Source organism: Mus caroli, unplaced genomic scaffold (assembly GCF_978045245.1).
Source record: "Mus caroli unplaced genomic scaffold, Mus_caroli_1 scaffold_10, whole genome shotgun sequence".
Lineage (NCBI taxonomy): Eukaryota > Metazoa > Chordata > Mammalia > Rodentia > Muridae > Mus > Mus caroli.
Window position 1 is genome coordinate 98,829,187 of NW_028227265.1, and position 288,358 is coordinate 99,117,544.

The following is a 288,358-nucleotide window of genomic DNA, read 5'->3' on the forward strand; positions in this document are numbered from 1 at the left end:
CTCTTCTGAGATTCATGCAATCTCTTAACTATAATCCCCTATAAAAGTCGAAATCAAAAAGCAGATCACATACTTCAAACACATCATGCCACAGGATATACATTACTATTCCAAAACATAGGGAAGAAAGCATAGCAAGGAAACACTGGATCAGAACAAGACCAAAAACTAACTGGGCAAACTCCAAACTTTCCACCTCCATGTCTGATGCCAAAACACTCTTCAGATCTCCAACTTCTTTCAGCTTTGTTGACTGCAGCACACTTCTTTCTCTTGGGCTTGTTCCATTTCCTATTAGCAGCTTTCCTCAGCAGGTATCCCATGTCTCTGACATCTCTAACTAGAGATCTAGAGTCTCCAAAACAATCCAGGTTTCACCTTCACAGCTCTACACAATGGCCTTTGTAGACCTCCCTGCAGGGACACCTCTGCTGCACACCTGGCCTCAGTGACTTTCCTTGATGTAGCTGGGTCTTCAGGTAGATCTATTTCCAAATTTTTGAGGAACCTTCAGATGGCTTTCCAGAGTACCAGTTTTCAATCCCACCAGCAATGGAAGAGTATTCCCTTTTCTCCATCAGATGCCTTCTTCTGGCCTCCAAGATAATCAAGCATGCATATGGTACACATAAATACCTGGAAGCAAAATACTCATACACATAAAATAATCTACCATTTTTACTCCTAAGGAATATGTCCACTCAGTATAAACTCAGAGAAACAAGATTCATAATCCTTACATCACCCCTTCTGAATTAACACTACTTTATTTCTTTCTCCTGTGTCATTCTGCTCCAGCCTTGTTAGCCTTGTTCCCCTCACCAATACCAGTCACAGGGAGGTTACTGTCTTGTTCTAGCAATACTGCTAATTTCTTTATTCTACCCGGATTTCTTTTCCATACACTATATCACCTTCTAAGAACCTTTATAATGCATTTGTTACATTCTATACTGCCTGTATCCCCCAGCTAGACTTTAAACTCCATGAGAGAATCAGACTTTGCTCTTGTTTTCATTAACTGGTTTCTATGTGTCAAAAACAATGTCTAGTACATAGTAGACATTCACTAAAAACAATAATAATGAATAGTTTACTGACTAAATGGACTTAGTAACATAATAAATCTTGCTATTATTTTATAATGAAGGTCATGGGAATTTGTAATGTTGTCCATAGCAGCCAAATAGTGATGATGTCCCAAATGTAGCTAGACATAAGGCCGATGACTTATAAGGGAGGTTGGCAGAAACATCTCCCTACTAGAACAAGTTTTCTTGGAATGCATCAGACTCAACCAATCCAGCTGCCTATGGATCAACACCAGAATATAAATCATAGACAACAAGATGCACAGGAGCCAAATCAGACATATGTTGAGAGATGGTAAGTAGTCAAAGTCATAAGCAACCAAAAGCCATGAAACTGTCAGTCTATAGTGGCTTAAGAAAGAGGCAAAAGGTGTTAAGTAGCCAAGAGTGGTTGCCTGAGAGTCATAGCTTACACTGCAGTAGGTCACTCAATGACAAAGTTTCTGAGAAAAGCACTGCTAGGCAATGTTATAATTTGTGCAAATGCCACAGAAAATACTTTACACAGACTGAGAGTGAATAGCATAGCACAAACCTCAGCCTCTGAGTGGAGCAGATTGATCTCGTTGGCTCTGCTAGACCATGCTCACCAGATCTGTTCTGGCAAGTAGTTCCCTCCACAATCGGCTTATATGGAGTTTACAGAGCTTCTTCGGCTACCTCCACTGCCGCACTCAGGGACTCAGAATATACTTCCCATGTTGTGACATAGTGATTCTCAAGTGGCTTCAAGTTCCCAGAACTAGCAGTAACTTCCGCAGCACATCCTGTTTAACCTTTCTATGCACCTTTGCAGGCAAGCTCTTCCCACTGTCGGCAATGGGGACGGTGCTGAGAGAATGGAGATTTCCACGTGTGATCTTCAATCCAAGCATTAGAAGTTTCTCCATGTCTGACATACATTGCTTCAATAACAGTTTCTGTAGCTCTCTCCTTATTACTCAAGACTGTGGCTGTGACAGACTGGAACACACCTGACTGGTGAGCAACAACACCACTGATTCTCCACCTCTGAAGTCCTTCATAAACGTATACAATTATACTTCCTGTCAATCACTCACTGGCTAGAGAGGGTGTGTGTGAGTGTGTGTGTGTGTGTGTGTGTGTGTGTGTGTGTGTGTGTGTGTGTGTGTGTGTGTGTTTAGCGGTATGGTTAAAACAACACGAGAGTAAATCAACTAGAAAGGAAATGTTGTAATCAAAAATATGCACTAAACAAACACTAACTCTCTAAACTACTGCAGACAGCAGAAGTCATAGTGCTTCACAACCAAGAAAAAAAGGAATATTCTAGAAATAGCCTCATTCTGTAGCCTAGTCTGGTCTTCATTCCCTTTATTCTCTTTCTTTGGCTTCCCAAGTGCTGGGCTAATAGGCATGTATCGCCATGCCTACCTAGTAAACAATTTCTTATAAATACAAGTACACTTTAAATTTCTAATAAGATGTAGCATAATAAATATGTACTTTATATTTTGTGTATGTGTGCAGGTGTTCAGGCATATGTGTGCATGTTCATATGTGTGCAGGTACATGTGTGTCTGCAGCTGTGTGACAGGCATGTGTGAGACCAGAAGACAACCTCAGGTTCATTCATCCTTGGGTGCTAACCACCTTGTTTATTGAGACACGCTCCCTCAGTGGGATCAGGGGCTCACAGATAAGGCTCAGTGAGCTGGCCAGGGAAACCTGGGGATCTGGCTCACTGACTCTCCAGCACTGGGGATGGATGATATTCACATAAAACCATACCTGAACTTTTACAGACCTCAGATCCTCATGCTCTGCCATGAGTTCTTTACTGGGATTCTCCAGCCCCCAATTATGTGGCACTGATCATTATCAAGCATTATGTATGTAACTGTATATGTTGTAGTTCATATCACTGAAGTACAGTAAGTCTGATTACACTAGCAGCCCCACAAACATGGGTAATGTATTATATACTATGACACTACAGGAGCTGGAAGCATCACTGGGAAATAAGAATTGTTCTTTCTATCTTAGCCTGTGAACCTCCATTGTTTATGCAGTCTCTTGATCATCATTGGATAGAACATCAAAGCAACATTAGGAAACCCCTGTAGAATCCTAAGGTTCTAGTCTCCACAAAATCTAACATTTTATTGATAGAATTCAATTTTCTATCCTAAATCTTATCATTCTGAGTAACGTGAGCTTATCTTTGCTTCTTATGACCTGAAATTGCTAATTAATAGAGCCACCAAATGCTTTTTGGCCTCCAAATGGTACCAAGAGGTAAGAAAAGAAAGTAGTCAAAAGCCTGCATAGGTTCATGCTAAGTCCTCTGCATATATGTGATTGTTGTTAGCTTGTTGCTCTTGTGGGACTCCTATCAGTAGAAGGGGGGAGATATCTCTGACTCTTTTTCCTTCTCTAAGGACCCTTTTCCTCCTACTGGGTTGCTCCTTCAGCCCTGGCGTGAAGGTTTGTGCTTAGTCATATGTTATATGCTTAGTCATATGTTTGTGCTTAGTCACTTGTTATGCCACGTTTGGTTGATATTCCTGGGAGGACTACTCTGTTCTGAAATAAAACTGAGGAGGAGTAAATTTAATGGAGAGGTGAAATGGGGCTGTACTCGGAGGAGTGAAGGGAGGGAACACTAAGGTCAGAGTGTATTGTAGTATAAGAAAAGAGTAAATAGTCAAATAAATAAATAAACACAGAAATGAAGGAAGTGGGGAGAATGTGAGTTCTAGACTCAAGCTTATATTCTTGATTTTATAATGTCTTTAAAACTCCAGTGTATGTTACACCTGTAGTTTAGCTTAATTCAAACTAGACAGATTACAAAGTACCCAGAGGCACTGAAAGTTAGTGGCTACAAGAAAGAAATCCTATGGGGAATTGCCTGCCCTCTTTTTCTTTTTTCTGGAACCAAAATACATTCCATGTTCATTAGAACTAATGTAGAGCAGAACATTCAAGCCACCACCAGTGTCAAAATCTAAAAATTAATGGGGGAAATTGAGTTCATAAAGTCCTACACCTGATTTCTTCAAGTGAATCATGCTAGTCCATCCTTGCCTTGAGCCATCATCTCTTTCTCCATCAGAAGACACACTAGTGCTGGCCTTCTGCTATCTTCTGTTCTTCAAAAGAATTTTGCATCTCCTCTGGTTCATGTTCTAACTCATATGTTAATTTGCACTCTCAATCTCTTCTCTAGCTTTTCTCACCAACATCATTATTTTAGGAGATGAGACATGGAAACAGATGGCATCTAAGCAGAAGGGAATCAGGCAGAAGAGCTAAAGAAATGGTTTGGTAAGAATCAGAAGTAAATGAAATATTAGTAGTAGATGCATTAGGAGTTGATTGTGGGGTGGTCAAGTGGGAGACAAGGGTGTTAAATCCATCAGTGTCTCTCCATCTTCACTACCATTCCACAAAAGGTCACCACGCTCTACATCGGATCCTAGCAGCATCTCCTCTGACCAGAACACTAGGGGCCATTTATTATCTGCTGCTGTGATAAACACATTCATCTCAAGCAACTTGGGGAAGAAAGGGTTTATTTTACCTTACAGCACAATGAAAGGAAGTCAGGACAGGAACCCAAAGCAGAAACAAGAACAGAGTCCTCAAAGGAATTCTGCTTACTGACTTGCTTCATGATTTATTCAGTGTCCTGTATTATATAACCCAGGACCTCTTGCCTAGGGATGATACCATTCACAGTGACCTAGGCACTCCCACATCAACCATTAATCAAAAAAATGCCCACATACACTTGCCTACAGGCCAATCGGATAGAGGCATTTTCTCAGTCAAGATTCCTTCTTCAGATGAGTCTCTGTGTCAATCTGTCCAAAAATTCTCCAGCTCAAACACCAAGGCTGAATTTTTTTTCTCTGTTGTTCAACTCAGTATCTCTAGAGCTACAAAATCCAGTAGATGTATGTGCTTGTGAGACAATTGGAGAAGGAAATAAAGGGGAAGACAAAACAGAAAAAAAATGAAGGAAAAAACAGAGTTTTGTTCTCTCTGATATCCCTTCAAACCACTTTCCACTCTCTCCATGTTCATTGTTAAACTCAGTACTATTGATTTTTACTCCCCCAAAATAGCTGTACCCATTTTGTTCTATGACTGCCAGCTATATCATATTGTTGCTGTAATATGCCTGCCAGTCACTGATGCAAAAAATAATAATAATAATAATAACTTAAATTAGAGTAGGGTCATGCTGACCACATACCCTGTTATGTTCTGTATACTATGAAGTTTGTTAATCTTAAGAAATTCCATCACTATAAACTTCATGTAACACCCATCATATTAAAGGTCAATATGAACTGTTATGTTTAAAATGGCTTGAGTCAGGGACCACTGGGCAGCACTTTCATCCCTTACATAAGGGCTAATTGTGGGTTTTGTGGTTTTAACCATTATAAGCTGATATTGAAAAATGTTTGGGTCATAGCCTCAGCCCTAAACTCTGAGCAACAGTCCTGATCAATCAGCCTTAAGGTGTGCATTCAATAAACCACCCCTGTCTAGCCGAGATTGATGTTCATGATTGTGGGGCAGCTCCTGGACCCCAACAAATACCACGGGTACAAAGCTTACACTTGCCCATGAGAAGGGTCTCAAGTTGGGTCAGTTATTAGTTAGCCATTTCTTCAGTCTGTGCTCCATCTTTGTCCCTCCATTTCTTGTACATATGACAAATATTTGGGTCAAAAGTTTTGTAGGTGGGTTGGTGTCCTTATCCCTCCACTGGGAGTTCTGCCTGACTATGGGAGGTAGCCACTTCAGGTTCCATATCCACACTGCTAAGAGTCTCAGCTAAAGGCAACCCCCTAGACTCCTGGGAGCCTCCCATTATGCTTACAGACAGGGACATAGCATAACTGTCCTCTGAGATGATCCACCCAGCAACTGACTGAAACAGATGCAGAGACCTACAGCCAAACATTGGACAGAACTTGGAGAGTCTTATGGAAGAGTTGGAGGGAAGGATTGAGGGATCCAGAGGGAATAGGAACTCCACAAGAAGACCAACAGAGTCAACTAACCTAGATCCTTCGGGCCCCCAGAGACTGAATCACCAACCAAAGAGCATACACAGACTGGACCTAGGGCCCCCACATATATATATAGCATATGTGCAGCTTGGTCTTCATGTGGGTCCTAAACAACTGGAGCAGGGACTGTCGCTAAAGCTCTTGCCTATCTGTGAAATAAGCTCCCCTAACTGAGCTGCATTGTCTGGCCTCAGTGGGAGAGAATGTGCATAGCCCTGCCTGGACTTAATGTGCCAAGATGGGAGAGGTATACTCGGGGAGGGCCTCTACCCTCACAGAGGAGAAGAGACGGGGGTTTGAGAGAGTGAGGGAAGAACTGTGTGGGAAGTCAGGATGTAAAGTGTATGAATGAATAGATAGATAGATAGATAGATAGATAGATAGATAGATAGATAGATACATACATACATACATACATACATACATACATACATACATACATAGATCTTATGCTTCTTGATACCCCCCTCATTCATCCCCTACTTATTTTGACTTACTTCTTCCCTTTTTACAGCATCCTAACCTAACTTCTCCTTTTCAGTTCCTGGGACTAGCTGGGACTATCCCTGTCTTACCCCTTTGTTTTGTCATTCTTTGTTAAGAATTTTCTTCACCCTACCCCCTGCCCTTGTCCTTGAAGTTGCACCTTCAATTTTACCAACTAAGGCATGCAGTCTTTGATCTTTTCCCTTCATTCCTTATAATAGCCAGCTCTTTCCTTGATAGGATATTACCATCCTGTAATTGGGTATTGATGGATTTGCTTACCTACTTATTAGCCATTCTGACCCTATTTAACAATGAGTTCTGCAAAGGGCCAGCCCCCCGTCTATTTCACCCACCTCTGCACACTGGCATCCAGTATAGTGTCTGATATATAGTAGATATTAAACCTATAAGACATGGATCTATTAAAGTGTTCCTTGACATTAAAACGTTTCTCTGTGATAAATTACTTTAGCCTTTCCTATAACTTTTAGCCTGGCTCATCCTGAAACTGTAGAGCATATGAAGAGGTCTGGATATCTTATTTGGCTGCAGTCAGTACCTGCTGCAACTCTATAAAGAGTGATGGTTCAGCATGCCATGGACTAAGTCTGGTGTGCTGTTTCGCTAACTGCAGAGAAAATTTCAGTGATGCAATTCAATCCTCTGAACGGGACACCTTGAAGCCCAGACAGAGTTCTAGGAGAGTCACCTCTTGAAAGAGAACAAAGAACCTGGTGATTGAGAAAGCACTGACTCAGAATATTCTAGAAGAAAAAGTAATGAAGATACAGGAAATTAGATAAGGCACATTGCCACCTTCTTGCTCCTTCGCCAAGTGGTTTCTCTCTTAATAATATAACGATTTTAAAAGTGACAATAAAACCCCAGTCATTCTGACAACCCTTTTACATTCATGGTCTCCTTTAACCCTCTAAACTTCACAACAACCCTGCAAAGTCAAGATTGTACTTTGTATCCAATGTACAAATATTAAAAAAAAATCATTCACAGACTGCCTTTATATTTTATCCACAAATACTCAGCTGTTAAATTGCAGAGCCAGTATTTGAATACACATCTGACTGTTCCAAGGTTGATGGCTCTGTGCCTTTGATCTCATATCCTGGGGTTAGCAGCAGTAGACAGAAAAAGAGATTAATTGGTCCTATAGTTTGGATGCAGTTTTGCAGTCTTTGTTCTTGATGTGGCAGTATGACAAGAGATGATGCCTTTAAAAGTGGGGCCTGCTGGGAAGTCCTTGAGTCACTAGAGCAGTCCCCTGAAAATGAGTATGAGATCTCAGAAACTCCATGGCTTCCTGTTAAGATCAGATCCCTCACCAGCCAGTGGTGGCACGTGCCTTTAATGCCAGCACTAAGGAGGCAGAGGTAGGGAGATCTCTTAGTTCAAGGGCATCCTGGTCTCCAGGACAGCCAGTGTTTCACCAAGGAACCCTGTTTCAAAAAACAACAACAAACAGACAAAACAAAACAAAACAACAGATAAGATCTCTCACTGATGTGCACACTCTTGTCGTGAATCCCATTAAAGCCTCACCAGAAACCAAATCAAGGGGACCACTGAGGGACGAACTTGAAACTCCCAGAACTATTACCCAACGAAACCCCATTTCTTTAAAAAGTTAGTCTCCATCATGTATTTTAACATAATAATATACCCAGGGAAGTCTACCCAACAATTACCCACCAGATTCCATCAATTCCATTCCTAAGGAGAAGGCTTCCCAGACACTGTATGCTGGGGATGTAGTCAGTAGTGGGGTGCTCACTTAAGGCTCTAGGTTCTACACCCAGCATCACTAAGAAATGCATGGGTTCACCAGAAGCATGTGGTGATAATCAGGGCAGCTTTTCCAACAACCCTAACAGCCCCAGAAACAGTGAGAACTTTCAGTGCTCAGACAACGGCAGAATGCACGCAGGAAAACAAAGAAGGGACTACAGTTCTGTGGGCACCATCTAACATCAATATTAAAGGGAGAAGCGAGCTAACAGAAGGGTGCATGATTCTAAGCATGCAAGACTTAAAACAAGCACAACTACATAGCAAATTCGGAACTAAAACATAAATGATAAACCCACAAAGAAAAGAAAAAGAATGATGAACATGGGGCTAGGGGCCCTGTAATTAGATGAGGGGCTGGCCTCACAGCCTCTGAGAAAGAAACTGGTAATGTTCTGTCTCTCGTGACTGGGAACAGACACCTGAGTTTGAAATAGTTCTTTAACTGCATGTGTACAGTGCATCACTGCATTTTAAGAAAGCAACTATACTCACACAAAAAAGTACATAAAAGCCAAACTCTAAATAAATGGTTTTGTTTAATGTTAAAAAATATATACTTTTTTTTCAAGGCCAGGACATATGCTGGTCTTGAAAGCCACAAGCTAAGTCCTTGGATGTTGCACAGTGGGTGTTGAGAAGGAGGAGTGGCTTCCTGCTGGGAGCGGAAGGAACAGGAGAGCAAGGGAAGCACCCTTGAGTGCTTGGTAGGTCCATGGGGCCAGCTTCCAGTTCTGACTCCAGTGCTCCTTCCTACCCAGACTCTATGCCTTTTTCCAGATGCTCTTTCCATTTTTCTCTTTCTACTCTCCTACCTACTGATAGCTCAAGGGGAGTATTTCCACTAAAAGAAAGCACAGAAATAAGTTTCACAACAGCAAATCATCAGAGGAGCCTCAAACTTCACCCTGCTGTGGAACCAAAACACATTGGTTGCTGGTCTGAATTATTCTTCACGGTTTTCTCTATCCTTTTTGTGAAGATGATGATGATGACATTAATATTTTCTCATTGTACATAATTAACTAAAACAGAAGAATGAAACTCAAAGTGGCCTCCCATAAGTACACACAAGCCTACTCCTCAGAATGTCTGGGGGGGGGGTGATCATATTCCTGTCTGGGGGGCCTGGGTCGTTGAGAAAGAATGCAGACCTGAAACATTGTGGGTATGTCCGAGAAGGAGGATGAAACACATCTCAAGAAAAAAGAATCAACATGCTAGAGAGATGGTTCAGCCATGAAATACCAGGCCTACAACCAAACAATCAAAAATGCACAATTATTTTCTATTTATCAATAAATAGGCAACATGGTGAAAGGGCTGCAAAATCAATAGTGTGTGAGAAACAGTGACCATTGAGTTGCCTCCCTTCAACTCAAGCTCCAGCACTTTGTCTCACCAGAGACAGCCCGCTCTTTGTTTCTCTGTGTTCCCCAGGATTTATGACATCACAAACATGGTGTGAGGATGCTTTTATGCTTCCTGGCTCCAAGGATATTTTGCATGAAAGCACTGTTCACAGCTGTCTCAGGTGCTCGCCACCTTTTTTATCATGAAGATCATTGCACTCTGAGCTGCGTCACGGGAACTGAGCGACAGTAACCTTGGTGGAGTTTATGATAAAGGGATGAATCTGCTCCCAACCTGGTGTTGACATTCAAATCTCTATCATTTGTGTGTTGGACTTCAGTGAGAAAAGCAAAAGTTTGTGTAGGTTCTAATTCTGTTACTTTTCCCTACTACACCAAAACTTCCCAATAATAGAGGAACTCACCAATAGTTTGAGAGAAAAATCTATTTCCCAAAGAGTTGTTTAAAATGTACAAATCTTCATTGTGTCTGGAGCCTATTGGTTAGAGCTGACCTGATCAACTGAGGCTTTCCTTAAGACCTCAATATATGAAGAAGAAACATAGCTCTTTATTTAAAACCAGGAATATGCTTGAAAGAGTCAATAATATCCTGGGGGCAGGGCCTTGGGAGAGCTATAGCTTCAGATACAGATAACCCAACTCTTCCCACCGTGCACCATACAGGGTTATGGTTAACTGTCCCAAGGCCATTGCACATTTCATCTGTATCATTCTTGAGATACGCTGTGTTCCCCTTGGAGAACATTGCTTTATTAGCTTTTTGCTAACTTAGTCCCATTGTATGACAGTTTGATGACTTTGTCCCATTCCACCAGCCCTTCCCCCAAAGAGTATAGAAGAGGTTGTGCTTCTTAATAAGCTTGCTTGAAACAAGACATGATTTGTGCAAGACCATTAAACAATATGAGTATGTAAGTTAAATAAAAGTGAGAGCCGAGGTCCATGTTGTTTGTCTTGCTGTGGTATAATCTGACCTAACTTTTTTTGTCCAGTTTTTAAAGAGACAGATCCTTTGTCCTAGTGTTACCTAAAAACCCAATGTTTGAAGAACTTTTTTTGAACAGCATCTTCAATATCTGCAAAAACAATATACAGGCTATGCCTCTGAGGAAGTGAATGTGCAGATTTTTAAAACTTCTTTTATTTTTCAAAATCATAAATAGTATAGACTTCATCCTTCATCAAAGGAACTTCTCTTTGCAACAGAGAACATTAAAAAGAATCACAACCAATCAAAATGCAGAGTGTGAAGTCCATTCCCAACGGACACAGCTACAAAATAATCCCTTATTTAAGGATTAAGGGTCACTGTGGAAGAGGGGACGGAAAGATTGTAAGAGCCAGAATACCAGGGAGTTGGCTACAAGGTTCTGCCTCCTACTAACATCAGAAGCTACACCCATAAAGTCTTACCAACATGACTGTCTAAAGAGCTGAACAGCAAGAAGATGCCACCAAAAAACAGGCTAAAGTGGATAGAGGAGACGTAAATAATTTTAAAAATCATAATCCAGGACTCCCATACTTGTAGAACTCCCAGAACATGAAAGTGGACGCAAAGAAACTAGAAACATCAATTGATTAATGCCATTCTGTTTGCAACCATATTTTGAATGGCTAGTAAAAATCAGATCCATTCCAGTCCATCTGTCTTTCTATCAAAAATATCAGTAATTCAAGAATACATACTTACATTTTTTTTTCTAGAGGGTAAATATGGAAAGACCATTGGTAAGGAACTTCATGTGAACCTGGTGCAGGAATAGGGCTTCTTTAAATACAAATACTCTCATTTAATCCTCAAAAGGATATGGAGTCTGAAGATGAGACAGGTTTATTATAGTGAAAATGCAGTTAAACTGAGTATGTTATAACATACTCAGCTCACTTTCTTTACTGCCACTTGGGGCCAAGTTTTTTCAGCGAGGAGACTTGTCTTGTTAACTGCTGGCTGTTTTAGAAAGATCCTCTGTCTTTTTTACAAGTGACAGAAGCAAACTCACATCTAAGAAGACAAGCACCAGAGGGCTGAACACATCAGTATACTGATCACATTGGTATACTGAGAGCAGACAGCACACAGCCTGTGATTTGTGCTTGTCACTACATCTAACCTCAGAGTCTCTTCAAGCCTGTGACAAAGGGATCTCTGAGGGAACATTAAATTCTTTTCATGAAAGAAGACAATGACTTAGAAATAAAAAATGGTGCCAATGGCTTCTTCTCAACAAGATGAGTGTACCTGGACAACTGATTTTACTATAATTATGTTAATACCATAATATCTTGTGTTTTAAAAATCCAGAAAGACTTTAGAATAGACCAGACCAGACAAGAAAAATCTGTTTTTGCACAGTGCCCAACTAATAAGCAGGGATTTAAACTGGGGCATCTAAGAATCAGACATGTAGAAATCCACGTGAAGTGACATTAGTAACACTGAAGAAGGCTGCCTATACATGAAAGTGCTCATTCTTGAGAGAGCATCAATAATTATCTGCTGTTGAGGAAAGGTTAACACCAGAAGAGGGACACAGAAAATGTCTGTATTGCAGAACCAAAATGAATCCCAGTATATTAACCTGTAACACAAGGTCAGGGTAACCCAGAAGCCATTTGAAAGTTCATCCACAATGGGTGTATGCAATCCATAGGTTCTGCCTACTTTCTCCTAGAGATTAGTAAAGCTATTCAGAGTTTTATGGCTGCAGTTATGGGAATGGAAAGCTGAAGAAGGTGGAAGCCAAGGCATGCCAAATACCGCAGAGTCCCATAATCGCATAATTAAGCATCTTAAGTATTATGAAAATTTCATTGGATAAAATTTACTAATAGAAACTGTGTATTGTGGATACATCAATAATATAGCAAGGTTAATTTGGGTGTTTGTGGCACAGAAAACTAAATAGAAGTAACATCCTTATTCAGGATGTTAAAGATAATAGCTTCCCATGCTGTGTTGAAAATATTATTTAATGAAGCCAAGAAATTATATACCCTAAATCAGCCTTACATATTCTATACAAATATAAGAACAGTAAAATAATAAAAATAAAGACATAAACCTTTATTTAATATACTCCCCTCTTAAAAAAAGTCTACCTTTTAAGTAACCATAAATGGATAATTGTAAGGTATACTTAATAACAGAAGGTAGAATAATTTTTATTATTTTGATAGTATTTAGTTTTATTATTTATTCTTCTCTCATATATTCTACCTGGACCACAGTATCCCCTCCACTCTTCCAAGACCCTCCTTCTCTTCTTCTCCAGATTCACTCATCCCTGCTTTTCCCTTCAGAACAAAGCCAGCCTCCCAGGAATATCAACCAAACCCAGCATAACAAGTTACTACGAGTCTATGCACGAACCTTGACATTAAGGCTGGATGAAGCAACCCAATTGGAGGCAAAGGGTCTCAAGAGCAGGCAAAAGAGTCAGTTGATGATTGGGCAATATCCCTTCTTTTCACAAGTTTTACTTTCCTTGTTAATCATGGCATTGCCCTATTTTTATACTGCCCCCCTGCCAACAAGTGGACAACTTAGGGCCTGGGGAAATGGCACAGTGGATAAAACATGTGCTGGGCAACCAGGAGGTCTGGAGAGAGCCCCAGAACCCACAAAAATGTCAGTGAGCATAGTAGCCTACCTGCAATTTCAGCAGAAATGTCCTTTATAAATAAAGGAAAGTTATTGGAAATGGAAATGGGATGAAGATCTTCCTAGATGTGCAAGTATTTTTAAATAAGTAAATGTATCACCATGCTCACTGCTTGGCACCATGAGGGGCTTATATGTCTGCACACTTGAACCAGGACTGGCACAAGATCTAATTGGTTGGCTTCCACTACCTAGAATGGTAGAAAAGCAACAATCCTATAGAGGGATGAGAACTACCATGTGAGTTGGGAAACACTGTTATAAACTCTCAACTCTTGAGAACCCCAGACTGTCACACTTATAATTACACTCCTAACCCTTATTAGAATATTGGACAACCATCAAAATAAGAGTTTAGTTTGTTGTTTTGTTGTTTTGTTTTAAGAAAGAAAGAACACTGGGTATAAATATGAACCTCTGCAAAAGAACAAGCATCACAAGAGGTGGCCATTCATGGATAAACACCTTGGCAGGCTTTAGTCTCTTTCAAACAGAAATGCTCTACAGATCAGAGAAGCTTCTACGGTGGTGGTTAGCACAGAAAGTAACAATTAATAAAAATGCAGAAATATTCTAAGTTTCTGGGCTAATATCCAAGATACAATTTGCAAAACACAAGAAAATCAAGAAGAAGGAAGACCAACGTGTGGATACTTCATTCCTCTTTAGAATAGGAAACAAAATACCTATGGGAGGAGTCACAGAGACAAAGTTTGGAGTTAAGATGAAAGGATGGACCATCCAGAGAATACCCCACCCGGGGATCCATCCCATAATCAGCCACCAAACCCAGACACTATTGCATATGCAAGCAAGATTTTGCTGAAGGGACCCTGATGTAGTTGTCTCGTGTGAGGCTATGCCAGTGCCTGGCAAACACAGAAGTGGATGCTCACAGTCATTTATTGGATAGAACACAGGGCCCCCCCAGTGGAGGAGCTAGAGAAAGTACCCAAGGAGCTGAAGGGGTTTGCAACCCTATAGGTGGAACAACAATATGAACTAACCAGTACCCTCCCCCCCAGAGCTTGTGTCTCTAGCTGCATATGTAGCAGAAGATGGCCTAGTTGGCCATCATTGAGAAGAGTGGCCCCTAGGTCTTGCAAACTTTATATGCCTCAGTACAGGGGAATGCCAGGGCCAAGAAGTGGGAGTGTGTGGGGAGGCGAGAAGAGCAGGGGGAGGGTATAGGGGACTTTTGGGATAGCATTTGAAATGTAAATAAAGAAAATAATAAAATTTAAAAAGTGCAGAAATAGGTGTCAGTGGAATGTTCAACCATAAATGGAGTATCTATCAGCTCCACATCTGCACCACAAGGGTCAGAAACCATTGCAGGACAGGGGTTGATGGAAGGATCAGAGCCAGTAGTTGAGGACCAGACCAAAACATAGCACGATGGGATTGTGGCATTCATGAAATTACAGTGGCTGTGGTTACCTGCATAAGATTAAACCAGTCATTAGTTCAGTATGGACGGGGAGGTGCTCAGGAGCAGAGGTCCTATAAACAACTAATGACTTCTGGAAAGGGGAGAAACCTTGGCTTTATGGGTATGGCCCCTGGTAGGTGGACCATGCTCCAATGGATTGGCCCCATACCCATCAGTATAAGGACAGCACAAGTTGGAACCAATTAGGAGTTTTAAAAAGAGAAGAGAGGATATAAAGTTGGGAGGGGCTGATACTGTGACTGTGGGGAGGTGGGGTAGATCTGTGAGGAGTTATGGGAAGAAGTGGGTAGTAAATATGATCAAATACATGGGCAAGAGATAACTCGACTGCTAAACGCTAGGCTCATCATCAAAAAGACAAAATACATTGTATGCATATGGGAAGATTCTCAAAAAAGTTAATGAGAATAATATGTAAAATGGCTCATAACTCTAACCATGGCTTTAAAAGTATATTAATTCTTGTTTTGAGTTCTTTTTTCTTATTGGATATTTTCTTTATTTACATTTCAAATGAAGTATGTTAGTTCTTAAGTGATTGGGGATGCAATCTCAGTCAGGCCCTTGGTGAATAAAATGATTAGCAACCAAAGGCCAGGCTTCCTTCTTTACATCACCATGGGTAATCACAGGACAAGGGACACCCTCTATCCCAAGCACTCCTGTTTACTTGCCATCCCCAAACTGCACATGAATTTTCTCTATTATTAATCACTTCTCTATGACCAAGGAGACTGAAAATACATAGGCTAGAAAAGATTTTGCCCCAAGAACATACTTCTTTGACCATTTGAGAACATATATATCCCATGAATACTGCTAAGACAGAATTTCAAATTCCCTTTACCTCCTTTTGCTACCCAAGAGTCCACCATACCCTCAAGTATTTTGATATAACAATTAGATAGGGTTGTTATAAAGGAAGAGAAAGGCTTCCAAACTCTGCATGGTGCCCCCTTGAAGAAACCATGACGTTCCCACCCTTGCTTTCTTGTCAAAGATAAGCTGTTATCACACAAAAATGTCTGTTTAAAATACACTGACTAAAAACAATCTCTATAGCAATCCATAAACACAGACCACTCCACAGATAATGGCTGTGTTGGCTAGTTTTACATCAACTTTGCACAAGCTAGAGACATTGTGGAAGAGGGACTCTCTGTTGAGAAAATGCCTCTGTAAGATTGGCCTGTAGCTAAGTCTATTGAGCATTTCCTTAATGATTGATGTGGGAGGGTCAAGTCTACCATGGGTGATGCCAACCCTAGGAAGGTTCTCAAACTGTATAAGAAAGCAGACTGAGCAAATCGTGGGCAGCAAGCTAGTAAACAACATTCTTCGGTGCCCTGTGTCAGTTCCTGCCTTCAGGTTACTGTTTGAGTTCCTTCCCTGGCTTCCTTTAATGGTGGAACTATGATATGGAAATACAAGCAAATAATCCCTTTATTTCTCAAGGTTTTTGTCATGGTGTTTTATCACAGCAATAGAAACTCCAACAAAGACAGTGATATATGTCTATATTTATGGTATATGAGAGACTAAAACAGGAGAGTTAGGAATTTAAGAATAGGTTTTGTTTGTTTGGGTTTTTTTAAGACAAAACACCTTGATGCCCTATTTCATATTTGTCTGTAGATTTGAAATTATACAGAACTGGAGTCCAGAAGTCTCCCCTTAGGTAGGAGTAGGAAACACAAATGTTTGAAAAACTGTTGCATGGATGCCTGCAATCCAGGGCAGTACTTAACTCTAAGATGTTACAGTTACTCCCAGACAGATACACACATACACACCTACACTGAAGTTCACTTATGAATTAGGAACAGTGAGAGAAATCAACATAAAGTGTAACAATGATGGCAAAATATTATAATCAAAGTTGGTTAAACTGTATGAATTATTCCTGCAATTTTTGTGTAACATCTTGAAGTTAATAGTAGGTAACAGAGGTCATTGATTAAAAAAAAAAAAAAGAATTTATTACTTAAGACTTGTTTAGATCATCAGCACTGTCAGAGAGTCAAGCTGACTTCTCTTGGCCTCACTAAACACAGCTAGTGTTTATCTGGGGGCTAGGTGCCCTTACCATCCACAGCAGGAACATATGTCCTTGTTTATATCTGCTGAATTTCCTCTGCAGAAACCTCAACTAGATCTGTTTACCTCTTTGTTCAATGTGTTACTCTATACTTAAGAGTCTTCAAAGTTACTTTAAACACCTATATGGACTGGATAGAAATCATTTGAATATTTATATTTTCTGAAAAGTATTTCCTCTCATTTGCATCTTCACATTTTCTAGACATAATTCATTTTACCCAATCCTCTCTCTCTCTCTCTCTCTCTCTCTCTCTCTCTCTCTCTCTCTCTCTCTCTCTCTCTCTCTCTCTCTCTCTCTCTCTCTCTCCTTCCCTCCCTCCCCCCCTCTCTCTCATTTGAGACAGTCTCATTATATATGCATTGGCTGGCTTGGAACTTACAACCATCTTACATCTGCTTCCCAAGTGAGTGTTTATAGGTGGGTGCCACTACATCCATAGTTTTATATCTTTTAATATTAATAAGCTTTTAAAGTTAGAAACAGAGGTTAGATTTCAAATGCCTGGCAGAAAATAGAAAGTACATAGCCATCTGCTAGGAGAGTTGAGGAACCAAATGAGGTTTGTTGCCCTAATCATCTTATCAGTGGCAAGAGGAAGACAACTGCCATCACCAATCCCATTCCAATCCCAAGGCAATGACTGCATGGATGACAGCCCCACCACAGAGAACTCTGGCCAAGAGCCTTTCTCTATGGTACAAAACTCAGAACAAAAGCTCCACAACCAGGTTGTTTTCCTTTTGCATATATTGTTCTTCTATATAACATTTGGGAACATTTGGGAGAAAGAGTTTTCCTACAACTCTGAACAGGAACAATAGCCTGCTCCAGCTACACAGACAATCCCCAAAGGCTAGAGTAGGGGCTAACAGACTTTCCAGAGAATGTTTGCTTTCAAACCTCAGAAGCCTTTTTTTGTGGGTGGTGTTATGTGTGTCATGGGTGGAAGTATGTCCTCTCTAAGAATAATTGATATATTTGAAAGTCAACTATGAATATACAGTAATATATGCACACATAAAACAAAGTAAAAACTTCTAAATGCCCACGAATGTGACCTTGTCTAGAAATAGGGACCTCATATGCAATATCAGGTTAAGATGACATATTCTGAGTTGAAGTTTACTTAATCCGTTGACTGGAATCCTCATTTTTAAAAAGTAAAATTTAGACAAAGAATCTCAAGGCAATATTGGCATAGTGTTCTTGCTGGACAACACCAGCAGTTCTAGAAGTCAAACCTTCAGAGAGAATGGGCTTTACTGCCTTTCACACTAACATCTTCCACTGTCACCCTTCAATCCTGATGGGTTACCTCTAATAACAGCCTCCCTGGGGTTTCTATACTCCAATAATAATATCCAAAATATCTAATGGCATCAAAGTTCACCAAAATCAAATTTAAAATAATCTAGAATGATTTCTATTCCAGAAATAGAAATCTTCCCATTTCATTCTAGGGTTCTGTCTGCCCAGTTCACAGCAATCGCTCATACCCACAATATCTATCAACAATCCTTCCCTCTTCATCTTCTTCATAAATCTACTGGTATAAAAATGATCCTGCAACACAGCCTCCACCTGACAGCCATTCAGTCTCCTGGATCAGATTTCTGAAACATAAATACCACCCACTCTCCTCAACCTCTCTACATCTGCTGCTGATGTTGCACCAATCCGTTCATTCAGCTAGTGATATCTATAGTTCCTATGAAGAAGCGTTTTGTATAATAAACTACTTTAAGCATGGGAAAAATAGCGAATTGAAAGCCCTTGTGAAGGACTACTCATCAGTGAAGATTATAAATGAGACAATTCAAGTATTGATAAAGACTCTAAAAATCAAGCAGAGAGATTTAAGAGAGCTTAGGACCCAGCGTCATTTTGAAGTGGTATATATTGTAAGCCAATTCCCAGTTAACAGAACGAAACTACAAACGGCACTTGATCCCACAAGTTCTACTTATTGCTTTAAATGGCTGTGTTTCCTCTTGATTGTCTAGGCCGTACCCCTCAGCTCCACAAGCATCACCTTTTCTCTCATCTCTTGGGGAAGGCTTCTCTTCCTTCACTGCTCCCTCATTGTAACACTCCCCTCCCTCTGGGGCTGATGGCTGGAAGCTTGTTGTTGGCTCTGCTCCAGATGTGCTCTCTCTGACACGGTGCGCAGAACTGATATCCCTTAATCGGCATTAGCTCTAACACACAGTAAATGGGATCCGTCGCTTCTCTGTTCTGTGTTCGGCATTCTTTATGCATGCCTCCGTGGGATTTCCACTGTCACCATGCCTATCCTCCTTTGTCTTCTTTGTTATAACCATATCCCACTAATGACTCATACGGAGTCAACTAGATTGCTAAGGAATTTATTTTGCTTCAACCCTGGGCTCTTTCTACTCTGTGGAGTTGCCTCCCTCTTGGTTTTATTAGCTTTAGGGAAAATTAAATGAGTTAGCACAGTGGCTGTGGCAGTTGGGACACTCTGTGGCTCCCTATAATTCTGTCTAGTTCATTTAGAGATTTGATTAATGCCACCCTAAATCTGTAAAACCCTGGATTTTCATCTGCCTATTCCCTTCTACCCTTTAGGAAGAAATCAATTGATAGCCTCTCATGTTTCTGTCCTTTGTTTCCCTTGCCAGAGGTGAACCCTGCTGTCCCTGAGTGAGAGCAGGCTGTGTCTCCCTGAAGCCTCTCCAGTTACAAGTGAAGTCACAGAGAAATCTAAATTCTCCTCCCTGCTTGACCCTCCCCCTCCTCCAACTGTGACAACTAAACCACATGGCTCAGAGGCTAAACCTCTCATGCTCAACACCATGGTATTCCTCTGTATTCTTTCTAAAGCCTGAAGACATAAAACAAAAGGGCATCAAGAGAGCCTACTGTATCCATCTTGGTGGTTTAAGCCGACTAAGGAGTAGCTGTGGGTTTGTTTACAGGGCATGCTGCTCAGCTTCTCAATAACTGTTCACTCCCAGTAAAGTGAAATTAATAACAGTAGTTCCTTTTGAGCTGAAGGGATTTGCAGCCCCATACAAGGAACAACAATATGAACTAACCAGTACCCCCAGAGCTTCCAGGGACTAAACCACTAACCAAAGAGTACACATGGAGGAATGCATGGCTCCAGCTGCCTATGTAACAGATAATGGCCTAGTGGGACATCAACGAGAGAAAAGGCCCTTGGTTCTGAGAAGACTCGATGCCCCAGTGTAGGGAAATGCCAAGACAGGGAAACGGGAGTGGGTGGATTGGTGAGCAGGGGGAGGAGGGGTGGGATAGGGAGCTTTGGGAGGGGAAAACCAGGAAAGGGGATAACATTTGAAATGTAAATAAAGAAAATATCTAGGGAACAAAATACCCATGGAAGGAGTTACAGAGACAAAGTGTGGAGCAGAGACTGAAGGAAAGACCTTCCAGAGACTGTCTCACCTGGGGATCCATCCCATATACAGTCACCAAGCATATACTCTATTGTGGATGCCAACAAGTGCTTGCTGACAGGAGCCTGATATAGCTGTCTCCTAAAAGGCTCTGCCAGTGCCTGAAAAATACAGAAGTGGATGCTCACAACCATTCATTGGATAGAGTACAGGGTCCCCAATGAAGGAGCTAGAGAAAAGACCCAAGGAACTGAAGGGGTTTGTAACCCCATAGAAGGAACAATAATATGAATTAACCAGTACCCCCGGAGCTCCCAGGGACTAAACTACCAACCAAAGAGTACACATGGTGGGACTCATGACTCCAGTTGCATATGTAGCAGAGGATTGCCTAGTTGTTCATCAATGGGAGGAGAGGCCCTTGGTCCTATGAAGGCTCTGTGCCCCAGAGTAAGGGAATGCCAGGGCCAGGAAGTGGGAGTAGGTGGGTTGGAAAGCAGGGGAAGCGGGGAGACGATAGGGGGAGGGGGTTTTCGGTAGGGGAAGCCAGGAAAGGGGATAACATTTGAGATGTAAATAAAGAAAATATCTAATAGAAATGGGAAAAAAGATTTAAAAGAAAATATCTACTTAAAAAAAACAAAACAGTAGCTTCTTTCAAACCACACAGTAGACATTCTAAGAATCCACATATGTGAAGCACTTGAGACAGAAACCCACACATACATAACACCATTAGGGAGATATCTTTCATTTGGTCTTAAAATTAAATGCAAAAACTCATAGTTTGCTTCCAAATATTTAAAGGCAGATTATTTGCATTGTGATTTCCTCTGAGAAAATCAAGTCATGTGATAAATACTCAAGCCAGACAGACAAGCCATAGTGTATGATTTTAGCTACATGACATGGAAAAACTATATTTATCCCAGGTAATCCTCAGCTCCATCCTGGACAGTTGTAACATGTCCTGGGGCTGACATGAAAGTGAGTCCATTGAGCATACACAATGAGTGTACAGCATCAGGTATACAAAAAGCAAAGCTCATTCTTGAGCCCAGAATTCTGGCTTGTCTTTTTATAGACTCTATAGTACAGCTTGACCTCCAACTTGCTATGTGGCTGAGGATTGCCTTGAACTTATGATCCTCCTGCCTCAGCTTTCTGAGTAGTGGAATGATAGGTATGTGTCACCGTGTCAAGTTTACACGGTGCTGGGGAATTGAACAAGAGTTTCCTATATGCTAAGAGAGTACTCTACCAAAATAGTCTACATCCCCAGACCACACTCTCTAACAAGGGCTCATATTTCTGTTCTCCTGATTCGAGCCATACTGCATGTCAACAAGTTAAAAAAATAATAAAACTGTCCTCAATCCCAGTCCTTGTATGCTTTGCTTTCTGGCCCCACAATTCCACAAGGCTATCCTCACCCAAACTGGTTCCCTTTGTTAATGCTTCATTTGTTATTCAAAACTATCTTCTAAATATGGCTCCAATTATTGAAACCATAAAGACTTTCCCAATGATTATAGACTTTATAGGTTCCCCTTTGTGCTTTGTTAGTATTAAAGGCTTTCCTTGAACAAGACCAGTAGAAAAACCATCAATAAATAAGATGGGCACATGGGAAACTGATGCAGTGTTGACAAGAATAGAGAGACAACTCATCAAAGCAAAGTGGCCCTGTAGCCTCTGTGTGCAGAATATTTTGTCAGAGAAAAGTCAGATAATGCCAATAGAGAATCCTTTCCAACTTTATCAAGCTTTTGTCTTGGAGAAACAGTGAGAGCAGCTACAGTTCTACTAGGAAAATAGTAGAGCTCAAAATACCTTCAGGATCATTTCTTCCACATATCACACTTCACGTACAAATGTGTAAGTGACTTACCCATGACTACAAAGGGAAGGAATGATAGCTAGCCTAGAGCCTGATCCCAACTTCAGTTTTGTTTGAGACAGCAATTTTCCTATGGAGCCCAACCTGGCCTTAACCTCACAGCCTTCCTACTTTTGTTTTTTGAGTGTTGTTTGGATAACACCATTCTATCATTTTTTCCATTGCATTATGCCTTATTCTTTCTGCACCTCAGATTCTCCCGAAAACTGAGTGTCCTAAGTAGCTCAAGCTTTTCTCATTCCAATACTGAACCCAGACTGTTCACTTCAAGAGAAAGAGATTCCCAACTGTGTTTCACACCAAGGCCAAAAATGCTCCAAACATTGAACCTTAAAGCAACATCATCCCCAAAGTGTGGCTCTCCCTCACCCCCATCCTTGATCAACCACTTCTTGTCCATCTAAAGCCCCGAGTAAATGACATCAGCCTCCTTGAATTAGATCATCTCCTGCTGATAAACAGCCTTTAACAAAGACATAGGCAGGCAGTGTTTCCACCTGGTCAGTAACTGCTGGAAGTGCCCTAGCTCCATGTTCCTAATTGCTCAAACAAATGGTTTTCATGGGTGATTAGGCACCAGAGTGAGCCTAGTGCCTGCTGATAACTAAAATGCATCCACACAGTTCCAGCAACCTGGGGTGAGAAGCTAAGAGGTTGCTGATGGTCCTAAAGTGGGGTGTGAAGGTCATATCATTCTGGAAGCAGGGGGACTAAAGAGTGCGGGCAAGTGTGACAGGCAGGTCTGGCAAGAATACTTCACTGATAATGGGATTTTAAGTCTTGGCTATAACTATTTATATGTCAAGAAGCTTTTGACAAAGGGAGCCCTAAATGAGAGTTGAGGAGCATCGAGTTGTTGAGAAATGGTCACATAGTCTCATGTTATAACTGCTTCAGCATCTTTCTGATGCACATGCATTTACACCCAAGCCCTTGAACACTGTTTCCTGCCTTGGGGCCAGGAGACACAGTGAGAGGCTATCTTAAAGATAAAATGAGAACAACACTGATTGTACATCAGAGATGGCTGTGGTGGGCTTCATTCCTTGTGCTCACTGTTTGGGAACACATCTGCAACCCTGACCTGAAACTTCATGAAGGCTCTCCAGCCTTTGAGTAGGATCTCCTTCACTTTCAGCTAGAGAGGAGCTGGCCCTTGAAGAATTCCAGTGATGATGCCTTCCTCTTTGACTTGCCCTTGTGGTGGATCATTTAAATCCAATGACCTCTCCTGTTCGTGCTTTGAAATATGTGTAAATGTAGGGTTTTTTCAATTTATATTACAATTAGAATGAGATGTGCAGCTTAAGGTATGTACAATCTTTGCATTTTTTCAATTCTGTCTAGTTATGAGTGCAGGCATTACCATTGCTGCCAAAGATCTAAACCGCATGTATCACCTGGGAACATGGCCAGTGTTAATTGAGAAGTGATGCCCAAGGGCAGGTTTTTCCTCCTATATCTCCTACTATATCTGCAGAAAGTTGACCATTATAGATATCATAGGGCATGAATGGATGATCCTTGGATGTGAGATGAAATTTTCCTTTCCTATTACTATTATACTGGGTAAGATCATGAGGTAGGAGAGACTCCTAAGATTCATTAAACAAGAATAAGTTCTATCTCTTCTGCTGAGCCTAGCTGACACATAGAAACTAGAGAAATGTCTCTCTGAAGTCCTCTATGTGGTTACTGAGTGGAAATAAAATTAAGACTGTGGGTTATGAAAACTGGTCTCAAAGGCAGAAATAAGCCATATCTGTGACTGTGACAAAGGGTGATACAGAGCCAAGCCATAATTCCCTTTTCTCCCATTCTCTTCTCACTGTGTCCCTGTTGTGAGGCATTCAATGCCATTAATGGCTGAGTCTCCATTTGAAGGCAGCTTCTGAACAAGTTTGCAAAGCAATGATTCATCTTCCACTCTGCCCTCAGCACCCAGACACCAAACATGAGTTCCTTGCCTTTCTTTTCCTCTAAAAGAACCCAAGCGTTTTCAGCCCTACTTCTCATTTTTTATTCTCCCCTGTATCCCTTAGGGTTACAGCTGCTATGATGAGACACCATGGCCAAAAGCAAGTTAGAGAGGAAAGGCTTTATTTGGCTTATACGTCCACACCCATAATCTATCACTGAAGAAAGCGAGGACAGGAACTCAAACAGGCCAGGAAACTGGAGGTAAGACAGAGGCGATGATGAAATGCTGCTTACTAGCTTGCTCTCCATGGCTTGCTCAGCCTGCATCCTTACAGAGGCCAGGAACACCAACCCAGGAATGGCATCGCCCACAGTGGGCTGGGCCCTCCAACATAAATCACTAATTAAGAAAATGGCCGGGACCTCATGAAACTACAAAGCTTCTGCAAGGCTAAAGACACCATCAATAAGACAAAAAAACCACCAACAGATTGGGAAAGGATCTTCACCTATCCTAAATCAGATAAGGGACTAATATCCAATATATATAAAGAACTCAAGAAGGTGGACTCCAGAAAGTCAAATAACCCCATTAAAAATGGGGCTCAGAACTGAACAAAGAATTCTCACCTGAGGAATACCGAATGGCAGAGAAACACCTGAAAAAATGTTCAACATCCTTAATCATCAGGGAAATGCAAATCAAAACAACCCTGAGATTCCACCTCACACCAGTCAGAATGGCTAAGATCAAAAATTCAGGTGACAGCAGATGCTGGCGAGGATGTGGAGAAAGAGGAACACTCCTCCATTGTTGGTGGGATTGCAAGCTTGTACAACCACTCTGGAAATCAGTCTGGCGGTTCCTCAGAAAATTGGACATAGTACTACCAGAGGATCCAGCAATACCTCTCCTGGGCATATATCCAGAAGATGTCCCAACCGGTAAAAAGGACACATGCTCCACTATGTTCATAGCAGCCCTATTTATAATAGCCAGAAGCTGGAAAGAACCCAGATGTCCCTCAACAGAGGAATGGATACAGAAATTATGGTACATTTACACAATAGAGTACTACTCAGCTATTAAAAAGAATGAATTTATGAAATTCCTAGCCAAATGGATGGACCTGGAGGGCATCATCTTGAGTGAAGTAACACAATCACAAAAGAACTCACACAATATGTATTCACTGATAAGTGGATATTAGCCCAAAACTTAGGATACCCAAGATATAAGATACAATTTGATAAACGCATGAAACTCAAGAAGAATGAAGACCAAAGTGTGGACACTGTGCACCTTCTTAGAATTGGGAACAAAACACCCAGGGAAGGAGTTACAGAGACAAAGTTCGTAGCTGTGATGAAAGGATGGACCATTTAGAGACTGCCGTATCCAGGGATCCATCCCATAATCAGCTTCTAAACGCTGACACCATTGCATACACTAGCAAGATTTTGCTGAAAGGACCCAAATATAGCTGTCTCTTGTGAGACGATGCCGGGGCCTAGCAAACACAGGAGTGGATGTTCACAGTCAGCTATTGGATGTATCACAGGGCTCCCAATGGAGAAGCTAGAGAAAGTACCCAAGGAGCTAAAGGGATCTGCAACCCTATTGTTGGAACAACATGATGTACTAACCAGAACCCTGGAGCTCTTGTCTCTAGCTGCATATGTATCGAAAGATGGCCTAGTCGGCCATCACTGGAAAGAGAGGCCCATTGGACTTGCAAACTTTATATGCCCCAATATAGGGGAATGCCAGGGCCAAAAGAATGGGAATGGGTGGGTAGGGAAGTGGGGGGCGCTATGGGGGACTTTTGGGATAGCATTGGAAATGTAATTGAGGAAAATATGAAATAAAAATATTAAAAATCAAAAAAAAAAAAAAGAAAAGAAAATGGCCTCTGGCACCATTTTTGGAGGCATTTTCTCAATTTGGGTTCCCTCCTCTCAGATGATTCTACTTTGTGAAAGATGACATAAAACTAGCCATCAGCTTGACACATACATAGCCCTTCCTGTTTTCTTTTCTTTTCTTTTTTTTTTGGTTCGTCCCCAAAACCTCAGATTAATAAATATCACAAATATAAAACATATTATAAACTTAAACATGCTACAATCTCTACCGGTTCAAATACTTTCCAAGTCCAGTCTCTGTTTTTAAAAAGGTGGGGAGAGGGTAGAGGGAACTTTGGGGATAGCATTTGAAATGTAAATGAAGAAAATATCTAATAAAAAAATCTTTTTTAAAATCCTGTACTAACCAGAACCCCGGAGCTCTTGTCTCTAGCTGTATATGTATCGAAAGATGGCCTAGTCGGCCATCAATGGAAAGAGAGGCCCATTGGACTTGCAAACTTTATATGCCCCAATATAGGGGAATGCCAGGGCCAAAAGAATGGGAATGGGTGGGTAGGGAAGTGGGGGGGCGCTATGGGGGACTTTTGGGATAGCATTGGAAATGTAATTGAGGAAAATATGTAATAAAAATATTAAAAATAAAAAAAATAAAAAATAAAAAAAATCCTGTAAAAATTCAAACTCAAAGTCACTTAACTGTGGGCTCCTAAAATCAACCATAAGTTAAATACTTTCTTACTTCAAGAAGAAAGAGCCAGGGCATAGCCACAATCTGAACAAAGCAAAGCCATACTCCAACAGTATAAATAATTCAGTGTTCAATATCTGGGATTTACTCACAATCTTCTGGGCTCCTCTAAAGGCCTTGGGTCACTTGTCCAGCTCTGCCGTCTGTAACACACACAGCTAAGTTTATGTCATCTCCACTCCATTGTTGCTACTTTCTTGGTAGTAGTCCCAAGTTGTTGGCATCTCCAAAAAGCTGTGGTCTTCTACTGCAGTTGGGCTGTACTTTCACCAATAGCCTCTCCTGGCTCTCTTCATGGTTCAAAGCCTCAGCAGCTGTCTGTGACTGCTTCAATCCTGGGCAGTTATTGTCACTTCAGCTGTACCTTCACCAATGACCTGTCCTGACCTCTCACAGTGCCAATCCTCAGCTGCTCTCCATGACCCTTTCATGCCTTCAAAACCAGGACCACTTAAGAGACTCTTACACAATTGGCTGCCAACACAAGGTGCAATCTTGGCTGCCTTTGAATACAGCTGGCATGGGTTGACCCTGAGGGAATACTTCTCAGAAGATTTCAACTCAGTGATGCTAGCCTCTTTTAATTATGACTGATTCTTCAGCCTCAGGTGACCATCATCCACTGTCCCAGCACAACAAAGGTTTGACTTGGAAGGCCAAGGAAGTAGGATCATTGGTTTCAAGCCATTCTCAATATGCCCTTGTCTCAAATCAAAATTCAACAATTACTTGTTACCTCTTTATCGTTTCCCCAATAGCTGGACGAAAATGGGTGCTTTTTACTATGCAGGTCTCACACTCTGCATGGAATCTATGAGTTCCTCTGAGCTGAACAAATAAGATAGTCACTCTGTAGCTGAGGGCTGATACTGATTAAAGACTGGGAATAGGCAGGGATTTTAACAAGAGTGCTCACTGATGGAAGCCACAGGGCGTGGGATTCTTGTAACTGGCTATGCCTCTTGGCATCTGGGACTCAAGAAGTAGAGACATAAAAGCAAGCATACCAAGAAGCTGGGAGTCCAAACTATAAGACTTCTTCCAACATCAGACATTATCATCTATGATACATTTTGTTTGCCAGTAGTGAACCATGCAGATTCAAGTGGAGAAAACAACAGTAGGTAATCATTGGAGGCTTGGTTCATTGGAAAGGCATCCTTAGAGACTAGCAACCACAGTCTGGCCACTAGTGAGTCACATGCCTCCCATGTGCACGCATGTTTCCCTCTCCTAAGGCCTCCAAGTCTCGTCTCACTGTGGGATAAAGTTTCAGTTTTAAAGTCTAGTGTCCTGTCATTAAATCAGGTCTAGGTAGTGAGGGTACCTGGTAGAGTTCCCAGATGAATCTTCCCATTGGTATCAATGCTCAACTACTCAGCTGTTACTGCATAGCAAGCTACTCTGAGTCCGGAGACTTATAACACGCATGGAGTTTCCAGACGATACAGCTGGGTGGCATGAGGTATGGCACCAACTGAAGCAACCGTGGCTGGTATAGTAATTTCAAGATGCCATCTTCACTTACAGAGTTCATATCTTAATGCTACCTGTTCTCCCTACCCCCTCTCCCAACCCATCCCTCTATGACACCTCAAGTACTTTACATATCTTCATATGACATCTTCTGATAGCATGGTACCTTTAGGATATGTGATCTTACCTGATCACTGACTTTTCCAAAAGATGGTTCTAGAGTGTCTCGGAATAACACTTTTGTCATTACTAAACCAAGAAATGCCAAGACTCCAGGGAAGAAAATAGAAAATGACTCTTCTACATGAAGACAAGAAGTACATGAAGGAAATCCATTGAAGGTAGCCATCCCAGAGACAAGCCACTAAGACTATTGTCTACCCAAAGCCTGGAACTCTCCTGCAAATATTTTTGTCTGTCAAGGCTCATTCTAATGCTACTTGCCTTGATCCTCCGAAAACACTTAGGTGCTCCTCCTGATTGTGCCTAATATAAGTATACCCATCATATCCATTTACTAATGCACCTTAATGATGTGCTTTCTTGATTAGTTGTTGTTGTGAGTATCTTCTCTGCTCACCTTTGCATCCACAACACCTAGGACCTTGGTGGGTCACCCATGGTAGACCTTCAGTGAATACCTTATGAATGGGAAGTTGAAGCTGACTATGTCCACAATCAACTTGAAGCTATCCTTTGGCTGTTGAGGCAGGCCTGAATCCTTGGTCTTTGTGTCACCTTTCTCTTTCTCCCAAGTATAGAGAAGCAACTATTTTCACATTCAGAATGCTATTAGGAATTTGTTCTGCCTTAGCTCCCATGGACCACAGGAGTGATGATCATGCACAGGACCAAAGGGGAGGAGACTCAGTTGCTTCTGGAAATTAATCAACCGTGATGCACCAGGAAGGAGCTGACTTAATAAAGGACATGATCTTCGATTTGCTGAGCGTAGCTCTGCAAGAAGCCCAAAGTGGGGCTTGTGACAGGCAACTCCCCAGAGGGTTCCAGCTGCGACTGCTGCCAAGAGAAAAACTGAAGCCAGAAAAGGGGACTTGAACACAGTTATCTCAGAAAACTGAGGGCCAGTATTGTCAGGCTAATTGGCAAGGCAGGCATGTATGTGTACATGCCATACATAACGACGCAAATAGATTATACACATAGCATCATGCAAGTAGAATCTTTAAGGAGAAAGCAAAAGCCCAAAGGACAAAGGCAACAGGCAATCTAATCCATTTAATGGGGCAAAAAGCTCAGAGCGGAGCCACAAATGCATCATTTGATAATGGTAATGAAAAAGACAGCAATCTATACGTACAAATAGCATTACGGTAGATTTGGTTTAGGGGCCAAACTAAGTTGATGTGAATTTACGAGACTGGCTGTCTCAAGGATATTCTTGGTGAAGGGGTGGGGTGCAATCAATTCCTTTTATTTTCCTTTGGAGAACACTGGAAATTAGATTTTGTTCTAAGGTGGGCTTTCCTAAGATGTGGGACTTAGGGGTTGTTTTCTTTCATGGCAACTAAACATTTGTTTCCCAAGCTCGTGTTAGTGATGAGGATGGCAATTTGCCAAGTGACGTCTATCTAAGGGTGTTTGAGAGTTTCCTTAAATGCTGTCCTGTCCAGTGTTTGTGACTTTTGCAGGTAAATACACACAGACACACACGCATATGCACACACATACAAAAACATACTCACACCACAGACACATACAGAGAGAGAGAGAGAGAGAGAGAGAGAGAGAGAGTTCAACTGTAGTTTGTACTAGAACATATCTCTGAATCCTTTCTTAGCAGCTCTTCCAAGAACATATTCAAAACGTTTCTTGGTGGTTTTGAGTATGTGCTTCACAACTGCAAATCCTGTTATAATATTCCCTTGGAAAATGCTATTGGCAAGGGTCTTCCCTTTCAAGCAAGGTTCTTAGACATTCTCCATAGTCATGATGACAGTGCATTGCATTGCACATATGCAGGGTGCATTAAGTTTTTTCTGCCTATGGTACCTCAGTTAATATCAAGTGCTATTCACAAAAGGTAATGAAGTCTGCTTTCAACAGAACTGTGTGCTGATTGACCTGTGCTTCTCCCTGCACCTGGGCTGAGAGGAGACCCCGATATATTGAGCAGTGCAAGCATGTGCAAGTCAGATGCCTGGGAGGAAGCTGGGAGCTGGTCCCAGCTGTGTGAAATGGATGAGTTTACTCCATTTCTGCTGTTAATTCAAGAAGAGGGGAAGCAGGTGGGATGACAAGGGAGGGAGATGGGGCGAACATATGTAGAGTACAAAATGCATGTATAAAAATGCCACCCTGAGGAGGAGAGGCTTTTGGGCCTGAGGGTGTTCAATGCCACAGTGTAGGGGAATGCCAGGGCAGGAGGACTGGAGAGGGGGGGAGCACCCTCGTAGAGGCAGGGGAAAAGAAGGTGGGATAGAGGGTTTCCAAAGGGGAGACCTGGAAAGGCGAAAACATTTGAAATGTAATAAAAGAAAATATCCAATTCAAAAAAGAAAAAAGAAAAAGAAAACTCCATCCTGAAACATACTATTTTGTATGGCAACAAAAAATTTAATTATATACATACATATATACATACATACACGCACACACATAGATAGATAGATAGATAGATAGATAGATAGATAGATAGATAGATAGATAGATAGATAGACAGACACACACATGCACACATACCAAGTTAGAACTTTGGAGAGATGTTAAAGGAAGTCAATCTTTTCTAATGTCTTCCAAAGATCTGCATTGCTTTGTGAGAAATCTTGCAATTCGAAGTCAGATCATGGCTTACTTCACAAAACTAACCATTCCTCCTTCTTCCCATGTTCTCTCCTTCTCACCATTTTCAAACAGCCCCTCCCCCCCCCCAAAAAAAAACATAAAACTCCTTTAAATACTGATCCTTCTGGACCGTGTCTCTGGTAACTTCCTCTCAATAAAATTGCCTGAGTATGGGGGGCTGCGGAGATGGCTCAGCGGTTAAGAGCTCTGACTGCTCTTCCAAAGGTCCTGAGTTCAAATCCCAGCAACCACATGGTAGGTAGTTCACAACCATCTGTAATAAGATCTGATGCCCTCTTCTAGGATGTCTGTCTGAAAACAGCTACAGTGTACTTACATATAATAAATAAATAAATCTTTTCTTTAAAAATTGCCTGAGTATATTATCTCTATTGAGACATCTCTTACATTTCTATAAATTCCACACTCCTAAAAGCTGAGAATGCAGATCACGTCAGACTGGGAAGCCCCACTCCCTTTTTCTATTCCAATCACAGCTGACTGCTCACATATCCTTCTCTCTAGATCTTCTTGATTCTGGTCCTTGTATCTAAAAATCCATCTCTGTAAGTATCAAAGTAGCAGTCTACCCTAGTCAGAATTCACCCAACCCACCTGTTCTTCCTCTAGTGTTTTAGTCTAGTCTAGATTCCTGAATTGGGGCCCATAGACAAAGTGCATCTCCAGGGCTACTGGCCAGCCAGCATGGCTCCAGATTCTCCAGAAAGAGCTTGACTCAAAAATAAAATAAAATAAAATAAAATAAAATAAAATAAAATAAAATAAAATAATGGAGAGCAATAAGGAAGGCATCTGCCAAGCATCAATGGCCTATCATTTGTCCTGTTGTCGTTGGCTGTAAGGGCCCTGTCTCTGTTTGATTATGACTCTTTGAATGGACCTGAGCAGTTTGTCATCCAGACATGGCATCGAATATGTTTCTTTATTATGTTCCTCAGATCACTGAGGCACAGAACAGTGAAACTTTTCATGTCTACCCTGGAGGCTACCTTCAACAGGGCTGAATTAATTCCCTCTCTCCAACCTAGCAGAGGCTTCCTAAGAACATCGTGGTTGACATGATCGTTTTAGTAGCTATTAGATCCCATAAAGCTTTGTGATGAGGTAAGAGAGGAGAGCCACTCCTCTTTTTTTCTTAACTGAACATTCTTCAAGATTAGGAGAGGGAAAAAAACTGTGCTGGAAGCAGAATTTCTTTGCGTGGCTTTGTGTTGCTAAAACAAAACACCCAAGGCTGGGTACTTTATAGAGAAGACTGTTTCATTCAGAGTCTCGAAGGCTAAGTCTGAGACCAGATGGCCTTATCAATTTGGGCTTAGGTAAAGACCCCTTTGGCTTCTTTACAACATGGCAGATGGAATCATATCACTCGTGGAAAAGAGATCATCTACTGAGACAAGTAGCCAAGGAGAAAGCGACGGGGCCAGTTTGATCTTACTACTGCAATCTGCTTTCTTAGTAACTAAACTGTGTCTTGAAAAAAAAAAACTCCACTGATTCAAACAAAAATATAGATGCTCATGATCTGATCCTTTCTCTCCAGGCCCCACCCAAGTTTCAGTGCCATTCTACTGAGGTCGAGCTTATAGCACACGAACCTTCAAGGAATAAACCAACTATAACCCTAGTAGGCTATTACTGGACTTATTGTAGTTCCCTCCAGTCCCAACAAAGTCTGAAGGCTTCCAGCTGATAGTGTGAATAGTGTATTTTCAGAGAAAATCAACGTCAACCCCAATACCCTCTACAACCAAGATCCTCTCCCAAAGGGGCTCCCACCATCTGTTCACACCACAGTCACACCTCCAAGACCTAGAGTATAGGTTAGTCAGTGTGTTGTTAGGTACCTTGTCTTCTAAGGTGGACCCACAGTGGCTGCATCCCTGGTGGTGTTCATGAACTAGGAGTAATGTGTCCTTCCTTACCCATTCTACATGTGGCTTCTTGGGAACTACGTGACATAGAAGCTGCTGAATCTATTTCTCACTTTGTCCTACAATCTGTTTCAAGTCTGCTAGTGTGCTCAAGCAGTGATCTTTCTCTCTTTAAAAAAGAAAAAAAACCCTCCAGAACTAAATTCCTAGGGTTCAAATATACCTCCAGGACTCAGAGAGCATGTGAGAGCATGGGCCTTGCAGGACCATGTGACACTGCTGGAATATTCCAGTACATTCCTCCAACATCCCTTAGGCATTCACTCCCTGGGATGTCTGTGTGACTCTAGAAGGTTGAGAGCCTACCATTCACTCAGTCAATGCCTTGGACACCATTCTCCAGGTCCTTAAGCAGCCTCCAGGCTTCGGAAGACATTCTCTCAGATCCTCTCAGTCTTGGTTTTGGGGGGTGAGAAGCAATAACTCCTCCCCAAGAGCACTAACTACTCGTTCAGCACTAACTACTTCCTTCCTCAGCCCCTCTTCTGAAAGAGGCTGGAGAGTGGTAATGGCATAGCACCTACACTTCTCTGTCTCCCCTCAGAATTCATGGGGAAGGGCTGCTGGCCTTGCAAACTGAAGAACAATATGTAATATGCAATGTGATGTATTTAGGGCCTTTCTTCTTCAGCTTTGTATCTTGTATACCATCATAGCACAGGAGGAAGACTGGTTTTGCAACTATTTTAAATGTCTTTGACTGTGATGATGTAGATGTCTGTGTAGGATAACACACAGAGAGACACACACGTTTTCTAAGTATGTGACTCCCTGCATATATTGGAAACTCTTTAAAGGAATACATCTTCCTTCTTTTCTCTCTCCATTTCTCAGCACAGTATGGAGCATTTCGTGGGCGTGCAACCAATGTCTGCTATACTCTTTCCTAATCCCCAACAAAACTGAAGGAAAACCCCAGCATCATGAGATGCCAAGCTCCTCATTTTTCAAAAGAAATCCAGGCCCAGAAAGATGAGGTCATTTATCCAAGGGCACACAGCTAGCTGGGATTCCATTTCTCATACAAATTCATACACTTAATGGTGCTGCAGAAGCAGAAGTAAGCCAAGCATATTTGATGACTGGCCTTTGGAGAGTCGAGAGTGGGTAATGGAAAACACTCTACAAATTCCAAAAGTTAATTTTTGCAGATGAAGCACATTTCTCATTCCCCGATCTGGTAGAGTTTGCCAGTGTGTACCGTGACTAATGTTGGCTCAGCCCAGACTTCCTGTTTTCAGGGCAGCATGACAGATTTGTTGGTATAATTTGGCTTTAATTCATTTCAGGCCAATCCTGGAAACTCGAGGCTATGTCATGTCTCATTGCAACATTAACTCCATTTCTCTACCTTCACTCCCTCTATTAACAAGCAGAGGCCACTCAATGGGGCAATCTTAACAGCCTGCTGCAGGTGACAGCCAGAAGTATAAATAACTTCTCACGTAGTCTTTTACTCCTTTCCAGGAAAGCTGATGGGTTTACTCTCCTTTCTCTCCAAATGGACCCAAGGCTGATGAACTCATTCGAGGCGGTTCACATGTTTCTTGGTGAGATGGATTTCTAGGACAGACTGATAAGAGAAAAGGGTTACTCCTGTGGCAATACCTGATGACCTTACAGTGATTCCGGGTTAATAAAATATTTCCCCTGGGCCCTGGAGCATCCTCATTCAACTCCATCTACTGAGAGAGAGCACGGGGTGGATGGAATCTTTTTTCCTGCTTTTCCTAAAGTTCACCTATTCCAAATTGTAGACTGAGGACGGAAGAAGGAGAGGTGGGAAGCAGACGTGTGCAGGTGTACAAGTTCTCTACAGGAAGGTGGCTCCAGACCTATGTGATGGAGAGTGACCTTCAGAAAGAGGCCTAGGGAGGAAACATTAAGTGCGTGGATGTTATATTTCACGGTGTGAATACTATATGTATTGTCAAGCTCAAGTATTGAAAACATGTCTGATCTTAAAAACTATATCTGGCCCAAAGTTGTTCTCAGTAGAGAACTAGAAGCCACAGCTCTTCATCCCCTGACCAGCTTCATATCTACCAATTACCGCAGCATATCTAGAGTTTAGGCTGGCCAGATTCTTATGGCAGATCCCAGTGACTGACACGGCAGAGGCTTGAGAGGAAGGGAAGGGCATCTCCTGAGGAATGAGTGGCCATTGGAAGGACATCTGTTCATCAGAAGAATAAAAAAAAAAGCTCCATGCTCTTCTTAACTTAAATTTTAAGACCCACTCATTGGCATATCGCCTATTCTGGTATTCCATATGACTTCTATGTATTTTATAGAATGCTTAGTGAATCCCTTGGTCATAATGCCAAAATATATTCTCCATAGACCTTTAAACTGTGTGTTCTGTACCTGAGAATTATATAGAGTGCTGTCTTCTGTTTTCCCAAAATCATACCACATGGAGTAGAGGCAGAATTTGGGCTAGGTGGGTTGCAGTGTGAGAATTTGAATGTATATATCCCAACTGATTCATTCCTTCTCCTGTTTTGAGGAGTCATGGGCCTGGGAATTAGAAGTAAGAAAAGGGCTAGGGAGATGGCTCAGCGGTTATGTATGGAAAGATGGCCTAGTCAGCCATCACTGGAAAGAGGGGCCCATTGGACTTGCAAACTTTATATGCCCCAATACAGGGGAATGCCAGGGCCAAAAGAATGGGAATGGGTGGGTAGGGAAGTGGGGGGGGGTACTTTTGGGATAGCATTGGAAATGTAATTGAGGAAAATACGTAATAAAATAAATAAATAAATAAATAAATAAATAAATAGCACTGTCTGTTCTTCCAGAGGTCCTGAGTTTGATACCCAGCAACCACATGGTGGCTCACAACCATCGGTAATGGGAATCTGATGCCCTCTCCTGGTGAGTCTGAAGACAGCAACCGTGTACTCACATACATGAAATAATAAATAAATCTTCTTTAAAAAGTATTAGAAGTAAGGATAAAAATGATGGAGAAGCTTCTGTATTTCCCTTGACTGATTGAAGTTTTCTATTATAAAAGAAAGAAAAAAGCAACACCTGAAATTTCCCAAGATACTTAGAGTCCAAAGGGAACTGGGGATGTCCCACCACATTTTGAGAAAGCAAAGTACCACAAAAAATGTTTCCAAAGTCTGTTACAAGAAACTCTGATATCTTTATTTAGGGCTGAGAAAGTAAATGTCTCCCTTCTTTCACACTTCTTCTCTTGTTACTATAATGCTGGACTCACAACTATTACTTCTGAGACAAATTCTCTAACACGGCAACAGGGAAACCAGACTTATTTTCTCATTCATCACACGATGCGACTCAGAGTCCCCCATGTGGCAAACAATGCCACAGAGAAGAGGGTGGCTCTCTGGACTTGCATTTCACTCTTAAACAAATAAGGACAGCCAAGAATTATGAGAATTCATAATGAAGCATTCTGGCGAGATTTAATATGTTCCTAGCCGGCCATCAATGCAATAATAGGCCGCGGGTATTTTTATAAATGGATCTTTCCTCTTTAGAGTGGTTTTAGTTGCTTTCCATCCAAAGAATCACTTAGGCAAATGCATAGCTGAGGGGGGAACAAAAGAATAATGATTCTTCTACCTTCTCATTCACCCCAACCTGAAGATGCTTTACACTGGGGGAGGAGAGAGGAAGAGAGAACAGTCAAGAGAAGGAAGATGCTTTGGGTAAGGCAAGGTGGAAACAGGGAATGGAAAGTACAATGCCTTACATGTTTGCTGCATTCCAAATGTTCTTCCAAATACCAGGAGGGTGAGGATAAATGTAGGACTAGGGAGATGGCTCCATGCCTAAAGTGCTTTACATGACTGCATCTCAAGCCAGATACGGTAGCACCCGTCTACCATCCCAGCACACCCATGCCTGGAAATGGGAAACAGAGACAAGAGAATCCCGGGAAGGGAAGAAGGAAGCCACACATTTATTACCTAAGCAACAAATTTGTTTTGTGGACGAAGAAAACAGTTGGCATGTCTGGGCTCATTTTAGCTTCTCGCCTGCATCAATAATATTGACGCATGAGCGCCCGAGGAAGAGAGCTGAGCTGTTCCTCGGACTTTGACAGATACGCCAGCAAACGACAAATAGTCATCAAATCCCTCTTCTCTTATCCAAGCATCCTTTACCCCACCCCCAAACCATTATTTCCCATAGTCTGCAGGAAAATCACTCAGTCTGTAACAGGCACACCAGTCCACTAAGCAACTGCCACCTCTTGTGTGGCTCATTCTGTACTGTGAATTCATGCGGAAGTAAACCTGGAAACAACACTTTAGGGACAGGAGTCTTTCTTTTACCAGAATCACATCTTTGTACGGCATTGATACCAGATCAGCTGTCTTCTGCTTAACAGGGCAAAATGAACCAGTTCACTGAAAAATAGGGAAATACTCACACCAAAGCTGATCGCTGATCTTCCCATGAGACCTAGCTCTAGATATATATGACAGGGAGTTGGCCCAGAACGTGAGGAAAGGACCCCAGGGAAGGATCAACTGAGCTCCATGCATGGTGTACTTACATAAAGTGCTGAGAGACAACAAGACAGACAACGTGAATAAAAGGGGCGAGCGAGGACAGGGGTGGTCAGAAGAGGTGAAAGCAAGGAGAGCCAATCAGACAGCAGTTTGGTTTTCTGAATGCAATCAGAAGAGTTTAAAATACATAGAACTGTACCCTTAGGTACTAGAGAGGTATCCGTCGGAGAATCACAAGTTCAAAAGCCATCCTGAACAACTCTGTGAGATGGTATCTCAAAAGAAAAACACCCCCAAAACCTTTGCCCAACATGTATAAGGCCCTATGTGCAAACCCTAGCATTGCCAAACAAAACCAACACGTCATGCCTGTCACTTTGTTGTCCATTGTCACAGAACATGGGTGTGACATGATTTCCACAGAGTGAATTTAGGAGATGGTTAACTTACAACTCTGGTACATTCTTCCAGGAAGCACCAGCCTGTGACTGTGACCCTACACCACAGTGACACCTGCTGGTCAACTGATGAGTTGCACTTAAAATCTATGCTATAGGAAAGCTTTGGAATAAAACTGCATCAAGTGATGGCACTTTTTCACACTTTACCCAGAATGCATCTTCTGGGTAGGGGCTGAGGCAACTATGCATATATTACACATTTTATTGAATAAAGTTTCATAGCACGTGATTCACAAAGCATAAAATAAAATGTACCACACATTGTGTTAGTGCTGTACAAAACTGGACACTCACAACATGGCTTAGCTTTGCTTTTGTCAAGTTTGTGGCTTAGTTAGCTGCTAAGGTATAATTCCAACTCAACCATTGTTTGACAAAGAGATAAAAAGTAAATGACTGATTCTCATGTTCTTTAGTAAAAAAAAACCACCTAAGTCACTGATGCCATGAATGGCGTCCTGATAGGAATGTCGACTGATGTTCCTGTTTTCATTTAAAAGACAACACAGCCAGGCATTGTGGCGCCCACCTTTAATCCCAGCACTCGGGAGGCAGAGGCAGGTGAATTTCTGAGTTCGAGGCCGGCCTGGTCTACAAAGTGAGTTCCAGGACAGCCAGAGCTATAAGAGTTGCCTTGGTCACAGTGTCTGTTCACAACCATAAAATCCTAACTAAGATAAGAATTGAAGTGATGAAAGCATGTTCAAATGAAGGAAACCTTGTGTTTTGACATAAAACCACCTTTTAAAATGGCTTAACAACTTCTCCGAAAAGAAAGTAAATTATTCGAGAAAAAAAAAAACATGTGGCGGTTTGAATATGCATGGCGCATGGGAAGTGCTACTATTAGGAGGTGTGGCCTTGACACTGCCATGTTTCCCACCATGATGATGCTGCACTGAACCTCTGAAACTGTAAACCATCCTCAATTAAAGAGTTACCTTGGTCATGGTGACTCTTCACAATAATAAAACCCTAACTAAGACAGAAGTTGGTACCCAGGACTAGGGTATTGCTGTGATAGTGGACCATGCTTTTGTTTGGAGGGCTGTGGACACTGGGACACTGGAGTATTGTTGTGATAGGCCTGGCCATGTTTTTGTTTGGAGAAATGTGGATTTTAAGACTTTGGATTTGGAAAGGCATGGAATGCTTTAAATGGGACTTAATGGGCCATTCTCGTATGAATATTGAAGACGTGGCCGCTAAGGGCGATTTGAACTGTGGAGATCGTCCTTACATGTTTTGGTGAAGAATGTGACTTTTTTTTTTCTTGCCCTTGTATGAAGAGTCTGCCTGAAGCTAAGGTAAAGAGATTTCAATTAATTGCACTGACAAAGGAAATCTCAATAGACTTTGTCCTCTGGTTTATTCTCTGGAAGAATATTTTGACCAAGCACAGCAATCTTAGAAAGGTAAATACAAAATGTATGCCTCAAATATTAAAGGGCACCAGGAAGTGCAATGGAGCTAAATCCTATGCTCAAGGATATTAAATGGAATTAAGGGAATGGAGACCTCAGGGCAAGATCCCACCCAGCTAAGCTTATTATACATGTGTTTGCAGTTGATCAAGGGATAGTAATGTCTAAGCATGATTATGAACTAGTTATTGTTTTCAGTTGACAAAGGATGGATTGTGATGTGTATTTTTAGTTGTCAATTTTACTAAGACTTATAATGAATCGTTTAGGTCCAGACATAGTGGTACATACCTTTAATCTCAGAATTCAGGAGTCAGAGGCCTGCAGATCTCTGAGTTTGAGGTCAGTTTAAAGAGAAAGTTCCAGGACAGCAGAGCTTAGGCAGTGAGGGATGTAATAGAACAAGGGGGGCATGTTCTAGCCCCAGCTAACAGCGGGATTTGGCAATTTCAACCGTGAGCTCTGGTTTTAGAATCAAAAATTAAAAAAATACAATTGATGCTGGTTAGATGGAGCTAAGAGATTAGCCATGATTAAGAAGAGACCAGCAACACCGAGGTGAAATCTTCTGGGATGTGTTTTCTGAGAGCATAACGAAGCTGTGTTCCAGAAACAACCAAGGTTGTACATGTTGCAGCTGGACTTGATACTGTGTAAGACTCACCCAGGTGGTACTAGTTTTGAAGGCATGAAGGAGTTATGAAGAACAGATAAAACTTGGCACTGTGAGAGGACAGGAAAGTCCACTGGTGAAGGTACAGTCTCAGTTGTAGTTAAGGGCCCAGGACTGAAGGGGTCATGCAAAAGTGTTGAGGCTTGACACCATAACGAGAGCCTATGAGAGGCTATGGGTGAAGTCTAGTTGCAGTTGAAGACACCAGTATATTGGAGATGCCAGTACCATGGGATGACCACCAAGAACAGCAGGAGCAGTGGAGTGGAATCAACCAGAGCCTAGTGCTACAGAGGGCAGAGCTGGAGAAGTGACGCCAGCCCTTTGGAGATGCCCAGAAAGCCATGTGTAAATCCCAGACATTAGAACAAGAAGCTGTAAAGGGTAAGTTAGAGATTCCAGAGCTGTGGGATACCTGCTGAGCAAAGCTACTAACAGGGAGTGGAACTTGCTCAAGAGTAAGAAGCTTGTTAGAGTCAACAAAGATGAAAGGACTAGGAGATCTGAAGAATGCTTTGACATCAGACGTGGAGATGTGGAGATGCTAAGCTTGGAGTTTGCACAGGTGGTTTTTGGTCCTGGTTTGTTCCAGTATTTCCTCATCGCGACATTTTCTAATAGTAACATACATTCTGTGATGTTGGAGGTACGTGATCTACTTTTATATTTTGATTTTATAGAGTATTACAGTTAACTGATTGAATAAATCTCAGAAGAGACTTTAGACTTTGGACTTTTAACATTGTTAAAATTGTTATAGACTGTGGTATTTTTGAGGGTGGACTAAGTGAATTTTGCATTATGCTATGTCTAGGTATGGTTCCCATAGGCTCATGAGTTTAAACAAACCTTTGGGGACCAGAGAGTGGAATGAGGAGGTTTGAATATGCTTGGTCCATGGGAAGTACTACTATTAGGAGGTGTGGCCTTGCTGGAGGAAGTGTATCTTTGTGTTGACAGGCTTTGGGGCTCCTAGGACTCAAGCCCTGCCCAGGGTGGAAGAGTCAGTCTTCTCTTAGCTGCCGTTAAGTCAAGATGTGCAATGCTCTTCTCTTACAGCACCATATCTGCCTGGACTCTGCCATACTTCCCACCATGATGATAATGGACTGAACCTCTGACACCTCAGCCCCAATTAAATGTTTTCTTTTATAAGTCATGGTGTCTCTTCACAACCATAAAACCCTAAGACATAGGCCATATTGGCTCATATATGATTATCAAATTGTACATATATAATTATATTAAAAGATGATAATCTAAATTTAATTTACTCCAAACTACAAGCTATCTATAAGTAAGATATATTTTCAAATACAGTGGTAAGCATATATTAAATGTAAAATAACATCAAAAGAGATACCATACAAACTATAATCAAAGAAAAATTACTATCTCCTACATTAATTTGAAATAAGGTATACTTCAAAGCCAACCACATATGGACAGAGTCACTATATAATAATTAAAGGGATATTTTTTCCAAAAAAGAATTTTAAAAACCATAGTAATACAGAGTAGGTAAGCACCAAAACAAACAATCATAGAGCAACAAAACATGAGAAGCAAATGATGACACGACTGAAATGATAAACAGATGTGATCACAGCTGGAGACTCCGAACTGCTTAAAGATCCATAGTGGCTTAGATAGAAATACAAACAAGTGATGAGAACTTAACCACCAACCAAGAGAATTTTATTTATACCTACAAAACTTTCTTCTATCAGAACACATAGTTTCAAATGCACAGGAAATACATGCCAAGATAGAACAACCCTGAATAAATAAACAAGTAAATAAATAAATAATCTGGGGGCTGGTGAGATGGCTCAGCAGGTAAGAGCACTAACTGCTCTTCCAAAGTTCCTGAGTTCAAATCCCAGCAACCACATGGTGGCCCACAACCACTTGTAATGAGATCTGACAACCTCTTCTGGAGTGTCTGAAGACACCTACTGTGTACTTATATGTAATAATACATAAATCTCTGGGCTGGAGCAAGCAGGGACTGAGCAAGCAGAGTTGACCGGAGTGAGCAGGAGCCAATGAGAGCAAGCAGAGGTCCTAAAAAGTCAACTCTCAACAACCTCATGAAAGCTCACAACCATCTGTATAGCTACAGTGTAGTCATAGACATAAAACAAATGAATAAATAAATAATCTAAAATGTTTTGGAATATTGAAAGTCTAGATTATATTCATTGAAACTGTAATGTGGTCAATGTGTGTATGTGTGTAACTGTCAGGGAATAAATTTTAAATTATTGTTTTCATTTTAAATAAAAATGTAATCACATCACTTCCTCCATTCTCCTTCCTCCCTCTTGACCCTTCCATGCCCCCTCCACCTCACTTCCTTTCAAAATCATGGCCTTTTCTTCATTATTGTTATGAAGATGTATAGATGCATAAGTACTTAAGTTAAAACCTGAAGAGTCTGTTTAGTATGGCTTATATGTATATGATTTGGGGAAATAACCTTTGGGAATTAGATAATCAATTAGGGGGCTCATCCATGAGAATGACTAATTCTCCTCTCAGTAATTCCTTGTCACTTTTTAACCTGTAGTTCTTTTAGAGTTGGGCCCTTGTGAAATTTCTCCCTTCCATGATAGCATGTCTCTTAGGGTCATATTTCAAGTCCTTTTAGGCAGCCATATTGTTGAAGTGTCATCAGTGGAGCTTCTGTGTCACTTCTAGGAGACAGAGTCTCACAACAGACTGCTTGGTCTTCTGTCTAGTTATTTTTTCAATTAACCATAGCCTTGCCATATAACCCATCAATCCTACTGTATCATATATGTCCAAGAGAATTAAAAGCAAGTTCTAAAACAAGAAAGATGAAATAAACCATTTAAATCCATCACACTCAAAGAGATTGAGGAAGTTATAAAAGTCTCCCAACACAGAAAAGCTCAACTCAAATGGAGTCACAGATCAAATTTCCCAGCCATTTAAAAAGGGCTAACACCCACATTCTTCTAACTGCTCTGAAAAACGACAGTGGATCTTATCAATATAGCTTCTTAAACAAGACATCAACAATAACAACACCAGTTGACATACCAACATGGATGGGGGAAAATCACACAGGTCTCCAATCCTAGATGAATACCTATACGTAATTAACAACTGGTGAAAGAGCATTTGTTTTTCCCAGGGATGAGCCCCCTAATGGTTATGGATGGCCATAAAAGACACAGAAAAAAATTTTTTTAAATCATAGAAGAAAATTTCCCCAAACTAAAGGAGATGCTTATCATGGTACAAGAATCATCCAGAACACAAAATAGGTTGGACTAGAAAACAACATTCTCTGGATATTCCATCCTTTCGTCTTAGCTCCAAACTGTGTCTCTGTAACTCCTTCCATGGGTATTTTGTTCCCTATTTTAAGGAGGAATGAAGTATCCACGTGTTGGTCTTCCTTCTTCTTGATTTTCTTGTGTTTTGCAAATTGTATCTTGGGTATTCTAGGTTTCTGGGCTACTATCCTCTTATCAGTGAGTACATATCATGTGACTTCTTTTGTGATTGGGTTACCTCAATCAGGATAATATCCTCCATAATTTCATAAATTCATTGTTTTTAATAGCTGAGTAGCCCCACCCAGGGATCCATTCCATAATCAGCCACCAAACCCAGACACTATTGCACATGCCAGCAAGATTATACTGAAAGGACCCTGATATAGCTGTCTCTTGTGAGGCTATGCCAGTGCCTGGCAAATACAGAAGTGGATGCTCACAGTCATCTATAGGATGGAAAACAGGGCCCCCCAATGGAGGAACTAGAGAAAGTATCCAAGGAGCTGAAGGGGTCTGTAACCCTATAGGTGGAACAAGAATATGAACTAACCAGCACCCCCAGAGCTCGTGTCTCTAGCTGCATAAGTAGCAGAAGATGGCCTAGTCAGCCATCACCGGGAAGAGAGTCCCCTTGGTCTTGCAAATTTTATATGCCCCAGTACAGGGGATCACCAGGGCCAAGAAGTGGGAGTGGGTGGTTAGGGGAGCAGGGCGGGGGGAGGGTATAGGGGACTTTTGGGATAGCATTTGAAATATAAATGAAGAAAATATCTAATAAAAAAATTTTTAAAAAAGAAAACAACATTCTCTTGGTACATAATGATCAAAAAACTAGATGTACAGAGCATAGAATATTAATGGCTATGACAGGGAAATACCTAGGAAAATAAAAAGGCAGACCTATTAAAATATAACCAGACTTCTCAATGGATACTCTAAAAGCCAGAGGGCCTGTATTACATACTCTAAAAGACTACAGATGCCAGCCCAGACTACTATACCCAGCAAAACTGTCAAGCACACTAGATGGAGAAAATAAGACATTCCCTGCTAAAACCAAATTTAAGCACTATCCAGCCCCTATAAAGATAGTAGAAAGGAAACATAAAAAGTTAACCACACCAAGAAAGCACCAGGAATAAATAATCCTAGACTAGTAAATCAAAAGAGGGGACACACACACACACAGAAAATAACAGAAATCAATAGTACTCACTGATATCTCTCAACATCAATGGTCCCAACAAAAAGTCACAGAGTAACTGCAGAATGGATACAAAAGCAAGATTCATCCTTCTGCTGCATCCAAGAAACACATTAACATCAAGGTTATACATAATCCCAGAGTAGTAGCATGAAAAAAGGTATTCCTAATGGACCTAAGAAACAAGCTGGTATAACCATTTTAATATCTAGCAAAATAGACTTCAAATAAAAATTATTCAGAAGAGATAGTGAAAGATAATACATATTCAGCAAAGGAAAAATCCATTTATGCAATTATGTTAGAAATGCAATTCTTAACATGTATACAACAAACACAAGGGCACCTAAATTCATAAAAGAAACACTACTACAGGTTAAATCACACGCTGATAATGGGGAGACTTCAATAACCAATAGAGAGGTCATCAAGACAAAACTAAACAGAAAAATGCTGGAGTTGAGCAAATGAACCTAACAGATATTTACATAATATTTCATTCAACCAGAAAAGGACACACCTTCTTCTCTTCACCTCATGAAACTTTCTCCAAAATTAATTACATGCTTGGACACAAAGCAAAACTAAAGAAAGGAAGGAAAGAAGGAAAGAAAGAAAGAAAGAAAGAAAGAAAGAAAGAAAGAAAGAGAGAGAGAAGAAGGAAGGAAGAAAGGAAGGAAAAGAAAGAAAGAAAGAAAGAAAGAAAGAAAGAAAGAAAGAAAGAAAGAAAGAAAGAAAGAAAGAAAGAAAGAAAGAAAGAAAGAAAGAAAAAGAAATGTCTGGCTGGAATCATGGTGTCACTCAAGGAAGGCACAGCTCCACCCACACCTCCTCCAGTCCGCTGGCGGCGTGGTGAGGAAAGGCGGCTCTGGAGATTCGGCCGTGAAGCAGGTGCAGATCAATGGCCTAGTAGTATTAAAGATAATCAAACATTATCAAGAAGAAGGACAAGGAACTTAGGTTGTTCAGGGAGTGCTCCTGGGTATGGTTGTAGAAGATCGACTAGAGATTACAAACTGTTTCCCATTCCCCCAGCACACAGAGGATGATGCTGACTTCGACGAAGAACAGTCAGTACCAGATGGAGATGCTGCACAGCCTTCGCCATGTAAACATTGATCACCTCCACGCGGTCTGGTATCAGTGCACATATTATGGCTGCTTCGTTACCCGGGCGCTTCTGGATTCTCAGTTCAGTTACCAGCATGCCACGTCCTCATTTACCAGCATGCCACGTCCTCATCCCATAAAAACTACCTAAGGATCTCTCTCACTGAAGGCATAAGACTGACTCCTAAACTGGTAGAAGAGTTTGTAAAGGGAAGGACTTTTCCCCTGAAGCATTGGAAAGGCTAAGCATCACCTTTGAGCACATGTTTGAAGAAGTACCGATTGTAATTAAAAATTCACATCTGATCCGTGTCCTAATGTGGGAGCTTGAGAAGAAGTCAGCTGTGGCAGATAAGCACGAATTTGCTCAGTCTTGCTAGCCGCAATCATTTGGGGAAGAATCTCCAGCTGCTGATGGACCGGGTGGATGAAATGAGCCAGGACATAATCAAATACAACACGTTCATGAAGAACACCGGTAAATAGCAGCAGCAAAAACATCAGTATCAGCAGCGTCGCCAACAGAAGAATATGCACCTCTCCAAACTCTTCAAGCCCCACCGGGCTCCTGCCAGGATGGATTCACTGCTCAATGCAGGCCAGATTAACACTTACTGCCAGAACATCAAGGAGTTCACTGCCCAAAACTTAGGCAAACTCTTCATGGCCCAGGCTTGTCAAGAATACAATAAGTAAGAAAAGGAGGCTTCCAGAGAAGACGTTGGGTAGACAGGCTGGTGAGACTCCACAGAATGACTCGGAAAAACGTATTTCTGTACTGCAAAGGGGAGAGACTTACTGTGCTGTTACAGCTGCAATGGTTTTCTAGTCAATGATAAATCTTTAATTGGTTGTTTGGTGGGGGGGGGGGAGCTATTTTATTGACCCAACATTCTTCACACTCATCTATCTCATCATCTCACTTTGGGTGGTTTCTAGGGAAAATGGGAGGTGACCGATTCTAGAAAATGGGCAACTGCAAAATTTCAGAAGAAACCTTCCTGCCATCATCCTCGGTCAGACTAAAATGTCCTTGGGGTAAGAAGGCTCTGTGTTACCTCATTTGCAAAACGATAAAGAGGCTAAACAGGAATAAGGATGCAAGCACTCCCATCCCACTATCCTGATCATCTTTTCATCTACGATAAATTACATCACACCGCGCTGAGGATTTATAAGCTTTGGGGGCTTCAAGAATTAAGAGATGTTATTTTTCTCTGTTAGTTCCTTTATTCTAAGATGAAAGAGATCGCTCAGAATGAATAAATGGAGTCGTATTAAACTATACAGGTCTTGGTGTGTGTGCTTAAGCTTTTCAAAGAGGGAAGGACGCCAGCCTCTTGAACTCTTTCATGGTTGAGAACAAGCTGTGCCTGGGGATTTGAATCCATCCCTGGCTACTTTAGTCCTGTGTACCTGGAACCCTGGCAGCCTGACACCTTGCTGTAAGATCCCTTAGTAACCGTGTATCTGTGGTTAATGGATACTTGCAGATCTACAGACCAGGCTTCAGCAAAGGCCTGACACTTGATCTCTGGAGTGAAACTCCTGCTAACAGCCCAGTGTGCCCTCCAAAAGCCGCCCTTCCCCTTAATTGCTACCAGTTTCTCCACCTTATCTCAGTCGGCGCTGAAAGCTTCAAATTAGAATGGCTAATTGGATGAAGACGGAAATGCATCCGTCTAATGGAGCAATGGATCACGCCTGGGTTTTCTCCTTCGTTTGCTGAAGCAAAACAAAAACATGCATGAAGGCTGTGGTGCAGAAAAGTAAATTAGTTCTCTCTAGAGCCACAGAGTGCACGCCTCAGCTAAAACCTAAGATGTTTCGGAGACGACTGACCCATCTCCAAAGGACCTAAAGCAATTCGAGACAGCAGCTGGCAAATGATCCAAGAAGCAACCTAGTAATCCCTTGCTTGATACACATTTTAACAGTACAATTTACCTCTACGCACAGACAAGTTATTTGTACCTAAAGATAATTCCATTATGGCATGGTTTTATGACAGCCTTGTAACTGTGGCATCTCATGTGGGTCCCAGGAATAAACAGAGCAGAATAATGAGACATCAAAATAAGGGCTGAATGTGAAGTTGCCTAATGCAATTGAGAGTCACAATGAAGCCAACGGGACATCTTTCTTTCCATGTACATCGTGCTATTCCAGTAATTTCTTATGGACTAATATGGTCTGCATTAAAAGCAAATCTGTACTTGATTCAGGAGAGAAGACAGTGTTACATCAACCGATGTTATGTAAAGATGTAATTAATATATACACAGAACAATCTTACCCTTTCTATTCAATTACGCTGAAGCAAAAGCAGTATTGCCACAGAGTGATTAAGACACTCAGATTCAAAGGAGTTTGAGAGTGAGATAAGTTACTGGAATCACGCCATTTCAAAGCTGGGTCCAAGACTGGGGCCATGGTGGTTTCCTGTAACGATTCATGTCCATGTGTGATATGTTTTAATGAGTTTTTATACTCTGTCCTTGAGGAGTTACCAAGTGCAGTGAGGCAGTATTATCATGATGACAAAGGGGCTGGGAGCAGTGAAGAGGTACTACTACCATCACAGCAAGCAGGAGGAGGGGTAGTGAGGCGGTATTACTGTGATGGGGAGGGCAGTGAAGAAGAGAAGAAAGAAGTTGGTCAACAGGAAAGAACAGAATCTTGTGTCTATTCAACTTTTTAAAAGTTTCTCGATGCTCTTAGTTCAGGAGAAAAGACAATTCTGTGACAAAGGTTCAAAAAGCATAGTTAATTATAATCTAAATTTTCTCTAGTTCTCCATGTGAAGTTTTTAGAATATTGGTGTTATCTTAGTTAGGGTTTTACTGCTGTGAGCAGACACCAGGACCAAGGCAACTCTTATAAGGACAACATTTAATTGGGGCTGGCTTACAGGTTCAGAGGTTCAGCCCATTATCATCAAGGCAGGAACATGGCAGCATCTAGGTAGGCATGGTGCAGGAGGAGCTGAGAGTTCTACATCTTCATCTGAAGGCTGTTAACCTCTAGGCAACTAGGACAAGGAGCTCAAAGCCCACCCCCACAGTGACACACCTACTCCAACAAGGCCACACCTAATCTAACAAGGCCACACCTCCAAATAGTGCCACTCCCTGGAGCAAGCATTTTACAAACCATCACAGGTGGTTGTCTGTGATGTTCATTGTCTGTGCTGTTGGATTTTACCAGGACATTTTCAAACAGGCATGACCCTCTCCACACCCTCTTCTCTTCCCTTTCCCACTCGTCCCCTTCATCGGCAGAGACACCTTTGCTTCTCTTTCCATGGAATCTGTACATACATGATTTTATCTGCCTGTATAGAATCTAGTCTCCACAGTTGAGAAAAATCACGTTGTCTTGCTGAGTCTGACTTAATTTGGCTAATAGAAGACTCCCCACTACATCCACCTTCTTAAATATGAAATAATGTTTTATTATTTTGGCAGCTTTTAGATAGTCTACAGTGTAAGTGATTCTTTGATTAGTCTTTGACAGTTTCATACATGTCTAAGTTAAATCATGGCCATTTTCATCCCCCATTGCCCTGTCATGCCCTCCTTTCTCACCGAGCCCTTCCCTCTTCCATGCTTGCCCCCTCCTATTCTTTTATGGATTGGTTTGGTTTAGTTTGGTTTGGTGACCCACTGAGTTCAATTATGGTTGCTTTGCATGAGTACACATAAGTTATTTTACTGGAACATAGGCATACTATCAATGCCTACAGCACTGAACAATTAAATTCACACACACACATACACACACCACCACCCCCAGCATTTTCACCTTGGAAAGAACCATGATAATCTTGCCATCAAACCTAGAATTATGATGCACTGTGGGTGTTTGCAAAGCATCTAGGTCTCCAGAGGGCTTCTTGAGTAATGTTCTGAGCTCCCAGGTACTTAGCAACACAACCTATTCTTCAAGTCACTGATCAAAATCCAAAGGACTTCTGGGTATTCCTTCTCCTGGGCCTGTCACGGGTACACAAGAACAAGAGAACTCTCTGTGTTCTTCAAGTGTCAGAGGAAAAATACACAGGCCCATTCCAGTGTCTGTAGTCCACATGTTACACAGGCACAGTTCTCTCCTCTCAAAGTACTGATGAGAAAAATACTGTGCATATCTTGTTTGTGAATCTTTTGTGATAGCTAATTTTCTTCCCCATTGAAGTCTACATGATCTATGAACATATATGTTATGTCTATGGGCCAACCTCTAGCATTAAGATTTGAAAAGTGAGCAAATGAATAATCCAGGCTTGGCTTGAATTTCTGCCTTAAGATGTAATATGGTGATACAACAGCACCAGCAATCAGGCTTGCTTCTAACTATTAATAGGAAAAGGAATCAGAATTAAAACATATTTGTAGATAGGCAAGCACATTTTCTCATGGTCGTAAGCAGGTTTTTAATTAAGTCAGAGCACAGTACTTAACGTAAGTCATCAGCTTTAGTAACAAAAATACAAGGAGGATTCAAGTCCCTAATTCATTCACTGATTCAGCCAAGCACTGTGCCTCGGAGAAAAGACATCACCTGATCTCCAAGGACCTCAGTCTGCAGGAGACAAATAGGTAAACAGATGCTAAAAATAATAGGAATCCTTCTATAGGCTGCTGGTGCCAAGAGCATACTAGACCAACAGATGGGGCAATAACAGGAAAGGCACATAATAATTTAGCGAGACTCTATGGGCAATTCATATGGTATTGTAGATGTAGATGCTACATAATCCAAAACACTAGGGACAATGAAAACACTGCCCCGCTCTAATCTACTCCAATCCCTGATTGGAATTTAGATTTCTGCCCAAAAGCCAGTGTGTGTGTGTGTGTGTGTGTGTGTGCTGTTCCAGCTCACAGGTATGTGCATGTGCACACAAGTGAGGATGTGTATATTAACTTGCCCAATTACCTAAGACCATTTGGGGAATGGGCTACACTGGTCTCTCCATTCCATGCTGGAGCATAGCCTGGCGATTGCAGAAGAAACACCCATACACACACTCTGTAATGGAAAGAGGGGAAACTGAGCACCCTTAATTCTAGAACTCAGGGAGAGGTGGAGGCAGGAGGATCAGAAGTTTCCAGTCAGCCTCGGCTATATAGGGAATAGAAGTTCTGCCTCTATATGAGAGGGATGTGGGGTGAGGGAGAAAATGACTACTTCTGAGACTATTGGAACAGACTTCACTGAGAACAGAGTTAGATCTGAGTCTTGCAGGGTTTAGCTAATAATCCCAGCAAAGGAAATAAACAGTGTGTTTAAAAAAAAAAAATGAAGAGGTATGAAGACAATAGGGAGAGTGCAGGCAACATGTAATTTCTTTGCATTGCCAGAACCTGAAGACATACTGAGAAGATGCACAATTGGAAAATCAAGGAAAGGACAGGTATGACAGTTTGGGTCATGATCAAGTAAAGGGTGTTTGATTCGAGGTGGGGAGGGAGGGGGTTGCTGAGGAGAGAAGATGTGAAGTGAGCGGATTATAGTTTACTTCCATTTGGAGGAAACACTAGATAGAAAATCCGTCGGAGTCAGGAAACAGAGCTGTTTGGACATGACCTTGGATGAGTGAGCCTAAGCTGGGTACAACTAGGGAAAATTCGTAGGAATGAATGATTAGTGTCAAAAGTGCATCTACTCTAAAGACCCCTAGTGCCAGAGAAGTACATGGAGTTTAGTGGCCACAGGCAATTCCCAGGGAAATAGTCTTGCCAACTACTCATCCTCTGGCTTTTAAACAAGGGCCCTGAATATCATTTGTGGGACATTGAAAGTGTGAGATTTGTCTGTATCAGTTAAATCCATCCAAAATGACCCGGTGTGACCATATCCGTTTTCAGGATCTTGTGTTCTCACATGTTCCTTGAAACACAGGGTGAGATCCTTGGTGACAAAGGGGACTAAGTATGTGGTGTGGAGGGGGGGGGACATCCCTGCTCTGTGATGATACATCTCCCAACATGGCACAAGAACTTTCTGACAAAGCAAACAAGGGACTGTGTTCATATGTCAGTGAAGATTAAGAAAGAGGAGCCAAGTGTAGTGACCCAGTAATCCCATAATTAGGGGGTGGCGGGCAGGTCAAGGCTAGCTCCTGCTACGCAGTGAGTTCCAGGTTAGCTCAGGCTACATAAAACAAACTCTCAAAGATGAGTGAAGAGAAAGTATGAAGATGTTACATAATATATATCATTTAGTGTGTGTGTGTGTGTGTGTGTGTGTGTGTGAGAGAGAGAGAGAGAGACGCACACACACACATCCATGTGACAAGGCACAGCTATGAGTGTCAGAAGACAGCTTGTAGGAGTAAGTTCTCTTCTACCATTTGGTGGCTGAACTCAGGTCATCGGACTCGGCAGCAAGTTCCTTTACCTGCTGCGCCATCTCTCTGGCCCCCTATTCAAAAATTTACCAAGCCAAGTACATTTAAATTTTAACTTTTTAAAAGTAACTCATAACTCTCCCTCCGTTTACAATGAAAACAGGAGAAAGAAAAATAGATTTTTATCAGTGAATAGCTAACAGATGGGGCCAGAAACATTTAGGGGAGAGGACATAGAGACAACTCTGGTTGCCATGGTTTCTTTGAAATTCAGTAAACATAGGGACCCAAATGGACAGTGAAATCCCCCATTGGGAAGAGCAGCTTGTTGCTGCTTTCTTTCTTGGATAGTTGCCAAAGCAGACTTTGACTGATGGGAGTCTATGCAAGATGACTAAAGTAGCTGACACTCACCCCCAGCTGTTCTCATTTCAGATTAGCCTAAACTATGCTACCCTCCTACATAACAGTCGAAAACAAGCCATGACTATTTTAAATTAATCAGTTATCCCAGTGGGTAGAGCCTGGAGGAAATATATACACTCAAGAGAGCCCAGTCTCTGCTTCCCTACAAAGCAGAATGGGTAAGAGAATATGTCAAATATCTTGTCAACTCTGGTAGACACATTCAGGCCCCTGGTCCTTCGCATCACTTTCCGGTCATCTACAAATCTGTTCAAATCCCAAACTGCCATATAATAGCATATTGTGCTTACATTGTCAAATGCCCCCCACCCCCACCCCCACCCCCACCCCCCAAATTTGTTTGTGCCGATGACAGAAAAGAAGACAATGAGGGTAGGTATAGCTCTTTTGAGATTTCCCAGCGCAATGAAGACTGTCAAACAAACATTGAACACATGGTTTGGCTGAACTTGCATGTTTCGTCTAGAGGTTCTGATCAAGTTGACACAGACTAAAAAGTGTTTTCCAGGGTCACGGCAGAGCTCGCCAGAGATGAGATCACTGTTGAACAGAGTTCTACAGCAAGGCCCTCCTCCCCACAGCCAGAACAGATTCTAGTCCACACCAGATCACCACGGGTCATTCCCTTCTTGTTTTCCACCTCCTACGCACGGCCCTCCAGTTCACGGCAGGATTGTGCAACCTCGGCGGGGACTGCGTGCGGCTGTGGGTGTAATGGTTTTGTGGATCAAGCCGCAGTCAGCAGTAACGGGTGGCAGGGCTGAGGGTACCTAAGCCTCCCACATTGAGAGCCAACTATGGTAGCTTGGCTCAGCGACATGTCTTCAGAAGCCAAAGGCTCACAGAGCACTTTTTAGAGCATTGAAATTTGTCCCTGTTATATGAGTCTGTCCCCAAAGCCCAAAGTTTGCAACATTGTTTTTCCTGTCGGGGGAATTCTTGCAAATGAAGTGTTCGCTTTTTGGGAGTGGGGAGGGTGGGAGGAAGTAGGGGAGGGGAGACACAGGAAGCCTTTCTTTCTGGAACTATCTGTAGATCAGCTCCACTGAGCAGTCTGCCCCAGCATCTTAAAAGTCTTTCTATCACCCGAGAATGGGCTTCTATAACTCTTTCTCTACATTCTCCATACTTGTCTGTCCCATGCTGCTAGTCTTCTAGAGTTTGGGAAAATTTGAGAATCTTTTTATAACAGATGGGCCCAGACATATGATGGCTCAACTTACAGTATTTTCAACTTCATGATGTTATGAAAGTAATACACAGTTATGGGACTGTAGTTCCAATTTTGAATTTAAATCTCTTCCCACACTGGGGTCATGCAATCTGAGACTCTCTAGTGAGGCCTGGTGGCAGCAGCAGGTCAGACTCCAGCGAGACGCAGGATCCTGGGGGGAAACAAGAGCACTTCATACGGTACTCTGCCTGAGATGGAATATAGCACTTTAGATGGACAGAAGGCATGTTGAACTTACAAATGGTATTCTGAAAGCACTTTCTAATTCAAGGAACGTCTGTTTGGTAAAGTTTATTTGGGGATATTTGTCTTTCAATACATGGATGAGAATACGAATTTTGGAAAGAACCTATAGGAGATAAATATAGATGATATTGACGCAGCTATAGAGGAAGACAGGCATATAGATAGACTTGAACAAATGTCGTGAGATTTACTGAGGGCCTTGGCTCACGTGATTATAGTTGCCAAGAATCCCCTCTGCCTACTCTCTGCAGTTGGAGAAAAAGTGGGGCTCTGAGTATAATTCCTGGTCCAAGAATTATTCAAGAACTGAAAAGGGTGGCCGTGGAATTCCAAGCTTGAGTCCAAAGGCCCCCAGACCAAGATCGTCAACGCTTGGGGAGGAGAAGATTCTGGCTCAGGAAAAGTGGGGTTTGGGACCTTACTAGGCCTCTCTTCGTCATGGAAAATAATAAAGCCCCATCTTTTAATATGAGCATCTGTCATTTTTATACCAAAACCCTCTTTCATAACTCTTCCAATGATCTAATAACTTTAAATGACTATTAGCTCTTGGTTACGATTGCTTTACAAAGAGAAAATTGGAAAATACCTTGTTTGCTGGAAATCCCCATTTTAATTTACTTCAATTGTTTGCTATCACAGGTAGCAATCTGTTTCTATGTGAACTTTAGTTTTCTCTTTCTTCTTCTATCTTTTTCCTTTTATTTTTTTAAAGATTTATTTATTTATTATATGTAAGTACACTGTAGCTGTCTTCAGACACTCCAGAAGAGGGCATCAGATCTCATTACAGATGGTTGTGAGCCACCATGTGGTTGCTGGAATTTGAACTCAAGACCTTTCGGGAGAGCATTCCGTGGTCTTAACCGCTGAGCCATCTCACCAGCCCCCCTTTCATATTTTTTAACTCCAGTGTTTATTCCTGTTGCCAAGGAGTTGGATAATTCCTGACAGGACTGAGATTTTTCTTTGGAGATGGGGGTGGATATAACAGTGGCAAGCCCATGGAAGCAAGCCGCTGTCCAGCCTATGCATATGTGTAGATGGTGATTGGACACAGCCGGTAGGATAAAACTTGACCCTTTGGAGCTGCTCTCATTAAGTAAGCACTGACTCGTTCAGACATTTCTATACGAATGATTGCTTCTAGATATACCAACTGCAGAGCTGAACACCACCCCCCCTTTATTGAAAATAGCTTTATATTTCTCACATAATATACCCTGGTTATGATTTCTATCCCTCTCCTCCTCCTGGTTCCTCTCCACTTCCCTTCCCTTCTGGATCCACTTCATCTCTTTCTCTCCTTAGAAAACAAACAAGTTTGAGGGCTGACTGTGTGGCTCAGTAGGGGAGAGCACTAACCTAGCAACCATGAGGACCCAGGTTCGATCCTCAGCACTGCATAAAATCACTACGTGAGAGATGGTGATGAGCTCAAGGCTAGTCTGGGCTACTTGAGACCCTATCATAGAAAAAAAAAAAAGTCAAGCAGGTCTTTATGGTAAAAAATAGAATAGAATAGAAACTAATACTTCAAAATAGAAATAAAAATGAACAGAAGGAAGAGTCCCCCCAAAAAGACACATGAAATTTACATAGACACAAGGACACATTTTTTTGGGTTTTTTCACACACTCAAGAATCCCATACAAATGAAACTGGAAGCCATAATATATATGCAAAAGAACTGTGGGGTAAAAAGAGAATATATATAATAAAATAAGATAAAATTCAAAAAGAAATCAGCCCTGATATGACATCATGAGACAGAGCCTCCGGTAATGCTGTTAAGTTTGTTTTCTGTTGCCATCTACTGTTGGGCATGCAGCCTACCCTGAATAATAGTTTGTTTTCCTAGTGAGACTCCCTTGGAGAACACTGAATTTTCATTACAAATGCTTATCCATTGGGGATCATCTCTGGGTTAGGGATGGGAGCATCTGTCCTTTTTTTTTTTTCCTTTGTTTACATTCCCAACCACCAACCAGTTTCTCCTCCCAGCTCCCAGACCCTCCCCATCACCTTCCCCCCTGCTACCACCCCCTCCATTTCTCTTCAGATAATGGCAGGCCTCCCATGGCTATCCACCAGCCATAGCCTATCAAGCTGCAGTAAGACCACGCACCTTCTCTCCTATTAAGGCTGGAGGAGGCAACCCAGTAGGAGGAAAGGGTCCCAAAGGAGGCAGGCAACAGAGTCAGAGGCAGCCCCTGCTCCCACTATTAGGAGTCCCACAAGTAGACCAAGCTGCACGACTCTAACATATGTGCAGAGGGCTAGGTCAGTCCTGTGCAGAGTCTCTGGCTGGTACAGAACCGAACTCTCAGTGCTTTGAGTGAATCTTGTTATGAATACAGCCCTTTTAATATACTCCATAAATACTGCACACTTATATCACATTTCACACGGAGTGGTGGGGGCCCAGAGGTAAGTTCCATCTCACCAGGCTCTTACAACAGGAAATAAAAGCTTCCTTGAGTGTTTTATGTTCTGCTGAGGCATTTTAATTTGTCATCCCCTAGTAGAATTAGGAACTCCATGGTAATGTGGTTTGCATCCATTAGGCTCACTCTTGCATGCTCAATAAAGTTTTATTAAATATATAAATAAGTTCTGGGATGTTGGATCAAAACAATATTTTCTTACTTGTTTTAATACATTTACCTATTTTCTTTATTCCTTAATTTATATTTTTCTTGTTTCCCAAATTAAAAAAGCAAACAAATCCTTCTTTTTCTTGATGACTATAAATTGTTATTTATCTTACTGTCATTTTCAAATAATCAGTATTTGGCTTTGTTCCTTGACTGTTTTTAGAGACAGGGTCTTCTGTTGTGGCCTCCATTGCTCTCAGACTTGTGATCCTCCTGCCTCAGTCCACTGAGCACTGCAATTTGAGTGGTGAGCCATCAGGGCCTCACTTCTGTCAATATTTCTGAAACCTCACTTAAGGAATGCTTCAAGTAAAATACAAAACTAAACTAAGATAAACCCCCACCACGCTCAGTCTCCATTCTTTAGAATTATAAAAAGCAACACTGAAGAAGACCACCCGGCCCTGCACCACTATCCTCCATCTCCTTCTTCGTCAAACATAACATTTGTCAGTAGTCCCTCCCTTGCCTCCTGAGGAGAGCACTCTCCTGAGGAGGCAGTTATCAGGTTCAATGCAGGTAGTTACAGGATTCCCAAAATTTCCATCTTCACTTGAAGGCTGTTTCGTTGTTAATCACTGACCACTAATTCTACCAGCCTTTCAAAGTGACCGGGCTCCCTTTGTTTTTAGGAAAATAACTGAAATAACTGAAAGCCTCAAGGATGCGTTTGTGTGCTTTTCCAGACGGTCTGCTCTGAGTAGACATGATGTTCTTGGGAAAGCATGTGCGCTGCGCTCCCAATTCTATCACACAGGGCTTGCCCTCCACCGGCTGCTATACTTCATAAAGTAACTGCTCTATGTGAGGTCTATGGATGTGTGGATGTGTATCTGCTCATGTGGGCCTATGCATGCATACATGCAGGTATGCAGTCACATACGCACACATGGATGTGAGGGCCTGAGTTTTCTGTTGGGTGTCTTCTTCAACCATCCTCTTCCTTTTTTTATCTTATTTATCTATCTATCTATTTATTTATTTTGTGAACCGTGCCTCTCAGTGAATTTGGAGCTGATGTGACTACACTGTCTAGCCAGCAAGCCCAGAGATTCTCGTGTCTTGAACCTCCCCGTCCTGAGATTACAGACTCGTGACATAGCACCCAGCATTTTTATGAGAATGGTAGGGGTGCAACCTCAGGTCCTCAGGCTTCTGCAGCAGGCTTATTCCCAGTGAGCCATCTCCCCAGCCAGGCAGCAGTCTCTTGTCCATTCCCAGTTTTGTCACTCTAGTTGTTTTTTTATTATTATTATTATTAGATATTTTCTTTATTTACATTTCAAATGCTATCCTGAAAGTTCCCTATACCCTCCCCCCCGCCCTGCTCCCCTACCCACCCACTCCCACTTCTTGGCCCTGGCATTCCCCTGTACTGGGGCATATAAAGTTTGCAAGACCAAGGGACCTCTCTTTCCAATGATGTTCCAACTGGTAATAAGGACACATGCTCCACTATGTTCATAGCAGCCTTATCTATAATAGCCAGAAGCTGGAAAGAACCCAGATGTTCCTCAATAGAGGAATGGATACAGAAAATATGATACATTTACACAATGGAGTACTACTCAGCTATTAAAAGCTCCAGTTGGTTTTAATGTCAACTTGCCACAAAGAAGAACCACCTGGGTAGGAAGCCTCACCTGAAGAATTGTCCTACTTGCTTTGATTGCTGAGCGAAAATGCTCCTGATTGTGAGCAGAACCCTCTGGAGGCAGTGCAGGAAGAAGAGACTCGCCTTCCGTTCACCTGACCTTCCCTCTGGCCAGAGTTAATTTCAGTTGCTATTGCTGCTATTACCACCAATTCTATCATTGATAGCAAAACAGTGTTGCCAGGCGTCCATCATGGACTAAGGACCAGGTACCTCCCGGGTGGGCTGAGCAACTGCTGGGTGGTCCATCTCTCTTGGGAAAATACAGATGCTGTAGGACCACTGTCATGACTGAGGCCCCTGGCATCAGGGCCAGGCAGCTACACGATCGCTCACCTCTTACGTCATTACATTGCCTGTCACCATGCCTAGTCCACAGCATTCAACCACCAAATTGTGATTTAGTTGTTGTTACTATTTTAAGGTACCCTAACCTAATAAATTCTTTATGTATTAAATATAAATATAAATATATAATATATATAATTATATGTATATATCATCCCGTAATTTCTGTTCTCTAGACTAATACCATCACACAGAATAAAATGGCACACAGTGATTTAATTAATCATTTTTATTGCTTTATCATGGACATTCTTTTATGATATTGTCTTTTCTCCCCTCCTTTGAGTAGATTCATCAAGGGAGTTTACTCTGTGTGTTTGAGAAACAACTTAAGTTCATCTCAAAGGCTCTTGGAATATGGCCAGCCTCAAAATCATTTATACCTCCATCACCTACAGTGATGGTCTTTTAGTCTCATAATCAACCCACTTTTGTTAAAAATTAGGTCCATGGTAGCAAACTTTTGAATAGTCCTAACAGCCTGGGTAGGCTGGTTACAGAATGTCTTCTCAGGCTCCTGACTGGAGGATGTGGGGTTTGTAAGTAACACAGAGGACATATGTACTCAGAAGCATTCATCACTGTCCAGTCCTGACTCCCTTCAGAAGCTTCAGTGGCACTGACTAAAGGAACCTCCCACTTCACTGCCCCAAGGAGTATAAAGGAACAATGGAGGGCAGACGAGAAGCCCGTGAAGACAGATAAAGGTCTCTTTTGCTATGTTAAGACTGCTCTGATGCAGCCTCACCTCTGACTGATGATAATCAGGCTGTTCATCCCAATGCACTGAGAGGATAAAATCCTAGGGAGTCACCTCTGCTGCACCCCACACGGTAGCCCCTTGCCCAGCTCCTCACTCAGCCCTATCTTGAGTCCTACTAAGGTCTGAGTGTGTGAGCCTGGGAAAGTAATGGGCCAAAGTTACAGGTAGAGAAGTCACTGGTGTGTAACACCTCACTTCTGTGTGTTGTACCTGAGTCAATGTGTGTGAGCCTGGGAAAGTGATGGGCCAAAGTTACAGGTAGAGAAGTGTCTTAGTTAGGGTTTTACTGCTGTGAACAGACACCATGACCAAGGCAAGTCTTATAAAAAAACAACATTTAATTGGGGCTGGCTTACAGGTTCAGAGGTTCAGTCCATTATCATCAAGGTGGGAGCATGGCAGTATCCAGGCAGGCATGGCACAGCAGGAGCTGAGAGTTCTATGTCTTCATCCAAAGGCTGCTAGTGGAAGACTGACTTCTAGGCAACGAGGGTGAGGACCTTATACCCACACCCACAGTGACACACCCATTCCAACCAGGCCACACCTATTCCAACAAGGCCACACCTTCAGATGGTGCCACTCCCTGGTCCAAGGATATACAAACCATCACAAGAAGTCAGTGGTGTGTAACACCTCACTTCTGTGTGTTGTACCTGTAACCCATACCACATGGAGCACAGGAGAGGGCAGGTCTGATCGAAGATGATTTATCAGGTTTCTTCTCTTCTTTTCTTTCTCCTCACTCATCTTCTGTGAATGAATGATTGCGATACAGATTTACAGACCTAGTCATGTCTGTCCTCTTTCTCCATCCAGGTCCATTAAATGGCCTGGGTCCAAGATTCAGGACAGAGTAATGGGAAGGCAACCAAAGATCCTCCTTGGGTTTTCGGTCTAAGCTTTATTCATCAATCAAACAGGCAGGTTTATAGGATTTGTCCCTTTCTATCACAGGACCACTCCAGACTCATTTTGCTGTTCAAAGCTGTATGCAAACGTATCAAAAGTCCCACTAGGGTAACTCTGGATACTCTGGGCATTCCTTCATACCTGTTTGGTTTTTTATGATTTATTTTATGAGCCTTAGAGGGAGGGAGAGAGGGAGGGAGGGAAGGAAGGAGAAGGAACGGGAAAGGGAGAGTGTCGAGGGGGAATGAATGAGTGAGGGTATCCTTGGAGTCCAGGATTGGGTATTAGATTCCCTGGAGCTGGAGTTACTAGCTACCAAACATGGGTGCTATGTAAGAGCAGCCAGCACTCTCAATCCCTGAGCCATCTCTGCAGCCTCCTGGTCCCTGGTTTTAATAATATCTCAAAGCCTTCTCTCTTGCTCACATCTTTTGTCATTACATTGCCTGTCACAATGCCTAGTCCACAACATTCAATAAATACATATCAAGTAATAAACAAGAACAAAGGGGCATCCCTCTAATCTGTCATTTGCCAAACTGTCTTACTGGACAATCTCAGTCACAGACTTTGCAAATAAAAGAGTAATGACTATGGTCATCAATTCTTATGTAAAATGGAAAGTATGAACATTTGCTCATTTAATCATCACAACCGTCTCACAAGGAGGTCAGCTAGTACAGTAGGCATATGGTAGAATAGGGAGAAAGACCAAGTAACTTGAGAAAGATAATATAATACATTGTAACTCAGGCAATATTTTTTCTTACTCTAGTGTTACATAATTCTATATCTCCTGACTTTTTACTTTTTCCCAACATTTCCAGTTTTACATACATATATATATATATATATATGATTTATATATTATGTATTAAGCTATATATTATACACATAGTATATGTGTATATAAATATATGCATATATAATATGTTGATAATATGATATGCAGTAAAAATATTCACTAATAATTTTTTTAATTAAAGGACAGTAAGGACGTCTCATAAAATATTCAAGACTGCCAAGTTTTCTGAAACAAGACTAATCATTGTTCTTGTTTGAACTTCCCCACTATCCTCTGAACACTCTGAGACACATTAGTTATGCAAAATTGGACCCATCTTGCTCTAGGGTATTCAACTTACTCTACACTGGTGCTATGAAGTGAATATGCTAAAATTTTAATATCAAATATTTGCCATTTACCAGACATGGTGCTGCATACCTTTAATCTTAGCACTTGAAACACAGAGACAGGCAGATCTGTGAGTCTGAAGACAGCCAGATCTACAAAGAGAGTTCCAGGCCAGCCAGGGATACAGTGAGACCCTGTCAAAACAAAATGGAAAAAAACCCACATATAGAGTGGTAGAGGCTTTGGGAAGTAAGTAGGGTGTCTGAGTGGATCAGTGTTATAAAATAAACCTCAGAAAACTCACTCACCTACCGCTGTGTGATTCACAGCAAGAAGACTACCACCTGTGAAACAAGAAGCCCTTGACTAGACACCAAATCTACCAGCACCTTGAGCTTAGATTTCCCGGCCTCCAAAAATATAAGAAGTAAATTTTTGTTATTTGTAAGTCACCAAGTCTCTGATCCGTACCTGAAGTGAGGAAGTAAGTGTCCTGGAACTAGGGAAAGAAAAGGCTAGAAGACATTCCTAATTATCTTCAGCAGGAATTGTGTTATAAAGGCTTTAAAAAAATACATAATATCATGTAAGGCTTTTCAAGTCCAGTTTTGTTTTCTGCTGGATTCCATGCTCTGCAGACACTGATCTGGCTTTCCTATGTGTAATAATACATAATGTACGAATGGGGCGGGGGGGGGCTCACTTTCACTTTTCTTCCAAGCAACTGACTATGCATCCAGTTACTTAAAATAACAATGGCCCTAACTGACGTTCCAGCTACTAGAAACTAGTCCTTACGCCAGTAAGCATTTAGTCTCTGAAACTTTAGATCTGTTGCTTGTCCAAAAGTCAAAGCTGTCTCCATTTTCAAGTGCAGACATGAAGACTATTAGCAAACATTAGTCGTTATCTCTATTAAAGTTCTGGTAGGTTTTCTGTCCACCTTCTGATACTGCTTAGCAACTTAGTCCTCATGAATAACCCAGGTAAAATACACTGAGGCACCAATGCAAATACTGCACCGGCATTACTTCTGGTGTCCCCTTGAATCAGTTCACAGAGCGTGAGGTAAAGAGAACCGTGCCGTGATAGGACAAGCACCAGGAAAGTGCACCAAGGCATTCAGAGAGCAGGTTCTACTTGGAGACGGGAGGCCTTGGGATTAGGAGGCACTTCTCACCCTGTAACTGTCGGAAGCAGGAAGGTATCTTACGAAGGAACACCTAATAAAAGAAGCTGCAGATGCTAGCTAACAAAAATGTCTCAAAGCAAAGAAGTCTCAAATCTGTGGGTACCTAGAGTTCCACAATGCCTCATTTCTTTTCATTGAAATGCACTCTATTAAAATATTTTTATTAATTCTTTGAGAATACCATACAATTTTTTGATAAAATTCACCCACTCTTTCCCTAGTTCTTCCTAGATATGTCCAACCTCTTATACCCCACAATGTCATGTTGTCTTTTTTTTATATAACCCTGAGTCCAATTAATGCTATCCAGATAGTCCTGGGTATTGAATGATCTACTTGAGCATGGCCTACCTACCAGGAGCCACACCTTTAAAGAAAAATGACTCTCCCTTCCCTAGAAGACAACTACTATCCACGACTCCTTAGTTGCTGGGCAGGGCTCAAGGATCCTTCCCCGCTTCATGCTAGGATGAGTTCCAGACAGAGCAGGACTGACACATATATGAGCACACAGAGACTGTGGCAGCATACACAGCACCTGCACAGGTTTAAGACAGATGAAGTCCAAGCACCGAGGAGGGAAAGTGTACACAGGCTCCCATCCCTAAGCTATGTGCAAATTATAACTACCGGCAAAGGAAAAACTGGATTTCGCTAATACCATCTCACCTGGTATATCAACCACACTTCAGGGTAGACCTCCAAGCCCAAGAGTAGTTGGCCAACACAAAGTAAATTCAATGATAATTTTTGGTAGATTTTTTTTTACTCATTTTTGTTTTGCTTACACTTTTTTGTCTTATTGGTCTCTTGCTTACAAATTTTGCTTTCAATTGTGAGGTTTTGGGGGTGTTTCTTGGTGCTTTTTGTATTTGTTTGTTTTGTGTGTTTTAGAGCAAGGAAGGTCATGAACTACGTGGGTGGGGAGGTGAGGAGGATTTGGAAGGGGTGGGGAGGGGAAATCAGAATGTATTATATGAAAAACCATTTCAATTTTAAAAAGAAAACAGAGGCTAGAGATATGGCTCAGTGGTTAAGAGCACTGCCTGCTCTTCTAGAGATCCTGAGTCCTCAAATCCCAGCACCCACATGGAGGCTCATAACCATCTATAATGGGATTCAATGCCCCTGAGTGTGTCTGAAAACATAGACAGTGAACTCGTAAACATAAAATAAATAAATCTTTTTTACCCTGAGTGTACAGAGACAGTGAACTTGTAAACATAAAATAAATAAATCTTTTTTAAAAAGAAAGAAAACAAAAATAGGAAGAGCCAGAAGACCATGATTCCTGGTGCAAGATGTCTTCTAAACATGACATCCGTGTTGTATCAATGAAATCTCAACAGAATGGTTGCCTAAACAAGACCAGGCAACATGGAAGGGAAAATAGGTGAAACTACACCAGGGATCATCCCTAAAGAACTGCAGGCAGTCGGCAGCTGCTAAGAGAAAAAGAACCAGTTTTCTTTAGGTACAAGATTCCTGACAGGTGGTCCAATATCGAGTGGTCAACCCTAAACACATGAACATAGAAGCAACACTAAATGGACTTCATGGGTTATATATACATATGTGCAACATTAATTATAAACAAGTAAGTCATGAATTTGAAAGTGAGGAAGGGGAAGAAGTTGGGGTAGGGCAGAGAAAGATGGGTGGAAATGATGTCAATACAGTGTATTCATGTATAAAATTCCAGAAAAAGTAATTTATTAAAAAAATGAAATAAATTTTGTTTATACCTAGAGCAGAACCTTAGCCAGAGAAACTTCTTTATAAATGATCAAAAGTACTGAGATAAAAGGCCAGGTGCTCAGTCATAAATGTGAGATCTATCTCAACCATTTTTGTGAGGTGCTGCCTTCTAGATACGGCATTGCTGTCACACAGATGAACTCACCGCAGCCGGGGTTACCGGTACTAGACCTGCACAGGATCAAGTCAGTCACAATCCCTGGAAGGAGAACAGATTATCACCAGGCTCCATGCCTTGCAAAGGAGCTATTCACAACTGAGAATGTCCGGCTGACAGTGTTCCTAGGCACCAGCGCATGGTCCCTCACAAATGTACTGATAAACAGCACAAACTGGATTTAGTATATTCTAATCTATGTTTAATGTCCAGCCTCAATATTAGGGCTGTTGCCGTGTCTTACCACATCTTGTTTTGTCCTGTTGAGCTGCTGTCTCTTGGAGGCCTGCTCTTTTCTGAAGAGGAAATGGAGGGAAAGTAGGATCTTCCGGAGAGGGGAGGTGGGGGGGGGGAGCTAGGAGGAGTGGAGGGGGGAGAAAGTGTGGTTGGGATGTATTGTATGAGAGAAGATTCTATTTTTAACTTAAAATAAAGACAAAGGAGGGGTGGACATTGCCGAGACATTGGGAGGGGTGGGGGAGGATCAGATCCGTCATGGCATATTTGAAGTTCTCAAAAAGAAATAAATGTTGAAGAATTGCCTGACATATTGAGATTTGAGACCCACATGAAAGCACTGAGCATTTGATTCAGACATTTATGGAAAGTGGAGCTACTCTGTTATTTTGTCAAAGTTATAAATCCTTTGGCAGACCATTTCTGAGGATTCAGGAAGCATTCCACTTCATTCAGCACACAGTTTAAGGCCTGACTTCACACCAACAACCCCTTTTCAAACACTTTAACAGTGTCGGTGTTATTAGATAGAATCCCCTTCGTTCCCAATGCTATGAAAAACGCATGCGCTCCTTCCTCCAAAGAACACATTTCTTGAAAAACACACATCTACGCCAGTTCATTCCCACATTAGTCAAAAGCACATAGGAAATTAACCATCTTAAACTTTGATGAGTAATTTGAAAAAGTTACAACGTCAAAGGCCAGCTCAACCACTTCTTCCTAAGATACAAATTCAAGGCCCAGGGAGGTTAAGAGATTTGTCTATGATCATGTTGAGTCCGTGACAGATGTGAGGTTGAGGAGAAACTCTCCACAGACAGGTTCTGCCACCAGGAAGGTGACCCAGCTGCTCCTGAAGAAATGCGCTGCTTTCAACCCTCATTTCTCACAGGCTGGCTGCCACAGCTGTAGAGCAATGGCTTGTCTTCCCACAGAAAGAACACAGAAGCCCACACATTCGTTATCCAAAGGCTTTGGTGTGGGCCAGAAGTCTTCTTACCAGCTACTGCAATGAAAGCCAGTGTTGTTCTTCCCAGTTTGCAGAGAGCTCCCGTAGGTAACCAGATGATATGGCTGAACCTTTTCCAGCAGCCTTAGAAATTAGGAAATACTCCACAGCAGCCTGCCTGCCTGCCTTCCGTGACAGGCTGTATCCATCACTCTCAGAGCAATCGGCTTCAAACCAGAGGAGAGCCCAGGGCATTCTCATCCCACAACTTGATCAAAACAAATGGCTGGTTGCCATGAGACTGACCATTTTTCCTCTTCCACCTCTGTAGCATAAGAAATAATGAGTGACCTCTCACTGATGGAGAAACTAGGAGAAGTTACGTCTTTATAAAAAAATTCCCCTTCAAGGGGAAATGAGAGGAGGGCACAGGTGAAGTAAATATAGGCAGGACTGTCGAGGTGGCTTGCAGGTGTGGAGAGGAAGGAAGACACGCACGGGTCCCGGTTTTTTGTACTTGGGGAGCAGAGGAGCTTGACAGTGCTTTTCTTACTCACTCACGTCCCCAAGAACAACAGATGGAGTCTCTCACTGCCAAGTTCTAATGCGGTTCATTCATTCAACAAACTGGGCTTTGCTGCAGACCAAGGAGCCGCTAACAGGGAGGTGGGCGTCACACAACTCACAGCTAGATAATGTGTAGCAAGGAAGGCTCAAGTCGGTTTCCACAGAAGACAGCCAGTACCTGGGTCCAAATGCATCACCTGAAGACAACCAATGTCCATTTTAAAAAGCCTACTCCTTTTTTAGTATAAAAATACAGAAGCAACCCCCAGAGGTCATTCTCAGCTACTACTTGCCAGGGCTCTGTGTGAGAACTGCTACAATGACTTCATTATCCTATAGGATACTCAGTAGAATAGCCATCATCTTTCATCTTCAAATATTAAGGCCACCAAGAGAATTAAGCTTACTCTGTTAGTCTAGTACCTTTTAAAATTAGTCCTTGAATACTAGAGCCCAGAACTCTTCAGATGAAAAATTTTGATTCCTATCCACCAGCCACCTCAGTGCCTGGGCTTCTTTCTTAGACTGTTGAAAGCTAGGTAGCCACAGCTCTCGCAACGATCTCCCACGTAGGGCCGGAGAAGCTGGAGATGAGAAGGTGAACAAGGTAGGCTCTGGGCAATGCAGGTGGCTAACATCTGCCTTCCATTGTTTGGGTGGTAAGCCCTGCATAGAGAGAAGGAGAAAAAGAATGTAAAACGTACGGTAAGGAAGTGCAATCCCCATGTCCCTGCTGCTCAACCATAAGGCATGACATACTTTCATAAAGCAAATACTGTCCCTTCATAGTCTCAGCAGTTAGACTGTTGAAGTGTCACAGGGGAAAGTATCAACATTTACTGGGGCTATTCTATGTACTGGACACTCCAGTAGGTGTCTGAGACCATCTCACATATGTTTCCTGGCAATCACATGAAATAAATATGACTACTATATTTTACAGAGGTGGGTAGTAGAATTCTAAGTACTGTCCCAGTGCAATATATCAGCACACCTAAGACTCAGCCTAGTTCTCTCCGGAGTCTGCTTCCCCACTCCTGTTTATTGCCTTATTTAATTACTTTTCTCCTCTACGCTAACACCCATATCGTTCTCTGCATACGAAAGCTTTGTACTGTGAGAATAGAGTTCTTGAGATTTTAATGTAATGTTAGTTATTCTTTTATTGCTGTGACAAAACACCATGATGTAGGCTATTTATTCTTTTGAAAAGCATTTAATTAGGTTTACAGTTTCAGAGGACTAGAGTCTTTGATGGGAAGCAGAGGTGTGGCAACAGCAACAGCTGAGAACTCACATCCTCTTCTACAAGTAGGAGGCAGAGAGGCCACAGTGGGAATGGTATGAGTCTTTTGACACCCCAAAGCCTGCCACCAGTGACACACCTCCTCAAATAAGGCCACACCTCCTAATCCTTCCCAAAAAGTTCCATCAGCTGGGGACCAAGTGATCATATGCTTTCCCCTTCACACATTTCCCCCACAACCCCAGGAAACTTCATATTCTTTCAGTGTCTCAAAAAAAAAAAACACACACACACACAAATAAGTAAAAATAAACATATCCTGAAGGACTCAGTTATCTTTAAGGGGCTGGTGACTGGGAGTTTGATTGTTCATACTCCAATGAGTATATGGACAACACAAATTGGAAGTGATGTATATTTTTTCTTTTGGGGGTGAGGACACAGGGCTGGGAGGGTGGACTTGGAGTAAAGGAAAGCAACTATGATCAGGGTGCTTTACATGAAATTCCCAAATAATCAACAAAAAATATTACATCAGAAACGAAACTAAATGGAACCTGATTTGTGTTGGCCAGTTACTTCTGGGCACTCAATCTGCCCTGGAGTACGGCTCACATACCTAGCATCACTTAGTTAAAGAAAACTGACTTTCTCTCTTCCAGCAGCTATCAATTGCAAATGGCTGGAGAAATACGATAAAGTTTCTCGAAAGTGAAACACGCCTGTAATTTAATAAATTCAATTAGTAGCAATGTATCAACAGTAATGTTATATTGACAAGTATACAGTGGCTTTAAGAGAAGCTAGGTAAAAGGTATACAGAGATCAGCTGTAACTCTTCCATCAGTAAACTATTTTCAAGAAAAACATTTTTAAAGGTAATTTTAAATGCTTTCAAATTCCCAGAAAAGCTGATGTTTTCATAGTTTCTACTTGGCTAAGCTATGTCATAAACACTAGAGTAGAATGAAGACACTCCACACACTTGCCAGGAAGCTACCAGAGGCTATGGTCAACCAAAAATAGAGAGCGGACTGAGATAACCACAAAGCAGCGTCAACATGGGAAGGAATGGAGTTCCTAAGAGTCTATGGAAGGCTACCTCAGGCTGACGCTCCACACACAATGCAGAGAGCAACAATGCCCATAAGCATGGTCACAAGGCTCAGACAAAATCTATGTGGACAGACTGGCATTACTGTGAGCAAGTGCTTCAAAGAACAAATGAAGGAAGGATTGACTTAGCTCATGGTTTAGGGGTTTCAGTTCATCATGACAGAGGGCATGGTTCTCAGCAGCTAGGAAGCTGTATGAAGACAGGAGAAACAAAGCAAGAGACACCCTTTCTCTTTTAGATTGCATCCCATTTATTTATAAAGAGAGGGGTGCCATGGCATTCATACAAAAGCCAGAGGACAACTTGTTGATACTTTCCGTCTATCAAGTGGGTTCCAGAGGTTAAACTCGGGTTATCAGGTATAAAAGCATCTTTCTACACCAAGCCATCTCACTGGCTAAAGATACAGCCTCTAAGACCTTCGTAATGCTGTGACCCTCAGAATGTGGTGATAACCCCAACCATAAAATTATTTTTGTTGCTACTGTTATGAACTGTAATATACATATCTGACATGTGAACCCTCCAAAGGTGTCAGGACCCACAAGTTGAGAATTACTGCTTTAGGATGCACCGTCAGTGACCTATGTCCTTCATCTAGGCTCCATTTCCCTGATCCTACCACTTTACAATGGCCTGTTAAGGTTTGACTCCATAAATGGGTTGAGCTATTGATCATATGAAGAGCCTCATGATCTAACCACGTCTGGAAATATCCTCACAAACACACCCAGGTGTGCTTGATGAATCTCCTCTGCATCCCAGAACAGCAAGATTGACACTCAAGATTGATCATTACCCCAGGAGTACATGCACTCTTCCGAGAAGACATAAGCACTCAGCAAAGACTAACAGTGAGAATTCCAGAGAAAAAGTAATCCAACAATAAAAAGTATTAACTAGAAGGAAATAAAAATCTGTAAGGATAATAAACAAGACAGTATACTATACAGCTAATTTCTGAATAAGTTCTATAACATAATCACCTGAACACTATCAAAAAGAGAACATATATTTAGAAATATCCAATAAATGCCAATATAATTACATAATTAGCTAACGACTGTGGTAGCTTCTGAAGAAGCAAAAAGAGGTGGAAGATGTTGGTTTTGTTTTAAATATGTAGGATTATTTGATGCTTTCATCTCGATGCAGAAGAATCTTTTTCTAAAAATATGTTGTTCAACATAGAAATGACATTAATGTACCAGGTTTATAATTAGTATAATCCTTACCTATTTCAAAGTTAAAGAGCAGAGCAGTAAGCCAAATCTGGGAATCTAATAGCAATTTTGATGCTACCATAGTTAGGTCAGTACACATTCTTTTCCTTAAACTGCCCATAGAAAACATATGAGAAGATGTTGGCGTGTAGACAGGGCTGTGTGTGTTGAAGGGGCTGTCAAGGGAAGCGTGAACTAATTTACTTGGGAAGGCACTCCTTCCCCCAACCCTCTTTTGGTTTCCAAGGACTTGGTATTGGCACTGTTACTGGAAAGCCATCTCTGTCTTCAGATGGCTTGGTCTGACTTTATCACTGTCCCCAGAACATCACTTTACACAAAGAAGTAGAGAGCAGGTTGGAAATCGAAGAGGCTCTTAATGAAACCAGAGTACAGGGGAGGAGAGCAGAGTATTGTAATAAGGGGCAAAAGCAGACAAAAGAAAGGTGGGGAGTCACGCTGTGTGTGCCTCTGAGTCTCTACTGAGGCTTTTATTGGAGTAGACATGAAAAACTGCACTTCACTCCCTTGGACCAGTGGAGGAAGACATAAATAACCTCTTTATTTTGGATGATTTTTAGCTTTTGGTCTGCTAAATGCTGTTTCTGGGACCTAAGATTCAAGACGGGTGTTTCAGAAAGGAGACAGCTAGCTGGTTTTGCTAGTTGGGCTTACATCTTAATTTGTGTCAGCTGTGCGACAAAAAGAACACCTACTGCTTTCAGGTTACCTTTCAGCTCTGTGGCAAATTTAAGAGCCCAAGCTTTTCTTTTGATTTCTTTTTAACCAAGCAGTAACAAGCAGGTTAAATGTGGCTTTCTGAAATGTTAGCAAATCAAAGTTGTCAAGTTGCCTTTTTGACAACCAGATCCATCTCCTAATTCTTGGCTTATATTATAATACAACAGGAGTTTTTTTGGTTTTTTGTTTTTTTTTTTTTTTTTTTTTTTTTTTTTTTGGTTTTTCGAGACAGGGTTTCTCTATGTAGCTCTGGCTGTCCTGGAACTCACTTTGTAGACCAGGCTGGCCTCGAACTCAGAAATCTGCCTGCCTCTGCCTCCCAAGTGCTGGGATTAAAGGTGTGCGCCACCACCGCCTGGCTACAACTTGAGTTCTTTACCAAGACATTTCTGAACACTTGAGAACCAAATTCCAGACCATGAAGAAATGCTCAGACTTATCTAGGAGATGCAATAGCAATACAAAGTTCAAAAGACCTAGATTCAAAATTGGTTTCCCAGCTATTATGCTGAAGAACACTTGGGGTTGTTTGGACCAGGCACTGTGTTGGAGTACACTTGGGGTTGCTTGGACCAGGTACCATGTTGGGGTACACTTGGGATTGCTTTGACCAGGCACTGTGTTGGGGTACACTTAAGAGTTGCTTGGACCAGGCACTGTGTTGGGGTACACTTGGCATTGCTTTGACCAGGTACTATGTTGGGGTACACTTGAAGTAGCTCTTGCCAGGCATTATGTTGGGGTATACCTAGGGTCTCTTTGGTCAGGCATGTATTGTGGTACAGCTGGGGCAGAAGGTAGTAGATGCTTTTAAAGGGATGCCAAGGTGATAACCACAGACACTGGTTCTCAGCAGTGGAAGAACCAGCAGCATGTAGCTAAGAATGGACCACAACAGGGAATCACAGGATACATGCAAAACATCACACAACTGTCGAAACTGATGAAGACTAAACTAAGCTGTCTTAAAAACTAATGAAATCACCCACACTGGAAACACGCTAGAGACAACCTGTACAACTAGAATCATCAGCCAGCTAGTAACTGTACTGGCCACATAACTTTGCGGATCCTCCTCAACCATGGCCTTGCACAGATGTTTATATGAGGCTGTCAGTAATGAGAGAATTTTTTCTACCACTCAAGAGAAGGGGCCACCGAATAGTGTATGTAGTGTTAAATTTCATCTGAAGGTGACACTACAGAGAAAAGAAACATATGAAATGCACTGTCTTCAATCTAAGGTTCTACCAGAAAATATTTCACAACCTGATCTGAAGTGTGTTTGATGAAACAGCTATGGAATTTTTAGAAATAACTTAGTTTCTGCATCTCCTTCCAGTTGCAGACTTGAGTAGAGACACCAGCTGTTTCTAAAGTGTGGTTTTAAAAGATTCTGCTTCCAAAGAGAATGGGGTTCCTAGGCCAACAGAAAGGTAAGACTCTGAGAGCCCGAAGACTCTTAACTCTTCCACAGTCTGTTAGGGAACTAAACTGCAAGGAATGAGACTTCCCTCCCAGGAAAGATGGAAGCATGAACTGAAACTCTGAGCATTAGGCAGGAAAGAGGTAGTGGCCACACAAAGAAGTAACAAGGGATCCGTCAAATGTTCCACAGATTCCTACAGGTCAAGAATCATCTACTTTATCAGTGTCGAACAGTTGAGAGGCCCAGGTTCAAATGAAGTTCAAATGTTCTCCTCTACGGGCTTCCATTAAATACCCTAGAAGGAACATAAAGGTAGAACAGAAAATACCAAGGGTACAGTGTAAGGAACAGTATAAGGGTGGTGGGCATTCAAGAACCCAGATTCTTTTCTCATCATGAAAACTATCTTGAGCCACTAAGGAATCAGAAGTAAATCCTTCTGCCCCTGGATCTACTTCCATGCAAGAAAAAAAATCATCTTTGTAATAGTTGGGGGGAAATCTAGAAACAATTTTATGACTAGCAGGCTACTACATTATTAAACGTCACCTGCCATTGGTGAGGGACACTGAATTTTCATGCCCAAACCAGGCAGAAATATAAAGTATAGTCTGACTATGATAGGAAGCAGAATCAGGAAAATCTACACAGCTTTACCTCTAGATGCAGACCATCAGAGCCTGAGTGCAAGGAATCCAAGACAAAGAACCTAGCACGTCCCACCATGAGCCTACCACATCCTAATCCACAACAGAAGCGTACCACACAACAGGAGGAAAACCGTTACAACCTATGGAGAATTCAAAGCAAGCAACAAGGGTCTAGGGAAACAGCTCAATAGCAGAACACCTTTCTGATGGAGACAAAGCCCAGAGGGGAACCTGCCCCACTCTGGGGAGGAGGGAGAAACGCAAAATCAAAATCCAGCTTCACTCCTAACCAGACTGACTAGAGCCAGCAGTGACAGACGCACGGTCACTTTTAAACAGGACGCTTAGACTACCTCTAAGTCTGTCCTTCTGTTACCTGGGGCACAGCAATCAGTCAAGGACCACGGGGGCATAAAGAGTAAACCAAAAGCTAAGCAAGCATTGTCAAGAGAAAGAAATGAATCGAACCAGAATCAGAAATGGCTCACACATCAGTCTCATCAATAGCCATAACATGATAAAAATACGCAGTGGATGATGTAGGGAAGAAAGGTGTGCTTGGCAACTTTATTGAAAAACAAGAGGGTCTAATCAAAATGCTAAGTCTCAGAAGCTGAATGGATGTGAATCTGGTGATGCCTAAGCTAGTATTTTAATGGATTTTTTTGTTAACATTTATTTGTTTATGGGGGTGGGCAGGGCATTCCACAGTACACATGTGGGTGTCAGAAGACAGCTTTTAGAAGTTCCACGCCTTCTTCCTCCACACAGCTGTTAGGGACTCTAACTCAGGTCGCCAGGCTTGACGACAAGCACATGTGCCTGCTGAGCCATCTCACCAGCTCATGCATCTCATCTGTGGTTTCAAATCCACAACTTCAAGAGGTTAAGGGCAGAAAAACCAAACAAGGACATGCATGGTTTCTATGTGGGATGTCATTGGATAACTCTTAACAGCTAGCATCTGTAGTCCGTGCATGCAGTAGGTGTTAGATACAAGTTTGTTCATACAAGAATAAGCGCTAAACACTGGGGAGAGGGTTCAGTGAGCAAAAACACATGTCATTAAGACCTGAAGCCATGGAAAGCTGGGGACATGGTAGCATATATTCTGTGACGACAGTGCAGCTGAGGTGAGACAGGAAGCCAAGGTAGGATGCTCCAGAAGGTCATGAGCAGTTAGTGTGATGTGTACAGTGGTACCACCAAACAAGACGTCCTGTTTCAAATACGGTAGAAGGTGAGGACCAACCTGAGGTTGTCATCTGACCTCCACTGCTCCTCTGTGGCCCACAATTCACACACAAAATGCACACACACACACATACACACACGCAAACACATTCAAAAAAGAAAAGAATAAAGCAATTAACTGTCCCCTAGCAAGTTGTCCAGTTGATAACACAGTCATGATGAATGTATTGATTTAGTGCCAACAGCTTTATCTTGCCAGAGAATTCTGAAATGTGACTCCAACTCCCTTTATTTCTATCTTTTTGTCACTAGACTGTGCTCCCTCTTGGTGGTTAATGGCACCACTGTTCACAGCTGGTATCCTGAGTGCTGTGGTAGTTACACTAAAAAGTTTCTCCAATACTGAGGATGGCCCTTTGGAAGATTCTAGTAGAATCTGTACTGTAAATATTCATGTTTCCCATCAGAGACTTTTTTTCCTTCTCAGAGCCCATCAAAGTTTATTTCCATAATTATTCAATGCTGTCTGTTAAAACTGCAAGCATTATGACAAAGACAATGTCTTTTATTGATGGCAGTTTTCTAAGTCAGTCAGTCCAGGATGGAGGGAACTGCCTTAATAAAACAATTTTACAGCATGTTTTTTTCAGTAAATAAAATGTAGATGTCCAAGTAAATCAGTATTAGCTGGACACACATTTTAATTCCATCCTCTCCTGAATTCCCCCACAAGATGAAAATAATACATCTTGTGTTGTGGTATAGATTCATAAAGAAAAATTAAAATGATGATGAAAACAGTAACCTAGATTTGCAAATTGTGAAGTTAGTAGATGGGTGGCCAACGATTCAGCTGACCAGAGAAAACCCAATTCCAATAAGCATCAAGTACACCAAGATACTTAGGAGCTTGGTGACAGATGGAATCCCTGGGTGTGGCCGTACCGATTGGGATAACGGCCAAGCTAAAACGACTTGTTGTTTGAGTAAGAAGCAGCTTGAGTCCCCGTGCCACGATTCTGCATGCAGAAAAATGGTGCTCACCACTCATGGGGGGAAAATCCACTTTCAAAGAATTTGAGGATTGGGGTTGGAAAGATGGCCTAGCAGCTAAGAGCACTGACTGCTCTTCCAGAGGTCCTGAGTTCAATTCCCAGCAACCACATGGTGGCTCACAACCATCTGTAATGAGATCAGATACCCTCTTCTGGTGTGTCTGAAGACAGCTACAGTGTATTCATATATAGTAAATAAATCTTTTAAAATAAATAAATAAATAAAATTTTTAGAAAAAAAGATTTTGAGGAGTGGGACTTGACTTTCTTACTAATGAGTTACTTCACACTTTATTTACTTGTCAGGCAGGACAGGGAGGGATGTGCATGCAGAAGTTAGAGAACCACCTTGAAAGTCAGGTCTCTCCCTCCATCATGTGTACTCTGGGGATCAAACTCAAGGTGTCAGCCTTGGCATCAGGCACCATTAATTACTGAGTTGCCTCACTGGCCTAACAGAAAGATCTTAGATTCGCAGGGTTAAGGGGGAGTAGGCTTAGATGAGGGTATGAGCACTGTATGCCAGCACATAGCTCACTGTGATTTAAATACAAAGTATGTCCCCAAAAGGCTTATGTATTAAACACTTGGCATGCAGCTGCTGGCACTGTCCTAGAAGGTTCTGGAACTTTAGGATACAGGATGTAACTGGGTGAAGAGGTCACGGAGCTGCTCCTCTCCCTCTCCTCCCTACACCTCTGTCTTTATCTCCCACTTCCATTCTGTCCTGAGGTAAATAACTGGCCACATAGCTGATGCCATCCATGGTGGTCTCCTGTTAATATTAAAGAAAGAAAGAAAGAAAGAAAGAAAGAAAGAAAGAAAGAAAGAAAGAAAGAAAGAAAGAAAGAAGAGAAGAGAAGAGAAGAGAAGAGAAGAGAAGAGAAGAGAAGAGAAGAGAAGAGAAGAGAAGAGAAGAGAAGAGAAGAGAAGAGAAAAGGAAAGACAAGTTCAAGGACTGTGGACTGAAACTTCTGAAACCATGAGGTAAAACAGCCTTTGCCCTACATTGTCTGCACTAGGAGTTTGTCACAGTAATATGACTGACCTACATTACATGTACCCCAAGAGTCCAGCTCTTGCTTGTTGTGATGGAGCAGGGCTGGGACCAAATGCATACCTCATCTCCCTCTGCGTGATATCCCTTCTTACCCGCAAAGGTAACTTCTGAAGTCATGGACTGCCTCATAACCGTATCATCCCAACCCAAGACAGGGCAGGAGGTGGGCTCTGTGGGGCACTCTTCCTTTAACCAGAGGAAGATAGATATTATCTTCTTCCTTTTCTGAAGAAATGGTCCTGAGACAGGGTATGTGTCTCACTGGATAAAATAAGATATCGGCAGTGAATCTCAGAAAAGCCCTGTTACGTCTTCCTATCTTCCCCACTTCCTTCCTCTCTGGGATTGTGTGCCTCTTCCTCTCGTCTCTGGGATTGGGCTTCCTAATAAAGCCATAATCCTTAAGAGTCTGCTTTCCTTTCTGCTTTCTGTGGAGACCAGGCTAAGTGGCACTCTTTACCTAAGAGGAAACGCTCTCTCCACTGCTGCGGAGCCTTGAACATTAATAAGGGTAGCACCTACCCATCACCAGCTCTGAGAAGTGACAGCCTGCTGGGACCACAAGAGTACTCTAGCAGCCCTGACCAGGCTGTGCTGGCAAGAACTGGGGAAGCATACGGAACCCATTGTGAGGTGTGTGGGCTGAGGTGAGGGGGACATAGAACAGCTTTCACAGACCTGGAGGGACACACTCATGAAACCCAATGCTTTAACAAGAATAACCGAAGCTGTTTCTTGTGGCAGGTTGAATGTGTCCTTGAACCCTGGACGTGATGACAACCTCCTGTAAATAGAGATGTCAAAGCGTCCTTGGCGTAATATTGAGCAGGGTGGTCTGAGAGCTTTGGGAACTGGAAGAGCAAGGATGGGTTTTTAACCCCATGATTGTGATCCCTGCAACAGAAGTCAGTCCCCTTATGATATCTACTTAGAAAGCACTGGTGAGAGGCTAGACTGTGTGTTTTTTAACTGTACATAGGATCCATAATGTTGCATTTAAATTATAGTAAATACATAATAGGACGTTTTGCAATTATAATTGCATTCTTCCCTTATCTTTCATCCCTCCAAGCCCTCTGATACACCCCTCCCTGGTCTTCAAGTTCATGGCTTTTTTTTTCCAGTTTTATTGTATGTATTACATACATATATACACTGACATACATACATATATGTTTTATGTGTATATGTGTATGTATATATATGTGTGTGTGTGTATATGTATGTGTGTGTGTATGTATGTATGTATCCTGTTCAGCCAGCTCAGCTGCCATCCAGGCCCAGATCCAGGATTCTGAGTTGGCCCACCCCAAAATCTCTATCGTCTGTGATCTGTCGGGACCTGTGAGATCCCACTGAGCCAGGGCTCTAGGATCTCCATGACACAGGGCAGCAGCAGGATCACCTGAAGGAATCCTGGTGAGGATATAATACTGATGGTGTCACAGAAGCCAGAGATCTCAGATTGACTATTCACTGCAATGAACATGCGCAAGTGAAGATGTGTGGGCAGAGGGATCTACTATGGGATACACTGTAACTTCATTCTGCAGGTAGATATTCAGTTTGCTAGCAAAATTTACTAAAAAAAAAAAAAAAAAGAAAAAAGAAAAAAAAAGCAGTCTTTTTCCAGCACATATTTTTTAAAAATATTTGTCAAAATGTATATAAACTCTTAAGTCTCAATTAATTCGTTTGAGATTTGAATGCAGTGTATTTTGATCATATTCCCCCCCCCCCCCCAGTCCTTTCCTAACTTCTTTCAGATCTGCTCCTCCCTACCATTCCCATACTTCATAACTTCTTTTATTCTTTAAACAGCCCATCTAGTCTAGTATGTGCTACTCATATACTCTTAGGTGCAGGGCCATCCGCTGGAGTATGGCCCTATCTACCAGGGGTCACACCCTAAAAGAAAACTGGCTCTTCCTCTCCCAACAACAACAGATCTTCAGCTTGAGGTGGGACTTCCTGACCGATACCCTCCTCCATGCTGAACCGTGTCTGCCTTGATTTTGCATAAATCTTGTGTGTGCTGCCACAATCTCTGTGATTTCATATGTGCAGCTGCCTTACTGTGCCCAGAGAACAGTATTTCAATCCTAACCCTAACCAGAACCTTAACCCTAACCCCAACCCCAACCCTAACCCCTGCCTCTGATTCTTTACTATCTTTCGGTTCTACAATGATCCCTGAACCTTGGAGAAGTGTGATAGACACCTTCCCTTTGGAACTGAGAACAGGCTCTCATTCTCCATACTCTGAGCAGTTTTGGATCTCTGTGTTCATTGCCATAAACCACGAAAAGAAGCTTCTCTGACAGGGCTGAGAGATGCACTCATCTGTGGGAATAATGATAAATCATCAGAACTTGGTTTACTACCATGCCATTTAGCAACCTCACAGTAAGCTCTCCCCTGGAGCCTGGGGTCTATCTAGCCATATCACAGGCTTTTGGCTCTTATAACTGTATCAGGTATGAGTGTTGTGTTATGTTAAATATCACCAGAAAGTGGTTGGCTACGTCCAGAGCATTCACACCACTGTTGCACCAGTGGGCACACCTTGCCAGCCCAGTCGTTTTTGAAACCCACATAATGCACCACTGGCTGGCTGATGACTACTTTTCTCCTCACATAGCACGTACAGCACATGCCAATACAAGGGAAGGCTCCAGGTCACTACCATTGATTTCTCCATGTTCTATGGCTTCCGTATATGATGCCTTCAGCAAGAGTCTTACCCAGGTTCTGGAGAATAATCAAGAACAATGACAATAACCTAGAACATTGTATGAGGGAATTCATGGGACCCACAACTCCAATATTGGAGGTAACTCATTCCTGGCATTGTCATCTTCTATAGTGGTGGATTTCTAGATGACTTCCTCAAAGGTCTATAGTATCAATTCTCTTGCCCCATAATCCCTCTTCTCTCCTACCTAGCCCACTTAATCCTTCTTGCTTCATTATTTCCCACTTCCCTTCATGTTACCTGATTTCTAAAATCTCTTCCTTTGACCCCACCCCCAAATGCCCTTACCAGTTTCTGGCCTCTATGGATACTCCTTATATAAAGACGCAACACTAACATCCACAAATGTTGAGAAAACATGCCGCGTTGGTCCCTCTGAGTCTGGGTTATCTCACTAGGAACGATCGTTTCTGGCCCAATCGATTTACCTGCAAATTTCATGTCAGTTTAGATGTAGACACTTTTTATATTCGTTTGTAAGTTGCTACAGAAATATTTGATAGGCTTTCTATGGAGATTATGTTAAATCCCTATCAATCTTAGAACTGAAGATATTGACCAAATGCTTGGCATGATTTATCCGACCATTGATTTAGCTCGTCTTCGGTTTCTCCGAACAGTATTTTTCACTTCTGGTGTGTGTTACTTTGTAACTGGTAGTGCAACTCTAACCAGTTCATAGTGTATGGCAGCACTATAACAGCATTTTTGAGCAATTTATTTTTCTAGTCATTTACTGCTAGAATATAGAAAAAATAATTTTATCAACTTTGTAGACTTCAATTTTATTCAGTTCATGCATTAGTTGTACTGTTTTTCTTGTACATGGCCCTTGTTTAATAGCCTGCCTTGTATCTTTGTGTACTCAGGCTGCTGTAGCAAAATACTATAAACTAGGTGTTTCCCATAATCCTAGAGTCTTGTAGTACAAGATCAAGGATCCAGAAATCTCAGTGTTACATGGGCATATCTCTCTCCCCCTCTCTCTCTCTCTCTCTCTCTCTCTCTCTCTCTCTCTCTCTCTCTCTCTCTCTCTCTGTATGTGCGTGTGTGTGTGTGTGTGTGTGTCTGTGTGTCTGTGTGTCTGTGTTGTCCCCATACAAATGGAGTGTACCACACCAGGAGATTGTAGTATGGGTCCATGCACATGGATGTGGAGGGCAGAGGAAGAGATGAACAGTATCCTGTCTATCATACTCTGTTTTATTCCCTTGAGACAGGGTCTCACACTGAATGTGGCCCCAGGCTAGAAGTCAGCAAGCCTCAGCAAATGTCTTAACTTCCCCTTCTACACTAATGGAGGTATAGATATGTACATTGCCATGATGAGCTTTTAATGTGGGTTCATGAGTCCCCAGCCCTAAGATTCTATAGACAACTGATGGCTTCTTGGGGAGGGAGTAAGTCAACTTTCTTTAAAGATGTACTTTTGAGTAGGTTGAACATGCTCAGCTTGATAACCCTATACTCATGATTATATGGGCAGCAAAAATTGGACTCAATGAATTTAAAAAAAAAAAAAGATGATGTGAAGTTGAAGGGATAGTGGGGAAGGGGGTGGATCTAAGAAGTGGTAAGGGAAGGAGTGGGGTGAATATAATCAGAATACTTTGATGAAATACTCAAGAAAGCTGCTATAAACATAGTTGAGCAAGTATCCTGATGGTATAGTAGGTGTCTTTTGAGTATATGCCCAGGAGTGGTGTAGCTGGATCTTGAGGCACTAGTTCCAATTTTCTGACAAGTTGCCAGATTGGTTTCCAAAGTGGTTGTACAAGTTTGCACTCAGATGGGCAATGGAGGAGTGTTCTCCGTGCTCTACATCCTTGTCAGCATGAGCTGTCACTTGAGGTTTTGATATTAGCCATTATGAAAAGTATAAGATGAAATCTCAGAGTCTTTTGATTTGCATTTCCCTGGTGACTAAGGATGTTAAACATTCCGTTACGTGTTTCCTAGCTATTAGAGATCCCTCTATCAAGAATTCTCTGCTGAGCAGTGGTGGTGCACGCCTTTAATCCCAGCACTTGGGAGGCAGAGGTAGGCAGATTTCTGAGTTTGAGGCCAGCCTGGTCTACAGAGTGAGTTCCAGGACAGCCAGGGCTACACAGAGAAACCCTGTCTCAAAAAAAGAAAAAAAAAAGAATTCTCTGTTTAGATTTGTAGCCCATTTTTAAATTGGGTTATTTGGTTTGTTAATGTCTAATTTCTTGAGTTCTTTATATATTTTGGATATCAGCCCACAGTTGTTGCAAGTAGAGTTAGTGAATATCTTTTCCTATTGTCTAGGCTGCTGTTTTGTCCTATTGATGGTGTCTTTTGCCTCAATGAAGCTCTCAAGTTCCATGAGGTCCCATTTATTATTTATTATTTATTGTTCATCTTAGAGCCTAAGCCATTGGTGTTCTGTTTGGCAAGTCTTCTCCAATACCAATGCATTCAAGATTATTCCCCTACTTTCTCTTCTGTCAGACTTAGAGTTTCTGATTTTATGTTGAGGTCTTTGATCCACTTGGACTTGAGTTTTAGGAAGGGTGATAGATATGAATCTATTTGCATTCTTCTTCATGCAGACATCCAGTCAGACCAATACAATTTGCTGAAGATGCTTTCTTCTTTCCATTGTATTTGGCTTCTTTGTCAAAAATCAAGTGTCTGTAGGTGTATGGGATTATTGTTGGGTCTTTGATTCAAGTGCATTGATCAACCCTGTCTGCTTTTATGCCATGAGGTTTTTATTATTATTGCTCTATAGTACAGCTTGCAATCAGGGATGGTGATACCACCAGAAATTCTTTTATTGTACAGGATTGTTTTAGCTAACCTTGACTTTTGTTTTTCCATATGAAATTGAGTATTGTTCTTTTAAGGTATGGAAAGAATTGTGCTGGAATTTTGATGGCAATTGTGTTGAATCTATAGATTAAGTAGAAATTGCCTAGATGCCCCTCAAAGAACAGATAAAGAAAACGTGGTACATTTACACAACAGAACATTGTTTAGCTATTCAAAACAATAACATCATGAAATTTGCTGGCAAATGGGTAGAACTAGAAAATATCATCTTGCATGAGGTAATCCAGACCCAGAAAGACAAACATGGTATGTACTCACTTATAAGAGGATATTAGTCGTAACAGACAGGATGACCATGCTACAATCCATAGATCCAAAGAAGCTAACTAATAAGGAAGGACCAAGGAAGGATGTGTGAATCTCACTGAGAAGAGGAAATAAAATAAACATCGGAGGATGGATAGAGAAAGGGAACAGGGTAGGAGAGGGGGTGGTGAGGAAACAGGAAGGTTCAAGAGTAGGGAGGATAGAAGGAGAAAGAACTAGAATCAGTGAGGTGGGAAAATCCCTGGGATGAGCTAGAAACCTAGGACAATGAAAACTCTCAGGAATCTACAAGGTTGACCGCACTAAGACTACTGGCAATGGGTAATATGGAACCTGAAACAGCCACCTCCTGTAACCAGGAAAGACTTCCAATGGAGGGATGGGGATACCAATCCACCCACAAAACCTTCAACCCAAAATTTGTTCTGCCTACACTATGTGCAAAAATCAAGATGGAGTGGAAATTGAGGGAATGGCCAACCAATGACTGGCCCAACTTGAGACCCATGCCATGAGAGAAAGCCAAACCTGACACTGTTAATGGTAGTCTGCTACACTTGCAGACAGGAGGCTAGCAAAACTACCATCCAATAGGTTTCAGCCCGCAGCTGATCAAAACATATGCCACAGCCAAACAGGCAGAGCTTGGGAATCTTGTGGAAGAAGGGGAGGATTAACGGAGCCAGAGAGGTCAAGGATACCACAAAAAAAACCTACAGAATCAACTAACCTCAGCCCCTGAGAGCTCACAGAGACTGAACCACCAACCAGAGAGCATGCATGGGATGGACCTAGGCCCCCTACACATATGTAACAGATGTGCAGCATGGTCTTCATGTGGGACTCCTAATAGTAGGAGCAGGGGCTTCCCATGACTCTGCTGCCTGCCTTTGTATCACTTTCCCTAAACTGGCTGCCTTGTCTGGGCTCAGTAGAAGAAGATGCACTTAGTGCTACTGCAAACCGATATGCCAAGGAGGGTTGATATTCACTGGAGGCCTCCCCTTCTCTGAAGAGAAAGGGAGAGGGAAGGGAATGATAGGAGGCTAGAGGGAGGGACTGGAAAGAGAGGAGGGAGAGGAAGCTGCAATCGGGATGTAAAGTAAATAAATTAGTTAATTACTAAAAGAGACATTTTTTTCTCAAAAATTAACAAAAATATTTTTAAATAAATGCTTTTTAATAATACTATTATATCTCATATCCAGCTCCCAATGATCTTGCTAATATGGTGCCTGTGGCTCAGAGGAACAGTCAGGATTTTCATAATTCTTTCCATTTTCTGTGACTAACCTAAGCATAAATAATTGTCATAACATGGACAATTAGTGTAGTCTGGGCTCCCATATGTTTCTGAAGTGTGTGTGTGTGTGCATGTGTGTGTATGTGTGCGTGTGCATGTGTGTGTGTGTACATGTGTATGTGTGTGTGTGCGTGCGCACTGTACCTAGCTTTTTTTTCTGTAAAGTGGCCCTATAAATTGCATCATAAAGGAAGTCATTAGAAAGAAATTGGGATGTGGGGTGTTGGGGAAGGAAGGGAGGGAGGAAGCCCACAGCCGGCCAGAGTTCCTCCTGTGCTCTGGACAGAGTTCCTCCTGTGCTCTGGGCAGGCAGATGCAGGAGGACTGCTGGATACTTTCCACTCTGCCCGGGTGGGCATCTGGCTGTGTGAAAGCCACTGACCTCACACGGTGGGGGGTGGACAAGGGGCAGCCCTTGATACCAGGGGCCCCGGGGCGATACCCTCTGTTGAGGGCAGAGGGAGAGAGGTTCCCACCCAGGCGAGAGTCCTTAAGTCTGTGGCAAGAGCACAGGAAGGCCTTCTGATGGGAGATTAGGCTCAGCTTGTTAGGAGAAAGCCTATCCCATTGTTTAAGCACAGCGAGCCTTGATGAACAGAGACAGTCTTTGGTTTTAGAGCTTTATTGTAGAAAGGCAAGGGGAAAGAGAAAAGGTAGAAAAGAGAGAAAGACTGGCTATGGCCAAGAGGAGAGAAGGGGGAAAGAGAGAGAGGAAAGGCTGGAGAGTAAGAGCGAAGAGAGAAAGGCGAAGAGAGTAAGGGGAGTAAGAGAGCAAGCAGAGAGAGAAAGAAAAGTAAAAGCTTAAGAGAGCGAGGAGGGGCCAAACAGCCCCTCATATGGTGGGGCTGTTATCTTGCCATTGCTAGGTAACTGGGAGAAGTTTAGCCTGAAGGTCAGAAGCTTGGGACATTGTCTTCCTGACTAAAAGCTACGCTTCTCCTGTGGGAGCTGTGGGGCAGTAACTTCGACAGGAGCCAGGGGTCCAGGAGACATGAGGGAACACCTTTTGTCCCTTGTAGGTGGGAATCACCACCACTGGGTTTCACTGGGGTTCACAACCTCAGCTCAACTGGAGACCAGACTGTCTGTGTATAGCCCAATGCCCCACAGGAGACAATCTCTGAGAATGATGTAATAGTTGGTGTTCTTGTTGCTGACCAAGATCCTCAGAATAAAGCAAATAATTTTATGACTTGAAACTTAGTTTTAAAAAAAAAGGTAAGATTCTAAATTTTCATAATTGTTAAAATTAAGAAAGTGATACAAAGTGAGTTCCAGGACAGCCAGGGCTATACAGAGAAACCCTGTCTCGGGGAAAAGAAAAGGAAGAAGAAGAAAGTGATTCTTCAAATATTTTAAATTTGCCTAAACATATATCTACCTAGCACATATATGTATAAACATACATATGTATGTATATATATACATGTATGTATGTATGTTTATATATATATATAATACAAAAATCACACACAGAACCCACATAATACATAAAAATAATTCTATACTGCTTATGTGGTAGCTAAAACAAACATTTAAAGAAACTATTTGCCTTTGTGGAATTCAGGTAAGATGTATTTATTTGGGCAGGAAAGATGATGATAGGTGGCAGAAAATACTATGTGCGGAGCCCTCTTAATTTTGTAAGAAACTAAATCTAGCCTTTCCATTTCCTTCAATAGATACCATCCTAATAGATTCAGTCATGCAGAGAGCGGGGCTATTTGCTATGCAAGCATGTATCCAAAGGAATCTAAAATTCTGAAGCCGTCATAAGCCATTTTATAATACTTTAAGGAAAGGAAGGTTCTTCAGGCTTATGTGACCGCTTCTCCGTCTCTGCTGCAGCCATCTACAAGCTGACTCAGAGCTGACTCGCTGTTTAAATCCCTTCCTCTGGGAAAGTCCCTTTAAAATTGAACTGGAGGTCAAGATGCCACAGCTAACTGCGAGGTTTTACTTCTGTTAAACTGCTCGCTTGCTCTCCTGCCACTTGCAACTGACTGCCTGGATATGGTTTCTGCCTTTAAAAGCTCTCTGCAGAAAGTAGTGGGGGATGCTCTGTGAGAACTATTTCTCTCCGGGCAGTCATGGACCGGTGGGCTTAATAAATGCTCTCAAATTCATACTCGGATTTTGTCAAGTGGTCCTGGGGTGTTTGCCCTATGACATGAGCCTCATTGTTATTTGAATTCTTAACGCAGGTTGAGCATCTCTCATTTGAGTCCTGAAAACACTTACAAGCGGAGCATCCCTCACATGAGAACTGAATATCTGAAATCCAAAGTGCCCCAAAGTCTGAGACATTTTGGGCAACAAAGCGACATTCAAAACTTTGTGATTTTATAGCATTTCAGGTTTGGGATTTGGGAATGAGAAGTGGCGAACTGTCTCTGTAAATTTACATTTTGGACACCTTCAAATTTTGAAATACTTCTGCTCCAAGCCTTAAGAATTAGGATAATCACATTATATTAGTAAGCACAAGTAGATATTGGAAAGAACAAGATCAAAAATGGAGACAAAGGTAGCTAACTTTATGTACAATATGAGTTTGATGGCAGGCTGATGGCAGACTGTGGGCTTGAGTGAAGGGGTGTGGCACAAATCATGGGCTCCTTAACAACAGTATCGATGGAGAAGTTACAGGGTTGCCCATGCGGGTGGCAGGGACCTTCTCCCTTTCTCTGCAGCCCCTGTGCCAATGCCCAGCACTGTACCAAAGCATCCTTCAGAAGAGACAAGGAAACTGAAGGGCTTCAGAGGTCTTGAGCTGTTAGCATGCCAGCATCCCCAAAGAGCAGAGTGACCTTCTATCTTCTTGTGTGGCCCACTTCTCTGCTAGGAATAGAGCTCCGTGGCAGGCAACCGCCACAGAAAGAAGACCAGAACCACACAGAGAGACGGCCCATGCTAACCACCAGATTTTCATTCACTCACCTGCTCCTGTAGCCTACTGTTTGCCCACACCCTGCGGCACACCATACACTCGAACGTGTCAATGTAGTTGTCCTGGTTAATGTCCTGCACACCCCACTCCCGTTCCCGGAGAGCTGTCAGAAGCCGCTGGTTAGAGATCTCGCCCTTTAGCTTCCACTCTACATAGGTCTCATACAACCCATCGTCATAATCCAGTCTCCTAATGAAGCTCGCCAGCTCTCTGGGGTGAGAGAATTCCGATACCAGAATGGCGCTTCGGTTACTTGGAAGCCAGTCGGAGATAGTGGGGGATCCGTAATACACAGGCACGACCCCCAGTTTCAGTGGTCTCCAGAACTTCTCTGTGATATAATCATCACAGACCGCATTCTCAAAGGCCAGGATGAACTTATACTGGGCAATGACTCTGTAGAAAGCATCAGCATCCATGGAGGCGGGGTTTTTCAGCTGCTGAGGAAGATCTCTGTTCTGTAAACACTCGCCATAGGAATCAACTTCAATGTACGCCATCAGCTCCCGGACATAGCTGTCCCTGTCTGATGGTGGATCGCAGTCCGACTGAACATATACCAATGGGGCCAGTTTTTGTCTTAGGTTGTTCTTAGACTGTAAAGGAACTAGGTATCTGAGTGACTTCAGGACGTCCACGCCTTCCAGGTACTGCGTAGTCAGTGGCAAGTCGGAATACCTGCTGAACGTGGCCGTATGGTTGAATAAGGTGATGACTGGTTTATGGAAGAGCTTATAATTGTTTTTGGGGGACTCTTCATGGAAAAGGGCCCAGTCATGGTGGACTTTCCGAGGCAAAGGTAAGCTGTCTATGTTAAAGTCAGTACCTGGGAGGAAAAAATAAAATATGAATGTCCATATTTGGTATAGTATCTCAGGGTAAGATCATAATATACAGGAGTCTGATACAATGAATAAGTGCGTGGGTCAGTGCCCCTCCAAAGATCCCAAGAAGGCGATTGTGAAGCCTGTACCACAAAACTGACCAACAAAAGAATTATCAAATATAGCGACTGTCTTTCATTATTATTATTAATCATTTTATTCATTTACATTTCAAATGATAGCCCCCTTCCCAGTTAATCCTCTGCCAATCCCCCATCCCATCCCCCCTCACCCCTTCCTCTTTGCCTCTCTGATGGTGCTCTTCTACTCATTCACCTACTCCTGCCTCATCCCTCTAGCCTACCCCTGCACTGGGGCATCAAGCCTTCCTCCCCTTCCACTGATGTCAGATAAGGCCACCCTCTGCTATATATGTATCTACAGTCCTGGCTCCATCCATGTATACTGTTTGGTTGGTGGTTTAGTCCCTGAGAGCTCTTGGTGGTCCAGTTAGTTGGTATTGTTCTTCTTATGGGGTTACAATCTCCTTCAGCTCCTTCAGTCATTCCCCTAGCTCTTCCATTAGGGTCTCCCGGCTCAGTCTGATGGTTGGCTGTGAGGATCTGCATATGTATTGGTCAGGTGCTGGCAGAGCCTCTCAGCTCTGCAAACTCTGCAGCTCTCAGGGTCCTGTCAGCAAACACTTCTTGGCATCAGCAATCGTGTAGGGGAGTTGGTGTCTGTACATGGGATGGATCCCTAAGTGGGGCTGTCTCTGGATGGCCTTTCCTTCAGTCTCTGTTCCATTTTTTGTCCATGTCTTTCCTTTGGACAGGAATGTTTCTGGGTTAAAAAATTTGAGATGCATGGGAGGCCCCATCCCTCAGTTGGGTGCTGTGCCTATCTACTGGAGGTGGTCTCTACAGATTGTATCTCCCCTTTGTCAGGTATTTCGGCTAAAGTCATCCCCATTGACTCCTGGGAGCCTCCTACTTCCCTGGAATCTGGGACTTTCTAGTGGCTACAATAGTTCCCCATCCCTCTATTCTACAAGTTCCTATTCAATTTCCTGATTCTCTGTACTTCTCTCCTGTCCTTTCCCAATACCTGTTCCTGCTTCCCTTTTTCTCCTCACCCTTCTCTCTCCCTCTCTGGTCCCTCCCTCCCTCTAGCTCCTGTGACTATTCTGTTCTCCATTCTATGTAGGATTGTCTTTTTTTATTCTATAAAAAAAGGTACTGAGGGTAGGGTGCCTGGGCAGATATAAAAAGCAGCATTATTCTATTGCCTTCTGTAAGTGTCTCTTCATTCCAAAAGAGTTGTCTACAAGACAGCAGGAGAGATGGAGACATCAAGATAGACAGACAGTTTCTTAACAAGAAAAGGGCAAAGGAAGCCAAAATGGCAGAATGCAACTGGGCTGGCAGATGGATTGAACAGGTTAAGTTGGGACCATGCAAGAGTTGCCTTAAGAAGTATGCGCGATAGATTTTTTTTTTATCCAAAATGACTGATTTCAACAGAGCACAGTTGATCAATCTTAGTCAAAATGGTCGTCAGAGGCTTTTAAAGACAAAAGCATTGATAATGGTACAATATTGCAGACCACTGCAGGGATAGGCATGAATTGGCAAGTGCATCAAAAAATAAAGAGGCATAGCATGCTTGTAATGAGGAGTGACTCTGGCTTCCTCGCAATTAATTGAAAAACCTTTAAAATATGACAATATGCATGCAGATAGACGTGATGGATGTGGTGAGCAGTTATTTCCTGAAATAATTAGGAAAAACTAATGTCTATGACTAAGGCAGAAAAATTAAGACTTTATCACAATATGGAATTTCTGTGTGCTCCTGAAGATAATACTGGCTTGAGGTTTTTAAACATTAATGTAAGGAAATAGTAAAACCAAAACTACACATATGCGTGCACACGCGCGCACACACACACAAAGAAAAACAAAACAAAACAATACTCCAACTTCTACTACCTTCTGGGGAATTAAAATGTACCAAATAACTATAGCATTATGAAACATAGTCATTAGTAGGCTCATAAAAATTAGTTACTTAAGGTAGGTGCAAATTCTCTCAAATAAATACAAACTCTTTGATGTCAACAGTACATCAATGAGAAGTCAGATGAGACTGAAGCTGCCTACTCACAACCGATGAGCTCACATGGCAGGCAGGATGAGAGTCCTATGGGACACCCTGCACCATCAAGCCAACAGTCCACGGTCCTCACTAACTATGTGGAGTTTAACCCCACCTTCACTGAGAGATAATATCCAAGATGGAGGAGCCAACACTTGTAGAGGAAGCAGATATCCCATTCCTGGCTGACTGAGGGGGATGAGAATGATGAAGCATTTCTGGGAACAGGTACCATATGTTACTGGGATGGATACACAAGAGGGTCCCTGAAATACCCAGAATCTGGTGACCTGCTCCGCATCAAGTGCACCATCCTCTACATGCTGCAGCCTGATGGGGAAACCTGAGTTATAACCAAGTTTGCACTTTGTGATTACTGTACCAATGTTGCTCACTAGTTCTTTCCTGTTCACTAATTCTGCAATGTGTGACCTCCCCCAAAGTCACTCCAATGACACACTCAGCAGGTGCTCTTGATCTCTGTAGTACAAACACCTTTTCTCACTAGTGACTCAAAACCAAGAGTTTTAAAATGTGAGGGCATTCGATTAAGTCGGGGGACACATACTGAACACAGAGATTTTGCCAAAAGAAAGACATCTCTACCTTGTGTTCTCCATCAATAGCAAGAGTGACCTATATGTGTTTATTTAGCATTGGCTATATTTGATATTAAGCATCAAAAGGCATTCTCACCCACACACTTGAAATGTAACATATATGGTCCAGAAAAAACGTCTGAGGGGATTGTTCACGGAGGTTAATGACTATCAACACAGAAAAGAAACAGGGGGGGCAATGAAGGAAGATCTGGGAAGAAAGGCAGTTCACCATGATGAAGCTGATGCTGCTCTGAACAAGCCTAGCCTGGTAGCAGCTGTAACAAGTGGAGACGTGGTTCAAAGCCTTAGGACTGGAGGCCAAAGGGATTTGATCAAAATAAATGAGACCCAAGCCATGCATGGGCCACACTCATTCTCCCAGCATTTGTAGGGGTGAGGGGAGGCTGAGGACTCCAAGTGTTCAGAAAGTCAACGAATTTTATCTAGCACATGAGAGGCTGAAAGAGGAGGACCGAGAGTTTGGGGTCATTCTGGATTACATAATGAGATCCTGTTTAAAAAAAAAAATAGAAAAAGAAAAGAACACGCACAGAAGTCAACAATTAATTGTTGGGTTAGTCACAGAGGTTTTGAGCAAGCAACTCCTACCTACTGGCTGTGCACGGCTAACGGCTTGGGCATAGATGGGAGATTGTTTTGTCTTGTTTTGTTTTTACTCAAGTTTAATTTATTGTTTAGGGTTTTATTTCCCTTTTTTTTTTAAATTAGGTATTTTCCTCCTTTACATTTCCAATGCTATCCCAAAAGTCCCCCATACCCTCCCCCCACTCCCCTACCCACCCACTCCCACTTTTTGGCCCTGGCGTTCCCCTGTACTGGGGCATATAAAGTTTGCAAGTCTCTCTTCAGTGATGGTCGACTAGGCCATCTTTTGATACATATGCAGCTAAAGTCAAGAGCTCCGGGGTACTGGTTAGTTCATAATGTTGTTCCACCTATAGGGTTGCAGATCCCTTTAGCTCCTTGGGTATTTTCTCTAGCTCCTCCATTGGGGGCCCTGTGATCCATCCAATAAGATGGGAGATTCTTAATCCAGGTCAAAATGGGACAACACAACAAAAATTCAAAAAATCAGAGTAATGGAGGGAGTGAACAGAGCCTAGGGTCTCTGAGGTCCTAAGTGGATATACTGTTGGCAGACAAACTGGTAGGCTTTTTCTCTCCCTTTGTGACACAGATAGAGGCCAGATTAGACCAGATAAAAAGTAGATAAAGGCAGGTTTATTAGGAGGCAGCTTTTGGATGGATTCGGCAATCTTACAGGAAGAGACAGTGAAGTCACAAGCCCAGGCTAAAGCAAGGGAATTTTACAGATCTTAGGTGAGGAGTGATGACGTGTCAGCTAGCAGCTGGGATTGTGTCCATACATGGTCAAAAACTGACCCTGGGCAAGCACTCTTGGGGGGTTTCCAGAAACTTGGAGATGAGGAGTTATGCCATGTTAGCCTGGGGTTTTCTCCATGCATGCAGGGTTGGGGGAAGGAGGGTAGATGGGGTTTTCCAGCTATGTAGGGGGTACCAACCAAACACAGCCTCTAGTGGTATCTGTGAGGAGTCTCCAGGCTGTGTTAACTGGGGTGGGATGACTGTGGGGAGCACCATTCCATGGGTGGAGTCCAAAGCAGAATAGGAAGGAAAGATAGAGCTGGGCACCCGTCTTCACCTCTCTGCCCCAACTGTGGATGCACTGTGAGCAGCTGTCTCCAGTTCCTGCCACTGTGATGTCACCACCGTGCTCACTGTAGCCTTAGACTGTGAGCCAAGTAACCTTCCTTCCTTTAGTCACTTCTGGCAGATTTCGTGTTCTAGTGTTGGAGAAGGCACCTAACTCGCCTTTCATTCTCCTGGGCTGCCACAGTTGAAGAGCCATCTTCTTCCTCCCCCTGCCCAGAGAGTTCCAGAAGCAGCTCAGCCTGTTGCCTCTAAGGTTTCTCCCTAGCTTCTTTTCTACATCCCTGCCCATAGCAATGGATTAAGGTCTTTCAAAGCAAACAGCAGATGCAAGAAGGTGCGGTTTACACTTAAAAATGCTTAGATACTCAGAGGTGCAAGAACTTCCCCTGCGTCTGCACCTGTCCCGTATCATGAAAGAGCAGCCTGTGAACACACATGTGGCTAGCCTCATCTACACTCCCAAGTGTCATACCAACAAAGTCTCCCTCCTCAAACTTTCGTCAAACTCCTCAGAGAGCTCTCTACGACTAGAGCTTATTATCCTCAGCCTGCTGAGTCCAGATGTTTCGAAGAATCCTGCCTGATCAGGTGAACAAGAATCTCCTACCTGGATATCCTAATCTACACTTGATGTCTAAGACCACTGCCTGCCTTTAGTAAGAGCCTCCATACTCTTGATAGACTCTACAGTTTCCTTTCCACTATCCCCACCTGTTGACTATAAACCCCAGCTATCTTTCCCCTTTCACAGTTGAGCTGTTTTACAGTAAAGTATCTATCCTTTACTGCAGTAATGCAAAGGAAATGTCTTTCTGTTTTTAACAAGTATTTGGTTCAGAACTTTTGTGTGTGTGTGTGTGTGTGTGTGTGTGTGTGTGTGTGTGTGTGTGTGTGTGTGTGTTTTCAAGACAGGGTTTCTCTGTGTAGCCCTGACTGTCCTGGAACTCACTCTGTAGACCAGGCTGGCCTCGAACTCAGAAATCCACCTGCCTCTGCCTCCCAAGTGCTGGGGTTAAAGGCATGCACTATCACACCTGGCTGGTTCAGAACTTTTAAGGGCCATGATTTGCTAGCACCGTTGGCTAACCACCAGTCTGGCCTGGGCTGAAGATGACAAACCAAGAGAAATGCACATTGTGGAAGTGGACTGACCCTAGGCCTTTCAGGTAGGGAATTCTTGAGTGCTGTTTCTGTAATACGGTGTTGCACCAATGCTTTGTATTATATGAGACTTCATCCTGCAAACCTGTTCTCCTAAACTCCCCAATCTACTGGCCTGCAACTAGGTCTGGCCAATGGGAGCACTGAGGGTTGGGGAGTGAGGAGGAACCTCCCCCCAGTGGAGCCTCGAGAAGGGCATTCATTATGTTGTCACTCTTCAAGATACCAGCCCACAGTGGTTTGCCGTGGCTATTCCTTTTCATAAGCTCCTCCTCCTCTCCTCTCTTCTCCTCTCTTCTCCTCTCTTCTCCTCTCTTCTCCTCTCCTCTTCTCTCCTCTCCTCTCCTCTCCTCTCCTCTCCTCTCCTCTCCTCTCCTCTCCTCTCCTCTCCTCTCCTCTCCTCTCCTCTCTCTCTCTCTCTCTCTCTCTCTCTCTCTCTCTCTCTCTCTCTCTCTCTCTCTCTGGCAACATTGCAAGCCTTGTGCAACAGTCACTCCATGGCTCATCTAACTCCGTGCCTAACTTCTGCTTTCTCACCAGAATATAACTAACACAGGGTGCATTTCTACTTTATGTCTGCCAATAACTTATTCCAAAATGCACAGTAAATTTCCTCTTGTTCTTCTGCTTCCTCCCTCTTCTAAGAATACTGCTTGCTTGCTTGCTTGCTTGCTTGCTTGCTTGCATGTACCCTTCACATGTCTAATGCCTAGTCAGCACCATCTTGGGCTTATATTTTCCCTGCAGAGATTCACTTTCCATCTTATTTCCCTTACACAAAAACTACACAATTTTATCAGAGTAGAGTTAGAAAGGTGGCTCAGTAGGTAAAGGGGTTTGTGGTCAAGCCTGAGGACCTAAGTTTGATCCCCTAGTCCCACCTGGTACAAGACTGGCTCCTGTGAGTTGTCCTCTCTAATTTAAATGTGTGTGCACATACTTGCATGCATGTGCATGCTCATGTGCACACACATCAAATAAAGAAATAAAATATATTAAAAAAATTAAAGTCATGTTAGCATCCTTCTATGAACCACATCCTTATTACTGAATTGTAGTCAATAAGTATGGAGACAGCAAAAGTAAGTAGATAGCAACGATTCCCTAAGAGCTCAGAGTGACTGGGTCCTGCTACTTAAGACATTAAACCAGCCAGGCAGTGGTGGCACATGCCTTTAATCCCAGCACTTGAGAGCCAGAGGCAGGTGGATTTCTGGGTTCAAGGCCAGCCTGGTCTACAGAGCGAGTTCTAGGACAGTCAGGGCTACATAGAGAAACCCTGTCTTGAAAAAAACAAAACCAAAACAAAACAAAATAAAACCAAAACATCAATGCACATAAAATAAAAGTAAATAAATTATTTTTTTAAAAATGACATTAAACCAAAACTCTGGAACAAAATGAGCCTTGGGGCACTTCTGATGATGATGTAAATGTTAAATCATTAGCTGAAATTCAAATTAGAGCATGATACATACACACAGCCACTACAGAAGAAAGAAAGGAGTAATTATTTCTGACTAGTCTAAGAGATTGGTGCTGAACTACTGACGACTACACAGAAAGCCTAGTAATCAAAAAATTAGGCTCAATTACGAGCTCAAGACAAACAAGAAAAGCAATCTCTGGTTGGTCTATGAATATAATCTGCATGATGATGATGATAATGTAGAGTGACTATTGATCTGCCAAACATGGTAATTAGCCATGTTGGAGGGCGGGATACAGGAATCCCAAGCATGAGAGCCAACAGGAAAGCAATGAATGAATGTTTATTTAGAGGGGCTGAGCTGCTTCTGGAACCCTCTGGGCAGGGGGAGAGGAAGAAGATGGCTCTTCAACTGTGGCAGCCCAGGAGAATGAAAGGCGAGTTAGGTGCCTTCTCCAACACTAGAACACGAAATCTGCCAGAAGTGACTAAAGGAAGGAAGGTTACTTGGCTCACAGTCTAAGGCTACAGTGAGCACGGTGGTGACATCACAGTGGCAGGAACTGGAGACAGCTGCTCACAGTGCATCCACAGTTGGGGCAGAGAGGTGAAGACGGGTGCCCAGCTCTATCTTTCCTTCCTATTCTGCTTTGGACTCCACCCATGGAATGGTGCTCCCCACAGTCATCCCACCCCAGTTAACACAGCCTGGAGACTCCTCACAGATACCACTAGAGGCTGTGTTTGATTGGCACCCCTGCTTAGCTGGAAAACCCCATCTACCCTCCTTCCCCCAACCCTGCATGCATGGAGAAAACCCCAGGCTAACATGGCGTAACTCCTCGTCTCCAAGTTTCTGGAAACCCACTCAAGAGTGCTTGCCCAGGGTCAGTTTTTGACCATGTATGGACACAATCCCAGCTGCTAGCTGACATGTCATCACTCCTCACCTAAGATCTGTAAAACCTCCTTGCTTTAGCCTGGGCTTGTGACTTCACTGTCTCCATCAGTGAGACCCAAGAGCTGCCTCCTAATACACCTGCCTTCATTTCCTTTCAATCTGGTCTAATCTGGCCTGTATCAGCATCACGAAGGGAGAGAGAAAAGCCTACCAGTTTGTCTTCCAGGTGATTCTGGACTCGAGTTGACAGTATTAACCAGACCACCCTCTCCCCTGTCTTCTTCGCCTTCCGGATCACACAGCTGTTAAGATTTTGTGGCCTGCAAGTCCACCCCATGAGATCAACAGGTACATGTGACCGTAAAAACAGATACCAAATTAGAGAAACACTGGTGCAACAGATCACTCTTCTTATGAAATTTTTATTGCCTTACGTCTTGGGAAAGTTTTATGTTAATTTTCCACGATACTATTTCATGGCAAATGAGTCTGTTACCGTACTACCTCGTTAAAATAACATAATGCAATAAAATACAAGGAATGCTTTAGGACCCAGCTATTCTTTGCAAAAAATTTATAAAGTCAGTGATTTGAGAAAGAATTAATAAGTTATAGGCAAAGGAAAACAAGGCTAAAAAATGTTATACTCTTAGCTTTGAAATGAAAGATGGTTTGGTTGGTTGTAAATTCTTGGTTATCCCACGCTGACCTGACCCTACTTGCCTACGTGTTTACCCTCAGCGAGCCGTCATGAAAAAAATACCAAATTGCATTCTGAAGCCATGTGAAATCCTGATGTTACAGCTGGCAACTAAATCAACAACCCAAACATATATTAAGTTTGTCTGAGAAACTTTTGTCTGAGTCAAATGCAAAAGTAAACAACCAATACAATTTTTAAACAAGAAAAAAATGTCTGACTTGCTGGTGCTTGAAATTTTTCCTTATCCGTTCTTTTGTTTTGGTTCAAACTACTTAGTTATTTTGAATGAAAAAGTAAGTACTTTTCAGAGACAAATTCAATAGTATGTATCAACATTCTGATGTATATGACTGACCTAACAGTTCAGACTGAGAACTAATAGTATATATGGGCAAAGACCAAATGTGTTCAAAGTAACTCTCACAGGTTGATCTGGGCATCCTACAAAGACTCCTCCTACAAAGGCTTAGTGATCTGCCTGCCATTAGCCTGTAATGGTGAATCCTTCAAGGTATGGGGTCTAGTGGAAGGCAGTTGAGACAGTAACAATACCCCTGGACCAAGGAGGAGACCTACCTGGCCCTCCTCTCCTCTCTGCTTCCTGGCCGTATTGGGGTCAGAAAGTTTGCTCCATGCCAACCTCCTGTGCTGTGTTACCACGGCCAAAACAGAAATGAGGCAACAGCCACACTGAACCTGTGAGGTATTTCCTCATCTTGTTTACCTCAAGTATTTTGACAAGGGGTAGACATCTGACTAACACCCTGAGCACAGGCAGGGAAGATGAGCAGAAGGAGGGCTCAGTAAGGCTACAAGCCCCGTTGCAGTTGCTTGTAAAGATGCAATAGCTTTGAACCAATACAGTGTGAAAATCCCTAAATGTATATACATGCGAATATATGTATGAATAGTGTGTGTGTGTGTGTGTGTGTGCATGTGTATGCGTGCACGCACAAATCTATATGCCAAACAATTTTACATTAAAACTCTGAAAGCCCTGAATATAACTGGAATGTGGCTCATAAAAGGTGAAATTTCACTGTTTCCTGGGAGACTGCTTTTGCTGTTTAAATTTTTCTACAGTGATACATTCAGGCACTGTTTGTCTAATTTTTCATAAAACCAGAAATTTATAGAGAAAGACAAAGAAAGGCATAAGAAAGCCTCAGAAACTTAGTAAAGTGTGGAAGAGCTCAGACACATTCCTAAAACTGCCACCTGGTTCCCACTGCTGCTTAAGAAATACTGCCCCTGGCAGCCTGCCTGCTTCTAAGAGTATCTTGGAGCATAATTTATACGGGGAAATTATGTGGTACAGTAAACTGCCAGGGGTCTCATCTTCCTCAGAGGGGGAAGGGCAGGATAGACTTGAGCATCGGCAGGTGGAACGGTCTGTTAAGTCTCAGCTAAGGAGTACGTCAGATGCAAATGAAGATCAACACAACTTCTCAGGAGTCCTGTTAGAGAAACGTCTTGCAATTCAGCTTTTAAAAACCGCTAGACCCTGGCAGTGGTGGTACATACCTTTAATTCCAGCCCTTGGGAGATAAGAGGCAGGCGAATCTCTGTGAGTTCGAGGCCAGCCTGGCCGATGGATCAAGTTCTAGGACAGCCAGGACCCTGTCTTGAGAAACAAACAAAAATTAAGCTATCAAACCAGGCTCCTTACCTGGAAAGAATAGCACCTCGTAGCTTAGTGTGTCAGGTCGTAATGCTTTTGCTTGGTTACTTCTTTTCAGTATTTTAAAAACTAAATGTTGCCACAAAAAAAAAAAAAAAATTAAGCCGGGTGTGGTGGCGCACGCCTTTAATCCCAGCACTCGGGAGGCAGAGGCAGGCGGATTTCTGAGTTCGAGGCCAGCCTGGTCTACAAAGTGAGTTCCAGGACAGCCAGGACTACACAGAGAAACCCTGTCTCGAAAAAAAACACAAAAAAAAACAAAAAAAAAACAAAAAAAACCTAAATGTTGGTGAGGTTGGTGCTCTCAAAATAGCATGGTTGGATACAGACAAGTAATTAAAACATGTGTACATAATTTAAAATACCAAGTTACAAGAAGTTTAAAAACAAACTTAACGGGCTGAGGTCAGGTGGTGCTTATGCATCCAGCCAAAACTCTAATCCTTACTCCGGCTTCCAAACAGAGCCTCTCGGAGCTGCTACCCCAGGGGCCCTAGTGTTTACTGTAGTACCTCCTGAATCCCAGTTTACCCAGAATGCAGATTTTCCCCACTGAAAATCCTGGCATGTTGGATTAGATCCACGCATGCTGTAAGAAAATATCACTGTAAATCTGTTAGTGTAAACAGGCAATATATGTTTAGAAACATGTAATATAAACAGGCATAATGGCAGGTAATGCTATTAACAATAACCCATTAAAATAAACAGATAATATATGTAAGAAAGTAAGAAAGCAAAAAAAAAAAAAAAAGAACCTTAATGTGGCATTGAGTGCTAGTGAACCCTGCACTTTGGAGGCTGAAACAGGGGGGATCGTGAGTTTGAAGCCAGCCTGGGCCACACAGCAAGACCATGTCTAAAAACAAGTTGTATAAAATAAAATAAAATAAAATAAAATAAAATAAAATAAAATCGAGCTACCATACGATCCAGCAATCTCTCCACTGGATGTATGGCCTAAAGGAAACGAAGGCAAAATTAGTGTGTTGATGGGACACCTACACTTTCATGCCTATTGTAGCCCTAGTCACAACCCCCTGAGAAACAGAAGCAGACTGAGCGTGCAGAGAATGACGTCATCTGTAGTATAAGTGCGACTACAGCTCATTTTTGCCAAATGACATAAGCCAGCCCTAAGCCAGAAAGAGCTCACTCACGTGCAGAAACTTTTAATCTCATAGATGTTCCAAGTAGCCCAGTGGCTACTGATGGCTGGGGAGAATAGAGTGGATGGAGAGAGAAATGGGAAAAACTAAGGGATGGGATACCAGGCCACAGAAGGAGGGCATTTCTTTATTTACATTTCAAATGTTATCCCCTTTCTGGGTTTCCCCTCTGCATTCCCCCTATTCCACCCCCCTTTACCTTGCTTCTATGAGTGGGCTCCCCCACCCACCTACCCACTCCTGCCTCACCTCCCTAGCAATCCTCTACACTGGGGCATCAAGCCTTCACAGAACCAAGGGACTTCCCTCCCATGGATAAGGCCCCTTCAGCTCCTTCAGTCCTTCCCCTAACTCCTCCATAAGGGACCCTGTGCTCAGTCTGATGGTTGGCTGCAAGCTTCCACATCTGTATTGGTCAGGGTCTGGCAGAGCCCCTCAGGAGACAGCTGTATCAGGCTCCTGTCAGTAGGCACTTCTTGGTATCCGCAATAGTGCCTAGGTTTGGTGTCTGCATGTGGCATGAATCCCCAGGTGGGGCAGTCTCTGGATGGCCTTTCCTTCAGTCTCTGCTCCACACTTTGTCCCTGTATTTCCTTTAAACAGGAGCAATTCTAGGTTAAAATTTTGGATATGGGTGGGGGGCCCCATCCCTCAACTGGGGGGCCATGCCTAACCTCTGGATATGGTCTCGACAGGTTCTCCTGGGGGAGGGCATTTTTAACAGTACCAATGTTTTGCACGGTGCTTTAAGGAGCTAGGTAAGATTTTTCTCTTTCAAGGTTAAACGTGAAGAAGTTACAGATGACCTTTAGTGTATAGATGCAACCTTTGAACATCTGGGTTTGAGCATGTTCACTTGCCCGCTCTGAGGCTGTGATTCTAACCCACCCCAGAGGACTGGCACGCCCCACACATAGCTGGCACGTGAGGCTGGAACTGATGAAATCTGTCTTGTTGCTATACAGCCACAGATAGCATGCAGCAACCACCGGAGCAAAGGTGCTGTCTGCCGATGGTAACGGTGGAAAAGGAAAGCAGCCCAAGCCTTAAAATGGCCCGGAAGGACCCTTCTGTGAGCTTGCACTGAAAATGTCTCAAGTAAAACAGCCAGAAGTATCTCACTTGATACATATTTGGCAAGGGCTAAGGCTTGGGAGTGTATGGGTGTATGCACATACATTTCTATGTGCCAAAAGTCTTGCTGGTTCCTCTTAGCCGACAAAGCAGCTCTCTGCACTACACCAATAGAGCCAAACATCTTCCCAGAATTATTTCCCACCTGGGAAATGGAAAGTTGTTGGATGGCCTCTTCCATCAATGGTATGTAACAAAGTCTAGTACACAGTAGAGATCCCTGCCCAGTAAAACATCAGAGCCAATTTGACCCTCAGCAACCTGAGAGTTGAACTGGCTCGCAGGGGCCCAGCAGAGTGCCGTGTGCCCGAGCCAGATCCTTGGGGCCAGCAGCCTGTTCCTGATGACCACCCCTAACAGCCACCATGCTCATATTTCCTACCATACTGCTGGTCCCCTCTGCCCAATAATGTACAGTGGCCAGCCGCTGGGTGTTATGGGCTGGGTCATTTGGATGCCAAATGGTGAAAACGAATCCTCCCTGCAGTACCTCTCGGCTAGCGCTTGGGAAAGTAACGGCACTACAGAGATATCATTGTGTCTGCACAAAAGGAATTAGAGGATTAGAATGGGCAGGTGACGTTATGAGAAAAGTACCACATGCGCTGATCCAAGGTGAGAAAATGAAGATAGAATAACACAAAGTCAGAAGGAGCAGGAGACAGAGAGCACCAAGGCCATTCTCATCTACAGCGCAGCTAGACCTGGGCCAAGATGAACTACGGAACCCTATTTTTACATATTATAAACCTGTTTCCTGGCAGGTAGGATAAAGAGAGAGTGGTGATTTCACTTTATTAAATGGTTCTGCCTGAAAGAGGAAAACCTATAGTTAACAAGATCATAAAAGTCAGATGCGGTTGTGTGCACCTCTAATCTCGAAATGAACTCTCGACTGTCGAATAGTCGTTCGGGACTGAGTTGTATGATGAACCGAGAGGGTATAACCTAGAACATCACCATCATCCAACCACCAATAAACAAAGCATGGTGAGTGTCACCAGGTGACATCAGACTCAAACACTCACGATGGCTGCTCACGGTGCATATGAATCTGCCGGTTCCTGAGGTCTGATTCACAGCCTGGATACCAAGAATCAAGTTTCAGGCACCATGCAGTAAAAGAAGGCATTTGACAGGTTAACACATGAACTAAGAAACAATCTTTTAATGTTAAACCCCATCCTTACTGAACACATACTTCCACTTTCTTCTGTCTCAAGAACTGGGGCTATAAAATCCGCAAGAGTCATGAAACTCAGCCCCTTTGAACCCGGCCATTACCGAGTCAGTTTTTTCTTGAACAATGCCTCAACTTGTCTTCAAAGACATTAGAGACGAGGCCAAAGAAAATGAAAGCGAGACATTGCGAATTCCGAGTGAGTCAGCTGTGAAGCAGCGAGAAGGCCTCAGAAATTGAGAGGGAAGGCGCTGCACACTGGCTGCACCTGCTTCTGTTCCATTCACTCTCACAATACAGAGACGTAATACAGAAGGCAAGAGCTGGGTCCTCTGTCACTCGTAGGCTACAGCCTTACCGTGGAGACACTGCCTAGGGAGCTCGGCTGCTCCCTGAGTGTTGCTCTGGGTCTGAGCAGAACCATGATGCAAAGCCTGCCCTGATACTTGAAAGATGTACTCTGTACCTGAACCTTTCTTACCCATTGCTGTATCTCTGCTTCTCCATCTTAAGACTGTGTTTACTGAGAAAAGAGCTCTGTGGAATAGAGAAGAGGAGTCACTTCCTAGGTGTACGACGGCATAATAATTTTTTTTTTCTGTTTATGTCCTTTCTTTTTCTTTTTTTTCTTTTTTTTATTAGGTATTTTCCTCAATTACATTTCCAATGCTATCCAAAAAGTCCCCAATACACTCCCTCCCCAGTCCCCCACCCACCCACCCCCACCCCTTGGCCCTGGCATTCCCCTGTACTGGGGCATATAAAGTTGGCAAGTCCAATGGGCCTCTCTTTCCAGTGATGGCCGACTAGGCCATCTTTTGATACAAATGCAGCTAGAGTCAAGAGCTCTGGGGTACTGGTTAGTTCATAATAATGTTCCACCTATGGGGTTGCAGTTCCCTTTAGCTCCTTGGGTACTTTCTCTAGCTCCTCCATTGGGGGCCCTGTGATCCATCCAATAGATGACTGTGAGCATCCACTTCTGTGTTTGCTAGGCCCCGGCATTGTCTCACAAGAGACAGCTATATCTGGGTCCTTTCAGCAAAATCTTGCTAGTGTATGCAATGGTGTCAGCGTTTGGAAGCTGATTATGGGATGGATCCCTGGATATGGCAGTCTTTAGATGGTCCATCCTTTCTTCACAGCTCCAAACTTTATCTCTGTAACTCTTTCCATGGGTGTTTTGTTCCCAATTCCAAGAAGGGGCACAGTGTCCACACTTTGGTCTTCGTTCTTCTTGAGTTTCATGCGTTTAACAAATTGTATCTTATATCTTGGGTATCCTAAGTTTTTGGGCTAATATCCACTTATCAGTGATTTTGCAGATGATATGATAGTATACATAAGTGACACTAAAAATTCCACCAGAGAACTCCTAAGCCTGATAAATAGCTTCGGTGAAGTAGCTGGATATAAAATTAACTCAAGCAAGTCAATGGCCTTTCTGTACACAAAGGATAAACAGGCAGAGAAGGAAATTAGGGAAACAACACCCTTCTCAAGTCACAAACAATATAAAATACCTTGGCATGACTCTAACTAAGAAAGTGAAAGATCTGTATGACAAGAACTTCAAGTCCCTGAAGAAAGAAATTAAAGAAGATCTCAGAAGATGGAAAAACCTCCCATGCTCATGGATTGGCAGGATCAACATTGTAAAAATGGCTATCTTACCAAAAGCAATCTACAGATTCAATGCAATCCCCATCAAAATTCCAACTCAATTCTTCAACGAATTAGAAAGGGCAATCTGCAAATTCATCTGGAACAAGAAAAAACCTAGGATAGCAAAAACTCTTCTCAAGGATAAAAGAACCTCTGGTGGAATCACCATGCCTGACCTAAAGCTGTACTACAGAGCAATTGTGATAAAAACTGCATGGTACTGGTATAACGACAGACAAGTAGACCAATGGAACAGAATTGAAGACCCTGAGATCAACCCACATACCTATGGTCACTTGATCTTTGACAAGGGAGCAAAAACCATCCAGTGGAAAAAAGACAGCATTTTCAACAAATGGTGCTGGCACAACTGGCGGTTATCATGTAGAAGAATGCGAATTGATCCATTCCTATCTCCTTGTACCAAGGTCAAATCTAAGTGGATTAAGGAACTCCACACAAAACCAGAGACACTGAAACTTATAGAGGAGAAAGTAGGGAAAAGCCTCGAAGATATGGGTACAGGGGGAAAATTCCTGAATAGAACAGCAAAGGCTTGTGCTGTAAGATCGAGAATCGATAAATGGGACCTCATAAAGTTGCAAAGCTTCTGCAAGGCAAAAGACACCGTCAATAAGACAAAAAGACCACCAACAGATTGGGAAAGGATCTTTACTTATCCTAAATCAGATAGGGGACTAATATCCAATATATATAAAGAACTCAAGAAGGTGGACTCCAGAAAATCAAATAACCCCGTTAAAAAATGGGGCTCAGAACTGAACAAAGAATTCTCACCTGAGGAATACCGAATGGCAGAGAAGCACCTGAAAAAATGTTCAACATCCTTAATCATCAGGGAAATGCAAATCAAAACAACCCTGAGATTCCACCTCACACCAGTCAGAATGGCTAAGATCAAAAATTCAGGTGACAGCAGATGCTGGCGAGGATGTGGAGAAAGAGGAACACTCCTCCATTGTTGGTGGGATTGCAAGCTGGTACAACCACTCTGGAAATCAGTTTGGCGGTTCCTCAGAAAATTGGACATAATACTACCAGAGGATCCAGCAATACCTCTCCTGGGCATATATCCAGAAGATGTCCCAACCGGTAAGAAGGACACAGGCTCCACTATGTTCATAGCAGCCTTATTTATAATAGCCAGAAGCTGGAAAGAACCCAGATGCCCCTCAACAGAGGAATGGATACAGAAAATATGGTACATTTACACAATGGAGTACTACTCGGCTATTAAAAGGAATGAATTTATGAAATTCCTAGGCAAATGGATGGATCTGGAGGGCATCATCCTGAGTGAGGTAACATATTCACAAAGGAACTCACACAATATGTACTCACTGATAAGTGGATATTGGCATAATAATTTTATCTTTCCGTTTGCTTACGCCTGCTTTCAATAGTATTCCTCCCAGAGGAAGAGACACCATGCTCTCATTCTCTACACCCAGTGTGGACACGGCAAGGAAACAGGTATCTACCAGCCAGGAGGAGGACCTTACCCAGTGTGGGCTTCCCAGCTCAGGAACTGTAAGAAGTGTTCCATAAGCACTCAGGCTGTGAGGTGTTGTGATAGTATCCCAAACTAAGACACCTTGCTATCCTGGAGAACAACTTTATCTCTCTTCCTTTCCTGTGGTCAAGTTACTCTATGTAATCTAATTCAGTCAGCAAGAGATTAGGGGAGCAATTCGATGATGATGATGATGGTGGTGATGGTGATGATGGTGATGATGATGGTGATGATGATGATGATGGTGGTGATGATGGTGATGATGTGGTATGTATATGTTAATATGCAGTGCCATAATATCCCATCGAAAGAGCAAGCAGATTTCAACGCATACAATGCAAGTACATTCCAAGATCTAAACTGAGCTGAAACAGCTGAGTCCTTAACATGTGCAAGGTCTTAGGTTCAACTCTCCCTGCTTACCAATAAATAAATAAAACCAAACAAACCCAAACAGAAGAATTCGCTAGAAAGATGAACCTGACGTGTGTTTATAATCTAGCAGTGCGTGCGCTAACTTCAGCACTGTAAGAAATGCCTGAGTGAGTCAACCTGTAATGAGAACATTCATCTTGGCACACTGTTGGGGCTTTTAGCCCATGCTCTTCGGGCCCAACTGTTCTAGGTTCATGGTTGCACGTCCTTGCTGATCACACGGTGGGGCAAACTGCTGACTTCTCAGATGGAACAGGAAGAAACAAAAAGGGAGGGGCTGTGGTCCCCTTAACCCCAGATGTGGCATGTGCCCCAATAATCTAAAACCTCCCACTGGGCAAAGTTTAAAGGCTCTACCACCTCCAAGTAGCCGCACATGGTAGACCAATGCACCTTGGAAGAGCACCTACGATTCTAATAGTGGGAGTATCTTTCTTTCAAAAGCATGAAGCTCTGAAATTATCAACCAAAATCAAACAATTTACACTCCTGTACCTTAGCCATATTCTTCTTTTTTTATTCCTAAATGAATATATTATCTATTTCCACAGGTGTGGGTTTGTGTGTAAATGTGTGTGTGTGTGTGTGTGTGTGTGTGTGTGTGTGTGTGTGTGTATTTTAAATGCTACAAGGTTAAGTGAACACGTGAAGCTTGGTAGGCAGGACAAGGGAACGTACTGGGCTCAGCTCACTGGGTTACACACTCCCAGTCTCCTGGTTAAACACAAGCCAGCTCTTTCCCCATCCCCAAACCACCACTGAAATGGAGAAAATAGAAACCTGTAATACAAAACTGGAGAAAAATCACTAAATCAGGTGAGGGATCTAAACACACAGTTTGAAAGGTACAGATGCTGGATGCAAGGAGAAAGGTGACATGGAGGAAGGGGAGTGGTTCTACTGGATAATGAGAACTGCATGCAGGTCCACACCCTAACAGAGAGCCCAAGAAGGATGGGGTTAGGAGTAAAGAGATTGGGACTGACAAAAAAGTCTAATTACAGATAAAGCAGACATCACTAAGCAGGTGACCCGTGCGCTCCAATCCAGAGTTAACAGGTTTCGAAATGAAAATCTTCAGTCTTGGTTACACGTGGCACGATAAAGGACAGAGTGAGATAGAGAACTATAAACAGGAGGTTCAAGCCAAAACTCAGGGATTGAAGGCCCAGCAACTACCCCTATCACCCTGAAGTCCCAGAATTTGGGCAGTCAGGTTAATTGGGAGAGGGGGGCAATGCTTTCCTTCAGAAACTGAGTGATTGAATAAAAATGAGCCACACACCACAGGTAATTCTTAATAATCCCCTGGGAGGAAATCAAGTTTAGTCAGATTCCCCTAAAACCCACCTGAGGGGATAAGCAGACAGAAAAAAAATGGAACTGAAAAAGAAAAAATTTTAAGTATTAAGAGCTTTCCATTGAGATACTGCATGACTGCAACCACTCAACAAAAATGCTAAAGGAAACAAATGAAATTAGAAGCGTTGTAAGAAAACGATCTAGACGGTGACAAGAGAGTTGAAGATAAAACAGAAATCCCCATGGAAGTTTAAACAGAGGCTTAAAAACACGGTTCAGCCAAAGACCAAAGCTGATAGCCTGGGTCAACCCCAGAACCTATTCGGAGAAAGGAGACTCCCTCAAGTTGTACTCTGACCTGCACACGTGTGTTTAAGACACTAGCAGATGGTTATGTGTGCACACACAAATGAATACATATTGAGAAAGGGAATCGGAACAAAAATGTTGGAGACTGGTTCTAATGCTTGATTCAATAAAAAATCTGCGTGTCCAGATGCTGACGGTCCTTGTCCCCAGTTGGGTTTTGACTGATCAATAAAGATGCCAATGACCAATGGCTGGGCACAGGTCGGGACACTTAGAGCTGCACAGGTAGGATGCAGAGAGGAATGGGAAAATCACCATGACTTGGGGGTAGAAGGACGAGACACAGGAGCAGCAAGAGATAAATCCAACCGGCCATGTGAGGCTTCAGGTATTTCCCCAATAGGGCCGGGGTAGCAGGGCAAGGTTTTGGAGTTCCCAACCTTTGAGGTGGCCAAGGCACTTTAAGTATAAGCTAATATGTGCGTGTCTTTCATTCACGGATCTAAAGATAGCGCCTGGGCAGGTGTGTGTGTGTGTGTGTGTGTGTGTGTGTGTGTGTGTGATCCGCCAGGAGCACAAAGCAGTGGAGTAAAAACTCAGAGTAACACAAAATGATGGAGCTGGAGAGATGGCTCAGTGGCTAAGAGTACTATTAGCCCAGAAACTTAGAATACCCAAGATACAATTTGCAAAACATGTGAAACTCAGGAAGGAAGACCAAAGTGTGGATACTTTGTTCCTTCTTAGAATGGGGAACAAAATACCCATGGAAGGAGTTACAGAGACAAGTTCGGAGCTGAGACGGAAGGAAGGACCATCCAGAGACTGCCCCATCCGGGGATCCATTCTATAAACAACCACCAAACCCAGACACTATTGCCTTCACCAGCAAGATTTTGCTGACAGTACCCTGATATAGCTATCTCTTGTGAGGCTATGCCAGTGCCTGGCAAACACAGAAGAGGATGCTCACAGTCAGCTATTGGATGGATCACAGGTCCCCCAATGGAGGAGCTAGAGAAAGTACCCAAGGAGCTAAAGGGGTCTGCAACCCTATAGGTGGAACAACAATATGAACTAACCAGTACCCCCAGAGCTTATGTCTCTAGCTGCATATGTAGCAGAGGATGGCCTAGTCAGCCATCAATGGGAGGAGAAGCCCTTGGTCTTGTGAAGATTATATGCTCCAGTACAGGGGAACGTCAGGGCCAGGAAGCAGGAATGAGTGGGTTGGGGAGCAGGATGCAGGGAGGGTATAGGGGACTTTCAGGATAGCATTTGAAATATAAATGAAGAAAATATCTAATAAAAAAATAAACAAATTTAAAAAAAAAAAAAAGGAGAACTGGCTGCCCTTCCAGAGGTCCTGAGTTCATCTCCCAGCAACCATATGGTATCTCAAAACCATCTGTAATGTAATCTGATGCCCTCTTCTGGCATGTGGGTGTACATGCTGATAGAGCACCCATACACAAAATAAACAATTAAAAAAAAAAAGTCACCAAAAAGAAACATGACAAAGTAATGGGAATGAAAAATTACAAATAAGGAAGACCGGAAATTTCAGTATCTTGTTCATAAAAGCTTCAAAAGTTGCAATCAGAGAAGACGCCATTAAGAAAACACCACAACACACACTTCCAGGAGGGAAACACATATCTAGACTGCAAGGTTTGCTCAGCACCTATTCTGCAGAAGCAAAAGCCCCATATCCAGATATGTCAGCACAAGTTCTTGAAATCTTATTTATAGAAGAAAGAGAATGAAAACACTTCCAGATATACAGAGAACCGATCTGATCTAAGAGTCAACCCAATTCTAGACACCAACACTTTCTAGTCAGAATGCATCTAAATCTTACCTTTCTTCCAAAGACACAACATGGGATAGCAACTCCCAGGGAGATCAGCTAACTCCCTGGTGTGCCGTAACAAAGCTGCCCCGTGTGACTTTCTAGCTACAAGGGTCACGTAAGGCAGAAGAATCAGAAGCTCAGCAAGTTCTAAGAGACAGAGAAGCAACGCCTTCAGTCCCAGCCTCAACCCCTCATTCCTTTAACATCCTTCCTAGGAAATGGGCTGCGGCTACTCAAGGGGAAACCAAACACAGTCTGTAAGCAACTAGGAACTCCATCATTAATCAGCAAAAATGGGGGTGTGGGGACCCAGGCTACCTGAAAGTCCAAAATGAGGATATTCTAGAATATTCAGCAGCATTTTAAAAAAAAAAAAGAACAAACAAATGTCCCCTACAAGAAAGTCAAATTCGTAAGTAACTGTAGTAGGGGACCATTTACTTCAATTTTATTCATTTAAAACATTTATAGATAGTTACGGATGCTTGATCTGTCTAGTGGAACACAAAAGTAGTGGTAAATGATTAATAAAATTTCAGAACCTTTAAAGACTTAGTTCAAGATAAGAGATACAAAATGAAAGTAAAAAGGAAAAAAAAAATTGAGTCATTGGCTCTAAGTGAAGCAGTGTGACACGTAACCATGGTGACAGTGATGTAAACAATGCTGGTGAAGGAAGCCCTGGGATGTATTCACAGCAAGTGAGGGAGAAGGCAATTTGGGAGTAATCAACCCCAAACAGGAAACTGACGGCTGCCTCAGAGGATGAGGAGGGAGAGAGGTCTTTCATTCTATCCGCTCTGCCTCTCAAGTGAAATACGTGAGGAAAAGCTAAATTACAACATCATATTATAATCGATTTCTGATGTGATACAATGTAACTACATTAGATCTGAGGTAGAGAAATATATGTGTCTGGGGAAACGTAGATGACTCTACTGGCTGCACAGCCTGAGGACCTGAGTTTGATCCCCGGGACTGACATAAAGATGGGAGAAAAACCAACTCTACCCCACTGTCCTCAGACCTCTTCCCATGCACCACGCCACACACGTGCGCACTCCACACACAATAATAATAAAGGGGTCTTTTAGTACATAAAACCAACAGTCCTCTATCTGGGAGAAGAGGCTGGAGAGGTGACTCTGTGGTTTAGAGGGCTTGCTGCTTTTCCCGGAGGACCCAAGTTCAGTTCCCAGCCACTGCTGTCAGGCAACTTGTAATTCCATCTACAGAGGCCCCAATGCCCTCCTTTAGCCTCAGCAGGCACCTGCACCCAAATGCACCCACCACATATATACACACAAACATAACCAAAATCAAATAGGATCAATTATAAAAGAATGAACGTATTATTTAGACGTGGTTATGTATTGCTCTCATTGCAGGACCTAGAGAAATCAAGTGAGCGGGAAGCTTCCTGCCTGCCGGGTAGCCCTCATCCCAACAGAAGGTAGGCAGGCTGCTAAGGGAGAGCTCTCTTGTACATTCCTACTCAGCTGTGAAGGCTCCACATTACACTACTGACCAACCAGACAAGATATTCCCTCTGGTCCGATCACAGCAAATAACTTACAGGGGTAACCAAATGCTTTCAGATTCCCTCCCCAAGAAGAAATTCACACATCTGATCCTATAAAACCTGGTCAAAAGTCCATGCTAGGAAGGCTAGCTTTATGCCTAGTAGGAAAGTGATGGCTGTTGATTATCTCAGTGATCATGATGTGCCTTCTAACTATCAATATTTACATCCACAGATCACTGCTGTTGTCCGCATCATTCGAGAAAGTTTCTTCTGCAGAAGGTAAGGAGAACAAGAACTGGTCGAAGGCTCAGTCCTAAATGAGACGTCCCCTCCACATCTTGGGGAACACCAAGCAAGAGGAGGGACAAAGAATGTGAGAGCTTGACTCTGGGGGTTGTGGATCTTACCGGCATCACACGGCCTCTGCGCTATTAAACTCACGGCAGCTGAGTTTACCAGCAGAAGACCTGCACAATATGAAGCCCATCCCCACCTGTCAGGGCAAGCAAGATGGCTGAGTGGATAAATGTAGTAACTTTTTATTTTTGAATGTTTTCTTTCTTTACATTTCAAATTCCCTTTCCCCGTTCCCTTCCCCACCCCTGGAAACTCCCTATCCCTTTCCCCTTCCTCTGCTTCTATGAGGATGCTCTCCCACCCACCCACCCACTCCAACCTCCTCATCCTCAAATTCCCCTAAACTGGGGCACTGATCCTTCACAGGACCAAGGGCCTCTCCTCCCAATGATGTCCAACAAGGCCATCCTCTGCTACGTATGCGGCTGGAGCCATGGGTCCCTCCAGGTGTACTACTTGGTTGGTGGTTTTAGTCCTTGGGCGCTCTGGGGTGTCTGATTGGTTGATATTGTTCTTCCTATGGGGTTGCAAACCCTTTCAGCTCCTTCAGTCCTTTCTCTAACTCCTCCCTTGGGGGACCCCATTGGGTACCCCATGCTTAGTCCAATACTTGGCTGCGAACATCTGCCTTTGTATCTGTCAGGCTCTGGCTGAGCCTCTCAGGAGACAGCCACATCAAGCTCCTGTCAATGTGCACTTCTTGGCATCCACAATAGTGTCTGAGTTTGGTGAGTATATAGGATGGATTCCCAGGTGGGTTTTAAATGGCATCCTGTCATGGACAGAGAAGAGAATATAAAGGTCCAAGGCTTCCCCAATTTCTTATAGGCAGTAGCCTAGATGAAGGGGTTCCTAAGGTGTCAAACCTCCCTGAAGAGTACTGGAGGTTAAAAGTTGCAGAGGGAAAGGAAGCCATTTGCTCCTGTAGTGTAGTGTAGTCCTGTAAAGTGGCCATGCTCCTACAAATAGCCTCTCACTTTCTATTGTATAACCAACCCTAACGAAGCTCTTAGGCCACACTTCCATCCAAAGAGGAGGAGGAGGAGGGAGGGGGGTGAGCAGCAATGGTGCATGACGGCATACAACTGCAATCCCAGCATTTGGGAGATAGAAGAGAATCCCTAGTTCAAGACCATCCTCAGCCATACAGAGAATCTGAGGTAGCCTGGGTACAAGAGATCTCGTATTAAAACCAAGGAGGAAAAGGTGAGAGAGAGAAGACACACAAATATAAATTCCAGAGGATAGCTTTGGGATAAGTAATTATAAAAGAAAAGAACTACCATTTTTATTTTTATTGTTCCAGAGACAGAGCCTTCCTTTCTACATTGCCTTGAATTGCATCACAATCCTGATGCTTCAGCCTCCTGAGTTCTGGGATTATGGGCAAGGGCCACCACACTAGGAACAGTTTTTTTGTTTTGTTTTGTTTGTTTGTTTTATTTTTAAACAAAGATAAAGTTTGAATGAAATAAGGAGAGAGTGGTGAGTATATGAATGGAGACACTGACAGATGAACACTGTAGTCCCCGCACTGGATCCATAGTCCAATTTCCCAAAAAGCCCTTGTTGATTGCAACTGGCCCCGGAAGGCCTCCAGCACGTGCCAAAAAAGAAAGAAAGAAAGAAAGAAAGAAAGAAAGAAAGAAAGAAAGAAAGAAAGAAAGAGAGAGAGAGGGAAGGAGGGGAGGGGAGGGGAGGGGAGGGGAGGGGAGGGGAGGGGAGGGGAGGGGAGGGGAGGGGAGGGGAGGGGAGGGGAGGGGAGGGGAGGGGAGGGGAGGGGAGGGGAGGGGAGGGGAGGGGAGGGGAGGGGAGGGGAGGGGAGGGGAGGGGAGGGGAGGGGAGGGGAGGGCAGGGGAGGGCAGGGGAGGGCAGGGGAGGGCAGGGGAGGGGGGAGGGCAGGGGAGGGCAGGGGAGGGCAGGGGAGGGCAGGGGAGGGGGGAGGGCAGGGGAGGGGGGAGGGGAGGGCAGGGGAGGGGAGGGAGAGAAAAGAGAAAAGAGAAGAAGAGAAAAGAGAAGAAAAGAAGAGAAAAAGAAAAAAGAAAGATGGAGCAGGCGCCAGGATGACCACCAGGGGGCGCGCGGACGGTTCTAAGTTCCCGTTGTCGGGACTTTGAATATGTGAATATGGCCCTCAGCCGACTTGTGCAGGAAAGGAAACCTTGGAGGTACGACCACACTTTTGGCTTTGTGGCTGTCCCGACAAGGAACCCTGATGGTACGATGAACCTGATGAACTGGGAGTGCGCTATCCCGGGAAAGAAGGGGACTCCGTGGGAAGGAGGCTTGTTAAACTAAGTAGGCTTTTCAAAGAGGACTATCCATCCTCACCACCAAATATGTAAATTTGAGCCACCACTGTTTTCATCCGAACGTGCATCCTTCTGGCACAATATGCCTGTCCGTCCTGGAGGAAGGCAAGGACTGGGAGCCAGCTATCACGATCAAACAGATCTTATTAAGAATACAAGAACTTCTAAATGAACCAAATATTCAAGACCCAGCTCAAGCAGAGGCGTACACAATTTACTGCCAAAGCAGAGTGGAATATAAGTAAAGGGTTCGAGCACAAGCGAATTAGTTTGCCCCCTCATAAGCAAGGGCCCTGGGCTCCATGATGAGGAAGAAATTGGCTTACCAAGAACTGGTTTACAATCTTTTGCAGATCTAAGTCGATCCGTACAGTTACTAGTCATCTGGGAGGGTTAAGCGGGCACAATTTTCCATTTCCGCCATTGGCATATTCAGTCTTTTGTGGTTTTGATTATTAAGTAAAACTTGCTTTTAATAGTGATGTCAGTATTTCAAGTGCTGTAAAGGGATAAACTTTTGTGCTTGGTAAGCCCCTAGGAGCTAGTTTCTTCCCGCCGCTAGGGGCTAGTTTCTTCGCACCTCACTGGGACGCAGGCATGCTTGCCACTGTTCAGAGCTCTGGCCTCCAGCTGGCTGTATAACAGAACCACACTGTCCCTCCTTCCCTACCCTCCTTCCCTACCCTCGCCCTTTTCAGAAACCTGGGCTGTGGCTTATGAGCCTCAGATCTAAAGTTGGCCAGCATCTCCACTCTGCACGACTTCCTTTGTGTTTATATGGCATTCTGTCTGTGTTGCTCTTTAGAGTAAATAAATTGTTTATGTAAAGGTTAAAAAAAAAAAGATAAAGTTTGACTTTGAACATTAGATCTAAATATAAACCAGATAAATTTACCAAAATTCTCATCCTAAAATACTTCTGGTAGCATAGACACTAACACTTTTTATTCCTTTGTGTGATAAAATGAAGCTTTAAAGAGTGATGCATGAACACTTTCAAACATAACTGGAAGAATAGAAATCGCAGCTTGCTCCCTGACCAGCGTTAACCCGTGCATACTGCCCTCTAGTGTCACCTCCTGGGGAAACACCCTGAAATTTGTGTATGAAGCTCACTTACCAGATCCTCCATCATCTTCATGTGCCCCGTCTCCTAATTCTAGGTCCCAGAATTTGACTAGAATAATTTCTTTGACAGTATAACTTCACTGTGGTCTCTTCCAAAAGGTTTCACTAAAGCATCCTGAAAACTAGTTAACTGGGAGAGAAATGTGTTCTAAGTCCCCAGCAAATACTCCTTCGGTTGGAGAGCAGAGCCCTTTTGCTGTTCTCAGCTCCTTGTGAATCTGCAGGTGTTTTCCAAACTAAAAGCAGAGCAGGACAGAAACTTAACATGAAACAGGGCATGCGCACAGAGAACGGAAGGTGCCGGTGGCAGCAGCCACTTCCACGGCTATACTGACATCTGCAGGCGCTTTTGCTGTCACCGTTAGTAACTGCTTGATCAAATCTACCTAATAAAAACAAGGCAACACAGATACTATCCTTGCAGGTGATAATGGGAAGGGGTCACAGACAAAGCGTTCCTGCCGGTGAAAATGGATAAGGTCAATAGTAACAGGCCACACTGGTGCAAAGAAGGACAAAGACGGTGTTAACGACAGCTTTTACCACTAGCGTCTGTGAAATTCCTCAGCATGATTTAGTACTTGATAAAGTCACACATCTCTCCCTTGCCAAAGCACTTGCCCGTGCTTAGTTCTCAGCTGCTAAGGTAACAGAGACAGTGCTGGGCACTGCCCTCAACTCTGCTGGCTTTCTATCTTTTGAGATGATGCTCTTCCATCCCAGGCCACAGACCTCCTAGCCACACGGGCTCTGTGGACAGTGAAGTTAGGGACCTGGGCTAGGGTGCTCAGGCATAGCAAGCCAAAGCCTACAGTGTAATATGTGCAGTGGGTGCAGGGGACACAGTGAGGGCATTGGGTACTAAGGGGCAGGAGAGACAGACAGTGAGAACAATGGGCCCAGTGGGCACAGTAGGTGCAGTGCACGCAGGGGTACAGTGGGTGTAGTGGGGTCAGTGGGCGCAATGGAGGTAGTGTGTGCAGTGTGTGTAGTGGCTGCAGGGAGTGTAGGGCTACAGTGAGTGTAGTAGGTGCAGTGGGTTCAGTGGGGCAGCAGGGACAGTGGGAGCAGTGGAGGCAGCGAGGACAGTGGGAGCAATGGATGCAGTAGTGGGAGCAGTGGATGCAGAGGGTGCAAGGGGGTACAGTGGGTATAGTGGGGTCAGTGGGCACAGTACGTGCAGTGGAGGCAGTGGGTGCAGTAGAGGCAATGGGTGCAGTGGGCACAGTGGGGGCAGTGGGGACAGTGGGCATAGCGGGTACAGTGGGCTCCGTAGATGCAGTGAGAGCAGTGGGCACAGTGTGTGCAGTGGAGGCAGTGGGCACACAGGAAGCAGTGGGTGCAGTGTGCACAGTGGGTGTAGCGGGCACAGTGCCTGCAGTGGAGACCATGGAGACATGGAGACAGTGAAGGCAATAGAGGTACTGGGGGTATGGAGGGTGGGGTAAGAGCGAGCTCTCCTGAAGGGACTCTCTCCAGAGGACCTCACAGAAACTCGGAATAATTCTAAAGCTGGTTCCTGAGCTGTGAGCTGATAACTCCTTTCTCTACACTGGGATCCACTCTGACCAAGAAACCCTCCCAAAATGTTTGCTTGTTTCCTTATAAAATCAAGAGAAAGGTCCTGAGTTCCCTTTCCAGGCCAGCCACACAGAGTGTGGACATCGACCTAAATACTCATTATCACTTCCCAGAAACCAACACACGCATAATTAGGGCAACTGTTTCCAGCGCAGCTTTTCTGTGTGTGGTGCTGGGGGTGGAATCCAGAGCCCTCAAGTATACCAAGCTGAACTCTCCACCTCTCTCATAAAAATGTTAGTCCTCGTGTAACACGGGAGTAAAAAGAGACCATGCTCTCCTTACACAAGGAGAAGCTTTTAAAAATGTGGGGGGAATCTCCGTGTCTTCTGAGTACATATCAGAAAGACAGATTTGTAAACCACGAGGCTAAGGTTAAAATTCCGATTAGCCGCCTGATGAATGACTGACACTTACTAGTGTAAACCGCAGAGCAGAATGCATCCGCCTTTCAAATGAGTTAGAGGGCGATCTTGCCAGACAGACTTCGTTGTGTCTATGACACAGGGCACTTTGGAAATGTTACCTCCTACCCTTCTCCTTCTTCCTCGTGTCTCAAGGTCCAGCCTGTGAGTCTCAGATCGCGTGGAGGGACAGCATTGCCACTCTCTATGTACTGTGAGCTCCCAGAGGAAAAGAAGCTGCTGGCCAGAACGCAAGGGCTCCCATCCTCATGGAATAGCCTGTCTGCAGCATGCTTGGGGCAGGATCCTTTCCAGCCCAGGGAAGGACCGCCGTGAACGAGGACACCCAGCCAGAGGCTAAGACATGCTCACAAACCTCACCAGCCTCCTCTCCTCAACTCCTGCTAGAACCTTCTCAATCTCACCCCATTTTTCTTCTGAACAGATTGTTCTCTGGCCTCTCCGTTTCCAAATTGACATTTCTCCCTCTCCTAGTCTGTTCCTAATTAAAGAGCCGGACAAGCCTGGTTTGCTAACCTCACAGAGGCTTCTACTCTGACAGCTCTCTGCTGCCCCCTCTTGTCATCATGTGGAACAGCTTACTCTTGCCACAAAACCCAGTGATTATTTTGGCCAAGGCAGCTCTTTCACAGTGTTTGGCATGCGAAGGGGGGGGGGGGGGGGTAATGTTCAGGACTAGAAACACAATAGGAAGCAAAATGGAAAAAGCCCTCATCTTTGTGAAGCTCACAGCACAATAGGAAAGGCACCCAGTGATCAGTCACATGGTAAATGTTACAGCAGAACTCAGAGGACTTGGGAGATGTTTTAAGGGCAGGCTAGACCTGTCAGCAGGTTAGAGGAGGTCTCCTAGGGTAGTAGTGATACAGGCTGAGATTGAAGGATGAGTGGAACAAAGAGAATTAGGGAGTAGAAGGAACATTCCAGAGGAGAAAGCAGCAGTGTGGTTTCAGATAGCAGGTAGCATGGTAATTACACGAGAAGAAAGGAAATCAGCATGATTAGAGGTTGCAAAATGGGGAGCAAAGCTGCAGAAGAGGCAGGCAGCTGCACACAGGACCACTAGAGCATGCTGGGAGGAGGCACTGACCAGGGAAGAAGTTATGGTATTCAAGGGAGTCTGTGAAAATGGGCAAGAACTAGTATGCAGAGCTGAAAATTAGGAGAGATTGTGCTAAGGAGAAAGAGACAGCTCTGACATACTTTTGTGCAACTTTGGCTATAAGAGAGCAACTGCTCATGGCCATGGGAAAAGGAACTAGAAGTTGTGTTTCTTTTTCATTCTCTTTGTTTTTGCTGTTGTTATTGGTTTTCAATAAAGGGTTCCTCGGTGTAGACCTGGCCCTACCTGTCATGTAACTCACTCTAGACACCAGGCTGGTCTTGAACTCAGAGATCCGTCTGTCTCTGCCTCCCAACTGCTGGGATTAAAGGCATGCACCACCATGCCCTGGATGGCAGTCATGTTTTCTTTTCTTTTTTTTTTTCTTTTTCCCCCAATTTTTTATTAGATATTTTCTTCACTTACATTCCAAATGCTATCCCAAAAGTCCCCTATACACTCTCCCCGCCCTGCTCCCCTACCCACCCACTCCCAATTCATGGCTCTGGCATTCCCCTGTATTGGGGCATATAAAGTTTGCAAGATCAAGGGGCCTCTCTTCCCAATGATGGCCGACTGGGCCATCTTCTGCTACATATGCAGCTAGAGAAATGAGCTCTGGGGGTACTGGTTAGTTCATATTGTTGTTCTACCTATAGGGTTGCAGACCCCTTCAGCTCCTTGGGTACTTTCTCTAGCTCCTCCACTGGGGGCCCTGTGTTCCATCCAGTAGATGAGAAAGACTATGCACACTGTATAGCAGTGGTCTTCGCTTTTTCAGTGGGGACTAAATCTCTGGACTCCTGCTATGGGCGAGTGAAGATGAGAATGATAAGGCTTGGCCCGGTCCCCAGTGAGTATGCGGTACTTCAGAGTGCTAATAAGGCTGATCTTACTTACTGCCTTCTGTGAAATAAGTTCAAATCTATGCTCTCTAAGTTAACCCCTCACATCCTACCATATCGAGAGCAAGTCGTCAGCTGAGAAACGGAAACTGCTGCACTCACCTTGTTATCAAGACAGACAGACAGACAGAAAGATTGTTTTAAAACCACCACATGAAAATTCATCACATCCGGGGACTATGATTAAAAATACTACATTGTGTAAACTTACTAACACTTAAGGAAAATATTTTAAATGTGACGGGTTTTATTTCGAATTTCCCAGGAACGTGTGATTGTGTAAATTAAAGGGAAAGTGGTTGCTGTTGAGTTATCTACCCAATGTGCTCAGTTGAGGACACTGCACCTGAATTCATGCAATTTGTTGTCAATATAGCGTTCCTCTGTCTAAACTCGGGACTCTGCAAAGAACCCCTGGTCACCATAAACGACTTCACATGGCCACACAAGTGTTCATTGTGCCTTCCACGTGCCCCAAAAGACTTACATATAGTAGAAAAGGATTCTGACCCTCAAATAGGACATTTATGTGTGGACAGTACCGAGTGAGGAGGAAAATGAAAAGGGTACACAGTGGGGGGCATTTCATTCCACTCGCTGCTGGGGCGGGGGCGGGGCGGGGGTGGTATGAGCAGCATTGCCGATGAGCCGTGAGGCTTAGCAACAGTCTTGTCAAATCAGCTTGAGACACCCTTGGACATACAGCAAAGCAAGGATGCAGAGGAAGCCGGAGGGAAAGGCACCGTGTGGAGGGATACTGCCAGATTCGCTCACATGGTGCTCAACGTTCGGAGGGAAGGAAGTGTACTTTCTGGAGACCAGTCAGTTTCTCTCAAGAGTTCCCGTCTACTAGGCATAAAAATACCAGATCAAACCAATCTTAAAGCAAAACCTTAGTCAGAGGGAAGGCTAGCGAACTCGTAGCTTTATAATAGTGCTATGTATCACACGATTGTGATTTTTTTTAAGTGACAGATTAAAATTCAACATTACCGGATAGTCTTTTTATGGACGGAAAGAAGTTTCTTAGCTGCAAGGAAATAATCAATTCTTTACGTGTCATGCTTTTCCTAAAAGCTCTCTTAACAAAGCGAAAAAGAGCCAGTGAGCTGTTAATTTGTTCATAAATTTTTGTTACCGCTTTTGTGCTGAGCTAATTCTGAAAACAAAATGGTTTTGTGGATTACATTTGTAGTTAAGCCAAGTTAATATCTGTATGGGCCTTGAAGGATGAAATGCAAGTTTAGTCAGGCGGGGCTTGGGACATCAGTGTCCTCCCATCCCCAACCTTCCTGCCACATGCCAGAGAGCACTACCCCTTCAAGACTTGACAGTTCCTATGTTCTTGTCAGACAGATCATGCAGATAAGCAAGGGTTCCTTCCCATAATTCTTCAGAGGTTTTTATTAGGAAAACAACTGGATATTTGGGCTACAGATGCAGAGCTTAATTGAGATTAGGTTATCCTACTAAAATAATAATTAAGTGGTAGTTTACAAACTAGACATTAACAGCTCGGCTGCTAACCCCAGAAGGTCGTCATCCTCGTGTTACCCTTAGAGAATTTCAGTTCGATTTCTCTTGCTGTGACTTTAAAAAGAGCAATAATAAAAATCACTCTGATCAAAAGGAACTTAGGGAAGAACGGGGTTTGCTTCAGCTTACGAGTTACAGGCCATTGTTGAGGGACGTCAGGACCAGAACTCAAGCAGGAACCTGAAACAGAAACCATGGATAAACTGCTTCCTGGCTCACTGGTTAGTTTTTTTGTATAATCCAGGACTCTCTACCCAGGAAATGGTGCAGCCCACAGTGGGCTGGGCACTTCTACATCCATGGTTAGCAAGCTAATGCCTCTCAGGCACCCACAGGCCAATCTGATCTGGCAATCCCTCACCTGAGAACAGACTAGAAAGATGAGGGAACACCTCTCTGAGAAATGTCATCTGGGCAGAAATCTGTCTTCTGTGGAAGAGGAAGCGGGGAAGCACTAGCCAAGCAATGGAAGGGTATGGAAAAGATCCTATAGCTGGAGAGCACTGGAGAGGCCCTGTCTGAGCAGCTGGGCTCCTACACCCACCTTCCTCTCTTTTTAATTACACATGTTCACAGCACGGCACTGAACATAAACCCCTAAGTGTCCTCTGGAACAAAGGCAATATCTACCGGCTTTGCTACCATTTGTCCTCGGTGATCTTTATTACGACTCTCTGAAGAAGAGGAATCCACAGATTGTATCCATAAGACATTTTATACCATTCAAGACCAGGACCAAGTTCGTAACCAGCTGTGTCATTTGCTCCATAACTGCTCATGGTATTCCAGGACTCAGTGAGCTCTCCGTTGTTATGTCTATATTCCATATTCTAATTGTTTCCTCAGAGTTTATGACAATTAAGAGCTCTTCCTACACTGGGCCCTCGGAAGGTGGGGGTGTGCACACCTACAATCCCAGCACTCAAATGGCAGAACAGGAAGATAGCAAGTTCAAGGCCAGCCTGGGTTACATAAGTGTTCCAGGCCCACTTGGGTCATATGTGTCCCCTTTTCACAAGCACAAACAAAAAGACAACAACAAAAATAAGTTGTCTGGCACTAGAGAGATGGCTCAGTGGTTAAGAGCACTGACTGCTCTCCTAGAGGTCCTGAGTTCACTTCCAAGCAACCACACAGTGGCTCACAACCATCTGTAATAGGATCCAATACCTTCTCCTGGTATGTCTGTAGAGAGCAACAGTGTAACTTGCATACATTCAATAAATAAATCTTAAAAAAAAAAGTGGGGGGAGCCTTCCAAGACAGGCTCAAATGAGTTGGAACAAATGAGTTCAACTATTGGGAAAGTACGCAGACAATCAGGTGAGACACAGGGAACCTGCACTCACAGGTGGAATGGTGTGACTCCCCCAGTCACTGGAGGGCAACACCACCCCTGGATGTCAGTTCTCCTTGCAGGCAAACCTTCTCTACACCTTATCCAAAATGTCAGACTTCACTGAAGCATGCTAATAGCCAGATTTCCCAATAATAGCCAGAATTGGCAGGAGGTAGAATACTGTAATAGTTATGACATCCCTACCTTACCTGTTACAGAGACATCTATCTATCCAGAAATGTACTGCAAACAGAACAGCTGCCTATTCTGACTACCTCACTCCCATGAAGGTATCCCAACTACCCTTCCCGAGGGACACTTTCCCAGAGAGCCGTTTAAAACTTCAGTGTTGCTCTAAAAATCACTGCAGGGGCCATCTCTAAGACTACCTTTCAGTAACTATGGATTTGGGATTAAAAACTATTCATTTGTGACTGCTTAATTTTGCTTTCAGACAATTGTCAATGAAGCTAATTCTTTGCATTTCTCAAGTGGCTTGAGCCAGACAGAAGTGCTTATTATATTTCTTTAGCTGAAGTCTTTATTACCACCTGAATATGCTTATATTACGTAATCATCTCTAGGAAGAAGAGGAAAAAATTGGGTTAAAGGTAACAAATAAAGGTGACAAAATCCAACCTGGGGTATAAAAGGTTAAAGGAGGCATAACCTGCCTGACTCCCTTTCCCCTCTTGGGGGGTCAGCTGTTGATACCTTGATCATTTTTTCCTGCCTTTTCTTTTTCAACTTCTGCTGCAACAGAGTCCCACTACGGCATAAGTGACCCACTTAATAAGACTTCAGAACCCTCAGAGAGAAAAATATGTTGAAGGCAGATTTTGGAAAATAAAATCCCATCACTGAGCAGGTGAGGCTGGAGGATCTCAAGTTTGAGGCCAGCCTGAGATACATGGCAAGACCTTTCCTGAGAAAGAATGAAAGGAGGTGAGAAGTGGGAAGGGTGAGTGTGCACTCCCCCCAAAACACATATGCAGACACACCCAACCTCGCAATGCAATAACAACATACCCCTTGATCACCACTGTAATACAGAAAGAACTATACCCTTGGTTAAACTTTGCAAGGCAAACCCTAGTCCTCTGTGGTGGTGGTGGTAGTTTGAATTTGCTTGGCCCAGGCAGTGGCACTATTAGAAGGAGTGGCCTTGTTGAAGTAGGTGTGGCCTCATTGAAGGAAGTGTGTCCCTGTGGGGGTGGGCAACAAGATCTTCCTCCTAGCTGCCTGGAAGGCAGTCTTCTCCTAGCCGCCTTCAGAAGAACAAAAGGTAGAACTCTCCAGCACCATGCATGCTTAGATGCTGCCATGCTTCCTGCCATAATGATAATGGACTGAACCTCTGAACCTGTAAGGCAGCCCAATTAAATGTTGTCCTTTAAAAGACTTGCCGTGGTCATGGTGTCTCTCTATAGCAATGAAACCCTAACTAAGACATCCTCCAAGGCTCCAAGTCTAAATGATTTTTTTGAACACCAGCCATACTAAAGGACAATGTTAGGTATAGAGTCTGGGGAGGTAGAATGATGAATCAGCATGGCCCTATCAGTGTGACGTCACACACTACTAGGGAAGAAATGACGACCAATACAAAACCAAGACCATGGGTACCTTACTATCATCCTCTCTACTATGCACAATTAGCATTGTGCTTGGCAGATGGTGGATGGGCATTTGAGGAAAAACTTACCCCGGATGGAAAAGAGCCAAGGGTAGTTTATAAGTGTTGTCCTTGACTTGGCTTTTGAACAGCTACGAATTGAAACGAGGATCTTGTGTATACAAGACAAGTATTCTGCCACTGAGCTACATCCACTGACCGTAACTGAGGGTTTTCTGTCTCTTCCTCGTCACTAACTCTTACAGAGGGTCTTCAGCTTTCAGTGACTCCTCCTACCCCATCTTCCTACTGGATATAAAAATCTTAGGCCAGCATCCTTGCTCGGTCCCAGTGTACCCTTCCATCCTCATTTCTTCCTTACCTAGACTCTTGGTTACATGTCTCAGACCCTGGATTTTCTTCCTCCACCTGTCATGGTATCAGATCCTAACACAACACAACTACATTTTCCCTCAAGGGTGACTTGAATGTTCTCCTACATTATCTGGGTGTTTTGTTTCTCTTGCTGAGTACTGGATACAGACGGCCTCACATAGACAAAGCACCTGCTCTACCACTCAGCTGCCCCCACCCCTCTCCTACTTCTCAGAACACATTTTTTTCGATGTTCCTTCCTGCCTCAGAATCTCCCAAGATCTATGGACATTCCTCTAACTCAGTAGTTCTCAACTACCCTAATGCTATGACCCTTTAATATCGTTCCTCATATTCTGGTGAGCCCCAACCATAAAATTGTTTTTGTTACTACTTCATAGATATAATTTTGCTAGTGTTATGAATCATAATGTAAGTGTGTGATATGCAGAAAGGTCTTATACAACTGCTGAGGAAAGATCTACTGGGTTCCCAAAGGGGTCACACCCCACAGGTTGAGAACCACTGCTCTAACAGCTCATGGGTCCACCAGCCTTGCATATACTGGGTTATATCAGAAACCATTGTTCATCTCCATTGCCAACTAAATACAGGCTGTGCACTAGATTATTCTGACAAGAGACAGACAGACAGACAGACAAGCCCTTTAGGATACAGAGACTGAATTAACCATGATGCCAATCCAGGAACATTTGTAATGTATATCCAAGATGGCCACTGTTCCGTTCTCACCTTTATACATGAGCTTTTTAGCTGACAGAATCAATGGATTGAGCATGGAAGGCTGAAGTAGACCTGTGGAGCCTTAAGTGGCACATTAACAAAAATGGCACACACTTAGCATTTGGTTGTCAATGAGTGGTGGCAGTAAGAGGTCCTACAGGATGACAGATCACAGCTGATGCATACTCATAACATGCCACGACACTGGATGATGGTGAGGCCACCTCTGAGAAAAACAAGGGCCCTAACATGACTACAGAATTAAGTGTGGGGCAGAGAGCTATTGAGTCCTGCAGAGTCACCAAGCAGAGTCCTGTTTTAGGAGCTTCCAAAAGCCCAGCTATTTGAGTTCCTACCATGATAGAAGGAAAGATCACCCAACAAAGCAATCATTTCTGAATTTTAGCTGCTAAAAACAAGAAAATTCTATATATTAGCTGACACAGACGAAGGAGGTAAAAGCATACTATACACAGTGTGTGTGTCTGTGTGTCTGTGTGTGTGTGTCTGTCTTTGTGTGTGTGTGTGTGTGTGTGTGTGTGCAGGTGTTCAACTTGTTTCCCTGGGGCAGAAGTCATTGGTGTGCTTTTGTAAATGTCTACTAGAGATTCCTAAGAGCATCCACAATGTTCACTATTATTTTGTATGTCTTACAAATTGTAGGCTGGGACAGAGCTCAGTGACAAAGTACTCACTGAGCATATACAAGGCTTTGGGTTCAATCCACAGTACAAATAAATAAATACTCAACTTGGGAGCTGAAGAGAGGGCTCAATCAATAAAGTGCTACCCCATAAGCAAGAGGACCTGAATCCAATCTGCAGCACCCACATAAAAAAGGTAGATATGGTGGCACATACTTGTAATACCAGCATGTGAGAGACAGAGACAAACAGATTCAGGCTCACTGCCCAGCCAGCTTAGCCTAATTGGTGAGCCCTGGGTCCCAGTGGAAGACCTTGACACAAGACTCAAGGGAGACAGCTCCTGAGAAATGACATCCAAGGTTGACCTCTACCCACTGTGTGCACACATACACACATGCATGCATATGCATACTTGTACCTCTATAGCTACATAAATATGCACATACAGGCCATATAAACACACACATATATGCATACATTCAATATACATGAATAACTTCCTATCTGTACCTTGGTTGAGGTTTAAGTTGTTTGCCTACAATTCTAGTTTTTGCATGTTTACCACTGTATAGTATTCCAGTGTGTCAATATAGCATATTTCATTTAACCTTATGTTTAAAAAGTAGCTTCAAAATAACTGGGTTATTTTTAAAGCTTGGCTTAAGACAAAACTATCACAAACAACAGGGTACCTATATGAGAATTCATAAAGATACGCACCTACTAGAGGGGTTATTTGATATGAATTTATGTTTATTAGCCACTGCCAAACCAACACCCAAAGATATATTCATCAGTTACTATATTATAATCATTTTAAACCTCGAAAACTATAAATGCCCATCAGTCCTGCATCCCTGAACAACAATGTTTGTCCAAGACCCACGCACACAGGTAAACACACTTCAGAATCATGAATTTCTTCTGCAGCCAGTTCTAGTTATGATGTGTTGTTTCTCAACCTTGGAAACCTACCAGAGTGTTGTTAAAATTAAGGGCAATTAAGCCCAGTGCTTTGATGTATTGCTAAAATCCCAACAGGCAGGGAGCTGAAGCAGGGAGGAGTGGATTTGGCCCAGCTTGGGCCACATCATGGAATTCTGACTCAAAAAGCCAAAAAAAAGAAAGAAATTAAACTCAATATTTAATTTGCTTCATATAAAAGCATGGCACAAATGGTGGATCACGGTACAACTGTGGGTCTCCTTTCTCCGCATGGGTCCTGGGGCTGACCAGGCTATCAGCTTTGGTCTTTGGCTGAGCCATCTTATTAGCCCCTGTTTAGCTCTCAAAGGGATTTCCATTTTATCTTTAACTCTCTTGTCACAGTCTAGAACATTTTCTTACAACGCTTCTAATTTCATTTGTTTCTTTTAGTATTTTTGTTGAGTGGTTGCAGTGCCTCTTCACAGTGACAGAAAAGGAACTAAGACATCATGTTAATGACTTAGCTCTCTCCCTGGCCATTTCTTTTCATTTTGATTAATCTAACATGTCCAATTAGACATCTGTCATGATGTCCAAAAGTTCCTGCCTTCATCACCAATGATCTGAACTCATGTCAACAACACCAAAGTCTAAGGATCAGATTCAGTGAACACTACACTTAGCTATGAAAACACTGAGCAGCCCAACTAACCAAGCCTATGCTAGTGTCCGAGTTGCTGTTCTATTGCTGGGCAGACACACCATGACCAAGGCAGCTTAAAAAGGTAGCATTTGATTGGGAGATTATTACGGTTTCAGAGGGTTAGTGCATGATCATCATGTCAAGGAGTTGGTGGCACACAGGCAGACATGGAGCCAGATGCTAATTGCTAAGAGCTTATATCCTGCTCTGCAGGCAGCAGAAGAGGCTGGGCCTGGCACAGGTTTTTCAACTCTCAAAGCCTACCCCCAATGACATGCCTTCTCTAACAAGGTCATATCTCCTAATCCTTCCTAAATAGTCCATCAACCGGGGACCAGTCATTCAAACATATGAGTCTAGAAGGACCATTCCCTTTCAAACCAGCACAGTTGGCCAGGGTTGTTTGATATCTGCTAAATACCTCAGGCCTTCTACAAAAGGCCTGAAGAAATCAGGTGTACCAACATGTGATCAAGGAGAACTCTGCCCTCTCAGGAGATGAGCAATAGGCTTTGAACAGACATTAGGACATGAAATGAGGAAGGGAAACCCAACTCACCGTAGAATAGGAAGGCCTTGGTCATCGGATGATGCTGGAAGGTCCTGTTGATGGTAAAGAAGCAAGCATCTGCCCCACACTGGCCGAGCCTGCCAGTCTCTCCAGTCAGTGGGGACCACCACAGCACGATGGGGTAGCTACCAGCATCCACCTTGGGCCTCCCAGCCAAGGCCAGTGCTTCCTTTTCAGGAAATGGTTTCAGGTGTTTAGGCTCCCCCTCCACATCTCTATGTCCGTCTTGCACATTGGAGTCTTTAAGCTTCTTCCTTTCAAATTTCCCAAGCTCAACCACTACCTGAAAGTGAAGGCAACCTGGGTCAGAGGCTGGTACTTCCATGTCACTCGGCACATCTCCCATATGGCATGATGTATGTATTCCGATTCCCGTCAGTCTTCGGCAACAACACACCAAAACTGTGATGTTTTTAACAAAATCTCAAAACATGCCATCTTACCAATAAAGACTCAGGAGCCAAATGCTAGGGTGAAAGCCTGCTAGCTCCTAGAGACAGAGAAAGCACCCAGCTGACCTTCCTCCTCAGTCGACATCCCAAAAGGAGAAGCAACCCCTCCTCCTGCACACTGGCTCAAAATCCCTTCAAGCTGAATGTCCCTCCCTTCTACTTCCTGTGTGTCTCTCTATCCATCCTTCTCATTCCTTCTTACTCTCTATGGTTTTTTTTCCTATGGTCACTCCCTGTCAATTGGTTGCTTGTTCCACTTCTTGACCTATGGTTGACTTTATTAATCCTGTTTACAATAAACAGAAGGCTCTTGGATTAAAGGAGTGTGCTAAGGCTGAGCCACAGCACAATTAGAAACACGTTTTTCCAGTAAATATGATCATCTTGGGGTTCACAGTGTGACCAAATATCCTACAATAAAACCCGTTTAAGATAACACACATATTACTATATAATTCTAGAGGTCAAGAGCTAGGCTTATAGTCTAACATCAAAGGGCCAGCAAATATATAGTCTTCTCTACAGACCCCAAGGCACAGCCCCACCTCTTCTTTTTTCTATCTCTTCGGAATAGCTCACAATGCCTATTTGGCTCATGACCCCCATTTTCAATATTTCGATCTATTGATAGCACTTTCCTCGCTGCTGACATCAGCCCACTGCGAATCCAGGAAACGTTCCCTGCTTTTAATGACTTATGATTCCCTTCAATCTCTGTGGATAATTCAGGATTACATCCTTTCTTGGTCTGGTGATGCTATAACAGAATACCCGAGGCTGATAATCTCTAAAGAGGAAAGATTTGTTTCTCATAGTTCTGGAGACTACATGATCCAACATTGAGGAGCCAATGAGAAGGAAGGGGGTGGGAAGAGCTGGGGTGTAGCTTAGTGCTGGAATGCTATAATCAAACCAGTGGGCTTTATCCTGGCACATGCCCCTCCCCAAAGAGATTATTTTAGACCAGAAATGGTGGTGTGTGTGTATGTGTATATATATATATATATATATATATATATATATATATATATATATATACACACACACATACATATATCATCCTAGCACATGAGACACTGAGGCAGTAGATACCACGTTCAGGATCAACATGGAATCTGTCTCAAAAAAGGACAGGCAGACAGAATGAATGAATGAATGAATGACTCAAAGTCATCATCTTATCAGCAACCAGCCTAAGATGGCTCAGTCCCATAAGAGCATCGAGCCCAGAGAACATCACCTTTTCCCACCCCGACTTTTATTACTCTTGTATGGATTAAGTTTCCAATATATAATCATAAGGGACACATTCCTACCAAAGCTTTTTTCCCCATCTCTAGCTACACTCGCACTAATCACATCTGCAAAGTCCCCTCTTCCATGTGAAGTCATATGTTCACAGTTTCCAGAGGCTGGGACATGGACAGAGCTCCCAAATTATCTGCTTAATAATTCTAATGGAGCCGGGCGTGGTGGTGCACGCCTTTAATCCCAGCACTCGGGAGGCAGAGGCAGGCGGATTTCTGAGTTCGAGGCCAGCCTGGTCTACAAAGTGAGTTCCAGGACAGCCAAGGCTATACAGAGAAACCCTGTCTCGAAAAACCAAAAAAAAAAAAAAATAATAATAATAATAATAATAATTCTAATGGACAATCAGACACAGAGGGTCCTGAAACCTATCCCAGGACCCCAAGGGATGATTTACTAACTCTTCCACAGTGACCCACAGTGACTCCCACAGCAACCGGTATGGGAGAAGATACATACTCAGCAGCAAGGGGCAGCTCCTTTTTAATGGGCATGCTATTCCTGGAATAAGAAAGGGACCACTGGAGTCTGTAACTCTCCGCAAAAAAAGGGTCCCATGCCAACTAAAATGTTAAGACCTTTTCTGTGAAAGCCAAGTGCTATTCCAAAAGAATAAAGCAATTACATTAGCTTTCAGGAACCAAAATCAAGTCAGCCCTTGCCAAGAGCTTTCTCTGCATTTTTTAATGTAATAATAAATATGGTTCGTCCCCAAAAGCTGGAGGGAAGCAAGTTAATTTACAGCCCCAGATCCTCCCTTCACGTGACCTTCCTTATGAACGTACAACCAGTACTTTAAGGGAAAAAAAAGAAAAGGCTGTCAAAACTCCAGGAGATGGAACTTCAAATACAAAATTTGTTCCATGTGTCTCACCCACGTCTCCTGTGTGAAGTGTAAAATTCATTACAAATGATAGAGGCAATTAATAAATACACCCTTAATGCATATCTGTCCCCAGATGCCATTGTTGAGTTATAGGAAATACGGGAGACAGAAGGACATTAAATAAAAGCCTAAGGATAAGGTCAGTCAAATCTACAATCCAAAGGGGAAATAAACCAGATTCTTCAACAAATCCCACACAGGGAATAAGATATGGAACAAAAGAAACCTCCCCAACAAACAAACAAAAAAATGCAAATGCAAAACTCAAGATTTGCCACCCAAATTCAGTATATGAAGATGTATTTATTTACTGCAGGTTCAGAATACCATTAAAAAAGAGCTTTTCTTTTTTTTTTTTTTTAAGATTTATTGACTTTACGGACATGGGTACACTGTAGCTGTACAGATGGTTGTGAGCCATCAAGTGGTTGCTGGGAATTGAACTCAGTACCTCTGCTCGTTCCAGCCCCAAGATTTATTTATTATATGTAAGTACAAAAGAGCTTTTCACTGGGAGAAATCTAGCATGCCTACTTCAGAGGGTACTGAGAAACCATTGCTCCCTATGGTAGGTGAGGTAGCAGTTATATGGTTATGGTTTTGAAGTCTCTGGACCGGAGAGATGGCTCAGTGACTAAGAGCACACATACACACATATGCACGCATATTCATACACACACACACAAAATCAAATCTTTCTTTTTCTTTTTCTTTTTCTTTTTCTTTTTCTTTTTTTTTTTTTTTTTTTTTTTTTTTTTTTTTGAGACAGGGTTTCTCTGTATAGCCCTGGCTGTCCTGGAACTCACTCTGTAGACCAGGCTGGCCTCGAACTCAGAAATCTGCCTGCCTCTACCTCCCAAGTGCTGGGATTAAAGGTGTGCACCACCACCACCTGGTCAAATAAATCTTTTAAAGTTTAACTGTGTGACATAGGGCTCACACTCACAATTTCAGCATTCAAGACAAGAGACTCTAGGACAGGGGGATAGTGAGTTTGAAATTAGCCAGAGTAGGAGAGACACAGACACAGACAGACAGAGAGACAGAAATAGACCAACCCAGTCTCAAAAAGAAAAATGGTCCTTATCTGTTAGAAAAACATACTAACGCATAGCTGAGTGAAATGCTACAAACATTTATTTTAAAATACCCTGTGTGTATTTACGAATGATTTTTGCAAGTAAGTAATTAAAATTCAAAACTAAAAATACATATGCACATAGTGAATGTTCTGACAAATATAATGAAATGTGGATTTAGAATAATGTCTAAAGTCTGTGATTCCCTCCAAGAGCGTTTGAGCTTAACTGGGCAGTTATCATTTGCATTGACATGTGTAGACTATCATTGGTATTAGTCATTTTTCTCATCACTGTGACCAAACACCCAACGAGGAGTAAGTTAAAGAAGGAGTGCTCACCTTTGTCTCACAGAGCGGGAAGATGGCATATAATGGCAGGGAAGCCACAAAAGGCAGCGGGTCTGGGTGGTGGGAACATGAGACTAAGGTTCATAGTCTAGGTTAGTCTTCCTTTTTTTTTTTTTTTTTTTTTTTTTTGGTTTTTTCGAGACAGGGTTTCTCTGTGTAGCCCTGGCTGTCCTGTAACTCACTTTGTAGACCAGGCTGGCCTCGAACTCAGAAATCCGCCTGCCTCTGCCTCCCGAGTGCTGGGATTAAAGGCATGCGCCACCACACCCGGCTTTAGTCTTCCTTTCTCTACTAAACATCCCTGGAAAAGCCCTCACCGAGAGACTCGGAGGTGTGTCTCCTAGGTGATTCTAAACCCAGTCAAGTGAACAATGGAGATTAACCATCATGGCATTGATTTTAAATATGTAAGTTATAAAAACATGATGTGGGCTAAAGGATATACTCAGGCACACGTCTGCACTTGGTGGTATAGCCTCAAAGGAGATAATTTCATTCAAATAAGGTCACTGGGGCCCTAATCCAGTATAACTGAGATCACTAGAGAAGGGGAGACAGAAGTACAGCTGGGCACATAGAAGCACAGAGGAAAGGCCACATAAACACAGAGGGAGAAGAAGACAGGGAGGCGGCTCTCAGAAGACACAACCCAGTTGTAGATAGCTCTTAGTTATCATAAATCATAACCCACTCATGTCTACTTTCCTGCCTCAGTGCTGAAACCCCATCTGGTTGAAACGAAAACGTATTAATCTCTCTGCCGTGCAAGGGAAAGGATGGTCTTTATTATTCCTACAGTGAATACACTGAGGACTAGAAATACTTAGTAACGTCTCCACATTGATACTAGGTTTGAAGGAGAGAACCTGAAACTGGAATTCAAAACGCTAGCTCCATATCTTATGTAGTTTTCTTTTCTGGTAAGATTTAAGTATTTATTTTTATGTGAGTACACTGTAGCTGTCTTCAGACACACCAGAAGAAGGCTTATTACCGATGGCTGTGAGCCACCATGTGGTTACTGGGAATTGAACTCAGGTCCTCTGGAAGAGCGGTCAGTGCTCTTAACCACTGAGTCATCTCTCCAGCCCTATATCCTATGTAGTTAATATCTATTAATGTGCACTGAATAGAATCCTGCAGGGTGCTCTTGAGGTTCTTAGAGCTTTCTGTTCCCTTCCTCTTTGACCCATCAGCTGACAGCTGTTCTAGGCAGGGTTGGCTGTTCTCTGCGTTAGTATCATTTAGTATGAATTTTACAGTATTAATATTAGAAACTATGAAAGAATATATGAATTTCCGTTTTCTCCAATGGAGTGTCTCTGGGTATATCAACTATATTCCATGGAAGACTCCATGCCAACACACACACATACACACACACACACACGCTCCACTTCTTTGTGCAGGTTGTTTCATTTTGGCATTTTTGTCTTATTGGTTTTTCATTGTTTAATATTTGTTTTATGCTTTTATGCTTTTTTAAAGAGAGAGAACATAACAGTTGAATGGGTAGGGAGGTGGGAGGTTTGTAGAAGCACTGGAAGAGGAGAAAAACATGATCAAAGTATACTGTATGAAGAAAAAAATTAATAAAGTTATAAAAATGACTGAACATGGTGGCTTTTGCCTATAGTCACAATGGTTGGGAGGTTAGAGGCAAGAAGATCAATGCTGAAGGTTACCCTTGAATACATATCAAATCTGAGGCCCATGAGACAATATTAAAAAGAAAGAGAAAAAGAAAGTATTCTCCCGACTGGGCATGGTAGCTCCTTCCTTTAATCCCAATACTTAGGAGCTAGAAGTGGAAGTATTTTGAGTTCCAGACCACCCTTCACTACACAGAAAAAACCTGCAAACACAGAGGGGGGAAGGGGACGGCGGGGGGGAGAGGGAGACGGAGAGGGAGAGGGGGAGGGGCAGGGACAGGGGCAGGGATAGGGATAGGGACAGAGGAGGAGGAGAAGGAGGAAGAGGAAGAGGAAGACGACAACAGAGGAGGAAGAAGAGGAGGAGGAGATGAAGAAAAAAATAATAAAAGAACAGAATTGATGTGCTCTCCTTGCATTGTGTAATGTGGGTTCACAATGCTGAAAAGCTAAGCAAACATCAACGATTTCCTGAGGAATGGGAACTGGGAAGAAAGGACATGGAAAAGGTCTAGCAATGAATCTGCTCTACGAAGCCCAGATTCCCAGTACCTGGAGTGTGACCATCAGAAAGACAGTCGCTGTCATACACAGGCAAGAGGCCAGAAGCTTCCTCCTCTGAATCCGCACCATGCTGCCCCGACCTGGATGACCGACAAAGGGCTGGCCTGGCCACCAGGTGTCCTCTAGTCAGCCCACAGCCAGAGACAACTTCACATGGAGGAACCATCGGGGTGCCAGTTTCCTGCCAGGAGCTGGTCTCCATGAAGGTCCAAGAGCCAAGGTTCCAAATGGGCCTGGCTTGGCGCTGAGAGGGAACAGCGTGCAATCTTCTTAGGCTATCATCAGAACAGCTGGAGTCCTCACACACAGTGCCATCCAAAAACACTGCAACAAATGAACAGTATTTTAACCATTATGAAGGTTTGACAGGCATAGCCTTACTGAGTAAAAGCACAGAAGTCTTACACTAGAAGGGACCGTATAGATCCTATACATAAAACCTAATCATATACTTAATACCTCACTCAGAAATAAGGTAACTGAAACCATAATGGTTATCTAACTTGCTCGGGGCCACAGTTTCATCAACTCCCAAGTCTCAACTCTCTCTGTAATTCCTCTGCCATCAGAAGATTGGATTCCAGGGTTGCTTATAGGAAGTTACTTCCTAGCCAGGTCTCAAGGGAATAAAGAAATAAAACACACACACACACACACACACACTTCTGATAAAGCCAGGGTGCAGGGAAATAATAAAGATTGAGAATAAAGAAACGAACCAGCCCATCAAGGACTTTTGTTTTCTAGATTACTTCTTTTGTAGAAAGTACAGCAAAGCTGGGGGGCCGTGTGGGGAACGTGAGTTTCTACAAGCATCAGGTAAGATCTTCATCTCTCTGAACTGGGTGAACTTTTTCATATTTCAGAGACAGGTCCCAATGAAGCCAAGCTGGCCTCAAACTCACTATTGTAGCCAAAGATAGCCCTGAACCTCTGATCCCTTCCCCAACCCTGATTCCACACACTAATGCTGGTATTATAGGCAACCACCAGCATGCCCAGATTTATGGGGCATAAGGAATGAAACCCAGGGCCTTGTGTAGTCCATGCAGGCAGCCAATCAACTGAGCTACATTCCTAGCCTCTTCAGAATATATATATATATGTGTGTGTGTGTGTGTGTGTGTCTGTGTGTGTGTGTGTCTGTGTGTCTGTGTGTGTCTGTGTGTGTCTGTGTGTGTATGTGTGTCTGTGTGTGTGTGTCTCTGTGTGTGTGTGTGTGTGTGTGTGTGTGTGTGTGTGTGTGTGTAGAAAGAGAGAGAGAGCAGGACAGGCAGGCAGTAAGGCAGGCAGGGTCACCCCCACAGACACACACACACACACACACACACCCCCGTAACTTCCCCCATCCCAGTTCTCCAGCTGGGGAGATGCCCCCAACCGATTTCCAGTCTCATTCCCTGAGATTTCTACCAGCGGGGGGGATACAGAGACTGAAGTGGCAGCCTCCTGTGGCCAGAAAGGACTTCCAGTGGAAGGCGAGTGACATCAACTGACTCACAAAACCTTCCAGCCAAAATCTTTCCTGACAACAAGATGCACAGGGATAAAGATGGAGCAGAGACAGGGGGAATGGCCAGCCAATGACTCACCCAACTTGAGACCATCCCATGGGAGAAAGTTGTCTCCTGACACTGTTAATGATATTCTGCTATGCTTACATATGCTCACATATGCTAGCATAACTGTCTCCTGGAAGGCTTCATCCAGCAGCAGATGGAAACAGATGCAGAGACCCATAGTCAAACATCAAGCAGAGCTCAGGAGTCTTGTGGGAGAGCGAGGGATAGAACTGAGCAAGCCAGAGCGCAGAGTGTATGTGTGTGTGTGTGTGTGTGTGTGTGTGTGTGTTGGGGGAGCAGGGAGAAGGGGTGTCAAGAACTGTCTAGCGTACAGGAGCTGGACATGGGTCCCACACATATTTGTAGCAGATGTACAGCTTGGTCATCATGTGGGTTCTCTAACTATTGGAGTGGAGCACAGTCAGTCCCAATCCCCATCAAAGGAGCCCTCAAGTTGGTTATACAATGTAGCCAGCTCTATACATGCTAGTATTATACAGGTTGAGCAGGCTATATTTATATATTGAGGAATGTGTGTGTGTGCGCGCATGCGCACATGTGTGTGCATGCACATATATATGTGTATGCGCACATGTGTGTGCATGCACATATATATGTACAACAGCAATTTACAAAACAGACCATGGACTTGAGAGAAGGCAAGGGAGGAACTGGGGGAATAAAAGGGAAGGAGAGAAATACTGTAAATATAATCTAAAAAAATTATTTTACAAAATTATAACTTTGATAAATACTACAAACAGAAACCAGTTTAGCTCTGAGATTCACAGATTCTTTTGTAGATTTTAACATGAATTCTATAAAATTCATGATGTACTAAATGATACTAACACAGAGAACAACCAACCTGGAACAGCTGTCAGCTGATGGGTCAAAGAGGAAGGGAACAGGGGCTGGTGAGATGGCTCAGCGGGTAAGACCACTGACTGCTCTTCCAAAGGTCCTGAGTTCAAATCCCAGCAACCATATAGTGGCTCACAACCATTCGTAATGAGATCTGATGCCCTCTTCTGGAGTGTCTGAAGGCAGCTACAGTATACTTACATATACTAAATAAATAAATCTTTAAAAAAAAAAAAAAGAGGAAGGGAACAGAAGGCTCTAAGAACCTCAAAAATCGCCCTGCAGGATTCTATTCAGCGCATACTAATAATAGCTATAACTACATAAGATACGGAGCTAGCGTTTTGAATTCCAGTTTCAGGTTCTCTCCTTCAAACCTAGTATCAATGTGGAGACGTTACTAAGTATTTCTAGTCCTCAGTGTATTCACTGTAAGGAGTAATAAAGACCATCCTTTCCCTTGCATGGCAGAAAGATTATTAAGTTTTCATTTTATGTGCAAAAGCAATTTACTATAGCTATAATTAGTACGACCCAGATTAGGTAGTAAAACGCTCCCGTCTGAGATGGGAATAAAACTGCATCACTTCCAGCCCAGCTAGATGGGTCAGTGGGTAAAATCACTTACCGTGCAAACCTCCGATCTATGCTTGATCCCCGGAATTCATGGTGAAAGACTAGAAACTGCCAGAAAGTTGCCCTTTGACCTTCACATGTACTCACAGGCACACACACAGCCATATTCGTCCCACACCAAACACACGCACAACCATGTAAATCACTAGAAGTAAAATTAAGACTCCATCGGCTGCCAAAGAGTTTCAAATCTATCACTTCATTCAATCCCATTTATGATCGCTTTGAAAAATGAGACAAGGTGGGGATTATTCCAATTATTACAAAAGAGAAGTAAGCCTTATTAAATTTAAGCAACTGCCCCAGGATCATATTTTTAGAAGTGAGTCTAGAAATCAGGTCATGTGATTTCAAGATCAATAGGAACACACACCAGAAACATATTAGGACAAAAAGAGTCAAGAATAGCCGGGCGTGGTGGTGCACGCCTTTAATCCCAGCACTCGGGAGGCAGAGGCAGGCAGATTTCTGAGTTCGAGGCCAGCCTGGTCTACAAAGTGAGTTCCAGGACAGCCACAGCTATACAGAGAAACCCGGTCTCAAAAAAAAAAAAAAAAAAAAAAAGAGTCAAGAATAAAAGAAAACATATGCTAAAGAGAGATTCAGAAGCTAGTTTGGGATATTTTTGTAGCTACTTCTACTCAGGATACTTGCGAGAGGTTGACTTTTGGTTTTGTTCTTGCTTGTCGATTTGTATACAGTCATATCAGCTACCAAAGAATGATTCAAGAGTACAAATTCCCTTAATGTACATCACCTCAAGTTAGGTTACTGATGAAGCCAGGGCTGTAGGAAGGTGTCAGGAACCTGGCTGTGACTTAAATATTCACGACTAAAGAGCAGATTCCAGTACCTGAATTACACTCTGTAGCAACCTGCCAGGCCTTGGGGTACATTTATGATAGTAGCAGGCAATCTAACCCACGCCAGAAATTAGCCAGGAGCATGTCATCAAGTCGGAAGCTCTCCAGCTGGGGAGGGCAGATGGACCCACAGAGATCATCATACAGGCAGGCCCTCAAGCTCCAATGAAAAGGCACTCCAAAAGGGACTAGCTTTCCAAGCAGCTAGGATGAGGGTCCTAAAGCCCACATCCACAGGCTCCATACTCCAACAAGGCCACACCTACTCCAACAGGGCCACATCTTCTAAAGGTGCCATTCCCTGGGCCAAGCATATACAAACCACCACAGTATGTAACATCTGGAACGGACTCTGACTAACCATGTCCTGACCAAGAGCTGAGCTTCCCTAATGCCTTACCCAGGTGCTTTGCACTATCTACGGCTGCCCATCTGTTCTGAGGAAAGGGTCTGGGTGAGTGGAGCATCTAGAAGTACTTTCATATGAAGAAATGAGCAGGAAAATAATTCCTGTTTTCTTCTATAGACGGTAAGGCTAAGTATCTCAAAGAAAACCCACAGACAGTGAGTGCCAACCTTCAGATTTTGGCAGTGTGGAGCCAGCGATAGAACCAAGGATTTCTACCTGATCCCTGGTGAAGCTGATAAACCCCAGGTAGGTAGGTCCACTGACATGCCTGACACACTGAGTTGTCTAACTCTGAAATTGCTACTTTTCTTATTGCTGTAAGAAAGTATGTAGCCAAAGCAACGTAAGGGACTTACGGGACCTAGGGTGGCTACAGTTTGGCTCACCTCACAGTGGGAAAGGCACAGGAGCGCCTATGTGAGGGGGCTGCTCACACTGTGTGTCCACAGTCAGGAACCAGGTGTTGCTAGAGTTCTGTTCACTTTTATCCAGCACACAGGATGCTGCTGCTCTTGTTCAGAGCCCTTCTCACCTGAACCTTTCTGGAAACACTCTCTGAGGAGTTTCCAGAATCATGCTTCCCTGACACTGACAATCAAGATTAACTATCCCAAATCCTGACACTCAATGGGCTCGGCTCCTTCCCCACCCCCTTGTTGGCAGGTCAGAAGTGAGGCAGAAGACACACAGCTCTAAAATGATTCTTCTGATGGGTTCTCCATTAGCAATTGGAGAATCAACATCTATACTAGGCTATAAAGATAGCACCAGGGACTAGTTTCAGAAGAATCTGATTATTAAATCTGAATGATTCACAGCCATGCTTAATTTCTCAAATAGACACAGTTCTCCAAAAGATACTGTCACTTCATAGCGCATAAATCTCCAGTGCACTCCTTAAAGTATGGCTGTCCTTAGGAAGAAATGACATGGGACACTGGCAGAAACCTGTCATGTTTTCTTTTTCTTTTTTTTTTCATTATTATTTTTTTTAATTAGGTATTTTCCTCATTTACATTTCCAATGCTATCCCAAAAGTCCCCCATACCCTCCCCCCACCCACTCCCCTACCCACCCACTCCCCCTTTTTGGCCCTGGCATTCCCCTGTACTGGGGCATATAAAGTTTGCAACGTGTCATGTTTTCAAGCACTTTTATCTGTCTCCTTTCTGCTATTCCGAGTCAAGACTCCTCATTCATCCCTACAGGGGGTGCTCTCAAGCCCCAAAACTCGTGTTTTCCCCATTCCCATCCTCCTAGATTCTCCACTCAGCTAGTGATAAATTCATGTCCCAGGAAGGAAAACTGAGTATCTTGCTCTGACTGAAGTCTGTGCATGACTTCACAGAGTTTCCAAATATCGGCTTTAAAAGAGGAACAATATGGAACTGCTGTTCAGTGATAGGTTGATTGCCTATCATATACAAGGCCCTGGGCTCCAACCCCAACACTGAAAAAGAAACAACAGATGTGAACCTACGCTATTTCTCTATTTTCCTGCCATGGTCTCTTCCTGGGGGCCTACTTCCATCACCCAGGCCTCACCTCCGAGAGGTTCTACAACTTCCCCACACAGTGCCACCAGCTAGGGACCAAGTGTACAAACATGAATTCATCGGAGAGGGTGTCTGGTGTAGAATGATGAGAGTAAGATGCTGTGTTTCTTAGGACAATCCCACCTACATATAAAAGCACTTAAATATAGTCTGGGAAGGTTTTTGTGCTATGCCAGATTTATGTATACGTGAGTAACATTGGCCAAATTATCATCTTTTCCGTTATTTCCTAAGTATGATCCTAAGGAAGGGTTTTCAGAATGCTGTTTATAAGAAAAACACATGAAAGCTGCTTTATTTTTGTCCTTGAAGAATGCAGGATGAGCAGTAACGCAGTACCAATGGAGGCTCTGATTCACTGCTAGACACTGCCATCTAGCAGGAAGCCAGCAGATGAGTTATTACAACCTCAGAATTTTGACACACCTTTTTGGTCATTTGATGCATTGCCTTTGGCTTAGAAGCAAAAGACAGGTTTCGGTTTTCTATTTTGCTTCTTTTTTCTTTTCTAAGGCAGGGTCTGGCTACATAACCTAAGCTAGCCTCTAAATCACCTTTTCTTGCCTTGGTTTCCAGAATGAGCGCTAGAAATACAGGCCATTGAATAAGAAAGAATGAGAGAACGAAAGAATGAGAGAAAGGAAGGAAGGAAGGAAGGGAGTGAGGGAGGGGGAGAGAGAGAGTGAGAGAGAGAGAGAGAGAGAGAGAGAGAGGGAGGAAGGAAGGAGAGAAAGACAGACAGACAGACAGACAGACAGACAGACAGAAAGAAAGAAGTGAGATGACCTCTCCCAAGTATGGTGGAGGAGAAGGTTTACTGGAGAGGTGATAGAGTGCACAGTAGATATGAGGGAGAGCATATCCCAAGGCAGGGACAGCTGAGAGAGTTCAGAGTGGATATGAACCGTAGACTGAGTGAGGCAGGCCACAGGAGGGGGTGGGGAAGCAAGAAAAGGGAGGGCCAGGAGACCAAGAGCCAAAAATGGCTGGGGGGGGGGGAGCTGTCATAGCCAAAATGACCGAATTATATAGGGCAGAGCAACGGAGGGAAGGACTGCTCACCGGAGAAGTTTAGGGTAGAGGGCTGGGTATGCCAGCCAGGAGGACCCTGTAACTTGTAGGGACTGAGGGATGCTGGGAGAACATGGCTGCCAACCTACACTGTGATATGTTAATAGGGAGCCCTGTTAGTCCTTTATCACAGGTTTGAAACCTAACAGCAGTGGAGCACTACAGACATCTTGGAAAGCATTTGAGAGGCAGTTCTAACCCTGAAACAGAGTACTCCGTTTGTTGCTAGCTGGAACACTCAGTGTTCAACACTGGGGTTGATTATTCAATGCAGAAGCCAAGTCAGGCCCTACCTGAAAAGAACTCCATCTGAGAGTATTGTGGAGCAAAGGGAAGCAAGAGTCTAGTTTGTAGTATGACCTCTTCAGCAAGCCCGTGCGAGGAGTGGTGCACCTCATCTGAAGGAAGGAAGGCTGAATTTGAAGGCATTACGGTCCTGAGCATCAGCTAACCTTATTCCAAATTGGACCTATCCGAGTTGGATTCACTGCACAAAACAAGTCAGTCTTCATCAATTATTCTAAGCGCTGTTTCAGGGCATCATATCAGTGCTTAGGAGGTAATCTATTAGAGCTGTTATGTTAAGAAAAAGACATTTTGTGTAAGGTGTCCTATCAGTTAATGCATCCTGGAAAAATCCCAATCAAATGTCATTTTAAAATCCCAAGATCTGTATCTTGTAATACGAAATGAGTCGTATTTTTAAGTGTCCTAATTGGGTGCAAAAAGCTTAAGAAACGACTTGTGTGTGGATAATCAAAACCCGTTCTTCTGGAGGCTCTTCCAAAGTATCTACTAAATGCACAATGTATCCACCTCAGGAAAGTCAAAACTGCTACTCGCGGGGCACAAGTTCAATCAACAAGTGTTTCAAGGGAGCAGCACCCAGGCGCGAGCCGCAATTCTCAGCACAGCAGGGCCTTGAGACTTTTGCCTGGGGCCTTGGGAAGGAAGCTGAGTTGCTGCCCCAGCTCTGCGCTAAATCAGACCCTCGGGATACCGCGCTCCTCCCGGTTCCCCGAGCCCAGGGCTCCGGGACCACCTGCTCCCTGCTGTGCTCTCAGCGGCCAGATAGGCTAGCGCCCCAGTTTCTGGTTCCAGAAAGCCGTGCTTAGGATTTCTAGGATCCCACCCCCACCTCCTCCCAGCGGAGTCGGATGCTCCGCCAGGGCCCAGCAAACTGTCTCGTCTTACATTCCGCTTCTGCACAGCGCCCCAGTCTCCACCGGCAACAGGAGACTCACCTTAGGCATCAGGGCATCAAAACAAGTCCCCAGCACTGTACTTCAACAATCCTCGGGGGATGCGGGACGCTCTACCCACTCCCCAGAGTCCTCACTTTCTATTTACGCGCCTGAGCTCTTGCAAAGACCCGGAGAAGGCTCGATGGAATGGCAGGCACAGCTCCCGGATCATCCCGCCGAAGTCAGCCTGCGAGATCCTAGATCCACGTTTTCGTGGATGCTGTTTTTAAAAGCTAGCGGTCCCGGCTTCAAAACACTTTGGACCGCCCCTCACTGGTACCTCTCCCGGCTATTGGCGAGGAACGCATCAGGTCCTGGAAATTCTGGAAAGTACTCTCTAAGAGCCCCTCTTGAAAGGAAGGGTCCTGATGTCCTTTTAAGTCATAGGAGACTGCGATCACGAGCCAGGAGGACTGAAGCACAAAGTCAATTCCCAATTTTGTTAAACCAAGGCTCCCAGCAGGGGATTACTTTGGTCTCTGTGTCTTAGACTGGCTTGTCTGCTGCAAGTTCCCCGTGACGATGGGGCTGGGATACCTTGGTCACTAATGAGATTTGACCTCTCATGCAAACGTAGGGGCACCCAGTTCCAAATACTATCAGTGTACATATTCAAATCATAACAGGTATGTTAGCCATGGCTAAGTGAAGAAAACCAGCGTCTGAGGTTGTTTTCAATTTTTTATTTGTTTGGTTGGTTGAGTTGGGAGTTTTGAGACACAGTTTCTTGAGACAGGGTTTCGTGTCAATGTAGCCCTGGCTGTTCTGAACCCCGGCTCTGTAGCTGGCCTCCAACTCAGAATGTCCTTGCCTTTATTTTATATAGTAGCTCACTATGTAGCCCAGGCTGGCCTTCAACTCTTTATCCTTCTATCTCAGTCTCCCGAGTGCTGGGATTAAAGGAATGCACTGCCTGGCTTGAAGTGAGCTGTCTTGGTTTCTTTGGGGAGTGGAATTATTGGTTTTTGTTTGTTTGCTTGCTTTTTTTTTTTTTTTTTTTTTTGACAGGGCCACTGTGACACTGTAACACTAACCTTGGGACATGGCTGGAGAAAAGAACAACAGTAATACTGCATTTATTTACCCAAATTAGTTACTGTAAGCTCTCTCAATACAGACGCATCGGTCTTTCCTGAGGCTGAAAGGTGGACAGTCAGAAAGTGTGTGACTGATCCTTAGGAAAACAGAATTTGTGCAGCTGAGAAATGACCTTATAATATTTGCTGTCTATAGTGCTGAGTATTAAATCCACAGGCATTGTGCTAAGCAGTTCCCATACCCAGGCCTAAAGAATGTGCTTTACTCTAAAAGGAATCTCAAATTTGAAGGGGTTTTACTATTATCATTATTATTATTATTAAAGTAATAAGAAGTTGGACCCGGTTGTTTTGAGGCATGCCTATAATCCCAGCACTCAAGTGGACTGAGATAGAAGGCTAATGAGTTCAAGGCTACACAGAGGGACACTTCTAAACTACTTTTGTAAGTATACTGGTTGGTTTTGCTTGTTTGTTTGTTGGCCAACTTGTCACAAACTAGATTCAATTGGAAGGGTGAACCTTAACTAAGAAGATGTCTCCATCATATTGGCCTGTAAGCAAGTATGGGCTGGGGCAACATTTTCTTGACTAAAGACTGATGTGGAAAGGCCCAGTACACTGTGGGATGTGCCACGCGCCGAGCGCCACCACGCGCCACGCCTAAGCAAGTAGTCCTGGGAGGTGCCAGAAAGGTAGCCAGAAGAGGAAGCAGTGTTCTCTCATGGCTTTTCCTTTAGGTCCTGTCTCAAATTCCTGCCCTAACTTCTCTTCCAATGGACTATCAACTGTAAGGTGATAAAAACCTTTCCTCCCCAAGTTGTTTTTGCTCTTGTTGTTTCATCCAAACATCAGAAAGCATACTAGGACAAAAAGGGAGAAAACTGCTATAACAGGCTGTAGATTATTCATGAGGCTTCATGCCGTTATGAAGTATGCACTAAAACTCTCCCCTCTAGCAACTTCCTGTACACTGAACTTTTATGCCGTTAGATCTGAGGCCGAACTGTAACTGTACCCAATGGTATCCTTTAGCTTTGGGGGGGGGGAAGGAAGCTAGAACTTATTAAAACTAGGGGAAAAAACAAGTTCCAAAATGTGACACACTGTAAAATAAACCTAATCTGTTCTCCAGGATCTCCAGCCAGGAAAAGAGCCAGGGGTGAGATTAGAAGACCCTTTATACATGGCAGTTAAACAAAAAGCCAGATGATGATAAGCGTGTCGTCCCTACTCCACAGAAGCTTGGCATGCCCAAGGTAATACATCACAAATCTAGATAGAAAATTTTGTCAGGGGGCAGGGGTATGTACCCCACTTCTGTCCAATGAGGTTTAAATGAAAAGGCTGAAGAGACAGGAGGCTCACGGTGTTGTGTTGTGTTTCTTTTGTTTTGCATTTCACACAGTGAAAAATGCACCCAGCTTGGGTTTATAGGGACTGAAATTAAGTGCTGGAGAGAGAAAGAGAGAGAGAGAGACAAAGACTGGGAGGGAGAGAGGGAGGGAGGGAGAGAGAGAGAGAGAGAGAGAGAGAGAGAGAGAGAGAGAGAGAGAGAGAGAGAGAGAGAGAGAATGAATGAATCTCCACTAGCCATGATGGAGCAGTACTAAGGCCCCTAGTGAAATGCCTCCTGAGACACCAGGCTGCTGGAGCAGAAATCACCCAGGAACATTCAGACAGCAAGTATTCGGGGAGCACAATTGGGGAACTAGACAAACTAGCATTAGAGAATAGATGAGGGGTCATCCCCCAGTAATTGTGCAGAGCCTAATAAATAAATCATAGTTTGAGTCTCATTCATTTGAAGCTAGACAGGGATCAGTGTAATTCATACTATTTTCCTGGGTTATTTACTAACCACACAATGGCAGACCCATGTTTGCTGTAGATGGCCAAAACAAACTGAACTCGGTGGATTTTTTTTTTCCTTATGGAATGGTTTGTATATGCTTGACTCAGAGAGTGGCATGATTAGAAGGTATAGCCCTGTTGGAGTAGGTGTGTCACTGTGGGTGTGGGCTGTAAGGCTATCATCCTAGCTGCCAGGAAGTGAGTATTCTGCTAGCAGCCTTCACATGAAGATGTAGAACTCTCGGCTCCTCCAGCACCATGCCTGCCTGGATGCTGCCATGTTCCTGCCTTGGTGATAATGGACTGAATCTCTGAACTTGTAAGCCAGCCCCAACTAAATGTTGTCCTTATAAGAGTTGCCTTGGAATGGATACAGAAAATGTGGTACATTTACACAATGGAGTACTACTCAGCTATTAAAAAGAATGAATTTATGAAATTCCTAGGCAAATGGATGGACCTGGAAGGCATCATCCTGAGTGAGGTAACCCAATCACAAAAGAATTCACATGATATGCCCTCACTGATAAGTGGATATTAGCCCAGATACTTAGAATACCCAAGATATAAGATACAATTTGTGAAACACATGAAACTCAAGAAGAACGAAGACCAAAGTGTGGACACATTGCCCCTTCTTAGAATTGGGAACAAAACACCCATGGAAGGAGTTACAAAGACAAAGTTTGGAGCTAAGATGAAAGGATAGACCATCTAGAGACTGCCATATCCGGGGATCCATCCCATAATCAGCCTCCAAACGCTGACACCATTGCATACACTAGCAAGATTTTGCTGAAAGGACCCAGATATAGCTGTTTCTTGTGAAACTATGCCGGAGCCTAGCAAACACAGAAGTGGATGCTCACAGTCAGCTATTGGATGGATCACAGGGTCCCCAATGGAGGAGCTAGAGAAAGTACCCAAGGAGCTAAAGGGATCTGCAACCCTATAGGTGGAACAACAATATGAACTAACCAGTACCCCGGAGCTCGTGTCTCTAGCTGCATACGTATCAGAAGATGGCCTAGTCGGCCATCCGTGGAAAGAGAGGCCCATTGGTCATGCAAACTTTATATGCCTCAGTACAGGGGAACGCCAGGGCCAAGAAGTGGGAGTGGGTGGTTAGGGGAGTGGGGGGAGGAGGGTATGGGGGACTTGAAATGTAAATGAAGAAAATACCTAATTAAAAAAAAAAAGAGTTGCCTTGGTCATGGCGTCTGTTCACAGCAGTAAAGCCATAACTAAGACACCTTACAATGCTTTTGTTTATAGATGATAGTTTCTGATTTCATTTTTATGGGTTTTCTGTGTGTGTGTGTCTTAGAGTTTGTATGTGTTTCTTACGCTTTCACTTTTGGCTCTTCCCCCCAACACACACACCCGCTTGTTCATTTTATCCTACTCTGGTTGGTTTGTTTTTATTTTATATTTTTATTATTATTTAATATTATTATTATCTTAGATGCCTGTTTGCATTCTAACGAGAGAGAGAAAATGTGTGGATTGGATGGGTAGGAAAGGAGGGAGGGGCTGAGAGAAAACCATAATCAGAATATATTGCATGAAAAATATTTATTTTTAATTTGGAAAAAAAACAAATATCAAAACAGATAGATGGATGAACAGAACATGGTGTTCACATACAGTGGAATACTTTGTAGTCTCATCTTGTGGCCCAGGCTGGCCTTGAACTCACTGTGCTTCCCAAGAGGGTCTCAAACTATAGCTCCTCTCCACTTTAGTCTTAAAGTCCTCAGCTTCCAGGTGTATACCATCAGGCATCGGGCCCAGCTATCATGTATATTTTTGAGGTTTCCATTGTACGTACGTCTTAGCCTTTAACAGCTGAGCTATCTTTCTAGTCCTATTTTTCATATTTTAAAGAAATTGGAATTCCAATTCATGCTACAAAATAGATACTTGAAAGTGCGAAGAAAAAATAATATGTAATCCTATTAATACAAAATTCATAGGAACATAAAATAAAATAAAATTCGCTCATGTGTGGAGTCAGAGAGCACTGGGGATGTTTTGTTTAACAGAGAGTGTCAGTTTGGGCTGATGAGAGACTTCTGAGGGTGGAGGGATGGTGGTGACTGCTGTTCACTAATGTGTATTTACTTAATGACGCTGCTCTGGACACTTTAACTGAGTAAAGTGATAAGCCTTTTATATGTTTCATCGCCATGAAAAATGGCTTAAAATTTAGCCCCCAATGTTCAAAGATAAACAGGTTTCTTATTTGTCAGTGCCCACCACTTAACGACAGTGTGAAGCATAGGCCTTGCTGGAGTTCCGTTTTGTGTAGATGCATCTGTGTGTATTTCCTACAGATTCTCACCATTTAAGTTGTATTTGTCTCTGTGGCTTTGAACAGTTTTAGAGACCTGTCATCAATAAACAGAGGGCAAAAAGAAAAAGAATCTCTTCCCATGTTTCCATGCCCCAGGGCTTCCTGGCTTCCTTCTTAGTGCGATGCCAGGAAGATTCTAGCACCTGAACACCTGGACTTGGTTTCTTGCAGATCATTATTTTGCCAACATCTGAGGAAAACACCCTGGTAATAGACTGTTCCAGTAATCTTGCCAGGACATAGATTTAAATAAAGAAACAGTGCTCGAATGTCTACACGTTGTGTTATCCGTGTTTTCTATTTCTATTCTTTTCCAACAGCCTCAGAACCTAGTGTCATAGCGTGTCCAGCAGCCTGCCTGTGCGCGTTAAGCAACTCCTTCCATTCTCAGTAAATCATCTCCTACTAGAGAAGAGCCATGCTTTGCCATCTGCTAAGCCAAGCTGTGTCTAGAGCTGTGTTTCTAAAGCTGGTAAGTAGACATGGATGAGAACCTGAAGAACAAGCAAGCATCACTCTGCCAGGAAAGACCCAGGAGAAGTGGTCAGGGGCTCCTACCTGGCTGAGCCTGATGCCCTGGAGCAGGTAAAACTTGCCAGGTGACTCCACATCTTCAATCCCTGTCTGAGCTCTTTCAACCTTACATTTTTCCTAGGGGGACCCTAACTTTGGAAAAGGACACCTGCTTTGGCTTTTCCTCCCGTCTCCTTCATAACTGTTACAGGATGGCTTGATTTTCAAGACAGTATCCCTTGCACCTGCAAGAGATGGTCCTTTCAGCATTTCCATGGAAACCTTCTCAACCCCCACCCTGTTTGAGTTGTTTGCTCACCTCATCCTGTCCTTTTCCTTTTTCTCAGGACTCCCAGAGCAATTCTCAAAGCCAAGGAATCCTCCATCCCTCAGGCTGTGATAATCAGCACCATCATCTTATGCAAACACCACAGCTATCATGTGCCCTTCTCCTTGTGCCTTCACTTCACCCCTGTCCTCCATCAGCATTAGAAAAGCTTCCCTCTAGGAGAAGAGAGCAAGCAGAAATGACCCACATGCTACTCAGAGAATGAGAGCCCTCAGAGCAGCCACTCAAACCCTAAATAGGATGGATGTTTTCTCAGAGCTCACAGATCTGTGTGGAAGAGGAGGCAGAACGTTTCTATGAGCCAGAGATGATGAAAGACGCCAAGGAAACCATCTTCTGCACACAACCGAGCTGACATTCGTGTGAATTCACAGAGACTGTGTGGAACACATGGGGCCTGCACAGGTTCAAGCCAGATAGAGAGCCGAGAGCTGAGAGGGAAAAGTAGAGACGAGCTCCCACCTAACCGAGAAGCTATCTACATTTGATACCTGCTGCTAAAGGAGAAAGTATTGTTCTCCAGTGGGATCTCACGAGGTATATTAACGAAGCTTCAGGATAAGTCCCATGCCTAGCTCCATTTGCCTAACAAACTACAAACTCCATGACAGTTTTGTAGACTTTAGGCCTCATTTTGCCTCCTTTGCATTTTTTTTTTTGTCTTGTTGATCTTTTGCTTGTATATTTCGTGTTTTGGAGTGATGATCTGTGTATGTTTCCTTGTTTGTTTTATAATGAGAAAAAGAGAGAAAGGACACCATGGATTTGTGTGGTGGGAGGTGGGAAGGATCTGGAGGAGATGAGGGAGGGGAAAGAAATAATCAGATATATTTCAATTAAAATTTTTAAAAAAACCGGAGAGAGTGCGGTAATGAAGTTTAAGGCCATGAATTATCTGGATCAGGCTATTTCTCTGACTGAGATTCTTTGCGTAGATCTCCATTTAGGCTGTCTCTACCCATACCTGCATAGGCTCTTTGCTGCTAAATGCAAGAGAAGGTCTTTCTCTCGGATGCTTGCACAGGTCGCTCTCCATTTCTTGCCACGTCAATATTAAATTCACCTCCAGAGAGAGGCTTTGCTTGAAGCCTTAGTGAAACCGCCCCTCCCCCATATCTCCATCCTTCCCCTGTTTTGCTTTTCTCATTGAGCATGGTGTTGGGGCTTGTTCATTTTGCCTGTTTGCCCCATCAGAATCTTAAGTTTTCTGAGGGTAAAATTGAAAAGTATTTATACTTTCAAAATTCAGACACATTTAAGAAATGCAGCCTATTTTCACTGAATCAAACATTGCAGGACATGGATAATATAATGCAAATATAGTAGGCAATATATGCTATAATAAGATAGAATATCATGCATTATGAAAATATGCACAGAGGCAAAGTATGATGGTCTGTATATGCTTGCCTCAGGGAGTGGCACTGTTTAGAGGTGTGGCCTTGTTGGAGAAAGCATGTCACTGTAGGCGTGAGCTTTAAGACCCTCATCTCAGCTGCCTGGAAGCCAGTCTTCTAGCAGCCTTCAGAACATGAGGTGGAACTCTCAGCTCCTCCAGCCCCATGCCTGCCTGGATGCTGCTATGCTCCCACCTTGATGATAATGGACTGCACCTCTGAACCTATAAACCAGCCCCAATTAAATGTTGTTCTTATAAGAGTTGCCTTGGGGGGCTAACGAGATGGCTCAGTGGTTAAGAGCGCCGACTGCTCTTCCAAAGGTCCCGAGTTCAAATCCCAGCAACCGCATGGTGGCTCACAACCATCCGTAACGAAATCTGATGCCCTCTTCTGGAGTATCTGAGGACAGCTACAGTGTACTTACATATAATAAAATAAATAAATCTTAAAAAAAAAAAAAAAAAAAAAGAGTTGCCTTGGTGCCTTGGTCATGGTGTCACTTTACAGCAAGAAACAGGTAACTAAGACACAGAGGCAGGTGGATTTTTCTAAGCTTCCAGCCAGCCAGGGATACACAAAGAAATCCTGTCTTAAAAAACAAAAATTCAACCACATTTGAAATTAATTCAGCTGGGAATAGTTCTACCTCAAGAACCAGCTATATCACTCCTGGGCATATACCCAAAAGATGATCCACCATCCCACAAAGACACTTGCTCAATTCTATGGCTATTCATAATAGCCATAAATGGGAAACAACCTAGATGTTCCTCAACCAAATAACAGATAAAGAAAATGTGGTACATACACACAATGGAAGACTCTTCAGCTATTAAAAACGAAGACATGAATTTTGCAGGCAAATGGATGGAACTTGAGAATATCACCCTGAGTGAGGTAACCCAGTCCCAAAAGGACATGCATGGTATGTACTCACTTATAAGTGGATATTAACCAAAGGATACCTATGCTGCACTCCACAGACCCAAAGCTAAACAAAAAGGAAAGCACAAGCAAGGATGCTTGAATCTCACTTAGAAAGAGGAATAAAATAGTCATGAGAGGCACATGGAAGGCGGGAACTGGGTGGGAGAGAGAATGGGGAATGGCAGGTTCAGGATCAGATGTGGGGAAGGACAGGAGAGATGGCTAGATGGCCATGAGAATGAATGGAAATCTGCAACTGACAGGGGTACAGAAGTGGATGGCATCTCCAGGATGTGATAGAGGCCTGGGATAAGGGATCCGAGAATCAATGGGGGTGACCTTAGCTGTGACTCACAGCACTGGGGGTATGGAACCTAAAGAGGCCACCTCCTGTAGCCAAGCAGGAGCCTCAGTGGAGTAAAAGGGACACCAACTTATCCATGAAACTTCCAACCCAAAATTTATCTTGTCTAAATGAAATACAGGGAGTGGGGATGGAACAGAGATTGAGGGAATGGCCATCCAATAACTGGCCCAAGTTGAGACCCATCCTATGGGCAAGCACCAATCCCGGACACTATTAATGAGATTATGTTATGCTTGCAGACAGGAGTCTAGCATGTTGTCCTCTGAGATGCTCCACCCAGCAGCTGACTCAGACAGAGACAGACACCCACAGCAAAACAGTGGATGGAGCTTGGGGACTCTTATGGAAGAAAAGGAGGAAGGATTGTGGGCCCAGAAAAGGATAGGAACTCTGCAGGAAGACCAACAGAGTCAACTAACCTGGACCATTTGGGCTTTCAAAGACTGACCCACCAACCAAAGAGCATACATGGGCTGGACCTAGACCTTCCCACACATATGTAGCAGATGTGCAGCTTGGTCTTCATGTGAGTCCTGAACAACTGGAACAAGGACTATCCCAAAAGCTGCTGCCTGTCTGTGATATATGTTCTTCCAGCTACACTGCCTTGTCTGGACTCACTGGGAGAGGATGCATGTAGCCCTGTGGAGACTTAATGTGCCAGGGTGGGAGGACACCCAGGGGGCCCCAACCAGCTCAGAGGAGAAGGGGGGGATTGTGGAAGGGGGTAACCAAGAGAGGAGGAGAGGGGTGAAAAGTCAAGAAGTTAAAAAAAAAGAAGAAGAAAGGGGGGAGAAAGAAAAAAAGGAACCCTCCCCCAAAAAGCACTTTTCCTTGAAATTTAAGAGTCTCTATTCCTGCAGAGTGAGGTTACAAAAACATACTTTTCTTTCTTTCCCTTAAGCTCATAAGCTCTTGAAGAATGCCTTGAAAAGACTCTGTTGGAGAATGCATTCAAAGTAAGAGCTCAAGGATGAACGATCAAACTGTCAATTGAAGAGGACTCTTAGCCCTCTTATTTCAAAACCTCTCCACAGCTGAGTGAAGGCTGACAGCCAGGCTTTGAAAGTACTCTACGGGAATTCAAGGCCTCTCATGAAAGATCTCTCTGTGCCTAACCTAGAAAAGTATCAGTGGGGAATCCTCAGGGTCACTTGACTGAAAAGTGAACCTCTTGGTAGCATCTTCCCACCCCACCGCTCACTCTCTCTCACTTAGCTTCAAGTAGTGTGTACCTCAACTCCAAATCAAATGCTCATCCGGTGTTGTCACAGGGATCCTTCCAGGACAGTCTAAGGTCCTTCTTTAAGACAATAAAAGATAATGTAAGCATTGTTCTCTTCATTTCAAATTATAACAAGTCTTTTTTTAAAAAGATTTATTTATTTATTTTATGTATATGAGTACACTGTACTTCAGACACCCCAGAAGAGGGCATCGGATCCCATTACAGATGGTTGAGAGCCATCACGTGGTTGCTGGAAATTGAACTCAGGACCTCTGGAAGGGCAGTCAGTGCTCTTAACCACTAAGCTATTTCTCCAGCCCAAATTATAACAAGCCTTACTGAAATGTTTGTCCAGCATTAACCAGAGTCACTAACACAAAAGCCAAAAAACAAACAAAATATGTATTCTACAAGACCTCTTGTGCCAGAATATTTGCTCTTTCTCCTTGGAAAGAATGTGCCCGCTGGTTCTGACTGACCAACAAATGTGGCTTTCACTGTGGCCCCTTGGGGCCCTTGGGATCAGGTGGCCCCTTGGGAATGATGCAGTTCCAGGTCTCATACACAGTGCCCAACGATTCAGAAAACTCGCCCAACGTCAATCAGCAGAATCTAGAACCCTGAATTAAATGGCCAAGTGCTGTGCACTCCGGTATAGAAACCATGCTGGGATTTGTGGATTAAAGTAGACCAAACTGGATTTACAGGGACTGTGTTTGTTGGTTGCTTGCTTTTTACAGTTGTGGAAAATGAGACTTAAAAAGTACAAGTAAATTATTCCAAAATAACTTAAGAGCCAAGCCTTGGTTTAGTGGTAAAGATCTATAATCCCAGCTCCTCAGGAAGCTAAGGCAAGAGGAATGAATGTTCAAGGCTGGTCTGAGCTACACAGCAAGTTACAAGTCAGCACTCAGGGCCACTTGTCAAGATCATTTCTCGAGTGTGTTTGTGTGTTGTAGGCTGAGACCATAGCTTTGTCTTAGAGAACCGACCTAGCACACACATGAGGCATCTCTCAATTCAGTCCTCAGGAAGCCCCGATCTGCTCCAAAGTACTTAAACACGACATTATGATGTACACAGGCACTGTTGAAGGTGTTTTGGACAGCAAGAAAAGTGACATGGCAATCATTCTCTGTTGTGTCCGGCCAGCGGCTCACATGTCTGGGTTCTGTTCTGGAAAGGCATCTTGGAATCTGGAAGAGAAGAGGGAGCTAGGCGGAGCGAGAGAGAGAGGTAACCAACACAGTCATTCTGATCAAGGTTCAATTTTACTATTTCCTACACTCAGTTATGAAGCAGGGGGAGGGACCCGATTCCCGCCAAATCATCTTGGAGTAAAGTTCCAGGTGAACACATGATAGCTCCGGAACAGCTAGTTGGCAGGCAGCGGCAGTGGGAGTGGCAGGGTGATAGGGCGGCAAGCTCCGCCCCATGCTCTCTAACACTGAAACCTGAGCAAACAGGTTTCAGGCTGGGGAGGGGAGGTTACAATTCTCCATGTGACCAGGACTCCCATTTGGCTCTCTATTCTAAGTAATAATAGTATCAATCACAGGCAAGTCCAAATGGTAACAATGTGTCAGGAAATTCTCTTGAATGCTTCATGAAGATCAGGGCTTAACTGAAGTCCTGACTGGAACAGTCTGAAAGGCTGGATGAACTGGGGTTACCTGGGAATAGCAGTCCTTTCTGAAGCTGTTCTGAAAGATCTCGGGGACAGCATCAGTTTAAGGAGGATTGATCAGAGAGTTGGAACAGAAGGTCTCAGCATCTCAGTATCCCCAAGGGTAAATCCTGCCAGGGCTGCCCTCTTGGTCGTCCATTCTTTAATATATAAATCTTACAAGCAATACATAGTCTATAAAGACATCTGTATGGAACATGAAGGGTGCGCAGATCCGTTAAGGGTAATTTCCTGCTCTTTGAACATATGAGGAAACAACGGTGTTTCATCAGAAGTTAGTTTGATCATATAATCAAACAGCAATATAAACCTGCATTCAGACCACCTGAAGGATTGTATGCAATAGTAAGCATGAGAATTTCTTTCTTTCTTTTTTTTTTTTTTTTTTTGGTTTTTTGAGACAGAGTTTCTCCGTATAGCCTGGCTGTCCTGGAACTCACTCTGTAGACCTGGCTGGCCTCCAACTCAGAAATCCACCTGCCTCTGCCTCCTGAGTGCTGGAATTAAAGGCGTGTCCCACCATGCCCAGCCTAGTATGAGAATTTCTAAGCCAACAAGATTTATTGCCCATGAAAGCTGAGGTTCTAGCTGGAGACATATATATGTCCCAGTCAGTTTCAGAGCTGTTTCAATAGAGGGTTTAGTAATATGCATTAGTAGTGCATTGGGTCCTTATTATTTTTCTCCTGTATGTTCCTGAGATCTTCAGGGGGTCTTCCCTCTATCAAATCTGATCCTTATTGCTTTGGAAGGAGTCCAAAGCCTTTTCCATTTTCCTGTTAACATAAACTCAGAACCTTTCTCCAAAAGAATCCTGTCCTTAGTCCAGCAACCCGAAGTCATCAAAAGTATAGGCTGATCAGTCTAGCAGCCCCCTTTTTATTTAGGTCTTCTATATTTTGACCTCTCTCCTGGAGGATTTGTAATACCATCATAAACACTGAATTTATAACCACATTCATTTTGATAGTTAAAACAATTTAAGCCGGGCGTGGTGGAGCATGCCTTTAATCCCAGCACTCGGGATTACTTGGTTTTTCAAGACACGGTTTTTCTGTGTAGTCCTGGCTGTCCTGGAACTCATTCTGTTGACCAGGCTGGCCTCGAACTCAGAAATATGCCTGTCTCTGCCTCCCAAGTACTGGGATTAAAGGTGTGAGCCACCACTACCTGGTTGGATTTATTTGTTTATTATCTATGTATCCTTGAAGACATTTATATCAATTCCCATTTCTTTCTCTCTTCTTTGAAGATTAGTATCTACATAATAAATATACCTGCATTCCCCTTTCTCTTTACATAAAGTCAGGATTGATGTGCATTTATGTTTTAAATTATTAAGGATATTCCTACTTATTATTAAGCAAAAACCTACATAGTATCCTTAGCGAAAAAATGTGACATTTTTAACTTTAGACTGTCATTTGCAAGTGGCTGTAACTATCAATAGAGGCTCCTGCCCTGGCTTTATTGTGTAGCTGGTCTAGAATTCACAGATCTCTCTCTCTCTCTCTCTCTCTCTCTCTCTCTCTCTCTCTCTCTCTCTCTCTCTCAGGACCTTTGGCAGAGCAGTTGGTACTCTTAACCACTGAGCCATCTCTCCAGCCCCTGATTGTATTTTTTAAATTATTTATTGTATTATATGAGTACACTGGTGTGTCAGACACACCAGAAGAGGGCATCAGATCCCTCCCATTACAGATGGTTGTAAGCCATCATGTGGTTGCTGGGAATTGAACTCAGGACCTCTGGAAGAACAGTCAGTGCTCTTAATTGCTGAGCCATCTCTCCAGCCCCCTGATTGTATTTTTATTCTATGTCCTCTTTAGTGGTTGCTCTGTCTTATTTGACATATACCTAAAATTGTAGTGCTTGCTTGCTATTGTCACCCTCCAGTCCGAGTGAAATTTAGAAGCCTTATTTCAGTTCACCTGCTGTCTTGGGTACTTTTACTTTCTGTCAGTTGCTGTGGCACAACACCATGACTGAGGCAACTTATAAAAGAAAACATTTAATTTGAGACTTGTGGTTTCTCGAGGATTATATAGACTTCATAACCATAATGGTAGAGAAATGTCAGCCATGACACTGGAACCATAGATGAGAGCTTACATCTGATCTACAAGCATGAGACAGCCAATTAATGGGGAATAATATGGGCTTTTGATATATCAAAGTCCAATGCCAGTGACAAACCTCTTCGAACAAGGCCACACCTTCTAGTCCTTATCAAACTATTCCGCCAACTGGAGATGGAACATTCAAGTATGCGAGCCTATGGGAGGCATTCTTGTTCAAACCACTATGCCTGCTCTAGCCCTTTGCAATTTATAATCATTTTAGTCTTCCATGTGACCTAATGCACCCTGGGGTTGGGGGAACACATCAATGGTAATGATTCTACAAGGCTGATTGATCGTAACCTCATGAAAAGCTAAGACGGTCACAGGAAAGCATCCAAAGCCTATAACAGAGCTTCCCTTGCTATAACCCACTCCTTAGTGTTTCTCCCAATGAATCTGAAAAAATGTCTTGCCTTACAACATCTTTTGTTGCTCTATAGTTGTAAAAACTTTGTGAGATCATTTTCACTTTGGAATACATCATGGTGGACAACCAGAATCATGTTTCCTGTCCCTGCTCAGTCAACAGGAAACAACTCCACGTGGGGTGAAAGCTCTGTTGTATGACGTTTAGACCCACGATATGTAACATCACACACGCTGCCTTCATTACCTAGTGTCAGGTCCCAAGGAAACTCCACTGCCCCAAATTCTGGGGCCTGTTCCCCTCTATCAATGGCCTGATCCATTTCTTCCTCACTCTCAAAAGGGACTAAAGGCTATATTCGATGTCTACTGGCTTACCAAAGCACATGCTAGTTCCCAGGCTTATTCAGTACCTGTGGGCTCTTCTCGCCCCATCCCCTACTCTAAACTTCTCCAACTTCTCATTCTTGTATAACCCTGGTATTTTGGCTGTACTTTCTTGGCCTCTTCTCTTGCCCCTCTCTCTTGGTCTCTTTCTCTTCTTCTCTCGCTCTGTCTCCTCTCGTGGTCTGGTGCAATCTGCTGGTCATGTCCAATCTACTACTTTCTGTGTTCTGGATTCTTCCAGATACCTCTGGCTGTATTATCCCTCATATCTACAGAGTAAAAACCTTCCCCTCAATCATCCCTTGGAGTTGTCATGTCTTCAGTTTATACACCAGGCACAAGCTAAAGTTTCAAAGGTGAAGAACTTCCAAGTGCTATGCATAGTTTTCTCCACAGAATCCAAAATTTCTGTTTCATTTATAGAACTTGGAAAACCCATTCTTGTAGGTTTTCTGGTACCAACTATTTCTCTTGGTTTTTCTTTAGCAGAACCTGTCATATGATTTTTCCTTCATTCTTAAGGAACTTTTTACCAGGGCAGATGGTTCTAAGTGAACTTTTCCCCAGCACTTAAAAGAATACTATACCACTCCCCACTTCCCTTTCTTCAGTTAGAATGGCCTTAGTGTAGCTTTCTGTGAGTTTTGTCATGTAAGTGACCTATTGTCCCACCAACAGTGTAGGGACACTTTCTCTGATGCAGTGCAAATTCTAGTGTGCCTGCTCACCTCGTATGGGTGGAAATGTTACCATTTCACCATGCTGTGGGAAGTTCATAATCTTGTCAGGGAATTGTATCCCTTTATTCGGTCTCTTTGGACCTCATAGTTAGATGGTGCATTGTGGAAGGATACCTTTCTCCTTGAAGGCAGTGGATGCCACCGCCTTTTAAAATTATTCACAGCTCAATGTTGGGGCTCACATTTGTAATCCCAGTGGAGAAGGTGGGGGGACAGGAGGATTGCTCACAGGTGTGAGGCCAGCCTGGGCTGCTATACAATGAGTTGCATGCCAGACTGTTACAGTGACACTCTTTCTCAAAAAACAAATAGACTGCCAGATATAGCTCAATGCGGGGTGACAGGTGTCACTCAATGATACAACCTTGCCTAGCATGATTAAGGCACTGGGTTCCCCACAACCACACACAAGGCCAACCACACTGTTGGCTGCACCCACACTCAGTTTGACAGCTGTGAGGAGAGCAATACCACGCTGCCATACTGTTACTGTTTCATCAGAGATTCAATCTAGCTTGCAGACCCCAGATGTTTACCACAAAAGTCATATACTTTGCTGTACTGTAAGGCTGCATATACTTTGGGTCTGGGTTCCTCCTGGTTTAATTTCCTACTGATCTTTCCTCTTGCTCTACGTTCTCTAGCCCACACTTTTCCTTTGTCTGTTTTTACTCCAACTATCTCCTTAACTGTAGGGCTCTCCATTATCTTTCTTTAAAAGGCACACACACACACACACACACCTGATGCCACAACTTACTGCATTACCTCATCGTGATTCTCTACCCAGTTATCACTTACTTCTACGGCATTCTCCCAATAAACCTTTCTTCTTTATTTTTTTTTAAAGATATTTTCTTTATTTACATTTCAAATGTTATTCCCTTTCCTAGTTTCCCCTCCGAAAATCCCCTATCCTCCCCCCCCTCCCCCTACTCCCCAGCCCACCCACTCCCATTCCTGGTCCAGGCATTCCCTTATACTGACTGGGGCATAGAACCTTCACAGGATCTAGGGCCTCTCCTCCCATTGATGACCGACTAAGCCATCCTCTGCTACATATAATCCTTTCTAAAAGAGCCTGTCTCCACTAACTTACTTTGCGTTATCCTCATCGATATCACCATCGCCAGCATCCGGCTATGACCTCCCTGTAAAACTCAAGTTGGTCTCAAGCTCCCGAACCAACCTCCCCACTAGCTGAGTGTTCACAGCTGCCTCATGGCTTTTACAGCACTTAGCAGTACTTAAACATTATATTATACAGTTTATAGTACAAGTCTCTGAATCCCATTACTAAGTAAGGACCTTGAGGGTGTAGAATATTGTTCCTCTTCATTGCTCTGTCTCTAGACTCCGGGACTGTATTTGGCACATGGCAATTTCTTCAAAATCACTTGAACTACTTATTGGCTTTCAGAAGGGAGAACTGGGGAAGCAACCCTCATTTTATTATCACTCCTGCTGACCTTTTAAAAGCACTTTCTCAGGCCTGGATAATGGCTCAGGAAGGAGTGTGAGCCTGGTAACCGGAGTTTGATCCTTACAGAAGGAGCAAGGCAGCGACAGTAGAATCTGTCCGTTTTGGGGTCACATGCATACAGGTTTTTTTCGTTTGTTATCTGTTGTTGTTGTTTCCCCATAACGACACTGCCGTGTGTGTTTCAAAGTGAGAACTGAGATGGCTGCTAGAAGTTCCCGCGGGTTGGTAAAGGAGCTGATGGCTTCAGGCTTTCCAGGCACGCGGCCACGGCCAGAAATGGGACGGTAATTAACATTAAAGCCCCGCGCGTGAACAAGGGACTCGGGGGGTGCGCCTTGGGTTAGAGAGGTCAAAGAAGCCCCGCTTTTTAGAGGTTTGGAGCTCGCGCAGAAACACAGCAAGCAGGACAAGACGGTATCTGCGCCCCTAGGGCAAGGGATGCCGGAGGCGAGCACGCCGGGATCCAAGCGTGCGTTGGCGCGGAAGCGCGCATGCTCACTGCGCCCGGGGACGTCACGGGCTTCTGGGACACTGAGACGTTCTCGCGATAGGTTAGTGGCTCTCCGGAAGTGGCTCCGCGGAAGAAGCGTGGCTGCTTCCCCGGTCCTTGCTAACGCGGCGAGCTGAGCCGCCGGCACGATGCAGTCGGACGACGTGAGTTTCCCTTCTCTCGCCCTGGCACCCCTGGGTTTAGCGCAGCATTTCGCTCATTTAGGATTTAGTCCCGCACGCTCAGACGGCCCGTTTGTCTCCGGTTCTCTCGGATGGCGAGACTTGCAGAGCCCCGGTTTCCGATAGTGGCTTCCCGTGCGCGTGTAAAAGGCCAGGCCACCCCAGCCCCAGCCCGCCAGGTCGGCTTCCTTAGTCCCTGGTGCTTGGCAGTGAAGCCCCTTGTGCCAGCTGCCATCTGAACGGCAGTTGTCTCGGGGTGGCAAGGCGGGAGAGATGCGATGTTTAAAATCCGTGCTTAGGGAACTCCATGAGCGCTACCTCTCCAATGTTGGGCTTTTTATCTTGCTCTGCAGCCTGCCCGAGGCGTAGTTTCGGAAGTAAGACCTCGTTTGTCTATTTACAGAGTTCTAAGTACATAGCCAGTATCCAACTGGTGTAGGTTCAGTGTGATGGTTGGTTGTTAACAGTCGGGCAACAGACATTAAAAAAACAAACAAACAAACCTCTGCTCTCATGAGCACTCTGGGGATAGAGAATAACGGTACTATGAAAGAGGAGTAATGGAGAAAGAGCGGTAGACCAGTCACATTGGGCTAAAGACCCCAGAATTGGGACTGAGGCAGCCACTGAAGAGCCGTAGGAATAGTAAAGGTACAAAGATGGGAGATAGGGAAGGACTTACTACAGGAATCCAGAGGATGAGGGGGAGGCTGGATTTGATAGGCTTGCCCAGACAAGGTCAGGTAGAACCTTGAAGGAAATGGTTTCAGGTCTTTTTTAGTGGGAACTAGGGAGAACTGTTGTATTTTTTTTTTAGAAGAGCGTGAAATTGAGAGTTGCACTGGGGTATGTTTACCATCGGGATCCTTTTAGAGATGCTAAGTGGGCAGCTGGGCGCACAGACAAATCCGGTGCCCAGGAAAGAGGTGTGACCAAATGATGTATAAGAGGTCTGACCACAAAGCTGAATGATACACCCACTCCACTTCTCTCGTTTCCTACGCCCCTTACCCCTGTTAAACCCCCAATGTGTGTTTTATTCTTTGGCCCTTCGTTCTTCCCCCCTTTAACTGCTCTAGGGTCCTTCTCGGTTCTTCAGTGCCGTCTATCTAGAGATCTTTATGCTCACACATACACACACCCATATGTGGCTTTAGTGATTGCAACTTGATGCACCGTTTATATATTTTGCACCTCACCAGGTTCTGGGATGCACATTAGGGAGACATGGTAGAAGATAATAAGGTTGTGGTGATGATGGTGTGTATATCTAAGTATCTAGTGCTGTGCAGACTTGGACAATGGATAATGAACACATGTGAAAACAGTTACAATGTAAATGTGATAGGGCTCATTTTGTTGACACTATACATAAGGGCATACTACAGATGCTAGAATGTATGTATGTATGTATGTATTGAAAATAATTTGGGGGGAGTAGTTACTAACTATAAATGAACTTCTGTTGCTGAGTAATAGGGTATGATCATCATATCTGCATTTAGGTTTTTCTTGGGATTCTGTTGTTGTTTACAAGAATATATGTATTCATGTTAGGGAACGAGTGAGGCCTATTAAAAGATAGCTCTTTCTTTTCATTCCCTAAAGACCCTTTCCTCACTGCGGCACCCAGCAGTGTGCTCTGACGTGGTCCTCATCATCTTGTATGTTTGTGTTTTGGTGGTGGTGGTGGTGCTGGAGCCTACAGTGAGGGCAAGGATTGAGCCATGGAGCACCAGCTGCAGGCCAGAGAGCACGGCCTCTTTTTATATTAAACAGCATCTTTGGGGCCAGAGCAAAAGGGCTTTTTTTCTGTCTTGCAGGTAATCTGGAATACACTAGGAAACAAGCAATTTTGTTCTTTCAAAATAAGGTGAGTAGATTGCAGCCTAGACTAAAATGTGTTCTGCCACCCGCTTGATTGTAAACATTTCTTTCCTTGCATCCTAGAACCAAGACTCAGGGCTTTTGCAGAAATGAATACAGTCTGACTGGTCTGTGCAATCGGTCATCCTGTCCCCTGGCAAATAGTCAGTATGCTACCATTAAAGAAGAGAAAGGTACGGGAGCTACACGACAATTTATAAACGGATGTCCCTAGCCTCTGTAAAGAATAATAATAAAGCTGTCTAACTTCTCTTCAGGGCAGTGCTACCTGTACATGAAGGTTATAGAGCGAGCAGCTTTCCCCAGGCGTCTCTGGGAACGGGTAAGACTCAGTGAGAAAACTGTAGTGACCATTGGGCAAAAGCAAAATTGCCACATAGGCCGTCTCTGCACCTGAAAGCCACCCTCATCGATGCTGGGCTGACAGTGAAGGCCTAACTTGATTTGCCCTTCCTCCTCAGGTTTCCCTTTCTGTTCCACAGGTCCGGCTTAGTAAAAACTATGAAAAAGCACTGGAACAAATAGATGAAAATCTGATCTATTGGCCCCGCTTTATCAGACACAAATGTAAGCAGAGGTTTACCAAGATAACCCAGTACCTGATTCGAATCAGAAAACTTACACTGAAGCGACAGTAAGGACCAACTTGTTTGTTTTTGTTTTTTTTTGTGTTGTTGTTTTGGGTTTTTTGTTGTTTTTGATTTGGGGGGGGGGTGTTTGTTTTTTTAATTTTTTGAGACGGGGTTTCTCTGTATATCCCTGGCTGTCCTGGAACTCACTCTGTAGACCAGGCTGGCCTTGAACTCAGAAATCCACCTGCCTCTACCTCCCAAGCGCTGGGATTAAAGGTATGCGCCAACACTGCCCTGTCTATTACTATCTGTGGACCATGTCACAAACAATGTTTTCCTCCTAAATTCAGCTATGGTGAAGCTTTGATGATATGCCAAGAAAAACTTTGGATTAAAGGTGTGTCCAGTGGTCCTGCAGGATTTTAAAACAGAATATGTGATAACCCTGGCTGCCTGGAAATTCTGTGTGATTCCCTGAGAAAAGCTAAAATTATTTAAAATGTGATTAACAGGGAGCTGGGCGTGGTGGTGCACGCCTTTAATCCCAGCACTCAGGAGGCAGAGGCAGGCAGATTTCTGAGTTCAAGATCAGCCTGGTCTACAGAGTGAGTTCCAGGACAGCCAGGGCTACACAGAGAAACCCTGTCTCAAAAAAAGACAATAAAAAAAGGAGTGTAAAGATGAAGGCTTTTTTATTGAGACTAGCAGAGCATATTAAAGATCATGTGAATCTTTTTCAGAAAATTCATTTTTCTTTGTTCATTGAAGCATTGATGTTACTATAGTGAACCTAAAGTAAACAGAAATGACCACATTAAATACATGTCAAGGGGACTGTTGTCGTTAAGATCACTAACTGTTCTTCCTGAGGTTCTGAGTTCAGTTCCCAGCAACCGCCACAGATGATGGCTCACAACCACCTGTAACTGGGTTCTGATGCCCTACATAAAATAAATAAGCCTTAAAAGAAATACATGTCAAAATACCTGACTTGGTACAGGGTTAAGACAACATTTCAGCTTGTAGTCAATCTGGCCTGGAACTTACTCTGTAGCTTTCAACTCAGAGATCCCTCTGCCTCACCCCCCATGGTGAATTACTGGTGTGAGCTGCTACCTAGGCTGTAGAAACAAACGTGTGCATGTGCCAGGCACGTGTTCAGTCACTGAGCTGTACTAGCGTCTGAATATCTAGGATCTTACATACTATATGGATCTAAGCAGCAAAAAATCAATTCTAATTCTTTTATCTTTAAACTGAACCTGAGTTTTCTAATACTGTGTTTGGTTTCTGCTAGGAGGAAGCTTGTTCCTTTGAGTAAGAAGGTTGAACGAAGGGAAAAACGAAGAGAGGTAATAAGCTGTGTTTCTATATTATGTAAGAAAGTTGTTTTTTGCATGTGATTCATAATAACGTGTCACTAATGGGGCAGTTGGCCTCTTTGTTTCTCCAGATTTTTAAGATTTTAACTGAAGGCTGAAAATAGGTACTCTAAGGTGTTTGAGTATAATAAAAAGAGTATGGACAGCTCTATCTAAAGGTCTTCAGGTCAAAACGTTCCATAATTTAGACTTTGACACTTTCTGTCTTATACTTACATTACCTTTTGCAGCGTTTAGACAATATCTTTAGCCTTATGGCTATTTTGGTTATATTATTTAGAAAATCAAAGCGTTCGATTGTGAGATTGCTTTTGTTTTTAACAAAACAGAAAACTGGATACATGTTGATCTCAGATTAAGCTGCTCTCAAGTAACCTGGGTGGCTTGGTTCCTAAGGATGGTGATGGTAATGTGCATGGAGAAGGCCTGCTCTTCCAGCTTTGCCCAGAGCATAGTCAGGCCATCTCACAGATAGTGACAGTTGAGTTGAGCTGGGCTTCAATGGACCTACACTTGGGAGTTGGCTCTTCCCAACAGGTCCATCTGCAGTCCTTCTCAGCGTTTGCCGCTCTGTTCTGTCCTTCTGAGGAACACCTTCCTCCGGAATAGTTGTACTTTTATTCTCACTCATCACATGAAACTTTCTGTCTCAAATGTACTATTTCATCGGTGTCCAAGACAGCTTCTTGCTCTGTGACCTAAACTGGCCTGGGATTACAGGTGTGTATCACCACACACAGCTTATGACTGCAGACTGCAGTCATTGTCAGTTTTTTACTCTTTGCTAATCATGCACCCATTTTTATTCAAGACCAGCTAGTAAGTTTCCATATTTCCTTACTCTCAAACATTCTTGCAGATGTTTCAGAATAAATATACTTTTTCTGTGTGAATTCAGAGGGCTCATTATTAAGTACTTTCTGAACTTCTTTTTTATCCACCTAATGTATTTCTTACTTAGTGTGTTTGCACTGCATACATGCATGGCATAGCATGCATGTGGAAGTTGGGTGACAGTCCTCAGGTTCCTTACGTTCTGTTTGAGAGATCTTTCCTGGCTTGAACTCTGTGGGCCAGGATCTTTTCCACAAGCTCCTAGGGCTCCACCTCCCTATGCCTCCTCTCTTGCTATTGGCCCCATTACAGGTGCATGCCATCACGCCTGGTTTTCCACATGTGTTCTGATTGCTCAGACTCAGATCCTCACATTGGTGAACCAGGAATTTCACCCACTGAGCCATCTACCTTGGCCTATGTGACATTCTCAAATGGATATAAGCCAGTATGTATAATACATCTATCAAGGGTTTGTTAGAAATTCAGAGTGCTGTTGCTAAAGTCATAAGAATTATTTTCATTTTATTTACTTGATACATTTATGCAAATTATAGAAGGGAACTTCTAATTGAAAAGCTCCCAAGAGGCTTTGAGAGAGAAAGAAGTGTATCTGGCTAGAAAAGCAAAAGCCTTGCTAGTATACAATCACGTCATACCGTTATTAAACATAGAGGACTGTATGTGTACAGGCTGGAAAGTGAGTCCTGATGGAGTAACGGTCTTTTCTTACAGGAAAAAGCATTAATAGCTGCCCAGCTGGACAATGCTATTGAGAAGGAATTGCTGGAGAGACTGAAACAAGATACGGTGAGAAACCTAGTAGTGTTGTGACAAGTGTTTCCTTACCTGCTAGGAAATACGAAAAGTGCAGTACTTTTTCAAATATCCCAGATAGCCTTTGCACCCCAGTTTGTCCACAGAGTAAAGCAAGTCTGTGTAGGCCTATCTTCCTGATGAGACTTTCCTCTTGGCTGCTATCTCTAGTTGATGTTTCCAAGTTGTGTATAAAAGCATCCTAACAGTCATAGGTTTTGGTCTTCTGGGTTTCGTTTTGTTTTCCCCTGCCCATGCACAGCCTCCAGGCATAGACCTGACTTGGGGCAGCAAGGGGATGAAAACACAGGCAGAAAGCTGTGCTGAGATGGACTGGGAAGACAAAGCTGAGTCTCTTGGATGTTTGGCAGCATTTTATTATACAGAGCTGACTCTCAGGGAGACAGGTTATTTCATACAGCCGAACAAGGGAATGGCTTATTATAGATAAATAAGGATGCAGGGTTTTTTTTTTGTTTTGTTTTTTAAAGATTTATTTATTTATTATATGTAAGTACACTGTAGCTGTCTTCAGACACTCCAGAAGAGGGCATTAGATTTTGTTACGGATGGTTGTGAGCCACCATGTGGTTGCTGGGATTTGAACTCAGGACCTTTGGAAGAGCAGTTGGCACTCTTAACCACTGAGCCATCTCGCCAGCTCCAGGGATGCAGGTTTATGGATACTACTAGGTTGAGGAGACAGGTTTAACTAGTCTCAGTAGTATCTCTAGTGGGAATACTTCATGGGAGAGGCTGAACTATGGCACATTTTCTCCACATCTTGTCATCGTTTGCACTGAGACCAAGGGTGGCTTTGCCATCCCTGGGGAGGAGGCTTTGCTATTGGAGTCTGGGGCTCTGGGGCCCTTGGTATATAGTCATTCAGCACCCCACTCATTTGGGCACCTTCCCCACTCCCTAGAGTGTATCTTGTTGTTTTGAGTCCATAGCTAATGATATCCCACACTGGCCTTAGATTCAAAAGATGTAGCAAAAGATGAGGGTGAATAAGTGTCTGTCACCATGTCCGGTGTGAATGATGTTGGTGTTGGACCTGAGAATTTAAATGTGTTGAGCTTCGCCCCAGCCTCAATGCCTAGAGCTTTTGCTTCTGTGTAGTTCTCTAATCTTTTAAGGGTCATTAAAATAAAAAGTCTCTTTTTAAAAAATGTCACTATTGCTTCTCAGCTTAGATTATTAATGACAAAAGCATTCTGTAGCTAGGCTGGAAAACTATAGAAATATACTGCATTACTGTTCTCTTACTTGGCCCCTGGTTGTTGAGCAGAGGAACTTGGAAAGGTGTGATACTCAGGCATAGTTAAAGGTGGTCTGTGTTTGTTCTTCAGTATGGCGACATCTACAACTTCCCCATCCATGCCTTCGACAAGGCCCTAGAGAAACAGGAAGCAGAAAGTGACTCTGAAGAAGAAGAAGAAGAAGATGAAGACGAAGAAGAGGTGAATATGGTTTGTCTTGTTTTGAAACGTAGTGACCTGCAGACCTCATGTAATTCAGAGGCGACATTATTTCTATCACCTTTGTATCTCGTGATGATTCTGTGTTGACTTTTACATGCGTCCCTGATTTTTCCTTTTAATTTGTATGTGTTAACCTTGAGAGTAATAGGTTTTGGTGGCTGTGTGTGCAGACTGACTCACTTTATGGAACGAGGTAAACCTAGATGTTAAGACTTGATCTTCAGTACCGTTATTCCTAACCCAGTGACTGTTTCCTTCTAGGATGTGGGGAAAAGAGAGTTTGTAGAAGATGAGGAGGTGGAGGAGAGTGACCTGAGTGACTTTGAGGTGAGCTCTGGGACTAAGAATGGCTTGTGGCCATAGCAAGGAAGGGGGGCTGGGGGGGTTGAATCTGAACACAGGAGCAAAGGAACAAACGCATGGTTCTGAACCAGCTGCGCAGTGAGGGGTGTAGGAGAAGACTTGTACTTTCCCTGGTCTGACTCTGTTTCTACATATTAGGATATGGATAAACTGAATACTGACAGTGAGGAAGACCAGGATGATGAATCCTCCAATGAAGAAGAGGCTCATAAGGCTAAGCACAAAGGCAAAGCACCCTTGAAAGGACCTTTGCGGAAAAAACGGGCCTATGTGGAAATAGAGTATGAACAGGAAACAGAGCCCATGGCCAAAGTCAAAGCCACATGAGTTCCCTTCACACTGGCAGCTGTGCTCTTGTGTGTTCTGTTTCCTAAAGTATTTATATTGTTAATATTTATGTCACTTCAGTGGAGCCGGAATCTGGAGTGAGTATGAAGAGCCTTGAGTTGAGAGGCGTATTTTTATAACACATGCTGCAACAGCTTGAGCCCAGGAATTCATCAGCTCCTAACAGATGAATTCCTGGAGCTGGAATGGCACTGCCTGTAAATATTTCTAAATTACTTAGAAATGTCAGGATTGCAATTTTTTTCTTACTCAGCTTTTCTTATGTGGACAAATGGAAGAGATAAAAATTTCAACTTATAATATTTTAATACAAAAATGGATTTTTACCCCCATAACTCCATCCGTGTGATCTGGGATAAGGAGAGCAGCCTTTCCTGCTGGTTAGCCATCTTCAGTGTCATCGCCAGGAGAATGTGCAGAGCCCTGCTGTACCTTCCTGATGCAGCTCACCACTGTGTTGTCTTCACAGGATACTGCAAGTTTAGCCAGAAGACCCTGAAACATGAGAGCAACGGGCATTGATTTCTGTAAAGCCTGTTTCCCCACAGCCTTTATTCTTTTGTCACATACTCAAAAGATAGAGACTGCATGGCCCTAGGGGAGGGTGCCTCCATCAGAACAGGTGTTAACTGAAAACTGTCCCATGCTTGTAAGTAGTGGGCTGGCCCGGAAGAACCTCCTTCATTCTAGTCAAAACAACCTCAGTGGACCTTTGGCTGGAAAACAGACCAACGCAAGGGCTGCCGTGCCATGGCCAAACAAACTGAAAAACAGCAAGCCACGCTCTAGCTCTACATATTTTGGGGTATGGATTTCTTTTCATGTTCCTTTAAACTGGAGACTTCTAATTGTGGTAAAAATGAGAAATTAGTCTTTGATTTTCATATAAATACACATAGACACCACAAACTGGTCTTGAGAATTTTGTGGAATATGAACCCTAGGAAGCATTTCCTACTAGTTAAGCATATGGAAAATGGGAGCTCGCTCAGTGGGATGAACATGAGGAGCCGAGTTCAATCCCATGGTTAAAGCTTGAGTCCTCAGTGAGAAGCATGCACTGCTAATCTCGGAGGGAGGGAGGGAGGGAGGGAGGGAGGGAGGGAGGGCTAAGCAAGCAGATCCTAGGGCTTACCAGGCAGGCGAGCCAGCCAAGCCTGCGAACAAAATAGGGGTCCTGTCAGTCTCAAAACTGAATTTTATAAAGTCTTTGTAGCTTTTGCTTGTTCGTTTTGATCCTCTTTTTGCTCCAAATGGTTAAATAGCATTAAAAGAGCTCAGCCTTCGCACCAGAACTTAAGAGCACTGGGGTAAGACCTAACACCCTCTAAGCTCATGGCCAACCTAGTTGGGCATACAAGGTGTGAATTACAACCAGCCGCTGGCATTACCTAGGACCAACTGACACAGCTGCAGATGCATGCCTTACCTTCACCTGCCCCTGGGAACAGTGGTCCAGGAGAATCAGGCAGTCTGTGGCTTCCTGGAGCATTGTACTCTTAGCGGCCTCAGTTGTGGGGATCGTGTCCCTTGATATATCACACACCAGTTTCAGGAGAGCCTTCAGTAAGACCACAACTCTGCAGGAAATTCTAGAATTGGGAAGAAAAGACTTCATATTCCAAACTGGAATGTTAAACTTAGGAGACTTGGTCCAGGCGTGGGAAAACTGAAGTCAAATGTTTGCTATCTCATTGCTGAAAACAAGACTAAACAGACTGCAGATCATTAGCCCCAAAGTTCCTGTTATTTCTACAGCACTCTGCCTGTATGCACACATTGGGATGTTAAAGAAACAGGTCAGTCTCTGCCAGTTTCAGAGCAACCAGGGCTACAGTGAGACCCTATTAACAAAAAACAGAAAACCTGTTTCCTGCCAAAGCTTGATTCCCCAGCATGAGCTGAGAATGAAGAGTCAGGATCTCTCCTGTTCAAGCCTCCCCACACACACACCCTTTTTCAAATCAGAGGTAAGGAAACAGCTGGCAGTCCTAGAACTTTAAGCCTGGATTTAAAGCGTCTGCAGGTAGTGATATGTGCTCATAATTCCAGCGTGTGGCAGCACACAGACAGGAGGATCTAGAACTTGAGCTTTCCTACAGAGCAAACCTTGCCTTAAAAGAGAAATCAGGATGACCAAGTCAGTATTACCTCAGGCGCCTTGCCTGCTTTTAAGTCTAGCATATTCTAAGTGTTAATCCTTTTGATGAAATGGACACAGTATTCATTCCATGACATTCCGACTGAACTTATCAAGCCATTAGGTCATAGCCTTTAACTTGATAAATTTTATAAACTAAACTTTAGTGAAAGGTGGAAAATAACATGTACTGTGGGAAAATATAAACAAGCCATATTTCTGCCTAGAACTGACTAGCAAAAACATTGCCATCCTTCCTCTCAAACTGTTCAGTTGTTTCCCTATGGCTTGTATTTCTCTAGCCATTCATACAGTCGGCTGCATTTACCACTTCCTATGCTCGGCCTTATCCTCCCTCTACTTCCTTCCTTAGATGTCTTTATCCTGTGAAGGCCCAATATAAAATTAGCTTCATTCAGTTTCACTTACACATCTATTTATTCTCTGAATACTCAGTACCTAATGAGAGGTACTGAGTGCTTCAGGGATACATAATAGATGTGTTGTCTATCCTCCTGTACTTGAGTGGGGGACAAAGATAACAGGTGAAGAAATGGCTAACATTTCCATTTTGTGCAAGAGAGCTGTTAGGTGACTAGACAGTTGAGGTTCTAGTTTACTCCTGACAGCTTCGAGCCACATGTCTTCTAAACAAGCAGATCCTAAGTTCGCATCTAATCACTGCCCTGACAAATGTTGAATGGCTGTCCTGAAGACCTCTTGAGATGAACACAAACATGCTTATTGAAGCACTTCTAGGTTGCCTTTCTAGGGAGGAGCAGTGATAAGGATCAAACCTGCTGTCTATACTAGGCAAGTGCTCTCCCACATAACCAAAGCATCGGCCCTAATGCTCCTTTAGTATTTGGATAGAAATTATAACTACACTCTGGGAAGACAGCCCATCTGTGTAGCATGTTGAACAAGAATGGACCCCATAGACTCATATTACCTGAGTACCTGATCCTCAGGTGGCGAAGATGTTTGGAAAAGTTTAGGAGGTGTGACAATAGGGATGAGCATTAAGGTCTTAACTTTCATTCCCAGTTCTCTGTTCCTTCATTCTTTGTGTCTCAGGATGTGAGCTCTCAGCTTCTGCCCCACAGCCATACCTGCCTGTCTGCTGCCAGGATGGTCATGGACTCGAACTTCTGTAAATTGTGTTCATCATAATATCTTACCATAGCAAAAGGAAATCTGAACTGTTTTCCAATTTCCATGACCATAAATTTGTTATTTTGTGATTTTCTTTCTACTCCACCACACACGTACACACACACACACACACACACACATATACACACATATACATATATATATATATATATATATAATCTTTTTCTTGAGACAGGGTCTATGTTAGCCCTGGATGGCCTGAACCTTGCTATGTAGATAAAGCTGATCTCAATCTGCCTCCTGAGTGTTGGAATTAAAGGGTTGTGACACAATGCCCACCCAGCCTTGGAACTTCTAAGAAAGAGAAGTGATTTAATTGTGATAGAACGTAGAACTACTAGTGATGAAAAAGGCTCAGATGTAAACATCTGAAGTAGCCGTGTATTCTAGAAACGAAGAGAGTGAAAAGGATTCAGATGCATTACACGTCCTGAATAGTTTTATCTGGGTAAGTTCTGAAGAGAAAATAAGCTAAAGCATGCATGCCCTTTTAGCACATCTGTCAGCTTGGATGCTATACCTGGGCCAAGCATACTGCATGACAAGTTTCAGGGTTTCCAGTATCTTCAACCTAGTTTCATCTTCTGGTTCATCATAAACCTCCAGATAACCAAGGATAACTTGTTCCAGCCTCTTCAAGTGCCGGACAGTTAGGATCCCCAACCTACAAATAAAGAGAAAGCGCCATGCTGAGAAGTTGAATGTGGGGTATATGCCAGAGCAGAGGCCCAAGCACTCACCTCTTCACGAAAGCTGGCAGGTGTCTGGCATAGGTCCTCCGTAGGAGGAGGCGGTGCTCTGGCTCCATGTGGGTGAGGATCAGCTGTAGCACTTCATGACAGTGTGTGGTGACTCGAACTGTATCTCCCTTCCAGTGCAGAGCCTTCTCTAGGACAGGGAATAAGTCTAAGAGGCACAGGAGCACAGCCTGCAAGAAAAAGAATGAAAAAAAACCATAGTTCACTAATTATTTGCAGTCACAAAATCCCTGATTTTGCTAAGATCTTCATTAATGTACTGTCCCCAGGGCACATCACAGAATTCTAAAAGATAACTAATGTTCACGATCCAAAGTACTACAAATTTTCAAACTTCTTCTCCAGAACTGTTCTTTAGTCATCTATGAGATGAAAGAATGGGATCTAGGTCTAGAGTCCTGTAGACAGTGACACATGGCAGTTATGGGCTCTCTGCATGACACTGCTCCACAGAACCTAAGATGGTCCTGACTCCTTATGGCGTCCAAACATTCCCTCTGAGCACTCTGGGGGTCTCAGGCTTTTCTAGGTGCTTCAGAATTTAAAAAATCTCCTTTCTCCAACATGTTAATAAAATTTCTGAGAATAAGTAGATTCTCAGTGCCCAAAATATTAAAGATACTAAGCACAAAAAGCAAAAAGGGGGGCCTGCTGGATAGGGTGTTGTGCATCTGCCATCCCAGCACCTAGTGGCCAGGATCACTGAAAGCTCCAGAGCACCCTGGGCTAGGATCAGACCCTGTCACAAAACCCAAAACCAACGGGTAGAAGAGGCTCAGTGTGCACGCGCCTTACATGTGACGGCTGGGATTCAATCCCAGCACAAAGGAAAACTTTCAGTAGTCTTCACTGTTTCCCCCTCCTAACAAAGTCCCTTTTACCCCTCATAAACATATCTCCTGCAACTCCCACTGCTCCCTAAAGTCACTTCCAACCTCACTAGTTGACTGCTACTGCTGGTCACACACTACAGCCCTTGTAATACAGCTTTGGTGTGTTGTACATACACAGAGAGATGTGTGCACAGTCATATATTTACATTAATGTCTTCCAAGGAGTTTCAAGCCAGAAACACTTTCTGAGTTACTTATTCTTGGGACCTACCATAGACACATACTAGATATTTACATACAAGGGATTTCAAATACTTGTGTTCATATGGAGCAACCCAGAGGACGAACATTTAATATAAACATACCTACCCCCAAGCGGCATGTAGCTTACATGCATGCAGACAAAACCCGGGCTGCTCTGGCTGCTCAGGGAGGTGGATGTCTGCCTGACATTCAGATGTCAGGTCCTTCAGTCAGGCGGCAGCTCTCAGTCGCCCTAACTTTCCAAGGGGAAACAGCTCTAAACTGTTCCTGCTTACATAATAGCACCCGTACTCAGGCCAGAGCCCAGACAGTCAGGAGCAAATCTTCCCATACCTGAATGAGGTGGTGCTCAGGCATGTACAGGTGATTGAAGAGGGCGTGGTACAGAACCTGGGCTCTGTTGTACTGCAGCAAGTCCGCAGCTGGCTGCAAACACACAAGTTAGGCCGTTACAAGTTTCCCAAAGGGGCAAAATCTTTAACATCGTTGTTAATTAGATCTGAGTACACAGAGACTCAGTAAAGCCACTCTCGACTTCTGCGAGGATTTTAAAAGTTCCATATTTCAGAAGAGTCTCCTTCAGTAGCATTTTCTACATTTTGCTATAAACTCTTGAGTTCTGATTATTTTTGTACTTGAAAGTTACAGGCTAATTTCTATAGGTGATTTTGCTTTTTTATCTTTTCACATTTTTTTCATAATTAAGCATGATCTTTTTACTTCTATGATTACCCTTTTATTTATATTACCAGCACAATATTATTTCTACTAGGTTCAGAGAGAAAAAAAAAATATATTTGGAGAAAAACTATAAATAAGTGAATTATATGACTTAACATGAAAAAAAAGCTACTTATAAAGACAAAAGGATAAAGCAAAAACAGATCAGAAATGAAGAGCAGCCATGGGTGAGTCGGCTGTCCGTCAGTGCAGGCCCGAGCTGAGGAGCTTACCACATTAACCACAATGTGATGGAGGCACTGGACACCCAGGATTTTATTCTCCGTCTGATAGTCATCTGAGATGAGCAAAGACGGAGGAAGTGTCTTTTCTAGATGCTGATTCAGCCAGGGCTGAGTGACTTGTTGGAGAGTCCACGAGAAAACATGTTTGACAGCAGGATTCTTCTTCCAGGTTTCCCTGAAAAGACACATGAAAACCACACTAAGTGAATGGCACAGCATTAGCAAAAATAATCAGTTGAAGCTTAGCAAGATTTTCTTCTTCTCTTCCTCCTCTTGTCTTTAACGGATTTTATACATATACATGTATCCGTATTTGTGTATCTCCGATACAACTCTTGGTTTTTTCAAATGCATTTTATGATATGAAATAAAATAATTTACATATCTTATATTATATACACTTGACAGTTGCCCAAACGTGGGGTAATATAGGCTTATCCAATGAATAGCAGCCATGCATAACTACAGCTATGTAAAAGACCTGTGCGATCAGCAGCAGTCGTGTTGTGGCTGATGTGAAATGTGCTGAGAAGGGAGAGAGAGAGATGAGCAGAGGCATGTCACCACTTCAGTGTCAAAGGAATAGAGAACTCAGAGCACGAGTGACAACTTAGAGCTTATAAAAGGAACTGCACATCTGACTCAACCTCCTTAAAACCCCGTTGTATAACAGGTATATCCCGTTAATTACAAATAATAAAACAAGATTCACGGATGCTATCTGACCTGGTCCTACTCACAGCAATACAAAGAAAACTAACTGGACCCAGTGTTGCACCCCTGTAATCTGAAGTATGTGTATTTGAGGAAGCTGAAGCAAGAGGATCTCTCCCAGTCAAGGCCAACATGGATTACATAGGAAATACAAAGCCAGCCTATAATCATGTCTTAGTAAGAAAAAGAAAGAGGGACTAGTTTAAAAGCCTTTTAACTCTAGGTTTATTTCACCTCATCATTCTGTAGCCAGAGGACTGGGGATCTAGCTCAGTTGGTAAGGTGCTTGTCTAACATGCACAAAACCCTGGGCTCAATCCGCAGCAGTTGCACGCACCAGGCATGGTGAGACACTTGCCTGTAAGCCCAGCACCCGGAAGCAGGATCAGAGATTCAGGGCCAACATCCTTGGCTACAGGAAACGCTGCCTGAAGGGACCAGAGAGAAGGCTCCGTGGTCAAGAGCACTTGCTGTTTCTCCACAGGATCCATAGTTAGATCCAAGCAACCATGTCAGGTAGCTGTCAATGTAAGTCTTGCTCCAGGGAATAAGACACCCCTGGCCTCTTCAAACACTTGCAATCTCATGCAGACACATACCTACATGTAATTAAAATTAATAAAATCCTCTTTTTAAAGGAGTGTTCTTTTCTTTTTTTTTTTTAAAAAGATTTATTTATTTTATGTATATGAATAAACTGTAGTTGTCTTCAGACACACCAGAAGAGGGCATCAGATACCATTACAGATGGTTGTGAGCCACCATGTGGGTGCTAGGAATTGAACTTAGGACCTCTGGAAGAGCGGTTGGTGCTCTTAACCACTGAACCATCTCTCCAGTCCAATAAAATCCTTTTTTAAAACAACCTGCCTTGGGCAGGTGTGGTAACACCCACAGAGATCAGAGGCAGAAAAACCTCTGTTAGTTCCATGCCAGCCTGGTCTACGTAAAAGTTCCAGGCCAGCCAAGGGTACACAGTGAGACCATATCTCAAAATAAGTGAATAAAATATAAATAGATAAAATTAAGACCTGGCTGAAAAACAAAACAAAACACTGATAGCAGTCTAGTTCAGCCCACTTACTACAAATCGTTTTCAGTTTCATCCCAATTATTATTCCTTATAATCACTTTATCCAATAATTATGAACAAGTTAGAAGTCCCTGTATTTAAATTCATGCTGAAAGACTGGGTCTTCTCCAAATACCCATGGGTACTTAGCATAAGATACTCGATTCCATATAAATGGGACAGAATCTCCCATATCTATTGTCAGAATTTCCAGTTCCCCAAGGCAGTCGTTCGGTGGAGAAAATGGAATTTGAAGACTTCAGTTCTAATCTTGAATTTGCTGCTATCTGATTTCCTCATCTCTAGTAAGCCACAATCGTTCTGGTCCTTAAGAAATCTATTATCTCAGCACCCCTATCTGCCTGATAATAGTGAAAAGTGCATTACTCACTTATTCAAATGGGGCTTAAGAAGCCCCAAGACCACAGCAAATCTCCCTCGATCGTCTTCATTTTCTCCGCATAGGAATCCTGCCACAGAACTGCATTCAGTAACTCTAAGCAATAAAGACAGCACCTCACCAGCAACATGCTGAGATGCTGGACTGGTCCATGGCTGCTTCAATCTGTGTGTGATGGCAAAAATATACACGGGTCCTGACATGTGACGGAGGCCTGTCTTCCACGCTGGGCAGTCGGGAGAACTCTTGGCAGCTTCAACCTTCCCCAACAGCTTTAGAAACAATGAGCCAACTTCAGTCGCCTTCTCGGGCACTTCGGGATGCTCTTCGACCCCATCTGCCTTCTCCTCGGGTGCTGCGAACTTCTCCAGGGCTCTCACCACCTGCCCCAGGATCTCGGGCATCCCCCGGAGGGATCCCCCACTCCCACTCCCCTCAAAGAATCTGTCACCTTCGGCGGCTTCTATTAAAGCGCCGAAGTCTTTAAGAGCGACATTTCTTACGCTGTCCTGTCCTGATGACTCTGGGCGGCTGAGACGATGCAGAATCCTGGAGAAGGCTGGTTCGAGGGCCGGGGGAGAGCCCTCTGCAGGCTGGGAGCAGCCGACCTCCGACTTCTCTTTGGCGCCGTCCAGCTTCATTCCTAGTCGCACCCGAGGGGCTGGGCTTCCCCCCCGCGCAGGGACAGAGACCAAATGGGGATGGTGTCTGGAGTCTCGGAGGGACGGTCGTCCGGGGCTCGGTGTCCCCCAATGAGCAGAACTAAAACCAGGCACAGCTAAAAGGCGAGCTGTCTCACTGTCTTGACACAAGGATCGAGTGTCAATCCACCCAGTAAAGTGGGTGTAAGAAGAGAGCCTCAAGCCGGGCAGCTGTGGCGCACGCTTCGGGAGGCAGAGGCAGGGAGATTTCTGAGTTCGAGGCCAGCCTGGTCTACAAAGTGAGTTCCAGGACAACCATGGCTATACAGAGAAACCCTGTCTCGAAAAAAAAAAAACAAAACAAAACAAAAAAGGAGAGCCTCAAGCTCTAACACGTGGCGAAATTTGTCTTTCCGAAAACTCAAAAACGAAAAAAAAAGTTAATTTTAAAGGCAAACTACTGAACCATGACACCAAAAAGGCTCCCGAAACCTAGCGCTCTTCCAGTACAGTAGCTGTATTCCGCAACTTCCGGCCCTGGAGAGCATTGTAGCCGTAAAGCAAAACTAACTTCCGCCAGCGGAGCCGCAACGCTTCTTTCTACGACTCGCGACCAGAAAGCAACAAACAGTCCGTCAGAGAAGGAAGGGGTAAAAGGTGGAGCCCTGAAAGATATATTTGCATAATTCAGCGTTCGCTCATTAAGTTTGTTCCTGATTTCATCTGCTAGGCTAGAAACAAGAGAATTCTCGCAAAATCCTAGTAACAGTTTGTAATTGTACTCGATTTTGTGTGCAAAAGCTAAATAGAGCGGCAGCATATTAATCACCCTCTCTGAAAAACTGGTGAGACTTACTCGATACTTCGCAAGCTAGCACTACCGCTGATCCTTTCTGGTTCATAAAGCGTGATGATTGGGTGTTCACGCTATTGCGTGACATGTGCCGCCCATAAACCTTGTTACGACGTGGGCACATTACCCGTCTGATATGAACTTAGGAGGGTCCTCCAGTTCTGGTTCTTGTGTAGATATGAGATATGTCCTGTGTGTTTACTTCTTGGTTCAGGCAGGTTGGATTATTGGTTAGGTAGTGGAAAGGGTCCAGGGTACCTGGGGCTATACCTAAAGTACATTCCATTCCTAAGAGAAACTGAAAGTGACAGAAATTCACTTCTTTCTAAGAGTTGTTTTAAATTATTACTCTACTGTGTATAAATGCTTTGTTCACATGTGTATTTTTGTACCTGGTGCCCTCCTGGTCCCCGCAGAAGCCGGAAAAGGGTGTCCAGTTCTCTGAACTTGAATTTCTGGAGGTTGTTAGCCATGGTATGCTCTTAACTGAACCATCCTTCCACTCCAAGACATGCTCTTCTTAGTGTTACACCATTTGCCACTACACTACCAGTGATGCCTGTGTGGCTTTTTTCCCCCCTTCACTTCTCTGTGTGACCTCTTGCAAACGGCAACAGCTCAGATCTCTATGTCTTAATTTCTGTATTGGGGGAAACAAATGTAGATAATACTGGTCCCCATCTCTTAGGACTGTTGGGACAATTTTTAATGTACATAAATGCCGGGAACAATATCTGATCAGCATAAAGTTCATAAGAGGTGTTAGTTCCCATTGTTATGCAACAGCACCAACATTAATTTACATTTCTTCTTTCCAAGAAAATCTGGTGATTAGAATTCTAACTCGGAACCTCTTACTTCTGGCTTTCCCCACTCTGACCAATTGGTGGCACTCTGATCAATCACTGCTAACCACTTCCAAGAGAAACCTTCCCTTAACAAAAGCAGCTTGAGGCCAGTCAAGAAGAGGTTATTGTGTCTGTACTGTGTGGGACGTTTCTCTTCTGTAGCTTGTGCCCTTTGTGTCCAGTGGATCCAGACGCCTTTTAGACTTGAGGAGTGCTCTGTATTGTTGAGATCTCTCGCTGGGTTTCCCAAAGCCCGAGCCAGCCATGCCTTTACTTCTAGTGCCTGGCACAATTTAGTCAAAGCAACAAATGTATCCTGAATGCCCCATGTCCACGCACAGAGGACAGGCTGAATTGACCACCCACACAATGCGGTTACATGGAGCTGCGTCCACACAATGCAGCTTGGTGCAGCTGCCATGAGGGAGAAAAAGCAGTCTCTGTGTAACACCATGGAACTCTGGGAATATAGATAGGTGGGAGGGGCAGAGGGGAGGAAGGGTAGATAGATGCTCTCTTGTAAGAAAGAAGGAAAAACAGAGAGCAAGATATATGCATTTCTTTGTGTATTAAAGTAGAAATGGAAGGTAAATAACAAATGTATAAACAGTTATGTGCCAGGAAATAACAGAATGAAGGAATGGAAGCAAGATCTCTCTGTGTGTACTTTTATCGCTTTAACTCGGAAATCATGTGAAACCCTTACATGCTTATTTTTAAGAGAAAATCAATCAGGTGTGGTAGCGCATGACTATAATACCAACTTGAAGGAGGCTAAAGCAGGAAGATCCAGGCTAGCCTGGGCTAAACAGTAATATGTCTCAGTTGGGAGTGTGTTTGCACAGGCAATGGACTAGAACCTCCAGCAGGACAGGAGACTGGGGATAGGGTGTGTGCCTGTACACCTAGCACTGGTGAGGTCAAGGCAGCAGGGTCAGAAGTACAAGGCTAGTCGGGGCCACACGAGACTCAAAATAAATAGAGAATGAATAAGTGAATGAATTGTCAAGTCGCATCCCCTAGAGTGGCACTGAAAACGTTTGGCAAGGATTTGGGGAGACGGTACGTAATGCCCATGTGGCCCCGCATGAGGTGGTGTAGCTGCTGCAGGACAGTCTGACAGTTTCTCTGCGAAGTAAACGGGGTCAACACAGAGCTGAACCAGATTCAACAATTGTCTTCATTGATGTATAGCCAAGAGGACTAAATTCTTGTACCAGTACAAAAACTTGAACATGAATGTTCGCAGCCACAATTTTCTTAGGCCATGGGATCAGTTCACAGAAAAAGAGATCAATGCTATCTGTAGCTTATATTACCTTAATGACCATATCAAAGGGGGTCCCTGGGGTGGGCCTGTTGGGAGATAGTCGAAACTGTGAGCTATGCATGATTTGCCTACCAGTCATGCATTACGAAGACAAATACTTGAGACTATTCCTAAAACGAGGGAAAGATTATTTTGGCTTGTGGTCTCAGGTGTTCCCTGTCTTTGTGCTGGTGGTAACACAGTAGATCACAGTGGGGGGAAAAAAAACCAGAAAATGCTGCATCTGGGAAGAAAGAGAGTCAAAGACAGACAGACAGACAGGCAGGCAGACAGACAGACAGACAGACACACGGGGAGGGGGCAGAGTGAGAGGAACAGGGGCTTTGACTAGGACCAGATTTCTAGTGTCTCCTTTGAACACAGCCCTCTGTTGATGTAAATCCTTTCTCCTTACTTACTTACTTTAGGCCTTACTTGTAAAGCTTCTACCATGTTGTTGTGGTGCCACAAGTAGAGTCTAAGCCTTTAACATATGGGCCTTTGGGGTTAGAGTTTATATCCAAACAAGCCTATGACGTAAGTGACCACACTGCTGTGGAATCCTTGGATGATGGGCCACAGGCCCAATGTTCTAGAAGCTGTGAAGCTGTGGAACAAACCCCTTTTCTTCATCAGTTAACTACCCAGATATCTTGTTATGATAACAAAAGCTAGCACAGTGAAGGAAGGGTGAAAGAAACACACGATGGGAGCTTACTTAGATAATAATAAATGAAAGATCTTGGTTTCTTCCGTGCTGTTTGATGAGAGTGCTTGGTGCTGGGAATTGACTTTGTGCTGAGTTTACCCATGCTGAGCACATACTGAACTACACTGTCAGCTATAAGTGACATTCTGATGCATATGACAAAATGGAAGAACCTTCAAGACAAAACAAATAAACCAGTGACAAAGGCACATGCTATATGATTCTACTGACTCGAAATACCCAGAATATGCATACCAATCAAGGCACAACATAGACCAGTGGTTGCTAGGAGATGGGAGAGGGAAACGGAGGATGGCTGATAATTAAGGAGTTTTCTTTCAGGATGCTAAAAACGTTGGGGATGTGATGGTGATTGCCCAATCCTGCAAAAAATTTAGTGAATATAGAATGGAATATAATGGTTTGTATATTAAATTTTAGTTTAAAAGTGGTAATGGACCATTGAGACATCTTCTTAGGTGTGGAACATGATGGAACCCCCATAACAGTGGAAAGAGAATCAAGTAGTTATAGGTAACAATATGAGCCTGGACCACAAGGAAAATAAGTAGCTTCCAGCTCACACAGCAAGAACCCAAGATCAAGCTCCTCGGAGGAACATTCTCCGACCCTTTCTTTTTTCAGAGATGTAGTGCTAAATAGAGTAACCTTGCAAAACAGTGCTTGGACAATGCCCAAGGTAATAAGGGACCTCGTGTATAAGACAGCACTTTAATAATATATCAGGGCTGGGTTTGTTCAGATTCATGCACAGGTCAACGCTGCAACCCAGACTTACAGCACAGGTGGACCTAGAGGGAAGAGTGAATAGTGTCAATGCAAGGGAAGGAGGACTGAGCAGAAGATGGAGACAAACAAGCCAGGAAAAGTATGATCTCACATCTTACAAGTCATATATATGACTATACTGGCTAATTTTGTGTCAACTTTGACACAAGCTGGAGTTATCACAGAGAAAGGAGCTTTAGTTGGGGAAATGCCTCCATGAGATCCAGCTGTAAGGCATTTTCTCAATTAGTGATCAAGGGGGAAAGGCCCCTTGTGGGTGGGACCATCCCTGGGCTGGTAGTCTTGAGTTCTATAGGAGAGCAGGCTGAGCAAGCCAGGGGAAGCAAGCCAATAAAGAACATCCCTCCATGGCTTCTGCATCAGCTCCTGCTTCCTGACCTGCTTGAGTTCCAGTCCTGACTTCCTTTGGTGATGAACAGCAATGTGGAAGAGGAAGCTGAATAAACCCTTTCCTCCCCAAGTGCTTCTTGGTCATGATGTTTGTGCAGGAATAGAAACTCTGACTAAGACAATGACATACATATCTATCCAAAATATGTATGAGTGCCATCTTGGATAAAGGGGTTAAATGTTAGGTATTTCCTTTAACAGGGAACAAGACTACAGTCACTTGTTAAACATTTAGCAAGACTTCCCAGCCTTCCTGAGGACTGACACAACAAGTTTGGGCTGCGGTGGAACACATTTGTCATCTCAACACTTGAGAAGTTGGCGAATGACGGTCTGAAGTTCAAGGCCAAGCTCGACTGCATTCTCTCATCAAACTATTCTCCAAAAATAAAAATCTAAAATGAATGCTGAACCCAGATGAAAATATCTTCATAAGGAAAGACAAAAATGAAAGAAAGTAAAAAAGAACAACCTAGTTTCTTTGTTTTCCTGAGAATAACAACCACGGGGACTGAAGCACAAAATTATTCCTGCTTTGGCTGTTAAGGTCTCCGTGGCCCAAACTTGGTTTGTCACAGATTTCAAAACACTGTGAGACGAGACAATGGCTGTAGAATAAATCCCTCAGCCTCACTTGCTCTGAGTTATCTGTCACTCTCCCCAATTTTAGGTCCCCCATTTTGTACTGTCTGTGCAACAGTATATATAATCCATTCGCTTTGCTGTGGGCATCATCCGACATGGGCATCATGATGGTGGCAATTGCTTTTTTAGGAAATCAGAGGAAATTCACATAGGCTGACAGCAGGGACCCTTCACTTGTGCCAACACTTCAACCTGAGAGAGTTACTGGCACCAAGTTCCCAGCATGCATTCTGTGGAGAGCATACAGTATAAGCATCCACAGACCATGTTTCCTTCACTTCCTTCCTATCGCCTTGTAATGTGTTTCTTGGGCAGGGAAACAGGATGCATAGGCTTTGTCAGGGCTGCAGCATTGTCTTTCTTTTCTTCTTCTTCTTCTTCTTCTTCTTCTTCTTCTTCTTCTTCTTCTTCTTCTTCTTCTTCTTCTCCTTCTCCTTCTCCTTCTCCTTCTCCTTCTCCTTCTCCTTCTCCTTCTCCTTCTCCTTCTCCTTCTCCTTCTCCTTCTCCTTCTCCTTCTCCTTCTCCTTCTCCTTCTCCTTCTCCTTCTCCTTCTCCTTCTCCTTCTCCTTCTCCTTCTCCTTCTCCTTCTCCTTCTCCTTCTCCTTCTCCTTCTCCTCCTCCTCCTCCTCCTCCTCCTCCTCCTCCTCCTCCTCCTCCTCCTCCTCCTCCTCCTCCTCCTTCTTCTTCTTCTTCTTCTTCTTCTTCTTCTTCTTCTTCTTCTTCTTCTTCTTCTTATCAGAGCTGGCACTAGACCCATAGTGAAAACTGCAAATTGGGCCAATTCAGGATAAAAGGTCTCCCTTCTATGGCAACTGTACACATTAGGTCTCATTCTCGTTCCTCTGTTCCCTCAATCGCTCTTTTTAAAAGAATTTTTTTTATGATTGTGTGAGTATTCTGTGTGCATATATGATGCATGCCAGAAGAGGGCATCAGATCCCATCACAGACGTTTGTGAGCCACCATGTCGTTGCTGAGAACTGATCTCAGGACCTCTGGAAAAGCAGAGGTCCCTTTCTGGAAGAAACTCTGAAACATAGCTGTTCCCACTCTTCAGATCACCCTGTCTTGTAAGTACCCCTAAATATTACCCCTAAATATCACAAGGGAGGGGTGCTTCAGTTTTGGGGCTCCTACCTACTAGCTTGAGCCTCCCACGGGTCAGCTTAGTTTCAGGGACTGCCGCATGGTGTTGCTGGGGAAACAAACCTGGTCTGGTAGCAGGACAAAACAACCCCTGTATCAGTTTGCAAATGGGACTGTGAACTCTTTAATGTTCTTAGGATTTCTGTTGCTGTGAAGAGACACCGTGACCACAGCAACTCTTACAAAGGAAATGATTTAATGACGGCTGCCTTACAGTTCAGAGGATTAGTCCATTGTCATCATGGCGGGAAGCATGGTAGCGCGGAGGCAGACATAGTGCTGGAGAGGTAGCTGAAAGTTCTTTATGTGGATGGGCATCAGGGAGAAAGAGTGACACTGCAAACAGCTTTGGAAACCTCAAAGCCCACTCCCCACAGTGACACACTTCCTTCAACAAGGCCACACCTCCTAATAATGGCACTTGCTGTGTCTACAGAAGCCAATTTCATTCAAACCATCACAAACATTAATTGTAAAGACTGCTTTGGGATCAATTATTTTGAAGAATATACTAGTGAGCAGGGGCTGTGCTCTGTATATAGTGGGGAGGTGGAACCCATAGCAAAACAGCAAGTTGGACCCATACTTATTCATGTGACCCTCTGCCAGTCTCCACAGTGCATTGAAATAGGTAAGGCTGCTCATATATGTTGCAGGACAAAGGTTGGAGTTCAAAGGAAAGTTAAGGGTTGAAGTGGCAGGGTCTGGAGCCCCAGGGAAGATGGGTAAGAGGGCTTATAGCCCAATATGACGAGCAGATAAGAGGGACAGAGCTTGAGGTCAGTAGTGGTTGGCCCACAGAACCCCCTAACACCCTTGAGGAAGGTGTACAAGGAACGTATCCTCGTTTGTTTGTTTGGTTTGGTTTGGTTTGGTTTGGCTTTTGAGGCAGGCTTTCTCTGTGTAATAACCTTGGCTGTACTGGAACTGGCTTTATAGACCAGGCAGGCCTTGAACTCACAGAGATTCATCTGCTTCTGCCTCCCAGTGCTGGGATTAAAGGCACTCGGCACACCTATACCCAGCTCATCTTCTGCCTTCTAATGCAGTTAATTGTAACAAACTAAGTAAAGATAGCTTTCTAAAACTGCCGCCAAAGTCAATAACTGACAAAAGTGGAGTCAAAGTTGGACAGAACGGGACCCCACACCCACACCCTAACTTAGTGGACAGTGCATAAACAGTGTGTGATTATCTCTCTAGTTGGGCCAAGAAGTCATGCCTGGAATGTAGAGCCTCCCACTGTCTCCACCCATGATAGCCAGAGCTAACCAATCCTTATAGCAATTACCCCCATCTCTGCTGGGACTCTATAAAACTTCTAGGCAAGATACGGCTTCTTCCTTTTTGGAAACCCCAGCCTCTGTCTGGAGTTTCCCTGATTTTCCTGTAATTTCTCACGAGCCTTCAGTGCTTCATTTTTTTTCTCTGGAATTCTCTTTAACTCGCTTTCATTTTGCTACTCCCACGGCAGTCCACAGCTTTAATCTTCAATGGTGAAAAACAAAAACACAAAAACAAAACCAAAAATCCCTCAGGGTCACAATCCCTGGCTGTTATGTGGTGACTGCGCCTGGCCCCCGAGATCCTTACACAAACAACCTGACCCTTCTGGTGACTGTTCTGTTACTCGAAAGCCCTTTACCACCAATTGCCTAAAATTTGTGTCTGTGAAATGTGTAGAAGAAGCACATTAGAATCAGTGAAACGGGGGGCCGGGGGGACTGGAGAGATGGCTCAGTGGTTAAGAGCACTGACTGCTCTTCCAGAGGTCCTGAGTTCAATTCCCAGCAACCACACAGTGGCTCACAACCATCTGTAATGAGATCTGATGCCCTCTTCTGGTGTGTCTGAAGACAGCTATAGAGTACTCATATACATAAAATAAGTAAGTCTTTGAAAAAAAAAAAAAAAGAAGAAGACGAATCAGTGAAACAAAACCTTCAAAAGAGTGCTGCTAGGGCTGGAGAGATGGCTCACTACTGAAGAGCACTGGCTGCTTGAACCAGAGGTCCTGAGTTCAATTCTCAGCAACCACATAGTGGCTTACAACCATCTGTAATGGAGATCCGATGCCCTCTTCTGGTGTGTCTGAAGACAGCAACAGTGTACTCATATACATATATAATAAATAAATCTTAAAGAATATTTTTATTTTTTTTTAAAGAAAAAATATTTTTTAAAAAAGAGTGCTGCTAACACGAAATGTCCATCAAACTAACCAAGGGGCCTCCATATTGAAACCAAGCAAACTCGACTTTCTTTTTTTGTTTGTTTGTTTTTTTGAGACAGGATTTCTCTGTTAAGTCTTGGCTGTCATGGAACTCACTCTGTAGACCAGGTGGCCTCAAACTCAGAAATCCACCTGCCTCTGCCAAGTGCTGGGATTACAGGCATGCGCCACCACTGCCCGGCTAAACTCAGCTTTCTTCCCTTTGATGGCTGCTCATTTCATCTCCCGTGGGCCTCTCATCTTCGAGGCTCCAGGATTTCTTAGATTCCTTTTAGCCCCAGCCACCATTTTGTGTTTTCCATTAACTCTTTTTAGTGTAGGACCCGATCTACTCAAAAGCTTGTCCTTCCAAGGGGGCAGCTCCTGCCGTCTGCTTCTACTGAGTAGCCTACTCTGGTTGTCTTGTCTTCGCCTCCTGTCTACCAGCCATTCCCTTTATTGTACCCAATGCTCAGTTTCATCGAGGACATGATCTCCCTGGTGATTCCTCTCAGCAACTCCGTTATTTCTCTGCTCTACAAAATGTCTTAAAAATACAGAACAACAAACTTTCCCATGGTGTACATGACTGGTTTTCCATCAGTCATTCCCTATGACCAAGGTTCTCTTTAATCAGAGAAACTTGACAGTGGGTTATGCCTCTCAAATATTTAGAACTTTACAATGAATTATTTTTGTCTTATTTTCCTAGCCTTATCTCCATGCTAGGCAAGTGATTTTCCACTTAGCCACGGCCTCAGCCATATAGTATAGCTTTTTAATGCCATTTTTGCGAGGTCTAACTTAGAGGCAGAGCTCACGGTTAGCATGCACAAGGAAAATAACCAGGACCTAGAAAGTGTCCAAGTCTGCATCTAGTGGACTGCTTGTTCTTATTGTGTAAGCTTCTGCGGACCAATGGGAGGCCTCACACAGTGCCCACTGAGATATGTCCTCTATCCATGGCTCTCTTTTTGCATCATTTAATTTATTCCTCTATGCCCCCCCTTTTCTGGGTTAGGGTGTAGCTCACGAAAGGTTGATTTGTTATAAATTTCCCCATTTGCTTTACCCTGGTGGCTTTAACAGAACCATCCTGTGGTCGTTGCTCAATTTCATCATTTTATTAAGATCATGAAATGGCAGTTTCTAATTTTATGTCCTTTGGCATCCTTCTACCGGGAACGACTCTTTCAATAGGACTTTGCATCTGTAGCTAGTTAGTTGATCACCCTGAGTATAACTTGCATGGGGGAGGCAGGAAAAATGCTTACTTCTTTCCTGAAGTTTACAGTAATGAGCATAGTGTCCTAGTGCCCTTCAATCAACACCCAGAATTTGCTCACTGGGCTTCCTGTCACTCTCATCTGGTCTCAGGGAACTCTGTAGTTGTCATGAGTTTTTCCCAAAAGTTACACTGTTTGCCCAGATGATTGCCAATGGGAATCTTTTCATTTTGGCGACCGTGTCCCTGTCACGTAATCTTGAAAAGCTTCCTGGATTTCCAGCAATGGCAAGATTACATAGGCCATTTCTCCAAAGAGCCCTGGCACTTTCTGAGAGGAATGTTTTTTAGAAGCGACAGCTGAGCACTGAGATGCTGTTTCTATGAGGCTTTCAGTTGATTTCCCTCTTTGGCTTCACTAGCCATTCCTGTGGACACATCTAAGAAATACTCTCTTTTTAGAAATATATATATATATATATATATATATATATATATATATATACATATATACATATATACATATATATATATATGGATTCACATTGACATTTTCACTGTTTATGTGTGTGTACACTGTGCATGTGTGGATGTGTGTGCTTGTGTATTTATGTGTACTTATGTGTGTATGTGTCTGTGTGTGTATATGTCTGTATGTGCATGTGTGTATATGTGTATGTATCTGTGATATGTGTATATGTGTATATATGTATATATGTACGTGTGTGTGTGTGCTATGCTAGAAATGACCAGGACCTTGCTAATGATAGGTAACCATTGTACCACTGAATTATCTCCTTAGCTTTTCCAAAGTAATTTAGGTTTCCAGGGTTATGTGTCTTTATCACGAGCTAACCTTTCTCTTGAGGGAAGGCGTCATGTTTCCTAGGCTGACTTTGAACTCGCTATGGTGTAGAAGATAACCTTGAACTCTTGATGCTCCTGTCTCTACCTCATAAGTACTAGAACTTCAGGTGTGTAACCCCTGCAACTGGTCTTTTCAAAGTTACTCTTGTAAGGTATGGTAAGAATAACAGAAACTGGTTCTAGTTGACACCAGGTTACGTTGGTATACTGTGTTTGTGTAAGGATTAAGGTGGCGAGTCTTTTATTATCTTGTCCATTTAAATTTTACCTGCTGGGAATTTGTTTCTGATTTGTCCAATCCCAATGTTTCAAAAAGGTTAATACACAGTTTGGTTTTTGTCTGGGTAAAGTGCAACTTCAGCACCATTTTTATATATGTCTTGGAGATGGGGACCCTGTAAAAGCTTAGCCCTCCCTCCCCCAGCCCCCAAAGCCCCTCTAACTTGCTCTGCATTTCACAGCTGTGTTTCTCTGGAGAATCCTGAAGAAAATAATCAGCCTGGATTTAATTTAGGGCTTCATTACACATACTAGGCAAGCGTTCCACCACAGAGCTGTGACTATTTTCCCTAAACAGCTGAAGAACGGAATCCAGAGTGTGGAGAATGTCAGCACGTGCTCTTCCACTCACTCAGCTATGCTCCTAGTCACCAAGGAACATTTGACCTCTGACCTTGCTCCTTAAACTGTCCCATCTGCTTGTTAGGACAGTCTCCTCTCCATCGGGGCTGCCCTTACAGCCTTCTGCTTCTGTGTGGTACTGAGGGGACAGTTCATTGCCACTTGGCCTTCTTTCTCCCCTCACCACCCAGTCTTTCCCTCCGAAGGGACTCTTTGCTTCTAAGTCTTCAGAGCTATGCTGGGTGACTACTGCAGACTCCTAGCCCATCTGCATTGCCAGTCTTCATCCTCTTTGCAACCAAGTCTTACTGGTGTCTCCGCCTGTACACCTTGGAAGTGAACTCAATATCTCTGAACTGAAATCTTTTCTTCGTGTCTGCCAAATACTCCGAAACCAACCTGCGCTTAATTTCTTCCCTTCCCACATGCAATCTATTAGGAAATTCTATTCGTTTTTACCTCCAAAATAATATACCTTAAAATATCTCCTTCTCCGCCTCCTCCTCTTCCACCACACCATCTTCCTCCACTTCCTCCTCTTTCTCTCCTCCTTCTTCTCTTTCTTTTTTCCTCCTCCTTCTCCTCCTGTCCCTTTCTCCTCTTCCACCTCCTCCTCTTCCCCCTCTAACTCCTGCTCCTCCTTCTCCTTTTCTTCTTCCAGTGCGATAGACTGAATCCAGGACTTCGCCATACCAAATGACTCTTCTACCATGAAGGTACAGCTCAGTCCCCTCTCCTGTTTGCTAACATCCCCTTCTTGTGTCAAGCCCACGTACCTGAACCACTTCAACAGCCTTCAAGTAGATTTTTTTCCACTAGTGTTCACAATTTCACTTCTGTTAAAAGTTCAGACAGCACCACCTCTGTTTACTCTCATTGCCGAAACTGAAACTCATTAACATGGCTGCTCAGCCAGCCCTCCATGGTCTTTCCTGTGACCCTTGGTTCTTGTCTTGTACCTTTCTTCTCTGTTTTGCTATTCTGCAGATTCATGGAATTTGTTCTCCTTCACTCAAAGCCCTTCTTGACTTCCATATCCTTATGGCTGCCTTGCTGCCTGGTCTCCATCTCTTTTCACCCCTTCTTCTGTTGTTAGCTGGAATATCTTCTACTAGAAAAGGCATTATCCAGTCAGTTTAGTGGAAAGTCACTGCATAGCTGACCATGGTTGTACATATGAATATGCCTGTTTGTTTAATATCCATGTCTCTCAGGAGCCAATACCTTAGGAGTTAGGAATCATAAAGGTCTTGGTCACTAGAACAATATTTGCATCTAGAAGGCACACAGTTAATATGTGCTAACTGGTGAATGCATTTGAAAAATTTGACAGAGTAAGCTTACCCACGTCAGACTTCTCTACAAACGACATATTCACTGGACACCAGCTATTCCCACTGAAGTCGGGAAAATCCTCACTGGAGTCCTTTGACACAGCTGGGGTCAGTGAGGAAAACAATGGCTGCATTCGCTCATTCAGATAGCTCTTTTGTTGCTTATTTGATTGCTTTGTCTTTTTTTTTTTCACTGTTTTTTTTTTATTACATATTTTCCTCTATTACATTTCCAATGCTATCCCAAAAGTCCCCCATACCGCCCCCCACTTCCCTACCCTCCCATTCCCATTCTTTTGGGCCTGGCATTCCCCTATATTGGGGCATATAAAGTTTGCAAGTCCAATGGGCCTCTCTTTCCAGTGATGGCCGACTAGGCCATCTTTCCATACATATGCAGCTAGAGACAAGAGCTCCGGGGTACTGGTTAGTTCATCATGTGGTTCCAACTATAGGGTTGCAGATCCCTTTAGCTCCTTGGGTACTTTCTCTAGCTTCTCCATTGGGAGCCCTGTGATCCATCCAATAGCTGACTGTGAGCATCCACTCCTGTGTTTGCTAGGCCCCTGCATAGTCTCACAAGAGACAGCTATCTTTGGGTCCTTTCAGCAAAATCTTGCTAGTGTATGCAATGGTGTCAGCGTTTAGAAGCTGATTATGGGATGGATCCCTGGATACGGCAGTCTCTAGATGGTCCATCCTTTCATCACAGCTCCGAACTTTGTCTCTGTAACTCCTTCCCTGGGTGTTTTGTTCCCAATTCTAAGAAGGGGCACAGTGTCCACATTTTGGTCTTCATTCTTCTTGAGTTTCATGCGTTTAGCAAATTGTATCTTATATCTTGGGTATCCTAAGTTTTGGGCTAATATCCACTTATCAGTGAATACATATTGTGTGAGTTCCTTTGTGATTGTGTTACCTCACTCAAGATGATGCCCTCCAGGTCCATCCATTTGGCTAGGAATTTCATAAATTCATTCTTTTTAATAGCTGAGTAGTACTCCATTGTGTAAATGTACCATAATTTCTGTATCCATTCCTCTGTTGAGGGACATCTGGGTTCTTTCCAGCTTCTGGCTATTATAAATAGGGCTGCTATGAACATAGTGGAGCATGTGTCCTTCTTACCGGTTGGGACATCTTCTGGATATATGCCCAGAAGAGGTATTGCTGGATCCTCCCATAGTACTATGTCCAATTTTCTGAGGAACCGCCAGACTGATTTCCAGAGTGGTTGTACAAGCTTGCAATCCCACCAACAATGGAGGAGTGTTCCTCTTTCTCCACATCCCCGCCAGCATCTGCTGTCACCTGAATTTTTGATCTTAGCCATTTTGACTGGTGTGAGGTGGAATCTCAGGGTTGTTTTGATTTGCATTTCCCTGATGATTAAGGATGTTGAACATTTTTTCAGGTGCTTCTCTGCCATTTGGTATTCTTCAGGTGAGAATTCTTTGTTCAATTCTGAGCCCCATTTTTTAATGGGGTTATTTGACTTTCTGGAGTCCACCCTCTTGAGTTCCTTATATATATTGGATATTAGTCCCTTATCTGATTTAGGATAGGTAAAGATCCTTTCCCAATCTGTTGGTGGTTTTTTTGTCTTATTGATGGTGTCTTTAGCCTTGCAGAAGCTTTGCAGTTTCATGAGGTCCCACTTGTCAATTCTCGATCTTACAGCACAAGCCATTGCTGTTCTATTCAAGAATTTTTCCCCTGTGCCCATATCTTCAAGGCTTTTCCCCACTTTCTCCTCTATAATTTTCACTGTCTCTGGTTTTATGTGAAGTTCCTTGATCCACTTAGACTTGACCTTAGTACAAGGAGATAGGAATGGATCGATTCGCATTCTTCTACATGATAACAACCAGTTGTGCCAGCACCATTTGTTGAAAATGCTGTCTTTCTTCCACTGGATGTTTTTAGCTCCCTTGTCGAAGATCAAGTGACCGTAGGTGTGTGGGTTCATTTCTGGGTCTTCAATTCTATTCCATTGGTCTATTTGTCTGTCACTATACCAGTACCATGCAGTTTTTATCACAATTGCTCTGTAGTAAAGCTTTAGGTCTGGCATGGTGATTCCACCAGAGGTTCTTTTATCCTTGAGAAGAGTTTTTGCTATCCTAGGTTTTTTGTTATTCCAGATGAATTTGCAGATTGCACTTTCTAATTGGTTGAAGAATTGAGTTGGAATTTTGATGGGGATTGCATTGAATCTGTAGATTGCTTTTGGCAAGATAGCCATTTTTAAAATGTTGATCCTGCCAATCCATGAGCATGGAAGATCTTTCCATCTTCTGAGATCTTCTAGAATTTCTTTCTTCAGAGACTTGAAGTTCTTATTATACAGATCTTTCACTTCCTTAGTTAGAGTCACGCCAAGATATTTTATGTTATTTGTGACTATTGAGAAGGGTGTTGTTTCCCTAATTTCTTTCTCAGCCTGTTTATTCTTTGTGTAGAGAAAGGCCATTGATTTGTTTGAGTTAATTTTATATCCAGCTACTTCACCGAAGCTGTTTATCAGGTTTAGGAGTTCTCTGGTGGAATTTTTAGGGTCACTTATATATACTATCATATCATCTGCAAAAAGTGATATTTTGACTTCATCTTTTCCAATTTGTATCCCTTTGATCTTCTTTTGTTGTCGAATTGCTCTGGCTAGGACTTCAAGTACTATGTTGAATAGGTATGGAGAAAGTGGACAGCCTTGTCTAGTCCCTGATTTTAGAGGGATTGCTTCAAGCTTCTCACCATTTACTTTGATGTTGGCTACTGGTTTGCTGTATATTGCTTTTATCATGTTTAGGTATGGGCCTTGAATTCCTGATCTTTCCAAGACTTTTATCATGAATGGATGTTGGATCTTGTCAAATGCTTTTTCTGCATCTAACGAGATGACCATGTGGTTTTTGTCTTTGAGTTTGTTTATATACTGGATTACGTTGATGGATTTCCGTATATTGAACCATCCCTGCATCCCTGGGATGAAACCTACTTGGTCAGGATGGATGATTGTTTTGATGTGTTCTTGGATTCGGTTAGCAAGAACTTTATTGAGTATTTTTGCATCAATATTCATAAGGGATATTGGTCTGAAGTTTTCTATCTTTGTTGGGTCTTTTTGTGGTTTAGGTATCAGAGTAATTGTGGCTTCATAGAATGAGTTGGGTAGAGTACCTTCTGTTTCTATTTTGTGGAATAGTTTGTGAAGAACTGGGATTAGATCTTCTTTGAAGGTCTGATAGAACTCTGCACTAAACCCATCTGGTCCTGGGCTTTTTTTGGTTGGGAGACTATTAATGACTGCTTCTATTTCTTTGGGGGATATAGGGTTGTTTAGATCATTAACCTGATCTTGGTTCAACTTTGGTACCTGGTATCTGTCTAGGAACTTCTCCATTTCATCCAGGTTCTCCAGTTTTGTTGAGTATAGCCTTTGGTAGAAGGATCTGATGGTGTTTTGGATGTCTTCAGGATCTGTTGTTATGTCTCCTTTTTCATTTCTGATTTTGTTAATTAGAATACTTTCCCTGTGCCCTCTAGTTAGTCTGGCTAAGGGTTTATCTATCTTGTTGATTTTCTCAAAGAACCAGCTCCTTGATTGGTTGATTCTTTGAATAGTTCTTCTTGTTTCCACTTGATTGATTTCGCCCCTGAGTTTGATTATTTCCTGCCGTCTACTCCTCTTGGGTGAATTTGCTTCCTTTTGTTCTAGTGCTTTTAGGTGTGTTGTCAAGCTGCTAATGTGTGCTCTTTCTAGTTTCTTTTTGGAGGCACTCAGAGCTATGAGTTTTCCTCTTAGAAATGCTTTCATTGCGTCCCATAAGTTTGGGTATGTTGTGGCTTCATTTTCATTGAACTCTAAAAAGTCCTTGATTTCTTTCTTTATTCCTTCCTTGACCAAGGTATCATTGAGAAGAGTGTTGTTCAGTTTCCATGTGAATGTTGGCTTTCTATTATTTATTTTGTTATTGATGATCAGCCTTAGTCCATGGTGATCTGATAGGATGCATGGGACAATTTCAATGTTTTTGTATCTGTTGAGTCCTGTTTTGTGCCCAATTACGTGGTCAATTTTGGAGAAGGTACCATGAGGTGCTGAGAAGAAGGTGTATCCTTTTGTTTTAGGGTAAAATGTTCTGTAGATATCTGCCAGATCCATTTGATCCATAACTTCTGTTAGTTTCACTGTGTCCCTGTTTAGTTTCTGTTTCCATGATCTGTCCATTGGTGAAAGTGGTGTGTTGAAGTCTCCCACTATTATTGTATGAGGTGCAATGTGTGCTTTGAGATTTACTAAAGTTTCTTTAATGAATGAGGCTGCCTTTGTATTTGGAGCATAGATATTCAGGATTGATAGTTCCTCTTGGAGGATTTTACCTTTGATGAGTATGAAGTGCCCCTCCCTGTCTTTTTTGATGACTTTGGGTTGGAAGTCTGATATTAGAATGGCTACTCCAGCTTGTTTCTTCAGACCATTTGCTTGGAAAATTGTTTTCCAGCCTTTCATTCTGAGGTAGTGTCTATCTTTTTCTCTGAGATGAGTTTCTTGTAAGCAGCAAAATGTTGGGTCTTGTTTGTGTAGCCAGTTTGTTAGTCTATGTCTTTTTATCGGGGAGTTGAGTCCATTGATATTAAGAGATATTAAGGAAAAGTAATTGTTGTTTCCTGTTATTTTTGTTGTTAAAGTTGGCATTCTGTTCTTGTGGCTGTCTTCTTTTCGGTTTGTTGAGGGATTACCATCTTGTTGTTTCTAGGGCGTGGTTCCTGTCCTTGTATTGGTTTTTTTCTGTTATTATCCTTTGAAGGGCTGGATTCGTGGAGAGATAATGTATGAATTTGGTTTTGTCGTGGAATACTTTGGTTTCTCCATCTATGTTAATTGAGAGTTTGGCTGGGTATAGTAGCCTGGGCTGGAATTTGTGTTCTTTTAGTGTCTGTATAACATCTGTCCAGGATCTTCTGGCTTTCATAGTCTCTGGTGAAAAATCTGGTGTAATTCTGATAGGCTTGCCTTTATATGTTACTTGGCCTTTTTCTCTTACTGCTTTTAGTATTCTATCTTTATTTAGTGCATTTGTTGTTCTGATTATTATGTGTCGGGAGGTATTTCTTTTCTGGTCCAGCCTATTTGGAGTTCTGTAGGCTTCTTGTATGTTCATGGGCATCTCTTTCTTTAGATTTGGGAAGTTTTCTTCTATAATTTTGTTGAAGATGTTTGCTGGTCCTTTGAGTTGAAAATCTTCATTCTCATCCACTCCTATTATCCGTAGGTTTGGTCTTCTCATTGTGTCCTGTATTTCCTGGATGTTTTGAGTTAGGATCGTTTTGCATTTTCCATTTTCCTTGATTGTTGTGCCGATGTTCTGTATGGAATCTTCTGCACCTGAGATTCTCTCTTCCATCTCTTGTATTCTGTTGCTGATGCTTGCATCTATGGTTCCAGATTTCTTTCCTAGGGTTTCTATCTCCAGTGTTGCCTCATTTTGGGTTTTCTTTATTGTGTCTACTTCCCTTTTTAGGTCTAGTATGGTTTTGTTCATTTCCATCATCTGATTGGATGTGTTTTCCTGTTTCTCTTTAAGGACTTCTACCAGTTTGGTTGTGTTTTCCTGTTTTTCTTTAAGGACTTGTTACTCTTTAGCCATGTTCTCCTGTAGTTCTTTAAAGTCCTTCTTGATGTCCTCTACCATCATCATGAGATATGCTTTTAAATCCAGGTCTAGTTTTTCAGGTGTGTTGGGGTGCCCTGGACTGGGCGAAGTGGGAGTGCTGGGTCCTGATGATGGTGAGTGGTCTTGGTTTCTGTTAGTAAGATTCTTACCTTTACCTCTCGCCATCTGGTAATCTCTGGAGTTGTTATAGTTGTCTCTGTTCAGAGGTTGTTCTTCTGGTGATTCTGAGTATCCTCTGTCAGCAGACCTGGGAGACAGGCTCTCTCCTCTGAGTTTCAGTGGTTAGAGCACTCCCTGCTGACAAGCTTTCCTCTTAAAGGGAAGGTGTACAGATATCTGGCGTTTGGACCTCCTCCTGGCCGAAGAAGAAGGCGGAAAACAGGACCTTTCCCAGATGCTGTGTTGCTTTGGCAGGTCACAGAAGCTGTAGGCTTCTGTGGTGCACACTCTCAGCTGTGCAGACTAAGTTCCTAAGTTCAGTGGAGTCCTGGATCCAAGATGTGCTCCCTGCTCCTGAGGCAGAGGGCTCCTGTGCAGGGCAGACCACTGTCTTCCAGCTAGGAGGGTGCCGGATGTCTGTGGCCCCAAAAGGGTGCTGCCTAAGCGGCTCTGTGGCTCCCGCCTGTCCCAGAAGCTGTCTGCCTCTGTGGTCCTCAGTCTTACCTGTACAGACTAAGTTCAGTGGAGTCCCGGAGCCAAGATGGCGCTCCCTGCAGGGCAGGTCACTGTCCACCGGCTGGGAGGGTGCCAGAAGTCTGCGGCCCCAAAAGGGTGCTGCCTCAGCGGCTCTGTGGCTCCCGCCTGTCCCGTCCCAGAAGCTGTCTGCCTCTGTGGTCCTCACTCTAACCTGTACAGACTAAGTTCGGCGGAGTCCCGGAGCCAAGATGGCGCTCCGTGCAGGGCAGGTCACTGTCCTCCGGCTGGGAGGGTGCCGGATGTCTGCAGCCCCAAAAGGGTGCTGCCTCAGCAGCTCTGTGGCTCCCGCCTGTCCCAGAAGCCGTCTGCCCCCGTGGTCCCCACTCTGACCTGTACAGACTAAGCTCGGCGGAGTCCCGGAGCCAAGATGGCGCTCCCTGCAGGGCAGGTCACTGTCCTCCGACTCTTGATTGCTTTGTCTTTTAAGACTGGGTCTCCCTGCATAGTCCTAGCTGGCCTGGAACTCACTATACAGACCAGGTTAGACTCAAACACGCAGTGATCCTCCTGTCTCTGCCTCCTGACTGTTGAGATGATATAACCCAGCTATGGTTTATGATATCTCCCCCCCATGTGTGGGTGAATTATGTTTATAGGTGCATGAGCATTTGAGTGTAACCATGAGAGGGCCAGAGGGTTGACATCAGAGTCTTCATCAATCTCTCCTCATCTTATAAATTGAGATTGAGATATACAGAGTCTCTTACTTGTACCCAGAGCTCGTGAATTTTGCTTGTTTTCTAACTTGCCTCCTAAGTACTGGAATTACACAGTAGGTTGGGACCACACACACACACACACCACATACACACACACACACACACACACACACTGACATTTACATGGGTGTCAAGGACTGACATTCTGGTCTTCACACATGTGTGACAAGTAATTTATCCATGCAGCCACCAGCCAGTCCATTGTGTTGTATCTTATTCAGTCTCCTTATGGGCTGTCTACCTCACTAAGACCTACAAGAATAGCTCATAACCATTAGGGCTTTGGTACTCTCATGTACGTGCCTGTGCATACTTAACCCCATTCTGGGGCGTTTCCTATGATCACCATTTATAGATAAGGAAATATGTGTCCAGCACAGCTTAGAACTTGACCTGACTGAGGTGAGGAGGAAATAAAGGACAGAAAGACACACAGACATGTCTAGAAGAGCTGAGGTCAGATGGGCCTTGCTCACGTCAACTATGCAGGTCCACTCAGGACTTCATTCTCTCCTTACACACTCACTTGGGCATCCCTGACTTCCCACGGGAAAATTGAGCTCAAAAGATGGAGGAACCAGCTGGTATGAGGACACACATTTAAGGTTTGTGCTGGATACATAGTGAGTTCAAGGCTAGATTTGGGGCCCCTAAAACACTGTTTCACACGCACACACCCTTGATAACATTTTTTTTTTTAAAGAAAAAAATCGAAGCGCTAGACTGTGAACTCCTAGTTAGTTCGAGGAAAGGCTTGCTTTAAACTCATTCCTTTGGATTCCAGTTTGAGTTTGTTTACTCCACTGCATCTCATAACAAGTAGAGAAGAGCATCCGTATTTTCCTCAAACACAGCCACATGGTATCACTGATTCTTGGCAGTGGACCCTTTGTTTATAAAATATTGGGAACTCTGGGGTTGGAGAGATGGCTCAGTGGTTAAGAGAACTTGCTGTTCTTCTAGAAGGACCCAAGTTTAGTTCCTAGCATAAACATACACACGCCCATAAATAAAATACTTTTCTTCTTCTTTTTTTTTCTTTTTTCTTTTCTTTTTTTTTTGAGACAGGGTTTCTCTGTGTAGTCCTGGCTGTCCTGGAACTCCCTCTGTAGACCAGGCTGGCCTCGCACTCGGAAATCTGCCTGCCGCTGCCTCCTGAGTGCTGGGATTAAAAGTGTGTGCCACAACTGCCTGAATAAAATACTTTTTACTTTAAACTTTATTATTAAAAATAAAATGTTAATGGGCCGGGCAGTGGTGGCACACACCTTTAATCCCAGCACTCGGAAGGTGGAGACAGGTGGATTTCTGAGTTCGAGGCCAGCCTGGTCTACAAAGTGAGTTCCAGGACAGCCAGGACTATACAGAGAAACCCTTTCTCAAAAACAAAAACAAAAACAAAAAACCAACCAAACAAACACAAAACAAAATAAAAAACAAAATGTTACAAATAAAAAAAAAATCACACATGGAAATAAACCAGACACAGGGACTATACAACTCAATGAACTTCAATCCAGTTGGAATAAAATATATAAATAAAATACTAAGGACCAACTGTCTTGTATTTGCTCATGAGACAGAATGGCCACCATTTCAAGGTCAGTGTGGAGCAAATGTAGTGAGATCCTGTCCCTAACAAGCAGACAAAGCTCATTTCTGCCTTGAGATCCCAGTATAATCAAGAAGAGTCCATGAATCTTAGGTCGTTGTTTTGCTTTCTGACAATCCCTTGGCCTAGGTGACACAGAGGGAGGGAGGGCAGAGCTACTTGTGGCCTGGAGTGAAGTCATCACCTGCCTACAGGTGGCCAGCAGAGGGCCTTCTGTGGGAAAGGTGCGTCCAAGATGACAGGCCCATGGAGTACATGCCAGGGGTCATGGTGTTTAGTGCCTAAGTTCAAAGGCTCAGCCTTGCTGGGAATTGGTGAAGAGAGGGCAGCTTTGAGGTTTCAGCACAGGGCTGGGAGTCCCTCTTCTTCGAAAGTGATAGCTTGAGCAAAACTAATATAGAACCATTTTGTCTTTGTGCTCACTTCATGGCCTTCTCTTCCTAACTAAGACTTTAAGCTAATTGTTTCATATGTATGCCCCACTGTTTTGTATGTAGATTTTAAGCTTCCAAGGTATGTAAATCCAAGAAGCCTTCGAATCCCACTTTCAAGATGCCTTAGGGCTAGGATGTAGTTCAGTGGTACAGAGCTTGTCTAGCACAGTCCCGGCTTGGACTCCCCAGCACAGTTTGTAAAAGTGCTGCTTTAGCTATCAAAAGATTTCATGTAAAGTCACTTTAAATAATCGGTAAAACTCCCTGGCCCATGGATGGCCATTGTTCAACTCTGTGTGCGAAGCTTTCCAACTTGCGAAACATATAATCCATCGCCTGGTGGTTCAGCCCGTTTCTCGAGTGTCCCAATCTGAAGGTGTAACTTTTGACTCCTATGAACTGGGGATGGACATTCTGGATTTCTGTCTTGGCTGCGTTGTCAGCATATAAGAACACTCTGCCCCTTGGCTGAATGATCAAGTCAGGGATTGCATTTTAAGCACGAGGAAACACAGATATTTTCCCCCCTTTGTCGGCATTCTTCTCAAAAGGTTGCTCACAGTGGTGCTTAAAAGATAATTCTAGCTTGCTAAATTTAGGGTGTGGATCAAGTCCAAAGTGAGAATACTCCATTGGTAATTGTGCAAGGAACGTTAATACGTGCAATGAGGAAGGTTGTCCTGAACCCCTAATGATCTTTCCCTCTCTCTGACACATAACACATAATTTAACAAGATTCAAAGTTAACTGAGCTGGTGACACACTCGTTATCACCACGACTGAGTTTTCAATATCAAATGAGGGCAGTTTTATATATAAAATATGAAAAAAGTACGTGCTTAGTATATGCTAAGTCTTGGCTTCAATTCCTAGCACTATAAATAAAATAGATAAATGATTTCATATTTGAGTTATTCTTTAAAAAAAAAACTTGAAGTCAGAGGTATTTTCCAACATCAGCAAGTTGAGTTATTTTTGTGGTACCAGGGGGTTAAGTTCAGGGCATTGGGCATCCCAGGGAAGCGTCTACAGCTTATCATTATTCTCAGCCTCTGAGGTTTTAGTGCAGAATCTTATGCTGTAGCTCAGACTGGCCTTGAAATCCTGATCTTCTTGCAAGAGCCTCCCCAAATGCTGGCTTTCCAAATGTATCTTCCCGTGCCTGGCTTGCACGGGATACAAACAAGTGTATCATTCTCTGTAGCTTGCTTTGAAATGCATCAGCATCACAGCGATGATGGAAAGGTAACTTGATAAAGCAGATATAGCAAAATGTTCCTGGAATAACTCAAGTGGGCCACTCTACAATTTTCTGCTATAAAAGGATGGAGGTGCCAGGTACCACACATAACTGAGCCAGCCTTTACTTCCCAGGAGAATTAGAGCTGGTGCCAGACCAGGGCAGCTATGGGTCCTAGAGGTGCTTCAGCTTTGGACATGCTATTCAATTCCACACCTTCCAACCTGGCCTCAGGTGACAGGTTAGTGGTATTAGCAAGGTTTTTGGAGCACCCCCCAAATCGTCCATGGTTAACAAGCACAGAAAGATGGAGTAGAGGATACTGATCAATGGTCCCTGAATTTTTCTGGAAGGGACATGTTGTAGTTTCAAAGTGAAATCCCCTACAAGTTCATGTGTTGAACACTTTTTCCCCAGCTAGTAGAGGTTGTAGAGGTTACAGGACCTTTAGATGGTGGCAGGAGGCTCACTGGGTAGATGACCGAGCTGGGAGGCACTGAGCTTTTACAGCATCGTCCTGTCTCATCTCTGCTTCCTGACTGCAGCCTTAAGGTAGCCACTCTCTTTCAGCATCATGCCTTCCCAAAATGGACAGCATCTCCTCAAATCATGAGGCAGAAGAAATCCATCCTTTGCAAAGTGCCTTGTCAGGCATCTGGTCCCAACAATGAGAAAGTGAAAGAAATGTGGGCCTACTATCTCAGAAAGGAAATGAGCGTGGCTTAAGCAAAAGCAGCTGGCTAAAGGCCACCAGTGTCTTGCTCTGTTCTTTGGTCTGTATCCCTCCAAGTACAATCCTTTAGTTTCTTGCTCTCTGCATTTTTTTTGTTTGTTTGTTTAGGGGGCTTTAGAGACAAATGCTGGGCTCTTGTCCATAGAAGCCTACCGTGGGAGTTTTTAAGCTATCTCTGGCTTTCTGTTGACATAGAACCTGAGTCAAAAATAACCCAGCAGAGATTTAAATGTTTAAAGTCGTAAAGGAAACGATCCGCTGGCATGTTATCATAACTATTGCATTTTGGACTTGAGTTCCAGTAGAGATTTCTTCTGGTTTTATTGGCTTCTTTATGCTACATCATTTCTTTAATGTTCCAGACATCACAAATGATATTCATGTCTTTGAGGATATCAGCACCCTCTTGAGAGTCAATGCTTATTTAATGAACATTTAGAACTCAGAGCCCCATTCATGGTACCTACAGCCCATCTGGAAAATTCTTCAATAGTATGGCATCTTAGTAATGTTAGAGAATAGGAATAGATGAAGAAAAATGGGGGGAAAAAGAGGAAGAAAAGTGTGCTTTGTGGGGGGTCATGACTGAGAACACTCAGTAGCCATCAAAAGTGTCTTCCAGTATATCTCCTGGCTGATGTCCCCCTAGCTCTTCCTCTACAGAGCACATGATGGTTTCTTGTTGAGCTGTCACATAAGGAACGGATCAAAACACAAAGGTGACATTTGATGTCTTTCCATCAGAAGGGAAATGGGCATGGTTTTTATTTTCTTGGATTGGATCAGTTGGAATCCAATGCTTATTAAGTGGGATGATAAATGGCTTCATGTCCCATGAATTTGTATAACAGTTCTTGTCTCCAACTCAATCACATTTGCCCCTCTGAACCTGTGGATGAGGCTTCAACAGAAGTCTGAGCTTCCAGTGACCTGGAAGGATGTTATCTGATGTTCAAAGAGATGGGCAATGTGATGGAATGGAGGGTAGACATGGATAAGGGACAATCTTGACAGAACTAAGGAATAAAAATTCTAGTGAACACATGGGAAGTGCTGGTTGAATAGAACTATCAAGAGGAAGGGTGACTTCTCCCCCTCCATGCACCTCCCCCCATCCCCCCATAACCCTGGCTATCTATGTAGACCAGACCAAGCTGGACTCAAATTCAGAGATCCACCTGCCTCTGCCTCTGAGGTGTCAGGATTAAAGGCATGTGTGACCCAATGTGGTGGCCCACTTTTAAATTCACCTATCACCATTATCCAAAGCTATCGCTGAATTTCAAATTCTTCCCTAGAGGAGCTCTGTCTCATTTCATTTACCCGATTTTAAATGGTGGTTCTATTTAAGACTTAAGTCATTCACTGGGGGCTGGAGAGATAGCTCAGAGTGGTTAAGAGCACTGACTGTTCTTCCAAAGGTCCTGAGTTCAAATCCCAGCAACCACATGGTGGCTTACAATCATCCATAATGACATCTGACACCCTCTACTGGTGTGTCTGAAGACAGCTACAGTATACATACATATAAATAATAAATCTTTTTTTAAAAAAGTCATTCATTGTGGAATTAAACACAAGAGACACCAAATTAATTAAACAAGTAATCAAACAAAGACTATAAATTCCAAGACCCTGCCCTGTTCCTAACAGTGGCTAGGGTGCAGCTCACAGGACTGCGATGAGGCTTGTCTTCCCAGGCTGCACCAGGCTTGACAGCACCTGGTACTTTGAGTCTTTAGCACCATCTGCTTTCAAAACTGTGGGGCAAGGAAAACGACACTGAACTTGGATCCACACTGCCTGGGGTTGTGTTAGTTAGCTGACACTTAGTGTTTAATTATGTGAGCACCGGTTGTTTTTTTTAAACAAACTAATCCTAAATTCAGTATATTCAGAGAAGCAAGAAAAGTCTTCTGGGGGTTGTGTGTGTGTGTGTGGGGAGAACAAAAGCCCTTCTTTGCTGAAGCTGGCATGTACTGCTTACAACACAACTTCCTTTGATCTTTCTCCCTTTCAGATATATTCAGGGTATACATTCTTTGCTAATTTGAATAGTTCTAGGTCTATTGTAGCTGCCTGTGGCTATATACAGGACCCAGAGGAGAGAATAATTTGCTTAGTTCTCAGATGGAATATAGTGGGTTTTTTTTTAAGTTTTATGTAAATAAACTTGAGGGTGCTTACTCTATCAAATCCTGTTCCTGGCTTTCACACAGTGCCTCCTCCCCTTATATTCTAACCTACTGTCTTTCCCACCTTAGTTCATACAGAATGGTTTGAACTCTCTGGTCCCCACAGTCTGGTTAATCACAGTCAATGTCCACATTACTGCTCCCAAGACTGAGCATGTCTTGGCATACACTCGGGCTGCTGATTGAGCATCATGTCTTGGCATATACACTCGGGCTGCTGCTGACAAGACAGCTGAGTAAAGATCTCGATTATGTGAGCTTGCCACCCAAGCACAGTGCTCACACCATTTCGCCAAGGTCAGGATTTGCCTGTCAAGTGGCCAAACCGGGCAGCAGGTGTTCTAAAAAGGCTTAACCAAGTCACTTCACCGGTGACTGTGTGAATTGGGGACATAGTGTCTAATTGTGCTTAGCAGCTGCCAATTGAGCTGATCAGCTAACCAGTATCATTTTCCCTTCTGTGTACTCTGTAATATATACCACTGAGGTTCAATAGAAGCACGGGGAATAAAAGGTATTTCCTGCCCCCATATCATTTTGACCCGGTAATACTGTTTTGAAAGCTGTGAAACAAGCTTTTTCGTGCTAACATTTTCATCAGGATGCTAACACTGATGAACCCTCCCAGTTGCAAGGAGAGATGATGAGGTGGTAATTAATACAAAGCCAACCTGATTACTTTCTCCACCAGTGAATCCACCTGCAGCAGGAACTGAGGGGTAGGCTGAAATCGGCTGAGAAAAATACATCAAAATTCCTCAATACTTCCAGACTATCACTGCTAGAAGAGGAAGTGGTGACCCAGTTGAGGGAGATCTGTTTCTCTTAAGGTTGACAATAGCAAGCAGGGGTTAAGGAATAAAGGCACCTTCCTGTAGAAGAGCCTAGAGTCAGGTACCCATTACACCTTGGTGTTGTCCAAGATGCACAAGACAATGGCTGGGTAAGATGGCACCATACCTACTCCAGGTATCTAGTACTCAATGATGGGTAGCTTTTTCACAGCTGGTATCAATCCAAACCATGCTCAGCAAATGGCTTTCCTCAGCTCAGCACCCAAGGCGTGCTGACTGCTTGACTGGCATCGATCTGTGCTCCCAAGCAAGGGCCAACCAGGGTCTAGTTACCTTATGCTTAAGAAAGGTGTTCCCAATACCATCCCATTCTGATCGCACTCACTGTTGACAGCAGGCCCCTTGGGAAACTGGCAAAGCTAAGCTGGAGGCTGTGGGTGGAGGACCTGGATGCACGCAGGGTCATACCTGTCGCTACCACATGGAATTCTAGATGTGTGTGGGAGGCTAGGATGTGCCAGGGAGGGACTGTCAGCGACACAGGAGTAGTAAAGAGATGGGGTGCCAGGTTAGCTACATGGGCCTCTGAGGTCGTCAGATCACTGACAATCAACCACCAGGTAGAATTCAAGTCAGTTGAGTGAACGCTGTGCTTGAAATCAACTTTACAATGTTTCTAAACCTTCCGATGACTGATCCTGGCTTCATCAGATCTTATTTTATACCAGTGTTCAATAAGTAATCCCCCCCCTTTTTTTTCCCCCATTCCAAAAACTGAGCCCAGGGCCTTGAGCAGGTTACCCAAGCACTCTATTGTTGAGATACATGTCCAGCCCTCAGGTTTTGTTAAGGATTAGAAACCTCTAGTATGGTCTGACTGGGGGAAGGCAGGTAAAGAGCTCTGTTCCCTCTCTTGGCACAGGCCACAACCACAAGCCAAAAATCTGATTAGAGAAACATGTTATTAAATTTAATTTTCTTTAAATACATAACCTCTTCCCACTCTCAGCCGCCCTGTTCAGGGAAGGAAGGGGACACTCCCCCACCCCCATCCTGGGTGGGGGAGGGGCCACACGTGTAAAGCCTGAGATGGTGATGGTGAAGATGAAGTATAAAAATACTATTTACAGAGGGGAAGCAGACATCCGCACTACGGTATCCTCTCGACCATCCCCAGCCTGAGGCCCGTTTTGCTTCCAAAAAGAAAAAAAAAGCCCCTGAAAATGGGCTTGAGGATTAGACCCCTTCCTATAGAGCAGGGTCTCTTCCAAACCAATGATGACTAGAAGGCTCTGAGATTAAGCAGGGCCAGGAAGTGAATGAATAGCACCTCAGATCCTAACAGGGGAGGGCTGGTCCCATCACCCTGCAGCCAGCCAGGGCGAGGCTGGCCTTTGTTTCTGGCATCCCATGTAAACATTGACTTCTCCCTTTTTTAGGGCCTTGCTTTCCTTGACTTCACACAGAGCCTTTCGTCTTGGTTTCTTGATCTTTCTCTCCTTTCCCTTGGAAACCATCCCATGGAAGGCTCTGGCAGGAGTGAAGGACATGGGTGGGGCAGAGCCTTTCAAGGTCAGAGTGGCTTGTTGTCCAAAGGGAGGTGCCCATGGTCACAGTCACCCAGTTGACTCCTTCCCAGGGCAAAGATGAGGTGGGTGGAGATGGATGGTTGGACAGTCAATCCAGTACCAGGATAGAGCAGTCTACCTGGATGAGGCCATTGGAAATGGATAACGGAGAGAAGCCCTGGGAGGCGGAGACTGGACAAGTCTGGTACTGGTCCCGCGGTGCTGGGAGAAGCTCGGCTCTGTCATCCTTGCCTTTAGGTGAGTGTGAGTCTTGTTCATTGTGTAGAGAAACCCAGGTACCCAAAGTAGGCAGTCTTCTCCAGTGTCCATGTGCCAGGAGCACTTACACCAGTTCATCCAGCAGGATTCCGATGCTCTGTGAGGTCTCCGTGGGGCAAGCGATGGGCTTGTTGCACATGGGGCAGACACAACGTACTTCTAGCCACTTCACCAGACACCTGCGAACAAGAGGACTGTTATGTCCAGGGGACACTCCAGATGGCGCCAGCTGTCTCTGAGCCCAGCTGCTTCTGAGAACAAAGTGCCCCTGTGTCTGCCCCAAGCTAACCCCTCTGGTGTGCTGATCCTAGGGAGTCATTGTTAAACAGCACTGCAGAGAAGATGAGAAGGTTCTTGAAGATGCTCCCTAATTATACCTCCTCAGGACCACCCATCCCACCCCATCCCACCCCTGACATACTTGCGGTGAAAGGCATGCTGGCATGGAAGCACGCCTAGTTCATCCTTCCCCTTGAAGTCTTCCAGGCAAACTGCACAGGTCTGCTATGGAGAGGGAGAGAGGGGGAGGGGGGGAATCTGTGAGCTAGGAGTCTGGAGGCCATCTTGATACACCCATCCTGAATATCCATCCACCACCTCATTCTCAGACAAGGAAAACAAGCTCCAGCCCAGTCTCCTGTGTCAGTCAGACCCCGTTCAGCCGTATTTACAAGACTGTGCCGACAGGATAGCAGCCAATGTAGCTGCTTAAACTTAAATCGACCAAATGAAGAAATTATACACGTAGCACACGCCACCCCCATTCCCACAATTCTTCAAATGTTTTATTCCAAATATGAAAATGCGGGCTCAGATTCGGATCAATGGTAGAGCTTGTGTTCATTATCCGTGAGAGTCTACATTTGATCCCCTGCACCACAATCAAAACCATTAGAGAGTTTTTGGTGATGACTGCTCTACAGTGACACAGGCCTTTCACAAAGGGGGAGTGTGACCTCTCTGCTCAAGATCCTGGTTTTACTTTTTTGGAAGACAAACTCTCACATAGTCCAAGCAAGCCTCAAATTCATTCTATAACCAAGGCTGCCCCCGGATTTCCTCATTTTCCAGCCTCTACCTCCCTAGAGTTGGGACTACAGATTTGTGCTACTAGGTCCAGTTCATTGTTGATCATATTGTGAGTTGTTAGATAAGTGCTTGTGAGAAGATGGCAGCAACTGAAGGCCAGGACCAACGGGGATGGTGATAGCATGAGGAAACAGTGCATCATGGGAGAATCAGCATGCTCATCAACAATGAACTGGACGAGGTAGCACATTACACCCTAGACACGGATGCAATTACTTCATGTCACTGATTAACTCCTCAGGTATTCCAATGTAAGTCTTCTTGGCTTAGGAGACTAAGTTTTGCTCATGGTGCCTTGGGTGCAGGCTGCATTCAGATAAATTCTAGGCTGCTCTCAGGCCCTGGAGGTGGCTCTCTGTATTTCCAATGTTGAATGGTCACCTATGGCTGATGGTTCTCAGGTAGGAGAGTACAGACTCGGAACATTCCTATTAACACACAAATTAACTGACGGTGTTAGTCTCAAAGAGTTTTTTGTCCTTTCTAGCCTACAGCACGGGCTAAGGAGGGACACGGTAACAAAAATGAAGGCAGTAGGGTAGATGGGATTATCTATCTTGGTTGTCAAGTTGACTATCTGGAATTTACTAAAACCCAAATGACTGGGCTCACCCAAGAGATTTTCCTTCTTTCTTTTGTTGTTGTTTTTGTTTTATTTTGGAGACAGGTTTCTCTGTGTAGCCCTGGCTGTCCTGAAACTCACTCTGTAGACCAGGCTGGCCTCAAACTCAGAGATGCACCTGCCTCTGCCTTCTGAGTGCTGAGATAAAAGCATGACCACTACCACCCTGCTGTGATGAATTTTTCTTAAAGAGTGTGAGGTAGGAAGAACCATTTCTGATCTGGATCTTTGAGGTGACAATCTACATCTTTAATCCAGGTTTTTCGAGGTGGCAAGATCCACGTTTGATCTGTGCGACAACTTCTGCTGGCAGCCTAACAGAGGACATGGAAGGAGGATGCTTGTTTGCTCTCTTTGACTGCTTGCACTCACTCTCTGACAAGTCTCCTCTTTCACTGGCTTTAGAGATTACTTCTTTGGGATTTCAGAATATACTGAAGACCAGCTGAACTGAACAACTACTGGGTTCTTGGACCTTCTTTTGGTAGATAGCCATTGTTGGACTAGCTTGACCGCAGCCCGTAAATAATTATTCTCATATTGTCATATTCTCTCTCTCGTTCTCTCTCTCTCTCTCTCACACACACACACACACACACACACACACACATTCATTTATTCTTTAGGTTCTAGTCCTCTAAAGAACCCCTGGCTAATACAGATATTTTATATATATATATATATATATATATATATATATATATATGTGTGTGTGTGTGTGTGTGTGTGTATACATACACATATATGTATATATAGGCATATATATGTGTATATATACACACACACACTCAGTTACATTCATTAAATCCAGACTTGCATTCCCATTTACAAAACCCCAAGATCTCAGCTGAACTACTGCAGAAGGTGTCATAAGAGTCTCTTGAGCTTTTGTTTTCAAGAACCTGAGGTATAGCAGCAACATGAAAAGGGGAGTAAGATGAGGCTATGTCTACAAAGTCTCATGTTTGGTGATGCTGGAATCCTATTTATTTTCAGACAACCACAAGTAGCTCACTCTCTGGTTAGGAGTGTCTGTGGTTATGGATGGAAGCCTTGGGAGATGGGTTAGGTAACCTCAAGGGCTGGGAGGAGTGATCAGGAAATGGCCCTGTTAGTAGCTGGTTTTGTGTCAACTAGATACAATCTAGAGTCAGAGAGAAAGGAGCCTCAGTTGAAGAAAAGCCTTCATGAGATGCAGCTGTAATGCATTTTCTCAATTAGTGATCAATGGGGGAGGGCCCTGCCCATTGTGGGTGATGCCATCCCTAGGATGGTGGTCCTGGGTTCTATAAGAAAGCAGGCTGGAAGAGAGAGAGAGAGAGAGAGAGAGAGAGAGAGAGAGAGAGAGAGAGAGAGAGAGAGAGAGAGAAGCAAGAGAAGCGAGAGAAGCGAGAGAAGCGAGAGAAGCGAGAGAAGCGAGAGAAGCGAGAGAAGCAAGAGAAGAGAAGGCAGAGCAAGCATGGGGAGCAAGCCAGTAAGCGGCACCCCTCCATTGCCTCTGTATCAGCTCCTGCCTCTAGATTCCTGCCTTGTTTGAGTTTCTGTCCTGACTCCCTTCAGTGATGAACAGTGAGCAATGTGGAAGTATATATTAGCTGAATAAACCCTTTCCTCCCCAGCTTACTTTTTGATCATGGTGTTTTATCTCAGCAATAACCCTAAGACAAGGCCCATTAAAAGAGGGAGTGAAGGGACAAAAGGGAAGGAGGAATGATAATTATATTTTAGTTAAAATGAAAAGAACAAAGTTGAGATCCTATGGAACTGGCCTTATTGCGGGCGGGGGGATGGAGGGGAGAGGCAAGCTAGAATCACAAGGGATACATGTCACTGGTGTGTTAGGACAATGTGATATACATGAGTAAACAGACTTCCTTTCCCTTAGTCACAGACCAGACCAAATAGAGGGGAAGTTAACAGCACACTGCCTATGGTATAAAACTCATAGCCTCTGCCCCCCCCCCCCCCCAAGAATCAATACAGCAGATTGCCCATGGCATAGAGCCTGTGACGCTCTTACAGATTCTACATAGCATACTTGTGATGGCAGGTTGCAGATTCTGCACAGCACACTGTCTATGGCATAAAGCCATCCACACCCTTAACAGATTCCTGCTCCCACTCCCCTTGACCCTTCTGTGCTCCCTTTGTTTTCTGCCTGATCCGACTCTATAGACAAAACCCATTACCCGCTGGGATGAACTCCTTCAAATGTTTGGACATAGGTTCTCAGAAAGCAGGGACTACAAGAGTTTGGAAAAGGTCCGAATGAAGAGCTGAAGAAAGATGCTCTAAGCAGTAGCCTTCCAAACATTATCCCAAGACACTTACCCCATAGAGCTGTAACTTCTTAGCATCACCTTTAAGCACCACCTGTGGAGCAAAGAGGCAGTTGATGTGTAAAGGTATTAACCAGAGGCCAGGGAGGATCAGCCAAAGATGCATGTGTGTCTCTCTCCCAGTGCCCCCTCCCCACCCACCTCTGCCTGAAAGCGAATGGCAAACCCAACTTGGGGACACTAACGGGAGTGGTAGGCCTCTGGGGTGCCCAGGAGCCTAGGGAATGCAGACTATGGGAGCTTGGGCTTATGCTCCCTTATCAGGGCAAACAGTGAAGGAGGAAGTTTAACTAATGTAAAGAGATGCTACTTCACCTCCTTGTAGCCGTATCGCTCGCTCTGAGCCTGGTTCCGGAGTTTGCTAGGTAGAGAAAGAAAGAAGGCAGATTAACATGGTACTTTAGGTAAATGGGACAATGACAGTATGTGGAGTCCGCTGACTGCTTGGACATTTTTCCGGAGGTGAGAAGGGTACTTGTTTCATAGATACCAATGGGGCACCACTCAGCTGTATGCAGGCCACCCAGAGTTGGTAAGGATTAAGTATCTATGACTAGATGTCAGCCGTATTATGGGCCATTCTCTGGCAGGGCATCCTAAATGGTTTATCTGCTTTCCTCCAGGTATCTAAACAACGCAGTCAATAGTATGCTTCCTGTGTGCAGAGGGAGTTAGGCTGCTGCCTGCAACAAAGTCACTCACCACAGCCAAAACACGGCTTGTTGCTACTCACAGCACTGGCATAATAAATAGTCCATCCAGGCCATGTTATGTGTTCCTTGGAGACTGACATTGTCTTGCTGAATCCAAACAACTCCAGGAGGGAGAAACTTTCCATTTTATAGATGAGAAAAAAACGAACCCCAAAGAGGTTAAGCAATCTTTACAAAGCTGATGGTGTGTGTGTGTGCGTGTGTGTGTGTGTGTATGTGTGTGTGCGTGTGCGTGTGTGTGTGTCTAATTCTTGAGTTAAAAGTCAAGTCTATGCTACTTATAGAGCTTGCCCTCTTTACCATAGAACATGATCTACCCACCCCCACCTCCTAATTAGATGGATTACATTGGAGTTCTGAGATCTTAACTGACCTTGAGATACACTGCATGCTTTATCGAGCTTTTGACTGTGAGTGGTCTACTGTGCAGATGGCTAGAACCGTAGTTATACACAGATTCTGTGTCCTTACATCTGTGGGGGAAATCTTTATTATGAATTCTACCCGTAGCTTTTTGATCTTGCTATGTAGCCCGATCTGACTTCAGATCCATGATCTTTCGTGAAGGATTGTGGGATCGCAGGCGTGTGCACAGCAGCACGTAGATATAGGTGCCTCTGATACACAGACATAGAACTTTCACCTTTCTGTTGTTTAATATGCTAGGAGCTAACCCCAGCCCCCCAAGCATGCTATAACGATCAAGTCAATTTGATAAAGAAATGCTAGGAAGTAAAGAATACCCCAGGGTATGGCTGTGATGGCATTTCCAGACCCAATGTCAACATGAGAGTTTTGACCTGGTCTCTCAATGGATTCATGGTACGACGGCATTATGGAAGGTTGTAGAAAGAGCTCTTGCCCTGTGCCCAGTTTTTTTCTCTCCTGTCTCTTGTCCAATAAGAAATAGCTGATGTCACAAGCTCCAGCCACCATGACTTTCTGCTTTTGCGATGGAAGTGATCATGGAGGAAACCCTCCAAAACCACAAATCAAATACGATAGAAGGAACTATTAAACTTCCTGCATGCATGCCCCACCACTGAACTACACACCCAGCAGTTTCTAACATGGTCTGAGTGTCCACAACCTGTACTTACAGGGTAGATAGACTAAAGACTGCTTTTATTCATTGAGTAAAAACAGAAGTTTTTTTTGTTTTGTTTTGTTTTTTTTTTTTTTTAATTCCATAATACAAAAACGAGTATTTCATGACCTGGCACTTTAGGGTTAGGGTGTATCTCAGTGACAGAGCACTTACTTCCCTTGCATGAAGCCATGGGTTTTATCCCCATTACCACAAAAAATCTTGAAAAAAAAAAAATTGAGAGGACTGGTGAGATGGCTCAGAGGGTAAGAGCACTGACTGCTCTTCGAAGGTCCTGAGTTCAAATCGCAGCAACCACATGGTGGCTCACAACCACCCATGATGAGATCTGACACCCTCTTCTGGTGTGTTTGAAGACAGCAACAGTGTACTTATCTATAATAATAATAATAACAATAATAAAAAGCCCAGCAGTGGTGGCGCACGCCTTTAATCCCAGCACTTGGAAGGCAGAGGCAGGTAGATTTGTGAACTCTACAGAGTGAGTTCCAGGACAGCCAGGGATACACAGAGAAACCCTATCTCGAAAAAAACAAAAATTAAAAAAATGACATCAGCATATCAATTTATGTGCTGCTCATTACCGCCTTTAGAACTGGATAAGGTGGCACAAGAGATTGGCTAGGTGACTGTAATGAGAAGGGTCGCTGGCCTCAGTTACAAACACAGAACACTCAATTCAGTGGCTGACGTTCCTCCCAGGACAAAGATGAAGCAGAGGGTACAACCAGGCCTCAGAGGTGGGTCAGGACAGGGAAGATCTGGCTATCCGCCGGCTCCTCCATCCTTCCTGACAGGAAGTCACGTGGTCTGGCAAGGGTGACTGTTCCAGGAGCCGCTGGGAAAGTCCCAGCCAGGTGGACACCTGCCAGGGTAGCACTGCCGTGGTCCCCTCCCCTGCTCTCTGCGTGTGCTTTCTTCCTGTACACTGCATGAACCAGACATTCCCAACCGCCCCGTCCTTAGTGTGCAGTGCTCTCTAGTCCTGAGAAGGGTTTTATACAAATATCTTTTTCTCAGCTTCCAAAGGAGACGAGCAGGGAAGGGTGTAGCTAAAGTACCATTGGCCTGTGTGTGGTTTTCCTCTAGAAAAAGAAACATTGCGTTTTCTCCTCCTTTTTTTTTTTTAAAGATTTATTTAGGTATTATATATGAGTACACTGTCGCTGTCTTCAAACACACCAGAAGAGGGTGTCAGATCTCATTACAGGTGGTTGTGAACCACCACCTGGTTTCGGGGATTTGAACTCACAACCTTTGGAAGAAGAGTCGGTGCCCTTAACTGCTGAGCCATCTCTCCAGCCCTCTTTTTTTTTTTTTTTTTCCTATTTATTTATGAGGCTAGCCTCAAACTGGTTCTGTTGTCAAGGATGACTCTGACCTGCAACCTCTGAGATGCCAGGATTCTGAGAACTCCGTGCATGCTCGGCGCTCGGCTATAACCCCAGTCGATCCGCACTTCTGAGCTCGTTCTGGTCCAGCCCTCTAAGGCTAAGGGCTGAATGCTTACTAGACAAGCTCCCAGGTCACTGAGCTACATTCCAGCCTGTCTGGAGGTAGAAGTTTAAATGGGAGAATGCCACACAGTTTTTTAAAGGTTCAATTGCCTTCCCCAACAATATTGATACACTTGCGCTGTGCAAGCTCTGCTTTATGACCACTGGGCCCTAGTGCCGGATGCCCTCTCACCTATTGTATATGCCAGGTTCCCTTTAATAGAAGAATCCAGAACGCTCACAGCTCCTTCTGTAGCCTGCACGAGTATTTCAGCTCAGGAAGGATTAGATCGTTAGATTGGGGGTGGGGGTCGTCAAAGAGTTGCAAAGAAAAAACGACAAAGAGCAGACTCCTCCGGGCTGTCCCAGCTGGGGATGGGAGAGCCAAGAACTCCGGACAGGTGGCTCTCTCAGCTGTTGGCTGAGTAAAGCCACTAAAAATAATCACGATTTCAATGAGACCATCGCAAGCCACTGCCAGCAGGCTCTCCCTTCCCTCTTTTCCCTTTGAGAACAAACAATGCAGCCAGCTCCTGAAAATAATTGTTCCTTTCCTGTCACCGGGGCCCCTCCATCCTGTGTAAGAAGAGGTTAGCTCTGAGGGGAAAAGAGGAGAAGCAGGGGGCAGCTGGCAGTGGAGGCGTCCTTGGCTCATGAGCTCATCAGGTCAGGAGTGGCAGGTCAAGGGCCTATTTTGGCTGAGGTGGAAACTGAGAAGCGAGGAGAGGAAGTGGCTTGTGTGCCTGTGCCTTTCTATATATAGACACGTACACCACATACCAGTGAACACCTTTGGAAGCGTGAGACCCAGTGGGCAGCCTGCTCTGCACAGGCTAAGGGACACGGGGTGAGGTAAAGAGAGCAGAATACTGCAGAAAGGACAGATGGCACTGTGGCACACCACAGTGGGGGCAGCTTGTAGCATCATGTGATTGCTACTCTTTTCGGTTCTCCTGCTACAACCAAAACAAAACCAGTCAGTCACAGCCACAGCCTGTCTCCTGTCGCTGATACCCTACTGACAGGGAGTGGCTATGGCGGTCACATGAAAGGCAGAGCTGTCAGATTATCCTATCTTAGCACCTCCTGGTCAGTATGACTTTGAGCAAATCCTTTACTGTCTGGACCTGTCTTCATTTATGCAGTTTGATAACCCTTACACTGGGAGGTTGGTCACTGAATGAAGTGAGCTAGATAGTTTACCACACTAGGAGGCACAAGAAAGCCCTTAGCCAGGGCTAGCCCCAAGCCTAGTCATGCCTACTAGTGGCAAACTAGGAAACAAACCTCAATCATCTACTTGTTGGTCAGTGTTAGCATCTAACACTCATTTTGCTCATTATCTTTGGTGTGTGTGTGTGTGTTCGTGTGCGTTTGCATATAGAAAGAAACCAAATAGAGAAATACAGTTAGTTTTATAAATTTCCAACCATATCCTAAGTAAGTCTGTGATATCTGAACCTGCATATCTTTGCCCTTCAGGAGAACTGAGTTAATTGTTTGATGATAAAGGGTCTGAGGGAAAAGATCAGTGAATAAGAATAGTTTAGGGGGAGGAAATTATAGGGATTATAAAACAGAAAAGGGAAGTCTACATTTGCTCCCTCTTAGTAGTTAAATGTGTATTTCACACTACTTATATCAGAGGGGGAAAACCACTATTTTCTCTGCACACTTAGGTGGAGAAATCCAAGCTTTAAAGACCTGTTTGGGTGGGCAGGAGAGATGGCTCAGCAGTTATGAGCACTGACGGCTCTTCCAAAAGTCCTGAGTTCAAATCCCAGCAACCACATGGTGGCTCGAAACCATCTGTAATGAGATCTGACGCCCTCTTCTGGTGTGTCTGAAGACAGCTACAGTGTACTTACATATATTAATAAATAAATCTTTAAAAAAAATAAAAAAGGAAAGAAAGACCTGTCCAGGAAGCTTCTGAAGAGCCAGCCCCAGGCCTTGGCCGTGGGACCAATGCTTTTCTCATGTACATCCAAGTACCTGCCTCCTGGCAGAAGCCATCCACCAGCTGGCAGTTCTTGTGGTATCAAGATTCCTTTCCTCCATTTTCTAACTGATTAGACCACAGTCAGGCAGTGGTGGTACACGTCGCCTTCAATCCCAGCCCCTGGAAGGCAGAGACAGGTGGATCTCTGCAAAGTCAAGGCCAGCCTGGTCTAGGTAAATACCAGGAAAACCAGGGCTACCTAGAGAGACGTTGACTTATAGACAAACAAAACAAAACCTCTAAACCTAAAGACTCCATGGATTATTAACTTGTTCTCCTGGCCAGAGATATCATACTCTCCTCTCCTGTGTCCAGGGCAGACCCATGGGACAAAGAACTATCAGCACCAACAGAAACGCCCCATTAGAACTCAAGGGCATCCAATACTTCCCCTCCAAGTGTGAATGTATACATGATGCATGTGCATTCACGTTCCTATGTGCATAAGCACACAAGTGCGTTTGTACCTAGGGGCTTGCTACTGACAGTCTTCCTCGGTGGCTCGCTCTACCTTATTCACCAAGGCAGCTTTTTTTTTCTCTTGAACTCAGAGCTCACTGATCTGCTAGTCTAGCCAGCTTATCTCAGATATCAATCAGCCAGATAGCTTGACCTTCCAGGGCTGGAATTCCCTCCTGCTGCCACGCCCACCCAGCACTAACAAGGGTTCTGGTATCCAAATTCCACTCCTGAGATAGGCACCAATAACCACTGAACCATCTCCCCAGCTTTTTAGTAGAGAACAGCCGTAAACTCCTACATCCTCCTTCGCCATAAGGAGACATAGCTCCCAGAGCCTAGCTAGCCCTGCCAAGCTCAAGTCATTGCACCCTGGCAATTTCACACCAGGGCAAAAGAACGAACGGATATCTATCTAACTGAATGGGGAGGAGGCAAGTGGGATGGAAGCACGGGGCAGGGAAGAGTGTACTCGCTTTATTGCTCAGCCAACAGTCATTCTAGACAACTTTAGAATAATTGGCTAAGAAGAGGTGGGACACAGGCCAACCACTGGTGACCTTATGTGCTCTGGGGATAACTTGATAGGTTGCTATAAATAGAAAACAAGACCTCAGGGGTCCAAAGACGTGGAGGGCTGAGCTATATCCTCGAATCAGAGGCTCCAGCACAAGGCTCCGATGTGCGTGGGGCTGTTGAGGCTAATGGGGGTAAGGGGTCACCTTGCTCAATATCCTTTATGCCCTAGTTTCCTTGACCCTTCCCCACGCCTCCCCCTCCCCCACTCCCCAGACCAAGCAGCAAGCAACTAACCTGATGAAGTAGCAGCAGAAGATGAGGCTAAGCATGAAGACGAAGATGCCTGTGCCGAAGATGACCATGTAGATATTGAGGGGAAGGTCTTGGAAACTGATTGGTGGCATTGAGCAGGACTTGTTGGTACTAACCAGTCCCAGGCCACAGAAACACCCTGCAAAGCAAGAGGTAAGTAAAACTAAAGTTAGACACTTAACCGCTGAGGCCCACAGCACATTGGGTTAGCCCGACTGTCAGGCTTATATCTCGGCACTACCTACAAGCTACGTGGTCCTGAAGAAACCTATCAAATGGACTGCTAGGCAAACTAGTTAAATGGATTAAGAATTTAGAAGCCAGGTGGTAGTTGGCCCAGGCCTTTAATCCCAGCACTCGGGAGGCAGAAGCAGGTGGTTCTCTTGAAAGTTGGACAGCGAGGGCCACACAGAGAAACTCCATCCTGGAAAACAAAGAATTTAGGGGAAGGGCAGAAAATAGAAAAAGAAAACAGTAACAAAACTGCCTCCAAGTAGGGGATACTCTTGAACATAGTAGCAAAAAGAGTCTTCCAGTCTTTCAGGTCTGAGTCCCGACCCACCTCTCCTAAGCTAGCTATGTGATCTTCTGGAAGGTATTGCTCCCATCTTGCCCCAGGAAAACTAGCAAAAGAGGAATAGAAACGATGATTTAAGAAATAGGCTTCAGAGCCGGGCGGTGGTGGCACACGCCTTTAATCCCAGCACTCGGGAGGCAGAGGCAGGCAGATTTCTGAGTTTGAGGCCAGCCTGGTCTACAGAGTGAGTTCCAGGACAGCCAGGGCTATATAGAGAAACCCTGTCTCGAAAAAACAAACAAAACAAAACAAAACAAAACAATGGTCGGAGAGAGAGCTCAGCAGTTAAGAGCACTGACTGCTCTTCTGAAGGTCCTGAGTTCATATCCCAGCAACCACGACCACCTGGTCATGAGACCTAACACCCTGTTCTGGTGTGTCTGAAGACAGCTATAGTGTGCTTACATATAATAATAATAAAATAGGCTTCACAAACCTGCAGAGAGCAATTGCAAAGGTCATCTGTCACTACCAACCACCTGTTCCAGAGGACAAGCTGTGCCAGAACCAGAATAGAAATTGTTCACTACAAGTCCAGGCCAGCATTCCAGAAGGTAGAGATGGGGAGTGGTGTCAGGGAATCTCGGGCTTCCTGGAGTGGTCACCTTTCTACCCACAGCTTCAAGGTCCCTGTCATTGAGTAAATCCCCTAAGAGCTTGTCAGAAACGTCCAGTCTTGGGTCTAGACCACACTAAAATGAGCCGGATTCATTGTTGAAGAAGATGCCTGGGAGATTCCTGTGCACACTGAAGCTTGGCGGCACTGGCTGGCCGCTAGCTGCTTTCCTTCTCTTTTGCCTGCCCGGGTGGCAATGATCTTCCCTTGCCCATGCTTGGTGTCAAGGTGGGTGCATGCTCAGCCTGCCTGGGCAGTAAACCAAAGGAAAAAGGAATGGATTTTCCTAGCTGGGCACGATAACACAACATTATAATCCCAGTTATCTAGGACGTGTCTACTCAGGAGGCTGGCCCAAAGAGAAGCATTGAGTTATGCTGTGATAGCCCTGCACAGTCCCCCTCCGCCCAAAACCCAAAGAATCCCAGACAGCTAAGACACAGTTGGAAAGAAAATAGAGCCAAGGGCATTAGAGAGATTCCTTGACCAGGCTCCTAGGTTCTAACCACATTCAGCACTCTCAGCCTTACTGCTTTCCCAAGACCTGGTAGAACACAGGGGCTGGGCTCTTTCCTGGCTTTTCGGTGAGGAGCCAGGATTCTACCTGGTAATTACCACAACTGAGTGCCACCACAACTCTACAGTTACAGTAGACCAGCTACGAAGACTGCAATCCGTGTGACACTGCATGACGGTTTGGACTGGGAGCTTCCCTGCAGCAGGCTTCGATGTTGACCCCTCTTTCCTCTGCTTCTTTGACCCCATGGAGTATAAAGCTCCATTGCTCCTGCCTGCGAGATGGAAACCTCTAAAACAGAAAATTGAGCTAAATTGTTCTAAGTCATGTATGATTCTGATCCTGTCACAGTGAGGACAAAACTAAGTGTCCCACATGGTATATGTGTCATTCCTCTGTGTCCCTTATATCAGTTGATGACCTAAGCCTTCAACCAAAATCTAGGACCATGCCCATCCTACAGCCACATCCCTGCTGTACACACACACTACCTACTCCAGTCTTACTGACGTCATCACTGTTTCTAGTTTCTCTAATTATCCTACACGTCTGGCACTTCCCCAACTCCACTTACCATGTAATTTCCAAACTCCTGTCTGGTTTCAAGTCTCCATGAACATGCACCCTGCCACCATGCAATATCCTGTGAGCTTTCTCCAGCTGGGCAAGTCTTAGTATATGACTCAACCATGTCCTCGTCTCCACAGTTTTTGTCTACATAACCTCTACCTAGAATCCCTCCCTTTCCGAAGTCTCGTCTTGGTCTGGGCTGGGGGTTGCCACGGTTTTGCCCAGAATATTTTATTTTATTGTTGCTAGTACCAACTTTATTTGCCTCATGTTGCACTCTGCCTTGATTATATGACAAGCACCATGGTTGACATGAAGAATAAAGGAGCACTGAGGAAGAATGGGATGCAGGAATGAGACTTAAACGCAGTCACTAGCAACCTTCGATGAGACAACAGAGGTGAGTCTATAATTCTGAGAGCCAAGAAAGAGCCAAGGTGGACATGTATGCTAGGCCTGAGGATACCAACTTGGAACCTCTCACAGTGCCCTGAGCTAATGTTTGGTCTGTCTACATAGCTGGTCAACAAATACCACCCTGCTTTCTCAAAACAACCTAGCCTCCTTGGCAAAAGCTCCTACTTCTCAAAGTAGGATGACTGATGTTTGGGAAAAGTGCCCAGAAACTGCTCTCAGCTAATAAATCACCAGTCAGCCAACAGGTATTGTTGTGGGTCAGCTTCATACATTGACCCAGACCATGTGGGGGAAAACAGAAAGTGAAAGAGTTTCTTGTTCTGAAGGAATTCTCAATTAGGGGAAATTAAAGAAGCAATTAGCTGCTAGATGTTGCTGCCCTCAATAGGATAGTTCTTGCTTCTGGCTTCCACCGGAGGAGGAGGAGGGTTAGAAAGAGTACCACTTGCATCACCGCATCACCAACTCCCACTTGTGGATTTAGTCCGTGGGCCTTTTGCAAAGCAACTTCCTACAAAGGTACAAAGACCTGCCAGAGCATCCTTCACCCGGTACCAGCAAAGGGTCTCTCTTAGAAATGCTCTTCCAAAAAAGTGTACCTTCAGGACCAACAGGACCTTCTTCTACTGCCAGGTGCCTCCTTCATCCTGACACAGAAAAATCTGATGCTGAAAGTGGGCCAACATCCTCTCCACATTTGCCATGGCTCTTCTGTGTACCTTACATAAGCAGGACCCTGGTAGCTACTGGGTCCTAAAGAACAACATATTTCTACTCTGTAAAGACAGGACTGTGGCAGCAGCTACTCTTTCGGAGGGTATATGCTTGTACCTTGTTAGGTATTTTGGTCCTAGTTTTATCACCATAGTCTTCTAAAATGCTTTTTCTGGGGGGCCCTAAGACTGGATCAGTGAATTTAGTTTTCTATGGAATATTTAAGGAAGCAGCTTCAAGAGTAAATGTTCAAGCCTGTGTTGTGTAACAGTTTCCTCTGAGCTTAAGATTTCATTCTGCAGGAAGCTCCTTAAACAGAAAAGTAAACAAACAACACAAAGGGCTTCAGGAAGTCCCTGAAACTCACCAGATTCACTAGGCCCCTCACAACCAAAGCAAGCAACAGCCACAAAGCTGAGAATCTGCTCTCGGGAAGGAAGTTGAACTGCAAAGACCAGACCAGCTGCCTAGAAGTAGGAAAAAAACCGAGGTACCTGGAAGAGAGTTAGACCAACTGAGGCTTCTAGAAAATGCACTCTTCAACCTGCTGAGTTGCCTGCAGGCTGTGCAGTGCTTCCCAGCTGTGGGTTGCTCAGCTTTTGTGAGCTGTCACCCATGCTGGAGCAGGCCTTGATGATACAGCTCTCTGAGTCATTTCTAGTGGGATTCCTGAGGTGAATAGACATTGCATTTTCCCATGAAAAGTTGTGTCACACAAAGGCTGATATCATAGTAGCTTATGCCTACCATTCTCCGAAGTCTGAGTTTTCTTAAGGGCATTGTGGGTGACAATGGAAACCTGTCCATAAAACTAAGCAAGAGATCTGTTTCTGTTGCAGTGTGATTACCTTTCATTCTATACTCTCAAGTACAGAATTGATTCAGATGTTATTATTATTTTAACTTCAGAGTATTTGTATATAGGGTGATGTGTCTCCAGGATACAGCTCAAACATTACAGCTAAACATGAAATTCATCCTGTTTCATATACACCTCATTCATGCAGCCTGAAGAGAACTTTACACATTCTAAGTATTTTGTGCATGAAGGTTTTGGTTTTTTTTTTTTTTTTTTTTGGTTTTTCGAGGCAGGGTTTCTCTGTGTAGCCCTGGCTGTTCTGGAACTCAGTTCTGAGTGAATTCTGGCATGGAGCTCAGAAATTCGCCTGCCTCTGCCTCCCAAGTGCTGGAATTAAAGGCGTGTACCACCACACCCAGTCACGAAGCGAAGTTTAATGGTGTGAAATTTTCTCTTGTGACATGCTAGATTTCTAGAAATGTTCGACTTTATGGGATTGTATTGTCAATCGGAAATCAAAAGAATGCTCATCCCAGGATATGAGGTCTCTCGAGACGTCCTTCAAGGGAGCAAAAATGGGGTTCCATCCCCTCTGGAGTCATAAGACAGGATCTGCCAGTCACTTTAGTAAGTGCAAGATAAAGGGTGCTGAGCAGGTCAGTGATCGATCGAGTATGTTTAATAGGAGCAAGCTCTGCGTTCCAACACCGCGGGGGTGGGGCAAAATAAAACTCTTTCAAAGGATTGATACCCAGAAAGGTCCGGGTTACTCACAGCTTAGCTCTAGCTAAATCCCAGGTCCATTGTCTTCCGACCTGACACCAGAATGTCTCATCTCAGCTGGCAGTCTGCAAGCTGGAATGACGTCAGAGCGGGGCTGGCCAAGACCAGCGGATCTGGGAACTGCTTCTTTCCAGCCAAAGGGAATCTTTCCCAGATGCTGGGATACACCGTCAGGCCTCAACCCCCCATTCCCGCCCCTCCTCTCCATTACCAGCCTATCACACACAGCTTGGTTCATTTTCAGGAAATTAGATCCGACCAGCAAAAGGAGGAAGGAGGGGGGATGGGGGCTACTCATACACATGCGGCCCAAACCCTGCTTTAAAACAAAAGACTCTTGAAATAATTAGTCCAAGATCTTGCAGAAGTCTACTTAAGAATGGATGTTTCACAAGCAACCAGACTGCCATACCAAAAAAACCTAAAAACCTAAAAAAAAAAAAAAAAAAAAGTTAGCTTCTTTCCACCTCTTCCAACTTGCCTAGAAAAAGTGGTCAAGATTCTGGGTACTCCTGGAGGAAGGGTGGGTGGTATTAACATCGAAGACTGGCTCAGAAAGATCCAACAGGTAGCCTAGACAGGAAATCCAGACCCGCTTTCTAACCTGTAACACCTGAGCTGGCCCAAAGCCTCAGATGAACTAATTTAGCATCATCACGCGGTGGGGTGTGGGAAGCGGTTGGTGGTGGGTGGCTGGCTGTGCTGGAAGGTGCCGTCACTACCTAGGCTGAAAGCAGACCCCAGGGTCTGGCCTAATTGCCAGAAAGCAAAGCTTTTGCTAGGCCAGCCCTGAGCTGGGGGCCCAGCTTTCTTTCTGCAAGGCTTTATCTATTCAGTAAAGCGACGCTCTTTTAATCCAGCGTCTGGCCCCTAGGAGCCAGTGAAAACCAACAAAGAAAAAGAAAGTCACCCCGCGCCCTGTCCCGCACGCTGCACTGTATACATATTTAAAATAGCCTGCAAAGTTTCAGAACCGGAACTTGAGCTCCCTCTAGGAGATCCTAGCCCGAGCGCGGATTTAATTCTCCAGCCACCACAACAAAGAACAGAGTTTGAGAGCGCACAAAGGCAGGCGAAGGGGTAGAAGACATGGACCGCCATACAAAGGCCGGGAAGACTAGGCTCACACGCCCCTGGTCCTCCACTCGCTTCCAGACCCCCTTTATTCCCAACAAAGTGAATGGGATCTTTCTAACTGCGCGCTGTGCAGAGCCCAGCAGGGCGCCAGGACGCCTTCTGGGCCGTCCCAGACACCGGGAAACTTGGCTCAGGACCTGAACCTAGGCGGTCCTCGCTCTCCCACCGGTCCACGGACTCACCGTTACACCACTGGAATGGGTGCATCAATGAAGTCAAGGTCGGCTTCCGGGAGCGAACCGGGGCAAGGTGTTGGAGCCGGAGGGGCTGTGCACTGAGACCGCCGGGATGGAGATGCAACTCCCGGAGGAGTGGAGTCAAGGGTTACAGAGAGGCCGGTTTGCAGAGCAACAAAGAGGGCAGAGGAGGAAGCAAAGTCTTTTCGGAGCGAAGCCCTACCGAGGGTCCGGGCCGGGAGGGCAGCCGAGAGAGCCGGGATGCCCGGCCGAGAAGGCAGCAGCCAGGACACGAAGCCGGGCTTGGGTCCCACTGCGCTGAGCAGTGCGCGCTGGGATTCCGAAAACTGACACCGCGCGGCTCACACCCCCGTCCCTAGGACTGCTCCCTCCCGGGAGCCCGCCCCCTTTTCGTCACCTGCCCTCCGGCCAATGGGAGCCTTTCTCCTGCCCCGGGGTATTATTTACAAGCCAGTTTACCGGGTTTTTTCTGGGTAGATACCTACCCCGACTCCTAGCCAGACCTGGGGAGTCCCTAGTCTGCAAAAAGGCGTGAGAGGCGACGCCTGCAGGGGGCGAGGATCCCCGCCTCCCAGGACCCGGGCGGGGAGGGCTATGGTGGTGGAACGACACGAGGATTAGTGCCACTTTTGTTTTCTGCCTACAGATCGTGTCTGTCTCGAATTTCTATAGCTCTGTAGAAGGCAGTCCTGGGAGTTGGTTCCACTTGTCCTTTGCCTTTAGACCTGGTTATGCGTGGCAGTTAGCGCATTCCCAGACCCACCGCAAAAGGAGAGAACTGAGGCAAAGAGGGCAAAGCAGATGAAACTCAAAACTCCATCTTCAAAGGGCTATTGTTCTCACATCACTTCAGGACAGAGCCTTCTTTTACAAACAAGAATAAGGCCTAAAGCTGAAGGCCATACCGTGCCAGGATTCCAATCTCTTAGACTGTGACGAAAAACCGGAAACTGGCTTTGTCAATGGCCGGGACAGGGGTCTTGCTTCGGTGTTGAATGAACAGGGGATGAAGGGGGGAAAAAAAAAGATCTCAAATCTCCAAGTAGTATTATTTATTTTGGATGACATTGCATAGTTTATTTTATATGTTTATTATTTTGTTAATGGAAAGCTATTTGGTCCTAACTGACCTCCAACTCCAGAGATCTGCCCTCCTCTGCCTCCACGGTGCTAGGGTGAAAGGCCTGTGCCACCACACTCAGGCTTGTTTATGTACGCTTTTGTTTATCTTTCCACTTAAAGTATTACCATCAGTGCATAGAGTATCATTGAAAGTACCCCGGTGCAAGGCGCCACAGCCACCGTCAGAAGCAGTGTGTTGAGTAGACCCACACATAAGCAAGCAAAATGGCCTGCTCTTCCTTTGTCACGACTTATCATCCCACTATTGATCTGTTGGAACTGAGTCTCTGGCCCCTGAGCGAGCTAATGCATGTGAATGTTTTGCCATTTCCAAGCACAGTCGTTAAAGTATCAAATATCCTGACCTGCATCTCAGGGCTGCTGGAACAAATGCAGTCTTCTTATCTCTGGGGATGGTCGGATAGTCTCCAAATCCAGAAGGCCTTTGTGGACAGTGATTGTGGTGTTTGCATATAAACCGTACTTCCCTTAACATCAAGTCGCACCCCACCCAATATTTGTGTAACTTAACAATATGGAAGGCTCACTGTAGTTCATCAATTTAGTGTGGGCAGTGTCGTGTACAGATCAAATTTCTAGGTGTTGTTGTGAGACAGGGGTTATTAACTATGTAGCCAGCCTAACCCCAAACATAGAGGTTTGACTCCCTCTATCTCTTGAGAGCTGTGTATGTGGCACCACCGCCTGGCTGTCTTAGTGGGGTCACTGCAAAGGGTTTCTAAAGGCCTCTCTGATCCCCCCCTAAACCCTGCCCCCTACACTTTAGAGCCCCAGGGAGAAATGTGACATTTACTAACTCTAGAGCTTGAGCCAAGATATTGTTTTGTTTGTTTGGTTGGTTGGTTTTGGTTTTTCAAGACAGGGTTTCTCTGTGCAGTCCTGGCTGGCCTCGAACTCACTCTGTAGACAAGGCTGACTTCGAACTCAGAAATCCACCTGCCTCTGCCTCCCAAGTGCTGGGATTAAAGGCGTGCTCCACCAAAGTGCTCCAGAAGCCGGGCAGTGGTGGCACATGCCTTTAATTCCAGCACTTGGGAGGCAGAGGCAGGCAGATTTCTGAGTTCGAGGCCAACCTGGTCTACAGAGTGAGTTCCAGGACAGCCAGGACTGCACAGAGAAACCCTGTCTGGGGGCGGGGGGGGGGGGGGGGGGGAAGTGCTCCAGAACACTAGGCTGGCCTTGAACTCACAGAGATCCACCTACTTCTGATGTGCCTTGTTCCCTGTACCAATCCTGCAGCTGTGGAGAGAAGTTAGTGTGCTGCTTTGATACTGACCAAGAATTCCTCTTCTCATATATCCTGCTGATTCTTGCCTTTACCTCTTCTCTTCTCCTGGGTTGTGGTGCTTGCAGCTCTGTGCACCATTCATAGCTCTTCAGCCGCTGCCTGTCTTCTGGATGCTTGCCTTCCCTGAGTGCTGGTCACCAGCCTGGCAGCTCTAAGCTTTTCTTGTACAAAAGTTCTGTTCTGTTCTGTTTTTAACTGAGGGGATGCCATCCGTGCCACTGCATGAGAGTTGTGGACGTCCCTTCTCTCCTTCGAACAACATTTGAGTCCTGGGACTCAAACTCAGTTTGTGAGGCTTGGCAGCAAGCAAACTTATACTCCCTGAGTCAACTCAGTGTCTTCTTTTTTGACTGATTTTTTTTTTTAATCTTTCTGTGTGTGTATGTGTTAGCGTGCATGTGTATTTGAAAGAGAAACAGAAAGCGTGTAAGTATGTGTGCATATGTGTGTATGTATATGAAAAATTAGATATATGATAGGGAGTGGATATGTGGTGTGTATGTATGTGTCATAAGTATGAGAGAGAGAGAGAGAGAGAGAGAGAGAGAGAGAGAGAGAGAGAGAATGTGTGTGTGTGTGTGTGTAAGTGAGTTGGTGCACGAAAGTTTGTGTGTTGGGCTATTTAAGGCCAGGTGGGTTTCCAGTTCCTTTTTTGTCATCACCTCGGAATAGACTGGGACTTGCTCTGTAAACCAGGCTGGCCTTGAACTCACAGAGATCCACCTACCTCTGCCTCCTGAATTGGGATTAAGAGTGGGGCGGGCCCACCGTGTCCGTGTAAATTAAACAGTTGTAAGACATCCATCTTTTCGGTGGGGGGTGGTCATGGCGGACGCTGTGCATGAGTTGAGGCAGGAAGTATATGGGAATCTTCTGAGGCTTCCTGTCTGTTTTGCTGTGACCTAAAACTACAAAGGGAGCTGGGGGCGGGGGGGGGGAGAGTAATTCTGATTGAAAAACAAGCTCCATATAATAAATAAATAATTTTTAAAAAGAAAAGAAAAAGAAAAACCGAGCTCCAAGTGAGCACAGCATTTCCTAGAGAGAGATGGGAATTTGTATTCACCATCCAGGTCAGGTGTTGATCCTATTTTCATTCTGTTGTGAAAAGAGGCAAGAGCCTTTGAAGGGAAAGGTGACAGGAAGGGAGAAATTCCTTCACAACCCATTCCCCTTCAGGCTGAAATGAGCTTCCTTGGGAATACACTGAGAAGGAAGGATGGCTACAGGTGCTCCTGTAGACAGCAGGCAGTGCTGAGCATTGAATACCCCAGGTCGCACTCACAAGAACTGTGCTACCTCGGGACCGTGTGTTCTATCTATAATTTATACCTAATTTATACTTTTTCCTTCTTTTCTTTTTCCCAGACTGGGTTTCTGTGTGTAGCTCTGGCAGTCCTAGAACTCGCTCTGTACAGCAGGCGGGCCCCCAACTCAGAGATCTGCTTGTCTCAGTGTCCTGAGTGATGGGATTAAAGCCATGCACCCCACCCCCACCTCCATTCAGTCCGGTTTATAATTTATACGTCTATGCATGCTTTTTCAAGCTTCCAGCAAGTTCTCTTGAGGCAAGTTGCCACCCTTAGCCCTCCGTCCTGAAAATGTGGCAACATTTCAGGGCCTCAGATAGGGGCTTGCGATGAAAACGCTTTAGCCTTGGACATTTTCATTTTGGTCCTTCAGAAATTGATCTGTACTCATGTGCCAACTGGCTTCTGACAGAAGTGCTAAGAACAAGGCGTGGAGAAGAGGCAGTCAATACACAGTGTTGGCAAACTGGGTACGAAGAAGGACGGGTCCCTAGCTCTCTTCAACACCAAACTCCAAAACAACTCAAAATGAATCAAAGACCTAATTATTAAGCCTGAAATCCAAAGCTGGGTGTGGAGCTCTCATCTTAAATCCTGTGGTGAAGCACCAGGCCAGCCTGGGCTACTGGGTGGGACTCCTGTCAGGAAAAACAAAGCAAAAATCCCACAACACAACAAAAATCCTAGAACTATAATCTAACTATTGAAAAACACTAGGGAGATACTTCAAGACATGGGGTGGGGTGCTTCTTTAGATAAATTTCCAAAGGCCACAGAAGCAAAAACACACCTACAAGTGGGGCACTGGTGGCGCATACCTTTAATCCCAGCATTTGGGAGGCAGAGGCAGGCAGATTTCTTTTTTTTTTTTTTTTTTTTGGTTTTTCGAGACAGGGTTTCTCTGTATAGCCCTGGCTGTCCTGGAACTCACTTTGTAGACCAGGCTGGCTTCGAACTCAGAAATCCGCCTGCCTCTGCCTCCCAAGTGCTGGGATTAAAGGCGTGCGCCACCACGCCCAGCTGGCAGGCAGATTTCTGAGTTCGAGGCCAGCCTGGTCTACAGAGTGAGTTCCAGGACAGCCAGGGCTATACAGAGAAACCCTGTTTCAAAGAAACAACAACAACAACAACACACCTACGGATTAAATCAAACTAAGGACCTTTTGCATAGCAAAGGAAATGGTAGATTTAAAAGACAGCCTGGTCAACATAGTGAGTTCCAGGATAGTCAGGAAGTACATTGAAAGACAGTTTCCAAACAAACAAACAAAAACCAAAAAAAACCAAAAACCAAAAAAAACCCACAAACAAAACAAAACAACACACACACACTAAATCAACAACAACCAGATCATCTGCCTACAGCCCCTGGGATATAAACCACCCTATGATCTAATATCTTACTCAGAACTATGAAGTCCCTTGATCCTAAGAAGTCCCCATTAGCCTACCTTTCCCGATTTTCTCCGAATGCCATCCTACCCTTGCTGTTTCTTGGTTTGTGAGCAGTGTGGTTTGTAGCCTTCACTACAGCCTGGGATTTCCCCTCTGATTTGACAGGCAAATCACCAAGCAAATTCCCTGTCAGCATCTGGAGCCAACTGGGAGAAAGTGTCTGGCACCGTGAGATTCTCCCGCAGCAATCTTGGCCGGCGGCCCAGCCCTGTCCCAGGGAAGTAGGAGGGTTTCTCAGCTCACGAGCCAGTCTGGTGTTTTGCAGACAGCAAGGCAGGAGCCTCCACCCTGCCCAGGTAACTTTCTCAGTTGTCTATTAACAGGAGATTAAATCCATCCCCTACTCCCAGCCTCCTAGAGTTTACTCACAAACTGGGTCAAAGCTAGGTGGCGAGTCTACCGTCTCAGCCCATTACCTTGAAAGAGCCTGAGTTCCTGATGAGACCAATGACCAATCCTACCCGGGAGAGTGCGCATCCAGAGGGTAAATGAAAGTCTTAACCCCGAGAGAGAGTTCAGTTCCCTTCTAGAATGTCTAAGTCCAGACCAGGAGGGTCCTGGCATAGGTGTAAAGACATTGAATGTCACCACACTCCACCCCAGTGCCAGGCAGTTGACTCCTAAAGCCACAGAGAGAAGGAGGCCTCCCTCTTATTAGAATTAAAGACAGGTGTGTCCCAAGATTTGTCACCTAAGGAATAAGAGGAAGTGACTCGAAGAAGTAGACACGCAGCCAGGGGCTCATTCCATTTCTATTCGGTAATACCTGCCTGATACAAAAAAATCCCCCAGCTGCCAAGCCTGAAGAGGCTTGGTTGGTTCACTCAGGTGAATGATCACAACCTCAAAACTACCGCAGCAGGAAGGAAAGCCAGGAGAAAGTCAAGGTCAATGACTCCTCCCCTCCCTGCCCCGCCTTCTCTTTCCGGCTACCTTTTTCTTTCTTTCTTTTTCAGATGTATGCAGGAGACTCACGGCTTTTTTAAGGATTCCACCAAATGCTTGGCAAACATTTTCAAAACATATTTATAAACAGTATGTTCCCCTTCTCAGCTGGCAGCACTTTTAAAAAAGACAATACAAGAAAACAACCATCTGGAACCAACGTTAGTTCACGATCCTCACTTATCTGACTGCAAGATGTACGGCCATCCTCGCTACAGCCCGGGGTAGTTCTAGGCAGCTGATAAACTCCATTGCCTGAAGTTTATGCTGTCGGATGAGTTTGAGTTAGAGTACGCTGTGGGTAAATACATCTACCCCTTTTCAAGACATATTGTTATTATTTGGGTGTGTGTGTGTAAACCTGTATCCATGTGTGTCTATGGAGGCGACAAAAGAGTACTGGATATTGGATATCCCGGAGCTGGAGTTGGAGGAGGTTATGAACCACCTGCTGTCAGTACTGGGAACTGAACCTGGTTTCTTTGCTAAAGCAGCAAGAACTGCTCTTAACTGGTGTGCTGTGCTCTCGCTCTCCAGCCCTGATATCTGTTCTGTTTTATATCCATGGCACCTGGGATTCAGAAGGGAGCACTGTTTCTGCTTACAGGTCATGTAGATAATAGCCTCTTGCTTATTTACAGACTTCTATGAAGGCATGTTTTGAAGAGAGAAGAGATGTGCAGAGATGGTAAGACAATGGTTTTTTTTCCCTTTGTTGAGCAGTGAGCGGAACCAGGAACAGACACATGAGAGGCAAGTGTGTTACCAGGAAGCTGTACCCCGAACCCTGAGACCTCGTATTTCAAATAGATTTTACTGGGAGAACAGGTAAGGGGGCCCACAGTGCTTCACAGAAATGGTTCCATTTTTGTCTTACGCACGCAGGCTTTGCTTTGGTCTTTTTTATTACAAGAGACTGGAAATCCGTGTGTGCCGAGGACACATATGACCACTGAGGGATATCAGCCCTTGCCATTCGTTTCCAAGCACACGATACTGTGCTAAAGATGGACTTGTAAACTAGCAACCATCTCCAGCCCTTTGTTTTAGAATAAGAAGAAATAAGTGACCAGGAGGCAAAGAGATACTACATAGAAGCCAGATGTGGGGCAGGCAAGATGGCATAGTGGTCAGAGTCCTATGCACATGGGTCTTAGTCTAATCCTAGGATTCAACAGACAGCCAACCCCTAAGACTTATCTGTGCACACACACACATATTTAAAAAAAAAGATTTATTTATTTATTTTATGTATGTGACTACACTGTAGCTGTCTCCAGACACACCAGAAGAGGGCGTCAGATCTCATTACGGATGGTTGTGAGCCATCATGTGGTTGCTGGGAGTTGAACTCAGGACCTCTGGAAGAGCAGTCAGTGCTCTTAACCACGGAGCCTCCCCCCAACCCCCAATCCCCACCATGTGTGTTATCCCAATACTTGGGAGGTAAAGGCAAGAGGATCAGGAGTTCTGGCCATCCTGGTCTATATGAAGCTTTGTCAATAAAATGTAGTCAGGAGGAAGGAAGAAAAGAAGGGAGGAATTGAAGGAAGAAGGGATGGAGAGAGAACAAAGAAAACCAAAACCAGGGCTCAGGTGCAAGCACTGTCAGGTACCCACTGGTATATATTGTTTCATCTTCCTTGTATTAATGGAATAGCCCTGAGCTTAAATCGCACGCATCATTGCTCAACCACACATTGTGCTCCAACGTCATGTTGAAGAGAAATGTAACCAGAGGTCAGAGTTCACACCAGCAGAAGGCAGATGGAAGTAAGGCTCTCTTTCTTCCAAGGAAAAGGTTGTCCCAACCCTCTTAGGTTCCTTTACCTTGGGTTGGAACACAAGACATGTGACTGGCAAGGATCGGTTGCAACAAACAGAAAACGATCTGTGCAAGAAAGAGGGAAAGAGGGCTGGGGAGATGGCTCAGCGATTAAGAGCAATGAGTGCTCTTCCAGAGGTCATGAGTTCAAATCCCTGCAACCCAGGGTGGCCTACAACCATCTGTAATGAGATCTGATGCCCTCTGCTGGTGTGTCTGAGGACAGCTACAGTGTACTACAGTGTACTAAATAAATCTTGAGAGAGAGAGAGAGAGAGAGAGAGAGAGAGAGAGAAAGAGGGAAAGACCGAGGCCACAGGTGAGGGACGAGGGATCTGTTTCTCCAGGTAGCTTCATGAAGCAAGGCCACCACCATGCCACCTTCTTTGAGATATTTATGAGGCAAAAATAAAATGCATCGTTTGAGCTCCCTAACAATTCCATGTGTCTGTGCTGCGGTGGCTGCATTATTTAGTTGTTGCTAAGTAGAAAATGACTCCAAAATTCAGTGGCTTAAAACAAGTATTTGAAGCTAGTGAGAGGGCTCAGTGAGTAAGGGCCCTTGTGGCCAAGCCTAATGTCCTGAATTTGATCCCTGGAACCCTAAGGTGGAAGGAGAGAACCAACTCCACTATTTGTCTTCTAGCCTCCTGGCCCCATCCACAACACAATAAATGATAAAAAATAAATAGATATAGATAAATAAATAAATACATTGTAAGTGCTGAGCCTGGTACCTCATGTCTTTAATGGAGGCCATAACTAGATTGTAAGACCCTGTCTTAAAAACTACTTGTTCTTGTCTCCTGATTTCCATGGGTCATCTGCAGAGTGTGCCTCAGTGACAGCCTCGGGATCTCTCAGGAGGTGGCAGCCAGCACTGTGGTTACCACAAGAGTCAGCAACGTCCACTCTCAGGATGCTGTCCAAGAGACAAATCTGGCTGCTCACCCTGTGTCTTCTCCACAGGTTTTTATGGTATGGTACCGACTTCCCCAAGAGTGAACTAGAGTGACCAAGAATTAGACTGTTTTTGGTTTTGTTTTGTTAAAAAGACTAGGGTCAGCTGGGCGTGGTGGCACATGCCTTTAATCCCAGCACTCGGGAGGCAGAGGCAGGCGGATTTCTGAGTTTGAGGCCACCCTGGTCTACAGAGTGAGTTCCAGGACAGCCAGGGCTACACAGAGAAACCCTGTCTTGAAAAACCAAAAACCAAAAAAAAAAAAAGACTAGGGTCTTTTCCAGTCTGACTCTTTGCATTCAAGGGGGTTGGTTCCTAGCTCCATTAATTTTTCCACAAATGTTACAACTTCCTTTTTCTTTATAGCCAAAAAATAAAAAATAAAATAAAACCCACTGTGTATACTTATCTGTTCTGGTTTTGTTTTTGTTTTGTTATTGCCTTTTGTTTTATTTTTCGAGACAGGGTTTCTCTGTAGCCCTGGCTGTCCTGGAACTCATTTTGTAGACCAGGCTGGCCTCGAACTCAGAAATCTGCCTGCCTCTGCCTCCCAAGTGCTGAGGTTAAAGGCGTGCACCACCACCGCCCGGCTTATATTAACATCTTATCAATGCTGTAGCCATGGTCTTGATAGATTAACCAATACACATGGGTTGTTTTACAGCGACCGAGAGTCTTGTGTCTGACCGATCTCATTGGACCTGTTTCTAGCAGGGCCCCATGGGGGCTGCATGTGTAACCCTCTGGGGGCCAGCATAATTGTAAGGTAGCTACCAGCCTTGTTCCAGATGCGTCTGTCTCCTCGGGCTCCCCAGTAGCAGTTTACTCGTGAGCTGTGCCGCCGTGGCACCTCCCAGCTGGGAGTAGTTACAGGGGCGAAGAATTGGGCAAACATTCCTCCCCTTCCCCAGAGACTTCTAAGGCAGTTTCAAGGGTTTGAGTCAATACTGCAAAGGGGGAGACTGGAGACAAGAGAAGGAGCTGATGACTAATAGACTGGAATCAGAGGGTTCCAGAGGGCTACGGCTCGGTCAGCTGAAGGCTCAGGATGCTGCATCTAACACAGTTGTGTGAGGCCCAAACATTCAACTGCCCAACGAGAGGGCAGAGGAAACTGGATATTGAGGCTGTTTTTGTAGGTAGGAGCCAGATCATTTATGAGAGGTGTCACATAGGGTTCGGAGGATAGGGCCGTGTGATAATTATGCTGCGGGCTCCTCTGGTCCTATTTGAAGCAGACAGAGAATTGTAATCATTAGAAAAGACCCGGTGCTCCTTAATCCACGGCTACCTCAGACGTACAACCAAGTAAGAGGGGCCTGCTGGTTCTTAAACACCGGGCCAGTTGCTCTGTAGTAACTCTTTCCCCTTACACCTAATAATACCCCCCACCCCCACCCCACCATGCATGCACGTATGCATGCACGCATGTTCGCGTCAGGAGACCGGATGTGAACTGAAGGCCAAGCATGGCACTACGAGTTGTTGAATGCAAAGACTCTAGAACAGTTGTTCTCAACCCCCCCCCCCAATACGGTTCCTTATGTTGTGGTGACCCCAACTATATAATTATTTCCATTGCTCCTTTATAACTGTCATTTTGCTAGTGTTATGAAGAGTGATGCAAACACCTGTGTTTTCCGACGGTCTTAGGTGACCCCCTGTGAAAAGGTCATTTGACTCCAAAGTGTTGAGAAACATGGCGTTAGCGCCAGAGAACCCAGACTTAAATTATAGTGTTTTTTTTTTTTTTTCCATTTTTCTATTTGCACGACCTTGGGCACACTAGTTAACCTCTGTTTTCCTATGACTAAGTAATGGCACCTACATTACTTCACAAGGGTTAGTATCTCTAAACACAGATATATGCTTCCCCGTCTTTAAGAACTATACTGGTTACTTTTTTAAAAAAATTATTTATGGTTACATGTGGGTCTGTATATGTTCATATGCTGGAGAAGGTCAGAGTGAGGTCAGATTCCTCGGCTAGACTTACATGTATAATTGTCAATTACTTGCTGTGGGTGGTGGGAATCAAACTCATGTCATGTGCTGGAACAATATACATCCTTAACTGCTGAGCCGTCTCTCCAGCCCCGTGTTGGTTAGTTTTTAAACTGCCTATTCGACACAACCTACAATTTCTCAGAAGAGCATCTTAATGAGGACTTATATGATAATTAGCCAAATTACTTTGAGAAAGAAACATCAGATAACGAACTCTCAAAAGAGTTTTGGTACAAGCTGAAGTTAAATTACTAATGAGGAATTATTTAGACCAGATTGGCCTGTGGACAAGTCTGGGCTGGGGGTTAGGGGTGGTGAGTAGGTCTTTTCTTTGACAGGGAGACCCAGTCCATTATGAGAGGCACCATTCCCTATGCTGAGCCCCGGACTGTGAAAGATTAGAGAAAGCTTGGGCTGAGAATTAGAGCAAACAAACAACAATCCTTAGATTTATTCTCTCTCTGCTTTTGACAGTGGACATCAATGTTTTAAGTTTCTGCCTCGCCCAGGAAACAGTGAGTGGTGACCTGAAAAGGCAAGTCAATAAAGCCCCCTCATCCCTAAGTCGACTTCTGTCAAGATGTCTCATCAAAGTATCAGAAATCAAGCTAGGAAATTAACGAATAACAGCATCTAATCCATTCTGGAAGATAATCTCAAAATGTGCTCTTTAGAAGTGAGAGTCAAATTCTCAAGCTACTCATCATGAAAACAAACAAACAAACAAACAAACAAACAAAAACCTTACAGGCCACAGTCAGACTGAACAAATGTGCAGGTGGCCACTGGAACATGTTATTAGTAATACACATTTTAGATTAAAAAAAAGATTTATGTATGTATGTATGTACGTATATGAGTACACTGTAGCTGTACAGATGGTTGTGAGCCATCATGAGGTTGCTGGGAATTGAACTCAGAACCTCTGTTCACTCTGGCCCCGCTCACTCCGGCCCAAAAAAGATTTATTTATTATTATATGTAAGTACACTATAGCTGTCTTCAGACACACCAGAAGAGGGCGTCAGATCTCATTACAGATGGTTATAAGCCACCATATGGTTGCTGGGACTTGAACTCAGGACCTTCAGAAGAGCATTCATTGCTCTTAACCACTGAGCCATCTCTCCAGCCCACATTGTAGATTTTAAAGAAAGATGACCATTCTATTGCATGCTATACTGCTGGAATCATAGTTACAGTGGATCCTTCTGTGAGCGTGAAATATTTATAGTCATCGTCGTCATCATCATTATCATCATCATCATCTGTTGTGCTAAGGCTTGAATATAGGCTCTCTCTTTTTTTTTTAATTAGGTATTTTCCTCAATTACATTTCCAATGCTATCCAAAAAGTCCCCAATACACTCCCCCCCCCCAGTCCCCCACCCACCCACCCCCACCCCTTGGCCCTGGCATTCCCCTGTACTGGGGCGTATAAAGTTGGCAAGTCCAATGGGCTTCTCTTTCCAGTGATGGCCGACTAGGCCATCTTTTGATACAAATGCAGCTAGAGACAAGAGCTCTGGGGTACTGGTTAGTTCATAATAATGTTCCACTTATGGGGTTGCAGTTCCCTTTAGCTCCTTGGGTACTTTCTCTAGCTCCTCCATTGGGGGCCCTGTGATCCATCCAATAGCTGACGGTGAGCATCCACTTCTGTGTTTGCTAGGCCCCGGCATTGTCTCACAAGAGACAGCTATATCTGGGTCCTTTCAGCAAAATCTTGCTAGTGTATGCAATGGTGTCAGCGTTTGGAAGCTGATTATGGGATGGATCCCTGGATATGGCAGTCTTTAGATGGTCCATCCTTTCTTCACAGCTCCAAACTTTATCTCTGTAACTCTTTCCATGGGTGTTTTGTTCCCAACTCCAAGAAGGGGCACAGTTTCCACACTTTGGTCTTCATTCTTCTTGAGTTTCATGCGTTTAACAAATTGTATCTTATATCTTGGGTATCCTAAGTTTTTGGGCTAATATCCACTTATCAGTGAGTACATATTGTGTGAGTTCCTTTGTGAATATGTTACCTCACTCAGGATGATGCCCTCCAGATCCATCCATTTGCCTAGGAATTTCATAAATTCATTCTTTTTAATAGCTGAGTAGTACTCCATTGTGTAAATGTACCACATTTTCTGTATCCATTCATCTGTTGAGGGGCATCTGGGTTCTTTCCAGCTTCTGGCTATTATAAATAAGGCTGCTATGAACATAGTGGAGCATGTGTCCTTCTTACCGGTTAGAACATCTTCTGGATATATGCCCAGGAGAGGTATTGCTGGATCCTCTGGTAGTATTATATCCAATTTTCTGAGGAACCGCCAAACTGATTTCCAGAGTGGTTGTACAAGCTTGCAATCCCACCAACAATGAAGGAGTGTTCTTCTTTCTCCACATCCTCGCCAGCATCTGCTGTCACCTGAATTTTTGATCTTAGCCATTCTGACTGGTGTGAGGTGGAATCTCAGGGTTGTTTTGATTTGCATTTCCCTGATGATTAAGGATGTTGAACATTTTTTCAGAACATCATCTGTTGTGCTAAGGCTTGAATATAGGCTCTCTTGCAAAAAAAAAAAGTAGGCAAGTGTTCTACCACTAAGTCATATTCCCATCCGTTATTTTTAATTATGTTTAATTCATTTGATACTTTCTAAATATTGATTGTGGGGCTGGTGAGATGGCTCAGCTGTTAAGGGCACTGACTGCTCTTCCAGAGGTCCTGAGTTCAATTCCCAGCAAGCACATGGTGGCTCACAACCATCTGCATAGATAAGTGTCTTGAAAACTTTTAGTGCATACTTTTGTGAGAGTCTGTGTGTGTGTGTGTAAGAGAGAGAGAGAAAGTGTGTGTGTATGTGTGTGTGTGTGTGTGTGTGTGTGTGTGTGTGTGTGTGAGAGAGAGAGAGAGAGAGAGAGAGAGAGAGAGAGAGAGAGAGAGAGAGAGAGAGAGAGAGAGAGAGAGTTACAGCATACACCTATCTTGCTGGCTCATTTCCCCCCTGTATGTTTTCCTTGAGCTTTCTCTATCCACTTTTTCCATTCTGACAGATACTATCAGAATAAAAGAGAGCATAGTTTACTTTTTCTCTAGAGTTGCGATGCCTGCCTGGTAGTTGAGATAGCGCGTCCTTCCTGCTTGTCTACACTCCTCTGAGCAAAACCTAGAAGGATCTGAAGAGAAAGCAACTGCTTCTTAATACTTTGGCGCCTACAGTGGGACACTTAGGCTAATCTTGGTTTAAGATTAGTATTCTGTTGTCTCATCACCCCTAGGAGCCAGAGAGACTTATCCTTGGAAGATGAAAGGTCCCTGGGTGGCTCAGCTCTGGAAAGTACTGCCAAATAGCTGCAGACATCCAGATTTTGGTTCTCTGCTGCCCCCTTGTGGATAAGTTGGAAATAACAGCTCAAGCTTTCATAGTGTTGTATAAGAATTGGTGAAGGGTTTGGTGGCTAGAAAGTGAGCCAGGGGTTCCCAGAAGGGAGAGGTCAAACTGTTAATGACGCCAAGACACTCTCTTCTTTTTCACCTCTTTATTTTTTAACTCCAGACGCATGGTTTTCAGTGAGAATATGACCACCTAAAAGACTCCAAGTCATTTGACCCTGAGCAGCTCCCGTAGGGTGTCATGTCAGTCCTCACACATCTCCCTCTTCCTGGAGTTGCACAGCTATAACCTACAACCTGCTCCCTCCACATTGGTGGCTTTCACACCACTCCATCACTGACCGACCGACTCTAATGTTGCTTTCTGCAACCTGTACCACCTTCCTTCACATCTATGTGTCTGCAACCCTGACATCCCCACTGCTCACGTACTTCAGGGCAGTGGTCCTTTTGTTTGGAAGGCGAGAGGGGGGGCACTTGAACACAATGAGGGGAAGAAATTCTGAGTCATTTGGGCACACCCTGCTTTAACCCAGGGCTGTCCTAACCACACAACCATCCTCTTACAGCTCAGCTGCTTCCTTCCTGGGTCAGCAGTCCCCCACCCATCACACTGCCCAACCTGGCTCTCCATCCCCATCCCCAAAGAGCCACAGTGGTCTTGGGGCTCTTCACTCTCCTGCTGCTGGGGGAGGATGGGTTGTCTGGTCTTTCTACTACCTGTCACTTGGGTTTTCTCTTCCCAGCTGGGAGCCAGGAAACCACCCAGAGACCTGGCCTGGTTCCTTTCAGTTCATGCCTCTAGACCCTGCCGCAGCCTACGGTCCAGGGCTAGGAGCTGCCTCAAGAAGCCCCGGTTGGGGGTGATGCCTCGGTGGTCCTTGACTTTCTTGATGGCCTCCACAAGGGTGAAGTGGTGATACAGCATGAGGTAGGCCAGCACCAGGGTAGCGGATCTGCTCACTCCCACCGCACAGTGCACCAGGATCTTCCCTGGGAAGAGGAAGACAGAGACATCTGAGAGACTGCTAGGGGGTGGGGGCGGGGCTGCGAAAGGCTAGGGAGAGGTCAGCATGGTCCACTAGGCTGTAAGCCTGTGGCATAGGGAGACAGGACTGGGTGAGGAAGAGTGGTGCCGAGAACGTAGATCCTGGGCTGGTGAGATGGGTCCTCGGGTAAAGGCATTTTCCACACAAGCCTAACAACCTGACTTTTATCCCTAGAAACCATTACAATGGTAGGAAAGAGACCTGACGCCACAAAATTGTCCCCTGGCTTCTGCAGATACAGCATGGGACATATATGTGCACGCTACACACACACATGCACATTCCTATGCACACACACACACACAGCATGTATGTATGCATTTAGGATGAGCAAGTCCCTGAGCTGGATTCCCAGCACTTCAAGACAAATAACGAGGGTCCCTGGCAGAGGGGAGAGGCCTGGGAAGAAAAGAATAGAAATGGTGTTCTGAAGCCTCTTATCTTTGCCTCTCCAGTGCTAGGAGACAGCACCCTTGCCCGATGAGTGCTTTACAGACCGAGCCATCCCCTCAGACCCTTCTTAACTCTTCTTTCATAGTTTCAGTTTCTTTTGGGTATTTGAGACTGAGTCTTGATACATTGTTCAGGCTCAGTTCAAGCTTGGGTTCCAACAGGGCTGCTGTGGAGGTCTCTGGAGTAGCTGGGACGGATGGGCTCGTGACTTTATACCCTATTTGCCCACCCTTCTAACTTGTTGTTTCCCTCAACTACTGAATATATGTTTATCTACATATACAATTGTTTCTTCATATTCCGAGTGGACTGATCCCAGGACAACCTACACATTACTAACACACACGCAGATTCTCAATTCCCACATAGAAAATGATAACAGCGTTTGTATAAAAACCTACACAGCCCCGTGATATACTTTTGGTCATCTCTAGATTACTTGTGTCCACTAATAAAATGCAAATTCTCTGTAAATAGATGTCACGATATACTATCTGCAGAATAATGAAAAGATAGCCGGATGTGGTGGCGCACGCCTTTAATCCTAGCACTCGAAAGGCAGAGGCAGGCGGATTTCTGAGTTCAAGGCCAGCCTGGTCTACAAGTGAGTTCCAGGACGCCAGGGCTACACAGAGAAACTCTGTCTCCAAAAAACCAAAAAACCAAAAAAAAAAAAAAAAAAAAAGAAAGAAAAAAGAAATAAAGAAGTCTAAACATTCTGTATGTACTTCTGCCCCCATATATTTTCAGTCTGCTGTTGGGTGAAGAAACCAGTGATGTGGAGCTCAAGCACTACAGAGGGCTAACAGTTTTTCCTGGACAACTAAGAATTTAAGAACCACGTTTAAGATTAAAAATGACAGGAAAGCATGGAAACATATTTTTTTAAAACGCTGACACTCGTAAGTTTAGCATCTAGGAGCAGCTTACCATGGGTGGATGACCCTAAAGGATGCCCTTCATCACTTTTTAATATACTACCCTGAAAAGGATAGTTGACAGGATATTTTTTTTTTCCTTAGTGCTAGGTCCTATGCATTTTGTCTTAATTTTGTTTTGTTTTTGTTTTAAATATATTTCTTTATTTTATATATGCGAGTACACTGTAGCTGTCTTCAGACACACCAGAGGAGGGCATCGGATCCCATTACAGATGGTTGTAAGCCACCAGGTTGTTGTTGGGCATTGAACTCAGCATCTCTGGAAGAACAAGTCAGTGCTCTTAACTGCTGAGCCATCTCTCCAGCCCATCTTATTGTTAAACTTTTGCTCCATCCTTGATCCCCCCCCCCCCCCCCGGGCTTCTAAATGCCACACCCATTTTTTGTTCTTTCTTCTTTTCTGCTTTTCCTTCCTACCTCCTGGCTGGCTCAGCGCCCGATGGATGAAGTCCGCAGCTGTCTGAAAGTGGATGCTCATATCAAAGGCTGGAGAGTCGTGCGCCTCCACACCCAGGTAGCGGATGCCCAGTCCCTCATAGGCCTCGGGGGTGCCTCGCCACCTGTTGTGTGAGGCGTTGAGCACGTGGGTGATGCCCAGGCGACGAAGCTCACGGCGGTTGTTGGCCATGTCCCTGTGTTAAAGAGAAGTTAGAAGGGACATAGGGAAGCCCATGGTACCAGGAAACTTGGCTAGGTGCTGTTGTTGGCTGTGTACCTCTGCTGTACTTACTAACAAGGTGGAAGAGAGGAAAATGGCTAGTGACTCGGGTCCGAGTGAAGATGGCTATCATCAAATACTGGGAAGTGGAATTTTCACTGCCCTGTAGGATTCTAAAGGGCTAGGATCAAAGGATTCACGAAAAACCAGTTTCGATTTTACGTGAGGAAGTGCACATTAGATAGAGAGCTCTAGCTGACCAGAGGCTAGAACACTTCAAGAGAAAGATCGATTTTCCTAAACAACAAACAAACAAACAAAGCCCGGAGTGGTGGCACACACCTTTAATCCCAGCATTTAGGAGGCTGAGGCAGGCAGATTTCTGAGTTCAAGGCCAGCCTGGTCTACAGAGTGAGTACCAGGACAGCCAGGGCTATACAGAGAAACCCTGTCTTGAAACAAACAAACAAACAAACAAACAAACAAACAAACCAACCAAAAAACAAAACCCCCAACCAAAACCAAAACCAAACAAAACAAACCCAAAAATTGATTTTCCTGACACCAGGGTGTTCAAACAGGGAGAAGTCCTCAGTGGACTGACTTGGAGGGTACTGTGGAGGGAGCTGTATGTACATCAGGGGCTTTGTTAAGCCTGTTCTGCTCATATTTCATGCCTTTAATTGTCTGTAATTTCATGGTATGATGTGTGTGGTCTGCTTAGCCTATATAGCACCCTGGATTCAGTCCCCAGAACCAATAAATGAGTGCACGGTCTGGAGAGATGGCTCAGTGGTTAAGAGCACTGCATGATCTTCCAGAGGGCTTGAGTTGGACTCCCAGCTTCCACATAGTGGCTCACAACCATCTGTAACATGGAGTCCTATGGAGTCCAAAGCCTTCCTTTGGTGCGCAGACGTATTTGCAGGCAAAGAATCCCACATACATAAAACATACAAATAACAAGTCTCTGATAATCTGTAGAGTCTGAGAGTCGTTCCTTAGCCTGCTATTGCCTTATGTTTTCCTTGACACCTGCGAACCTCTTCTGTTTGCTCACTAGTTACTCAAGGGCTCTCGCTTACTTTAATATATAGTCAACTTCATTCCCCTGACCCAGCAGCTTAGTGGTTGGCACCCCTCAAGCCAGATGGCAGACATGATGAGCACAGACAGGACATCTACTGACAACTCCCTATCTAGAAAGGGCACTGAGCCCAACCCGAAAACTCCTGGCACTTCTGCTTCTAGCCTGTATGACCTTGATCCAGTCACAACTTTTCCAAGTTCCCTTTCCCTCATCCGTGACCCAGGGACAGTGACCTCCAATTTCACAAAGCGGTGGTGAAGATTAAAGTTGAAAATGCATATGCAAAAAACAAAAACAAAAACAAAATCCCAAAACCAACCAACCAAACCCCAAACCCAAAACAAACCAACCAAACAACCAAACAACCCAAAAATTCTCACATAGTGGAGACAAAAAGGGAATGTTCTGCATTTAACAACTCTCTCTTCATGACCTTTAACTGTGGTGGCTTTGCTTGGTCTCCCTTTCAGCTTCCTGCCTACTGTTTCTGTCTTAGTGGCTACCTTTCCCCAAAGCCATGACACAATAGCTGGAAGCTCAGAACGATGTGTCTGGTCTGTAGTGTTGGCACATGATACGCGATCTTTCCTAAATGGGTAACAGTATTTCCTAAACAGAGTTTCTCTGCCCAGAGCTGAGTATTTTAATAATTCCCTCCAAATCCCTCGAGTTCTCAAGATTCTACTGTTTGTCCATGTATCTGTTCCCTTTAATCTTCAGCCTGGAATCAGTAAGGTAAGTCTGCCTGTCACCCTCCACTTTCCTCCTTCTACATACATGCACACACGCAGCCACGGTCCGTCCCCGGTCACCCATTACTTACTGGTCTCCGAGGTAGAGACCCGGCCAGACTTCGTCAGCATGGTTACAGGCTGTCTTGCCTGTGTAGAGGAGCCTTTCCAACTCAAAGACGTTGAGGAAGGGATGGTGAACAGAGGGCATCTCCTCCAGGCTCCCTCGAGTACGGACAGGGGACCTTGAGCTGCCTCGAGAGAAGCGGGCCATAAAAGTCATGGAGGCCCAGAGCCAGTTACCGGGGCACATTTTCAAGGTGGCAGGAACTGTGGCCAATGTGGACTGGTTTCAGTGATGATGGGCTCCTTCACCAGATAGGTGTTGCTGGAAGCAAAAGGATGTCGGGTACACGTGAGTGAGTCCAGAGCAGCTATTTCCTTTCCTCCCCATAGGTCTGGGCCCTGGGGAGTAGGCTCTTAGCTGAGAGAAGGCAAGGCTAGCACAGAGGCTCAAATGCCTCCTTTCTCAAGCTGCTGTGGGTCCCTCCATTAAGCTCTGGCTCTGCCACACAAGGAGGTGGGAGTCACGTGTCCTTGTTTACGGGGGAAGAAGGAGCTAGCTGCCCAGCAGCTGGGTTTCTCCTCCCCTGCCCCACCCCCCACTGCCAGCCAACACAGAAACGCACTGACATATACACACTGGATGCTTTGGTGCGGTCTACACCCTGCCTGGACACTTGTCAGTCCAAATCTGGGTCTCATCTGCCTGGGGTTATAGGCAGAGAGTCTAGGGAGCTCGGGTGGGGATGGAAACGGCTGTAGACCCATCCAAAGAGAATCATCAGGAAGGTAACAGCAGCTGGGACCATGACATAAGCCAGATATGCCTCCTGGGTGACAGAGATGGAGCACATTAACCCATGCCTGCCCTCACACGTCTCAAAGATAAGCTTGTCACGGGGGGTGGGGGGGCATTGTGTGTGTGTGTGGGGGGGGAGGGGAGCGAGGAATGATCTAAAGAGGAAAAGCGAGTTTGGGAAAATACTCGCTGATGGACAGAGGAAGGCTTGCTTGAATCAATGCACAGAAGCCTGCGAGTGGGAGGAGCCCCTCCTTTGACTATACCTCATCCCTGGGAAGAGAATTCTGAGTCAAAGCAGGGTTGGAGCTTTGTGTGTCTGTGTCTGGTGGGGGGTAGGGCAGAAGTGGGAAAAGCAAGTGTGGGGAGGGGCTGGGAGGGGGTGGGTGTTCCTGCAGGCCCAGGGGCAGCAGGGAGGTTCAGAATGGCCATCTTTGTTGCTGTGGGAATCAACTGATCTTGCCCAGCACAAGGAGCAGCGTCAGCCTTAAGGGGCCTAGCAGGTGTGTCTCAGAGTACCTGTGGAGACTAGGAGCTTGGGAAGATGGGCTCCTACTCTGAGCCTCACAGCTGGAAGAGACTGCCTTTGAGGCTTGCCCTAGGACATTTGGGCAGAGAGACAACTGTGGAAGATCTCCATCCATGGTCACTTCACGCTATGGTCTGGCACGTTAGGTGGGCTAACCTGCAGCATCTCCCCCATCCCCTCCAATTCCCTGTGCTGCCATCAGCCTTAGGGGCCGCAATTGAGTGTCCAGCAATAAGAAGCCATCTTGACCCATGGCCCCACAGTGATCCCACCACACGCTCCCAGCTGGCCTAGCTTTCTCTTCTCTAAGGGTCAGTCTCTCAGAACACACCACAAACAGGGGCAGTGGGGTCACAGCTAGTAAAGGATGAGTCTCAGGAGTTCAGGGACAGATAGGTTTTCAATGGTTTGTTTAGAAGAAGCCCCCAAAGCCAGTACCACAATCGACACCACCACCACAACCACCCCTCAGCACCTACCTCTACTCCTGGGGCTCAAAGACCCATCCTTTCCCTCTAATAACCTCTCTCAGAATAGATTCTGCTGCCTAAGTGCTGGTGAAAGGCACGGAGACTGGCAGGAGAGCAGAAGCAGGTAGCCGCTGTCCTCTGGACTGTTCCTCCTGGTGTAGAGGATTCAAGTTCAGGCTGGAATACACTCTTGGGCCTTTTCCAATCCCATTAACCCGCCACCAGAGGCCCTGGCCGCTGCCCCCCTCCCTCCGTCTGCTGTCGCGGTAGTAACAGGTTCGTGGCTGTCGCCTTAGCCTTGTGCCAACCCAGACAGCCTGGCGCAGCGGGGAAGCAGGGCACAGCGAGGCGCGCGGCGATGCCCCTGTGAACCTGTCCGGCCCCGACTCTTGTCCCCGCACCCCACATGTCTCTACCTCCTGGTCGCAAGGGTCTCAGATCCCGAGGTGGCCTGCGGGCTCCCGCAGTCCGGTGCCCATGGCTCCTTCGCGGCCCCCGCCGCTGCGCCGCCGCCCAGGCGCGCAGGTGGATCGCAGCTATTTTTACGCCATGACACGCACATCGAAGCAGGTTCCTCTCGGTGTGCGCGCTGGTGACACCCAGGGACACCGTGTCACACAGCGGTGGGAGCCGCCACACCGCAGCGACACAGCCCGCCCCTGTTTACAGCCCCGCGCAGGCCCGCAGCCCCGCCTCGCGTGCACGCCAGGGCTGCTGCCCCGCAGACCAATGGCAAAGCCTTGTTGCAAGCCTTTCCAGACAGGGTCTTCACACTGCTCGCTCTTCCCAGACAGAATTCATGAATTGCAGACGGCCTGCCCCAATCTTTTCTACACGCTAGAGAACAATCCTCAGCTACCCTTATTATTAATAACGTTTACCATATGCTAGGCACTTCACCTGTCTTAGGGGACTTTTATTTTATACTCATCAGAGATGGATCAGACAGGCATCTTCATCTGCATTTGGGGAAGGGAAGATACTGAAGTACAGAGAGGCTAAGCCCAGGTCAGCAGCTAGGTATTGATAGAGCCAAGCATCTGAGGATGGTAATGAGACTCTCAAGTTCATGCTATGACTCTTCCAACCATGCTGCCCATTCAAGGGGGTATGCACCTTGCATTTCATTCAGAAAGCCATTTCTGCATTTTACAACTGTACACTCAACCCACCCCTGAAGAAATTAATCGTCATTTCTTTCTCACATGCTGTCATTCAGTGGTATCTGCTATCACCTGTTTTTCTATATGGTCAGCGACAAGATCTTAAGTATTCAGAGTCAAGAGTCAAGGTCGGCGTTGCCTTTCCTAAGAGTCTCTTATTGCTTGTCTTTGTTAGGGTTTCTATTGCTGTGATGAAACATCCTGACCCCCCTCCCCCCCCCAAAAAAAAAGTTGTGAGGAAAGGGTTTATTTGGCTTACACTTCCATATCACTGTTCATCATCAAAGAAGTCAGGACAGGAACTCAAACAGGGCAAGAACAAGACAGGAGTCGATGCAGAGGCTATGGAGAGGCGCCGCTTACTGGCTTGCTTCTCATGGCTTGCTCAGCCTGCTTTCTTATAGAACCGAGGACCACCAGCCCAGGGATGGCTCCACCCACAATGGGCTTGGCTCTCCCCCATCAATCATTTATTAAGAAAATGCTCTACAGTCCTGCCTACAGCCTGGTCTTATGGAGATGTTTTCTCAATAGAGATTCCCTCCTCTCAGATGACTTTAGCCTGTGTCAAGTTGACACAAAACGACCCAACACACTGGGTGGAGAGACCCAGGATGGGGAGTCCGAATGACTGTGATCAGATGGTGCGACTGAGAAGCAGGCAGAGCCCCAGCTACCTACAGGAAGGAAGCAGGAGTCAGGGAAGCAGAGGCAGGGTCGTTAGGAGATGGAGGTGGTGTTTACTGTGGTTGAGATTGGGAGCTGGGACAATCTGAGCTCAGAGAATAGATGAGGATGTAGTCTATGAGCCAAGGGAAGCATGAGACACAGTACCAAGTACCCCAGTTGCAGTTGTCAGGTACCTCCATAGGCTGCTGTCTGAGCCAGCACTCAGTTTACCCACCGCTTCTCTAAAGAAGCAGGCTTCCATCCCAACGTTCTCCATCTCTCCTTGTTCCTTTCTGACACGGCACTTCACCTAGAGATGAATTCCTCATTGCCTGAAATAATTGACCTAAGAAGTCTGAGATTTTGATGATTACATCTAGGAAAACCTTCCAACAGTTACCATGAAAGAAGTTGTGAGCCGGGCGGTGGTGGCGCACGCCTTTAATCCCAGCACTTGGGAGGCAGAGGCAGGCGGATTTCTGAGTTCGAGGCCAGCCTGGTCTACAAAGTGAGTTTCAGGACAGCCAGGGCTATACAGAGAAACCCTGTCTCGAAAAACCAAAAACCAAAAAAAAAAAAAAAAAGAAGTTGTGAAAGGGCTCTTTGTTTGGTAGGTGGAGACAAGATTAGGAGTTCAAGGCTAGCCTCAGTCACATTGTGATTTTTGACATCAGTCTGAGCTACATGAGACTTTGCCTTTGAAAAAAAGATGGCTTAGGGATGTAGCTCCTGTAGTAGACTGTTTGGCTGGGTTACGTGTAATCCAAGCACTCAGCAGGATCAGACTTTTTTTTTTTTTTAGCTCCATAGGAAGTTAGAGGCTAGCAGGCAGGTAGACACAATGTTGCCGATAAACCTCAATTTTGTTGCTATTGTTTGTTCTGATGCAAGCTCTTGCTTTGTAGTTTAAATGCCCTTGAACCTTAAAGCTTCTAGTCCCATCCTTCTAAATGCTGGGGTTACAGGTGTGTACCACCATGCCCAGCTCCTTCTGAACCCCCCACCCCCCATTTTTTTATACTTCTTTGTTTTAAAAAGATTTCTGTTTCAACTCTGCACTGCACTTTTCTCTAAAATATGCCTCAAAGCACATTACGGATAACCTGGGATCTGACGTTCTAAATCACTAGAGAAGTTCTTCATGGACTGGCACCTCTGGTCCATGACTCATGATTTTCATGAGTCAACACTGATTGGGTGATGGTTGTCTAATTAGACAGTCTGTGATGCTCCAAGGTAGCACCAAACTACACAAAGAGTGGAGAGGAGAAAGGAAACGGGGTGGGGTGGGGGTGTTGAAAGTCAATGGAGAAGTCAGGATTAGGGAAGTGAGGCAGGAAAGAGAAAGGGCAGTGAGTCATCTGTCAGTTCTCTGGGCTCCACTGCATCAGCTCATTTCATTCTGATCTCTTTTTAAAATTGTTTAATCCTCAGTGAATACTCCAGGAAATTGACATTTACTGCACTAGGTAACCCATTCACAGATAGTTGGTGCCAGAGCACATGTTCAAAGCCACAACCATTTTATTCAAAGCTACTTTACGGTATTAGACTGAAGAACCAATTTTGGGGGGTGGGGGTTAATGCTATTCTGGATCAGCTGTATTCAGGACTTCCTTGGTTCATATATATTTCTATTAAAGGACCCAGATTTAATGTGCTTATGCCCCTGTTCCTTGTAGTGAGGGTTATGGATGAGAATACAAAAAGAATAGAGATGAAACAGACTATTGAAAGGGGGGTACGTAGGAACTGGTGTTGGTTCAGCCAGGATTGGGGACACACACTTGAAAGGTGGAATCAGGAGGCTTAGGAGTTTGTCATGGTTTGAATGTGCTTGACCCAGGGAGGGGCACTATTAGGAGGTGTGGCCTTGTTGGAGTAGGTGTGTCATTGTAGGTGTGAGCTTTAAGACCCTCACCCTAGCTGCCTGGAAGCCAGTCTTCTGCTAGCAGCCTTCAGATGAAGATGGAGAACTCTCAGCTCCACCTGAACCATGCCACCCTGGACACTGCCATGTTCCCACTTTGATGATAATGGACTGAACCTCTGAACCTGTAAGCCAGACCCAATTAAATGTTGTCCTTATAAGAGTTGCCTTGGTTCATAGCAGTAAAACCCTAAGACAGAGTTCAAGATCATACTTGGCTTACTACCATAGTGAGTCGTCTTATGCTAGCTTGGATAGTGAAGCCCTGTGTTCAAAATCCCCAGTACTGGAATAGATAAACAAATAAAATATTTTGTAAAGGGTCTTCGAATAAATTGATACCCCTGTCTACATACTTAAACAGTATATATAGGAGAAGTTTAATAAGAGTAGACTGTTATAAAACACACACACAGACACACAAGAAGGTACTTGATCAAATATACATTAAATAATAGTTGTTGCTGCAATTGTTTGACTACAGGTGTGTCTTAACATGCACTAGCTAATTTAATCTCTTAAATGGTATCAATTCTGTCTTACAATTGAAGAAACTGCTCCTAACCTGTGGTCATAAGTCTACTCTGAAAGCTATGAGCTGAATGAGTACGGTCTCAGTAAACCCAGGGCCATTTTAAACTAAAGTCAGCCTCAAACCATTGTATGATTAGAACACAGAACAACAGCAGTTAACTGTGTCTAGCGGTGTCATGTCATGCTTTCAGCAAACTTTGAATTTCTCTTAAGAAGTTGGAGATTTTCTTCTGAAGGCATACAGAACAGGAGTGGATGAGGAGGAAGGATGTTTGTGTGTGTGGGGTATAGGGAGGAGATGTGGGACAGAGGGAAGGAGGGGGCAATGTGGTTGGGATGTAATATATGAAAGAATAAATAAATAAATAAATAAATAAATAAATAAATACATTAATACATTAATACATAAATAAATAAAAAGAAAGTTGAGCTTTTCAACCATTCTCCAGCTTCCAGTCTAGTCCTTTAGGGCATGGCTCCCCAGTGACTCGATCTGATATGAAGGGAGTGGAGAAGCCTCCTAAGTCTCTTGCGTTTTCAGCCCAGCCCTTCTCCTAGCCATGTCCTAAGTGCACCCCGCCCCTCTTTTTAGGGTGAAGCAGGAAATGATCGAAGGTTTAGAGAAACACTTTCACTTAAAAGTCAAAGCTGGTTTTGTATCCCTCTCTTTCTGTCTCTCTAGAGCATTCCTCTCCTCTCAGCTGATCTCCGTAATGGAGAACACACCCTACCATCGAGGATATTAACTTTGTAAATACACTAGTGCAAAGAGCATTCTCCTCTTAGAATGCCTTTGAAAGAAAGACTCCCGTGCCTCTAGCAGAAATCAACTAGGATTATAGCTTGCAAATACAACAGCATGAAAGGATTTTAAGTAAACCTACCTCAGCATGAAGCAAAAGAAAACATGTATAATGAACATTTTGGAAAAATATGGAAAAGAAATGTGTCAAATATAGAAAGAGCCAGAGGGGAGCTACTGAATTAATCTTATCTATTTCTTTGAACTACAATCCCAAAATTCACTCTACACTTTGTAGTCAGTTTTAATTGTCAGAGTTATAATTGCTTGGGACTGACTTACAGCTTCATGTGTAGCCAATTTCAATAAATTTGTCATACATGCTTGAAAAGAATATGTGTATATATACACATAGAATATAATAGAATTTTGGATTTCTATCATATATCACTTCTATGTAAGAATTCAAAATACTGTGAATCTTTTTATTTTTGTTTGGATGAGTGTTAGTGTTACCACCTAGACGTCTTGGCTTTCTCTGCCACATCAAAAGAGCAGGCAAAAAGCCAGCAGTTCTCAACCTGTGGGTTGTGACCCCTTGGAGGATGGACCAACCTTTCACAGGGGTCACCTAAGACCATCAGAAATAGCAGATATCTACATTATGATTCATATAGTAAGTAAAATTACAGCTATGAAGTAGCAACAAAATAATTTTATAGTTGGAGGTCACCACAACAGGAGAAACTGTATTAAAGGGTTGCAGCATTAGGAAGGTTGAGAACCACTGGCAATAAGCTATATTAATGGTGAAGAAACTCCAAGGGAGAGGGAGAGGGAGGGGGAGGGGGAGGGGGAGGGGGAGGGGGAGGGGGAGGGGGAGGGGGAGGGGGAGGGGGAGGGAGAGGGAGAGGGGGAGGGGGAGGGGGAGGGAGAGGGAGAGGGAGAAACTGTATTAAAGGGTTGCAGCATTAGGAAGGTTGAGAACCACTGGCAATAAGCTATATTAATGGTGAAGAAACTCCAAGGGAGAGGGAGAGGGAGAGGGAGAGGGAGAGGGAGAGGGAGAGGGAGAGGGAGAGGGAGAGGGAGAGGGAGAGGGAGAGGGAGAGGGAGAGAGAATAGGAGGGAGAATGAGAGATATTGAAGGGGGGCTTATCATCGGCAAGAGATGAGCTATCCAGAGAAGTTTTTAGAATAGTGAGAGAGAACTGCTTGGAGAGCTGTCTGGAGATCTCCAGAGAAAGCAGAACAGAGAAAAGCAATCTAAAAAGCTGTCTTTGTCTTGAGAACATAGGCCACCATCTTGGACCCATGATTTGACTTCATTTGTTTTTTGCCACTTCCAGACACCCCTTCTCTCAGAACCCCTACCCAAGAGGAGACTGGTTCTTGGCACACACACATCTTTTATGTATACCCAAACCTCAATCACAAACTGGACATCCTTTATTTTACTATCATTGCTCTGCACCCTGTGTTCCTCAACTTTCATCTGTTCCGGTCTCTCTAATCTGTTTCCTTTCCCTCCTGCATTGACAGAAACCCTTAAAGATCAATTGCTCTTAAAATTAAATGGCTCCTTCAATAAAGAAAAGTCCTTATAGTTGACTTTAAGCTCTTATCTCACTCTTAGCGGAGAGCTGGTGTCAAAAGCTTTAGAGAATCTACACAGGATAGAGAGAAATTTGCAGAGGAAAAAAAAAAAACCTGCTTGAAATGGTGTTTCTAATGTGGGAAATTACAACCCATCTTTCCAGTGTCAGGGACACTTATTTTACTGGGACTGGTATTAAAGATCTTTTCAAAGCCTGAAATACTTAGATACTCAGTGTCTAATATTCAGAAATATGAAATTCAAAGCAGCAAAATTCTCTGAGACTCTAGCTTCTATGACCTATGGTGTTGGTTTTAATAATAAGATAACTACTTCTCAGACTCACTGGCTTGGAGCATGAGTTAATAACTGGCTGGCACACAGGTCTAGAAACACCACCTCCAAGTCCAGCCTTCCCTCTTTTATTATGAGAGGACAAGGTCAAATGTTTTATGAGACTCCTGGGCTATACCCTGCCTTTCATCAATAGATAAGAGCAGTCTTTCTTCAGAACCTTTCTAAACAACAACTGCACGGTTTAAAACCTGTCCTGGAAAACTGTTCTTTCAGAAGTAGCATCATGAGAGCCTTATGGCTGTGATGGACAAGACTCTTTAAGTATAGCAAACACATTAGTGCCACAGTGAAACTGGAAAGGGAGATGTGATGGTTAATACTGGTTGTCAGTTTAACCAGAGGCAAAACCCCTGGGCACAGCTGTGAGAGATGGCCTAGATCAGGTGAACCCCTGGGCATGTCTGGGAGGAATTTTCTTGATTACATTCATGGAAACGGGAAGACCCACCCTACATGTGGTTTCTACCTTCCTGCTTCTGAGATGTTAAAGCTTTTAAATTCAGACTCCATTTTAGAGAACCTGATCCAAGTTTGAACTCAGGTAGACTAACAGGCTGGTACCTAGTATTAATTTCCAAGTTGCCCCCCACCCCCAACAAAACCTGAGCCTAGCTGCAGTCTCTAGGTTAATCCCCAACAATACTAGCATCTCCAGGTTATACCCTCAACAAGACCAGTGTCTCCAGGTTATTCCTCCAACAAACCTGTACCCCAGGTTACAAGCCCACCCCTTGCCTAAAGACCACCAATGCAGACCGGAGCAGAAATTAAGTTTATGATATGACTCCCAGCACCAGCCAGTTATGTTAAAGGGCACAGCAGCTTTCCAATTAGATGATTTCACAAGTATTCCCTGCTTGCTGCTTACTATAAAGCTTTGCCCTGATAGACATTCCAGGCTCCACCACCACCCAAACCATCCTGCGTGACAGTGGTACATTGGGGAAGCCAAAACTAGCTCAAATGGAATAAAGACCCTGCAGTGAGTTGCATCAGGTCGGCTCCTGTCTGGTTTTTGGGGATTACTAGCATTTCCCTAGAACAACACTTCAGTCCAGCTATTGGGAAGCTGCACAGGCAACAGTTTTGGTTTTTACTGGCTAGCCTTTGAGTCTTCCAGTGAGTCCATCTACCTTGTTCCTGCCACCACCCACCCTCCCCCTCCCTGCTGTCTTCTCTTCCCGACATCACAACCCAGACTGTGTGGACTGAAGACCAGTGGCTCTCAGGGATCCTTTAGGCATTCAGTGTCATTCAGCTTCATATACGGACCAACTACTGGATTCTCAGTCTCTCTGTGGTCATTGAATTTATTAAATTTATGATATAAAATAAAGATAAAAAAGATAAAAAAGAAAGAAAACCCCAAAAACAAAAAAATAAAAATTAGTGATCATTCTCCTTACCCTGAACATATGCTATGTATATAAATCCATTGCCACTTCCAGAAGAGTCTTTGCTGCCACCAGGGTCAATTTTGGCCTCTTGCTTTCTCTGCTATGGAAAAGAGGTCACTAGAATGACTTAAGTCAAGTACAAGAAAAAGTGAGCCTTGACTCTGTTTTAAAATCTCTATCTTCCTCAGATGGTAGCACAGGGTTTTATTTAATCCCAGCACTTGGGAGGCAGAGGCAAAGATAGAGGCAGAGGTGGACAGGCAAGTCTACAAACTCTGTCTCAAAAAACCAAAAACCAAAAACCAAACAAAAATCTCTATCTTACTCACTTGGGAATTCTGGCTTCCTTCCTTTCTTCTCCAAATTCTTTGTAAGAGTTCTGGAAGGTAAAGAAACCCTAGGAGGCAGTAGCCTCCTTAGCTCATGACCACAAGCTGTGGGACTCTCTACGGGGAGTTGCAGGGGCTTGGACAGGCAGTGCTAAGCATGCAATGCCTTGGATCTAATGTCCTCTCCTTCTGAAGAGATGATTTTAAAAGGAAAGAATGTGACCTCACATCCCGGTAGACTTCTAGAAAACACTCTCAGTAATGCAAAAGAGGTCTGAGAGGCAGAAAAAGACATAGAAAATCAGATAACTCAGCTAGGACCACTAAATTTGGGTTTGTAGACTATTCAGATTAGCAAGATGACCTAGGCTTTGATTTAATTTCAGTGTACTTGATTTCTATGTAAGAGGTGGACCGCGGTCATAAACATGTTTCTTGTTATTGTGTTGTTTGTCTGTGTTGCCCCGTTCAGATGGATGGTCTCTAGAGTGTTAAGTATAAAAACACACAACTCCAGCATCAGGGGCTGGGAAGATGCTTCATTGTGTGTGTGTGGGGGGGCTCATGTGCCCTAGACAAATGCTCTACCAAGGAGCTCTATGCCCGCCTCTCCCCTGGTTTTGAAAAATGCTTAATTTTGAACCTGGGGCTAATGAAGTTGCCCACACTGGGCTCAAGCTGACTTTGTAGCCTGGGCAGCCTTGAACTTACTTCAGCCACCTATGTAGTTGGCATTACATGTCTATGCCCACAGGCCAGGCTCTGGGAACTTGATAAATGACTGTGATAGTCCAACCGGCAGCAAAGATCTGGATGTGTCATGACCTATGTCTTAGTCAGGGTTTTACTGCTGTGAACAGACACCATGACCAAAGCAACTCTTTTAAGGACAACATTTAATTGGGGCTGGCTGACAGGTTCAGAGAGGTTCATTCCATTATCATTAAGGTGGGAGCATGGCAGCATCCAGGTAGGCATGGTGCAGGAGGAGTGAGAGTTCTATGTCTTCACCTGAAGGTTGCTAGCAGAATGTTGACTTACATGCAGCTAGGATGAGGGTCTTAAAGCCCATGCCCACAGTGACACACCTACTCCAACAGGGCCACACCCCCTCCAACAAGGCCACGCCTCCTAATAGTGCTACTCCTACTCCCTGGGCCAAACATCCCCAGTAGCATGACTTCATAACCTAGGCTTGCCCAGGAAGGTCCGATTCCCCACAGCTTCATTGTTTATTTAGGGAACTCACCAAAGACCCAGCCACTCTCCAAAGCCTCACTTCACAGTTTATGTCTCATCTCCATATCCTTTGCCTTTTGCTATATAAAACTTACACTATTATATCATGATGACCTCTGGATTCTAATCAAGTCCTTGCATCCATCCCCTTGAACCACATTTGAGAGTCTCAGTAAGTCAGGCCCTGACTGTCTTTTTGGGCACAGTTAGCCATGTTAGGGTTTGTTCTCAGTGTGGCAAGGAATAAACTGAGCAATCTGATTTCATGATTTCCTGTTTTTCTGGTGACATCTGGGAGGCAGAATTCTACAAGAACTAAGAAGAAAGTGTTAAGCCAAGGAAGAGAGAAAGCAGATTTCATCATAAAAAAATTTGGAAAGTAGAAAAAAAAAACCCTCATCAGCAAAATCAATGCTAAAAGACAATGAGATAATATCTTTCATGTGTTGAAGTAACATAATTGGGAACCCAAATTTCTAAACTCAGGCAAAATGCCATTTACAAGTCAAGGAAGATTATAATTTTTTTAAAGACACCCAAACACTTACAAAATTTCTACCAATAGTCTCTTCCAAAAAGAACTAAATAAGGAAGAAAAAAAAAACTCAAAGCAAACTAACAGAATAAAGAAGCAACAGTATGCAAAAAGATTGTTTAAAGATGCTGGTAAATTTAAATAAATATTGAGTGTAAAAATTAGAATAGCAATCACTTTCATATGTTAAAAAAAACAGCTGGCATGCTCAAAGATAGTAGATTTAAAATAAGCATTTTAATGCTACCTCTTTCCAAAACTCTACAAAAATGAGAATAGATGGAAAAATAATAAAACGTAAGACTTGCCAGATGAACAGTACAGGAAATGCTTTTAATAGTAACAAAAACTGTTGGATACTAAAAAGCAGGAGGCAAGTCGACTTGGACATATTGGCAATTTGATTTTCTCCACAGAACATCCAAAAGGCCAGAGAAACAGCAGCCCAGGAGACCCCCGAGAGTAGGCATGAGGATGGACAGAAGACACAGACCTGACTGGAAGTCAGCTCAAGTTAAGTCCTCAGCCCTCCCGTCAACACCCCTCCTTCTCACACCAGCATCACCTCGGAAGAGGACATCTTGACTCGGGCAAGGCCGGGGATATTTGAGCACCTCATGCCATTCTAAAAATAGGGCACATTAGTCAGACTTTCCCATCACTGTGATCGACTACCCGAATGAACAGCTTGGGATGGGAAAGATTCATTCCGACGATGATTTGGAGACAACAGTTCATAGTTCCGGCTGCATTTATTTTCAAATTTTATTTTATTTGGGCTGGAGAGGGAACTCAATAATTAAGAGCACTTGCTGATCTTACAGAAGACCTGGGTTTGGGTCACAGCACCAAAAGGCTGCTACCAACCATTGATAGTCTAGATCTCCAAGGAATGTGACTCGCTCTTCTGTCAAGCAAGCCTGACTATATCTCTTCTGACCTCTGTGAGCACTGTATGCATATAGTGTAGAGACATCCAAGCAGACAAAACAACCACTCATAAAAAAAATAAAAACATTTAAAAATGATGATGATGATGATGAGTGTGTGTGTGTGTGTTTGTGAGAGTAAGATGTGCAACTGTGCCACAGCGCATACGTGGAGGCTGGAGGAGGTCTCTGGCCTCAGTTTTCTCCTTTCACCGGGATCAAGCTCACAGAGTCAGGCTTGCTTGCAAGTGCTTTTACTCACTCAGCCATCTGCCTGGCCCAGCTTGCGTACAAAACTAAAGCAAACCCTCAGGTTTTAGCTTTTAAAAAGGTTTATTTTCATTTTTTTTTTTTTGTGCATGTAGGTTGTATGTATGTATGTATGTATGATGTATGTATGTGTCTGTGCGCGTGTGTGTGCCTATGGAGGCTAGGAGAGGGATCACTTGGAGCTGGACATACACGCCGTCCTGATTCATGGATGGTGGGCACTGGGAGCCGAACTCCTGCCCTCTACAAGAGCAGTAACCACTGAGCCATCCCTCCAGTCCCTCTCCTTGCTTCTAAAAGCTCAATATAAGGTGAGAAATTAACAGTGTTTGAAAATGAAAGGTCAAGAAAGAGCAATATGATCGTGTGGAGAGATAAGATACTAAATAAATATAAAAAGAATATCTACAAATCACCAATGTACCTTCTGCCAGGTGGTAGAAAGTCGGGAAAGCCGGCAGAAGTTGGTCTTTTATATAGGGAGTGTTGCAGGATCATTGCATCTTTAAACTGTGTGTGTTATATGCCTGTTGTAAGTGTTTTATGCTATATGAAAATTAATTATAATAAGCAACAACAACAACAACAACAGCAATAAAAGACATACTAAGCCTTGTGTGTGTTCTTTTGCCTGCTTAAGAGCCTGGTGCATCTGGAAGGGCCTTTTGGATGGCAGAGGTTAAAGGATTATGCATTGGAAGCCAGCTGCGGCTACGTAGCACAACCCCATATCAAAAATAAAATAGAACAAAAAGCAAGAAAAGAAAATCCTTGCCTTGTTCAGAGAGAGTAAACATGCCACTTAAATTTAGACTTTAACTTTCAAATCAACCCAGCTTAATGGAGGGAATAAAGAACACTAGATAAATTCAGCCGAAGACAGAAGATAGCATATAGATAGAAGAGATAAAATAAGATGGAATGGGGTATTTTTAAATGTAATACACACACACATACATATACATTTATATATATATATATGTATATATATACATATATATATAATGAATAACATACTAAAAAGTACAATGGCTGTGTTCCTTACCAGTGACCCTGGGACACTGTGCCTCGTAAACCCATTGGGATGCTTGTAGCCAGGGTTAGTGCAAAATAGCAGGGCATATGGAGATGCTTGCTTGCAACTTTGAGGTGAATTTGAAATTATTTCAACAGAGATAAAAAATAAAGCCTCTGGTGCCCCCGGGCAGTGAACTGGATCCACAGAGCACATTTTTATCTGAATGCCACATTCGGATTATTGTTACTCTTATATCCTTATCAGGACATTTTCTCCTTTTAGCAGATGCCTCAACGCGGTCAGTTTATCCTTCTAAATCTATAGGAGATGAAAGGAAGTAAACCAGACGTCTGGAGCGATGACGTTTAGCAAGCTAACAGCAACGGAAACAGCCAGAGAAGGGAAACGACTTAAAAACCAGAAACAAGACATCTTTAATTCTAAATACTCCAGGATGCCCGAGGCATGACTGTTCGATGGTGTTGCAAAATAACTGAATGCATGAATTAATGTCTGCTAAGGCATGTATCTATGTAAAGCAATTGGGACGAGACAAATGTTATTGTAGGCTTATCATTCTGTGTTGTCACACAAAGGGTAAATCTGGCTCCATTATTCCCAGGAAGGAAAGATAGTTTGTATCACATTGGGTGGGGTATATACAGAGAGAGGTAAGTCTGATGCCTCCCTATGTCCATGAGAAATGTAGATGCAGCTGCCTCTTGCCCTTGGAGTTGAGTTGCTGATGCTTTTGTGTCCTGACTTATCTCAGTGGCTAGTGTGACCCCTGGATATGGTGGCTCATGATTAAAGTCAGCTGAACATTGACTATCCCAGATGGTTTCTAGATAATTGAGGGAGCTAGAGGAGACGGAAGGGGAAGGGTGCAGAAGGGATGGGGATTCTCCCAATGAATGATTTCTACACTCATCAATGAAGCAATGTTTTAAAGTCCAGCTGGTGTCCAGGGCTTCTTTCTAATCATGGGGTAAGACAAAGGCTGCATTTTTGGCAAAGGCTCCATAGGGACCAAGAAAGCAGGAGTAGATAAAGGGTCTCTGGAGTGTGGGGTGTGATGTGGGGGGTTCTAGCATCAGCCTCGTGTCCTGGCTGTGATTAAACCCCTAAGTACAGTGAATCCATCTTCTCCTGTAAAAGGATTAACATTCTATCCTGCCTTGACTTCACAGGGCTATTATGACACTCACAGAATATACAAACACTTGTGCACTTGCACGCGCGCATGTGCGCCCCCCCATACCATGCACAAACACCACAAATACTGCACATAAACATTACACGCATACACACCACACACACACAAACACCAAAAATACCACACACTCACACATACATATACATACACACATTCATATATATATACCACACACACAGACCACACATACCACACCCACAAACACACTACCACACATATGCATATACACACCACACACACATACACACTATCACCACCACACACAGATACCACACACACATACACACCCAGCACATACACATGCCCCCACTAATATATACAGTGCCACCACACACAGGTACACACCACACATGAACCCTCCCCACATGCAGACACACACACACACACACACACACACACACACACACACACCATATACACCTCCCACTGCACAACCCCCACCACTGCACCATGCACACACACCTGCCACTCACTACACCACACATGCATGAGCTTGTCCTTTAGTGCTGTGTGATTAGGATAGTTATTTTGGAGCTGAGGGGTGTGGCTGCCGGAGCCTGCTGTAGGGTCCTACGGTATCTCGGTATCTCGGTATCTCGGAGGGCGTGTATGCTGCTAAAAGCACAGACTTGTGGAGTTAGATTGCTGGTTCTTTGCCTGAATGCCTCTAAATCTTAATTTGCTCATCTATATTGTGGTGTGATTTTCTTCTTTTAGGAAGAATAAAGATAAGGCATGCAAATTCAGCCCCAGCATCTGTTTCCTAAGGAGGCCGCATCACAGCACTGTGTGTAAAGATTTGCATACTAGCTTCCCAAGAAAAATTCTACTCATTTTTCATTCATCCCTGTGTATTCTGTGTGGTTTTACATGGTGCGTTTCCATGCTCTCTCTCCATGCTCTCTCTCTCTCTCTCTCTCTCTCCCTCCCTCCCTCCCTCCCTCCCTCCCTTCCTCCCTCCCTCCCTCCCTCCCTCCCCATTGGAAACTGAATCCACACTTTCATGCCTACAAAGCAGACAATACTCCAATGAGCTGCACCCCAGCCCTGTGTATAATTTGAGTTTCCGCTCTAAGTTGGTACAAAAGAACCCAGAGAAGTTGTGGATAATTTGAAGATATCCTGGATGCTGGCTACCTTTTCTGAAACACAAATCAGAATGTACAATGTAAGAAAGGCAGAAGTGTATAAACAGGGGTACTGAGAAGGGCATTTGACATGAAGCTGCCTCAGAAAAATCTCTGCCCTGTGGCCTGACTAGATGGAGGGTAAAGAGTGGAATGCTGGACTGTGGGTTAGGAGAGGGAATTCACTTTGCAGCCACTGGAGGTTGCTCTGGGTTTTTATATAAGAGGCTGTATGCAGCATGATAGCTTTATCAGACACTGAGGAGTCTGTGATGTGGAGGACGGAGACTGGCAGGACAGGGACGGAACAGGAAGAGGCTTCTTGGCAAACAAAACTGCTATTTCTGGACCAGGCAGTAGGTGGGATTCTTGTGTGACCCGTGAACTTTCTAGAACTTCGTTTTCTTTCTAATTAATGAGCATAAAGGAAAGGTGACCACCTCTGGGGAAGACCTACCAACTTCACACCGAGGTGCAAATGACTAACACTGGGGCTTCTCCGGAGAACAAACTTCGACTGGGGCAGAGGAAGGAAACGAATCTGTTTCCTCCTGAAAACCTGTTTCTAATTATTCACATTTCTGTTAAGAGAGAAATGTAAAAGATTTTGGAGGAAATACATTACTCTCATTCCTATAATCCAAAGATGCATTCTGTCAAATTGGTGAATTCATTTTCTGTTTTACTGGAAGTGTCGAACAAATTCCTTTCTGTTTGACGCTGGGAGTGCAGAATAAATTCATAAGACAAAATATTTGGAAATAATATTAATTTTTAAACTCTAGCCTATCAAATATTTATTGTTAAGACCTTAGCAGATATGTAAAAATGGTGAGCGAAGGGTACTTCACTGTTTTACCTTCTATAAATATGCATTATAAATACTTGTTAAAAATGTTTGTTGTCCATTTCAAAATAACTATAACTCATTATCTTCATTATGGAAACTACGGTAAAATACAATCATTAGAAATACTGAGAAAGTGCTACATTAATTTATTGATTTCTCTATATTATACATCTTGATTCTTCATATTTCTAATGATGTAGCTGTTGTGTTTTATAAGAATATCAGAGAAGAGCCAGGATATATTTGGTGGAAGTATGGTGTGGGAAAGAGGGTGCTTTGGCAGGCCCATGCTGAGGAATTCTGTCCCCCTGAGGGACCAGCCATGGGACAGTATAGTATAGAATAGAGTTTATTCAGTGCATGGGGAGGGGTTGAGAGGGTAGGAGAGAGAGAGAGAGAGAGAGAGAGAGAGAGAGAGAGTAGAGGCCGGCCATGAGCATGTGAAGAGAGATGGGGGAGAGGAATGGGGAGAGAAAGAGAAGAAGGGAACAGGGCAAGAGGAGACGAAAAGAGAGTAAGAGAGCAAGGAGGGGCAGGCAGCTCCTTTTATAGTGAGCCGGGCACACCTGGCCAGGTAGCTGTGGGGTGGAGCCAACAGTAGCTAGCTGCCTTTGAGTCACTCTCGGTCTTGTAAGTAACCCCTCACCCATGCTATTTATTGTAAACAAAGTCCATTTATTTTTATTTTAAGTAAGTATTTGGCTTGCATGCATGTATGAGCAACACATCTTTGCCTGAGGCTAGAAGAGGGCATTGGAATTACAGGTGCTGGAATTACAAATGAGTGGGAACCATCATATAGGGGCTGTGGAATGAAGCTGGGTCCTCTGAGATGGTTAGTGAGTGGTCAGTAAGTGCTCTTAACTACCGAAACACCTCTCAAGCCGCCATCACACATTTCAAAAGTGAAGGTTAAGATCCACAATGTCTTAAGATTAAGTCCACAGTGTTTTGTAACTTGCCCCCTATTTTTGTGTAGGGCTGTTTTTGTGCCTGGCTTTCCACTCTCTAAAGTGCCTGGCTTTCCACTCTCTAAATACTTTTGATCACAAGTGTTTTAAACTGTTGCAGATTATTTAGTTGCATTGAATGTATCAGCATGTAACCAGTTAGGGATTATCCTAAACTGAAGGAAGGGGACTGGGTGTGTACAATTACATCTGTTGTGACAGTGCTTGCCCATCATACGGGAGGCTCTGTTTCCACCAAGTCAAACAGGAGATACCTAACCAAAGCAAAACACAAAATAACAGTTAACAGAAAAGGAAAGTGCAACAAATCTTAGTTGTTTCATGAGAGCTCTATACTTTAGTTTTTCTGTTAATTTAATTTAGTCTTCGGCTAATGGGCCCAAACCAATGAGAAACCTTTATATTAGCATCTGTCTCATAACCGCTCAAACTCAGCACCTCTACCCAGGAGCAGACGGATTTAAAAATGAAAGAAAGAAAAGTAGCATGCATGCGCGCACACACACACAAATACCCAAACACACACACACATACACACAAACACACATACAGAAACCCAAAACAAACCAGGGTTAAGCCTGGTTTGTGAGCTCCCTGCTCCTCCCCCGCTCTGTTCCCATCCCCTTAGGATCTGGGCTTCCTTTCCTCCTCTGACTTTTCTTGTCAGCCTGTGTGTGGGTAACCCAAGCTTGCTTTGAATTTGTGATCTTCCCACCTTTACCTTCTAAACAGCGACATGCCCTATTGAGTTTTCCAATCCTGACGCTTAACTGTGAGCCCCTCCTGCCCCCGTTTCTTCTTTCCCATCGTATTATTTGATACGTTACTAGTTATGGTGATGCTAAATCTACTCATCCAGGTTCTTCTCTGATGTCATTGTTGCTTCTTGGGAGAGTCCACCTTATTTTATTCTTCTAGTTGTCCTGCTAGGGATTGAATTAATAATGGCCTTGTATCTGCTAGACAGGCACTCTAGGACTGTGCCACACAGGGCTGAGTCTTTTTTATTGTCCCTCCAAGACAGAATATTTTTGTGTAGCCCTGACTGTCATGGAACTTGCTCTTTAGACCAGGCTGCCTCTGCCTCCTGAGTGCTGGGATTGAAGGTGTGTGTGCGTCACCACTGTCCTGTGAGTCTGGTTATTTTTCATATGGATTTTCCCAGAGATTTCCATACTGGTCTCTCACTCCCAATTTCCCATTTACCTCCCAATACATTTTGTAAATATTAACAAGCAACAGCCTTTGGAAAGTTTGTGTTTGTGCCATCGCTTAAAGTGTTCTGGAGGCTCCCCACCATCTGTAAAGAAAACAGAAACTCTGCAGCTCAGGGCCCCAGTTAACTCCATTCCTGGCTACTTCCCACCCTGACTGCAGCTGCTTATCACTTCTAGGACGTAATGTACAAATACATTCTCTTTCTCATCTGCACACCTTCCCTTAGAGGCCAGGCTGGCTTAACCCTGGTTTGTTTTGGGTTTCTGTATGTGTGTTTGTGTGTATGTGTGTGTGTGTTTGGGTATTTGTGTGTGTGTGCGCGCATGCATGCTACTTTTCTTTCTTTCATTTTTAAATTTTTTAATTTTTTTTCAAGACAGGGTTTCTCTAGATAGACCTGGTTGTCCTGGAGCCTGCTCTGTAGAACAGGCTGGCCTCAGAGATCCTCCAGAGTGCTGGGATTAAAGGCTTGTATTATCACTATCCCTAGACTTCTTTATTTGTGTAAATCTACCTATAATTTTAACCTCATTTCTGAAGTTATTTCCTGGTATTCCCCCTTCTCATTCTCTAGTTTAGCACAGTTATCTCTTGAATTGCTCCCCCTGCTCCGCCCACCTTCCTTCTTCCCCTTTCTGTCCTTGTTTCCCTTTCTTCTTGAATCACCTCTGTTGAATGTTCAGAGGACTCCAACCCCAGCCTTCTCACTGCAACATTAGATGAGCTCCGGATCCAGAACCATCAGCTAAGCCACCGTTTGAATTCCTGACCTAGGGAAACTGTGACATCCTTCAAGACTGCTGGCATAATTGTTACATGGTGGAGTGCCTGTTATAGAACAGTAGATATAAAAACACCAAGGGAAGGCAGGGTTGACTTTGGGCTCCATCTGCTGGAACATGGCTGATTTCTGGCAGGCAACATTAAAAACTCAAAACTTGGTACTCCTCTGGTTCTAATGAAAACACTGTCATCTCAAAGTGTAACTGAGACTTTTATTGGTACCCAAGGACCCTCAGGGGTTCCAGGCAAAGAGTAAATAGGTGAGTGCTAAATTTGGCTGTTTTTTCTGTATCAGAAAGGAGTGGTTTCCAGCAAACTTCCTGCTCTGTTATTTGACATTAAACCTCAAAATATAGTTTACTTTTGATTACATTTCTCAGGGCACATTATTTTCATTTTCTTCCTTTCTTCCTTTCTTTCTCTCTTTCTTTCTTTCTCTCTCTCTCTCTTTCTTTCTTTCTTTCTTTCTTTCTTTCTTTCTTTCTTTCTTTCTTTCTCTCTCTCTCTCTCTCTTTTGTTTTTTTTTTTTTTTTAATTTTATTTATTATATACTAGCACACTGTAGCTGTCTTCAGATGCGCCAGAAGAGGGTGTCAGATCTCATTACAGATGGTTGTAAACCACCATGTGGTTGCTGGGATTTGAACTCAGGACCTTCGGAAGAGCAGTCAGTGCTCTTAGCCGCTGAACCATCTCACCAGCCCCATTTTTCTTTCTTAAAGATATATTTATTTATTATTTTATGAATATGAGTACACTATAGCTGTACAGATGGTTGTGAGCCTTCATATGGTTGTGAGCCTTCATGTGGTTGTTGGGAATTGAATTTAGGACCTCTGCTGGCTCTGGTCAACCCTGCTTGCTCTGGTCAACTCTGCTAGCTCAGTCCCTGTTCGCTCTGGCCCAAAGATTAATGTATTATTATACATAAGTGCATTGTAGCTGTCTTCGGACGCACCAGTAGAGGGCGTCAGATCTCATTACAGGTGGTTGTGAGCCACCCTATGGTTGCTGGGATTTGAACTCAGGACCTTCGGAAGAGCAGTCAGTGCTCTTACCCACTGAGCCATCTTGCCAGCCCCATTTTGTTTCTAAAAGTTGTTTTTTAAAAAATGTTATCGAATACATACTATATATATATATATATATATATATATATATATATATATATATATATATATATATATTCAGATCCCCTCCCATTCATATCCATACCCATTGTGTCTTTCTTTAGAAAACAAATAGACATCTAAGGGATACTATGAAAACAACTTAAAGAGGAGGGACAAGCTATAGAAAAGCACAATGTTATCCTTTTCATTTAAATATTTATTTTTATATTATGTGTATGAGTGTTTTGCCTGCCTGCCTGCCAAACACCGCAGTGTGCCTGGTAACCACGGAAGTCAGAAGAGCTCACCGGATTCCCTGGAACTGGAGGTACAGGTGGTTATGAGCCACCGAGCGAATGCTGGGAACTGAACTCAAGTCTTCTGCAAGAACAATACGTGCTGTGAACTGCATAGCCACCTCTCCAGCTCTTCATGCTTTCTGTCCCGCAATCTCATTATATAGGCCTAGTCTTTGAGTTATGCATATATACATCCGACCCAGAGAGATTTTTCAGTGGCTAGGGAGGGGAAATTCTGATGGGGCCTGATGATCGAACAAGAAAAGGATGAGGCCAAGAAGACACTCTGACAATCTCTCTGTTAGATCTTAGACACTGGTGAAGGACTACTTACACTGTACACTGTGGCGCTGGAAGGCTCTGGGCTCAGATATGGGTGCTCTGTTTTTAAGCTGTACTTCTCTGGACACATACGTTTTAAACTCCATTGCTTTAGCTTCTTTCTATCCCAAACACAGAATGGTAAGTGAGTCTCTGGGTGTATTTGTGGCCCAGGTTCTTATGGATCTCTCAGAGTAATAGGGAAAGCAGTGAAGTCAGCCCATGGTTTAATTTAAGCATCTACTTGGCATCTTGACTGGTAGAAGAGATGTAGAATCACCATGGAAACACACGTGTGGGTGTGTCTGTCCGTGAGGGTGTTCCCAGGAAGGAAGACTCACTCTGAATCCTATGAGTTGGGTTTTTCTGAACTGGACTGAAGAAATGGAAAAATAAACAAACACAAGGCAACGGTATTCATCTCCCTCTGCTCCCTGACTGTGGGTGATGTGTGCCTCCCACTTTCGCCGTCCTTGCCACAGTGGGCCGTATCTTTTCTTTATCCAGGAGACAAAATAATTATTTTCATCTCCAAGTTGCTTTTTCAGGGATTTTTGTCAGATCAACATGTGACCGTGTTAATATGGTACTGTTGTAGCGGTCATAAGTGGTCCTTCTGGAGTTCCTGAAGGGTAGGCAGGCAGCTGCCTCAGACTTGGTAGAGAAGAGATGCCGTGGAAAGTGTTCAGGACGAAGACTTCTGTGATAAATCGTGAAGGATGAGCAGACACTAGCTAAACAGAATGCAGGGAGCGGTGGTGGTGGTGCTCAGGCAGAAGAAACATTATTTCAAGTATATGGGACAACTGCCAGCCTCGGGAGACTCAGTCCCACTGCATGGCTGGAAAGCAGAGTGACAGGAGTACATGAACAAGAAAAGCTAAGAGGGCCTGGAGAGATGGCTCAGCGGTTAAGAGCACTCTTCCAAAGGTCCTGAGTTCAAATCCCAGCAACCACATGGTGGCTCACAACCATCCGTAATGAGATCTGACGCCCTCTTCTGGTGTGTCTGAAGTCAGCTACAGTGTACTTATATATAATAATAATAAATAAATCTTTAAAAGAGAGAGAGAGAAAGAGAGAGAGGGAGAGAAGCTAAGAGAAATGGGAAAAGGAGGAGCCAGATTGAAGCCCACTCACAGTTGATATACTCAAAGTCAAATGAGATGACATGTGTGCTCTTCGTGTTGGAGCAAGCATGCTCCCTTTCCCCCCCTCAGGGTGTCCAGGTGCCGCTGAACACTAGGCTGGGAAGATGAAGTGGGGTCTGGAATGGATGGGGTCTGCAAGATCCTGATTAAGCTTGGAGTGAGTTTGGGGTGGGCGGTGGGGGTGGGGTTTTCGTGTTCTAGCTCTTTTAGATGATACTTAAGGAAACAGCTCTCTTATGATCTTTGTTAAAAGGGCTTATGAGCATACACTTTATTCGAGGTGAACAAAGGGCACACACACACACACACACACACACACACACACACACGAGTGCACGCGTGCGCTCGCACGCTCCTTGGAGAGTGGGAAAGAGTTTCAGGGTCAATGGAAACCATTGGCTAGAGTTTAAAGTACTGGGAGTGCCTCATTTGCATGGAGAGGCAGGCATTTCAGGAATCCTAGGTACTTGCTGGGCAGGTTCTTATGGGGGTCAGGGGAGAGGAAGTTGAACTTCTAGGTTTGTCAAGGACGTTCCTCAGGAAGGAGATTGGGTGTCCAGCTTCTCAGATCCTGCAGAGAAGAGGAGACCCTGCTGGAAAAGGGAGTCTTCTATTCTGTACCAAGCTCAGAGGAGCTATCTGGACACGGTAGATTACAACCTTAGGAGCGATTTGCAACAGACACATATGCTGCATACCTGTTAACAGTCCTTTCTCCTTTACCCTTGTGCAAATGAGAAAGACATGCTGCAGTTGGGAGCTCTCTATATTGAAGGATTCTTCTTCGTTCCTTTTCTCTTTCCTTTTCTCTTTCCTTTTCTCTTTTCTTTTCTTTTCTTTTCTTTTCTTTTCTTTTCTTTTCTTTTCTTTTCTTTTCCTTTCCTTTCCTTTCTTCTCTTCTCTTCTCTTCTCTTCTCTTTTCTTTTTTCTTCCTTCCTTCCTTCCTTTTTTTTTTTTTTTTTTTTTTTTTTTTTTTTTTTTTTTTTTGAGACAGGGTTTCTCTGTGTAGCCCTGGCTTTCCTGGAACTCAATCTATAGACCAGTCTGGCTTCAAACTAAAACATCTGACTGTCTCTGCTGGGATTAGGGATTAAAGGTTTGCACCAACACTGCCCAGCCTGGCTAAGTGAAGGATTCTTGAACAAAGACAATCCCTTGTTCTTGGAGGGGCAGAGGACCAGTGTTGGTACTTGGTATTTGCACGTTGAATGAATCCAGGAAAACATTGGTGTTGATGTTTTCAGGATGCCTTCTTTCTAACAGCCTCCCTTTGTTCCCACCATCCTTTGCAGTCTTTGTTAGTGTGTTTTTGTTGTGGATTTGCATAGTGATGTGTGGGTGTGTTGGGCAGGAGTAGGCGTTGATAACAGCTGAGATTACAGTAAATAAAGAGGATCAAAAGCAATTGTTTGTAAAGAAAAAATACTTGGCAGAAATACTGCCTGTCAGATTTGATAAAGCTTGGGCAGGCATGAGCACGGTAGATGTGCCCTAAGCCTATGACTCACGGGCAAGAGCAACAGTGGATGCTGGAGAAGGACGGAAGGGAAGGGTTAAGGCTTTGCCCAGTGCATCCTCATAATATACTAACTGGGATGCAAGAATATGAAGTTAGTTCTGCATATCTGTGGGTCCCCCATGTCTGAGGTGTGTGCCCATGTCCAAATCATCTGATTTGAGCAGCCATGGATCAAAAATGTTTGAAAAAAAATGCATCTGTGCTAAACACGTGCAGACCTACTTTTGTCTATTGTTCTCTGAACAATATGGTATAATCACTATTTAGATGGTCTTAGTATTTTCTTTGGCTATTGTCAGGAGCCTTGACATGACTGGAAGTAGGTAGGCAGAGGTGGGGAGCATTATATTGAGTGAGTTATGTCAAATTCAGAAAGGAAGTTCACAAGGAAAAGGACAGGGCTGGGGAGATGGTTCGGGTCATAAAATATCTGCTGCACACGAGATCCGGAATTCACTCTCCAGCACTCATGTACAAACTGGGCGCAGTAGCATGCACCTGTAATGCAATGCCATAGACCAGGTGCTCTATAAACAACCAAACGTGTTTTTCCAGTTCCGGACATTGAGAAGCTCAAGGTCAAGGTGCAGCTGTATTTGGTATCTGGTGGGAGCTAGTCCTTTCCTGGTTTGTTGAGGGTCACTGTGTTGTATCTTCACACAGCAGAGAGAGCTCCACTTCCTTTCCTTTCTCTCTTTTCTTACACAGGCACTAATTCTATTATGGCAATCCTACCCTATTGATCTCATCAAAGCTTAATTAATTTCTGTCCTAGTTTGCTGCTCTCCGTTGCTGTGATAAGACACTGACCAAACTAGCTTAGGAGTAGGGGAAAGGGTTTTCTGCATTAGAATTCCTATCCCTGAGTCCATCAAGGAGGGAAGTCAGGGCAAGAACTCGAGGTGGGAATCTGGAGGCAGGAACTGAAGTAGGGACCATAGAGGAACACTGCTAGAAGTTCTAGGACCAGTGAAGTGGAAACTTCTAGTTTCTTTGGAACGTTAGTTGTGCTACATGATGTTTCGCTGGAGCAGACATGGGAAAGAATGTTTTCCTGAAGCACACACAGGTGAAAGGATGTTTTGATATAGCAAAATATGTGGAAGGACCCTGGATGAAGGCGTATAAATATGACCCCACCGACAGTGGGAGAAGCCCCTGAGCATTGGTTTGGTTTGCTCCACCTTGCTATTCTTCGCTGATGACACTCATGTATTGGTTCCCCTTACACAGCGTTGTTGAGCTCAACCTGGGTTAACGCCACCATTGAGAGAAACTCACTGAAGAACTGCTCGAGATTTCTTGCCCATTCCAACCGGGGTCTCTCCTCAGGTTGGTTGGTGAGCTTAGCAGTTTCTTCAAGATTGAACTACAGCTGCTGGTTAGAGCCTGGTGTCTGCCTGCCTAGAGGCCGGGTCTGCAGCTGCGGAGTTGTATTTGGTGTTTGCTCGAGGACTGAACTGCTGCCCTAGAAGATTGAGCTGGCCCCCAAAGAACTATTGCTGAGCAGATCCACTCCCCCCTAGCCTAATAACTATTCTCTTCCAGTACTTCTGCTGGGTGGGCTAGAGGAGCGGTTGAACCCTTATTAAAAGTAGGTTGTGGGCTGGAGCAATGGCTCGGAGGTTAAGAGCGCTGGCTGCTTTTTCAGAGGTCCTGAGTTCAATCCAGCAACCACTTGGTGGCTGACAACCATCCGTAATGAGATCTGGTGCCCTCTTCTGGCCTGCAGGCAGAATGGTGTATATATAATGAATAAATAGATCTTAAAAAAAAAAGCAAAAATGTAGGTTGTAAAAAATGTATGCCTATAGACCAGTGCCAGGAGACCACTGTGCTCCAAAGGGGGGAGGGGGCTTAACTTCCTATCTAGAAGCCACAGTACAAGGAGCAGAACCCCAGATGACTATGCAGAAATGCAGTGAGAGATGTCTGGCTCTCAGCTCTCTTGAGAGGATGGAACTGCAGGCTCCCAGCTAGCTTATAATTGAATGGAGGTGCAGGAAAGGTAGGAAGGGAGCCACCTCCATCATGCCATGGCTATCATGAGGGCATGAATGATAGTGGTGGTGCGAGTGAATTTTTAGGAAATGGCACATAAGGGGACCAGAGGGATGCTCTGGAGAAAGGAAAGCCATTTTGGTCAATGATGTTTTACACAAGCGAACTTTGTAATTAGAAGCAAACGAAGGCGTTAGCGACATGGAAAAGGGGGGAGCATCCTGGCAGGAGGAAATGCCCAAGGAAGGTAGGGAAGTTTGAAAGAGAATGTATTCTGTAAAAAGAACATTAGTTGGCGAGGTGCTGTGTATGCCTGGGAGGGATCTGGATTTAACCCTAACCTCTCTGGGGAGCTAACGAAGAGTTTTCAGTGGGAGCGATGGGGTCAGATTTAGATTTGCGGCTGGAGGGAGCGGTTGATCACTGAGGCGGTAGGATGCATGGAAAACCTTTCTTTGAGCGGCATAAAGGAAACATTGAGAGCCTCTGCCTGGGAAGAATCTTCTGCAAATCCTTGTTTTGCAGAAGTGTTCTGGGCCCACAGCCTCTAAGGTAGTGGCAGTATTTTCTACCGAAAAAATACATAGGCTGGTAGTGGAGTATTTTTTACCCTTTTAAAAGGGAGCAACATGAGATCTTCCAAGTGTATTTTAAACAAGTGCCTTGCAGTTCTGCAATGGAGGAATTGCCATACAGCTGAGCGCCATTAGCTGCCATGGTGATCTTTATAAATATGTAGTTTTTTTTTACTCTTAATGATGCTTTAATATATTCATATAATGGGCCACCTGTTGGAGGAGGGATGTGTAAGGGACACAGATGTTTAAACGTAGCTGGTTAGGGTATGTTGAGACTGAAAATTCATGTCAACTAGGTCTCTGTTCCATTGGCATGAGGGATCTGCCAAACACTTCTGGACAGAAAGAGGAAAATCAGGGTTGCTAAACTTGCTTCCTCTTGCTTAAATGCAAGTAAATTCTATTCACATCACAGTGTGTATTTGCAGAGCATCATTTGCAAAGACCAGCTTGAAACCTCTCTTCTTGTCTATTAAACATGCAGCATTTAGGTGTTAAAAGAAGCCATTTATATTTTAGGTAAAATACAGTGCTTTAATAAAAAACATATGCACCCCGAGGTTTAGGCACTAAAGGTAGGCTTTGCCTAGGCTTACTGACTGAATGGATTATGGTTGACCCGATACCTATTTTGACTTAAATTCTGAGTCTAAATGGTGTGTTATATGACTTTGGGTTTTATTCCAAACAAAAAAATATCTTTATGCATTCAGAGGACATTAAAATATAACTTTTTGATAAAAAAATGATAAGGTAAGTAAATGAGGATCTCCAGTCAACACAAATCTAAAACCAACTCCCATCCCTGGGGTTGAAAAACAGCTGAGTGACTCCCTTCAGGGAAGGGGAGAGGGGCATGGTGGCTCATGTGCAATGACCCATGGCTTCATGATCAGTGCAGAGGGTAACAGGGACATAAGCTGGATAGCCTGTGGAAGGAGGGAACCCAGTCAGTAGGACTCTTGTCTTCTGCCGCAGAATTACTGCCCCTAATAAATAGCTTTTTAAATGGGAATAAGTTAAACTGTGTCTATATAATATTTCAATGTTGAAATAATTTTATGAAAAACTTTTTTTTTTTGAGACAGGAGATTTCACTATGCAGCTCTAGCTGGTCTGGAACTTGCTCTGCAGACCACGCTAGCCTCAAACTCAAAGATCTCTGCCTGCCTCTGTCTTCTGAATGTTGGGATTAAAAGCGTGTCTAGCAATCTTAAGATCTCTTAAGAAAGCTTATGGATTTCCACTTAGGTACGGAGCTACTGGGGATGAAGTCTCATTCACTCAAAGCACTAAATGCTCCACTGAAAGACCCACAACATGAGGACTCCCTCACGTTCTGACTCAGGAGAGGCGACACCCCAAAATCACCCACAAGAAACGGTCTTGCTGCAACTTGCTGCAAGAGGATTTTTATTCGAGAGCGTTCTCGGGCCCATGGTCATACACCACGCAGGGGTAGAGGACCATGGCGCCCCGAGTAGTTGAGTAAGGGGGTATTTAAAGGAAGAAACCACAACTCAAGGAGGTGGGGAGGGCGTTGTTGGAAAATACCAAAAATACCAGTTAAGAGTCACAAGGAAGTATAAAGTCACAAGTGTCAGGTTATCTCTCAAGACAGTTTCTAAGAGCCCCTAACAATCTAAGAGCCCCTAAAGATAGCACATTTGCATTGTAGGTTCCAGTAATGGTCAGGGTGCCATTCTTTGAATTGAACCCAGGAAGCGGGTGGGTAGAGGAAGGAATGTCTGTTTTATGACCAGTACATGGAGCACTAAGCCACAAAGGCTACACTCCCAAGCCTGAGCCCAAAAGCCTCGAATTTTGCTATACTTCTTCACCACCACTGATACTTCCCCAGCTCTGGGGTTCTGCATTACTACTTAAGGCCATAGGGCATTTTGGCGTGGGGGAGGACCTGGAGCCAGAAGTTGGACAGGATTAATAATCTTTATATTGCTTCACCAAAGCCTTGCATTACACTTCACTTTTTGAGAATAGACTAGTATCAAACTTACTAGTAGCTGTGGCTGGCTTGGACCTCCTCATCCTCCAGCTAAGACTCCTAACAGGATTACAGAACTATGCAACCATGCTGGACTTCCTTAGATCATTGTATGAAGGTGCTGTGTGCTGTGTTGAATGTGAAGAAACTGAGGCTGATGAGTTTGTGGCCCTTTTCATAATAACTGTGCAAGTTAACTGTCTTATTGCCTTCCAATCTTTTTCAGTAGATTGTTACTCCGCTCTAAAAGAGCAGCCGGGAAGGCCCGAAAGAGATGGTAGAATGGAGAAGGAAGTCCATTGGAAGCCTTGAACAGGATGGCTGTTGTGTATGGTGGGGGTTGGGGGAAGGTAGGTACTTGCACACTGTGTGGATGGAGGGTAGGAAGAAGTTTTGGATGCTTTGAGCTATAGGATGCTGAAATGATAATGTCTGCTAGGGACCTTAGATCATTGCCTGGGGCCCTATGATAAGATGAGAGGCATCAAAGACAGATGTGTCAGGAGATATCCCTGAAAGGGAATTCTCAAACTCTTCATGCAGGAATTTCCTGGCAGTGGATCCAGATGAAGGCTCTGCATCGTAAAAAGGAGACCCATACTACATTGTTTGGATAAAACAGTACGGCCAGAGCAACCTATACAAGAAGGCATGTGCTCAGGCTTACAGTTTTAGAGGGATAACAGCCCATCATCTCAGGGAATTGTGGCATGTGGTGGGAGGAACTCATATGAGATTTTGCTGCAGTCATGGAAGAACCATGGAATCCCATCATGCTGGGAAAGTCTTAGTGTGGGAAGGGATCTGTATGTGCCTTCTGTTTTGAGGCAGAGATTGGAGAGTTGTAGTTTATTATCTTTAATGGAAGTACAGCGCTCTTCATAGCATCTCCCCATCCCACCTCCACTGAATAGCTGGGCCTTTATAGGTAAAGAGATGAGTAAGTACGAGGGGTTGGGAGGAGGCAGGGGGTTGGGTAGCAGATAGGAGAAGGGCAAGATTTTTAAAGCAAATGAAAAGAATTAAGAGGATGGGAAGAGAGAGAGAGAGAGAGAGAGAGAGAGAGAGAGAGAGAGAGAGAGAGAGAGAGAGAGAGAGAGTTAGTTACAGCAAAGTTTCATCATATCTTCATATCTCTGGGAACAATGAGAATTTACCTTAGGAAAGGGCAGGGAGGTGTCAGCTGATACCTAACATTGTCTGGCTGTGAAAGGGGTAACCTTTCTAGGGAGCAAGGGATTTGACACAGGGAAGAGAAGGCAAAGCCATTGCTCTTTGCAGGCTCAGACAGAATGTCACTTTTATTAAAATAAGAAAGGTCGAAAGAGGCAGGTGTTGAAAGTGGGCAGAGTTCTAGCGGAGTCAGCTGTGGGGTTCAAAGGGAGAGGTGCTTTCTCTATCATGGCTGCTAAAGCTTTTGCAGCGGCCACCACCGCTGGGTGAGGCCTGGCTGTGTGTCACTCAGTGAGCTGACTGCTCTGTACCTGACATATCATGATGGATAACTGGCTACACTGCTTTTAAGTTTGATGAACACACAAGGCACTAAATCTATTTGGGCTCTGTGTGAAGGTGCTCAGGTAAGTTATAAATATTCAGGTAGTATGATGATTTTGACACGACGAGGGATCCTTGGGGCGTGGTTATTTCTATAGAGTGCTGGGTAGTGGTACAATCAGTGGTCAAGGACACCAGTTCCCAGTACGATGTACTGCTGGGGATATATATTATAATCTCTCCTTTGTTAGCTATTAAAACTCACTCCTTGCTGTCTGTCTGGTTCACTTCCTAACAACACTGTGATGAACACCATGACTAAAAGCAACTTGGGGAGGAAGGGGTATATTTCAGCTTAGAGTTTACTGTCCATCATGAAGGGAAGTCAGGGCAGGAACCTGGAGGCAGGAACTGAAGTAGAGGCCACAGAGGGATGCTGCTAACCGGCTTACCCTCCAGAATTATGTTTAGCTATCTTTCTTGTACCTCTTATGACCACCTGCCCAGATCCATCAATCATCGATCAAGAAAGTACCTCACAATCCTGGCTCCAGGCTAATCTGATGGAGAGATTTTTCTCTCAGCTGAGATTCCCTTTTCTCCGATGACCCTAGTATATATTAAGTTGGCAAAAAAGTGACCAGCACATTTGGAGTTCTTTTCCCAAGAAAAGTTGCTGTAATGCCGACTCCCCTACTACTCCACAATTTTTTGATTATTCTTACAATCAAGTAAACTATATTAGGGGTTTTTACTGTTAACTTGGTGGATTGGATTGTTTCCTGCTATAGTTGGATCTTAAGTATCCCCCATAGGCACACATACTAAAACCTTGGTCCCTAGGGTGGTGGTATCATTGAGTGCTCTTAGAACAGTCAACAGTGGGGGACTTTATGGAAGGACCTTAGGTCATAAAAGGAGTGCCAGTGAAGGAGGTAGTAGATCTCTAGCATCTTCTCGGTGTTTATGTTACATGTATATGACAGACATATACATATATAGCATCTTCTCTGTGTATATGTACATGTATATGACAGACAGAAGTCAATGTTGGATGTCTTCCTTTCCAACTTGTTTAAACAATATTTTTTACATTTATTTATTTACTCTGTGTGTGTGTGTGTTTGCATGGGAGCCATAGTGAACATATGGGGTCAGCAGACTGCTTATGAGAGTTGATTTTTCTCCTTCCACCAGGGGGAGGACTGAGGCTTGTCAGCATTTACCCATGCAGTCATCTTGCTGGCTCTTCACCTCCTTGTTTGAGATGGAGTCTCTCCCTGGATCTGGAACTCACCGACTGAGCAGATTTCCTGGACACGGAGCCCTTAGAGATCCTCCTGTCTCTTCCTGCTAAAGGCTGGGGTTAGAGGAGTACACTGGTAAGCCTGGCTTCTTACATGGGCATGGGGATCCCAAGTCATACCCTCTAGCATTTACTAAGCCGCGCTCCAGCCCACAGTACTTCTTCTTCCTCTGTTTTCTTATGCCTGACCACATGCTCACAAAATGATGAACCATCTTTCTGCAGGCCCCACTGATTATGGGCTGAAACCTCAAAACTGTGACCCAAAACAATGCTTTTCTCTTTACAATTTTTTTGTAACATGTTGGATGTGGAACAGGTCACCAAAGGCTCATAGTTACCTGTGTAGCAGTGTTCAAAAGTGAAATCTTTGGAGGTTTTCATGAAGGCTTTAACTTTATCAGGGGATCCACCCACTAAGGAATTCTTACTCTCGTGGCATCATTGGTATAAGAGGAACTTTTGTTTGCCTGGTGTAATTGTCGTTCTGGAGGCTTGCTCTTTGCAGTTCTTTCGGAATTCCTACTGCCTGGTTCAACTCAGCTGTTCTGGCTCAAACTTCTCTCCAATCTGATTCAACCCAGCTTCTCTCAGCTTCTCACTGAACTGTTCTGATTAGCCTCAAACTAACTCTGGCAATCTGTTCTAACCTTCTGACTTCTTTTTATTCTCTGGCTTCACCTGCCTCTGCTGACCTGCACTGAACTGCGTGAACTCACAAAACTCAGCTCCACTGCACCGACTCCCCACTTCCTCAACTCCCACCTCACTCTTGCTACCTTTTCTGTTCTTAAATAGCGTCTCTTGAGAGCTGGGCATATCTTATCTCTGAGAGCTGACCGTGTCCTATCTCTGACCCATTCTGTCAGATCTTTCCCTGATCCATCATTCTGCCCCCTGACCAATTAAACATCATTGTTTGAGATGAAAGGTCTGCATTGTAACTGGATCACACAGACCTAGAAGGTCTTTGGATGTGATCAGAGCAGCCATGCCGCTAGATAAAATTCCTCTACACATCAGGAGGTAGCAGAAACTTGAGTAGCCCAGTGGGAGAAGTGGGGGATGTAACTCATGGAGTCACAGCCTAGAAGGGCATATCTTGTTCTTTATTACTGATTTGTTCCATTTCTTTGTTTCCTGCCTGCTGAGGCAAGCAGCTTCTTCTGTCCCACTTTACTACCACTGTGGCATTCTGCTTCAACTTAAACCCAAAGCAACGGAACCAGCCAACCTCGGATTGAAACCTCTGAAACCGTGAGCCCAGATCAATTTCCTCCTTATCATGTTTGCATCGGGTATTTTATCACAGTGAAGAAAAACTAGCACAATTATCTTTGGTATTTGTCCTCATGACAAACTGTGGTGGTTTGAATATGCTTCGCCCAGGGAGTAACACTAGTAGGAGGTGTGGCCTTGTTGGAGGAAGTGTGTTACCATTGGTTGGGCTTTGAGACCCTCCTCTTCCTTCTAGCTGCCTGAAAATAGTCTTCCACTAGCAGCCTTCAGATGAAGATGCAGACTTCTCAGCTCCTCCTGCACCATGCCTGCCTGGATGCTGCCTTGTTCCCACCTTGATGATAATGGACTGAACCAACCTCTGAACCTGTAAGTCAGCCCCAATTGAATGTTGTCCTTTATAAGACTTGCCTTGGTCACAGTGTCTGTTCACATAAGTAAAACCCTAACTAAGACACAAGCTAACTAAAGCGTCCCTATATCTATCTAACAATGTGACCTAACTTGGAAGCCATCATTGCCAATGCAATTAATTAGGTGTATTCATACTGGAGCAGGGCCCTAACATCATATTATTGGTACTTGTGTTTAAAAACGTAATGTTTGGGGCACAGATATGTGCACAAGAAGAATGCCATGTGACTTCTTAGAAGTTACCTACAAGCCCAGAAGTGATGTCTAGAGGACACTTCCCATAGGCACTTCAGAGGGGCCAAACTATTTATCCTCTTAGGCTTCTAGCCTCTGGGTTTATGAGGTAGTTCTCCTGTGGTTGAAGCTGTCCTGGATGTGGTACTTTGTCACAGCAGTCCTGGAAAATGGAAAGTGACCACTCTAAGTATAGATAATAGACACATGGACACTGCAAAGGTAATTAAAAGTCCAGAGTTTGAAAAAGCCTCTTCCTTCTTTGTCACAGACTGTTGGTTTTAGAACGTTTCCTGACTGGTGCTGTTTTAGCTACATCTTCATCCCAAGCAACCTAGCATATCTCATTTGAAATTATTCAGAGTCATTATATTACATGTTACACATCGAAGTGTGTTATTTATCCAAATCATTTTTTTTTCTTATCCTGGATTACCTACTTTGAATCTGGCCCCTGCTATAACATGTAACACGCAGAAGCTTTGAACATCTTGGCTGTAAGTGTGGTCACCTTGATGGCATACATCTTTGAGCATCTCTGTCAACTTGGGTCCCTATGTAAGACTTGTGAAGCCCAGAATAGCAGAATCGAAGAAAACATGGTTAAAAAAATAGTAGTGGTTCACTTATGATTACACTATAATAATATAATAGTATGTGTCAGACTCTGTGGTAGGCATTTTCACGTATTGATTCACATGGGTGGAGAGACTACATCTCTATCCATACTGAGGAAATGAAATTAGAGAGCTTAAAGAAGGTTTGATTTTCCTTGGACTAGAAGTAACAGAGCCGGAAAATGAACTCAGATTATGTTGACTCTAACAGCAGTGCTGCCCATCACTAGTCATTTCTGATCTTCTGCCTATGACTGAGGCATCACCTCTGTGCTCCTCTAGCTTTGTTAAAGGTGGGCCCTCTGATGCCAAGCTAGTGTCCAGAGCTGGAGTTCACTTCCTGTGGGAGTGGGATCCAGCCTCCTCAGGGGGTCCTTCCACTGGCTGTCAATCAAGCTTTCTTCCCATGGTTCTTTCAAACCTTCCCTCTCTTCTCACATCTTCTATTTGTCATCTTCTGTCTTAGCCAGTGATCTGTCAGTTTGTCTTAGAGCGAATCTTAAACCATAGTAGGTATGAGAATCACCCAGGGGACGGTTCTGTCAAACACAATACTGGGCTTTATTAATCTCAGCAGATCTGGGATGGTACCGTGGACCAACGTTTGAGTGAGTTCTGTGGCACAGCAGATGTGGCTTACTTGGCCATAGGGAGTGGCATCATTAGGAGGTGTGGCCTTTATTGGAGGAGGTGTGGCCTTATTGGAGGAAATGTGTCATTGCATAGGTGGGCTTTGAGGCTCCTGTGCTCAGGCTCTGTCCAGTGCAGAAGCGATCCTCCTCCTGGCTTTCTGCAGAGTTGAATCTCTCCCTGGTTGCCTTCGGATCAAGATGTAGAACTCTCAGATCCTCCAGCACCATGCCTGCCTGCACACTGCCATGCTTCCCACTGTGATGACAATGGACTGAACCCCTGAAACTGTAAGCCAGCCCCAATTAAATGTTGTCTGTAATAAGAGTTGCCAAGGTCATGGTGTCTGTTCACAGGAATGGAAACCCTAAGACACCAGAGGATGCCCTTCCAGGGCTAGCACTTGGAGGTCCCACTTCAGGAAGAATGATGCCTATGGAAAGGCAATGCTTGCTCAGATTTGTCTTAGCTACGTTTGCATTTCATCTCCCTGCATTGACATCTTTCTCCTTCCTGCAAGAAAAAGAACTACCTTTGCTACTACTTTTGACTGGGGTCTCAATTCTGTCTACCCCTAAAGGTGATCAAATCATTTTTCACCCCCTCCCATTTCAATCTGTTTCTCCTTTATTGGACTTTAACTCTGAGTATGAACATGGCTTCTAAGTCTTTTCCAGTCTGTATGTACAACAAGCAAGCAAGCAAACAAGCAAACAAACAAACAACACTCTCCCAAACTAACCATTCCTTGATAACACACCTTCAGGAGGCTTCTTGAACACTTTTGACCATTTCTCCAAAGAAGTAGCATACTTTTTGTTACTGATCATGACTGGGGAGCCTCACAAGGGACCAACTCTAAGATTCCTGTTTTCTAGTGTCTCAGTCAAACACTAACGTGAACACTACTGTGAAGGAATTTGCAGTTGGGACTGAGGTGACTCGTCACCTGAATTTAACATGGGGAGATGATACTGGATTGTCGCACTAATTCATCAAGATCAATTGAGCCCTTAAAAAAAAAAGTATAAGATCACAACAGAAATGAATTAGAGAGGCCAGGGAGACTTGAAAAGATTAAATTTGGCCTCAGGATATAGTTTCACGTTAGAATATTTGCCTTTCCTGTGCCAAACTATGGGTTTGATCCCTAGCACTGAAAAGCCAAACAGCTAATCTGCTACTCTGGGCCTTGCAAACCTAGGGTTTATATGTAGCTTCTAGATGTTCAAAACAGTCCCCAGATGCTGTCAGCAAGGAGATGGGGGAATCTGTGCCCTGTGAGAGACCAAACTGTGGGAAACTAGATCCCAACAACTCTCACCGATCCGGCTGACCCTTTGAAGGGAATTATGTCACCCCCTCCTTCATTGCCTCCACCTGGCGCCTGAGACTGCCAGCTTCACTCCCTCCTTCACTTGGCAACTAGAACTGCTTAGATTACGGCAGCTTCACCTCCTCCTCCATGTCTCCGTTTGGTGCCCAGGACTGTTTAGTCAGGACAGGTGCTCCAAGATAAACTGCAGAATGATTGAAGTTCGCCCCGGACTGTTAGGGTGCCGACATTCCAAGATAAGCTACGAGAAGCCTGTAATCAGCATTCGCCTCAGATGTCCATCCCTTTCTCTGTATTTTATTATGCCCCCCTCGACCCCTCCCTATTTTCTCTCACTGTGTGCTTATAACCTGGCTCTTAACCTTCATTAAACAGACCTTGACAACTATTTGCTTGGTCTCGCTCCCCTTTCTCCTCCCTTTCTTTCTTCCTTTCTTTCTTTCTTTCTTTCTTTCTTTCTTTCTTTCTTTCTTTCAGGCCTCGGTCCTCCTTGACCCACGGAATAACTAGGTCCTGCTGGATGGGACAGTGCCCAACAACCATAGGGAGCAGAGTTGAGCGAACAGCTGGGCAGACAGGACTCTTCCCCAGACTGTCTAGATGACAGCCCAGAGAGACTGAAGCAGCCACTTGATTTCTGAACTACAAAACCATAGGCCATCTAACATGGGACATCCTACGCCTACAAGTTTGTAGTGATTTGTTGTGTGAGCAACAGCAGCAGCAAGGAATTACCCTGCTTCCCCCTGCCCCAGTGACTCTTGCTGGTCATTTTGAGCCCCATCCCTTATTGTTTATTGGAAGCTACAAGGATTACAGCTATATCTTGTCTTAGTCAATGTTCTATTGGTATGAAGAGACACAATGACTACGACAACTCTTATAAAGGACACCTTTTAATAGGGCCTGGCTTACAGTTTGAGGGTTTAGTTCTATTATCATCATGGTGGGAAGCACAGTGCCACAGAGGCAGACATGGGGCTGGAGAAGGAGCTGAGAGTTCTCCATCTGAATCCACAGGTGGCAGGAAAGGAGAGTGAGACACTGGGCCTGGCCGGCTTGTGAAATCCCAGAGTTGTTCTTCCCCATGGTAGGGGAGGAAGGTTCCATATGAAAGGAATCTATGTCCAGCTTTTATATAAAAACGGAAGGGCAAGAAATTCTTCCTACGTTACTGATCTTTAGTTGTCCTTGTTAAAATAATCCTTTTGTCAAAGTGACACACATCAGATGGCCCCTGCAAACCCCTTCTGAGACTTGATCTGATGTCCCTGTAACTGTTGTGTCTTAACATATGCTCCCTAGGTGAACCCACAGGTCCTGCTTTGTTTTTACAACAGAAACTATACTCCAGGCTGGCCTGGAACTTGTGATTCTGTGTCCTCACTGCTTGGAGTAAGTAGCTGTTGGCAAAGGCATTACTACCTCACCACATTCTTTCTCCTCCCTTCACCACCAAATTATCTTTTGCTGCTGCTGCTTTTGTGAATGACATCACCATCCACGCTGTATTATTTAAGATTAGAATTAGAGCTATTCTACCTCAAATGACAAGTTCAAGTATACCTTCTATTATCATATAAATGAAATTCAGAGCTAGACACCACCACCACCACCACCACCACCACCACCACCACCACCACTACCACCACCACCACCACCACCACCATCACCACCACCACCACCACCACCACCACCACCACCACCACCACCATCACCACCACCACCACCACCACCACTAGAAGAAGCCAGGTGGGTGGCTTCCTAGTTACCAAGCACATAGGCTACTTCTACCATCATGCTACAATACTGTCATGCACAGTGTCTGTCTTCAGGGTCATCTCATGGTCTAAGACAACTGCCAGGGATTCTGCCACTGTCCTGGATTCCAGGCATTGGGACTGAGGACATGACGCAGGTCAGTTGGGGCAGCCTGGGTTATGAACATTGCTGGAAGATGTTTTTATTCTGTTACTAAGGAAGAAGGCTGGAGGATGGACAATGCATTACTGATGATATGCATCAGTGACAGTCTGCAGTTGCTGCAACCTCCACTTCTCCCACCCCTGGTCCCTAAGTCAGGCCCCTGGGGTCATCTTCAGTCCTGTACCCTTGCTCCTCATATTTTTCTCCTTTTCGTTCAAACTTCCTTCATTGGACTGTGACATATAAAAAGGATATTTAAACATTCACTGAGATGTCGCCATGTGTTGTGGTCCCAGATACCTTACGTGCATTTTCTCGACTTACTACAACTTTGAATGGGTACCGCTTTGTTTTTCTCATTGTCAGGGACCGGGTCAATAAACCCAGGCCTTAGTGTACATCTGGCAAGCACTGTACTGCTGAGATGACCCCATCCCAAACGTGCTGTTATTAAAGTGACATGCCAAATTATAAAATCAAATATTAGGAATTGAGAAAGTGGCTCAGAGCTCAGCAAGAGATCAGGGTACTGTGGTTTGAATGGGAGATGTTTGCCATAGACTCGGCTACTGACAGCTTGCTTGCCAGCTGATAGGCTTTGGGGAAGTGTTTGGTTCCTGGGGGCTCTGACCTAATCCATGGGTTACTCATTTGGTGCATTCAAAACAAAATGGCATTATGGGAAGTTGGTGAAATGTAGGTGGCGGTTCCTAGCTGGCAGAAGTGGGTGACTAGGGGAGTGTTCCTCAAGGCTGTGTCTTGTCCTGGCTCTTTCCTGCATTTCTTTTCTGTGTTTTGTCCGATGAGCCATGAGCTGTTCCACCATGTCTTCCCTGCCATGGTGCATAGAACCCCTATAATCCACGGTCCCACATAAGCCTTTCCTACCTCACATGTTTTATATCAAGGTGTTTTGATTACAGTGATACAAAATGTAGAGAAAGCTTGCAGGAGTTATCAGTCTTTCTACCCGGCATTTGTGCCTCATGTCACCGTCTGTAGGGGTAATCTTGTGTACTGTGTGGAAAGATCACATGGCCAATGAAACTCTGATAGCCAGTGAGCTGAGGGAGGATTAGAAGGTGGAACATCCAACAGGAATGGGGGAGGTGGTGGTGGGGAGGGGGAGAGGAGAAAGAGAGAGAGAGAGAGAGAAAAAAAGAGAGAGAAAGAGAGGGACAATCACAGAGAGAGGGACACACACAGGGAGAAAGACACAAAAAGACTGAGACACACAGAGAGGGAGAGACATACACAGACACAGACACACACAGATACACACAGAGAGATACACACATACACACAGATACACACACAGAGACAGCTACACACAGACATACACAGAAAGACACACACACACACACACACACACACACACACACACACACACGGGGGTGGGGGAGAGAAACTCTGGGAAATAGTGAGGCAGAAAGATTGCCTGGATGTAGAGGAAGAGGAAATAGGCAGTATGAAACCAAAGACGGTTTCAAAACTAGTCACTTGGCAGACCTAGAATAGTGTGAATGGGTTAATATATGTTACAAGCTAGTCGGGGAACAAACCTAGCTTATGGCCTAGGCATTTATTCATACATAATAAGCCTCCGAGTCATTGTTCGGGAACTGGGGTGCGGGTGGAAAAGCCTGTGACTATAACCTTCATATAGAAAGATACTTAGAATGGACAGGAAGGGCTTAGAGGATTCCATCCCTAAACTCTGCTCACTTTCAGACATGGCGTCCTCAAGGCCAACTCTTCAGTGAGTGATCTCTAAGTGATCTTTCTCAATTGCAAATCTGATCTTGCTTTTTCTTTGATTCGCAGCTTCAATGGTACTCTGTATCATCCAGAATACATCTGAAGCCTCTGACTGCTCCTTACCCCCAAGCCCTTAAGCCCTTGATGGTTTCCTAGAAACAAGCGCTGCTGAAACCACATGCCCGTGCTAATTTTCCCAGCATGCAGTGCAGTGTCTCCAGGTTGCAGTGCTCTCTGGTCCCTCTGCCTGGCAGGCGGTCTCTGTTCCCCCACCCCCTTCCTCTGGACTCAGTTCTTACATTACTTCTTCCAAGAAATACTTCACAACTTGTTCACTCAGGCTAAGCTCATTTCTCCCCCTCTGTGCTCCACTGGCAACCTGAATGGACTTCTAAACTAAATATCAGTAAGCACACCGCTTCGTAATCCATCTCTCTGCCTATTTTCCTCGGTAGCCCCAAGCTCTTGCAGGGAATGGACCAAGTCTTAATTGTCTTTGCGTGTGTCCAAGACTGAACAGAAGTCTGGCTCTTAGACTGTTTCTGGAGTTAGCATTGCATGTCCAGAATCAAGGGAAATTCTGGTAAGTGTTGATTTGGTTATGATGAAATCACATTTGCAAGAACGTTTCCAAAATTTTAAGTAATACAGGAATTGAACATAAAGTCAAATCTTTATCGTAAGATCAATATGCACATATGTCTTTAGGGCACTTGGGGGAAGGGAGATGGTTTACAAGTCCTGTAAAGATATAGTAGGGTAAAGTGGAGACTTTGATGCTTTCAACATAGAACCTCTAACCCCACACTCAGCTCTCCCTCTCAACCTTCCTTTTGTTTCCTTTCTGTTCTTCCTCTCTTTCCAGACACCATGATAGCAGAATGGAGAAATCCATACACAAAGATGGGAGTTGGACTCTGTCCTGCTGCTGGTGGTAGTTCCTTTTTTAAAAAAACAAGTTTTACTTATTTTATTTATATGAGTACACTGTAGCTGTCTTCAGACACACCAGAAGAGGGCATCTGATCCCCTGATCCCATTACAGATAGTTGTGAGCCACCATGTAGTTGCTGGGAATTGAACTCAGGACCTCTGAAAGAATAGTCAGTGCTCTTAACCACTGGGCTATCTCACCAGCCCCCCAGTAGTTCCTTTTGACTCATACAATTTGTTCTCATTTGATCCTTGAGGGACATTTCTTTGGTTCAACTTCAGCCTTTCACATAATGCTGGGCACAGCGTTTCTTCATTCAAGAATATCCACAGAACCCCGTGGTTTTTTTTCTTTATTGTTTTTAAAGGTCCTGCAGAAAGAAATAGCTGTGATGGACAGGACAGACAAATTCTGGGGGTAAGACTGCAGCTGCTGACCTGGGCAGTCCAGACTAGCTTCAGCCATCTGCTGGGTTAGCCCTTGATTGGCTGCACACAGAAGGGAATGGAAACCAATCAAGACTGATGACCTTTAGCGGAAGGAAAACAATTTGCAAGCAGCTGCCAGGACCTGGAGACCTTAGGAAGAAGGGTGGATTCACTAAGCTTTTGTGTTAGATTCACATCAGACTTCTTAACGTCAATAAGAAAGAAATTGAGCCCGTCTTTGTCGTAAAGCTGATGAGGCCTTTGCTGGTTGCACTAAATTTCTCTCTTTGATTTTCCCTCTTTGCCTTTTCTGTTTTCCGTTCATTTTGTGTCCCTCTTGCCAATAGCTCTTTTCACTAATTTCAAACAAGAGAGGGAGGGAGGAGAGGAGAGGAGAGGAAAGTGAGAAAGCTTATAGACTGAGAAAAACTTTAAAACAAGTTGTTAGCCTTTCTCTGTAGTGATATACTTTGATTCTTCCAAATTCAAGTCCAAGGAAACTCTGTTCTGGATTGATTGGCTATGAGAGGTCAGGAATGGGGTTCCCTCATTCTATGGATCAACATTTACATCAGAGGAGGGCTGACTCCTTCCTTCTTGCTGTACATTTCTACTCAAGGTGAAGTATGTTTGAATGGAAGGTTGTTAAGGCTTCTAGTTTGTCCTTTCTTCCTCTCCTTCTCCCCCTTTCCCTTTCCCTCTCCCTCTCCCCCTTCCCTTCCCCCTCTCACTGGGGATGTCACAGAGCTTTGAGGTGTCAAAAGCTCAAGCCAAGACCAGTGGCTCACTCTCTCTTCCTGTTACCTACAGACCAAGATGTAGAACTCTCAGCTCTTTCTCCAGCCCCAAGTCTGCCTGCATGCTGCCATGCTTCCTGCCAGGAGATGATAATGGGCTAATAACCCTCTGACCTGTAAGCCAGCCCCAATTAAATGCTTTCCTTTATAAGAGTTGCTGCTATGCCTCTTCACAGAAATAGAACACTGACTAAGACATAGTCTATAACTTTTTTTTTCTTATTTTGTCTGACTTTAAAATCTAGGTTATGCTGATTTTAATTTTTTGGTTGGTTGATGTATTTTTTTCTCCAAATGTTTGGAGTAATTTAACAATGATATTATCTGTCTTAGGTTTTTCCATTATAGGTTTTTGGTCCAATTTCTACATGAGTTCTAGGTATATGGAGACTTCTTGTTTCTTCATGGGTTTTAGACTTTGCAGGCTGCATGCATCTAGGATTTTATCTTCTCTTCTAGTTCATCAAGTCTCTTGGCATTGACAATTCATTTTTTTAAAAAGATTTATTTATTTATTTAGTGTATGAGTACACTGTCGCTGTCTTCAGACACACCAGAAGAGGGCATCTGATTCCATTACAGATGGCTGTGAGCCATCATGTGGTTGCTGGGAATTGAACTCAGGACCTCTGGAAGAGCAGTCAGTGCTCTTAACCACTGAGCCATCTCTCTAGCCCATTCCCTTGTACTTTAGACTATACTTCTTTAGAACGACTTTTTGGTTCTTCCCTAAAGCTGATAGAATAATTTTCTTCTTTTCTTTAAAATATTTATTTTTTGCCTCACTAATTGGAAGGAAAAAGTCTGGATCACTCTTAGTACCATCCTCAGAGTGTATTTAGAGTAAAGACCTGGCTAGAAAGTAAAAGCATGTGAGTGAAGGACACATGGCAGGATAGTATATGATTTTAGAGTCGAGAGGACAAACTGGGGACTTATTTTCAATAAAGACTATCATGGACAGAGTTTGAAGACTGAGGAAAAATTGGGAAAAGATATTTACAATATCTAAAATCTACATTGGAGTATTTTCAATAATACATGAATTTACAAATGAATCTTAGAAATACCAATAAAGAGAACAGGGAAAGAAAAATGCAGTTTGTAGGGTGTTTGAGTTTTTAAGGCCAGCAAGTACAGGAATAGACATTAGTATCAGAGACATGTGACTTAGAAATTACTACCATGGGACAGGAGAGATTGTTCAGTCAGCAAGAGTACTGGCTGCTCTTCCAGAAGACATGGGTCCAATTCTCAGCACCCATACTGTGGCTCACAGCTGTTTGCAACTCTAAGCCCCAAGGAACTGATGGATCACTCCTCCTGGAATCTTTGAGTACCAGGTACACATGTGGTGCTTAAATATACAAAACACATAAAATAAGTAAATTAAAAAATTATCACGATTATGCTCTCATTGTTAGAAAAGTGGAAAGTTGTGAGTTCATGTATTAACGTTATTTAGGGGTTAAATATCAGCTCTTATAGATAGGAACTCTTAGTTAGCAGAGCACTCGAGAAGTGGGACATATTTCCCGTTTTACCTAGCAAGCCTATATGGGGTACATATGTGCCCACATTTTAAGTCTATAACAGGACATGCATGAGGATGTTTGGGCTGTATTGCTTGGGAAGATGGAATATTAGTCAATGTCCAGTCAGAAAAGAACAACCCAATACAAATTTGAACAGAAAAAAAATGTATATAAAGATAGTCAGTTAAAACAGAGCATGAGAAAAATGTACTTTTGGTGACTGGAAATCAAGGACAATTAAGAATATGGGCATAGTAGGTACAGAGAATTGTCATCACTTCTCAGATAGAGAAGCCACAGGGGAGCCCTTCCACTCTCAGGTCACAGGTCCTAGCTATGTTGGAGAGGGGACTCTGTGGAAGACAAGTCCGTTTGGATCATGTGAGTTGTCTTAGTTAGGGTTTTACTGCTGTGAACAGACATCATGACCAAGGCAACTCCTATAAGGACAACATTTAATTGGGGCTGATTTACAGGTACAGAGGTTCAGTCCATTATCATCAAGGCAGGAACATGGCAGCATCCAGGCAGGCATGGTGCAGGAGGAGCTGAGAGTTCTACATCTTCATCTGAAGGCTGCTAGCATAATACTAGCTTCCAAGCAGCTAGGAGGAGGGTCTTAAAGCCCACACCCACAGTGACACACCTACTCAACAGGGCCACATCTTCTAATCGTGCCACTCCCTGGGCCGAACATAGACAAACCATCACATAAATGTATCCTGCTAAAAATCCACACACTGGCTGGAGTGGTAGGGCGAGCTGTCCATCAGTATGTGTCTTCATGGATACTCTACTACAGGACTGCATGAAGGACAAATGCTAGGGACAACTTGTGGGTCATCCCAGCTGTTGTGCCCATCAGGAACCAGGATCTGGCGAATCTACGAGCAACACTGCTGCAGACCTCCTCCGTTTGAACAGAGTAGTCTCAGGAAAGTTGTGATCATTGGCTGCTACTGGATGCTGTGGGGTAGCTGTCTGTTCTGAAGCCTAACGAGTTACCAAACCAGAGCTAAGGAAGAGAGGTGCCTTCTTCCTCAACTCTTTTTCTTCCCCACTCTAGAATATTAACATTGTATTAACTGGTAAAACAAAAATACTTAAAAGGGACCACATTAATTTCTATAGAGAAGGCAGTGCAAAGTAAATTTGGAGCTAAAAGGCAAAAAACTGACAACTAAAACAGCTGGGGAGTTGAATGTAGTTTGTGTGTATATTACAGTAACAACGGGTTGGTTAAATGCCAAGGATGTACCAGTCTTTAGAAGCACAGGCTACACAGATATGATGTATCTAAGGCAATATGTATTGAGATAGATAGGATTTTCAATTAGGTGTTGGGTGAAGAAGAGTAGAATCACATTAGGCACTTGGGCCTGCCACTGTTTTGTAAACACACATGCACACTTTGTTAGCAATTCCTCTAGGCTCCGCCTAACGGCTTGTAGCCACCGGTTAGAGCCAACAAGGCTTAAAAGGACTGCTTGGCTCCTCCTCCTCTCGCTCCGCCCCCTCCCCTCCCTGCCCCCGCTTCCGCGCACGCCCCCAACCCCCCCGTCGCCCCCCCCCCCCCCGCTCCTGTGTGTGTGTGTATATGTGTGTGTGTATGTGTGTGTGTGTTTTTCCTCTCTCTCTCTCTCTCTCTCTCTCTCTCTCTCTCTCTCTCTCACACACACACACACACAAACACAAATCCCTGCCAGCCCCTTCATCTTTTCCTCTCTCTCTTTTCATTCTCTGTCCCCCTTTCTCGGAATCTATCCCTTCTCCAGGTCCCCTTCCTTTCCCCTAAGAAGCTTCCTTTGTACTAGGCCTGTCACAGGGCTTGCTTCCCGAGGGGCACACCTTGGCCAGCCTGCCAAGGTCCTCTGTCTCACTGCGTTATAAAAGCACAACACACACTCCTTACTTTAACATTTGAACACAAGGATATCCTTGTCTTTGGGGTTAGAAGATTGACAAGTCTTGAATGACAGGGGATGTCAGCTAGCAATACCAAGTCGGTAAGGTCCCAGAAACTGACCTTGTTGTCACAAGGTTGGTGGCTAAAGCAAGTGTCTGCAATAAAAAAACAAACAAACAAACAAATAAACTTTTCCTGGACACCTTAGTTTACTATAGAAATATTTTAATAAATGTCAGATCCTGCAACAGACACTATCAAATTAGAACTCCATCCTTGGGTCTATGAAAGTAAATCTTTCAATATTACGGGAAAGTGGTTTGCCAGACCTGGTAAACATTCTTAGACAGAAACTCAGCTTTATACTGACAGCATACACTTCGCTTAAGTGTTATGGCGAGTTGCGCTTGAAGGTTCACTAAACTGTCTACCTCGAGAACAAGACAGATACTCTAGGGGAGCACTTAGTCTTCTCCAGTTCCCCAGCAGGGGCCCTCCATCCTCTTCTGGGGCTTCCATTCCATTGCTAACTAGTTCTTGTAGCCATCTTGTTCAGCTGTACTTTCCAGTCAAGGCTGACTGTGAGACTGTGGCCTTTTCTGAAGGAACAGGGTTGCTCCTGAGACCTGACTTCCCTGGAGTGCCAATGACTCTGGATTGTGACCTGCAGTCCTGGAATTTTACCCTTCAGCTGGGTGCAGGACTGAGGAAAGATATCACCACACCAAATCTGACTGCTTTGCCTGCAGACTTTTGTAAGTATTCTACCATGAAATACACATTAACAATACATAGCACACATTGAAATTGATCCCCGCCCTTCCTGTATCCACTGCAGTTACGAAAGAGGGTGCTCTAGAGATTTTAGTTGTTACTCTCATGCCCACACTTTGGGTTGAACTTCAACAGTGGTTTGAATAGGTATGGCCCCCATAGATTCTTATGTTTGATCCATTCAGTAGCTGACTGTGAGCATCCACTTCTGTGTTTGCTAGGCATTGTCTCACAAGAGACAGCTATATCTGGGTCCTTTCAGCAAAATCTTGCTAGTGTATGCAATAGTGTCAGCGTTTGGAGGCTGATTATGGGATGGATCCCTGGATATGGCAGTCTTTAGATGGTCCATCCTTTCATCACAGCTCCAAACTTTATCTCTGTAACTCTTTCCATGGGTGTTTTGTTCCCAATTCTAAGAAGGGGCACAGTGTCCACACTTTGGTCTTCGTTCTTCTTGAGTTTCATGCGTTTAACAAATTGTATCTTATATCTTGGGTATCCTAAGTTTTGGGCTAATATCCACTTATCAGTGAGTACATATTGTGTGAGTTCCTTTGTGATTGGGTTACCTCACTCAGGATGATGCTCTCCAGGTCCATCCATTTGCCTAAGAATTTCATAAATTCATTCTTTTTAATAGCTGAGTAGTACTCCATTGTGTATATGTACCACATTTTCTGTATCCATTCCTCTGTTGAGGGGCATCTGGGTTCTTTCCAGCTTCTGGCTATTATAAAAATAAGGCTACTATGAACATAGTGGAGCATGTGTCCTTCTTACTGGTTAGAACATCTTCTGGATATATGCCCAGGAGAGGTGTTGCTGGATCCTCCGGTAGTACTATGTCCAATTTTCTGAGGAACTGCCAGACTGATTTCCAGAGTGGTTGTACAAGCTTGCAATCCCACCAACAATGAAGGAGTGTTCCTCTTTCTCCACATCCTTGCCAGCATCTGCTGTCACCTGAATTTTTGATCTTAGCCATTCTGACTGGTGTGTGGTAGAATCTCAGGGTTGTTTTGATTTGCATTTCCCTGATGATTAAGGATGCTCCCCCAATGGAGGAGCTAGAGAAAATACCCAAGGAACTAAAGGGAACTAACTGCAACCCTATAGGTGGAACAACAATATGAACTAACCAGTACCCCGGAGCTCTTATCTCTAGCTGCATATGTATCAAAAGATGGTCTAGTCGGCCGTCACTGGAAAGAGAGGCCCATTGGACTTGCAAACTTTACATGCCCCAGTACAGGGGAATGCCAAGGCCAAAAAGGGGGAGTGGGTGGGTAGGGGAGTAGGGGGGAGGGTATGGGGGACTTTTGGGATAGCATTGGAAATGTAAATGAGGAAAATATGTAATAAAAAAAAACATCATTGTTAGGAAAAGACAAGTTTTAAACCAAAATAAAAACATCCTGTGTGGGGGGGGGAAGATTATGTTTGATGCTTTGATCATGGGAAGTGGCACTGTTAGGAGATATGCCCTCGATGGAGTAGGTGTGATCTTATGGGAGGCAGTGTGTCAATGTTGGGGGCAGGCTTTGAGGTCCCCAATTCCCAGTCTCTGCCCAGTGTGGTACCCAATATCCTGCTGCCTTCAGATCAAAATGTAGAACTCTTGGCTCCTCCAGCACCATGTCTGCCTGCACGCTGCCATACTTCTTATCATGATGATAATGGACTGAACCTCTGAACCTGTGGCCTTCCCACCCTGGAGCAGGCTAAACAGATCTTGAGTGCTTGCCACAATAGACCTTATTGACCTTGGTGGAATCACCTGCCCTGGTTGCAT

At 44.0% G+C, this 288,358-nt stretch overlaps 5 protein-coding genes, 1 long non-coding RNA gene, 1 other non-coding gene and 2 pseudogenes across 10 annotated transcripts; 5 read left to right on the forward strand and 4 right to left on the reverse strand.

The window, feature by feature from the left end:
* Window positions 1-46,459, forward strand: part of LOC110300187 (eukaryotic translation initiation factor 3 subunit H pseudogene) — a 67,140-nt pseudogene extending 20,681 nt beyond the window's left edge.
* Window positions 46,460-63,901: 17,442 nt separating this feature from the next.
* On the reverse strand, window positions 63,902-140,336 carry Pofut3 (protein O-fucosyltransferase 3). The gene is made up of 5 exons (XM_021170202.2): window positions 140,224-140,336; window positions 132,007-132,342; window positions 125,716-126,010; window positions 86,190-87,025; window positions 63,902-67,019 (listed from the first exon to the last, which is right to left on the reverse strand). Exons 2-5 carry the CDS (start codon window positions 132,085-132,087, stop codon window positions 66,786-66,788), a joined length of 1,446 nt encoding a protein of 481 aa, XP_021025861.1. The 5' UTR covers window positions 132,088-132,342; window positions 140,224-140,336; the 3' UTR covers window positions 63,902-66,785.
* On the forward strand, window positions 108,614-109,978 carry LOC147002474 (uncharacterized). Of its 2 annotated transcripts, none has more exons than XR_015048671.1 (3): window positions 108,614-108,755; window positions 109,324-109,388; window positions 109,693-109,978. It is a non-coding gene; the product is annotated as an uncharacterized LOC147002474 (long non-coding RNA). The 2 variants fall into 2 exon arrangements; XR_015048672.1 differs by lacking the exon at window positions 108,614-108,755 and adding an exon at window positions 108,762-108,832.
* Window positions 111,945-112,370, forward strand: LOC110300138 (SUMO-conjugating enzyme UBC9-B-like; annotated as a pseudogene).
* A 17,271-nt stretch (window positions 140,337-157,607) lies between the features above and the next one.
* Window positions 157,608-165,731, forward strand: Mak16 (MAK16 homolog). The gene is made up of 10 exons (XM_021170524.2): window positions 157,608-157,694; window positions 159,536-159,585; window positions 159,663-159,772; window positions 159,857-159,921; window positions 160,082-160,233; window positions 161,469-161,523; window positions 163,123-163,197; window positions 164,556-164,666; window positions 164,949-165,014; window positions 165,189-165,731. The coding sequence occupies exons 1-10, from the start codon at window positions 157,680-157,682 to the stop codon at window positions 165,375-165,377; spliced, it is 888 nt and encodes a 295-aa protein (XP_021026183.1). The 5' UTR covers window positions 157,608-157,679; the 3' UTR covers window positions 165,378-165,731.
* Tti2 (TELO2 interacting protein 2) lies at window positions 163,229-174,885 on the reverse strand. The gene is made up of 8 exons (XM_021170523.3): window positions 173,712-174,885; window positions 171,523-171,709; window positions 170,903-170,995; window positions 169,455-169,642; window positions 169,235-169,378; window positions 166,828-166,990; window positions 165,785-165,893; window positions 163,229-164,600 (listed from the first exon to the last, which is right to left on the reverse strand). The coding sequence occupies exons 1-8, from the start codon at window positions 174,359-174,361 to the stop codon at window positions 164,518-164,520; spliced, it is 1,617 nt and encodes a 538-aa protein (XP_021026182.2). The 5' UTR covers window positions 174,362-174,885; the 3' UTR covers window positions 163,229-164,517.
* Window positions 174,886-175,247: 362 nt separating this feature from the next.
* On the forward strand, window positions 175,248-175,351 carry LOC115031851 (small nucleolar RNA U13). The gene has a single exon (XR_003837496.1). It is a non-coding gene; the product is annotated as a small nucleolar RNA U13 (small nucleolar RNA).
* A 27,064-nt stretch (window positions 175,352-202,415) lies between these two features.
* On the reverse strand, window positions 202,416-220,623 carry Rnf122 (ring finger protein 122). 3 transcript variants are annotated; one of them, XM_085844321.1, is made up of 6 exons: window positions 220,467-220,623; window positions 213,920-214,076; window positions 207,644-207,689; window positions 207,321-207,362; window positions 203,700-203,782; window positions 202,416-203,457 (listed from the first exon to the last, which is right to left on the reverse strand). In XM_085844321.1, the coding sequence occupies exons 2-6, from the start codon at window positions 214,027-214,029 to the stop codon at window positions 203,343-203,345; spliced, it is 396 nt and encodes a 131-aa protein (XP_085700447.1). In that variant the 5' UTR covers window positions 214,030-214,076; window positions 220,467-220,623; the 3' UTR covers window positions 202,416-203,342. The 3 variants fall into 3 exon arrangements, with proteins under 3 accessions (XP_085700447.1, XP_021026399.1, XP_021026398.1); XM_021170740.3 differs by having other exon boundaries at window positions 203,700-203,779; window positions 220,250-220,623; XM_021170739.3 differs by having other exon boundaries at window positions 220,250-220,623.
* A 14,110-nt stretch (window positions 220,624-234,733) lies between these two features.
* On the reverse strand, window positions 234,734-242,067 carry Dusp26 (dual specificity phosphatase 26). The gene is made up of 5 exons (XM_021171020.3): window positions 241,789-242,067; window positions 241,382-241,524; window positions 239,604-239,899; window positions 237,450-237,664; window positions 234,734-235,582 (listed from the first exon to the last, which is right to left on the reverse strand). The coding sequence occupies exons 3-5, from the start codon at window positions 239,822-239,824 to the stop codon at window positions 235,383-235,385; spliced, it is 636 nt and encodes a 211-aa protein (XP_021026679.1). The 5' UTR covers window positions 239,825-239,899; window positions 241,382-241,524; window positions 241,789-242,067; the 3' UTR covers window positions 234,734-235,382.
* Between the last annotated feature and the right edge of the window lie 46,291 nt (window positions 242,068-288,358).

Coding starts and splice junctions, on each gene's coding strand:
- Mak16 (XM_021170524.2), top strand. Junction 159,922..160,081: donor CCAGGCGTCTCTGGGAACGG/GTAAGACTCAGT, acceptor TCTGTTCCACAG/GTCCGGCTTAGTAAAAACTA. Junction 163,198..164,555: donor AGAGACTGAAACAAGATACG/GTGAGAAACCTA, acceptor TTTGTTCTTCAG/TATGGCGACATCTACAACTT.
- Dusp26 (XM_021171020.3), bottom strand. CDS start 239,824: ATGTGCCCCGGTAACTGGCTCTGGGCCTCCATGACTTTTATGGCCCGC. Junction 237,665..239,603: donor GGTCTCTACCTCGGAGACCA/GTAAGTAATGGG, acceptor TCTTTAACACAG/GGACATGGCCAACAACCGCC. Junction 235,583..237,449: donor GGCGCTGAGCCAGCCAGGAG/GTAGGAAGGAAA, acceptor TCCTCTTCCCAG/GGAAGATCCTGGTGCACTGT.
- Rnf122 (XM_021170739.3), bottom strand. CDS start 220,274: ATGCACCCATTCCAGTGGTGTAACG. Junction 214,077..220,249: donor CCCATTCCAGTGGTGTAACG/GTGAGTCCGTGG, acceptor CTTGCTTTGCAG/GGTGTTTCTGTGGCCTGGGA. Junction 207,690..213,919: donor TTCTGCTGCTACTTCATCAG/GTTAGTTGCTTG, acceptor TTCTCTACCTAG/CAAACTCCGGAACCAGGCTC.
- Tti2 (XM_021170523.3), bottom strand. CDS start 174,361: ATGAAGCTGGACGGCGCCAAAGAGAAGTCGGAGGTCGGCTGCTCCCAG. Junction 170,996..171,522: donor ATCACATTGTGGTTAATGTG/GTAAGCTCCTCA, acceptor GTGTGTTTGCAG/CCAGCTGCGGACTTGCTGCA. Junction 169,379..169,454: donor CTGCCAGCTTTCGTGAAGAG/GTGAGTGCTTGG, acceptor CTTTATTTGTAG/GTTGGGGATCCTAACTGTCC.
- Pofut3 (XM_021170202.2), bottom strand. CDS start 132,087: ATGGTGCGGATTCAGAGGAGGAAGCTTCTGGCCTCTTGCCTGTGTATG. Junction 87,026..125,715: donor CAAGGCCTTCCTATTCTACG/GTGAGTTGGGTT, acceptor TTTTCCTCCCAG/GTACTGACTTTAACATAGAC. Junction 67,020..86,189: donor ACAGTAGGCTACAGGAGCAG/GTGAGTGAATGA, acceptor CTCTCTATGCAG/GGCTTACCACCCAAACAATG.